Genomic DNA, 259,895 nt, shown 5'->3' with positions numbered 1-259,895 from the left:
CGCTCAATTTAATGGGAAGCAGCTGCTGTACAGACAGAAAACAAGCTTCACAAAGGATACAGTCCCCCAAAGACACGTGGTCCTTGAATATCGTGTACCTGCAACGAAAAGAGGGAATCTTAACTAGATTTTACAGATGTGTTTTGCAGGGCTGGACTGGGGTCGAAGGTTGTGTTCTGGATGACCTCTTTAACCCAAAACAGACATTTAAACATTTTTTGTTGATGGAAATCTTTGATACAACCTCCTGTAGTGGTTCTAGATTATATCACATCTAGACTAATTAAGCCACTTAAGTGGATCGAATGAGTCACTGAGTGCTTGGTTGGCGTGAACACCCAGAAAATGCTGAAACTCTCCGGGACCAAGACTGGAGACCCTCCCCCATCAGACTCACCATTTCTTTAAGACGATCTTGTCCCACCTGGTTCCAGTCTGAGCCGCTATCAACTTCTTCAAGTCACCAATTGTGTCGTCAGAGCTGAGCACTCCGGTTAAGAAACAAGCTGCACTTTCAAATGGATAAAGACAGAGGCAACACACCCAAAGCAAAAGCAACAGAGTGGCAATGTGATCCTAGTTCAAATAATACAAATAGGTCAAGAAACAGACAAATCGGGATTTATTATGGAAGCCAGAGAGGAATGTTTTTTATCCAATACATGTTCATAAGGCATAGATTGAACATGAGGAAATACAAAATATCCATAATCACTGAACTCAGCCGACGTTGACACTACTAAAGACCAACTGAAGTGTGTGCTCTCACACTTTGTCAAGGCAGGTTATATTCTAGGGTTTGCCCAACCAGTATAGCTGTAGAATGGCATTTAAATTGATTCATTTTTCATAGTTTTCCTAAAAATACAGTACAGTTGTGACCAAGGATACTTGCACTTCACCCTGACTTTCTTGCCCAGACGGTCGTTGCACACTACTTCAATCATGGCGAGATAGGGCACCTGAAAGAGAAGACAGATGGACAGTGAGAAAAAGGACTCAATGATCCCCTCTTGAGCAGGACAGACAGTCAGTCAAGTTGCCAACACAAGCAATGGCCCCACCCATGTCTTATACAAGACAACGATTGAATCAGCTTTGGTATTTGATATCTGTGCTTTAGTCCAGTGGTCCTCAACCCTGGTCCTGGAGGTCCCCCCACCCTGCTGCGATTTCTTCCAGCCGAGCTCTTAGTTACTTAATTGACCCCTTAATTTAACTAATAATTTCATAAATAAGATTGTTTTCATATTTATTTATTTTAAACAGCAGGGGTTTCAAGTTAAGTATCATACTGTATAAAGAAATTATCTTATTAAGGAACCAAGTTCCTTATCAGTTACACATTTAAAAAAGGTCCAATGTTAGCAAATTACTTACTTATTATTCAATTAAGCGTTCAATTAAGCAATTGAGAGCTGGGTTGGAACAAAAACCAGCAGGGTAGGGGGGCTCATCCAGGGCTGGGAACCCCTGCTTTGGTCAACTTACCTAGACATCACTGCGAGATTTATAAACATGGAGTCAGACTATTTCACAAGAGCGACACACGTATAACAAGCCTTTCATCGCACTAGTGTGTGTGTGTGTGTGTGTGTGTGTGTGTGTGTGAGAGTGTATATGTGAGTGAGTGTGTGTTTCTGTGTGTCTGTGTGAGTGTATCTGTGAGGTTGTGTCTGTGTGTATCTGTGTGTGTGTGAGAGAGAGAGAGGTTGTGTGTGTGTGTGAGAGAGAGAGTCTGTGTGAGAGTGTATATGTGAGTGAGTGTGTCTGTGTGAGTGTATCTGTGTGTGTGTGTGTGTGAGAGAGAGAGAGATAGGTTGTGTGTGAGTGTGTGTGTGTGTTTCTGTGTGTGTAGTTAATACAAGATTGCGCTACCAGGCCTCGGAGATCAGAAGCGATTGCGCTCGTTTACTGAGCAGGACGTGTTTACATCCGCTTCACCACACATGCTCTCCGCACCAAACCGCAACGAAAAAGACTGTAAAACGTCATTTATCTGCAATATTCCTCATTACAAGACATCTTTCAATCACATTTGAAATCGCGGGGTATTTCATTACCTTCAGCTTCGGCAAAAGCCCCTCAGAGACTTAAATTCCTTCCAAAATATCCAAACACAACTTGACTGTACTGACACTAACAGGAAGTAGACGCAGCTAATACGGAAATACAAACTAAAGCCACCAATAAGACTCGATCATACATGAGTGAAGGGACTTTGAACCAATCAGCAGCTTCTGCCATTATAAAAGGCGGGACTTCGGGATCGATTTCCTTCAACATTTTTTCCCTTTGCTGCGGTAAAGTGTCGTAAATACACCGAGCTATCGCGTCCAAACATGCGGCCTTTTGGCTCAAATAAACAGTGACTAACGAAGAAACCAAATGACAGTCTTGAGCCAAAATGGCGGAATCAACTACACACACCTATAGCGTTTCTTCAAAAACTGCGATGTTTTGCATAAATACATTCAATCCGATTTTGCATTGCGCCTTTATTTATTTTTGAATCATACAGTCTTTTACTAGATCAATTCGTGGACTATTGATTGCACCCATCCTTATATCAGTCGTGCAAAACAATAACACCAGCAGCTGCGCAGACTGAGTCAGGAAGCGCAGAAAACGGCGCATGTGGAAAGAAACGAAGTGCGCATCGCAGCTTCACGACAGACCGGCTGGTGTCTGCGCTCGGTGCGGACGCGGGAGTTTTTGTTTTCGGACTCGGGCCTCCTGGTCGAATCGCAGCCGCTCTTACTGGCGCGCCGGCGGAGGAGCCCCGTCGCGCCGCCCTCGGCCACTTATAAGCGCGCTTGTTGGGAGGGGGCCGGGCTGCTGCGGTGAACGCAGGCAAAATGGCAGATGACGAGAAGCTACCATCGGGCTGGGAGAAGCGCATGAGCCGCAGCTCGGGTAAATACGCGCTCCGTGCACCGACATTCACAGCACATGAAGCCGTGGCTGCCTCTCTTACCCCGAGGTGTGCAAGGCGTGATGATTATTAGCAGCGCCGGCGCCACGCTTGTGTGAATCCGGCTGCAGACCCGGTGCAGCACGGATCGGACCAGTGCATTAGACTGCATTACCGCACGGCACGCATTTAGGTTTCATGCATGACGAAGCCGATTCGTATTTTAATTGCGTGGCCGGTGCAGACGCGGTGTCTTGAGGTGCACACAGAAAAGTGTGTTTTTATGGCGCAATTGTCAATGCATATTATTAGGCTGTGCATGGCTGTATTGATAGTCAAGGCCGAGATCTGTTTTATAAGCAAGGGTTTACAGATGAGCAGTTTTAGCCGCTAATGACACCTTGTGAGGATGCGAGCCCAGTCCCACACGCCTGCCCCATCCCTGCAGGCCCAGCAGTGGCTTATTATGGATTTGCCTTGATTCCTCTATATCACTACCACCCGCAGTGGGGGGCTGGGCTGGGCTGGGGGGGGGGATGAAATAACGATTGGCATCGGAAGAGGAGTCCCCTTAGTCTTGACCTGATCTGGTCTAATTATGATCCAGTTGTCCTATTGTCGTTTATAATCCTAACACGACCGTGAAATACATTGTGGTTGGCATGTTACACTGGCAGCAGGCCACCAGTTCAATTAAACAGAAGAGCCATCCCTTGTGCCAAAACTCTTATTTCAGAATAAAAGATGCAGGTGTTTGTGTAGGAGAATCTGTACAATATGGTCTTACTTTTATTGTATCAATGTATTTGACCATTATTCATATTTATTTCTTGGCAGACACCATTGTCCAGGGTGACCATGTTTTATTAAGACCTTTTGATTCCCTGTGCCATTACTAAAAAGATAAACAAATATGGCAGCTTGTGGAGAAGCATGAAATGTGAAATAAACAAATCAATCAGTTGCATTACAGGAATCCTGGGTTGCAACAAAAGCAAGAAGAACACTGCGGCCCGGCAGGACTCGCGTTTGACGCTCCTGCTGGGCCGTGGCTTTTAAAACTTGACCCCCTAACCCCCGCCTCTGTCCCTGCAGGCCGGGTTTACTACTTCAATCACATCACCAACGCCAGCCAGTGGGAGCGGCCCAGCGGGGCGGGCGATGGGAAGGGCGAGCCGGACAAAGTGCGCTGCTCCCACCTGCTGGTCAAACACAACCAGTCGCGCCGGCCCTCCTCATGGCGACAGGAGAACATCACGCGCTCCAAGGAGGAGGCCCTGGACCTGATCCAGCGTGAGCATCCTCGCTTCCTACACCCGAGCGGGGGACGTTTACGCACGCTCCCCGCCCTCCCGTCCTGGTCCCGCAGAGCCCTTTATTCACTCCCCGAATCGCCCGTTTCTAAACACTGGGAACACATGTGGGTTATTGATCGGTTAAGTAAATAACTTGCCTCTACCTAAAGGAACTCTGGTCCTTGAGGGGCCAAATGGGGTTTCTAGGTGTTTATTTAACATTATCTCTGAATTTACCAAAACAGAAAGTGCTTATGTGAGTGCAGGGACGTGATTCCCCGTCGATGATGGAGGGTGGCCTGTAGGATTAGCTGGATTGCAACTCTCTAGGACCAGGGCTGGAGACCTTGGCTCTAGCTTGCTGCCGCATCTACCACAGCCAAGTAGTCCTCTTGTACAGCGATTAGATTCACGCCTTTTGTTGCAAGCTGGAGGCTGTAAATTATTTTGATGAGGCAGGAAAGCACCCTGGTAAAATTGCGAAGCGTAATGCATACCTGCTGTGGTGGTGTGAGATGAAAAATAGCTCGACCTTTTTCCTTGCATGCATCCTCATCCTTTTCTCTTGGTGTGGAACTCATTATAAACAAAAATCCCCTCCTAATTAAATTTACACCTCCATCCACTGCCAAAAAGGAACGGGAAAACAACAAATCGCGACCATGTGAAGCATCGCACACTTCTTTCAGCATCTTGCATTTCCAAACAGCAGGAGCTTGTGTTTCGTTTTTTGTAAGAAGTGTAGTCGAGCGAAGCCAGGTGTGGTAAATAACACGTTGTGAATATGATGAATGCCTCCACTAGTGAACCTTCTTGTCAAACGCAATCAATCTATTTGGGCTGTGTTTATTCCTGAAGCTCATAGACTCTCTCTCTTTCTCTTTCTCAACAGAGTACATCGAGAAGATCAAATCTGGAGATGAGGAATTTGAGAGCTTGGCATCTCAGTTCAGTGACTGCAGCTCAGCGCGCAATGGAGGGGACCTGGGGACCTTTGGCCGAGGTAATGTCCAGGTCCAAACCCTGCTGTAGAGCCGGGCGAAAGACCACTAGTAAATAGGTCAGGGTTGCCCACCACTGCATGAAAGAGTGGGGACGTTTTAGCCATTATAAAGGTGTATTGCAGCTCTTCTGCTACATAAAATATCGGAATTTTCTATTACCCTCTATTTACATAAGAACATGAGTGTCCAGTCGAGAGGAGCCCATTCACCCCATCATGCTCGTTTGGTGTCCATTAATACCTAAGTGATCAAGGATCCTATCCAGTCTGTTTTTGAATGTTCCCAAATTGTCTCTTCAGCCACATCGCTGGGGAGTTTGTTCAGATTGTGACGCCTCTCTGTGTGAAGAAGTGTCTCCTGTTTTCTGTCTTGAATGCCTTGAAGCCCAATTTCCATTTATGTCCCCGGGTGCGTGTGTCCCTGCTGATCTGGAAAAGCTCCTCTGGTTTGATGTGGTCGATGCCTTTCATGATTTTGAAGACTTGGATCAAGTCCCCACGTAGTCTCCTCTGTTCCAGGGTGAAAAGGTTCAGTTCCTCAGTCTCTCAGTAGGACATTCCCTTCAGACCTGGAATAAGTCTGGTTGCTCTCCTCTGAACTGCCTCTAGAGCAGCGATATCTTTCTTGAAGTGTGGAGCCCAGAACTGTCCACAGTATCCAGATGAGCTCTAACTAGTGCATTTACATTACAATCTTTTCTCCTCTCCATCCTACATCTCTAAAATGCATTATTTTGTCTTCTTTACTGGTATTGGTCAATATGAAAAACTGCATTGTATGAACTGTGTTGCAGGTCAGATGCAGAAGCCCTTTGAGGATGCCTCGTTCGCACTGAAAGTGGGAGACATGAGCGGGCCGGTGTTCACGGACTCTGGAGTCCACATCATCCTGCGCACGGGATGAGACCGACCCGAAGAGCCCCTCTCACCTCCCCCCGAACCCACGAACCCACCTCCCCTCTCCCATTCGCCCCGCGACGTCCCGCACACAGATCTGAAGTCCGTAACGGATCGCCGCCTCCATCTCCGAACCCCCCACCCCCACCCTCTCGCCAGTAATGCATGGGTAAACGAGCCGCCTAATGAGCGAGAAGCTAAAACGAGCACGCCCCGGGAAGAGAAAAAAACAAACCCACAAACCTGAAATAAATCTCCCCTCCTCCCCCCAGAACGGTGACTGTGTAGAAAAATATATATTAAAAGAATAATCAATAAATAAGGAATAATAACAATAAAGACAAATTAAAATCTGTGGTCCTGTTCAGTGAAGAACACGTTTGACACGAGCGCGGCCGTTGGTTCTCTCGGGGCTGAGCAGCCGCCTCGTTCTCAGCGCTTCCTTGTCCGTTTGCCTTTGTGTTTTTCTTGAAAGGAAACTTGCTTATCGATGTCTGTGTTTTTATTTTGTTTTCTCGTCTGTTACTTCGTAGCGGGGTGTTTTTAAGATGCTTTTGCGTGGCCCTTTCTGAGCTCACGCTTTCGCTTCACGTGACTAATTGAGTCAATTAAATTAGCAATTGAAGCCTTGGCATTACTGTCCCTGTGCAGTGAGAGTGTCTCATTGGAGTAGAAAACGGTTTCAGGACCAATCGGGAGTCTGGTCTCCCACCGGGACTGTAATATTAAGTGCTGTGTGTTCCTGATGCGGACGAGCATGCGTATATCGATGCGTTGTCGTGTGTCATTGATTAATGCTTCAGCAAAATGTCCTGGATGCCGGGAGGAGGGAGGGATATCTGCAAACCGTGATGCGAGGGACACCAGACCTGACCGAGTGGATCTCTCTTCATGCGATACTGTTCTCAATTTAGTTTAAGCTGGCAAGATCCTCATAGAAGTAGATAGGACTCCGAACGGGGGGTTGTTTTTAATGTATGAAAATTGGTGATGGAAGGGAAAGAAAGGAATATTGTGTGAAGCTGTTTTTTGTTTAGGTTCTGTATTTTTTATTATTTGTAAAGGTGCTGAGGATCAGTTTTTCCTCTCGCCGAATCCTTCCAATGCCAGGAAAAGGCTCACGTGTCCAAGGACTGTTACCCAGCATGCATGTGCAGCTCACAGGGTTCTTCGGCATGACTATTAAAAGGTTTTAAATCACAGTTTCCGGGTTTTGTTTCTTTATTTGTTTGTATGTTAGTCTGCATGTGAGGACATGGTGTTATTCTGTTGTGATGAACAATGACCTACTGTTCTTGCGCAACACACACCATACTCCCTACAGTGCTTTACCACAGTACCCATTTCGTTGTTATAATTATTGATTTATAATCGATCGAAAACACCCAAATTACCATTGATAACTGGTGGAATTCTGTTGAATTAATGGTCAAACGCACCCCATATTTTACAAAATTTTTACCATGATGCTACCATGATTTTACCACATGCATCATGATTCTAATCTAAATTATACTACTATTTCAATCACAATCTGTCACGGATATGAACCTGTAGATTACCAGAAAAAAAATACATATCCAGTAATATATCACTCAAAGAGTACTGCCCCATGCATGCATATCTGTTCAGATACTTAAAATTCTAGTTTTATTGAATCTTATGTTTTAATTATCCCTGCTCGCTGCCCGTTCCTTCTTAATGCAATAAAAATGTAGAACTGTATTAAATTGCAAGTATCCAGTCAATGCTAATCCAGTTTGGTATCAGAACGAACATGTTTCTCTGGTCTTATCTGGGCCGGTGTGATGATTTATATTGGAATGTGTGTATTTGTTCTTATTTCATCACTGGTATCTCAATAGCAGGGTCTGTTGTGGTCTTCTCTGTGGGTCATCCGAGACAAGGAAAGTTTCAGGACTAAAACATTCACCAGGCAGAGAGAAAGCATTGATAAGCTGCTGATTTTGTGTGTGAGCTCTGGACCACAGCATGAGGAGGAAGTTGAAGTTCTGTGGGCGTGTCATCGTTGCTGTCAGTCTCTGATGTTCAGATGCGCAGCAGGGTGGAGGAGCAATCAGGACTCCAGCAAAAAACAAAACAGTCCTGTATAAATGGGTAATTGTATGTAACAATGATACATAGTGTAACACTTGTACATCGCCCTGGATAAGGGTTTCTGCTAAAACTAGAAAATAATAATTATAAAACATGGGAAAGAAGGGCGATATTAGTTCGGTGCTCGGTGTCTAACACCATGGACTGACTATAGTTCTGAGCCAGATGCAAACCAGATTTTACAGGTGTGTGTCCTTGAAGACTACACAGGATATACACCAATAAGCCATAACATTATGACCACCTGCCTAATATCGTGTAGGTCCCAGTTTTTCTGCCAAAACAGCCCTGACCGGTCGAGGCATGGACTCCACTAGACCTCTGAAGGTGTGCTGTGGTATCTGGCACCAAGATGTTAGCAGCAGATCCTTAAAGTCCTGTAAGGTGAGAGGTGGGGCCTCCATGGATCGGACTTGTTTGTCCAGCACATCCCACAGATGCTCGATTGGATTGAGATCTGGGGAATTTGGAGGCCAAGTCAACACCTTGAACCCATGATTCATCAGACCAGGCCACCTTCTTCCATTGCTCCGTGGTCCAGTTCTGATGCTCACGTGCCCATTGTAGGTGCTTTCGGCAGTGGACTGGGGTCAGCATGGGCACCCTGACTGGTCTGCGACTACGCAGCCCCATACGCAACAAACTGCGACGCACTGTGTGTTCTGACACCTTTCTATCAGAACCAGCATTCACTTTTTCAGCAATTTGAGCTACAGTAGCTCGTCTGTTGGATCGGACCACACGGGCCAGCCTTCGCTCCCCACGTGCATCAATGAGCCTTGGCCGCCCATGACCCTGTCGACGGTTCCCTGCTTTTCCTTCCTTGGACCACTTTTGATAGGTACTGACCACTGCAGACCGGGAACACCCCACAAGAGCTGCAGTTTTGGAGATGCTCTGACCCAGTCGTCTAGCCATCACAATGTGGCCCTTGTCAAAGTCGCTCAGATCCTTACGCTGCCCATTTTTCCTGCTTCTAACACATCAGCTTTGAGGACAAAATGTTCACTTGCTGCCTAATATATCCCACCCACTGACAGGTGCCATGATAACGAGATTATCAGTGTTATTCACTTCACCTGTCAGTGCTCATGATGTTATGACTGATCGGTGTATTTGGTCTGAGATGAATTGGCTTTATTCCTGAATTTAGTTTAGACACCAAAAGGAGGCTACCGCAAGAGTGACCTGCTATAGTCACATATTTTCTTGTGTAACTATTTTCTTTTCCTGTATTTTTGGTGTTTGGCTTGAAATTGAATACAAATATCAAGTGTATTTAATCTATAGATACAACAGTTTAATAGCCAGGGCTGTGTTTGTGAAGAAAAAAACCTAAAATCTTTAACCTTTCCAATATGCAGCAGGGGGCGCTGTTATCCTAAGTACAGTTTGATACCCAGTAAGACCTGTAGCTCCAAGAAAAGACGCTAATAAACCCGATCACAGTTTTTCTCGATTGCTTGAGCACATTTCTCCAAACAGAATTCACTTTTTCAAATCCATTAACGCGCTCTCCAAACTGAAACACAAATAAAATGACACAAATCCTTTACAACTCGGCAAATACACGTCACTATCAAACCAGCCCATCAACACAATATCGTTTGTGATGTGAAGAACAAAATATGTCCTGTTCTGCTCATCTAGATTATGGTCATGTGGAGCACAGTTTCATTCACACTGACTAAGCAAACGAAAAAAACTGAATTGGGAAATATTCAGCATTTTTTCGTGAAACAGCTTGTGCTACATATATATATGTTGGAGGAGTATGGAAATGTTGAAAGACAGTGTTACGCATTCAAACATATCCACAAAGCAAATAGTGAAAGTAAAACTCCTTGTCCAACGTTGATGAGGTAACCGGGTAAGTATTGTTACTTGTCCTAATGATGAACAGTGAGTGAAAAATAAGCCCCGAAGCTGTTTTTACACACTATGGACAGCGTCTGTAAATCTAATCAGGAGTAGAAAGGGCTTTGTGATCAATTACTACACCGGGATTTGACATTTGCACACAACAACGTAATTTAACCTGCGTGGACAGGTCAGAGTTTGGACTCGGCCTATGCCTACATTAAATACGTGTACACTTCATTAACATAGCATGTGTTTAGTTTAGTTGTTAAATGTGTATTACACAAAATGTCAATACAAATAAACAATATAAACAAGTAAGAAACATTTACACAATTTGGTTCAGGTGTTTACACAATGCAGGAAGCAATGCGGAGTGCTACACTGACGATCCAGCCAGGTTTATAACACGTCATCATTACTGGACATTTTAAAGGGTGTACACATGTTAAGCTGCAACTGTAAACACACACACACACTAATATGCAATGTATGTATACAATGCAGACATACTTTAGACATGCGATAACCCGACACTGGTTTGACGGCTGATCCACCGGTCCGTGACGGGTCCACGATCACAGCCGCCCCGGCCGCGGAGGCTCTCACCCGGCTCAGCAGTGTCACTGAGCCTCGCAGCTGCTGACGTGCTCCCAGACACCCTGTGTGGTTTAAAAAGTGCTTCTGCAAGAAAGGGCAAAGAGTAGATACACCACTTCATTAATACACAGAAAGAGGAGGCCAGCACGGCTGCCCTGTCCATCGCGGGAGCAGCTGTGATGAGACCGGATCATGGCCGGGTGGCGATACCAAAGCCACTTGTACAACCAGGTGATTATAATGGATCTGGGTCATAAATCATTTATCTGCATGCTAGCAAGCAATAGTAAAGTGAAACCCACCCCGTGTGGAATTCACTACAAGAGCAAGCAGCCCTGCAGGAAACCAGTGAATGAATGGGATCCTTGAAAACAAGAGACACTTCTTCACACAGAGAGGCATCACAATCTGAACAAACTCCCCAGCGATGTGGCTGAAGAGACAATTTGGGAACATTCAAAAACAGACTGGATAGGATCCTTGATCACTTAGACATTAATGGACACCAAAGGAGCAGGACGGGGCAAATGGCCTCTCGATTGGACACTGTCTCATGTTATTATAAGGAAATATAAGTTGCCACAGTTGCCTTCTTGCTTGTCACAAATCCATGGAGATTTTTTTGACAGATGCAGGCTATTCGAAGTAATTATGATTAGATAATCTGACATGTTTTGTGTTATCTCCAGGTGGAGGTCGAGGCGTGGCACAGCGTAATTGTGTCTGTATATCTAGCACAGTGGACCAAACCTTGATCCACAGTGGTATGTTCTTCCAGGAACAACAACCACCACCGCACGGCACACTGAGGTTATGAGCCTGTGGAGAATGTGTTCCTATTAAGGCCATTATCTTGAAATGTCCATTACCTGGTTTGGCTAATTATTTTTAGTGCCATGGGGAATTTGATCTGATCTCTGGTGGGGGTTACATTATAACCACACCCCACCTCCTAACATCAAACATCTCGGTGGAATATGTGCACTGTCCTCTTCAGCTCCCACAATGCAATTTTGTAGGAGCACACTATTGAAAGATTTTAAATAGTGTTGGCCAGTTCCCCGGCAGGGTGTACAGAAGTGTTCAATCACGTATTGTAGTGCTCTTCGACCGCAATCCTGGATATATTGCTAAATGTGTCAGGTTTAATCTCTGTCTCCAGTCGGTGGCTGAATATCATGTTGCTCTTGGCTAATTGAAGCGCTAATTGGTTCAGTTATGAAAGTGAAAACTGGAAACCCCTGCATCTCTCCAAGAACTGGGGCTCACAACCTCCTCTGCTGCTTAGTTTCTGAACGAGCTTTACTGAATCATTTTTATTTGTCAGACTCCGTTCATCGTATCTTCCTCTTTCCCTTCCTGCTTTCGAAAGCGAGCAGTGGAGGTGCACCTCTTTTTACACCCCGAGATCTGAGCGTCTCAGAGGGGGACGGGCTGCGTGAGTTTGAATCTCGCTGCCTGATTAGCAATGCAGAAACCTGCCTCCTGCGATCCGCCAGCCTGCTAATAAACAACAGCTTCTGCACATTAGACGGCTAGGATCGAGATTAGGAAAGCAGAGTAATTGCGCTGATGAAGGGTGATGATGAAGGTTGATTGGCCAGGGAGTCTGGAGCGAGGTTGGGAAAACATCACGAGCACCGAGGACAGGATGAAAAGCTTTGCACGGTTCTTGTAATGAGGAACGAAACCAAAAACAAAAAACAAAAAAGAAGTGAAAGATATGTAGGCTATATCTTCGATCTTTTCTCTTGTGGGATGTGAGTTGCCAGGTGTTGTCATTTAAAAGCCTAGTCATTTGCTCGTAGGGGATGGACTAGAACTAGACTGTATTACTGCGTCAGGATCAGATCTGCTGCCTGCAACTGTGACGCACGAGCTCCACTCCAGCTCCCCGCCCGCGTCTCTGGTCCTGTTGGTTTCTGTTCCACCCTGACTAAAGTGAACCAAGCTGTCTTGAAAGGGAATAAACTGGTGTTTGTTTCTAGTTTTTATGTAGGGGGTGATTGCAATGATGCTTCAAAATCTGTAGTCTCCTCTGAGCAGTTTTGTCCTGTATGTTGTGCAAAACCTGGTTGAGGAAGATCTGGGCAACATTAAAATAGTGAGAAGAGTCGCACCGTTTAGAAAACTGTACTGGAGAAGTACTTCCAGACTGAAGAACTGCACTTACAACATTTTCAGGCAAAAAGGTTTCAGTGTCTGTCTTCTCCAGATGCAGTTTAGCGCCGTTAGCCGAGGCAATCCCTCAATGTGTATTCCATGGAGCATCTCTGGGATTTTCTGGACAGGCCAACCTAACCTTCTCAAGTTCTGTCTGTCTACCACTCTACTGTGAGAAGAAAAATGTAAAATTAAGAACACTGTATTGAAAATATAGGATTCTCCATCATCTGTGTATCAATCATCCTTTTTAAAGGTTTCAGTTTGATATGGACTGTGTATGATTTTCCACGGTTTGATATTGAAGAGCTTAGAACCTATTTTGTTGCACACAGGAGTCCCATTATAACAATACGGGCATTTTCATCATGGCTAAGAGCACACAGACACTGATGCAATCAAACTGATCTGATTTTACTTGACTGTTTGTTGAGGAGCATAGCATTTTAAATTGTGCATGCATGTGCGATTTTTCCATTTCAATTCTGTTATCTGTTGCATTTTTATTTTTAATTTTGCTTGATGTGATAGTATTATTTATTCAGTTGGTTGATGACTTTATCCTGTCACTGGTAACGATTTTATGAACAGCAGTGTGTGCTTTAAAACCAGCATTGTAAAAACCATACATGACACTGTGGACTACGGCAAATTCGGTGCAGGTTTGCTGTATAACAAGCTTGAATAGAGAGTGTGCGGCAGAACAGAGAATCCAAGAAAACGTACATTGCTCTCTGTACAGACTGAAATACTGGTCAATAAGATCAAGCATTGCTGGGGATAACAATGCGTGGCTTCCAAGGCAGGGAGATGGATGCAGGAGCAGAAGGATCAATCGTGACACTCATATCACGCTACGCAGCAGAAAACGCTGTTAACAGCAGTTGCTTGAACATGCGTAAGGGAATGGCTCTCAAAACATTTGAAGAGGGACACGCATGCGCCAGGAAGTGCACTGGGGCATTCGGTTAGCCAATCGATAGAGTGCAATTGACTTTATTTTACATAGTGCTTCTTCAGTGATGATAAGGTACTTGCAAATTGGTTACTGATGATAAGATAAAAAACACTTCAGCTGAAAATCAATGACATGGATCAATACAAGCCAAGAACAGTTTAGTGTAACCAAGCCAGAGTAACATCTATTAGCCCTGTCCACAAAGCCGGTCTGGGGCTCCGGATGTGTGTGTGCATATTCAGAGCCATATCTCACCGGTCTGTGGTTTAATTGAGAGGAAACGCAGCCTGCTTTGATAAATATTAAGCGTAGAAAACATTGCAAGGTGTATATATGTTTTTACAACCATGTGATCAAACCAGACAGGCGATCGACAGATGTCTTTTCGGTGGTAATCCCCAGCCAGTGTAGATATCGACGAGCCACAAATGGAAACCTGAAAAAGAAGACGTATATATATTGCTGAGATCTTCAACACAGAGTCTGCAGGCTTATTTGTCAGTCTTAATCTTTCAGAGCCATCTAGCCACCTTGCGGGTGAACGCTTTAGACTGGGACTGAAGCAAGAGCCTGGGTCTGTGCTGAGGACTGCAGAAGGGGGTAATGTCTTCATGTCTTCCTGCTATGTGTCGTACATTGTCGTCTTTATTAACAGGGCCAGCTGTTTTTTTTGTGAGCATTACACTTTTATTGCTGGTGCTGTTTTACTTCTCTGCTGGAAGATTTTTTTTCTTTATATGCAAATAGGTTTCTCTCTTTCTACACAGAGAGCCCAAATGACAGTAAGCAAAAACTGCGTAGTGCTTCACTATTTAAATAGGATCTCAATTATAAAATATTGGAAGGGTTTCAAAGTCTCTCGCTTTACTGTCGTGCCCCTGTTATACTGCAGAGTGCTTTGTCGCATCCTCCGCCTTGGTCCCCACGCACTGCAGAACACGTTATGGCTGTGTTTGAGTCTGCTCCATTTTGTGCCAGCATTTTGTTGTCGCAGAGATGATCTTAATGTCAATGGCTGGCCGTTTTCATATGTATGTGTTTAATCGTGTCTCTCGGTGTGGCCAGCGTCCATTACCCACGCTTTGAAAGGCGTCCGCGGCAGATGATTTCGCAATCAGGGTCGTTAGAAGGCGGTTATTGTCTGTCACTGGAGACCAGATACATTAAACTGGGCAGTCTTTCAATTTTTAATTTTTTGAAAATTACAAACACAATCAAATTAAATTCTTGTGTAAATAATTGATTGCTTCCACATGGCTCAGACAGGGGCTATCTAATATCAGTCTTAATGAAGCACTTCAAATGTGTTTTAGTTTTTTTGTTTAATCCACAGATTGATAAATGAAAAGTCGCTAACAAGCGCGTGGTGGTGACCTTTGTGAAATTAGTTCCTCAATATCTTGGCTCTGACATTTCCTGGTGGAAGTGTCCAATTAATCTTTAAATAGTTCAACAAAACTGTGCAAAAGTAATGTTATGTTTTTCTTTTTTCAATCATATGCCTTTATTTCATCATAATCATTTATTTATTCATTAATTTTCACCGCAGATGGGTTTTCGCACCTGATGTTATTTGGAATAGAGTGTCCCCTCACTTTTCTTCTCCTCAGGCGATATGTGATGGCATAGCCTTATCAAATAACTCCTCATTACGACTTACGACAGACACTTTCAACACGATTCTCCAGAGGCTGTGAATGAAATTTAAATAGCAGAGGTTTGGCATTTCCAACTAATTGTTACACTAAAAGCGAGCTCATAACCGGCCTTTCATTTACATTGGTAATTTCTTCACTCTTCATCCCCAAACAAGTGGTTGCGATTCTGATGTATGGCACTAATTTCCTTTATGCTCTGCCCAACAAAAGAAGCATTTATGCCACTGAAAAACAACTGTACAGCATTGAAAAGGTTTAAAACCAGATTTGAGATGAATCACGGAAGAGTGGGGGGGTGGTATATTTGTTTAACCCTTTTGAAGAGCGAAGGATAGATTGTCGCGATTTTGTCCATGCTAATACCATAGAAAATGTGCAGTAGTGGAAGGTGGTGGCTCCCCAGTACTTGTTGTTTCAGGGCCTCTTGCTAAGACATAACTATATATATATGCTTGTTGTAAACCTTGAAGGTATGAAGTTTGCATATGTTCTTCTTAAGTAATGGGTTAGTGTCAGAACTATTACAAAAGCATGTTCATAATGGGTAGATTTTTGTGCATCTGCCAATAAATAAATAAATAAATAAATGATAAAGCTAAGTGTAATGTTAATTTAGTCACCATCTGTTGAATTCCCCCACACAGGCAACACGAAGGCTCTTGGCACTAGCTGTTATCTTGGCATTGTTATTCTGTGATTTGCTGTTTCGATACACTGCGGATGTGTGTGAGGGGACTGGGGTCGGGGGGCCTTACTGTCACATACCTAGGTGATGATCCCCAATTCAGACACCTAGTGCTGAACGCCACAAATTTTGCCAGCTTCCTTCCTTCTCGGTCAGTTTCCCCCTGCTGGAGCCCGAGTCCAAGATCTTTTAAAGATTTTACGGATGATTGTTTTTAAAAAGATTTTAAAAACGAATCTTAATTGTTTTTAAAGATTTAGTTGCTTTTAAATCACATTGTTTAGGGTTTTTGGTATAGTTTTGTTATATTCTGTTGTCAAATACATTGACCGTTTTGGGTTTAATTTAAAATGCATTGGACCTTTTTTTGTTTGTTTTTTATTTTTTCCTTTTTAATTGTTTCTTTATTTTGTTCAATGCATTTTCAGTTATTTTCAATGTATTTGACCTTTTTGTTGGTGAGCAGCTTTTGCTTTTATCACGTTTGTTTTGTTGTTTTGGGCACGTTTATTTTAAAGTTAATTGTTTTAGTTCTTGTTAAAATCACAGATTTTAAAAATTTTTAAGTGATTTTAAGGATTGATTTTAAAGATTTTAATCATAAGTATTAAAAAAATTGAATTGTTTTTATTTATGTAAAATGTAAAATACTTAACCTAATAAACAGTATTCCTTCCTTCTCGTTGGTTTTCCTTGATTAACATAAAAACACTGAAGAGTGCCATCATCTCGCTGAATGAGGCATTCTCCTCGGGATGGCACGACTCGGAAGTGAATGGGGGGGAGAGAGAGGCTCCACCAGCCCACTCTTACACTTTTTGTGACCAGCAGAGGGATGAATTGGCTTCCCTAAATAGCTGCTAATTAATTGGAGGCGTTTGTCTATAGCCTCTCTGCCTCACTCGATTGTGTTCTTTTCGTACCCTGGTGTAATTCAGGCAGAAAGTAGGAGAAGCCGGGGGGACCTGCCAGGGGTTGTGCCGATGTTTAGAGATACCTGGCGGGTTTGCAGCCTTGTTCCCTGGATGAGTTGTCACTAAAGGGCTAGTGGGGGGGGGGGGTATTTGATCTACTGAATTAATCGTAACAAATATAAAATAATTCAGAGGTTTAGGTGTCCTGATGCACACGTTTGTGCTAAAGAGCCTGGCCTAGTTTCTCCCTCTTCCCCTCCCATTTACCCAGCCTGCTTGTGTATGCAGAGGGCCCCCCGGTAATTGATGACTTGGCACTGGGGCCAGAAATTGAGCTCCACGCTGCGCGGGGTGTCCTGGGCCTCTGATTGATTGCCTCAGGCCTGGGAAGAGTGGGCTGGGCAAACGGCCTGGATTGTTTTGGGTCTGTGTTTCCTGCAGCTCAAATGACTGTACTGTGTACTGAATGTTGCTTCCCAGGAAACAGTGTAGTTATAGATGTATAATAACCAAGCTATTAACTCGTAAGTTATTAACATGCAGTCGCTTATGGGATTTTCAGGCTCTGTCAGTAATTCTGTTATTAAGACTTTTCAAAATGCCATTCGTGTAACCTACGGGGGGGAGATGAACATCAGCAAGCACTGGTGTACCTGCACTGAACTGGGTTGAGTGGTGGCAGGTGCAGTGTTACCCTGAGCCGCTGAAATCCATCATGCTCTGATTAGTGATGGCTTAAATCTTTTCGAAGCGTCACAGTGTCTAATGCAGCCGCAAAGTCTCTCTCTGTTTCGGGGGGTGGGGGGTTGCCTGAGGTGTCCTGGGATGCCTAATTGGCTCGGAGCTCCAGAGGGCACAGATAGCGGGCCCGTATCCCACGGGTCTTGGCAAACCACAGTTCCTGCAGTTACTGCTCCCTGAAGTTTTCTTCTATTTAGTTTTATTTTTATTGCTTCCCCAATTAAGGGCAGCACGACCTACAAGATTCCTATGAATATTCATGGACACAGTAGATGTTATGTTTTGGTTACTAGCCTAATTATTTCTTTTTTGTAATGACTACGGTAGTTGGTGACCTAAGACTGAAGTGGTGTTAGTGTCCCGCCTGATGCTCAGCGGGAGGGAACGTGGTCTTTAATGGAGGTGAAGGGGCATTTTGTTGCTGCCCGTTGGGCTCTCAGGGCCGATTCTTCATTAGCAAGAGGAGTGATTGACGCGGTGTGTTGTTTCTATGCAGTGTGCAGCTCAGCATGGCCTGGTGACGTTGTGCTTTTGATCCTGCATTTTTATTTTGGTTGAAAGCACACTCTTTCACAGCACTGCTAGCCCCTGGACACTCATACCTCTGGTCCGTCTTGCTCCACCAGCACATTTCCTTTCTGCGTGCAAACTGAGCGATGAAGACTTGTTCTTGCAAAAAAATCGATTCGTCCATTGATGAAAATATGTCTATAAGAATCACTGATGCCAAGACTACCAGAGGGCTTTCTGCAATAAAAAAACAACATAAAAGTGTAGATTAAAGAATGGATTCATCTTTTGTTGCTCAGACTCTTCACATAGCGCAGATTTGTGCATCGAGATTCATAGGCTTATTACGGTGAAATCAATATTTTTTTCGAAGTTGTTGTGAAGACTAAATTATGTTGACGGAAAGCCTGTTAAATATCTCCCTGTCTTGCATTACTTTTTATGATTAATTAAGCTGTGTGAAATGATAAAAAAGAATAACCCGGCGTTAGATGCTCATCGGAAAGCTCTCCAGTTATGTAAATACTAGGAGTGATGCCAAACATTAATGTATAAGACAACAAAATCGAGTGCTCAAATAACAACAACATTTTTTTGTTCTAATGAGGAATCGATGGAAATGTATGAAATGGCATGGGCACATTTTATTGCCATGCGATTGGCTAGTTCTAAACTACAAGGAGCGTGGAATTAATTTGGGAAAATCTTCAGGAGTAAATGTACAGTGCACCCCCCATGTTTTAATTACAAATATGAACTTCCAAGTTAGGTTTTTCGTAAAGGAATTCTAAACTTTTTTTAATCTGATCCCTTGTAGGCATGATTTTATAACATAAAGTTTAATTCAGTTCCATCTGTATATTAGAGTGGAGCTACGGGCTAGACTGTAATAGTTTCTGACATTTATTGCATCGGTGAGATTTCTTATTCCGGGGATGATGCATTAGGCACCGGATTGAGATAAAACAGAGTAAATGTTCTGAGCCAGTAGGATATATCTTATTATGTTTTATAGCCTTTCAAAAACTTGAAAGACTTGTGGCTCGGCTTGGAAACTATTACACTCTCCGCCGTGTCGGACTGGACTGAAAGGTTAACAATTCCACGCTGCAACAGATCGGTATTAATTTTCTCAGCCCAGCGTTGCACCTGTCTTCCACCAACGCTTAGCAATCTCTGAAGTTTGGTATCTCTGTCTTCACTAAGTGTAATAGGCAATTCAATATCTAATCTTCATTAGAGAGGTCCCTGGGCATAAGTTTCTCTCTTATTTATTTTTTAAATCACCAGCTTCCTAAAACCCTGGGAGAGAGGTCCTGTTGTGCCAGTTTTTTAAGTAAACATTCTGGTTAAGCAATTACGAGCTTAGCTGGAGCATCGGAACAGAAAACCCTGCAGCTTTTGCTGACTTGATCCGTGTTCACGCGTGTCAAATTCCTTGACAAAGGGTGGACGCTTCTGTGCTACAGTTCTCGCTCTCGCCTCCTACGACAGCCACCTGTGGGTTTTTAATCTCCACGTCTGTCAGCTTTTAAATAAAGACAAACTAGTCATTACAAATGGTTCTTGCCCGTTTATAAGTAGTGTGCTGAGGAACCCTGACTCTAGAGTCCTGACTCGGCAGCCACAAAGCCTTTATCTTGTTTTCTAGAGGGAGGTGATGATACGTGTTCTCTTTCACATGACATGTATCTGCCATTTTCCATTTTCCTTTTTTTCCCACTTCTACCCGGGAGAGATCTGTTCCACACAGCTGAGTAAATGAGAACAACCTCTAAGTGTCCCACGATTGTCCTTGAACGCCCTTAATCAATGCACCCCTTCCCCAGAGCAACCTGTTGTCAGACACGCTTGAAATGTGGCATCCTTTATTCCAGATGCTTACAGCTCCTTCCCTCTCCCCCGGCCTCTCTCTCTGTGTCTGCGCACCTCTCTTTTCCCCGCTAGGGTCCCCGAGCTGATTGTCATTCACAGCTCCTCCTGAATGTATCAGCAGCAGGAGAGAAGGTGTTGCTTGGGGTTTTTGATAATGCTATTCATTACCCCTGCCACTGAATGTTTCTAATGTAATAGGCCACAAAAGTAATTTATAAGCATGGATTAAATGTCAGTGCCGAGGAAGACGCTACCCTTCTGAAATCCTGGACGACTTCCAGCACTAATCCCTCTCTGGCTCGGAGCACCAGGTGCCCCGCGTCGCATGCAGAGTGGATCGTGATTGTCACGGCCGCCGCCCCCCCTTTGTGAGGGCCTTGCCCACGCCGTGCTGCTCCCGAGCCCCGTGGACATGAGGTCTGTACACGTTCTGACTCTTAAGCCACCCAGCGTTCAGCTGCTCCTCTGGGCCGCCACTTCTTGTGTTAAATGAACTCCCCCCCTTGTTTCAAAGCTCTTGCAATTCACAAAGTTGGCATGAAGTGGATGTACATTTTCTTTGGCGAAGCTCCCCGCAGACATCTCGTGAACCTGCAGCTACGACAGAAACCCAATTAAAATAAACTAATCAAATAAACAAATGAGTAATTGGCTCTGAAACAATGCGATCAATGGGAGCGCATGGCGGGGGGAGGTGAGGAACGCGGGGAGCGCGCCGGGGAGTCGGGAGCGAAGGGGAACTGGCACTGATCGCATTCCGGTCATGTTCGGTCGGAACGCGGCAGCTGATTAGTTCAAGAAGCTCGTTAATGACACGTTGCGATTGCTCAGGATGTACAGCTGCTGGACAGACTGGAGACACCTGCTGCCTGAATACAACCCCCCCCCCCCCTCAACCGCACACAGATTCCCTTCCATAGTAGAAAATAAAAAATCCCATCGCTCTCTCCTCCATTCAGAGCTCACAAGAGGCCGTGCAGTTTACAGCGGCTTCCCACTGCAATCTGCCACTGTGGAGGGACTGCCAGCGCTGTCAGAGCTCCTGCATCGCCTTTACAAATTGATCCTAAGGGCTGGGAAGCAGGGTTTGCATGCCAGTGCTCCAAGAACAACAATACTGTTTCAAAAGAAAAAGCGGAAAAGGCAGTGCCACCGGTGCATAATGAAGATCAGGCATCTGTTTACAGCGTTGCCTAATTGAGGTCTCGGTGTCTGTGTCCGTGTTGTGAGTGGGCTACACGCACACTCCTCTGCCCTTCCCGCTCCCAGTAGAGACGCGCTCCTCATTATCTGTACCGAACGCCGTGTCTGGAGGGATCGATGGGCCGTGTCTTGTGCTCCACCAAGTGCTGGACCTCACTGCTCGTTAAACGGTGTCCCCTTAATCTTTGTTTAGGCGTTGTAAGAGCTTTATGCAATGACAAGGATTAAGATCCCCCCGTTTAAGGACGTACGTGACAGGGATGGGAATGACACCCCCCTATGGCCTGGCCGTCTGATCCACTTCACGATTTACAAGCTCGGGGAGAATTCCAGCAAGCTAAGCAGATTGTTCCATCAATTGCTGGAGCCCTGCCTCGTCTCCGGGCAGGTGGATGTCCCATTTTCTACCCTGCACCTCTTCGGAGACAAGATGGATCACCCTTTCCGTGCCGAGAGATCGGTTCTCCTGCCTTTTCTTGCTGTGTCTGCTCTGCGTGCAGACAGCTCGCCCGTTCTCTGGGCCTCCCATCAGCACTCCACTCCAGTGCGTGCCGTTTGGCTCCTCGGTGGAGAAGTGCACATGGCTGCAAACCCCCTTACTACTTTCTCCAATTATATTCTGAAGAAGTTTTCCTCCGGCTGGTTATTTCCACAGCTCGATGGCCCTGGCCAACTGGCATATGGCTCCACGTGTTCTTTTTAAGCCAGGACCAGATGTTTTTTTATTTTCACCCCCCTCCCTCCCTGTGACATATGCTTTTAACTTTTGAAAAGGAAATACAAATCCACAGCAGTGCGTGCCGAGGCCGGTGCATCAATCAGAATAACAGATAAACCCCTCGTAATTAAAAGCTAGAGTAAACGGGTACGTGGATAATGTCGCAGAGATTTGAGGAGATTGAAAGAATCAAACCCCCCAACGAATTGCCTATCCTTCCTTTGATCCATTCCTCTGTGGTTTTGGAGCCGGTCCTTATGTCTCAATATGCAGAGATGCATGTGATTAGCTATGAGACTCGCAGTGGAAACCCAAGTTAGTTACATCAGGGAACCTACCACACAGAAACACAGTGACCGTGTTGCCCGATTATAAAGAGTTTGTTATGATCTCATTTCAAGACCCAGCTACTGGTTTGTATAGTGTTACAGTACATGCTGATACACCCCCCCCACCACCGCCCATGAGACAACCATCTCGGAAGACTGTTCGTTAAACGATTAGTTTGTTCACTTTACTGCGTGCATAGGTGGAGGAGTCGACACCGAGATGGAAAGCTAAATTTGTTTGGTTGTGCGTGTCTGTTTGTCAACTCCAGGAAAGTCATTTGTTTGGGAACACTTCCGCCTCCACAAAACATAAAGGGGGGGCGCAAGGAAACGTAAGCCGGGGTGGTGGTGAACTGTTGTGCACTAGTGCTGCGCTGCTCATGAAACCAGCGTTGTTTACATGCTTCATTGCAATCTGTTTAGATCCTGCAAACCGACATCTGTGCCGTAACGATTTATTTTTAAATACTGACAGGGAAAAATGTTGCCAGAAAGATTGTTTTTTCAGCGTGTGTGTATTGTATTTTATTCTGGGATGGTGCTGGCTGACGTTCTACAGGGGGATGATATACTCACCGTACTTTACCGTGCTGGGCTCCTTTTTTTGGGCAACATTTTGCGTCTTTGGCATCGCAACACTTCCTCACGTAGGGTTGAAAACAAGCCAACAAACAAAAATAACATATAGGGCTTTGGGGGTTCTGGGTCTCGCAGACATCAATCACTTCCAGAAAGCCCTGGCCTCAACAGAATCCTCCCAGAAAACAGGCACACCGACAGATGGAGGCCCGTCTCTCCCGTCGCTCGCCTTCCGTTCCAGCCTGCTATCCTACCATATGCTGCAGCCCACAACATGGCCGCCCACTCTCCCGCGCCGCCTGCCCTTCCCCCCAGCCAGGGAACGCCACAGAAAAAATGCAAACCTCTCCGTAGCGCACCCACCAGCAGCACGGCGGCCTCTGGGCTCCCATCGCTGTGCAAGTCCTGGTCCTGTTGGGTTTTCTTCTCTTATGAAATGCTGAATGAGAGGCACCAGTCTTCAAGGAGGTCTGAATGTGCTTGGAGATGTGCCATGTTTGCTCTCCTTGACCTTACTTGCACAATGCCTTTCTGTTTTCTGCCGTGTCTTTGCCATTACTGAATATGCCTCGTTTTGTTCTCTCTTTAGAACATAAGAATATAAGAAAGTTTACAAACGAGAGGAGGCCATTCGCCCCATCGTGCTCGTTTGGTATCTATTAATATCTAAGTGAACCAAGGATCCTATCCAGTCTGTTTTTAAATGTTCCCAAACTTTCAGCTTCTACCACATTGCTGGGGAGTTTGTTCCAGATTGTGACGACTCTTTGGTATCGGTATCGTTTCAAGCCAACCTATCCAAAAGCCTAAGACGCACCTGTTTAACGTACGTTTGCACGCCACACGCCAGCCCCTCATGCCTGCCCACCCCATTATAAGCCTTAAAACAGAACTGACATCCAGGGAGAAACCTCAGCTCGTCCCAATGCACAGATCTGTGTCATTCTGCTAGGAATTTATTGACAAGACTGAAATTGAACAAATGCTAAGTGTTAATCGGGGCAGCCGACCTACTGATGCCACACAATCCACAGAAAAACAACATGGGAAAATGTGAATTAGGAAGATTTTAATAAGGCATGCATTTTGTTTTTTGAGAGAAGTGGTTCCCTGGTCCCGGAGGAGCCCCTACCCTGCTCTCAATTACTTAGTTACGTACTGACGCAGCGCAGTGGGTTATAGTGACACGCCTTTGATTTCTGATCTGCAGTCGAGCAGTGTCAGCAGCATCCCAGGTCACAATACTGATCCTGAATGTTATGTATTGGTTTTATTGCCATATCTCTATTCGCACGAAGGGGGTGTGGGGGGTATTGAAAACTAGACAAAAGCTTTAATTAGCCCGCAGATCATGTGCAAAGGATTTAAGCTACACTGAGGTTGTTTTCACAGCAGGCAGCCTGCCAGTACAGCACAATACAATACAATTCTTAGACATAAGCATAAGTATGGTGTTAAGAAGAATAGTCATCATTACAGTCTTTGAAAATGACCTGAATGAATGATTGCATTTGTGTGTTTTCATTCAGTGGCTTCAGTCAGGGTTGAGCATCCATTCATTGTAGAGAGAGAGAGCGGGATTCTTCCAATTTTCATTTTTTTCATTTTTTCCCACGCCAACAGCAGCTGCACGGCATATTTGTTATTCATCTTCACTCCTGAGTTCAGCAGTTTTTATGAAGACAGTCATTAACGCAACTGTGTGAAAGAGAGGGGGGGAGAACAAGAATGAAAAGAAACGGGCAGGAATTTCTAACGTTGTCGTCGAAGCGATCTCAATGCTGTAATTACCGGGGGGGGGTGGGGGGGTGAATTCTGTAACGCTCCGGCATTCATAACTGCGGCCCATAGCGGCACGCTAATGAGCGCAGCGCCGGTGGCTGGGCTTCTGCCCGCGCTGGAGCGGATGCGTGCCTGAATGAGTTGGCTGCTAATAGCCGTGGATAGGGGCCCAAACCCCCGTGACAAAAGCACACCGGCTCTGTGCTCGGCCTGCTTCCAGGTTGCCAGGGTTCCCGGCCCCTCGCAGGTGCCGTGTGCGCAGAGGAGGCCGGGCGCTTCATTAGCGGTGAAAGACGGAGGTGACCAGGCGTGCCAAAACTCGCCTTCCCGGCCTCTTTCTTTTTTTCTCTCGTTGCAATAAACACCTTCCCTGGCAGCCCGCCGCTGGGCGCTCGTGTCCAACTGCGCTTCATAATTACTGGAGACCCAGTCTCACCGTTTCAGTGAAATCCTTTTCTCTGTTTTTCTCCTCCTGTTTATTTATTTATTTATATTTCCATTGTCCCTCCATTCACTTATCTCTTTTTTCCCTTCCTTCTTTCTGTCTCGTGCAACTTGCCTTTATTTCCCTCGCTGTGCTTTTCATGAACCGTTTTTTTTGTTCTAAAGGGAAGTTTTGCTTGCATCAATGGACCCCTTTAACACTGTAATGCCCAAATTATGATTAAGCTTGGTTTGATCGCTGGTTAGAAACAGATCGGCGCAAACACACACCTTACAACACAATGAAGCCCTGTTTAGGTTGTCGTGCAGTGACGGCAGAGTGTTTGACTTCTGAAAACACTGAAGAACATTGTGTTGTGTTGTCCAGTGTGCGTGGTGTTGTCCTGACCTGACCGAGAAGACTTGGCAAACTTGGTTTTGAGGTGCATCATTATGGGAGAAGTCACACAAACAGCAACAATATAAAAAGAGCTGGAGTCATTTTCACCGCTGAAGAAGCCATTAGTTGTGTTGCTCCTTCGTATTAAGCTTCAGACAACTGAGAATCGCTCTGGCAATTTGAAGAGTGAAGGAGGATTGAGGTGAAAAATGGGTTGTCAGTGGCCTGCCAAGTCGGGCTCCCGTCATCCCATCCCATTAACGGCTCCCTGTCCGGATTGAATTCCAGCTGCAGGACTTCATATTACAGAATGGATCGGGGCGAGTTACCGAAAGAGCAGGAAGCACCAAGAAAATCTATAGCGGAGGGAAGGAAGGTTGCTCCAGAGTTGCTGTTACTCTATTGTACTGGCATGAGTCCGTTTATGTCCTGTGCCTAATCATTGGGAGCTGGGCGAGTTGTGTGTTTGCACCACACATGTATAGTTGCACACACACGGCCAGGCAGTAATGCGCATCTTTGAGGAGCATCCGGAGACGTGCACCACAGATGGCACGTTTCCTCTCCTCTGTGGGGTTCAGTGAGACATCCGAGAGAGCCGAGGTGGCATTTCGGCATTCCCCCCCAGAATACAGTCGGATCTGCCAAAGAGTGTGTCTGGCCTTTCCGGGACCGACTGCTGTTCTCCAGAGAGGCCTGGGTTCACAGGACACTGTTTCAGTGTAGGGTACTGAATAAAGGATATGAAGAGAGAGAGGAAGAAGATATTTGGTGTTGTGTCAGTCCTCACAGCAGCCAGTCGGCAATCTGTGGCCTCACTGACTATTTTGTACATTTCTTTAGTGGTCAACTGTAGACCCAGCAAGGGGAAGAAAGAGTCATTTCAAAACATTTAATTATATATTTAAAAAAAATACTATAGTTCAGTTTCAAGCAAACAATAAACCAGCACTGACCTCTGTTCCCTGTATACAGATAGACACATTTTCAGCCTTAAATTCAATGGGGAATTAGTGCAATAAACTAACCAGTCAATCGGTTTGATATTACTTTGACTGCAAGTCACTTGGTTCAAACTCAGCTGGCCCACTTGGCTTGGACACTCGGCCCCTTATGGCACTACTAGGACCTGCTGGTATCAACAACCCCAGGTGAAACAGACGCACAGTTTTGGGCTCCAGAACTGCGGTTAACTCCGGTCGGTTGTGGGTTTTTCCTGCGGTACATTTCAGTAGAGACCTGGCCCCTCTGACCTCTCGTAATGGCCAAAGAATTGAGCTTTTATGAGCCTCCGCCTCAACCACCTGCACATCAATCTTATAAACAGGCAAATCAGTCTATTGAAGACAAGAAAAAGAGAGAAAAAAAGCCTAGAAAGTACGTGGGTCATGCACTGTGCCAGAAAAACGAAATAACCTCCAAAATGTGTAGTGTGTAGTGCAGTGTCTCTACCCTGTTTTATTTATTTATTTATTTATCTTTCTATCCTTCCGCCTGAGGCTGCTCAGCCTCCCCAGTGACAGCGGCCCCAGCAGCTCTCTCTGAAAATAATAATAGAACCCCCCCCCCAAGAAACGAAACCACACCAGACCTGACCTGACCAGTCAGTATTTTAATATCCGCAGGCTAGCCAAATTCCCCGGGCTGTCAGGCTTTCAAGGCAGCTGCTGAACTGTCACTTTAAAGCACCTCTTTCAACTTGACTGGATTTTTGAAGGACAAGATGGAGTGTTTATTTATTTATATATATACGTGTGTGTGTATATATATATATATATATATATATATATATATATATAAAATTAAATTCTATTCACTCTAACTCTGTCTCTGTCTGATTCGATGTCCTGTTGTCCTGTCTGTCTGGTCTCCACGCTTCACCTGTACTGGTTTACGACCTCTGCTACCGAGTCCTGTTCCAGGAGGTGGAACAGTTGGGGAACCCTGTGTCGGCCGGGCATCCTGCTGTATCGCTCTCCGGATGGTGAATGTGCGATGGACTCCGCTGTGGCTATCTGTGGATGGCAGGTTTTTTTAATCTTGAAGCCTCTGGTGGTGTACGGCCCGCCATTTCTGTTGTCTCTTCTAGCGTTGTCTAATCGAAGCCCATCTAAACGAGTCCGTCCAGGTCAACGTGGTCTGCAGAGCGCTGACTGGATCAGTGTCGTGTAAAAGTGATGGCGAAGTGAGGAAACCGACGGTGAGGTCTAGTCAATGCAAGCAAGTCCGCTGGGGCAGAAAGACGAGGGTGAAGGAGGGGATGGGAGGTGAAGGAGGGAGCAGGTGATGATGGGAGAGAGGCAACAGTGTGTGTGGGACAGGGTGACAGGCCGTTTCCAGTGCGTCAGGAGGACCAGCTCGGGATTTACCTCTTTTTATTGCGTTTATTTGTCTTGTCAAGCTCAGAAACCGCAGCGCAGGGCATGTCGGGGGGATACCTGCCTGTCAGCGAGAGGCCTGCATTTATGGGAGCTCTTGCCAGGCAGGTGAACTTCCTGCAACACTGTGGCTGGTGAACCGACGTGTTCTCACTTCGGTTTGTGAAGCCTCTGATTTTAGACATTTCTTTTGCTTCTGCTCACTCTTCTCCCGTTTGGGAGAATTCCCAGTAGCTTAAGAGATGATAAAGGCTGACGATTTCCCAGGAACCAGACGGATTAAACCATATGAGAACCATAAATAAATAAAAAGGAATTAATGTTTCTTCACCACGTCTTTTAATGCAAGTGTTTCTGCAAGAGTGGTAACTGTGTGTGTGTGTGTGTGTGTGAGTGTGTGCGCGCGTGTGCATGTGTGTGTGTGTGTGTGTGTGTGACTGTGTGTGTGTGTGTGTGTATGTGCGTGCGTGTGTGTATATGTGTCTGTGTGTGTGTGCATGTGTGTGTGTGTGTGTGTGTGTGTGCGCGCGCATGTATGTGTGTGTCTGTGAGTGTGTGTGTGTGTGTGTATGTGTGTATATGTGTGTATGTGTGTGCACGCGTGTGCATGTGTGTGTGTGTGTGACTGTGTCTGTGTGTGTGAGTGTGTTTGTGTGCGTGTGTGTGTGTGTGTGTGTGCGCGCGTATGTGTGTGTATGTGAGTGGGTGTGTGTGTGTATGTGTGTGTATGTGTGTGCGCGCGTGTGCGTGTGTGTGTGTGTGTGTGTGACTGTGTGTGTGTGTGTGTGTATGTGCGTGCGTGTGTGTATATGTGTCTGTGTGTGTGTGCATGTGTGTGTGTGTGTGTGTCTGTGTGTGTGTGCGTGCGTGTGCGTTCGTGTGTGTGTGTGTGTGTGCGTGGGTGTGCGTGCGTACTTGTGCATGCGTGCGTGTGCGTGCGTGTGTGTGTGTGTGTGCGTTTGTGTGTGTGTGTGTGTGTGTGTGTGCGTGCGTGTGCGTTCGTGTGTGTGTGTGTGTGTGTGCGTGCGTGCGTGCGTGCGTGCGTGCGTGCGTGTGTGTGTGTGTGCGTGTGATAAAAGTACCTTCTTTTCCATTAACTTCCGTCTTTGTGGAAATTCCCGGATGGCTGTTCATCTTGAAGTTGCTCTTCTGTCTGGGGAAATTCTCTGATCCCTTGAATTCATATTTCAGTGGGGCTCCTGCTGTGTAAATGTTAATGCTACAGCAGAGGCAAACAATAAAAGAGCGCCACTCACAGAAAGCACAGAGGAAAAGAGATGGGGAGGGGAAGGTGGAGGGCTCAGGTACCCTCTGAACACCAGGAATCAGAAGCTTGGCAATTTGCCGAGGTGATGATGTTCCTCTTTTCAATTGCGAGGCTCTTCAGCCAGGTATTGGCGGCTGAGTTCCTTCCTACTTTTTAGAGGGAGTGACTGTGTGTGATCTGGTGTGATCATATTTCCAGTGTATCCCTCCATCTTCCTGAAACCTGGTTTTCCATGCAGTGGTGTGGTTACCCAACATGCAAACCAGACAATTGCACATTTAGGGGCACTGCCTAGTAGTAGTATTACATTACAGCCTGAATTGCAAGTTGCAACAAAATCCTTATTTTCTCAGATAAAGCCATCATTTTTGGAATCAAAACAAAGCATAGTTCTTCCTCTTCCACATATAATGTCATTTTAAACCACGGGTGAAATCAGACCAGTCTGAAGGCTTTAAACCAAGGCTACGTCCGTAAACAGGCTTGTTTCTATCATGTGACCGCAGAAGCTTCAACGATTGGCTAGATCTAACATGCGCATGTGCTTGAGCAGCATCTTGACCAAGGACCACTCAGACAGACAGGAACTAATCGTCAGGAAAGATGAGACTGTTAATGTCAGAACACCTTCAGTCATTCACACTATTTGTATACGTGCAGCACAGTTAACTAAAGTACAGACACATTGCAGCGCATTAACAAGATGCTTATGCTATACTATACAGTTGTTACTGGCAAGACGTGAATAAAACATACTGCAAGTATCCTGGTTTCCTCTTGTTAGCCTGTCTCCCTTTGTTTTTGTTTATTTCAGTTTATTTAGTGCCCACTCAGATGCGACAATAATCATGCTTTCAGTATCTCCTAAACTCTGGAACTTTCTGTGCCTAATGTGCTGTCAATTGGATGAGTGTCTAAACAACTGTACATCTATCTAAACAAACCCTGCATTTTAGACGGTGTGTGGCAACACTGCAGAAATGCAGATATCTTCAAATCCAACTTGAAAGCACAATACGCGTTATTTTCCCCACCTTCCATTTAGGATTTAGGTAAAGGAGAGGGGGAGAGAGAGAGAAAGCTGGGAGGCGTGGGGTTGGGAGGAAAAAAGAGAACTATGAAAATATAATGCATTCTGTCCTGGAGCAAAAATCTTAGACGCACTAAGTTGTCTATGCAAAGCTGCCGAGGCCCCGTGGCCCTGGTGAGAACAGCAGCAGCATCCTGACATGGAAAGCCTTCAGCACGGGGGTGTTTTCGGGGAGGACCTCTTGAAGTCTCCTCAATCACTGGCACTTGAGAGCTTCCTAGTCTGTCCTGCAGTGACGCCACCATCTTCAACACAAGGAAAGACTGGCACTACGGCTTCAGCTGAAGCAGGCGGCGGTCTGTGGGTCTGTTGTTGGTGGCAGTTTATTTTATTTAAAAATGTAATTACAAAACAGACACAGAAAAGCCCTGTCAATACTAGAGGTGTGGCCCTGCCATCTGTGTGTTCTGCAGCCCACAGGGTGCTGGTTCAGGTATCGTGTTTGTGTGAGATGTCGATTTTATGCGGTACATTATCAAACTATCAGAAAGTACCAGAAGACTGACACTGTCTCGAGAGAGAGATTGCTCAGTAAATCTAATCTAACACATGACATCATCCGCTGCCTGACAATTATTAGAGTGAGATTTGTGTGATTTCTGTTGTTGCTGTTGTTGTTGTTGTCATTCTTACATTGGTTGCACTCCTTTGGTTTTCATTAAAAAGGCAGACTAACCAAATGCAGGCGTGATTAGCATAAGCAACGAGTAGCGGGACGTCTCCATGAAGAGGGAGAGACACAGATAAGATTTGAAGGACACTTGAGGACTGTTGAGGTAATGAAGAGATTTCCTGTTACTCTATTACCTTTCCTTTCAACGCTCATTTCTCGAGGCCTTCGGTGTCGGAGCTTCGAAGGTGCGATCACGATCGCAGAATTAATACGCCTGTTGATCAAAGAATCCCGGACAAATTTCGCTTTAATTGATGGCATGAAGCTATCTGTGTTCAAAGACGCGCTGCAATCTCATTCTAGTCTCTTCTTCTTGTACCAGACTGGAAATGTGAGTGAGCAGGATTAATTTCTTTCATGCTCGGGTTAAAACGACGGCAGAGAACATTAAACGGGGGTTGGTTCGTGGATCTACAGAGAATGTGAAATACAATGTATTTTTTAAAGCTGCAGATGTGTAGGAGACAGTTCTGGTGTTGCATACATATTCACTAGCTTTGTTTTTCTCACTTTTTTTGTAATGATCCATAGTTAACCACAAACTAGACCTTACGCACACTCTTATTAATCTCTGGACGAGATTATTGTTGTTGTTATTGTTATTCTTCACTAGAGTGGAACAGCAGCAAAGGCAATCCATGACACACACAAGTATTGCAAAGAATCGGTTGAAATAGTTTTGATCTATTTTTGGGGGATTGGAGGAACAGAACATATCGAATGCTTTGGTACAACAATCGGTACAACCCTTTTTTGGTTGTTAACTTACCCTATCCCCCTGCCAAATACTTCCCTCCACAAGAAAAGAAAGTGCAGCCCAGGTCAAGTAATATGGAAATGACTGCAATTCTCAGTCGCCGCCCTTTATGGTCCCCCAACCACACCGCCCCGCAGGCATGGACAGTCTGTCCGTCCCCAGGCCCCAATTGGTCTATACAGCAGAGAGCGCCATATGAGTGATATCCTGAAAGTCCAGATCCACTGGGTCTGTGGAGGGGGCCTGTGGAGCACCGGCGCTGTCTTAGCCATGGTCAGGCAGGGACCTCTGAACCCATCTCTGGCTGCAATGACAGACCAAGAGTACTCTAGCTGAACTGGGCTTCAAAACGGGTCTAAATTGCAGTGTGGGGACAGGTGTGCGGGACGCTGTCGTAATGTTGGTCCCCATCCTATGGCCTTGGTTGTTGGGGACGTCTCCTCACAGGTAAGTATTCCTACCCAAGAGCCCAGAACTCCGGCTGCTTGTGATCTGACCTACAAACTGAGATGACTTGTGTATAGTGCATGAAATAATAATAATAATAATACAAAATGTATATAATAAAACACCTTTTATGGTATATAATTCCGATAATGAACGACTCAGCCCTGTTCTGTGAAAATGTCATTACATCAAAGCCTAACCTCTTCTGCACACTCGCAGGGGGCGGTCAGTGTCGAGGGCGTTATAAAACAATGACGGGGCGTCCTACGAGGCCACTGTGCTGCGTTTGTGAGCCCGTGAATCAAAGGGGCGTAGCGGCACTTTGCTCAAGTGATTATTTTATGGGCTAAAATACAAAGGCCCTTGTAAATAAAGTGTTGGAGGGAAGCCATTTTAATCAGGTTCTCACCGGGGGGGAGAAGCTAATGGCCCCGCTCTGAAAGTCAGACGACTCTCGTGCTGCCCGGCTTGATGTCCGGACATGCCAGGGTCCGGGGAGTACACTGAAACGGGCCTCTATGTTTATAAAAACAATAATTACTTGATACTTAACGATCCTACGGCTGAATGAACACTTTGACAGAAAAATGCCAAATAAATCAATAGGGCTTGTAGTTTCCCTGTCGATTTGTTACAAAGTCTCTTCTGTAACTCAACCAGCTGATCCGCTTTGCGAGAATTAGCAGCTTAACAGAACAAGGTTCTACTTTTTAATGTGTTTTTTGTGTTTTTGCTCACTCCGTGTGTCACACGCTCGCAAATCCTCGATACAGAAACTGAACGGATCAGGAAGAAACAGATTTGTATTCGATTTTTTAAAGTATGTAGGTGGGGTGAAGGTGGAGGAAGTAAAAGAAAGAAAGGAAAGCAGGGAAGTGGACCCGGTCGATGAGATGCCGAGGTGAGAGACTAACATGTAACGACCCGTGAAGTCAGATTTACGGATTAGTTTATCACCGCGCAACAGATATCGCCTGTTAAACCACTTTTATCCCGTGGCCTTTTAAGGATTAACGGAGCCCCTCAGCGGACGCATTGGGCAGCTGGTTTTGTTCCCGCGCCACAGATACATGCTGGATTACATGACAGCTGAAGCCGCGGGTTCTCGCCAGGGCCTGGGCACGGGTCGCATACGCGGTGCGATGGGCTGTCGGTTTCAAAGGGCACCGGGTTGATAATGGGTCCACGAGTTGTTGTTCTTGAAGTTGTCTTTGTCTGTTTGTTGGTGGGTTGTTTTTGGCACCAATGCTGCGGTTGTTTACCGTATTTCACAAACGTAGCAACAGCTGCTTCTCGATTGCAAGGCAACGCAATGTGTTGTGTGAGATTTAACAAGGTCCTGGGGGTGGGGGGTGGTTGATACTGGTTCCTGGATCACCTGCATTAAGTTTGAGTCATGCGTGCTCCTCGGTTTGTGTGTTTTTTCCTGTTTGTTTGTCGTTTTATGAGAGAGAGAGAGCACCGTGACAAAACCCTCTCACCTTCCAAAGTTCATTGTTTTGTTTGAAGCCGACTCTGACATCTGTTAATTGCATTATTGATCTGGTCTGAAGGCAGGGGCAGCTTATATGTTTAATGTGATTACTCTCCAGTAATATGCTGTTATTTATTCTCCCATCCAAATTAAACAATGTCAATCCTAAATGTATCCTTGCCGTTGCCTCGCTTTCTCTGGTCAAATCGGGACAGAGTTATTTGATCTGTTACCCGAGTGCAAACGGGCTGATTTATTTAACCCGACTCTTGTAAGAAATAAAGATTCACATCAATATTTTCACTCATCTGCAGGGAGTCTTAACCCATCAAGGCCAAGGGTTGTGGCTTTTGGGAGGTGGGAAACAAACTGGATATTGTACAGTGCACAGATGCAGCCGATAGTTACACCACGAAAGAGCGTGAGAGCGCACTGTGAGCGGTTTCTCTGCCCGCCAGCGCTGGGCGAGTGCCAAGTTATTACAAGATCTTATTGAAGCCACTTCTTCCCCAAATATCATTTGGTTTTGTTAATCTTGACCCGTTCTCCCTGTGATCTCTGATATCTCTTCTGTTCCTTTTTTAATTTTTAATTCTAGTTCTCATCTACTTCCCCTGATCCTCAGCTGAATAGTTAGTGGGTAAAAACAACACAAAAACAAAACGATCTGCGCTTTTCACACCCGGTGTAGAATTTGATATCTCTCCATCAAATCTCTCCTAAGCTCCTGTTTCCTCGGCTCGGTAAGCCGCCGGCTCAGATTTGTCTTCACAGATCAGTGTAGCCGCAGCGAGGGGAGCAGCTACTGTGCTAAGCCACTCTATTTCCTTTTTTCTTTCTCTTTTTCAAAGGCATGTGTTGTATTGAATTGTATAGCAAGTGTTGACCTGTAGCCTTGAATGCAGATGGTGTTGGGGAGACTCCAGTAAGCTTCTCAATTGGGTCTACAGCATCACCTGCAGTCAGTCATTTCCTGGCTTACAGCACAAAATGAAATGAGATAAAGGCTCCTGATGCAAAATACAAGGCTGTGCAAATACAGAATGGGCAGAGGAGGTCTATGAGCCGAGCTGGTTCCTGCCGGAGATTTTCTCTCTTGATTAAACGCCGGCTACCAGCTGAAAAGCGGGAATCGAGTAATCCCTCAATGGCCTGGTCTGTGAGGCGGCCGCTGGGCCCTGCTGTGAGGGAGAGAAAGATGCACAGCACAAAATGGGGTTGGAAGTCAGCGAATTGCTCTCAATTACAATCGCACGAGGCCCGGGATTCTTTGATGGAGGGTTCATGTTTCTGTCTGTTTTCAAAGTGATCTCCGGGGTCACTGTAAAACGCCATCACACATGGCCTTTTGATTTTGTGAAGCCACCCGGAGGGCTGCTGTACTTTTACTTTGCTTATTAGTCAATTTTTTTTGCAAACCTCCCAGTGACTGGACTGATTACTGTTGTTGCATCAAAGCCTCCGCTCCGCTGGAACAGCCCAAATTAGATACATTTCTGCACAGCCCGATCAAAGCAGCTCAATTTGGCAGCATCAATTAGCAAGCCCTGCAGTGGTACAGCGAACAGGAAGCCCATGCTTAGGTGCACTTACAGTCTAACTCACAAGTGCAGTACTTGGTGTCTTCAGATTAACTGTAATCTTTGTAAGGATAAGGTGACTCTGGACTGTAGCTTCCTGCTCTGGACTGTATTCTCATGTTGTCCTTCTTTTTCTTTCATATATGAATGTGCTTCTTTGTCTAGAGATCCATGAAGATCCCTGAAGAATACATATATAGGGTTCATAGTGCCAGTATTTAGAAAATATCTTGATAGCCCGGAATGGACTAAGATGGTGTGTAAGAGAAGGTTGTTCTTTTCACATGGTTTAGTGTCTTTGACTTTTAAGGCGACACTGACCTAAACTGAGTAAATTATTATTTGGGATTATGACATCTGAGCAGTTCAGCAGACCGGGCCTTCGAGACCCTCTCTCCACAGCTGGAGAGCGATCAGAAACGTCTCGGCCGTTGGATTAGGCTACGATTTAAAGTGAGCAAACGCGGACTAAATGAAAACAGAAGCGCGTCTCGGCAGTGTCACCTGCGAGCCGGCACCACTTAACCACCTCCGGGATGACTTGAGTCCCATCACTGCTCAATCTGTCTCCTGCTCGGGGTGGGGGTGCTGGGTGGCTGTAATCCCCACAGCTGTGAAGTGTGCGTGATGAAATATAAAAGATCTTACATGGAGGGAAAAAGAAACACATCAAAAAGCAAGAAGAGGAGAATGGATGTCTTTCCTTCTGTGGAAATGAAGAGGCGCGTCAGCCAAGTCTCCTCGCAGGATGATTAAAGTTTGATGAGAGGATGAGTGCTCTCTCCTTTGGCAGCGCTGGCTCCTGAAACGATACAGAGTCCGACTCTCCACGGCCAGCCCGCAACGCCATGCCTTATTCATGACCGGACTCCAATTTCATTAATGCCCCCGCAGCAGGAGCAAGGCGTGAGCAGGGAGAGTTTAACCTCCTCCTGCCCAGCGAAGATGAGGATGGGGTTTCTTCTTCTTTTCTTGCCTCTTTTCTTCTTTTTGTGTTTGTTTCAGCAGCTTTCCCATTTGAAAGGTGGGACTGATGAGATTTCTACCTTACAGTGACTATATCCACAGTTTTTTTAGGGTGTTTCCCCCTTCTTGTGCTTTACATTATGTTGGCCTCGCCGCTGCTCTCTAGAGAAGTACGGGATCCGCTGGCGCCCTGCCCTGGCAGCCTGCGCTTCATCCTGACCATCTGCCGTGTTGCAGGGGTGTCCCGGTCTGTTGCCAGCGAGCTCAGGGCTACCTCGGTGCGTCGTGGTCTCGCTCAGGCCGATGTCATTCCACACACGTGACTGCGGTTGGTTTCTCAGCCCTGCAGGCCTTAGCCGTATCTCTGTCCAGATGCCACCAGGCAGGCGATACTGTCCCACGCCATTAGAGGAGGTGCCCCCCAGCGCTCATCTCTCTTAGCATGGTGACGGTCTGCGGCGACACGTGCTGTGTGTGAACACGGGCACCCGCTGTTTGTGCCAGTGCGTGGACCAGTGCAGTTCACCTTCTCCAGCGCCAACACGGGCCCGGAGTGCCGCTCATAATTACCAGTCATCATCATTGTGTTCATTGACAACTTCATTGTATTTGTACATGCACTGTAAACGGTTAATTACATGCATGCACACGTGTCTGTGTGTGTGTGTGTGTGTGTGTGTGTGTGTAGAAGCACGTAATTAAATAGGTTTCAACGGGACGTATCGTTTCAACCTGTCTCTCCGCTTCCATCCATCCTTCAAGCCGCCAGCTGTCAGGCGGAGGTGGGCTCAACAGCAGCCGTCTGAGCGCGTCTGACTCCCGCATTCATAATGCAGCTTGTTTTCCTTGTTTGAAGGCATCTGTCAAAAGTGTGAAGTTCTCCCATTAGCTGTCCGGTGATTTCTTGACAGGAAAGAGGAGAGGAACCATCTTTTTCTTGGCGTCCACCCCCCATCCTGTTTGGCATCCGCAGGGGGTAGAATTTGTACGTTTCCATTTTTCGTTGTATGCAGGCAGACCCCATTTATGTTTGGATTTTGTCCTTTTTTTAATGCCCCTCTTTAACCTTCATTTCTCCAGTCTTGCACATAATTTGCTTCCCTATCTGACTCCGTATAAAACACACAAAGGAAGCAATTATGAACTCAGCATGCTGTCTGTCTCCATATGCCACAGGAATCTTCATTTCTTCCCTGCTTTATTTGTTAAATGAGTGCTTTGCTGATGAAGGACCAGTGAAAGCTGACACGACGGACACGATTTCGACCCAGACTGGGTGTGATCGTAGTGCAGTGATTCAGTGACTGTTTCATTTGGTTTTGTCATGTTTTATGATGTAGCGGTATGTTAAGGCTGCGTATACGTTGATTTATTACAGCATCACCATGTGTCGACATTATTAAGTTAATCTGTTCAGCTTTGATGATGATGATGACTACATCTGATGGCAGTTAAGCCTTGCAAACAGCACTTATTGATTACACGAGCAAATCAAATGTCTCTCTAATGCACATCGAGAGTCATGTCACCCAGGAAGACTTCTGAGTGTCGTTGGCTTTGGAAGGAGTCGAGTCATTTCATTCTAATTCAGTTCTCTTCTGTGAAACACTGGTTTTGGAGTAAACCGAACTTCTGGCAGGACAAGTCTAGTTCAGACCGCCGATCCATGCAGTGAGCGGTCAGGTGTTTGCTGCACAGTGATCCACACATCACCGGTCTCCCCAGGTTGTTTGTGAGAAAACTTTCCTTTATTTGCAGTCGGCCAGCAGAGGGCGCTGTTGGAGCCCCTATGCGCGGCTCCGTCGGTTCGTTAAGTGTGATTAAGAAGCTGCAGATACAGCCGGGGTGGTTGCCTGCCTCCTCCATTCATTAATTTATTCATTAATTTATTCTTATACTGTTTTAGAATTGAGGGGTCAGGTTTGTGGGTCAGGGTGTAACTGGGTATTCATAGAAGAAGCATCTAACTGTAACATCCTTTGGCCTGTGCTGCACCAGTTACAGTGGGGGGGTTTAGTCCTGTATATGCACAGATAGCAGACCGATCATTTACCAGCACGTGTGACCCTCCACAGTGGCCGGCCATGTCAGTAAAGGTCTCTCGTTAATTGCAGTGGGCATTAATCATTTCCCAGTCACTGCCCAGGGCCCTCCCCCAAGCTGATGGCTCTTCCTGATTGTTATAATCAGATGGTAAACATCCCAACATCCCATCATCCATTGCGTGGGTGTGCCAAGAGAAGCTGGCGGTGTGAGAGAGAGGCCGTGCCCAAGAGGAGGCCGCAGCCCGTCCTCAGACCGGCTCGGGGGGCTTGCTTTTGGCACAACCTCGCCACCCCGGGGTCAGTGAATGGCGCCACACAGGCCGGGACCTGAGAGCCAGCCGGTGTAGCTCACAGCCGGGTCAAGATTTATCTCCCAGACTTTATCGGGTCTGAAGGGGTTCACTGCAGGCAGAACAGCTCTGGTACACCTGCTGACGCACCGGGGGGCTGCAGGATAGAGGCGGTTAGCGGTTCGTATCAATAGAGGCTGTTTTGCTCAGCTCTCACGTCACACGAGTGCGGGGTTTCATCTGTCCGGCCTGCGCGTCAATCACAGGAGGATGTCTATGTGCAGCAGGTGGTGACTCAACCGGGGGATTAATCATAAAAATAGAAAAAAAAGTATGTGTGCTGTGGCCCCTAACTGTCCATTAACAAACCGTCATCTACTGAGTGTGTGCCTGCTGTCAGTCTGGATACATAGATGCCTGTGTGTGTCTGTGTTAAGCATAAAATTCCACTTTTCTTTAACCGTTTAAGGTTAGATTGTGATCATAACTTAATCACAACGGATCACAGAACAGATCAGAACAGCCCTCTGATCTGTGGATTAAGAAATGTCTGAGTTTCTGTGTGCACACGAAGCCATGACAACAATCCTCCCGAGGAACCTAGCATACACGTCAAGGCCTCACTTTGAAGCTTCCTGAAGAATAAGTATGCTTCTCTCTCTGTGGATTCGCTGAACACGGGTGCTTCTTTCACTGTGGAAATGTGTGAGTCTGTGTATTATTTCAAAGAATAATCACATCGCGGTCACATCTCGATGCCAGCTCAGGTGAAAGGGACACATCTGGCCTTCTCTAGAAGACATCGGGGACAAAGAACCACAAGGAAAAGGTCCGGAAACAAATGCAAGAAACGCACAGATTCCATGTCGTTGTAACAAAGAAAGAAAAAGAAAAGCATTAAAGTGTAGATGCTGGCAGGATGCTTTCGAATAAAGTGGAAGTTTTTGTTTCATTCGCCCAACCTTAGGTTTGGGAAGTGATTGTTGAGCATGATGTGTCTGCTCTATCTCATCCTCCCCGCCTAGACGGTCTCCTCGGGTCTGATCATTACTGGGCCGCCGGATGACAGAAATCAGCAAGGGACCATGGGAGCTTTCGACTGACTGATTAGGATGCCACCCTGTGAATAATGCACTATAAATATTAATCCCCTTTGTACAAGCCTGCGCTTTCATCTTTCACTGGAGTTCAAAAAAACTAAAAACTTTTTATAATTATATAGGAAAACAAGGCTTGTTTTTTAAAGTTTCAGCAGGAACACAATTTGAAGGAAAGTCATGCTTGTTTTACAGAGTGCAGGGATATCCTTGCTAGGTGTCTCTATAGCTTTACACCACCCTGTGGGAGATGTTTCGTTCTGTTGTTCCTGTTCTGCACCACACAGCCTCTTGCAATATTTGCTCAGTGGTTTTACAAAACTTTGATGTCGGTCTCCGTCTGCCTCGATAGGTCTCCGTTGGTCTCCGTCGGTCTCCATCGGCCTTGATAGGTCTCTGTCAGTCTCCGACGGTCTCTGTCAGCCTCGATAGGTCTCAGTCGGCCTCCATCAGTCCCAGTCTGTCTCATCTTGTGGTGCTAACTGAGGGCAAGTCCTTCACAGACACTTTGTAGGTAGACTGCTGTTTTGTTTGCGCACAGCATTGCCGCTCATGGGCGACACAGTTTGGTGGTCTCCTCTGGGCCGTGGCTGCCAGGCCACTTTGTACAGCTGCTAATCTGGCCTGAGCCACTGCCAGGCCTGAAACTGAACCACCCGTGTTGTTTGTCTTAATGCCCAGTGATGGACAGCGAGACAGCGAGAGTTTGAAGAGCTGCCCAGATCTGGGATTTTACTCTCCACCTGGCTTCAGGGAATTTAAGCACAAGCCGTGTAATGTTAGGTCTTTGATCCGTGACACCTGACCACGATGTGGCCTGCATTGATGCCTGACCGAGAGCTTCGCCCTCTCAGACGAGACCAAACGCTGAGCAATACGATGTTAGAAACAAGCAAACAAAGATACACCTGAGCAAAGTTTTCCAACACACAATCTGAACAAACTCCCCAGCGATGTGTCTGAAGAGACAATGTGGGAACATTCAAAAACAGACTGGATAGGATCCTTGATCACTCAGTTATTAATGGACACCAAACGAGCACGATGGGGCGGATGGCCTCCTCTCGACTGGACACTTTCTCATGTTCTCATGTTCTTATGTTGCTCGTATTCATGAAGCTGGGGCAATGGCGCTACTGAACGGTTGGTAAATGTATCTCTCAGGTTGTGTTAAAGTACCAGTGTTCAGCTTCCATGCCTCATTGGCAGTGCTCTCACCGAGCCGGATTCATTTGTCACATTTCTCTGCGACGAACAGAGCCGGGCTCTGGTGTGATGTCTTGCCACGTACCTTTTAAAATCGTGTAACGCAAGTGGAAGATCGATGCTGTTTGTCTTGTGATTCGGTGCTCTTTGCCGGTTCTGACCGTGCGCAGATGTGCCAGATCCATAGGAATGACTGATAATGAATCCCACCTTTGAGTAATATAGCCCGCTTTGCTTCGAGATCAGATTGCCGTGCAGAGATTTCCAAGAAACCACGATGAAGCATGACGTCTCCCGCTCTCAAAAAAGGAAAAAATACAACCATCCTCTGTGCCAGGATTTCTCCCAACACAGACCACAAACGCCAAATGCATTGATAGATCCTCAGTCTCCGGACTTCGAGAGCAGCTGAAATAAAACCACTGGGGTTTGCTTGCCTGAAACAATAATGTTGAAACGAGTCGATGCTCTGGTCAGTCACTAGGCTTGTGGTGGACTTAACGGGGGTGACTCAGCCCTGATAAGGATTAGAAGACTGTATTTGTGAAGGCAGATATTTTACCACACAACTCACTCAGTGTGGCTCAGTGTGGGTGTTTGTTTGGCCTAGAAATTGTCCTGAAGAAGACCTGCTCATTTTTGTGTGTGTGTGTGCGTGTGCATGTGTGTGTGTGTTTGAGAGTGTGTCAGATAGAACACACACATGGGTCTGAGTGCCCGTCACCTTGTCTTGCCGTGTCTGAATTGGCAGTGTGCGCACGTCGGCCTCTGTGTGGAAAGCAGCATCTGTAGTGGGGTAGAGATTAATAATAATACCGCTGTTACATAAATCTTACATTAAGCTGTATTCTCACCTTTGTATCTCTCCGCTTGTTCTTCGCAAGCTGCCAAACAGAGCCTGTGAGAGTCTGCTTGCTCCCCCGTCCCAAACAATTTATGCCGCCCTTTTTTTTATTTTAATGTCCCATAGTCTGGTCAATAATAAAGCGATCTACAGCCGCGCATACTCAAGCAGAGAGGGAGAAGCTCGTCACGAAGACAAGCTGGTTTTTAATATTGTAGCAAAAGAGGGAGAGTACAGGGAAACAAATGAAAACGGACCCCTTGGGAAATTATTTTTCTGCATCAGTAGGGATTTCAAACTTTACTGTTAAAACTGGAGGCCTGTGGGTAATTCCGCAGCCCGGCTGATCCATGTGGGAGCGGAGGGAGGGGACAGGAAGTGAAGGCTGAGACACTGCTGGCTCTGGCCTCCTGTAGTTTGCTGTGATTGACTAACTTCTCTCTGGGCCACAGGAGCCGAGCATTCGGAGGATATTTGAAGGTTACAGGGGGGGAGGGAGGTGGCGGGGAACAAAACAAGTAATCGTGCCAAGCTATTGAGCTGACACAGACACCTCTCCCCCGTCCAGAAAACTGATCTCCGCGGTGCGACAGTGCGCCCTGGACCCGTGGGCAGCATCGACCAGACGTTAGTTACGAATCGAAACCTCGATCGTCGCGCTGTGTTCAGTCGTCTTCAGTCGTCTTCCTTCTTCCTCTGCCGAGCACGACCGTGTGAGATTCAGAAATGACGATCGAATGGCGGTGTTGGTGCTGTTTCGGTCACTCAGCCTTGCTGCATAAGTGAAACGGGAAAACGGGCGAATCCTAAAAGGAAAGGATCATCACTATATTGCAAAGCAGTTGCCAAAGTAATATATTTTCTTATTGTGGTGTTTTGGTGATAAAACCCTTGTAAGATTATGGTCATGTTGGCAGGTCTTAGAAACAACAGTTTTAACAATAGGCTGCCATTGAGTTTCGTACCTGTATTGTACCCAAAAAAGAAGAAACTACAATGCAATAATAATAATAATAATAATAATAATAATAATAATAATAATAATAATAATAATAATAGGCCTGTGTCTTCCAGCTCTGTAGAGTCCACTCACAGCTCCACTGTGTTGCATTTGTAGTCGATGGTGCTTGATCTGTTGTACAGATAGATATATATATAAATAAAAAGCCTGTGGTGCTCTCCACTCATTGTGTATTCAATTTTGTGTTATGGCAAGGAAAATTAAAATGGGCCTGTCAGCTAGCTTTACCAGCTCCGTCCATCACGTATTGAGCTGCTGTAGAGGGGGAGACGGGAGAGAGGAGGACCGGGGGGGGGGGTATTGCATTGCAGCCATACTGCAGTCTCTCAGGACGATGAAGTTTTAGTGCTTTGTATTGCTCCCATGTTGGATCTGTCTCAGGTTTGCAATTTCATTTCGTGTTGCTTGTACTGATTCGCTGAAGCCGTAGCCTGAGGACCTGGAATTAAAAAGTGTGTGTGTGTGTGTGTGTGTGTGGGTAATATATATAGTGCCTATAGGAAGTCTACACCCCCTTTCAAAATGTTCACCTCTTGTTGCCTTGGATTTCAGTAAAATGGTTTTGTTGTATTCCACTTACCTACACATCCCCCACCACTTCCAAGTGTAACAAATATCCTAAGAATTTGTAGAAATAGCTTGGTTGGATAATCAGTCAATCAAAACCTTTATTCCTGCTGGGAAGCCCAACTGAGACTGAAACCTCAGTTGCTACAACTGAGGAAAGAAATAAAACGTAGGCTAGTAAAGAAAAACACAACACATAATACACACGTACATAAAACATATAGTCAAGCATTACAAGAACATCTTTTGGTGAGCCGGACACCTAAAATAGGCCTAAAATCACTCAAGGGAACCAGATAACATTAAAACAGTAGGCTTTCTTGCTAAAAACAGTAAAAGAAAATGGTATTTCTAAAATCCAGTGCACGATGCTGTGCTGAGTGTGTCCGGGAAAGTGTCCACCCCTCTTGTGATCGCTATTCTACATGAGCTCATTTGTAACCCATTGCCTTCAAAATCACACACCAAATAAGGTGGTCTGTGTTGAATTATAATGATTCACATGTTTTCAGGATAAATTCAGCAGTCCCTGTAGGTTCCCACTGCTGGGTCGTGCATTTCAAAGCAAAGACAAAGCTGTTGCAAGGCACAGATCAGGGGATGGTATGAATAAATATGAACGAATTTGAACATCCGGGTCAAGATGATTATTACGAAGTGGAAGGTGTGTGGCACCACCAAGACCCTGCGTAGATCAAGCTGTCCCACAAACTGGATAACTGAGACTGATCAGAGAGGCGACCAAGAGGCCAATGGCAGCTTTGCAAGAGACATTTATGGCCAAGACTGGTCAAAGTGTGCATATGACAACAGTGTCCCAATCGATCGACAAATCTGGCCTGTATGGTACTCAAGAAAGCCCACCTTAAATCCCATTTGATGTATGCCAAAGAGACCGATCCCAACAGACTCTCAGCTGTAATTACTGCCAAAGGTGCATCCACCAAGTATTAACTCAGGCGGGGTGGAGACTTTTTAATTTATATTTTTTTTCCACAATAAAAACTTGTCCCTTTAACAGTGTGGAGTGTAGTGTGTAGATAAGTGGAAAAATCCTCATTTAAATGCATGAAACTCCGAGGCACTGACACAACAGAACGTGAAGAGAGTTCACAGTTCACAGAGGCGCTGTAGATGAGGTGTATTCTCTCAGTCACACATGGGGTTACACGTTCTCTCTCTCTGTAGCCCAGGTGGTATAAACCTCACACAAGCCTCAGATCTAATTAATAATAAATCGAGCATCTGCCAGAAATACGTGGATCACTTTCTCTGAGTGTAAAATGAAGTGAAGATAATCTTACTCTGTATTTTAGAAACAGCTTGAGGGACAGTACAACCCCACTATCTATACGGTCCGCGTGCTTGGACTGAGCGCCCTGCATCGCAGAAACCTGTCCGTATGAACTGACTGTTGTTAATGGACAGTCATAATGTAGAGTCTCCAAGATCGCAAATGTGATTTTGTTTGTATAATTATTATTATTACCTTTATTATTAGTTTCTTAGCTCAGAGCGACTTACAGTTGACACAGGAAACATTTTATAGCATCACAAGAGTGCCCGTAATACAATCAGTACAAAATACAATAAGCATTCATCTGAGTACAATGAGGTGACAAGTGCACAAATAAGGCTGTTAAGTCCCAGTATGTGCTAAAGGGCGGGGGAGGAACGGGAGAAGTCGCAGTGACAAGAGACATGTTGATAAGTTCCCAAGAGCACAAGGAATCATAATTTCATAAAGTGCATCTTAAAAGGTCTGCAGAGCGACGGGGCTGAAGGGTTTCTCCTCACACAAGTCTCCTGGGACAACGCAGGTCGGGGGACGTGCGTGAGAAGGCCGTGTTTCACCCCAGCCTCCGCGCAGAAACCATCACAAGGAAAATTAAAATGCGCCAATAATAAAACACACAATATGAGTTTTAAACTCCAGCTCTGGGGAAACGGCATTGCACCTCATTTGCAGATAATGGGAAAAACAAACAAACAACGTGAAAGAAATCGTCATTATGGCAAATGGAGTTTTCTGACTGCCATCAAGTAGCGAGGCGTGTGGGTACTGCACGCCCAACGAGTCCCTCAGCGCCAGCCTGTCATTTCATGTGTGCCACGCGTGACTTGACCACGGCTGTCCGATCACACTGCTCCCCGGGTCCTCTCTATGGCCCAGTACTTAGTCCCTCATATTTTTGTAGTTCTGTACGAGCTACTCACTAGAGCCCCTCTGCCTTCTGTGGAAAACTTTAAAGAGAATTATTAAAACACCCAACCGCTGGCTGCCTTGGAATAGTTTAGAACTTATAAAAAATTGACTGGATCTCTTTTCTTTTTAGGTTATTAATTAATTGAATACATTTATTTCCCCCCATCCCCGTCTTCCTCTCCTCCAGTTCCACCTGGCTGGTTGAAATCTCTCGGCACCGTCTGCATACAAATAGGCACGGCGGTTTAATAGTTTTGTTTGGCAATAAAAACGTTGCCGCAGCGAAACAGCGAGTCGGCCGGCTTGTAATTAGAATCCATGCATCATATCCCTTGAAAATGAGACAAAATACAACAACATGAGCTACCGACTCTCACGCAAGCAGATTTCTAAGAGGCGCGCAGGAATGGGGGCCTAACTTTCCGAGAGTCTGTATCCCACAATGAATTATGTGCTTATTTGACCTGTATGTGATGTTATTTTCCATAAAAATTAAATTAAAACCTCACACAAACAGAGGTCCAACAATAGGGAATTAATGAACTGATTGCATTAAAAGCGTGATTTTTTAGGGTCCCCACAATGCAATGTGTATGCATACAAATATCAAAACAAACAGAAAAACCCAATGAATTACTGACGGCATAAGCTATTGATTATAACACCGCAGGGATTTATGAGTGCAGTTCACAAAGAGATTTATAACTTCCCTTGCATGTTTCAACGATATAATTTTACTGTATCAGTGATCCAGGGGCCCCTTTAAGATGCATGTGATGTTTTGTTGTAAATGGTAAATCTGATCACTGAAGAATAAACAAATGTGCCTCCCCCCCACTCGGGCACCAGGGCCGCATTTCATTATCATGCATTGCGACGCCATGCCGGTGAGGCAGTCAAACACAATTAATTGTAGGGGTTTTTTTCCTCTCAAATTAGGTGACCAACAAATGCAATTAAAGACAAGAAAAGATAAACGCACGCACAGACGAGGCACGTTCGCCTGGTGAGAGGAGGCACTCCATCATGTTTATGAAACCCCCGCGCTGGAGTTCCCTCCGTCCGACAGGCTGCTTTCCCCCCATTAGGCACTTTAAAACTACGGCGGCTTTATCGCAGGCCCATTACGGTGCGGGGATAGATTGCCGGGGCGGCCGGGACGTGAGCAGATGCCGGGAAGAACACCGACCAGCACCAATCAACTCAAACACAATGACAACAGTAACATACTCGGGCCTGTGTTCATTATTATGCATGTAGTAAATCTATTTTATACAGTTGTATTTTAACGAGATGTAATCACTTCTGATAAAAGACTGCAACCCATTGTCTATCTGAAAACATAAATAGGCTTCTCCAACTCACATCCTCAGATCTTTTCTCCGCTTCCTGTTCTTATGTTTTTGTAATAAACTTGTTACTTCATCAGTGCATCCTGACAATTTCTAAAACCACTACAGTGTACAATGAGTGTATCAAATGTATAGACCCGTCCGTCCATCCCTCCACCCCTGTACACGTCAGCAATACCTCTATCCTGAGAAACAGTCAGGACCAACAAGTTTATATTCAGTTTTGTGCAGCTCTCATACAAATTAGGTTCATGCCTTTAATATAGTATCCCGAGCTGATGTGGGTGCATTCTGGGATGCAGGTCTGCGAACAAGGTGACCTTTGTCGTTGACCACAGGAATGCCTTAATGAGAGCACATCACCGCCCAGCCTGTGACTGTGGAGCAGCTCTCGATAATAATACGAATGATACGTTACTGAGCTTCCTCTGTGTCAGACTGGGGCTCCCAGCTGTGGCCTCTGGCATCCTGCCGCTTCGAAGGGTTACAGCTTGGCTGGTCCAGGTGCTTAATATTCAGTCTTTGTCACGGTATTCCCGAATAACATATATAGCCACATTATTATTATTATTGTATTTTTTTTTATTTTTATGAGCAGATGCCCTTAGTCACAGCTTTCACAAGAAACATTTTCAAAACCTTACAAAGTGCAGTAAATACAGTCAGTGCACAGCACTACCAGCGCACGTCCTAGTACACACGAGCTGACGAGTGCAGACGTGACGGGGGGCTGTCCCAGGCATGTGCCGAGGGGTGGGGTGGGCATAGGAACAGGAGGAGTTACGGTAAAGTGATAAACGTGCTAAATATACACCAGTAGTCGTGAGGCAGCAGAGTATAGAACATTGCGCGAGTAATACGGAATCAAACACATCCCAAAATAAACTTCTCTGCTTCTTCTGGGAAGTGTGTTCAGTACCCTACAACTTCCTTCTACGCCGTTGTCCATCACAGCAGCTCGGTCGGAAGGCCAGGGCTGGAGTTCCTGATCAGAATGTCCCTCGTCTCTTCCCTTACTGCCAAGCGCCCCCCCCCCCGGGAGCGGGAGGTTGTGGGGGCGGGTGGAGGTGCGTGTCACCTTCGCTGGCGGGTTTGTGGTGTGCAGTCTGCCCTCAACCTTCGGCGTGTTTACATGATGGCTGGAAGCTCGCCTGTGTCCCTCCCTTGGTCTCAGAGCAGTAGAGGTCCTTGTATTGACCCCCATTTCTAATTCATGTGCCCCTCTGGTCGCCTCAGGGATGCAGACAGGAGCCCAGTCGCTCAGGCCGGTCAAGACACATGAACAAAAAACGTGCAGTGTGGCGGCGTCGATCTCGAGACTTCAGAGCTCTGCCCTCGTGCGTTTCATAGTCGTAATCTGGATGGACGTCTAAGACTCTTTAAAGGTATTAAAAAAATACAAATAAAAGCAACTCTGTTGATGGGAGGTGTCAGGTGAAGAAATATATACCTGTAAACAATCGCTGCATTGTTTGAATTCATTTCTGTGCTCGAAAAACGCTGACTGCATCCCGAGAAACTCCTCTCCCTGTGACTTTCCTGTAGTGCTGGTGTCCCATCAGTCATTGCTCAGTTTTTATTGCGTTTTAATGAAACATGCATTATACATCACGGGCCCTATTGAAATATGACCGCGCCGTACATAAAGGATTATGTATATTAAACATCTATTTTTACCTCAAAGTCCTAAAAAAATAATATTTCTCCTCCTCGAATCAGGCAGGAACCGGGGCGTACTGTTAGGCGGGAACAATCGAGTACAGCAGATAGCAGTTAATAGCTTTTTAATGTATTTTAAAAGGCAATTTAACAATTTTATTTGCATGGTTATGTTTTTGTGCTGCCTATGTCAGTGTCTTGGCAGGCTTTTCTGCTTGTTTATGTTGGTATGGATGTATTTACTTATTCGCAGCTGAATTTGGAAGACCTTTGTTAGAAATGGTCACACAGAGCTGAACTTGCTGACCTGTTGAGGTACATTTTCTCAGTGGCGGCCTTAATCCAAGAGTGAAATATATACTTAACATTCAGTGTCTACCTGTATTTAACCCATGACTGTGGAGGCTCGTTACACATCTCAATGTGTCGCCTGTGACCTTTAACATCGCTTCCTGCTCTCGTTATTTTCTCCTAGTATTATTTCCTTGACCACCCCTGGGAGTGCAGGGGGGGCACATAAAACAATACTTTCACAGTTGTGTGAAATGGAGAGACTGCGGAGAGTGTTTGTGTGTGTCCAACAGTTCTGTGTGGCGGGGGTGGGGCAGATCGCTTGGGGATCTGAGTGTTTGAGCGGGGAATTGTGGTGGCTTCTGGGGTCAAAAGTTAGCCCTCGTGTGGGGAGAGGGGGACACGGGGACATAGAGGGGTGCCCCAGGCCCCAGGCCCTGTGTTAGACTTTGAGTCAAGATACACCTGCGCCATTAACTCCCCTGCAGAGACACCCTGGCACCCTGACCTGGATTCTTTGTGAATCCAGGTTGCAGAAGCCAGAGACGGTGCCATACTCTCACAGCACACTGTCTGCGCCTAAAGCTGCCGCAGAGACCCTTCCACAAAACCCCTCCGCCGCTGGAGTCTCACACTGCTGGTGTGAAATGAGGAAGAGGGCTTTGATTTATTGTCAGTCCTTTAGACTATTGCTATTCCCTGCTCCTGTCTTCAAAATATCCACAACTGTGGTGTTTTGTGTTATTTATATGTGAGCGTGTTTGTAATTGGGTACAGGCAGGGTGTTAGTTCCAGCTGCCAGTAAAGTTCAGTGTGAGAAAGCAGTGCTGCAGATTCGATCCCTCTCTTTGGAGATGTTGTGTCGCCGGTAACGAGTCGGAGTCCCCCCGGGGGATTGAAACGCAATTGCTTTTTTTTTTTTTTCCTCTTCTTCCTTCTGCCTTCTCTCTTATTTTTCCATTTTCCTTGAACTGCAGATTGAAACATATTAGATTTATAAGACTCTTGCAAACAGTCCCAGCGCTGTGTCAACGGAGACGCGCTCTGCATTCCCGAGCACCGGCATCATCGCGCGGCCTTTACAGAGCTTACGATCGCCGGTGTGGGCACCTGCTGGGTGCAGGGGGCACAGATGGGAGATGATGTGTATGAATCCACAGGACCACAGTGAACCAATAAGATGTTTGTTGTCTAATGGTAATAAAATAATCTAGAGAAACAGGTGACAGAGATACAGAGGATCCCCAGACTCTGAGCCCTGAGAGAAATAGGCATGGTTATTTATAGGCTGACACCTCGAAAGTGAACAAAGAAAAGTCTACATATGGGAATAATTAGGAAGAATCCATGAATATGCATTAAATACTGATTCATATGCAAAGCTAACAGATTATATTGGCTACTGAATAATAAACACTATAGCTAATGAGTAGATATGTCAAACCCTCTGGTACATTTCCACTGCACCACTCCTTGGAAACCACAGGAAGGTCCGTTATCAATGTAGACATGTTCTCCTCGTCCCCCAAAAGTGTACAGGCAGGGAGATCAGATGTTTTAAGAACGGAGTCTCTCTGTCTGCTACAGACTTCAAGACACAGACTGACAGAGACAGAAAACATCAACAGAAAGAGTTGAGTTGGCCGTTCTTGAAGTGAATCCATAACGTACAGTTGTGTCCACTGCCCCCTCAAACAGCCCCAGTCCTGCATGGAAGATGGGACGGTGCCATAGCGTGTCATGACAGAGGGGGTGATTCGCCACGCATGCGTCTTTCGGTTATGAACTCGTGTAACCCCGTTCCCGCTCTCTGAAGTTGAACTCGGCCGCGATTACAGAATTCTAATCCTTAAAGCAGAGAGAACTCTATCCAGTGCCACGGTTTAATCACCTTTCCATGATGGCTTTTTGAATGGATGTAATTATTCCAAATTAAAATGTTGAATTTCTAATGTAATCCAGCCATTTAATAATTCATATCGTGCTGCGCGGACCATTTATAATTAAAACAGAACGCGCCGATATTTTATGCATCTTACAATATTGTGTTCTTTTGTGTTTCCCACAGAAATTCACCTCATCTAGAGAACAGAAGATATACGTCTCTTAAGAGTGCATTTTTAATGCTTTTTGTCGGTTGATTTATTTCTATATTTGTTCTAAATGCTTTATAACCGCAAATCAGTTTGAATAACAGCTTTGCTTGGCAGAAATGTGAGTAAGAGCTTTGGTTTGAAGGGAGAACAGTATGAATCTTTTACAAATGCAGATAATGACCTGCCAGGATGAGAGACTCATTAAGTTTCCGGTAACTAAGATTTTCTTTCAAATATCTTTTTTTTTCTTCTGCTAACGCTTTGTGAAAACCTAAGATGAAGTTTGAACGATACCTAAAGCTCCAACTCAATTCCAAGATTTGAGATAGTCACAATAAGTTGACCGCACTGGGAGAGGGTTCGGGTTCGATTCCCAATAAACTTTAGACTCCAGATATTTTTATTAAAACACTAATTACTTTGACTTTAAACAGAATTAATGTTTTGTTTGGAATCGTGTGCATTATTCCTCGTCATGCTCATCTCATATTTTTAATGTAAGTTTGTTGTTAAAATTCTCATTTATAAAGCAAAGACGCAATTAAAGATCCTAATGTATTTTTTATAGATGGAAACATAATTTGAAAATGCAAAGAGCTAGCAGCTCTTTAATGATACGACGCATAATAATAAAGCATATCTCGGCCACTTCTCTCGTAAAAGAAATATAAAAGTAATGGCAGTATATTTCTTGTAATCCTATTAAATACACAGACTGAAAATGCAAATGATTTTCATAAACAAATGAGCAACATCAAAGGTAATTAAGCCCCATGCTGTGCGTTTCAAAAGCAAAGTTTGCATATTTGTCTCCATATATATATACACACACACACACACACACAAGTTGCTATATATGGAAATGTTTCTGTAACAATGGGAGCAGGTCCGATGTGTTCATGCTCCATATTCTCTCTGACTTCTGATTCTCCCAGAACTCAGATTATTTGTAAATACGTAATTCAGGTATTCGTAATGCAGAGAAACAGGTCTTGGTCAAATCCCTCGTGCTCACCAGTGATGACCACACAGCCCTTGGGCACACTCCTGGCTGGGCACTGTGCCTCCCTCGCTTTCTCCACTCCACTCCACTCCTGTCTAAAATGAAGTAATCGAGACTGATACCAGCAAGACAGGATGTTCGTATGCATTTGAATCCCACTCTGCCTATATGAACTGCCCAGAAATCCAGTCTGTATTGGCGGCTCTTTAGGGAAAGGATACGTTATCGAGTGCCACGCGATTGAGAATTATGTCACCGCGCTTTTAGCTTTGTTTACATTGATCAAACTGAGCCGGTCCGGGCGTCCTGGTTTCGAGAGATCCATCCCCTCCTGGAGGAAGTGCAGCAGTCCATGATGTCTTGAAGGCCAGCACGGTTATACACGGATCACCGGCAGTTTATCTTGGCCTTGTAGAAATACCACACTGACAGCAGCATTACGGATGTCCTTTCGTGCCAGTTTATTATTTTAAATTTGAATTCACAATCAAATAGTTGAGACCAATTTTCAAAACCAAACTTCTGATCGAAAAACAGAGGGGGATAGGGATGAATTTGACCACCTGACACCTCCTGGTGTCCAGCCACCGAGCCCCAGAGAGATGTTCTTTACCCCTCGTTAGCCAAGTGGAGCGAGGGCCTCGGCTCAGGACGATGATTCATGGAGTGAACTCTGCAGAATGACCTGTTTATGGCTCTTCAAAAACAGATCATGAGCGACCAAAAAGTAACAAAAAAAAAGCCAGTCAGAGAGAAGGATGACTTAGATAAAAATATAACTGTAAGCCAGCGTACAGGCACTGCGTTTCAGTCCTCCGCACACGAGATACGTCTTTGGGATTCTGTTAAGTCCGGAGCTCAAGGAAACGGGACATTTCACAGCGCTGGTGTTCATTAAATCCCCGGCTGCCAGACTTTTTCCAGAGGCTGTTGCAGGAAATAAAGTTTGGCAGACCACGGCGATAGGAACTCCACAGCCCAGACACAGTGTATTGCATGTTAAAACACTCACACGGGCACTCAGACAAAGGGTGGGGAAAAAATGTAATTACCAACCAAGAGTGCCGTACCAGCACAGAGCAATGGACGCATTTAGAAGGTTCTTCTTAATATCTTCATGGATGTGTTAACGTGGACTTTAGATGAATGTGACCACAGCGTTTTTATGTCATTACTAAGCATTGGCACTGACACTCCTATACAATCAGCCCTTTCCTTCACTCATCCACTGCTGCCCGTGCTTGTCTAGAATGAGGATGTGTGATGAATATGTCGTGTGACAAAATGCTCTCTCTGGCTTGTTTTGTTTGCCTTGTTTGTCTCTGGTTTCTCCATCAATTAAGAGTGAGTGACACTAGGCATTAGGCGTGTTGTGTCCTTCTGTGGTGACTGGGATCGTGTGTATGTGTCAAGGATACTGCACACAATATATGTTATCATTGTTATTAATTATAATATAGCTTGAGCCACAGCAGACCAGTGCATTGATGTTTTCTGGCATCCCGTTGTTTACTTATGATAGTATATCTAAGTAGAGCTGAAGTACACCGATCAGCCACAAAATTATGAGCACTGACAGGTGAAGTGAATAACACTGATAATCTCGTTATCATGGCACCTGTCAGTGGGTGGGATATATTGGGCAGCAAGTGAACATTTTGTCATCAAAGTTGATGTGTTAGAAGCAGGAAAAATGTGCAGCGTAAGGATCTGAGCGACTTTGACAAGGGCCATATTGTGATTGCTAGACGACTGGGTCAGAGCATCTCCAAAACTGCAGCTCTTGTGGGGTGTTCCCGGTCTGCAGTGGTCAGTACCTATCAAAAGTGTACAAGGAAGGAAAAGCGGCGACATGGTCATGGGTGGCCAAGGCTCATTGATGCACGTGGGGAGCGAAGGCTGGCCTGTGTGGTCCGACCCAACAGACGAGCTACTGTAGCTCAAATTGCTGAAAAAGTGAATGCTGGTTCTGATAGAAAGGTGTCAGAACACACAGTGCATCGCAGTTTGTTGCGTATGGGGCTGCATAGTCGCAGACCAGTCAGGGTGCCCATGCTGACCCCTGTCCACTGCCGAAAGTGCCTACAATGGGCACGTGAGCATCAGAACTGGACCACGGAGCAATGGAAGAAGGTGGCCTGGTCTGATGAATCACGAGTTCAAGGTGTTGACTTGGCCTCCAAATTCCCCAGATCTCAAACCAATCGAGCATCTGTGGGATGTGCTGGACAAACAAGTCCGATCCATGGAGGCCCCACCTCGCAACTTACAGGACTTAAAGGATCTGCTGCTAATGTCTTGGTGCCAGATACCACAGCACACCTTCAGAGGTCTAGTGGAGTCCATGCCTCGACGGGTCAGGGCTGTTTTGGTGGCAAAAGAGGGACCTACACGATATTAGGCAGGTGGTCATAATGTTATGGCTGATCAATGTATATCTCAAGCGGATGCTAACTACCCGATGCTGTCGGTGATTGAGGATGGATTTATTTACATTTTACTGTGTCCTCATTACCTCCCCAGTCAGGGGCAGCCTGGGACCAAAAAACTGCCCTGGACTATTACCCACTCTGAGGAGTGCTGGCGAAATACGGTCTGGGGCGGGGGGTGCCGGCGAAGTGCGGTCAGGAGGGGGAGGGTGAGAATCGACCGGCCCACTGAACTGAAATATGGTCCAGCCCTTCTGGCATTTGCCTATGCCCCCAGTCCCACCTGATTGGACTTGGGATTCCAGTCTTTCAGGACACTTTGACATTCAGAGTCAAAACCTCTCCTTCCCCACCCCTACCACCCCCCATCTCCTGACACTCGGATAACAAGGAGAGGAAACCCAAGACGTCTGGCCTGCCTCCCACAGTAGAGCCGGGGAGATCGATGGTGATGGGACAGTCTTGGGTGACCCAGCAGGCTCTTAATGTCTGGGCTTCCCCGTTTCCTTTTTTATTTTTAAATAAATGGCGCTGTGGCTTGTGTACTGTGCAGTTCCAGGCCGGGTCCGGTTTCTCTGAGCTCATCACAGTCTCTCCATGGGGCCACCGGGATATTCCCTCAGTCCAAGATCTCCTTGTTATGAGCGGCCAGGGAGCCCGGGCCACTATCTGTTCATCAATCTCTCTATCTCTCTCTCTCTGGAGACCCCCTCCATGCTGTCGTTTCCTAGTGGGGATTACAAATGCCCGATCTCCTCTTTCATTCGTTTCACACCAGCTATCAAGTGTCCCCCCCTTCCTCAGGCACACAGGAAATTGAGAATAAGATGGATGGAGACTGTGGCTCGGATTTCCCAAGATTCCTGTGCGGAATTCTTGATGTCCTTTATCGGAGCGCCGTCACGTATCCAGTTATCATGATGAATTGTTTCCAAGGCCTTCAAAAGCTTATAAATAATACATGTGGTTTGTGTGCACTTGAATTTAAGAAATATATATGTGTGTGTGTATATATATATATATATATATATATATATATATATATATGTATGTATGTATATAATGTGTGGCTTATTGAGATTTAAGTAATATCACAATAAATATTCCCCAGTGCAGTTAGCTTGCACCAGAAAATCCTCAATACATTTGGGGACGTGGAGTGTCATAAATATCTATCGATCTCAGTAAAAATACCATCTGTAATTAGACTGAATCCTTGCGAGGCGCTTGTGATCTATGAGAAAGAGGCCCTGGAATGCGATAAACATCCGCTGCAATGTTATTTCAATCGACGGCACACTGCACGCCCAGCGTTAAGTGGATTTATTAATATTCCTGCTGGTGGTGGGGATGTTGTTGTTGTTGTTTTTAATTAAGACATGTGTCTTTAATGATGATATTGACTGTGGCTGTTTTTGGATATAAACACATTTGAATGCTGAGGAATAGCACGGGGAAATTAGTGATTTTTGGGCCAGTATATCGCAATTGGAATTTGGCTAATTAATGCTCCATGATGTAGGTCTGTGAGAAATCATCATAGCTGGAGAGTCTTCCACAGCAAACCCGGGAGGATGAGTTTCTAACGAACAGCAGCCACACACAGGGGCAGGCCGTATCGGAGTAAACATCTACAAGCCGGGGAAGTGAAGGTTATTTAAGTGAGGCTCACGTGGCTTTTTATAGAGCCGTTCGTTTCGGGGCCAGATGATTTACAGTAGCCACCAGAAAAGGGATCTTCATTATGAGTATCGCTTCCTCTCGATCTGTAGATGTGGAAGATGTAAGAGCTCAGTAATAGGATTTTGTAATAAAGCAAAGGCCATTCTTTGAAAGGAAGGGATGCGACGCCACTCTGTGCCCCGTGGCTGATAAAAGAGCATCTTTCCTCTCATTAACACCTGCGCCATGCAGCTCTGATCGTCAGCAAAGGAGGCGCTGATTGCACGGAGAAGAGAAATGGCATCCTCCACTCAGAAGGAAATTAGTTATTAAAAAGATGCACTAACTCATTTAGTTTTAATTTTATTTTCCACAGTGGGGGTGGGGGATGGAGCCTAAACTACCCTAAAGGGATTATTTTAATTTACTTAAAATGTTATTGCATCCTTGTCCAGCGTTTTAAAAAAGAAAACAGAAGCCAGTTGGTTCAGTGGTTAAGGAACAGGCCTCGAGACTAGGAGGCTGCTGTGTGTTTCCCTGCTTCACGTAGCTGTGCCGTTGCTGTCGCAGCTGCTCCTTCCAATGAGACTGAAGACCCAACTCCTGTCCTGTAAGTCGCTTTCAATCACATGAGTGACTTATTCTGTTGACTGTTCCCTGAGCTACTGCACTGGACAGGCCCGCAAATGCCCCCAAAAGTACGAATATCAAACCCACGGCGCCAAACTGCCCGGGCCCCTCAACTGCAGGGGGCCGGCATTCAATCAGGAGTGCCGGGGGCAGGGCCGCAGGTGTCACACAAGGAGCTGCCGTGTGTCAAAGGCAAGCTGCATCCCTCACTTATGGAGATGAGATTTCTTCCTGACGCGTGACACACGGGAGGATCTACATCTTTATCGCCACGTCGGAGGTAGGCCCCGTGGGAGTCGTTTCACATTCCTCTGCAATAGATTTTCAGTCAATTAACTCCCTTCCATCAGTGTGAGGCGGCGTAACTCATCTTTGCTTCGTCGTAAGTGTCTCCTGTAAATAAACACCTTCGCTCGGCTTCCCGGTGGGAACTGCGGATGTAATAGCTGAAGGAATCGCAGGTGTGCCGTTCCACTCAAATCCACCCACTGGCTGATCTCTCGGCCGAACGGCCCGCGGCGGCGGCCCTGTGGCGATGTCTTTATCAGCTCCCGCTCCGAGCGTTAATTGTCAGGTTGGAGGGCAACTCTGCTGACCTGGGTGTCTCCGGGGGGGAAGACACTGGACACAATTAAACGAGTGAAAATTGCTGATCTAGTATTAGTATCAAATAGTATTATTCACTCCCCCTTGCTTAGATGTGTGGCTTCACCGGTATGGATGGTTTGCCATTAAGAATCGCAAGCGAAGTTAAACTTTAAAAGTCTCCCTCTGTCGCCTCACGCTTGAAATTGTGTGTGTGCGTATATAGTCTGTTTTTTATTATTATTGTTATTGCTATCCTGTATCAAAATTGCACACGGTTAAATAAAGCATCCATTAAACAGCTAAATAATTTTCGAACGGGAAAGAAACACACCGCAGGCCGTAAAGAGATGGATTGGGTGCAGTGAACCGCGCCGCACCCCACTCATTTCTGATAGATACAGTCAATGCATGTGCAGATGCTGCAGATCCATCAATGCCTGTGCGGTTATATATGCCGGTGCTTTAGCTGCAGTGCTCAGGAATACACAATAAAAAGAGAGAGAGAGAGGAGAGGAGAGGGAGAGAGAGAGAGAGAGAGAGAGAGAGAGAGAGAGAGAGAGAGAGGGAACGTGGAAGTAATGACAGCTCTGTCAGAGAAGACACATACTCGTGAGATTAAAGGATGAGCACTAATTGTGACCCCTGTCTGCGGTTCTTGACTGCTTCCTGTCTTGTTCGAAAACCTGCTGCCTCTCTCTCTCTCGGTGTGAGTGTGTGTATAATATAAATGTAGAAATGTGGGCTTACGTGGTCCTTAACTGTCTAACAACGCTCACTTATTTCCAAGATGGGGTCTCTAGGAAGATCATTAGAGCCGAGGAATAATTAAGTCTTTGTCAGCTTTAATGAAGTACATGTCATCTGTACCATGTTCTCGGCCTGCGCTTCAGGGGGAGACATCAGAGCTCAGAGGTTGTGTGGGTGTCTATTGAGCACCCGACATAAATCTGCCACGACACACTCAAAACTCAGAGAAATCAGGGGTTGCCATTTCGGCTGGGGGTGCCCGAACTCTCCTCCGTTCTCTACCCAGCTTGGGCTACGACTAACGCGACTAATACTCTCACTGCAGATTCACCCGCACAACAGTGGTCAAAGGGGTGTGGCTTTTTGGTATGTGGTGGGCTTATCTTGTGAACATCCCTTTCAAAGGAACATATTTTTCAGAGATTTTAATGTAATATCGTCATCCTGTTGAATATATTCAGTCATTACTGAAGTACCCACAAGATTCCTCTCAGTGGAATTAGAGGAAGTGTGAAAGTTGATGAACAAATTTTTGTTTTGTTTAGTGGGACTCACAGCTGTAATATTAATCATTAATCATTTATATTAACCACCCAAATAAAAGTAATCATACAGACTCTTATCAAAGCTCCTCCTTTTGATTATGAATAAAAAAGAGCTAGTATATGTAAAATCTCCCATCCCTGGGAGAACGGTGGGAAAATCAGTTTTAAGTCCGAAACTCTGAAAAGACTGTGCGCATGTGTAATACCAGTGTCTGTGTGTGTGTGTCTGTCTGTGTGTGCATGTGTCTATGCATGTGTCTAGGTGTGCATGTGTGTGTGTGTGTGTGTGTCTATGAGTGTGCACACATGGGGGGAGTGTTTGTTTTAATTGATAGAACGGTTTCTTTCCTAGTGTAATTAACTTTATTAAAATCACGGAGGTGTGATTGATTTTGAAGCGTTGCTTGGTGTGAGACGGTCAGAGCGCTGGGGGGGGAGGGGGGGGCTGACCAAGCGAGTCATTTCTCAAACGGCAATTAAAAACCTCCACTTCTCTGCTGCTCATAATAAGGCCGAGCCACCATACCCTTCAGACACGCAATCTCTCCTCTTTAATTTAGCAATTAACCAGCGTGTGCGACTCTCTTAATTATTTCTTGCATCCCCCTCAAAGCTGCCAGCTTCCCTGCCGCGGCTCGGGTGCTTCCCAGACTGGGCTTTCTGCGTCCAGACTGGAGGCACTCTGTAATTGTGATTAATAAAGAAGACGCTCGTTCACTGGAGGGGGGGGCTCGTTAGTGGTGCAGGTACATTAAATGGCCTGCCGGGACAGGAGGACGCGCCCGTCTCATTACTCTTGGTAATTACGGTGAGCTTCCCAGTCGGTGCCAGCTAGTAATACCCAGAAGGACGCCCTGTGCTGGAGGGATGCCTCCTCCCGGCGGCGTGTCCTGCCCATGCGCTGACCCCCATAACCCCATGATTGGTTATCGACACGGTGGCGGCACCCCTGTGACCAGGCCCCAGCCTCGGAGGAGCACCAGCATGGGCAGATCTTGTGTGACTTGGATCATAGTGAGTCTCCAACCCTGTACGTTGCCTGAGCTGAAAGCATCCCCCCAATACCATCACTGTTTTAACATCCAAATCTGATTAAATGAATGTAATAATCATAACAATAATAATAAAATCCTTGAGAGAAAAGCAACTGGTTCTGTCTGCAGGGAGCTTTTCTTTGAGCTGTCTGTATCCCACACACTTTCCTCTCCCTGGGAAACTCCTCTGACTCCTACAGTTCCCTTTGAAGCTGCACCCCCTGCTTTTGTTTTGAGTTTAAAATAGTTTGCCTGCACTCCTGCCTTCAGTACCAACTACCAGATCTAATGAAGAAGAGGAGAGAAAATAAAAATAAAAAGAGAAAGCTGAGTTAATGGGAGCCGGCAGGAAACGGGCTGATTGAATTAACTCCCGGCTCCCGTGTCGGCAGTCTGGCACTGCTCTCGAGCACTTAATTCATTACCGACCCGCTAACTCGCTTAATAAATAATATCGCTTCACCAGAGCAAAATGAGAAGAAAGCCCCCGAATGGGCCTGCGATTATATACGGCACCTGTCCCCCCGTCCTGATGGATGCTCGGACCGGCCTCGCGTTGTTGAGCAAACTTGTCCGTTCCATTTTTCTTTATTTCTCTATCCTCCCCACAATCGATGAGCATGCAATCGCCGACTGGACACTGCTGCTGGTATTGGAGTTTGGTTTTTAGGCTGGTGATTACCTTCGTCCAGGCAGCGATCTGGGAATTGTATGGATGGGTCTCCCCCCCACCTGTAACACATCTTTCACAGACCTGCACATGAACCCCGGTCTCGGAGGACGTGGTGAAATCTCGGACGTTTGTTTTTCAATGGCTTTTTAATGGGATTTATATTTTTATCCCTGTGGACAAATCACAACATGATTCCAGGAGCGCTGCACTAATATTACGGCCCTTTCTTACATAGACATGAAATGAGGTGTTGGGGGGGTGTGTGTGTGTGAAAAGTAATAATTGAGATCAGAGAGAGAATACACATTGCGTTTTGCCTGCTGTAATGTCTGCCTGTGTACAGATTCGCCAGAGATTAAATGATAGTTAAATGATAGTTGTAGTTAAGTCATCTGAAACCCCCGAATCTCGTTGCCATCAGGAAAACAAAAGCTCTCCGTAATGCCGGTAAAGGAGGGGGGAGGAAAAACGAAACGCCAAACCGAACGCTTTTCATTGCTTCTCATTCCTCCTCCACTAACAGGCTCCCGATTCCTCCCTGATGATAAAGCCACACAATAAAAACAACAAATAAAAACACGAAACGCATTCGTTGTGAATAAACATTAGTTTGTATCTGGTGAAATGAATACCATGTTCCCTGGAAGAGAAACATCCCTAGGCCAAAGAACCTATTAGGCTGCGAACAAATGGGATTTTCTTCTGCAGCTGAAAACGTGTGTTCGAGCTCAGCTCGTGGTGTCCAGGGCCGGGGGTGCGGGCTGGCTACTAAACCGGCTCAATATTGCATAAGCTTGGCGGAAATGTTAAGTAATTTTGACTTTTTAATTTGAATTTAATGGTGTTTACTGCAACAGGGAAGATTAAGACCCCTCAGGGGTGTCTCTGCCCACTGTTTTCTAACCACGGCTGCAACACTGGGGAAACATCGTGATAGATGAATCGCTGAAGTCTTTAAAAAAATAAAAAATAACTGCTCCTTCTTCTCTGATCCCGCTGACAGGCTTTTTGTCGGCTGAACCTGTTCATTAAGCGCTGGAGCTGCTCTCGCGGCGGGAGACCCTGCCACCGCGCCACGTGTCTGTTCCTCTTCGACGTGATTAAGGATCACACAGAGAGTGTATCTCTGATCTGATGGAACCTCGACTCCACACAACGGCGCAAGTTATCATATATTGTGACCTAAATGAAAGGAGTACCATTCGGATAAACATTTGTAAACACTAGCAGGAAATGTCGGGGGGAAGTATTTCAGTCTTGGTCATCATGGCTCCATCTCTCAGGTTTATTTTCCTTTCTTCCCAATCGCTTCTCTCTTTGCCTCCCAGCCTCCCGGCCATGTGAGCCAAATCCATTTGTCAAAGCTGGGCAGCGACTCGCAACCCGAGCTGAGCCAGTTTCTGAGAATTACACAGAATGCAAAGAAAGGAAACCGTACCCAAAGACAGCACGCGATAAAAGCTTTCAGTTCTCCGTGCATCGATTTATTCCACATCTCTTAAATGGATGCTTTTACCTGGGTCTGTAATGGACTCCCCGCGCAGTGCGTCACGGCTCTTTTACACCCAGACAAAAGCAGAACAACTTTAATTTTGCCTTAATGCGAGAGCACTGGTTGTGCAAAGCCAGGCACCTATAATTACACTGCATGAATATGCAAATGTCCGCAGTAGCTGATTAACGGCACTTGTTTTACCTCCAAGGAAATCAGCCGGGGCCGAATAGCGGCGCACAGTCAAGGCTGCCATCTTAATTACGGAGCCAAACAATAACGGTAATGAAGGCGCCGGGCTCTGCGTGCTAACAGGCTCTCGCTCCGTCTGTCAGGTGCGCCACTCCGCCATGCCGCCCTCCCCGGCGCGGTGTCAGGCCTCAGCCGGGAGACGGGGGCTGGAGGGGCGCGGAGGTCCTCGGCGTATACGTCTCGCTCCTTAATTAGTTTAATTAACAACAGGGTTTTGTCTTCCTTGATCGAAAGTAAAATGTCAATGTATTCCGGCTCCCCCCCACAACCATGTCTTCCTTGGAGACTTTTAAAGAGGATTAAAAATGAATTAGCTGATCTTCACACCGATGGCGCTGGGGGATGATATCGTATCAGTCGTCCCCCCCCCACATCGCAGGAGGCCTGCCGTCCCTGATGCCTTCTCCCGGTCGACCACAAACCGTGTGTCGTGGAAAGTGTCGAAAGACGGCGATAGCCTGCTTACACACGGTGGCGATTACACTGAAATAAGGCACCGTGTTGCCTTCGTAGGAGCCGCGCACAATAGACGATAAAATAAAAAAAACGGCATGAAATATAAAGGTAACACTTGCCTTACATTATTTAACACCTGTTTAAAGTGTTATGAATGATTCATGAGGAACACCGTGTTTGAAAGTGTTGCAATAACACGCCACAGAGAATTTTAGAGAATTTGAGAAGGAGAGAGGGAAGTACCTGGGCTTTTAGTGAGTCTGACCGTCCAGAAAGGCCCAATCCATCACGGTCGCCGGACTGGGCGGTCCTCGCCGGGTCTCATTTTCTGCGCAGGAGCTGCCAGGGCTCCCCTGAAGGAGGCAGAGCAGCTCCGATGACAAAGTGCCTTCATCTCCCTCCACCCCTCCAGCTCCTGGGACCGCAGCCGTCGCTCACTGGCTGTTTGGAAAGGGGATGAATTAGCAGTAGTGTGCTGCAGTGATTCATTCCTGCCATCAAACTCTCCTCACCCCCCCATGTCTTCTCTTAAAGCCAAGGTGACGTAAAACTGAGCTTCAAGATCTTCAGTCATTCGATTAAGCGATTATTTGAATGTATTAAACTGCAGGCTGATGGCACTGAACCACAGACCTGCTCTGAGATTTGGTTGAACGTTGGTATGTCAGCTGTTGCATTCTTAAAATATCCCCGAGGCGATTATGAACCACCTGCCTGTCTACCAGAGTCTACCCTGGGCAAAATCTGTGTATGATCTTCTCTGAGGGGTTGGAGCACAGTTTGGAGGGGGCAGCTCCAGTTGCTGGGATAATTGTCCCTCGTCCAAAGCCCTGCGCGGCGCAGGAGAGCTTCAGACTCATCAAGAAGATGCCAGGGAAGCCTTTCTCAGATCCACTCTGGAGGTCTGGGAAAATGCCACCACTGCCACCTTTCGGTGCTCTACAACACGGCTTGGACAGCAGTGCATCCCGGCCCCCTGCAGCCTGATCTGCACAGGCTGCTTGTGTATTATTTCTTCCTCCCCCCCAGGCAGTTAGGTGTTATAACCTCGTTTACCCATTCGGTAAAGTCTAGGACGCAGATAAATCCTTATTTAAAATATATGAAATATAACCGCCTCCCCACCATGTTAGCATTATTGTCACTGTTTTATCTTTTAGTCTCAAACCCGTTTGCAGTCCTCCCCTCCCGGCCACTGAGATGGTCCAGACAAAATACAGAGCTGTAAAGGGAGACCGCGGAGGGCCCGCGCAGCCCCTCACAGCCCCTCACAGCCCCTCACAGCGCCTCACAGCGCTTCCCAGCCCCTCACAGCCCCTCACAGCGCCTCACAACGCTTCCCAGCCCCTCACAGTGCCTCACAGCCCCTCACAGCCCCTCACAGCCCCTCACAGCCCCTAACAGCGCCTCACAGTGCCCAGAGCATCCAGCGCGTCCAGCTGCAGCTGCTCTCTGCTCTCCAGGGTTGTTTTGAGATGACGGGTGAAGGGAAGGGGGTACCTGAGAAGAACCGGTAGGATTTGGGCAAGAGTCATGAGGAGGTCCAATGCTGCAGCTCAGCTCATGTCACAGAACCGGCCTCTGTTTTTCTGTATAATCATTCAGTTATTATCAACAGATTTATGAGATTTTCCAGCAGTGATTTATATTGCTCATATTGGCTTCAGAGCCACAGAGAAATGTGTGATTTTGCAAGCTTTCAATATGTGCTCACAGACAGGGCAATGCAGATACATAAATATATACAGTATATAAGCAGCCAGTGATCAGATTGTGTGAAATGTTTCTCATTGCATTGCCTTCACCAGGTCAGACACCTGAGTTGAGTGCTATTTATGTATTAATATTTCATTTGAACAAGAAATTAACTTTTGTCTCTGATTCTAAACAAAATCTGCGATTCTCCACAGAGTACCGTGACAGAAACGGGAGCTCGTATGTGGCAGATCATTGACGTGCTTAATAACATCGTGATACTTCTGAGAGAGGTTTTGAAATTGTTCTTGAAAGAGGAGACCATCAAGCGCCCGGCGCTTTAGAACGTCTCTCGCTTGTGCGCCGGCGCGTGACATAGTTCCTTAGGTTTACCCCTTTGCCCGCGCATTAGCAGTGCTGCGTGGTTATTTATTCAATCTCTCTACAGCAGCTAAATGCACTTAACCACTTTATATAAAAATAAACAAATCAATACTGTAGCCGCGTCTCTGGGAGCGTTGCACGAAAGTAAACAGTTTGCAAAATAATTGAATGAACGCCTCTCAGACTGTGACAAATGACTGTTATCTGTGACTAATCTGAAGACGTCCAATTACACACTGGTTTGGTTATGTGCATCACCGCCGAGACGCAGATGAAAATAATTCTCTCCTTGGATGACTGCCTCCCATAGGTTTCTGTTTCTTAGTGCATTGCAGAAAATCCCACCTGGGCCTTCTGGATTATGCGTGAGTGGATCTTGCCAATAGTCTTTTGAATACACATTTTTACCAGTGCTTGCTTGGTATCTTCAGTACTACAACAGCAAGAGTTCAATAAAGGAGGAAGTGAAACAGATAAAGGGCAAAAATGGAAGTATCTTGCAAAACGAACAAGATCTGGCAAATGTTCTAAATGAGTATTTCACAGAGGTTTTTACAGAAGAAAAAACAGATGACATTCCACAAGTTGACAATCAGTCCAGTCAAACCCTAAGAGAGATCAGGATAAATGAGGAGGAGGTACTAAAGGGACTAGCAGAATTAAAAACCAACAAATCACCTGGGCCAGATGGGATATTTCCAACAGTACTTAAAGAAATTTGGGAAATTATTTATAGGCCGCTAACTCAATTATTCCAAATGACACAGGGGATGTGCCAACTGACTGGAAGACAGCAAATGTCAAACCAATCCACAAGAAAGGGGACAAAACTGAGCCAGGAAGTTACAGACCAATCAGTCTCACCTGCATCACCTGTAAAATGTTGGAAAAAATTATTAGACAGAAAATAGAGCAGCATCTTAATGAAAAACATATTCTTGGAGATAGTCAACATGGGTTTAGACGAGGCAGATCATGTCTTAGTAATTTAATATGCAACTGCAGCTGTAGATCATGTGAAAGCATATGATACACTTAGATTTCCAAAAAGCTTTTGATAAGGTTCCACATCCTCAAATTGGAAGCTGCAGGCATTCAGGGCAATGTAAGTAGATGGATTATGAACTGGTTGATGTCTAGGAAACAGAGGGTGTTGATTAGAGGAGTCGCTTCTAACTGGAGTGAGGTTGTTAGTGGAGTTCCACAGGGATCAGTACTAGGGCCTGTGCTTTTTCTAATCTATATTAATGATCTGGACTCTGGGATAGTTAGCAAACTTGTCAAATTTGCAGATGATACTAAAATTGGTGGCTCAGCAGATACAATCTCGGCAGCACAGGTTATTCAAAGGGACTCAGATAATATTCAGTTGACACCTGGCAGATGAAATTCAATGTGGACAAGTGCAAGGTATTACATGCAGGTAACAGAAATGTCCCTATAATTACACTATGGGAGGAATAGAACTAGATTAAGTAACGCATGAGAAAGACCTAGGAGTCTACGTGGACTCCTCACTTTCTCCATCCAAACAATGTGGGAAGCAATAAAAAAGGCAAACAGAGTGTTAGAGTATATTGTCAAAAGTGTAGAATTGAGAACAAGGGCAGTGATGTTCAGACTGTACAATGCACTAGTTAGAGCTCATCTGGATACTGTGGACAGTTCTGGGCTCCACACTTCAAGAAAGATATTGCTGCTCTAGAGGCAGTTCAGAGGAGCAACCAGACTTATTCCAGGTCTGAAGGGAAAGTCCTACTGAGAGACTGAGGACCTGAACCTTTTCACCCTGGAACAGAGGAGACTACGTGGGGACTTGATCCAAGTCTTCAACATCATGAAAGGCATCGACCACATCAAACCAGAGGAGCTTTTCCAGATCAGCAGGGACACACGCACCCGGGGACACAAATGGAAATTGGGCTTCAAGGCATTCGAGACAGAAAACAGGAGACACTTCTTCACACAGAGAGGCGTCACAATCTGAACAAACTCCCCAGCGATGTGGCTGAAGAGACAATTTGGGAACATTCAAAAACAGACTGGATAGGATCCTTGATCACTTAGTTATTAATGGACACCAAACGAGCATGATGGGGTGAATGGGCTCCTCTCGATTGGACACTCTCTCATGTTCTTATGTTCTTATGATTGTAAGGACTCTTAAAACGTGAAGTCTCTCACTCTGATATAGCTCTGAACCCACAGCTGCTGTGCGTGCGTGTAAGACAGCAGTCACACGACAGCCAGGTGTTTGTCTGCACCATGCAAACAGCGCAGCTCAGACAGGACTGACAGACATACAGCTGTTTGGCCACCCTGCTGGAGTGACCGTTGTAGGGCGAGCACATAGATCCTTGACTAACTTTAAGCCGTATCAATTGTCTATTTACTTCTTTTTGTTTTGATTTTAGATTGAATTTGGATGTGTATCTGACATACATGAACTCCAAAATGTCCTGACTGCAAGCTTTCAAGCAACACAACATGGACACGGTGAGAGGGTCCGAGTACTCGTGTGAGGCCCCCCGTACATGACCGCGGTATTGTTTGAGCACCTCGCCTGATTCGCCCTTTCGTTTCCGGGCTCCGCACCATTCTCCAATCACTCGCTCTCATTTTGATTTCTTTCAACCCCACTGCAAAATGAGCAGTGATTAATTGCCAGCAGTGTGCGGCCACGTAACATAATGAATGAACCCTGACTCTCATTATCAATTCTGCGCATTATTGCCTTCCGAGCAAATGCAGAATCGGCACCGTTTTAATAGAAATTTATAGAAATGAGTGGGGAAAAGAAACATTTCTCTTTCTCGCCCCCCCTTTTATAAATCATGCTTTTATACAATGCTGTATTACAATTCTGCAACAATACCTATTTAAGTTCAACATAATGAAAGATTACTGTCCCCACTGCGCGGCTGCATACAGGTAATTATCAAACTGGGCCGCCATTAGTCATTGGGACGGTGGTGTCTTGCAAGTTCAGCTGGGTAATAATTGCCTTTAGTTCTGAGTTATAAATCTCCTTTTTCAAACTAAGGAAACGGCAATAATTTATACCGCGTTAGATGAGAATGCCTTGCAGGATTCTTAGCGTATGAGCGGGATTTAGGACTTTTATTAGAAGTCTGTGGCAGCGCCATTAAAACGCCTGTCACCGTGGGTTTATTCCTTGTGTGCCAAGACCTCGCCTTGCATTTTAATCCGAGGCGCTCGCTCCCCGTCCCGTTTCCTCTCGTCTCTGGCAGTATTATTATACTGTAGTTGCTCAGAACTGCGTGTCTGATCATTATAAGCAATTGCTTAGAAAATCTCTGACCGTACCCCCCCCTCCCCAAACACACAGACACACATTAAACACAGCCTGTGGTTTTAATTTAAATCTCAATGGTATGACATCTTTAGAATGACTGTCTCAGTTTAATTGGATAGAACAAAAGTGCAGTGAAAGAATGTAATTGGAGGGCTTTACTTGATTCAAGTTGGTATTGCCTCGTAGCTCAGTCTTTAAGTTATATATGTGTGTGTGTGTGTGTGTGTGTGTGTGTGTGTGTTTTTGATACTGATGGATCTCCATATTAGGAAACAGGCCAGCTGTGAGGTTAATTTAATATATCCCGCCTGTCTGATATTCCACCCTTTCCTCTTTAAATCTGGAGTTCACGAAGTTCTGGCACACCTGCTTTCCCCCTCCCTCCGTCACTCTTTACCCTCCAATCCCGAGTTTCCACTCTCATTGTCCTATTTTCCCTGTGTGTGTGGTTATTGCCTCCTAATGAGTTGTCTGTGCTTAAACAGCAGAAACTCGGTTAATTCCAGCCGCCCACGCGCCAGGCCCCTCCGGTGCTCCTGGTTACAATCGTGGATCTTCTCTTCGGTTGGCATTAAAGGAGCAGGCTGTGTCGACTGCATTTTTCATGCCGTTTTGTTTCTGTCCCGTCGCTTGGCTGATATTTCCCGACGGCTGTCACGTGATGATCTGTCCCCGTGAGATGGTCTGACGAGGGCAGCGCAGAGGTGGTACAGGGTAGGTCACTTCCTCGCCAGCGCCCAAACAGCATCACATGTGTGAGCCCAATTCGGCACATACCAACACTTGCCTTCTGTGTCCTCCAGGTCTACCAACCCTGTTTAACAATAGAGGTCTCTCTACCCTTGATTCCTCCCTGCCAGTAGGGATTAATCATTCATCATGTGACGCTACGATCTACAGTAATGCTACTGTTGAGGGAAATTCCATACTGCTAGATATATACTGGTAGACCAAAAGACAACAGGGACACGTTCAAAAACAGGACTGCAGATTAAATGGATGGTTTCCAGTGAGGGACAGGCCCGGCTCTTCTCCCCTGCATTTGGGTCTGTTAAAACCTGTGTCCCCAAAATACAAGTATAAGAACATAAGAATCGAGAGGAGGCCATTCACCCCATCGTGCTCGTTTGGTCTCCATTAATAACTAAGTGATCAAGGATCCTATCCAGTCTGTTTTTAATGTTCCCAAATTGTCTCTTCAGCCACATCGCTGGGGAGTTTGTTCAGATTGTGACGCCTCTCTGTGTGAAGAAGTGTCTCCTGTTTTCTGTCTCGAATGCCTTGAAGCCCAATTTCCATTTGTGTCCCCGGGTGCGTGTGTCCCTGCTGATCTGGAAAAGCTCCTCTGGTTTGAAAGTATAAATCTGAAGCCTCACATTCAGAAACTCCATGCCTGTAATAGTGAAATACTTCAAACCCTTCTGTCTTTTCATAACGATTGAGTGTCAATGTCAATCTTATTGATAGAAAATATCTGGCATCTAGCATGGCAGTCTGAATCTCGCCCATACGTCTCTCTCGATAGCTGTTCACACCCCTCCCTTCCTGGGATCGGAAGCTGTTGGCCAGTCTTCTTTGCTTTGCGGTTAATATTCAGCCCTCGTCTCCTCAGAGCTGCAAAAATGGCTTTGTCTTCCAGCTCTGGGAAGCTAAAGCACTCTGACCTTTTCCATGCAGACAAAAGCGTGCGGCGCTGAAGTAAATCAGAAGACGGATAGACGCCTCTCTGTCCGTGCGCCCGGCGAGCATCCGTCTTCCCCTGCCGTCATCACACGCACTTTCCTCTGAGTGCCACCATTAATTCTACACGCAAATACGGCAGGCGTCTTGCTCGGCACATTATTTCTCGTGGGGCCACCAAATGATCAGGGTGTCATTAGCAATAAACGCCTCCCCATCATAACTTTTGCCCCTGCCCTTTCTGTTGAGGCTGTCAGCTTCAATACGTTGTTGCTGGATTTAGCTTCTTGTTTTTTGTGGCAGCCTCTGCGAGGTGGGAATTTGGGAGCCTAAGATGGAGCCAAGAAGCAAGCTGGAGTTTTTCACAGACCTCCCGTATGGGACGTCGGGGATTTGCAAAATGTTGCAGCAAAGCTTGGACACCAGCATAAACACAAGCTGTTCCCAAACGTGGGCATTTCCAGCCTCATTCCAGGCTGTGCTTGTGGACGATCCAAACCCCTCCACATGGTGGCCATTTTCTAAACGGTTCAGAGCAGTTGGAAACATTTCTGGTTATAGATTACAAGCTTGTCAGACAGTTGTTCTGACCACGCAAATGTGAACGCACCAGTATGTGTGCGTGTGTTTGTTGGTGTAGTCGTATTTGGACTCCACATACCTGCCTGTGCACATTCATTCAGAATAAGTATCAAGCATCAGAGAAGAAAGTAGCACCTGGTGTTCAGCTTACATAAGGGAGACGGTGACCAGTAAAAGCCGGACTGGATCAGATGTCCACAAAAGGGGGAGTTGTTTTAGGTTTACGTGCAACCTGACAAACATGTACATCAGCTTTAATGGCGGATTATCCTCATCAAAGGGGGGAAACAACACAGCGCTCATATTCAATAATTAAAAGATACACATTATTTTCAACTTCATTCACTCCACCGGGCTCTGTGAGCTTCACCCAGGAATATTAGCATCCTAGGAATCATTTTGAAAATCGACACCGCATCATGGACCCTTTGTTTTTAGTAATATAAAGTCTTTAAACTGTCTGAGCGGAGAAGCAGGATTGGTGAAGGATTTTTAGAGCTTTTATGGGATATTGCACCACACGCCAGCTCCCATAATGTACCACACATGACCACTTCCTGTGCTATCCAGCCCTCTGTCCCTTCACTGTTTCCAACTTTGGGAATAAACCCGATTGTACTGACATTAGCAGTATGCTAATGGTGGATTTACATATGTTAATGCCTCATGTATTTGTAAAAAGTGTGCACCTCTGAACTCCCAGAATGTGTGGACTTTTAATTGTCACTTTCTTTTTTCCACTGGATAAATGAACTGGGTGTATAGCTGTGGCTAGTCTTGTACAGAGCAGGTTTGTGGGCAGCCTTAATTTCTGCAGCGTAGCGGTTATCGTGGAGGGTCCGCTATAGTTTGCAACACGATGGAGCCGTTGCTTCTGCCCACCGGAGTCGAGTTGTTTTTTTCAGTGTGGAAATCGAGTGTCCATAGTTGCCCATTCAGCAAAGCACAAAACAAAAATGAAAAAAAATCAATCTGTGAAATATGAAGGCAGGAACTGGCCTAGAAATCAATGCGCCATTTAGGGCGGTTGGTGACGAAAATGACTTTTGACTGCAGGTGGCATTTCTCCCGCTGGAAACAAATAAATAAATAAAAATGGAGCATCTTTTATTTATGAATATGCCTCTCACAAAGTATCCTCAACACCCACCGCACTGTTATGGCATAAATCGGGTCAGTGTCAGGAGCCATTAAAGTTGTCATTGACAAGTGACGAGCTGCCTTGGCCGTCCCAGTCCAAACTGTAAATTAGCAACGCATCAAAATGCAAAAACAAGAATTAAAATGCATGCAAAGCAGAAAGCTGTCATTGCCCATTCTCAGGCATGGCGTGACACGGCCTGATAGAAAGTACAGGGTCGGCAGACCCATACCGAGACACACTGGCACATCCTGATGTATTTTAGAAGCCCATCCTTGCCCTTAATTAGAGCCAAACTTTTGACGGACAGCTGGGGGACCACTTTGCTGTACTTTCTATAGAAGAGTCATCCTCTCAGAGCTGTTCTGATTCCTCCTATGCCAGTAAATCTGTCCCTGAGCTCCCCAGACCCACTCACCCTCACCAGACACACGGTCCTCCGAAGTCCTCATCTCTATCACGCTGTATATAAGTGGCTCCGGAATAAACACGAAGTCCAAATCTCTACCCCGAGTGTCTTCGTGTAGCTGAAAACCGAGCTGCCCGCTTTCCGCAGACGGCTGAAATGCGGCCGTCGCTGGAGAACTCTGAACACCGACACGTCCTCGCTTCCCACGGCCGGCATCAAACCGCTGTCGTGTGAAGTTTCATTCCCCTGCACCCCTGCACCCCTGGCCCCCGTACTGCGGAGTTTGAAGGTTTTCATTTTCTCTCTCTGTCTGCAACTGTCAGCCTGTTAATCTGGCGTGCGGCCTCTCTGCCTTGACCTTTCCCGGCGCCCCCAGTGGGGTTACAGCGTCGCTGCAAAACTGAAACGCGGAGAGAGCAGTAGGAGATAAATATGTTAACGAAAAATGGGAGGGGGAGAAAGGAACTTGCACAATCGCTTTTTTTTTTCACCTTTACTTGCCTTTTACTCAGCCAGTGTTGTAATTGGTCTAATGAAGCCGGAGAGAGTCTACAAAGTGTCGGATGATGTCTGATCCGTGCTGAGTGGGCTCTGTAGACTCTCTCAGAAAGTGTCGTTTTCAGCGAGTTTTAGGAGGCAAGGACTACAGAGAGGGTGAGGTGTTACATCACCCTTGCCTGCTTTTCTTCAAGCTCAGTCCTCAAGAAACACTGTCTCTTCGTTTTCCACTGGTAATCGCTTCATTTACGGGTCTGAATTGAACTATTAATGGGTTTAATTATAGTTTGTTAGCCCTGTAAATGCTAGAGATCTGAAGATTCGCGGCACTGACATATTGAGGCACTGCCTCTGGTGTTTTTTTTTTCCTTTCCTTTAATGAGGGATTCATGAATAGTGTAAAAAAACAGGGGAATTATGTGTGAAAACCAGGTATCAGGGTTAATTGAAAATATAATAAAGCTGTGACACCAGTCCGCTCCATCTTGTTCTGTCATTTTCCAATGCCACAGAGGGAGATATTATTACAGAAAGATTGCTGGCAAGCCCCGACGCCAACTTTTGCTCTCCGAGGATGGGCTGTAATTATATTCTGTGGTCCGCAGTGGCGATGAGGAACGGTTGGCACAGAGAAAAGATGAGATCGCAGCACTGTGGTCTGCAGAGAAGGTCAAGTCATTGTCTCTGTGTCTCTCTCTCTCTCTCTCTCTCTCTCTCTCTCTCTCTCCCTCTCCTGAAAAGAGTTTGAGCTGTCCGTCACTTCGAAAACCTCTGCTATCAAAGTCACTGGGAAGAAAATGGGAATGGAATGGATACATGGAAGCTTGGGGCTGGGAAAACCAAACAGACAAAATCAGGAATTTGTTTAAACACCCAGGTTTTTCATAATATCGTACAGGACAACCCTGAACTGTAGCAGGTGATATTAATAGTATAATCCTGGACAATGAATCATTATTTCTTACACAAAGGCGACGATATTAAAAAACGAGTCTCGGTGTCTGCTCGGTGTTGAATTGCTTTTCATTTCTTCTCTGTGCGCCGGCTGCAGAAGCCAGTGAATGACAATGAGTGATAACTCGGTCAGAGATCTGGCGCGCAATTTTCTGCCACCGACCGAAATCCACTCCCTTTAGAGATTTTACCCATTTATGGACAGCGGACAAGTCCCTGCGCAAGAGACGGCATTTATCACCCATTAGTCGGTGTGTTTTCTAAGAGATGGGGAACTTAAGCGAACTTAACGGCTTTTCTCAAGGATAAAATACATCTTTAATGAGAAAAACACCAGTTCTCATTTCCCAGTCTTTCCGCTGAACTAATTGATACCACTTATAGACGCTTTATTTGTGGTGCTGGAATCCTATTCATGAATTGAGAATTGTTGTGCTCCTTTTTTACAGTTGGGCTTCATTTTACAGGAAGCCCCAGACATTTTATCCTGCATTGTCATTGTGCCAAGAGGCAGTTACAGATGCATATTTCTCACTTTAATAGTTTGATCGGAGGGGGAGGAAATATATTCATGACCGCCCTGTCTCTCAGCCGTTCATTCGTGAGCGATGTTATTATTTTCAGGGGTACCGGCAGCGGAATGAATGATATCGACTCTGACAAGCAGACTTTACATTTCTTACCATTCTGCGAACTTTTTCTCCCTTTTCCGAATGCAATTACAATTCAAGGGTGTCTGGTGATCTGAATCTCAAAAGCATATTCAGTGTGTGCTGTGGGAGACAGGCGGGGGCGGGGTTGGGGGGGCAGAGAGCGAGTGAGACATAACTGAAAATGGGAATCATCCATTTTCCATAGGAGGTGTTCACCGTTGGAAAATCCATTGGCACCGCAGCGATGAACTCGCCCGTTTGTCTCTGTCACACACAGACCGGTCGGCGCGGGGACGTCTAATGAACGTGGCCTGTTTTTATGCCGCCGACTTTCCTTGGGAGACTCTGTTCAATATCCCATTATATGTGCGATTCCCTGGTATTGATTCTGCTTAGATTGTTATTAGCCATGTTAACTGACTGTTTTGGGCAGCGATTTCTCCCCAGTAGACCTGCGTAAGTGCAGAGCAGGGGGAGTGAGAGATACAACGGCTGGTTTATGAGCTGCTGAGAGTGATGGGGCGCTATTGGCCATTGCGCTCCGGTAATTGGCATGCCGCAACCATGCACTTTATTTTGAGTTGTTGTTGCTGTGCTAAATTTTGCAATACTGTGTTTAATAATAAATAACACATGCGAACACTTACAATAAGTTGTGCATGATCAACCTCTTTCTCTCTCTCGCCTGAAAGACACAGAATGTACACCGATCGGTCTTTAAAATGTCGGCAAGTCGCTTCAGGGCAAACGGCCACTTCCTCCAATCACGGTTCCTGGTGCGCAACTGACCCTCTGGCATGGAGTGAAGTGGGGAGGCGAGCGATGGCTCAAGCTGGTGTGCCGCTGCAGCAGGTAACGGTGAGCGAAGTCGGCCTCACGTAGCTTCCTCGCTCTGTCTCGTTTGCCGTTATGTCCATCTCACCGCTTTGGTCTCTGTATCCGTCTGTATGGTCATTTCAACACGGCCTCTCTAGGGACCTTTGAGTGCCATCCCACTTCCTCCTGTGCTAATTGGATGCCTCGTTCAGCAACGAGGGCCTTTCTGCACAGTTATTAATTCTTTCCCCCTGGCGTGAGACTCTGTGATTTTGAAATGCTTGCACAGACCTGGCGCGTCCACTCCCCCGCCCCCCATCTTTAAAACACGGGACAACTAAGTGGGTTAAGGAGAGGAAAGAACAAGGAGGAATCTTCAAAATAACTGTTTCTTCTGAGCCGCTGCACATTAGTGTGACCACATGCCTGTATTAAAGATTTAAGTAGAAGCTGTTAGAATACCAAGGAAAAGTAAGAGGCGTGACTAAGTAGTTACTGTATATAGGGCAGCATCTTAAATCTTTAATTTAATACTCAGCTGGGGACGCGGAGCCTGTTTCTGAATCAATGATTCAATTTAGTGATTATTTTTTTGATACTCTCTTAAAAAATCCTGTTTACAGAATAATTGATGTTGTGTGTTTTGTTTTGGCTCTGATCAGCATTGCCAAGTTTGGTCTAATGCCTTTCCCAAAAACATGCAAATAAGAATGATAATAAATGATAATAATGATAATAATAAACTTAATTTCCTATCTTACATTCTTGAAAATGAACGGTGCCAATTCTATTAGTTTTTTCACCCTCAACTTTTTTATTGCAGCCTTATCGAGAAACTACAGTGCAGGGATAAATTAGCGACAGGGAAATTGCTTTTCTGAACTGTCTGGCGGAAAACATGCCATTCAAAAGGGACGTTCAGTGTGGTTTGAGCTGTGCCAATGTTACTGAAACAGGTGTCTGTCTACCACATACATAAGAAAGTGTCCAATCGAGAGGAGCCCATTCGCCCCATCCTGCTCATTTGGTGTCCATTAATAACTCAGTGTTCAAGGATCCTATCCAGTCTGTTTCTGAATGTTCCCAAATTGTCTCTTCAGCCACATCGCTGGGGAGTTTGTTCAGATTGTGACGCCTCTCTGTGTGAAGAAGTGTCTCCTGTTTTCTGTCTTGAATGCCTTGAAGCCCAATTTCCATTTGTGTCCCGGGTGCGTGTGTCCCTGCTGATCTGGAAAAGCTCCTCTGGTTTGATGTGATCGATGCCTTTCATGATTTTGAAGACTTGGATCAAGTCCCCATGTAGTCTCCTCTGTTCCAGGGTGAAAATATAGTGTCCCCCCTATTATGATGAAGCCCTCAAAACGGAGGCTCCCGGTTCGGAAGCCGTGAAGCTAGCTGCGCCTCTTCATAAACAAAGATGTTCTTGCAGCAGCCACGCTTTTCAGGGATTTTTGCTCCAGAAAAAGACAGAAACAGAGGGATACTTAAGGCCCGTGGGTGCGCTGGCCAGCTGAGTCAACGCAGGAGAGCCGATCAAGCTGAGGACCCACCCCCCTCACCCCGAGGACCTCCACTCGCCGCTCGCTGTCACTCGCACAGCCCGGTCGACCGCACAGGCCTGTGTCTCATTGCTTTTCATTAGCATTGGTTTCTTTTTATAGCCAGTGGATACCCCCCCCCTCTCCTCCATTCATCACTCAACATCTGTTTACTCGGGGTGATGGATTGAAGACTTTACCAGGCTGGGTTTGCAAATTGCTCCGATTCATCACCGCGCGCTCCCCCCATCCTTCACTCCGCTTCCCTGCAGGAGAACGAGGGTCCGCTGCCGTGTTATCCGTTCCCTCTCCCTCGGCCGCTCGGCTGGAGAAGCAGGGAGACTCGGCTGCCTTGTGTCTATGTAGTGTATTTATATATATGAATTACTTTTAATCGGGTTGGCCGTGATGCTCTCTGACCTTAAAACAGGTTCTGTGTGTGTCAGGCTTCCACTTCTGTTCTAAAACCCCTGCTCTCTTTTGCAGAATAATTTCTGCAGGCTTACAAGAAAAATAAATAAGTTTCGTATGGCTTGGCCGGCCTACTGGGACGTGACCTTGGCTGTGCATCCCGCAGACATTTGTTTTTTTATTTGTAATGCCTTCATGGTCACCTGGTGTCTGATTAGCTGCCAGACGAGGCATCCAGAAAGGCATCCTCTCCGCTCGCCCGGGCCGGCTGTGACTTATACAGCGGCCCGGCTCCTTCCACAGCACTTGCCCGGTTACAGAACCCAATTACAAGGCAGTGCCGGGGAAGATCTGATGTCCTTTAGGGAGATCGAAGTGGCCATCGTTGTCTATCAGCGCAGTGAACACTCTCCCCCATGTGCCTCCTGTCGAACAGAAGCCTTTTCACATCCCCACGGTACATGATTTTAAATTGAAAAGAGACAGAGGGAGATAGCCGTACCAGAGCGAGATACATTTTAATTCACTGCTCCTGTTTTTTTTTTATGATTCTCGTATTGTATTGTATTGTATTTTAAACCAAGTGAAACACCTCCTGTGATACTCATCTCGTTTGCATGTGAGGAAGGCAGGCTGTTTAGCGACAGACCCAGCAAATCATTGTCGGGTTTAAGCAAGAGATGTATTCAAATCAGATCCAGTCTGTATGTAAATAGTTGAGCACACTGGAACCGAGATGTGCATTCTTGTCGTCTTCATGCATTAGGGAGACGACACGAATATTCATTATTTTATTGTAAACAGGAGGATGACCAAGGAAACTAAAGGACTCTGTATGCAACTCTGTATGTATTGTTCATGTTTGAAAGCATTCATACTTTGCATTTGTGACCATATTACATGGTGATTCATTTACATTGTTTAATTCATATTGTTCTTTAAACTGTACTTCCAGTTTTCAATTCTATATGAGTTCCACACCGACTCCCAGAGACGGCGGTAAAGATGCCGACTGGTTGGGTTAGGACCAGTTGGGATGCCTCCAAGTGGTGCTGGTTCCTGTGCATTAAGCAGACCTTGATCAGACTTCAGTCAGAGTTAAAGCTGCGTCGTGTGTCGGCAACCATTGTTTTTTCCCTGGGCCATTTTAAAGGGATACTCCTCTGAACTTTTTAAGCCACAAAGCTGATTGACAAGGCCTGCAGTCCCACGACAGACTACAGCAGCTCTTGCTTTCGTTCTTTACTTTTTCTTCTATCCTTTCTTCCTTTGCGGCGCTGGTCTGACACAGCAGATATCACAGAGAGGACAACAGGAGCCAGATTAATTAGCCAGACGCCATCTGTAGCTTGACAGTGCCGGCATCACGCGGCCTAATAAACAGTGTTTTTAATTTAAACGAATGAGTTAATGTGGGCGAAGGGGATTCGCGTCGCCACGGAGCAGGCGGACGAGAGGGAGAGCAGGAGGGGGGGTCCATTAATTCCCTAATAAAGGAGCGTCCAGCTGTCTTAGAAATCAATCACGCCGCTTTAAAGAGTTATTTAATCAATTCCAGCCCCACAGGTGCCTATTAACAGTGTAATTACACATCATTCATATTAACAACGATGCAGAGTGTTGCTGTTTCCTCTCATGAGTGTTGATCTCGGGGTGTGAACCAGGAGCAGTCTGGGTGGCTGAGGCCCTCATTTCTCTGTTTCTGGGTGCAGCTCAGAAGAGGTTTCTGGAGACCTGGGACATACTGCCCAGTGTCTGTCATTGATCATGGCTGAAGAGTCAGTGGCAATGGGAAAACATTAAAACAACATATATATGTACATACAGACAGGTGACAAATTAAAGGAAAAACACATACAGTGTCTCAGTGAGGTGTTGGGCACCACGAGCCCCAGAAGCCTCAATGCTCTTGGCACAGATTCTACGAGTCTCTGGACTCTACTGGAGGGATGGACACCATTCTTCCAAAAGATATTCCCTCATTTGGGGTTTTGATGATGGTGGAGGAGAGCGCTGTCTAACACGTCGGTCCACAATCTCCCATAGGTGTTCAATTGGGTTGAGATCTGGTGACTGAAGGCCAGAGCATATGAGTCACATCATTTTCACACTCATCACACCATTCAGTGACCCTTGTGCCCTGTGGATGGGCATTGTCATCCTGGAGGAGATGCCCCAATAATGACCCCTCTTTCAAAGTCACTTAGATCCTTTCCTCTCACCATCTTGATCCAAACTTGAGGTCAGCTGGGCCTGCTCAGTATACATGCCACAGAGCATGACAGGATGTTAATTGCTTAATTGTATCATGCAATACACCTGTTTGGAGGCATCTGCATTCGTTATGTTCCTCCACTCATTTAATTTGTCACCTGTCTGTATATATGTATATACAGTACACATGTATATGTATATGGTTTTATGTTATTACTTTGTTTGTTTATGTATGTATAACTGGAGTCGTGTGTGCGTGTGTGTGTGCGTGTGTGTGTGTGCGCGCGCGGCTTCAATTCAATCAATGTACCCAGTAATACTCCAAAACTGAAAATATTTCGATGTATTTGCGGTGGGAAAGGGGGTGATTGTGTTTGTTGTCTTGTTTGAAGGAGAAGCGGGAGGCGATGGTGATGGGGGGGCGGTGGTGGAGGTGGGGGCGATTAATAATAAGCACAGGCAAAGAGCAGAGGGGATTTGCTAAACAGACACAGATGTCTTGAAGATGTACACGCGCAAATGGGAGGCACGTGCTTCTCTCTTGACATCTCTTTCTCTCTCTCTCTCTCTTCAGGCATCTCTTCTCATGAACTTCAAACCAGCCTCCTCTTGGATCGCTCACATCAAGCCGTCAGAGCCGTCAGCTCTGGCGAGTCGGGACAGCCGCCTGAGACACAGCCCCCGTGGCTGTCAGGAACCCGGCCCCGGCGTGGCACGCACAGCCCAGAGCGAGGCACCGTCTCCGCCAGTCGGGGCTTCAAGGATTCATCGGGGCTTGTCTTGCCACTACTCAGAGAGCAGATATGAGCGGCTGTTTCGCTGCCCTCACATCAGGGGAGATCTTGACAGGAGTGTGGAGGGGGGGTGGAGGTGTGAAGGCCCCCACGCTGACATCAATTCCTCTGAATGCAGCGTCTTATTAGAGCGCCTGACAGCATCAGTAACTCAGGACTGCCGGCTTATGTTTTCAAAAGCAGGTTGCTAGTGATATTGTTTGTGTTGGCGAAGCGCCTTCCCCCTCCTCCTGAGCTAATCTCTGTACACTGTGAGTGTTGATTCTCTCATTGACGAAAACTGTACCTGCCCAGCCTGCCACTCACAGTCATCTGAGCTTAGGCAGAGATTTGTACTGTCTGGGGGAGTGGGATTACTGCACTGATGGGGAGAATTAGATGCTTTTGAGTCATCGCATGCCTGCGTAGCAGAGAGAGCTGTCAGCCAGGTCTGGAGGAAAAAAACTGTGTGTGTGTGTGTGTGTGTGTGTGTGTGTGTTACAGACCTTGCGTTACAGCTCTGTCTGTGTCAGTAGGTGAGAGAGAACAACCCACTCAGAATCATCAGTGTAACAGTGGACCGTTGCCTCATCAGACCTGTGTTAAATATCAGTATGAGTCTTTGTTCATGAAGGATATTTTAGGCAGCAGATAAGCGATGCAAATTAAGCGTTGTGTGTTGAACAGGTGCAGCCATAGCTGGGGGGTGAGAGGTATTTTCAGTCTCACAGAAAGCTTTCCTTTCTCGCTGCTTTGCTGAAGTTTTGCAGATGTGTTTGGTAAGGCTGTCCTCCCAGCTCTCGGCAGCCCCCGGTTCATTTTGAAGCAGTTCTGCAAATGAACATCTGTTGGATTGATTGCCGGGGCTGTTGTAGATTTCGCAGCCGTTTCGCTCCACCGCGGTGATTACTTCGTTTTTTCCGTATTGTTTTTGAAGGAGGTGGAAAAAAGAAAAAGCGTTCTGCGGTTTAGAGATGCGGCCAAATGTACCGCCGTCGGTGGCAGCAGCACAAGACCGTTAGCCTCGCTCTGAACTCCTGTCCGCGCCAGGTGGTCCTTTCTCTTTTTTCTGTGGTTTAGGTTAATTTTCAGCGCAGATTTATAAGTTTAAGAAGCATCGGTTTCAGATTCAGCAGCGGTCCATCAGAAAATGACCTGACTGTCACAGTAACCTTGGTTGTAGAGATACATGGTAATTAAAAGGCTCGTGCATCAGCATCTTTCCTTTGAGAGTTCCAGCAGCGTTTGTCGGCCAAAAGCATAATCAATTGATCATCAATTGATGGGGGGGAGGGCAGATCAATTCACAGAACCAGTCTGAAGGACCCGGAATACCTCAGTTCTCTCTCATATCGTGGACATATTTAGAATGCTGTACCAAATTCAAAAGTAATCAACCTGCCCACATCTTTCTCATGTGCATGGAAGATACTTTGGCAGGCGTTGGAGGGCAGACCTGAGGTAACAACACACCCAAAAGAGTCTAAATTCGAGGATAAAGAGGAATGCTTTGCCTTGATAATTAGCGTTTTAGCAGAAAGCTTTACCTAAGTCAACTGACAGAGGAGAGGGGGGGACTATACATCAAGCACTCCTGCAGACCCAGTTGTCACGAGGCCTTGGTTTTATGTCTCCAGTGAAGGTCGGAGCCCAGCCTGATTTAATAACTCGCTCAGGGTGACATTGGAGAAGTCAGCGGTGGAGTGTCAATCTCCCGGCGCCTCCCCGTCCCCCTGACCTGTGATTGAAACAGCTCCCGCCGTTGCGCACTCGATGTGTTCATTGCACCTGGAATGAGGGCTGATAGTGTGTCCCCCCCACCACGCCACTGCCGACACCATAATCCTCCGTCTCTGTACTGTGCGATCCTTCAGTCGCCGCTGCGCTCCCGGGGGACCATCACTTAGCTGGGCCCTGGCGGCGACTGTGAGGCCCGGTGGTGTGATAGGGAGGTCGTCCTCGCGGCCTGCATGTGTGTGTGTCCGTGCATGCCTGCGTGCGTGTGGTGACAGGAACACACCTGTGGGAAAAAGAGACGGATCTCATTTATCGGCTGTTGTGTTTTTCTCATACACTACCGGTCAAATGTTTTAGAACACCTCAATTTATCCCGTTTTTATTGAAATGCATTTTAATGTCTAAATGTACTCTGCAATTAAAGCATAGAACAAATAAACAATAGGAGATAAAAAAGAAATCATGGAATCGTTTTGTTTAACAAGATGTACAAACCCGTCGGGACCCATAAAAGGGCACCAAATCTGTGTGCTTCTCTCTAATCCCATGTGGACTCTTCACTGTTGTGTTGTGATGTGAAAAATCTGTTTTTATACCCCCCCGCATTTACACCCTCCCCCCCCCCCTTGGGATTCTGAAATGGGGGGGTGGGGGCGGATACTTGGTCTGAGTAGGAATACAAAAAGTATTGACAATTATGACATATTCTGGAACCAGACAGTCTACTGATCAAAACAAGAGCATCCACGTTTTGGTAGAAGCAACACACACCCATAGAGAGCTCAACATGTCAAGATGGAAAAATAATTGCATCTGAATTTCTGTGTTTGATAGAACATCAAATAATATATACTGGATTAATCGTTAGGTTGTTCTGAACAAAACAATCCTATTTGCACAGAAATCCGATCGAAACTGAGTGATCTGTGACCGTCTGAATGAGACTCCCCTGGAGCAGACTGCGCGTTTACCCCCCGGGCTCTGAATGACGGGGCGACACAGACACTGTGAATCGGATGTGTTTGATAATGAAACGCGCTGGTAACCAAGAGAATAAGCTTTCAAACGATGTGCACATTGTAGGAATACAGTGTGACTTCTATGCATAGGAGCGGCACGTAACACTGCCAAATAATGCTTAAGAGGGTGTAGTAACACTCTGAAATGTACATTATTTTTCAGTTTTTGGTAGCATAAACTTTTTTTTATCCTCTGTCAGTTTACTGCTTACCATTGTACCATTTCTGGTTATTCACTGGACATGAACTGCTTGCATTTCAATAAAAACTGGAAAAATGGGGGTGTTCTAAAACTTTTGACCGGTAGTGTATATATTGTGTGACATGATTTGCAAAATCGGAGGACTAGCTACAAGACAGCTCAGACACAAACAGCCCTAGTTTGATGTTTGTGTGCCAGCATGGTGTCAAGGTCTCTTATTCCTGATCTTGTGCAGCCTGTAAGAATGTGGCATGGAGCTTGGTACCGACAATATGGTACCGACCAATCATCCCTGTCCAATCACCAATAGCCCTCCGGAGCAGCATTGAAAGTGCTGCCCATCATTGCTCCTCTTTTACACTAAGTTTAAGAGTAAGTCAGCGTAACGACATTCTAACTCGAGTCACAGCTCGCCTCCTCTCCCCCGAGGTCACGGGCAGAAGCAAGAACACATCAGAGACAGGCGCCCTCGTTTAAACTAAAAGACCGACTTCATCACCGACTTCATTTGGAAATGCACTTGCAAATCTGTCAAAGGAAACCAAAAAATCAATATACTTTCCCACACTTTGAACTACACGGTCACTCTTGACAGTTTGCTTGGGGTATTTCCCTATGCCATTCCCCGGGGAAATGGGTGAAAATGGGGTGGCCCGTTCTTGGTCGGTGCTCCGTGAACTTTGTCCATATTCAATTGCCTTGCATCATTCACAGTGTACACCTAATTTATCAGTTCAGTTTTCTTCAAATCATTTTCTTTTTAAGGTATTTTTTAATACCTTTTTGATTTCCTCTCTGCGTTGCAACCCCCCCACTCTTGGCACATCATTAATTCATGCTCCTTTCCTGCCTGCCGAATAACTGAAAACTGAAGCAAACCGGAGTGCGCATTCATCAAAAACTCATTTCGCCTAACAGGGGCGGCACAGAGGAATCCCAGACGAAGGAAAATAGCGGGGGGTGTATATTAGCCACCGCTGACACCCAGGGAAACTCCCGCGGAGGGCCATTCATTTACAGAACCATTTTCACCGTGCTGAGTGGCAGAGAAGTGAAACGTGTCCCTCGGGTCCTCGGCTGGGCAATGGAGATTTCTTTTTCTTTAATTTTGTGGTCAGTGTTTGTCAGTGGAGTTGGTCTGCATGCCGTCTGTGCGGTCGAAGATGATTCCCGAACGCCTGTCCTCTGCTGAAGTCCATCCAGTCTTGTAGAGTGTCTCGTTAATTGGTTAATTGAGCATCCTGTGTGTGTACTATTCAGAAAATGCCTTGTGGGCCACCAAAGAGCTATTCCTCCTTCCCTTTGTTGAAGGAAGGAGTGAAAGAATTGATGAATGAACGAATATGACCCACAGCAAACTGTGACAGGTGCTTAATAAAATGGCTCCTGTTTTTTTTTCTCTAGTAGAAATAAATAGGGGTCGACTGAGACTGTGAAGAGCGAAGCTTTGTGATTGATCTCCAGGGAGGACCTGCTTGAATGCGTTAAGCACCGTTTGGGAATTGCCACATTGACCAGTGTCGCCCAAATCCCTCCCCCTCACCCCCCCGCACCATTTCTCAATTACAAAATACTGTAACAGCAATACATTATATCGGTGAGTGGGGGGGTCTAGGTCTATATAGAGTACATCAATTTTTTTTAATGGAAAAAATTGATCAATGAAAATGAAACAGTTTGCCTGGGTGCCATTTAACTGGCCGAGAAAAGCAGCCCTTAGTGGGGGGGAATGTCAATTTCAAAAGCAATTCCTCTGCATCCGCAACATAAAAAAAGCCAAACGAAAGAAAATAAAAGAGTGATCAATGGAGCTCTTTAGGCGTGAGGTTAATGTCTGTTTTTTTTTTAATTGGCCTGTCTTCCACGGGAGCCTCGCTTGTTTATCGCCACGCGGTGAGTTTTGACATTTGAAGCAGCGAAGCCAAAGGTCACAGCCAGGCAGTATCGATCAGCGGCCCGACAGAGCCCGGGGGGATTCTCCAGTTAAGCAGAATGTGATGGATTAGCATAAAACCGGGGGGGGGGGGGCGGTGATTTACTTGGCTCTTCTTATTCAACGGCACTCAAACAATCCAATAGGCATTTCAGAGTGGCCGACAACAGCGTTTGTTCAGCAGGTGTGTCAACAAACATGTATCCCCCCGGGCTGAAGCGGCTCTGGAAGAACAGGGTCTCAGGGGGGACTGGAGGTGTCGAAAGGATCGCTGCAGAAAAGGCATTGGCAAAGACACACAGTGCAAGCGGCGTGGAAACAGACAGCCCCAGTCGTGCTCTTGTAAACAACCAAGCAACCTTAACGTGCTACAGTCTCGAGTCGAGCCGAGCCAGAGCTGTTATTTGGTTTATTGGTATTGATTTGCAAAGTATGAACATGCACCCACCCAAGCCAAGAGTGTGTGTTTTGTTTTTTAAGACATATGTTGTCATTTTATTAATTCGATTTTCATTGTTGTAGAATACAATACATAAGCATACATCATGATAATAATAACAGTACACAGTCATGTACATTAAGTCATAGTGAGGGGGTGGTTGTATTGTTTTGTAATTCACAGAGTCTGAAAGGTTTATGACTGTGCGACTGCCTCCCGGCTCAGGAGAGGAGACCTAATGATTCGCAGAAGAAGAAAAGTGCACCAGTGTGAGCTCTCGACGTCACACAGATGACAGAGTTTGGGCCGAGGCAGATTGGAGAGAAGGCCTCGGTTCAGGGCCGGATATGATCCCCTTCCCTGTGGCGACAGCGTTCCCTCCTGACATTTCCAGCGAGGATTCATATAAAATTGATAAGAGCTCATTAATATGCTGGACTTGGAAAATCCTATTGACTTCCTGGGCAGTACCTCACAGCTCTTTCAGGGTAATTAATTTAATAATGGGATCAGTAAAGCCTGGTGATCAAGGGCTGTCCCTACTTTCCATATTAATGAAGCCCTATGAATCCTGCATGAGACATTTATGGTTGGCTGATGAGCACTAAATTACTTATCTTTTTTTTTTTCCCTCAGCAGAAATGGAAAGGTTTCTGAAAGTTTCCAGCGAGACGAGATGCTGAAAACTTCTAGAAAAAACAGACTTGTTGTTTCTCTCTTTAATGGCGGCGCTCTTACCGCACCAGAACTGACTACCAGAGCGCGCTGCTGCGATTCTGAAGTCACACGAGTACATGAAACGCATATACAGTAACATCTCCTTACTGTGCTCAGAGATCAGTTTGTGCCGGGCTGTTTGACGTGTGATTGGCTGCTTTTTTCGCTCTCATTCTGAGCCGCACTTTCCATTGAGGATTTGGGGGTGACCTGGCAGATTTTGACATTTGACATCGCTGGCGGCTGTCACTTGGGGTGCGGCGGCACACACTGTCGCTCCAGAAACAGATCGGCTGTCTTCAGTGCTGAAATACATTTTCTAATCGTCTTCCATGGGAACACACGTCTCCGCACATGGAGATTTTGCAGGGGCTGTTGACAGGAACGTCAGCGGAGTGCAGGGTGTATGGAGAAGATCCCGTCACAGGCCACGCCCCATCGAGATCAGGACATCTTTAAAGAAATACGGTTCATTTTTCCTATCATGTTGTGGGCAGCCTTGCTCAGTCAGTTCCATTGGTAGAAACATCTTTGTTGATGGGACACTTTGTTTTATTGCCCAACTGTGGCCGATTCTGTCTGGTCACCTGCTGAGCTACAAGGAACAGCACTCACGCCCTGATGCTCAGATCAGAGATGAAGGGTTTACTATCGAGTGAGGGGTTGTAGTTACTCTAACATACTGAAACCCCATAAATGGTCCTAAATTTGGAAAACCACACACATGGTCCTACATGGCCTTCCATCCCTGTGCCACCTGTGGCCAACGCAACTTCCCGCCCAAGGTAGTTTAGAGCGAGACCGAGAACAGTGTTGCTCCTGAAAATCTGCCAGAGAAACCAGTCTGTGTTTGGAACCACGACTCTCTGATTATTTGAATTTTTTTTCAGTGCAGAATCCATTAGAAAAAGCCTGAAACGCTACAATATCTATATTATTATACCGGATGCAGTTTTCTAGTTAATAAAGTGCTAATGAATTCGGCAACTTCTTTTCCGCCTCACCCACGTATCGCAATGGAAAGGTCAGTGACAGATATAGTACAAAAGTTTCCCGCAGAGACTGACAGCTGTTTACTTGCGTCATGTAAATCAGACAAAACAACACATATTTAAAGTGCGCCTTTTTGGGGAGGTTTTGTATGGATGTTATTTTCCCATTTGCTCATCACAGGGATGACAGGTTTTCCTGCACATGATTAGAGCTGAGATGAGGCTTTTATGATAAAGAAGCTTTTTATTTCGATCTCTCTTTCTTCAAGATTGCAGATTAGGGAGCGCTGTTCTTTAGACGTGCAGTATGTTAACTGGTCGTGACAAACTCCCCGCTGCAGGAAACCGCAGCGCTGATCTGACTAGCTAAAGCTGTTTGGGAAGCGATTGGGGTTTCATTGTTCTCCAGACCTACATGATTACAATGTGTGTTTTTATGCCTTTTCACGTTGGCTTTGTTCTCCGTGCTGGCCTTCTCTAATTTTAAGTTTATAACATCAGCTGCAACGCCCCTAAAACGTTCCCTGAGTTCGGCCCTGGTCACCGAAGCACAGCTGAGTGCTGATGGTCGGCCTCTGCAGTGGGGTCCTCAGAGAGAGCTCAGGGTGTCCGGAGAGGTGCCTGGAATGTTGTTATAGTGCCAGGGGAAAGTTGCTGCCTCTTTTTTCCTTCTTTCTTCTTTCACGTCGCTTTGCTCAGCATTGAAATCCTCCAGACAATTCCTTTAGTCTCTCAAGCATCAACCACCGGCATGTTGGACTAAATGAAGCAGCAGATGGTTGGGGACTGTGAAGTCTGGAATTTGCACAGAGCGCTTAAGCACTTAGACCCTCCGCGCTTTCAATAAACGCAGGCAACCGTGCACCGCATACCTCCTGTTGCTCCGGCTGCATGCTGCTGCCCTGTTTGTTTAGCTTATTGATTCACACGGTGCCGAGGGACACATACACCCACCCGCCCCCACCCACCCCGGTACACACCCGTATGCTCACTTTATTGGTGACGGCAGACAAAGTACCACTGTTCAGAATCTTACTTTTCGTGTTCGAACTCTCCGTAGTTGGCATAAAGAGCATGGCTGTTTTCAGGGCAACGTGAGAACTGGGTCTCGGTGCGGTCTCTTCGTGATTCAGGGTCCCAGGACTTCCCATCGTGGCTCTTAGGTGGTTATGGCCAGGACCCAGACTGTGACCCAAACTGTACGTGGTGCCCCTGCAAACATGAACCTCATTCATTACTCATGAGCTCAGGTGTGTCGTACTGCTGGCGCACGGAGGCTTGGCATATTACCGCTGGTGGTATTACACACCGAGCAGCATGCTCCATGAGATTTTCATATCCGTGCGATGCCAGCTTTGCGCCGGCAGGCCCCACCGTACAGTCGATCCATCGATGCCAAGAAGTGTGGATGTAATGTAAGCAGGAAAGCCCATGCATTCCCCGTACGGTTCGATGCGGCGCTGTAGGTCAGTGTCACAGTGTTTGATCTCTCCTTCATCGGTTAAGTATCTCAGAGGAAGAGCCATCGTTTCCCTCGCTGCTGGCAGGAATATATAAATGCCAATTTGATTGTAAGGGTCCAACTTGTTCTTGTTGATTTATTTTCAGTATTTATAGGTTTTGTATATTTTAAGTAGCTGTGTTTTTCCTCTATCTCTCTTAAAAGCGTGATTATATTCTCCTTCCCCTTTGCTGTCAACATCAATCCCAGCAGACAGAAAAACAGGCTCCTGGCAAAGTGATTTTGATATTTTCCTTTTCCCTCCCTCTTTATCTCTGCTTTTCGCTCCTCTTTGATATCTTTAAATATCTGTTGTGGTTTCGTGCGGCTGTTGAAAAGCCGTGTCTGAATGGGGCTTTTCACTCTTTCCATTTGTCAGAAAATTATGCAGCTCTCCCATCTGAAGGTTATTAAAAATCGATACCTGGAATCTGTTTAGTGAGTGTTCATTTGAGGGCTGCGTTTTGCTGTCGGTATGTCGAACAAAAACCCTGTGCAAGGCAGGGCAAGATCTGTGGTGCTTGACTGACAGAATATCTGGTAATGGTGCTTTTGGATGCATCTGTTTTTGTATAGAGAGTAGATCAACAGTGCTTTTTTGTGTTTTCAAATTCTACACAGCACACTATACTTGAATTGGCCCTCGTTAGTGTTGTGTCTGTGTCTATGGTCTATAACTTGCTTAATATCATAAGAAGTACAGAGGGAACTGAGATGGTGTTGATTGATTGATTGATTGATTGGGGGAAGTATTTCAGTGCGACACAGAATCCCGCATTCAAAGGAAGTGACAGTGCAGTGACCCTGATCGCAAGGATTCCTGGCATCTTGATAGAACATCTCACCAGCGCCGCTGCAGGAAGAAGAGAGCGACTCGCCTCCTACCTGGCAAATGGCTCTGGGATTGATAAATACAAATCTGGGATCCATGGACCTCTGCTGATAAGCAGGGATCCCATACCTGGTCCCGGAGGACTCACGGTGTCTGTGGGTTTTCAATCTAGAACCCCGGTGTCGACTACGTACCTGAAATGACCCCCCCTGTTTGAAAGCGGAAGGCGACTGACAGGCCTGAAATAAGACAATCGATTAAATTAAGGGTTTCGACGAAGACCTGCGCCAGAGCGAAAACCAGCAGGCAGGCGTCCCTCGGGACCAATGAGCTCGTAATTACTGTAACTGATCTAGGCTTTCATCTGGGTTTAAATAGTGTTGGATTCCTGTCGAAAATAGAAGAGTTTGGGGGGACCTGTTGCAGGTCTGAATATTAGTCCAGGCCTATGTGTGACATTAAAATCTACACTTATGAACGCTGTCAAAACAAACAAACTAACACTTACATTTTGTGTTTGAAAGAAATCATTTCAGTCAAGACGCTGGGACAGGAGACCCAGACATGGCGGAAGGGATGTGTCAGGCTGTTTTTTTAATTCAAATTTCAGAAAATCTATAATATGCGTTTTTTCCCAGCGTCCCTGGGACACCTTCACCGGCGCGCACGTAACAGCAAAGGGCTGCTCTCAATTATTCTCTGTGAGAAACCGCGCTGATACTGTACATCACATACCGTCTCCTAAAGCCTCCGTGTGTAGCTGGACTTTTAAAATTAATGTCAATCCCCAGCCAGTCGGAGCGGAGCACTGGGGACACAACGGGCCGAGGAGCCTCCAATGTTATGTGACGCGCAAACGACAGCTTCCCTGAGTCAGGAGGTGACATCATGACACCGACATACAAGGAGGCAGAGAGAGACGCTCCGGAAAGGGCATACTGCTTTTTTTCTCCCTCTCCCTCCACCTCTCTGTTCACCAAACTACGGATGTCCTCAAGAGTCCCATCACCAGGCAACGCTGAAGGAGCACCGACGACAACACATACATCACGGTAGCGCGGAGATGGCGCAAATAATGAACACGGAAAATATAATCTTTCCAAAGAACGAAAGAGTGATGCACAGAAGCTGCTCCTTTCACAGACACAGAGCACGGGGTGGAGAGGTGCCACTGTTGAGCAGAAGATCCACTGTAATTAAATGATTATCTGCTGCCTTTTCTCGGGTTGACTCTGGCACCCGTCCAGAAAGCTATGGTTCTGCCTGTTACCTTGAAGGAGATGTTGGCAGGTTTCTCCCTCCTGCCCCCCCATGCATGACTGTCATACGGTCACATGCAGTTGGATCTTTTACTCAGGTGCGATCAGAGACTGGCATTTTGTCTGTTTATCATTTATTCATGTGTTGTGACATGCCTCGTGTTGGAAGGCACTATATTAAGCTATCCTGCCATGTCTAGGAATTGAGAAGCCCTGAGGTATAGCACCCTATCTCCCTAAAGAAAAACAACCCACCCCCCCAGCTGTGAAGTGCAGAGAAGCGGTTGTTTTTAATGAAGCAGCCTCTGCCAGATTTTGCTCCATTTAAATGTTAATCCGGCTGTAGCGAATGCATCCTATTCACTCCGTGCAAAACATCTGGCATCCCGGTACATGCCACTGCACTTGCAAAAAAAAGAAGAAAATAAAAAAGCAAGGAAACAGCAATAAGAGAAAGCGACAAATGAATAAAACAATAGCGAGCTGGTTTTGACAACAAGTAACACAATGCCTCGTGAAATATTGATAGTGTTAATTTACCCTTGAAGAGAGATGAGAAAACAAGGGAGCAGGCTTTGAATGTAGCGTCTCCAAAACTGCGCTCTTGCTTTTCAGGATTGGACGACGACATTAAAGGCTTCCACTGTCTGGGGAAATACTAATACTAAAAACATTAAAAGCCACTTTCTCACCCAGGGATCAGCTCCCAAGCCCTTCTAGTAAGCTTGTAAATCAGATGCTGAGGAGAACTGAGTTTGTGTCACAAGGCCAGGGCTGCAGAGAGATTTTCTCCTTATCCTCGGGACTCCCTTTAAGGTCCACCCTGGGACCTCTGCTGACAAAACCGCGTGCCGCACAGGAACACGTCGTGAGAGAGAGCCCAGCCTGTCCGTCTCCACTCACAGCGGTCGTGCCGAAACCGATGATTGGTGGATGGCTTCCGAAGAGAATTCAGGAGCTCACTTCCGGACAAGATTGGAGGGAGGCTATGAGTAGTATTTATGTATGTCTGTGTGTATTTATTTATTTATCTTCTAAGTTTAGTCGTGAAACTTCTGCACATGCAAGTGTCTCCAGGGGCTCACAACTTCAGGAGACCCCATACACAGAACGCAGCCCGCGTGCTCTGCAGCATTTTCCGCCTTCAGATGGATCACGCCGACTTGGGGAAAATGGGTCATCGTTCACAATTTGTTACTCACTTCTGGCAAAATCCCTGAAACAGAGGAGATCAAAGACACACACACAGCTTGTGAGGATCGGGTTATTGTCTGCGGTAATGAAAGAGGAGAACAACCAACTTTGCTTTCTGACTCGAGCATCTCATTAAGAGTTAACAGTTGCCTCATTAACAGTTGCCTCTTTTATCTTCTGAATTCGCCTGGATCTCCTGTTCTGACACCATGCGCGCACACCCACACTCACACACACACACACACACCCACACACACACACACACACACAGACTCTCTCACACACACATACACACTGCACACCGCACCAGGGGCGTAACTAACTTTGAATTGGCCTGGGCTTAGGTAAACAAAGAGCAAAACTTTCTAAGCATATCCTACCATTTCATTGCCTTTTGTTTTCAGTGCAGATACCTGGCACAAGGCCTGTACCCTTCTCCACATCTCTTAGCACAACTACAGTCATGCCCCTGCGCCTCACTATCTCACCATCTCGAAGATCTTGATTCAACACACGGTCGATCACTGCTGTCATGTCCCACGTGCCCTCCGTCTACCGGGGAGAACCTCCGATTGATCCAGCGTTCGTAAGGACAGTGCAACTGGATGAGCCCCAACTTCCCAGCCCCTGGCAATGAAAACCGAGCAGGCCGTGATGAATATATTTGCAGTAATAACAGCAGTGGACCTTCTGGCACCACACCTCGGGTTTCTCAAGGGCCTCCTGCGACCCGCATCACCACAGCTCCCCCTGCGGCCTCTTTGGCAGCGTGCGAGTTGGCAGTGGACCCCTCTCCTTGTCCTTGAGGTGAACCGAGCGCGGGTTCACTTCCTTACAGAGTGAAACACACTCTGGAGTCAACACTGCTGGTCTTCAAGCCGAGCCAATTTGGAGTCACTCCACCGCGCAGTGATACTCGCCCAGCGTACCTTGGCTCGAGTGGCAGGCTGAAGCCAGGGATATTTTCTCTCAGAAATGGCTCTCCCTCCTTTCCTTGGCAGCCTCACAAAACTTCAAAGACTGCCAGAGGGCACGGCGCAGTCTGGGGCTGGGACGAATTTCACACACAACTGCTCTATCTCTTATCTAGTGCACACATATTTACTCGTTTGTTTATGCGCTCATTTATTTCTTTATTTATCCGCGTATTTTATCAACAGCAACTCGTCGCCACAGCCCCGCGAATGGCAAGGCTGTTATCTCCTGTGTTTATTTTCTCTCGCTCTCTCCCCATCTCCCTGACTCCACGGTTCATTAAACCCATACCTAGGGCTACATTTTCCTTAACTTGTTTCTTTTTTTGGCACGATTTACAAGGGACTCGGAGAGAAATATAATGTGCGAGGACTAGCCCAGCTACCAAGAAAGCGTCCACTAGTATCGCCCTCATTTGAGGTCTTGTTCAGATAAAATTATTTATTTATTATTATTTCTTGCCAGCATCGCTCTTCTTGTGTCAGTCTTTGATACGGCTCACCCCTTCACCCCGCAGCCCAGCAGAGATGCTCGTTGAGGTTTTATTGTCAGATGGGGCCAGATTTCAGAGTGATGCAGTCTGTGGGGACTACAAGAAAATGCCACTCTGAAGATAATAATATACATACATGAAAGAAACTACTGCAGGGAATCCAGACTAAGGCCTAGACCAAATCAAAGCTTTTCTCTTCTACAACTTTGTAAGTTTGTAATTTGTGATTCGCACGCAGTTCAAAGTTTGGTCTAAGGAATAGGTTTGACTGCTGGATTTTAGCATCTAAACAAAACACAAAAACTGATTAAATAAAAAAGCTTTACGTGCAGGATAGGGTTTGGAGATCACAGATATACAATGTCTGTAGTTGACTTGGACGTTTTTGTTTTATTCTTTTGAGGGTCATGAATCGCCCAATCGCATTTCTCTTCCAGTAGAGAAGTTTATTTATTAGAAAAATCTTTCTGCGTATGACATCTCCTTCCGTCCTGGAATTACTCCGGTTGCGCTTGGCTTGAGTCTTGCTACGCGCTGTGATCTTTACTATTGATTGAAAGTCAAATTTGTTTAAAAGAGTAGATAGCCTAATTAAGCTGTGACTGTGCTTGACAGAAGAATTATGTCTCCGGCGCAGAACCGTGCTTGTTCGCCTTTGCTTCCCGGACACAACTATTCCCCTCAGGCCTGGCTCCCCGTTTCACCACACTCACACCATCGAGTTCTCCACTTTGAGCATGACAACGTTCGTTTGAGACACACCCCCTCTGTTGCCATTGCGAGCCGCATATCACGGTGTTTTTACTGTCTTGGTGAAGTGTGCTATGTCAGAACATTGAGAATATAAAACAAATAGGCCATGGCAGTAAAATAGTGAATCTAAAGGTTTATTGTCCTTCACAAATCACCATCTAACGAGCTTTGGACTGCGAGAGCTCAGAGTGGGCGGGAAAAAATATACTGTTAAATGTCTAAAGCAACCAAACAATAGTGAAGTAATGTAAAGCCCCCACAGTAGACCCCCACCCACTCCGTGTCCACCTCCTGTTTACTGGTGCGGTGAAACCCGTTCTGTCTGTGCATCTGGGAACACATGGCTCTGCTGCCTGTTTGAGCTAATGAACACAAATACAGTGCCCCATGTCTTCACCAGTGAAGCCCACACTCTTCTTCAAGGAGGTCTTTAAACATATTTATTTACATATAAATGTATATTTAACAAGTGACATAGAAAGGTGAAGCAAGTGGAAACATCTTGGGGAGGCCTTCATCCACAGTGGATCGATATGGGCTGATGGGAATGAAGTTATCATATATCTCTAAGATCGAGTGCTGATGGTTGCGGAGGTAAATCTTTAAAACTGATTTAGTATATATATATATATATGTATTAATTTATATTCTTCTGTGCATTCCTCAGTCCAGGCATCTCCTGTCTCTGTGGTCACCTCTAGTGGGCAAGGATGAGTGGCCTCACAGCGATACCTCTGTCTCACATAGACTGAAAGAGTTACAGTGCTGCCCACTCCACATTTACCGCCCACTTCATTTCCTTTCCAACTATGTTTATTTCTTATTTTTCTCTTCTTCCAGATGGTATTTGAACAGCTTAAGTACATATTTAAAGCGCTTTCACTCCACCGTGTCTTTAAATTTACCCGTTGTGCAGCGTTGGAGTAAAACCCCCTGGCATTTGTTTAGAAAGCTGAGGAATCCATACGAAACATAAAAATAAACCGGCGCACGCCGCTGAGCTTTATTTAAACCGGTGCTAACGACTCGCTCTTTAATAGACGGTTGTATCTGCCGTTTCTCCCTTTGTTTCCCCCTGCCACTCTTATTTAGTCATTTATTTATTTACTTTTTCATTCACTTCATTTTATTATGAGTGTTGTTATGAGAAGCATCCACAGAGCCTGACTTGTTTACCTGCTTTAACAATCCCCGGATCATGAATTAATAAACGATCACCTTGGAATGCAGTGCAGTAATTGACGTTTTAATTTGAAGAGTATAGAACAGCTGTCAGCCTTCCACTCTTCTAATTAGAGAGGATGTGTCGGGGGGCGCAGGCCGGGCACGGGGGGCCATGCGGCGTTTGCGTTATTTCATTTTATTTTTCTTCTTCGTGACTGATTAATGTTTAATAGTGCTGATCTCCGGTGTGCGCTCATGCAAAAGCCCCTGCCAATTGTTCTTTTCTTTTTTCATTTTTTTTTTCTGTAATGTTATGATACTTTTATGTTCCCATTATTTAAATATTTATGGCGCAGCTGTTCAGACCAGAGTTTGCCACCCGAGCTGCTATTTCCCACTGTGCACGTTGACTCTTCCTGCGCCACAGCGTTCAGAAGTGCGACGCTTTGAAATGGAAATAATCCCGTCCACTGTACAGGACGCGCTGACACCCGGGGCCGGGCCGGTCTCTAACGGTGAACGGATCTCCCGTTACTGGCACTCATGCCCGTACTCTTTCACAGCTGGTGAAGATTTGTGTGGTGTGTGCCGGTGACGGCGGTTTGAATCCAGGCGGGGAGTGACCGCGCATGAGCGAGGGGCGAGTTTCGTAGTGAGCGTCTGTAGAACTGTGTGGGAAATAAGTGGAGAAGTCGCGGAGAAAAAGCAAATAGAACTTTAATCGTCAGGAATAATTCCTTCAGTGAGACTTAATGTTTACAAACATGAGTGCAGCTTTATAGGAAAATGACGTAACATCTTATGGCCGTTCATCCAATCGGAAGATACAGGTCCGGGTCCGTTTACGATCTGTCCTCCCGCGAAGAGGTGATGGATACAAAAAGCAGATGTCCATCTTTGATGTGCACTAGGAAGATGCGATCCCACGGTCGTCATTTACCTAGTGTCAATCGCTCGTTAACAGAAACAATTCCTGCCTATCTGGAGAAACGATTAAGTCATAAACAAATTCTCAGCAGACATCTGTAGGCTATTTCAGCACTGTGTGATCTTTCATTACTGACAGGAGTTTCTAACAAATCGACCTTGTTGACCCTTTACTTGTCCTGTTAAATCTAATCTGCTCAGTCTGTATACAAACTACTTCTAATGCTAGTATTAATATAAAACATTATATAATTATCACAAAACACTTTCTTCAACTTCCTATACAGAGTCTTCAGCATCGTACACAATACTCGCTGTCCTGCAGAGCAAAACACCTTGGCCTGGCCAGCTGGCAGTCCTCCATTTGGGTCTATGATTGGTGAGGCCATAGATTTGGACTATGTCTCTCTCTCTCTCTCTCTCTGTCTCTCTCTATCTCTCAATTCAATTCAGTTTCCTTTATTGGCATGACAACAGTGTACTGGTATTGTCAAAGCATTACAGAAATGATAACAAACAATATTTCAATAATTAACAATATCTGTAATACAGAAAAAAAAATATATATATATACAGTGAGGTCCATACATATGTGGACAGTGACACAATTGTCATCATTTTGTCTCTGTACGCCACCACAATGGATTTGAAAGGAAACAATCAAGATGTACTTTAAGTGTAGACTTTCATCTTTAATGTTACATCCAAATTGGATGAACAGTGTAGGAATTATTTTTTATGTTGTCCCCCCAATTTTAGGGGTTCAAAAGTAATTGGACAATTGGCTGCTCGGCTTTCTCAGCTGTTCCATGGCCAGGTGTGTGTTATTCCCTCATTAGGTAAATTACAGGTAAGCAGATAAAAGGTCTAGAGTTGATTTCAAGTGTGGCATTTGCATTTGGAATCTGTTGCTGTTAACCCTCAATATGAAGTCCATAGAGCTGCGAGTGAAGCAAGCCATCATTAGCCTGAGAAATCAAAACAAACCAATCAGAGAGATAGCAAACACATTTGGTGAGCCCAAATCTACTATCTGGTACATCCTTAAAAAGAAAGAACGCACTGTGAGCTCAGGAACACCAAAAGGCCAGAAGACCATGGACAACAACTGTGGTGGATGACAGAAGAATTCTTTCTCTGGTGAAGAAAAACCCCTTCACAACAGTTGGCCAGATCAAGAACATCCTCCAGGAGGTAGACGTATCTGTGTCAGAGTCAACAGTCAAGAGAAGACTTCACCAGAGTAAATACAGAGGGTTTACCACAAGATGGAAACCGGAAACAGGAAGACCAGATTAGAGTTTGTCAAAAACATCTAAAGAGCCCTGTTCAGTTCTGGAACAACATCCTCTGGACAGATGAGACGAAGATCAGCTTGTATCAGAATGATGGGAAGAGAAGAGTACGGAGAAGGGAAGGAACTGCTCATGATCCAAAGCAGACCACCTCCTCTGTGGAGCATGTTAAAGGATGGGCAGGAACTGGTTCCCTTTTATTTATTGATGTGACTGCTGACAAGAGCAGCCAAATGCTTCAAAACTCACTGGACGGCACTTCACAGTGCAGATGGACAATGACCCGAAGCATACTGTGAAAGCAACCCAAGACTGTTTTAAGGTGAAGAAGTGCAATGTTCTGCAATGGCCAAGTCAACCACCTGACCTGAATCCAATTGAGCAGCATTTCACTTGCTGAAGGCAAAACTGAAGGCAAAACGCCCCAAGAACAAGCAGGAACTAAAGACACTGCAGTGCAGGCCTGGCAGAGCATCACCAGGGAAGAAACCCAACATCTGCTGATGTCTATGGGTTCAGACTTCAGGCAGTCATTGACTGCAAAGGATTTAAACTCACAAATTAATTCATGATTATGTTAGTTTGTCCAATTACTTTTTGCCCCTAAAATTGGGGGACCACATATAAAAATGTAATTCTACACCGTTCACCCAATTTGGCTGTAACTACCCTCACATTCAAGATGAATGTCTACACTTAAAGCACATATTGATTGATTTTCCTTTCAAATCCATAACTCTATTTCCCCGCACCCTCACACAGCCCAAATATAAACAGAACAGGTCCCCTTCCATCCCCCCTCCCCTTCCTCCCTCTCCTCTTGCCCTTTCTCTATCAAGCATGGTGTCTATATATATACCATGTCTTTGTCTCTCGCTCTCTTTCTTTCTCTTTCTCTCCTACCTATCTTGAGTCAGCCTGTCCTCTGAGACAATACCAGGGAGTCTTGTGTCAGCTGGGGGAATGCAGATGAGAATTGATTGGGGAGAATGTCACATCTTCTCTCTCAGACGGGACCGTGCCAAAGATCGAGATCAGCCAGTCAGTCACCGACAGGACTCAGATGTCCCTGTTGCCGGCTGGCAGAGGGGTTTGGAGACAAACAGATGGGGTGGGATGGGGTGGAGGGTTAGAAAGAATGAAAGAAGGAGGCCTTCATTTTAATTGCAGTGTGATGCATTCTGGGTTTCACAGGCAACCCCCTCCACAGGTGTGTACCTGGAGGGAGGGGGGGAAAGCAAGCGAAGAAAAAACGAGAGGACAGGGCAAGCGAGAACCAGAAAAGTCACTTTAGATGTATTCAAAGCAGGGAGAAATGAGTGGCTCAGAAGTCGGATGCCTTCAGCTCTGCCTCCTTGTATTTCTTCCTAATCACAGTTTGGGGGCTGTGCAGGTCGGGCCCAGATGGGATTAAATTGATATCTGTGGAAATCCGTGGGGACACATAGGAACTGAGACCAAGGCAGCCTTCCTCTGACTGTGGCATGTTCACCGCTAACGAGCAACGTGCAGCGCCGCTGTGCTCAGCGGGTCATCCTCAGACATCGTACAGTGTCAGATGCTCCTATAATTCAAAGCCAGGTCATACATGGAGTTTTAAATTGAACTTCGGTGGGGGGACAATCCCAATCTTTCTATGTATATCTTAAACTCGCAAATCTTCAACACAAAACTTTTGGTCACCATAACGTATCAAGACTCTGCTTCTAAATTACCAAACTAGTTTAGCCCATGCACGGTTAACTCCTAAAAGCTGCTTCGAATGAAGAGCCCTCATGTATTCCTCATGTATCCCATCTGGAAAAGCCAGTAAGGGTCCAGTTCTTTCGTTGCCCTGATTACATCTGGCACAAATTCCTCCATCTGATCCCCCAAGCATTGCCGGAAGACCAGGCTATGCCGGTGCAGCTCCTCTGGGTGCAGAAGTCAGCTTCACGTGTTTCTTGGATCTCTGGGTTTGAGCCTTGAGTCCTTTCCAAGCTTTGAGAACAACAGCAGGAGCTAGAGCTCAGGATGACACAGGGATGTGCTGACCTCAAAGCACAGTCTTAAGGGTTTATTCAAACTATAAACTCAGACATATATTTACATATATAATATAATTATATATTTTTTTAATTATATATTTTACAGTTAATTAATATAAATGTTCAATTAAAGAGATTATAGACAGCACAGCAGGCTAGGAGCTTGCAGTGGAACAGGGATTTATCAATTCAGGATGATTGGCGATTGGGATGGATGAATTTTATTTCATTCTTGGGGAACGAAATGAGCTAAGCCTCTAATGGTGCAGCCTGTGAGAGACGTAAAACCTGCTTAACACACATGGTAATGCTAAGACTGTACAATACACTAGTTAGAGCTCATCTGGATACTGTGGACAGTTCTGGGCTCCACACTTCAAGAAAGATATCGCTGCTCTAGAGGCAGTTCAGAGGAGAGCAACCAGACTTATTCCAGGTCTGAAGGGAATGTCCTACTGAGAGACTGAGGAACTGAACCTTTTCACCCTGGAACAGAGGAGACTACGTGGGGACTTGATCCAAGTCTTCAACATCATGAAAGGCATTGACCACATCAAACCAGAGGAGGTTTTCCAGATCAGCAGGGACACACGCACCCGGGGACACAAATGGAAATTGGGCTTCAAGGCATTCAAGACAGAAAACAGGAGACACTTCTTCACACAGAGAGGCGTCACAATCTGAACAAACTCCCCAGCGATGTGGCTGAAGAGACAATTTGGGAACATTCAAAAACAGACTGGATAGGATCCTTGATCACTTAGTTATTAATGGACACCAAACGAGCACGATGGGGCGAATGGGCTCCTCTCGATTGGACACTGTCTTATGTTCTTATGTAACGGTGCGCTGATCCTAATGGTGATACGACACAAAAACGATTACCTGCTCTGTGTACAATGTTAAGATATTCAATGCCTCTTGATGTTTGAAGTCTCATGTTGGGGGCGATCAGTTCTGGCCAGGTGTAATTTTCACAGCTGTGTCCAACGTGCTCGCAAATTAAGTCTCTACACCCTGCCAGCTCAGTTTGTGTATCTATTAATTGACTTTATCTGTACAAGTCTATGATGATGACAAGGCATCTTAAATGTGTGACTGAGAACTGGGCTTGAGTGATACACGAAGGCGAGGTGCCTCTTGTTTTTTAATGATGCTCCTAAACTGGACTCGTTTGTCACTCTACCCTGGGAGGACTGGGATATGCTAATTAGTTACTTTCACTTTTTGATCGATGCATTCATGGTGCAAGAGAACCCAGGATCCCTAGTTTTTTTTAGTCTTTCCGCCACTGGGTTTAATTGTATCTGCCTGGCTAGCTCGGTACAACACCGTTACGGGACGATCAGGCTTTGGAGGCGATCACTTGATACGTTAGATTTTTATATTGTTTCCCGAGCAGTGATACATCTGGCATCTTATCATACAAAATTCAATTAGTTCTGCAGAAGCTAATGCCAGGATTTAAAAGGCATTTATATTCAGCCCGAATTTTCCTGTCAACGCTTTATTCACACGCGCTTATCTGGCTGCTGCCTATAGCTCCCGTGTTTAATTAAAGCCATTTGATTAAAGCTCCAACTGATAATGAATTCAGCATTTCCAATAGTTTTCTAATTATCCCTTGCTTGTAATTTTCTGGTTGGTGCACAGAAAGGTGTCGCATCCTTTTGCAATTGGTCACATTTTAGTGCTTTGGCAGCGGCCGGTTCCGTAGATAAAATCGATGCACCTCTCAAGAGTACTTCCTGTTTGAGAAGATGGTGGCTGTGATGATGATGATGATGATGAGATTAATCAATATAATGAATGATCATCATCAACAGGTTTTAAAAACGAATAAGGCTGTGATTGAATGTTTCATTATTCGATAGAAACAGGATGTTTTGAAACAGGTGTCCGGCAAAACTTTACGTCTCCACTGCGTTTGGCCTTAATTAACAATTGTTAAAAGTTATGTGGCGCAGTTGCAGAAGTTCTCCACGCTGTCAGGGCAGCCCACGTCTCGCCATGTCTAGGCCGGCTGTTGCCTTTGAGTGAAAATCCCGCAGCTCTGAGCAGAGCTGAAGACACGCTCTCCGGAGCTCGCTCCCATCTCCAGTGCTGCTCCTGATTGACAGCTTCCTCCAATTAGGTATTCCAGCTGAACCCCATAGGCTACTTCATAATTGCTTCCCTCCGTGTCTGCAGCCACAGTGAATGCTTATTAAATGGCGGAGCAGGCAGGCTGCGCGAATAAAAAATGCTCTGGCAAGCAAACACTCATCCACCACTTTGGACCCCAATGTGCAGCATTTTGAAGAAAGAGCTCATTTGCTGTATTTATATCAGGGGGTTTTGTTTATTTTTCCCCTAGTGTTGTGGTGAAATTTGTTATTTTTTCCCCCATTCTGAGTAAGTTAGGAACTAATGTCATGTCTGTGTTTTCTCAGCAGTAACAAGAGATTGGTTGTCTACTTAGCTATTTATTTATTCGTCCGTCCATCCTTTTCTTTCGTTCATCATATTCTGCTTCTTGGGCAGGTGCAATGGGGGTGGCATCCAACTGGTGGTTTACAAACCTAAGATAAAGCTAGACCAAGAATGAGAACCTGGGAATAAAAAGGCAAGAGCAGCATTTGTTGAGGAGTGGGCACTGAAAAACTGCAATAAGGAAACCTGGCGCACGTGTGGGGTGAGCGGATGAGAGTGCGAAGGGAACACGGCTTCACCTGATTTCATCGTGAATAAACTGGGCCTGGTGGCTAGGTTAGGGAGCCATCTCCTCCGTTTATTTGAATGCAAACGAGTATGAAATGAATATAATGTGTTGAAATGGAACAGGGGTGTGTGCTGGAACTGAGCTATGCTCACTTATTCCGTACAGACATTGTCAAGACATTGCCTGGATCTCCGGTCCTGTTGGCTTTCCTGCTCAAGTGGTTTATTTGTTAGTTCGTTTATTTATTCTTTCTTGCTCTCATCCAGACATACGCCTGGGTTGGTGAACTTTTTTGGTTCACCTTTTTGTTGACATTGAATCCCCTCTGTTTCTTCCTCTTCCCTTTTCCTCGAAGAAAATACAATGTGAATTGAGATTTAATGTTGTTTTGACGGTGGGGGGGGGGTTGTGTTAGTTTTTTTTGGTCAAGCATATAAAGCAACTCATTGAAGTGGAAGGAAAATGATGGAAAAGTGGGAAAATAAAATGCACACATAAATAAACCAAAAACGGACAGGAAAAGTGATAATTAAAACAAAAATGTCTCTAGTTTAGGTGCAATTTTGTGCACAAACACATTACACGCCGAAATCCCTGCGTGTTCTGCATTGGGAAAACAATTTGTACAGAGAACAACAGTGGAAGAAAGAAACCGAAAAAAGAAACTAACACATTTAAGATCAGGGAAAAAAAAGCTGAGAGAGAGAGAGATAGAAGAAAAAATATAAATTGCTACAGGTTGGGTCTTTTGTGAAACACAACAAAGTAGATATATAATGTTTGAAGCCTGGTAATGAAAAGAAAACAGACAGAGAGAGAGAGGGAGGGAGGGGGGATGTCCGAGCCACTCCCATGGTCCACAGGGTACCCTGGAGACGGGAGGAGGGGAGGCCGTCTGAGACGAGGCTGCTTCACTACAGCGGATGAGAAATGTCACGCGGTGGCATTTGGACACAGGGAGGGAAATGATTCGATCCGAGGTGACAGGGTCTCAGCGCGGGCCTGATATCAGACACCCAGAGCGCCGGCGCCAGCCCCCCCAACTAATGTCAGAGGTCAGAGAGCAACCCAGCGCAGCACAGTAATGCACAGTACAGTGAAATACAGCACAGCAATGCACAGTACAGTATACCACAGCACAGTACAGTCAAATACAGCACAGTACAGTAAAATGCAGCACAGTAATGCACAGTACAGTAAAATACAGCATAGGACTTTACAGATGAGAACAATATAGCATAGTCTGTCATATTATAGCACGGCGCTAAACAATGTTCACCCCCCCTTCCTTGGCTTCTCTGAGACTTTTAAACTGGATCAACGCAAAACTCACCTTATGCAGAATGCTTGTTTGTTTTACTTCAATAAGATTTCAAAATTTCAATCAATTTCATAAGATAAGATTTCAATCTTGTAATCTCCATTATTTCCCTACTGTGTGTAGTTATTTTATTTCAGAGGGAGGATGGGCTTCTTTAAGCTCATGTATATTAAACACATAACTAACTAACACATTGAATATGTAAATGGAGAAAACATTTCTGGAGCCGTGTAGGCTAGATCTTAATCTTTCTCTAATTTAAAGGTCATCCCAAAAGACCTCAGGCTAAAATCATGAACACTATCACTTTGACTTCTAATACTGGGCATAATGTTTTAATTATTATTCCTAATTATTATAAAACACGAGTTCTAACATTTGGACACATGCATGCAATATTTATGAAGGGAGATGCTTGACTGGAATGCCACATTCAAGAAGTATATCTTTCCATGCAGGGGTTTTGGTGCCGGACGAGTGAACACTGTAAGTGGGTAGCTGTGAATGTGAATCACGCTCGGATATCCGCAGTGGGGCAGTGAGAGTTTGGGGGGTCACGGTGACCCCCGGAGGGAGCTGTGTTCATGTGGAGCACAGCTGAATGAGGTACTGATTAGGTGATCACCTGAACCAAATCTTATTTAACGATGAAAAGTATAAAAACCACTGCTGTGGTCATCACTATCCTCTTGCAATAGGACCAGCCGGGTGGCAAAAACAGTGCTAGTAGTACCTCAAAAGTAATTGGAATCAAAAAATAACTATTGACCATGCCAAAAGAGTTGAAAAGGAAAGTTCTGAGTGAGGAAAAGGGTTCAATTCTGGCTTTACTGGCAGAGAGATACAGTGAGCGTCAGGTTACTTACATCCTTAAAATTTCAAAGACGGCGGTTCATAAGCAGCAGAAAATAGGAGACAACAGAGCTACACACCGGCAGAGGGCGAAAACAACTCTCCACTGACCAGGATGAGCGCCAACTCATTCGAATGTCACTCAACAACCACAGGATGACATCAAGTGACCCACAAAAAGAAGCCGGGGTGAAGTGTGAAGCGAGGACGGTTCGAAACAGGCTCTTAGGGGCAGGGCTGAAGAAAGCTAGAAAAAACCCCTTCATCAATGAGAAGCAAAGAAGAGCCAGGCTGAGGTTTGCAAAATACCATAAGGATTGGACCGTAGAGGAATGGAGTAAGGTCATCTTCTCTGATGAGTCCAGTTTTCAGCATTGCCCGACACCTGGTCATTTAATGGTTAGTCGGAGACTTGGAGAGGCCTACAAGCCACAGTGCCTCGCACCCACTGTCAAATTTGGTGGAGGATCGGTGATGATCTGGGGGTGCTTCAGCAAGGCTGGAATCGGGCAGATATGTCTTTGTGAAGGATGCATGAATCAAGCCACATACAAGGCTGTCCTGGAAGAAAACTTGCTTCCTTCTGCTCTGACAATGTTCCCCGACTCTGAGGATTGTTTTTTCCAGCAGGACAATGCTCCACGCCACACAGCCAGGTCAAGGTGTGGATGGAGGACCACCAGATCAAGACCCTGTCATGGCCAGCCAATCTCCAGACCTGAACACCATTGAAAACCTCTGGAATGTGATCAAGATGAAGATGGATGGTCACAAGCCATCAAACAAAGCAGAGCTGCTTGAATTTGTGCGCCAGGAGTGGCATAAAGTCACCCAACATCAGTGTGAAAGACTGCCAGACACATGAAAGCTGTGATTGAAAATCAGGGTTATTCCACCAAATATTGATTTCTGAACTCTTTCCTAAGTTAAAACATTAGTATTGTGTTGCTTACAAATGAATATGAACTTATTTTCTTTGCATTATTCCAGGTCTGACAACACTGCATCTTTTGTGTTATTTAGACCAGTTGTCATGTTCTGCAAATAAATGCTCTAAATGACTATATTTTGGGGGGGAATTTGGGAGAAATGTTGTCAGTAGTTTATGAAATAAAACAAAAATGTTCATTTTACACAAACACATACCTATAAATAGTAAAACCAGAGAAACTGATCATTTTGCAGTGGTCTCTTAGTTTTTCCAGAGCTGTATTTTCATCCCCTTCAGATGCATTGTTAGCATCTTTGTCTGATAGAAATGGTGCGCGCATGGTGACCAAAGTTAGAGTCACTAGCTGTTCACTGTTTTCAACCCTCGTACCAGCAAGAGGGACCGTTACACATATCCTCTGAACTATCCACATGACCCTGCAGGTGCCCAAGAACCCCCAGGGGTGCCTGTTGCACCGAAAGTAGAGGAATCTGCCCCAAAGATCCAGTTGTTCCCCTGACGGGTAAAAGGCCAGCTGATGCTTTAAATGTGAACCTTCCTCGTACATTCACAGAAGACATTAAACATAAACAGGGTTGACATAAGGACCTTAGAAATGGAGCGGCCCATGAAATATTCATGCTATAATGTAGGCTCTAAAGGGTTTCCAGCTCTGCGGTGTGGTTAGCCCATCCAGGGGAAAGAAATGCTTATTTTTTTAAACAGGAAAGGCAGTGTAATCATTGACGGGAGAACGGATACGCACACACACTTACGGGTCCGTCAGGGCCGAGGGGATCTGTCCCGGACAATTTACATCAAATGGACAATTTGGAAACTCAATTGGAGATCTGATCTTTCCTCCTGTCTCGTCTGCTCTCTGGAGAGAACAAAGCGCAAACCACACGTATTCTGTCCGTCGAAGGAAGACTGGGGACGCTTGTATTATTTAAACCCGAACATACACAAGGACGATCTCCGGGGACGGCAAATCACAGTTAATTGTTCAGCTTTCATGTTGAGTTTCTGCTCTTGATTTCCTTGACATTCGCATACAACCCTCTTCCATCATAACCCTGTGTCCTGTGAGCTGCTCGCTCATATTGAGCAGTTTTCTTTGTTGTTGTTTTGTTTTAATCAGGCCCCCAGTTCACTGGAATATTAGGGTGCTTTCAGCTAACAATGAAAACTAAAGTATTTGCTGTGTCGGTCCACTTAAGATTTGATCCTTCCTGGAAATAATAACAAAAATAAAATAACTATTTTGTGTCTGGCAGGATGCGTCTGTCTGTGTGTTGGTGTGAGTGCATGCGTGTGTCCGGTTATGATGGGGTGTGTGAGTGTGTGTGATCTGAGTGAAATTTGTGAGGCTTCTTAATTGTGGCTGCTTTGAAGAGATGTAGCAATATAGGGGGTACCAATGTCCAAGAAAAACTTTATTTACCAACAGCTAGGACAGAATCACACATATGTGCATTAATCCAGTTATTTGTGGTTATTTAATTTAATTTCTGTCCCTTGAATTCGACCTGGGAGGGAAAGCTGTCTTTCATCTGAGAGATTCTATCCTTCTGTCACTTCTCACTCAACCCCCCCTCCTCCTCAGAGGGGGGCCCTAACAGAAGGCATTGATCGTGTACGCCAGGCATGTTGCGTGCTGCTGCGTATTGATTGGCTTAAAAATGATTTATTTAGGCTGCAATGTGGCGGTCCGTGCGTGCCGATGCAAGGGACTGAGCCCGTTCGCAATCAGCTGCCGACCGCCGCCGAAATGTCACAGGGCTCCGCAGTAGAGACGATTCCCAGCCATTTCTCATCACATCTCGATCGATACCCTTGTGTGGCGGCAAAAATGCAGGCTCTCAATAACTATTAATAATCATTTCACGCCAGTTAAAGCTCGGGCACCCTGGGAAGGCGGGAGTTATCTGGCCGGGACCGTGACACACTTGGAAACCAAATTGACGACTACAACCAAAATAGGGCTCAGTGTCAGGGCGTCGTGGTGGCCTCCAGAGCCAGACTCGATTCAAGTCTTCAAAATCATGAAAGGCATTGACCACATCAAACCAGAGGAGCTTTTCCAGATCAGCAGGGACACACGCAGCCGGGGACACAAATGGAAATTGGGCTTCAAGGCATTCGAGACAGAAAACAGGAGACACTTCTTCACACAGAGAGGCGTCACAATCTGAACAAACTCCCCAGCGATGTGGCTGAAGAGACAATTTGGGAACATTCAAAAACAGACTGGATAGGATCCTTGATCACTTAGTTATTAATGGACACCAAACGAGCACGATGGGGCGAATGGCCTCCTCTCGATTGGACACTTTCTTATGTTCTTAAGTTCTAGGTTCTTCCGCTTCTCATCAGCACCTGCGGTTCTACTTATTTAATCGATCTGCTGTTGTTCATGGCCCTGAATCTCGCTGAACCCCTTCGTCCCCCAACTACAGCGGGTCAGGATAGAAAGACATGTCGTGTTACAGTCTACAGTATTCAACTTTGTCCTCATGTAGGCTAGCCATGGGGCCAAGGAAGGAGGAGTCCAGCTAGGTATCTAAAATCTTTACAAGCTTCAGGATCCTGTTGTGAAGACAGCAGCCGCCTGTTGCCGGTGGGACTCTCCTCCCCTCTTGAGCGTGGCTTGACTGTCCTCCAGTTGCCTCTGTTCAATCATTGAGCATCTCATAATTGCCATGACTTCCTTTGAAGCCTGATCTTCTCGCCCGACGCAATCTCCGCTGCCGGCTGTGCTTCGGCTCACAAACCGTATGAGCTGAGAGCATTGAACGCCAGTGTCCGTTTGTTTAAACGGAAGGTGGGGGGTGCTTTTGAGTTGCGCCCACACTGTGTAACTGTAACACTATAGCTACCTTTGTCATTCCCGTTAAACTGAATCAAACTATTTTAACAGTCTCTCAACGTTTTCTTTCTCAACTGTTTTTCCTGTTTTTTTTAATGTAATTTGAATAATGTTGTGGAGCATCTGTTGTGTGTTGATGTGCTCTGTATCACCGCACTCCCATTCAACTCTTCCTTCCGTTTGTTTTGTTCCTCTCAATTGCATATTCCACATTGTGCCAGTTCTTGTGATGGCACTGACTCACACACGCTCTCCTGTGACAATGACACAAGGCCTTCCCTGCCCCCACAATGCATTGCGTTTCAATAACTTTACCTCCTCTCTTATAGAAGCCTATAACTTTAGCACACATTGTGACTTTTGACTTGTTCTGTCCCATTTGACTCTGTGAGGTTTAAAGTTATTCAGAGGATGGATCTGAAGACGCTGTCTGCTTGGAATGAGGTGTCGAAATCAAACAAAAGAGAAACAGAAGTCAAAAGGACTTGTCAGAAGGTTTGTAATCCATGAATGTTGGCTGGTGGAATAAAGGCGTCATGACTAAATACGTCATTCATAATAACGAAAGGGGTTGGACCAGTAATTATTGTTATCAGGGCACCTGGAGGTGAGGGGTATAGAATAGCTTGCGTGCCTGTCAGACCCCCTGCTTTACAAATAGGCCCTTAACAGCAGAGCGGACCGCGAGGTAAAAAACAGGAAGAGCACTCTGTGGAAATAGATGAATGGAAAATTGTCATGCATTCACTTTTCTTTTCCCTCCCGTTGCTTCCATTAGAGAATATTCAGATTGGTGACCCTTGCAAGTGGGATCAGCGGGGCGCAGAATGCATTTAATTCAGCCCTGCTATCAGAGCACCTGTGGCTTTGTTGCCGTGCTGAACGCCTCACACGTGTGCCTGTTCTCACAGAGCAATTTCCCCATTTTCCCCGAGAGCGAGGCTGTCGCTGGAACCGTATGTGGAGTTCTCCTTCGCCGAGATTTTCCTGCTGCAAATTTCAGATGTTTGACTTTGAATCAAATGTATAGCAAGGACCAGATGAAGGCCATGCTTCTAATTACATTTTTTTAAATGGCTGTTTAAAAGTGTAAGGACCGCAAAACCAGCATGTGCGCGTGTGGCATTTGAAGACCCCTGAAAAAACTGAAAAAGGGTTTTATCTCGAGTTTCTACACAGCCAAGTAGTCGAGATACAACCCCACAAGACATGTCCGCATGTGGCAGGAGTCTAGAGTGATTCGATTTGTAGTTTTAATTAGTTTTAATTTGTCCTGCAGAGTCTCGCATGGAAATTGAGCGAGGACACCGTCAGAGATGAGAGTTGACAGAGAGGTTTCTTTAAAGAGACATGTTGCTCTTTGGAACTAATAACTTAAAGTGATAGACTGTGATGCACGGGGGATTCACGGTCCTGTTTGATCAGGTCCTCGGATCAATGAGCTAATAGCAACCTGCAGATCTTGACAGGCAGCGTAACACAGCGCTCGTCAGGAGCCGTTCATAAATCTGGTAAATGAAGACAGATGGCTGTGGTCAGCTGCTCCTATCAGGGCTCAGAGCTGTGTCATTGTGTTCATGACATCACCGAGGTCTGATTGGCTGCTGTAACTCAGGGACAAGTTGCCCTAAAACGAGGACAGGCAGGGGGATGAATACACCTCGATGGCAAGATCATTTCCCATCTCCGCCGGCGAGTGACAGGTTTATGGGTAAAGATTTTGTGATGTGTAGAGAGAGAGAGAGAGAGAGAGAGAGAGAGAGAGAGGGGGGATAGAATCTAGTATTCACACACAAGGAGGCTTTGCCAGTTATATGCAATTTTCGGCACTTTCTTCCTTTTGTTTTTTAATTAAGCTGAGCAGTGCGACATCTTTTATGGAACCCCCCGCAGGAGGAACATTAAAGTGCGCTTTTATGTGCTTGGTGCTGCCCCTGGAGGAAGGACCCAGTGGCCATAAAACGAATGAACTACGCCGTTTATATACCGCGCAGCAGAAGGCGTGCTGCACGGATGGGTGCACATCGCACTGCGGAGGCCATGGAGAAACTGATGGAGATACAGAGATCCTTTCTGTTGTCATTATTATGAAGACAGGCTTGTTTCATTCCGCACAACTCACAATAGTAATAACAACAGCTATGTGATAGCTATGATTATCACTAATATGTTTAATAATAATGAATTAACGATGATAATGATGACAACAACAATAATAATTAAGATGATAATTATTACAATTATAATTACTATAATATTACATAATAATACCTTTAACTGTTTGACTAATGCAGTTTTTAAAGTGCAGTGTAAATGTAAAATGCGGCAGTTAGCCCTGGCTGTAAAGCTGCCCCTGCGCTGGCCTTCCCTCTCTGGGGCGACCGCGGCTCACAGCCCGGGGGTGTGATCAATATTAAACGTGTCTGTGTGGGGTTTGCAGATTGGGCCAGTAAAGTGCTGCAAAAGGGAATCGACGGCTGGAGGAAACCAACCTCCCCAGAGCCGACTTTGTTGTGGTAAAATCTTCAGGGTGATTTCCCTCGCAATTCACTTGTCGGCTCGATAGACAATCTTCATTTGTTTGAACTCTAAACAAAAACAGCTCTCTCCGCTCAATCACCTTCTTTGTAGAGCTCGAGTGATTGCCTGCTCTCGTGTCTCCTTATCGTCCGCGCCACAGCCAACGCACGCCTGCGCTCAAAGTCACTCTGCGCCATCGCTCTTCCTCGGCCTGGCGCGGCTGACAGACGGGCGTCGCAGCGGCTCCTAACCAGACAGAGGAGATCATCTCTTGTGCCGTTCGCCACGCACGGATTTCATTAGGATCCGAATGAACCAATTTTGGTCAGCTAATGGGTTGGGAGAAATGCGTGTCCTGGCCCGGGCTAGATTAACTAATGGCGTTTGATTTGCCCACTGTGCGTCCGCAATGCTTAACTGGCAGGGAGAGGAGAGGATGTGGAATAAATGAGCACTGGCTGTCTGCTGAGCCTGCAACATAGAAATGCATTGTAGGTTTTTTATCTATCTATCTATTTACCTGTGTAGCTTGTGACCGCTCGCACCCCCACACGGTGCAACCTTTGTGGACAAGGACTGTTCGACAGCCCTTGCTCAGATGGTTAAGGATGTCCCTTATTAAAACAGTGCACAGGAGGGTAACACAACGCTGTGAGAAAAGCCTTCTCCTCTGCGAGACCCCCAACCTCTCTTGGGACCCGGGAGATCGAATCGGGTCTGCGGCTGTCACTGTCCTCTTTTCACTGCGGCAGCTTTGGGCTGGAACATGAGACTCAAGCTTGCAGTGCTTTGGTGTGCTCCATGTGTAAGATCCCACACTACCATTAAATAGCAAAGGTTTTAATATTAGGATCTATGCAAATGCTCGGATCCTGTGCCCTCCCAGCGAGTGCTTATTTTTTCTATTCCTGTGCATTTTCTTTGTTGGACCTCGGCAGCTTTAGCCAAGCGATAGTTGTCACAATAAATGCATCATATCCTAAGACCTCCTAACAGATAACTATCATTAGCAAGCTCTCTGGCTCAGCTCTACTGAGCACGACTGCGGCGTGAATTGTAAATGTGTCATCACGACGATTGTCCTGCCACCACCCCACTCCCCGGCGCCGCAGAGAAAGGAGGATTTCAGGTTGCCCTGCGGGATTTGGTTTCAGCGCTTGATCGGAGCTTGATCTCCCTGCAAATCCACCCGGGATTAAATATTTTGTAATTACCAAACGGCTTTTGTCAGAAAGACTTTTCAAATGCGTTTTAAAACTTTGCTGTCGGTTGATACGCACGTCTGTGTCAAGTCGGGAAAGTTAATTAGCAAGGCATGAGCAGATTCATATTCCAGCCCAGCCCACCCTCTTGTCAGGGTACATGCTGTCCCGCAATTTGTGTGTCCCTAAATGTGCTGCACGGTTAACGCAAAACGAGTCGGGATTGGACTGCGCCCGACCTCCTGCTTTCTGCGCTGAGAAAAGTGCCATCGGCTGGAATAGGTGACTAACAAAGACAACAATGCACACATTGGAAAACAATACAAAGGGGGCAGGCAGGGCAAAAAAAGAAATGGAAGGAGGGGAATAAACTTCATAAACTGACGGAGTTGGAGTCGCATTTCCATGAGCACTTTGTCGCCAGTTCGGGGTCTGAGATGTCACACACAGCTCTCTGCATTCTTGCGTCACCAGAATGGCGTGGCAGCTGTACCTCTCCCCATGCGTGACATTATCTCTACTTTTATTAATATCAGCGATATGCCTGCCAAACGAGGTTGACCTGCTAATAAAACCATGGCGGGTTCTCTCTCTGTGGTGCAGATGTACGTTCCGGCAGAATCTCTCAGCTCGCGTGATTTTATGGGAGCAGATGTTATGTGGCGCTACGTGACAGCTGGTACGGAGCTTCAGAAGTCAGCACACATCTACTGGGGTCCAATCACGGCGCCGCGGTGTCATCAAGTGTCACAGAGCCTTTGATAGGTTTGATTTGGGCATGCTACTTTTTTTGTATGTGTATTTCTTAAGGAAACTATACTTTCCAATGTGAAAAAAGCAAGTCTTCACAGGAGGAAGCGCAGGACAGATTTTACTCAGAAACACCTATAAATATGAAAATCCACCGATTAAATTAAAGTATATTTAACTGCACCAAGTTCTTTCGCTCTTGTGTTTCCCAAGGATTATTTTCTGCTGCTTAAAAAGCCCATGGACAGCCCCTCGTCCTTCCACACAGCGAGAGGTGGCCAGGACCGCACAATCTGCACCATCGCACACACAGCTCATCTTCAGGGGTGAACACTTATCCCTGCTCAGCCAATCGGTGCCCCCCCTGAATGTCACCATTCTATGACATCTTTCACTGCCATCGTTCTCCCAGCCAATCACAACCACCGATTCATGCACCTGCCGCCCATCGGTCTGCACATGGCTGTACACGTGTTACTGGAAAGAGGAAACTGAAAACGTAGAAAAAAGGTTTCGAATATAGAAACAAACTGAGCATGAAAGGCCTGGGAGAGGCTTAAAAGTGTTATTTGTACTTTGGCAGTGTTAACATGAATATGCACTCTGATCGCAACAATGTGTGCTTTAAAATCTAGGCCTGGACCATTAGTTCCTCTGAGGTAAATGTTAATTTAAGGCTGTCTAGTAAATAATTTGTTATTGAATTATCACAAGAAAAAAAAAATACATCGCTGTGGAAGTGAAAATAGCTCCTCCAGCCATATTAATCCTGAATTCAATCAGTGTGGTGTGCAGTGATGGATACGAGGGGAAATCTCGGCAATAAAACTTGAGCGATGACAGGGCGCCGGTTTCTAAGACAGCCACCGTTTGTCCGCCCGGCCCAGAGCTTTAAACGCTGCTTAGAAAAGCATCTTCTCATATTAAATCAAGCCTCCGGCAATGTTACCAGTGGACTAGTTTTCCCATAATGCACCCACTCCACGGCATAAACCTCAGCCTTCCCCACGAGCAAGTACATCAGGCCCTGCGTGATCATTATTATTATAAAAAAAACATGTGTTTGTGTGATCTCCTTTCTTCACACAGAGTTGTGTTGCAAACATTCGCATCCCTGTGCGGCAGCTCTCTTGGCAACAGATTGAGAATGAGGAAACTTGTGAACCAGGCTTCGCTTAAAAGCTGTTGGGGGGGTTATTTACTTTTTTGCACGCAAGCCTTCTTGACGCTGTCCTGACTACTCAACTTCTTTTTAAGACAAATTGTATACATAAAGAGCTCTGAAACTCGGCACTGTGGGACAGTGTGGTGTGCGATCGTGTCGGGGCGACCGGCGCCGGTGCTGTCTGTTCGAATCAACGGCGCAGTGCACTGGATTTGCTGCTGCCCGGGGAGGTGTGGGGACGTGATGTTGGGGAATAAACTGCGCCTCTCCCGACAGGAAGCAGCTGGACGTCCAGGCGGGGGATTCCTCGTCTCTCGCTGTGGCGGCACTAAACGCGTTCGGACAGCGTGGGCCCGTGGGTCTCCACATGGATCCTCAGAGGCTTTTTGCAGAACGTGAGATTCCTGATCGCTCAGCAGTGAAATTTCAAACAGTGCCTGCTGGCTTCATATCTTCATTTAGTGCGTGTTTATTTATTTTTTTATATACTGTATATAATTCTTTTTTATTTAACCCTTTTGGACAAAAAACTTTGCATTGAAAACAGAATGATGTGCAGCAAGCTGATGACTACAAAAACACAAACTAATGTCCTTTAGATCACAGAGCTATCGATCTGTGTCGGGGCCAGAAGGGCACTGCTGCTGGCATCTCGGTTGTCTTATGCGATTAAGAAAGTGTGAATTGATCCATGCACCACCCAAATGCGGGAGCCAAACCGGGGAAGATAAACATCACAGCCACTGCCTTACATTCAATACACGCTGCCGCCGCCTATTGTCCCTGAAATCTATATATTCTGTTGTGAATTAGAAGAAAATCATCTTTCTGACAATACACAACGTAGAGCTGTCGCCGGCTACACAGTGACGGACAGATTATACCTGACGGGCGAAGCAGTGAAAAAGAGAAAATAAATAACAGGCTGTTAAATGACAAAGGTAGATATTTATTTTCTTGTCACAAAAAAGAACCATGCGCACTGACCACAAAAAGAAAAGAAAAAAAAACAGAAAAGAAAGAAGAAAGTTCTTTGTCTTTTTCTTTATTTCTGGACGCTGTTCTTGTAGTAGTTTTTAGTTTTTAATATTATTTTTTTTCCCCTTCAGTTTATAAATAATAGCACTCTATTTAGATTTGAAATGTAAAAAAAAAATGTCCGGGTGCCTCCGTCCTCCGCTGCGGGGTGGGGTGGGGTGGCGGGGGATGTGTAGGGGGGGCAGATAGGGGCTGGGGGGTTTGTTTATGGGGGGGAGGTCCTACAGTGTGTCTTACGCGTCTCCCGAAGTCTTTATGACGTGGAAAAGCGTGACGTTGTAGAGCACTTGGTGGCCATTGTTCCAAGTATACAGCACCCTCTCGCGCGGGTTGTAGTCCAACATGGATATGTGCGAGTACTGATTGTGGAAGGGGATGTCCGTGTACTCGTAGCTGGAGGAGTTTGTGTAGTAGGCAAAGTAGATCTTGGCCCCGGCCAGGTGTGAGTTGGTCACGTAGAGCGTCCCGCAGATCATGAACGACTCACCGGCGCTGCGCTTGGGGTAGCCCGTGTCCCACGTCTGCAGGATCTCCAGGCTCTGTGGCTCCAGGCGGCTGATCACGATGTTGCCGGCGTTCTGGATGGTGGTGTAGACGGCCCAAAGCCCGTTCTCGTCCGCCATGAGATCGATGTCGGACGAGCCGCCCCAGGAGTAGGGGAAGGTGTTGTTGTAGCCGGCGCCGTTCAGGCTGCGCTGCACCAGGACGCTGCGCGAGCGGAAGTGGTACTTGATGACGATGTTGCTCTGGTACTTGTTGTAGTACAGCGAGCCGTTGTAGACCACGTGGCCCGTGCCGGCCCAGGGGTGCGGGAGCAGGTGCTGCACGAAGTTCTGACCCTTCATGAAGTCGTTCAGGGTGCGGTACTCCAGGACGCGCCGGCCCTTGTAGTAGCCGTCCATGGACCACACCTGAGAGAGTGGGAGACAGAGGGAGAGAAGGAGAGAAAGAGAGGACACTGGCTTTACAAGAAGTTTAGGACCATTGCCATGTTGCTTCCCCATCGGTCACGCGGTCGCAGTGCGTGGGCCGTGGAATTGCCTCTGCTCTCCTTCTGCAGGTCTCTCATGCCCCGGCCCTCGAGGATCATGCCCAAGGTTAATCTTTCATGTGGCAGGCTGCTCTGCTGTACATTATGTATAATGTCTTGCGTGTCCTCGTTCACTTCCACCAGGACAAGGCGGCTTTTCAGGCATGATGTAAAGGCACACAGAACGATGTAAATAAGTGATGAAGCGCCGGTTTGACTCTTGGAACTGAAAGCAGTGCCATTTTCATGATCGCGTGATACATTTTGGAAAGTACAGCACAGCGAGTTATTTTGTTTGCCGAGTCGTGTGCTCAGCGGAGTCAAACCCTGTAGAATTCTGCAGAGCAATGGAAGGGGTGTGGAGGTACTTTCCTCGAAATAAGTTTGCCACGTGTGCAGAGGTGTTCACGTCATGGGAAAAGAAAATGTACAAACTTAGGTACCGGTTTATCTTTAGGGAAAGTCCCAGGCTCTGCCTTTGTGGAGCTGATAAGTGCCGTGTTCACAGCAGCTCAGCCATACTGCATTGCTTCCTGCTCTTAAAGAAGAAAAAAAAAAAAAGACTGAAAAAACATGTCTTTACCGAGCCATTTATTCCCAGCGATAGGGAGGATAATGGATGGCTTACTGTGGGAGGTGTGGGGAGCGGTAATCGCTCACAGAGTGCTAATGACTGCGGCAGGGGGCCAGTAGCCAACAGTGGGGGGTCTGGGTGAGAGTCGCGCTGTTGGAGGTTTTTCTCCGCCTTGAGAGACTAGACTCTCCAGGACTCGTTCTCCCTTAGACTGACAGGTGCAGAGCGAGCCTTTGGCACAGCCCTCTCCCTGGCGATTTCCATGCAGGGGAGTGCAGAAATGAGGTGCGTTGCATCTGAACGCAGAGCGGGCACTGAGCAGGGTGGTACTGATGGGCTCTGACTTGTCATTTCTCTGCCTCTCTCTCTCTGTATAGCGGAGGATCGACTCCTGGCTTTCGTGACACGATCTAATTAAAAACCACAGTCGGATTATCACCGATCAGTTATGCTCAGTGCGGCATGGTGATGAAACCCCCCTCCTGTCTCACTCTCAACAAATCTGAATATCTTATTATAGTCTTATTAATAATATGAGGTCATGCCCGCACCTCAGTGCCGAGTCCGGCCGCGATAACTGATGCAGATGGGTTTCCAGCCGCAGCTGGCCAAGGCAGTGGTGATCAATAATAATTGAAGGCCCGAGCCAGGGACCGGGAGTGTGGAGGCCCAAGCACTGGCAGCCTTTTGTCTGATCCCACCGCCCGCCATCTTAATAAGCTGAGACAGACAGCCTGGTCATCCTTTATTTAAAAAAAAATGGTTTAATTTAATTTAATTTTAGAGAAATTAAATTAAGAGCTTTTGAGAATCTGACAGTCAAATTGTGAGGGAGACGAAAATAAAATAAAATAAAGGAATTAATAAAGGAGAGGTGGAAGGCGGCTTATTAGATGTCTTGGAGGGAGTCACTGGGTCACATGGCCGACTGCGCGATCTGAAGCTTTGATGATTTCATTAATGTAGTGTTTACCGCAGCCCTGATGACAAGCGATCTGTGGGAAAGTGGCTCAGCTGATTATATTACCTCTGACTCTATTACAGGCCAGCCGACATTTATGAAGTAATTTAGAGAATGCAAAACATGAGATAAAATGTGGAGATTAAATAGTGGGGAAGTGATGTCAGTGATGTCATCCAGGCAGTGATGTCACTGGGGCAATGATGTCAGTGGGGCAGTGATGTTGGTGGGAAAGTGATGTCATTGGGGCAGTGATGTCAGTGATGTCAGTGGGGCAGTGATGTCAGTTCAGTGATGTCAGTGATGTCAGTGGGGCAGTGATGTCAGTGATGTCAGTGGGGCAGTGATGTCAGTTCAGTGATGTCAGTGATGTCAGTGGGGCAGTGATGTCAGTGATGTCGGTGATGTCAGCTGGGTAGTGATGTCAGTGATGTCAGTGATGTCAGTGGGGCAGTGATGTCAGTTCAGTGATGTCAGTGATGTCAGTGGGGCAGTGATGTCAGTGGGGCAGTGATGTCAGTGATGTCGGTGATGTCAGCTGGGTAGTGATGTCAGTGATGTCAGTGATATCATTGGGACAGTGATGTCAGTAGGGCAGTGCTGCTCTCTCCTGGTGCTGGTGGGTGGGTCACAAGGTCCTCTGCATCCATATTCTGCCTGACTTTGACTGGGTTGTCATTAGTCTACAAAGTGGTAACACTCATCCCACTCATTTGGTTATTGAGGAGTTTCAAAATGGAGACAATGATGCAATATCGTCATCTTCAGCATGCTTAAGTGCCCCTTATTGTGAGCTTTGTGCAAAGGCAGCATTTTTGGAAGTTAGAATGCAGTCTTTAAACCACAGGTAGAAACTTTCAGCAAAAATCTAAAATGTGTCAGTAAAATCGGTCAGGTTCTTGCCAGAGTTGTGTAACTGTTTTAATGCTGTTCTTTAGTTCATTTTTTTATCTTGTGTGAAATTAGAAAATTGTATCACGGTACGCTATAATTAGTCTAATTAATTGCCATAACTGTATGAACTGAATATTTGGATGTTTCAGCATTTCATGAACATTTAAAAAATACAAAAGTAGGAAATCTTCCAGAGAGAATTTTTAATTAGGGGTACAGATGAAGGTAGGTCTAATGGTTATATATACCGGTGGTTTAGTGAGCATTTTGAATGGTTTAGCTACAGTGATTCCCATGCGTGACATCTCAACATTTCGGGGGCACACCTGATCACACTGATGTCACGCCAGTGGTTGGGGAGAGGTGCCTCCCTGCAGAACTGTACTGTGCTGGACCTAATCACCGGTGCCACCTCTGCGGGGGTCACCTGCAGTGACTGAGGCAGGGGGGGAATAAAGGCTGCTATAGGCTGCCAGTGTGGCTGAGCTCAGACCCTGGCACTCACTACGGGAGCAGCTGTCTCTCTTCATCTGATGTCTAAAAATGTCTCTTGGTCGTGCTTCAAAATCGTACAGTCCTGTTTTTGTTTGTGTTTCTGTCTGTGTCTTCTAAGCCGATTCAGACACAACAGATTTTAAAATCCATAGCAGCGCGGCACTGTCTGTTCACTTCTGGCTTCAGTCTTTGATGACTGTGTCCAAGGCACTTTTTACGAATAAAGTGGGAAGGCACCGTGAATTAACCCGGTTCATTTCTTTACTCGCATCACAGTTTTCTTGTTTCTTGTGAGACCCCGAGTCACTTGTGCTCTTTGTTCAAGTTTCTGCAGCTCAATTTCATTTTTTTAATGTAGACAAACATGGAGGGCACCTGAGGTATTGATCAGCTGACCTCATCTGTGTAGCCAGAGATCAGTACTCAAGCGCAACTATTGGTCTAACGCTAACATCGCAAATCGCAATGGCAGGAATTATTTTGTCTTGGGGCTTAATGTTTATATGTCTGAGTAAAGCATCTGCCAGATCAATGTATAATAATACTACTACTAATAATAATAATAACAACTGTATATATAATGTATATTCTGTTTATAAATAATGTACCAATATTTTGCTTCGTTTTTCACGGTGCCTATCCTGCTTTTCTGTTTTCTTCCCCTGATTTCATTTCCCTTGTTTGACACTCTCCTGCTGGGATTTTACACAGAGAAGAGGGGCACCAGTGAGGAGTCGGGGGCACCTGAGGGCAGAGTGGCACAGCTGGAAGAAAACAGCTGTGTCCTTGAGCAATCAGTGAAGGGGGGGATCTAATCTACTCTCCTACTTCAGCCCCCCCTCATCTGCCCAGCATCCTCTCTCTCTCTCTCTCTCTCTCTCTCTCGCACTGACTCCATAGGATAGAGCTTCTGAAAATGTATTATTATTTAAAATAATAATTAATGAAAACCTTTTCTCCAGACTGCTTTGACTAACAGCCAAAACACAAGACAGCACTGCCTGCTTTGTTGGACAAAAGCGCAGATACTTATTTTGCAAGGATTTCAGTCTTTCTTTCTTAGTGGTTTCAGCTCAAGAACAGAGTTGGGGGGGTCAGGGAAGGAATTAGACTAGGAGGAGAGGGGTAAGTACCACGCAGCGGCACAATCACGGGAAGTACAGCAGCCGTTTCCAGCCGGGCATTGACAGGGAGCCGGCGGCCTGGTGCTGAAATTGATCAGCCTCTTTTTCCTCCTGGTGAAATTTTAATTAATTCCCGTGCGACTCCAGGAGCTGTGCTCAGAGGCACGCGCAGCGGGGAGCGGGTTATCTACCTCTTCTTCCTAAAAATATCTCTCAGCTCCTCTCTCAGTAGCAGGCCTCGCCGCTGGAAACATTATCTGGTCTGGGGAGTGATGGCATTCCTTTACAAAGTGTGTGCGTGTGTGTGCATGTGGGTGTGTGGGCGTGTTTTTATATCCCAGAATCGTATATATCCTTGTGGGGTTCAATGATTCACACAGGCAAAATACCCTTTCTATAATAGAAAGATTACTTTATTTAAATTGGAGAAAATAAGTGCCTCGCTGTGTCCTGGGGTGAGCTGTTATTACTGCACACACACTATTGTCAGAGGGTTTCTCACCGGCTTTGCCAAGAACGGAGATTCATCATGTCTAATACATGCAAATGAGCAGGATTGCACGAGGAAATTTTAAACAATGTTAGAGTTCTGACGTTATTACGATGATACTCAGAGGCATTCGACCTGCGCAGAATGGCTGATCAGTCCTGATACACAAGCCCCACCAGAACTGGCTCAAACAGTGCCACAGCCAAGCGCCCCTCACCCTCTCTGACCCAAACTGTGCCCTGCAGTCACATGATCCCCCCCTCTACCCTCTTTCCCTTCGACAGTCTAAACAACCTGGTCACCAGCTGAACTGCGTTTCGGCACGGGGACGCATAGCAGCGTAGCTTGGAAGTAAGCAGGGTGTGCGAGGCGCTGGTGGCCATGGTGATGGTGGGGGGGACTTGTTTATGACTACACTGTCCCTGTGTGGTGACAGCGTGGGTAATTAGTGCAATGATTGGTGCAGACGTTGTAAAAACAAGTCATTAATCCAGGGGCTGACGTTAGGCCATTAATCAGTCTGAGCACCTTGACAGGGCCTCTCAGCACCTTAACGAAACGTAAGACGGGTTATTAGAGAAGTCTGGCTGCTGTCATATCAGTGGCTGGCGGGGGGGCGGGAGTTGAGCTCTGTGCCGACTATTCTACAATACTATTGGCTGCAAACTCAGAGATGCGCTGCCGGTGGCCAATAGCCACATTTGCCCAGTTCCCGCAATGCATTAAATTCCACCGCAGCAACGAGAGAGCAAAGCGGTTAAGTGACAGAGATATTGCAGAGCTAATTTATTGCATTCCTGTAGGGAGTTAAGTGAGAGAGAGAGAGACCACATTTGATCCGCATTTTTTAACAACGTGTGGCTCATTTCCCCACCTTTGCGTTAATATCTGCCCCTGAGTGGGATATTTCTCACAATGACAGATTTTCAGAGCAGTCACTTCTGCTTCTAGTCTTCCACTTTCGTATCTCCCTCTCGGCCTGAAGCATCGTGTTCGTTTCTGCCCATTTCTCATTGAAAGTGCAATGTTGTGTTTGTGGAAATGGCCGGTGTTGACCTTCACCGGGAAACTTCACCGAAACACACCTGCCTTTCAAGCGGTCGCTCAGCCCCTCCTCTCCGTAAAGTGGCTTGTGAAGTTATCCAGTGTGAAGCAGACATGACTTTTTATTCCATTCCCCCATATTCCAGAACCATTACTAGTATTAATGATCTAAACACTAATTTGCATTTCACCGTGAGGAAGGAAGGGGTTACAGATGCGTGCACAGGCGGATGTGTTCAGGGGCAGCAGGCATCCATTAGGCCTAGTTGATGCTCCAGGCTCCATAAGGAACCCAGATTTAACTTGATTACGGGTTTAGCATATCGATACACTGCAAAGCTTTTTATGCCGAGATGCAAATACAAGCCACTCCGTTGATGTGTGGGCAGGTAACACAGCTGTCCCAGAAGCGGACGAGCCCATCACGAGGGAGACGCGTTGGTCTGTTCGTGACGATCCGCCACACGCAACCGGGTCCGGCCTTCGACTTGCGCGCAGGACGCTCAGAGGGCTAGGAGGGGCTCTGATAATGGCTCCCGTTTAAGACACAATGCCGTTATTAGACCTGCATTCCTTTGAAAAAGGTCTCCACAGACACCTGAGAGAGAAAATGCTTGTGGCTTGAGCTGCATATTCAATAAACAGCAGAGCGAGATGTATGCATGAGCTGAATTTTAACTACAGGGCTGCAACGACGAGGAAACAGAGTTATAGATCTCTGTAATAAGCAACAGATTGGCTCTCCCCCCTTGGCAATAGCGGCAGTTCCCCCACAGCATCATAAAACTCTGTACTCAGGTCCTGGCATGGATTGAGGCGTGTGATTTAAGGTGAGTGAGAGGCCAGCCTGCCTGTCTAGTCCTCCTGCGTCCTGATAGATATTAACCCTTTGTCTTCCTGCAGGACCGGGTTACTCAGTGTTCTGTTCGGTGTCTGTTTCTTCCCTGCTGCTCAATGTGTGAAATAAGGATTTGATCAGCTGAATAGAGGGCTGAGAACACCAGGAATGTTTAAGGGTATTGGAAAAATAACTAAATGCATGAATAGAAGAGTAATGATTGAAACATCACTCTGATGATTATAGCGCTCTTGTTTTAGTCTTGGGCATTACTGCTACAGTGCCAGCGATGAATAAAATCCATATCGGCGGCCAGCTGGTGCCACCAGGAGGGTCTTATCTTCCACTACCTCTGCCAGGGAGACCCACGGGGTTCGATGAGTCTCTCTTACCCGATTGTCCGAGCTGGGGATCATGGTGTCCGTCATCCAGGAGCCAAACCGGGACCCCGAGGCGCGGATGGTGATTGGGTTACTAACCCCCGTCAGCTTCCCGCAGCCTGGAGAGACGGACACAGACAGGGTTAACGGAGATACTAACAGCGTGATTATAATTATGTATTTATTAGCAGACCCCCAGACCGCGGGGGCGACTTACAGACTGGCGTTACAGATTACAGTAAGTGCACTTAACTGTACTGTACTGCATTAGTCGTAATAAACTAAAATAACTACTTAGAAGTGTAATAAAGTGCAACATACAGAATAAGTGCTGCTTAAAGGGAACTACAATCAGGACAAAATTAAATATATATACATAGTGAAGAGGATTGATTGTGGCCTGGTTCTGCCCAGGCTGGTTCTGATGGATACACTGCAGAAACCAGTCCTGGTTCTAATAGATATTTGGAGTCCTGGTGGAAACCCTGGTTTTGGTGCTGGGTACTCAACAGGACCCACCAACTTAACCAACTAAAGTAAGGAAAGCACTAACTCGGGTGGGTCAACCCCAGGGATTTCCTGATTGTCCATGGGAGCCCACTAGGGACATCCATGCAGATGCACCTGACCAGAAGGCGCTCTCTGAAACTGTAGGAAGATATATATTCTTTAGTAACTACCCATTATCAGGGCTCCCTTCCCGTGTCAGAACATGCTCTCGGGACTGCTCGGTCAGCGGCACCAAGAGCACATCCGGTCGCGTCCCGTCAACCCCGCTCGGCAGCTGCGATTCGACCAGGCAGATTAGCTTCTCTTCCCCTCGCAGACAGGAGCTGCTCACACAAAGATAACCGAGGCCCGGAGCCGCCTCCCAGAGCCGCGGACATCTGCCGTGCGCTGCTGATATGCGAGGGAGCTCTTGACTCGAGGCATGGATGAGAGCGGGGCCGGCCAAACTGCGCCGATCACAACACATTAGTGAGACGCCGTCGCCCGTTTCCACAGATCTGCGATGAAAAGTTTCTCTAGCGCCCGTGGGGGCTGTGCAGCCGAGAGACGGGCCTGCTCTGCCGTGTTTAAGGGCTCATACAGGCTCCTGTAACACGACTGCCTAACTATACGAGTCCCTGCTAGCTCTTAATACATAGAGATGTTTAAACAGGTGTTCCAGAGATCCGATTTCAAGAAACCGGACACTAAACTAATCCACAAACAAACGCCCTTCCCTCCTATCCTGCTAGCTACAAACTACACAACCTCAACACGAACAGCAAGTCAGAGCTCCAGAATTGCTTTCATATGCACAACTTCTGAGCAGGTACTAGGGTGTAATATTACCCCCAGAAGCCCACGTCAAGCTCTGTAGGGTCACCTGGCCTCTACAGCCACCGTGCTCAATCTCGGCTGCACCCCCCTGTTCAGGAGTGGGAGTGCCGGTCGTGCCGGGGGTCCGCCGCGTCCTCACCGAGCTTCTGCATGCAGGCGTGGAGCCGGGACTCCAGCAGCAGGACCCTCTGTTGCAGCTCCTCGTAGTCGTAGGCCCCCATCTCCTCCTGGATGGCCAGTAGCACCATGGAGAGGTTGCGCACCTCCTCCTTCAGCCGGACGATCATGCGCGCGTCTGTCTTGTACTGCTCCAGCACCGGAAGCATGGGCAGCACCTCGGTCACCTTGTCCTTCAGCTCCTGGAACCACAGACAAGAGCAGACAGCGTTACAGAGGGGTCTCCAGTCCAATTCAACTGCCTCACTGTCACGGGCCAGCTGACGGACCATCTGCCAGCTGTGTGTGTGCGTGTGTGTGTGTGTGTGTGTTCCTCTGTGTGTGTATTCTGTCATTTTGGAGTATTGCAGTAATTAATGGAGTGTCAGTTTGGCTGAGGGGACAATACATTTGCCCAGCACCCCGGCAGTTCCCCCCCCCCATCTTCCCTGTGTAAAACAGCACAGGCTTTTCTGTATTCTGGTGGGTTTATCAAAGTCCATATCACTCCCGACACGTCAGCTTTGCCTGTTTTCTCGTTTTTGTTTTTTGCAATGCACAGCATTGAAGATGCAAAGTACTCCAAACCACCCTCATCATCAGATAATTATATCAGTGTATACAGCCTTCAAAGCAACATTATGAAGAAAACTACAAATAACTAGTAATCAGAGTTGGGAAAATGAGCCGCGGCGAAATATCTGCCTGTCATTAGCCGTCCGTATTCGGTTCTGAAAGTGTCGCGGAACGAGCGCCGCATGCATGATGGGAGCTCTCCTGCTCTCCTTTGTAACCTGCCTGTGGATGCAGTTATTGATTGAGTTCATTTTGCAACCTTTAAATATTCATTATAGATAATAAGCATATCCTTCTTACACTGGCAGCCAAGAGTCTGAAATGAAAAGTGTTGGAAGCAAAATTAAATGAGTTTTCTGTACGGCGGCGTTGCGCTAATTTGTCCCCAAAAAGAGAAATAGCCCAGAAGACAGACAATAGAAAACGAGCAGCGATCTATACTGGAGCGAAATGAGTAAATGACCCGACACTTCCATCAGAGAGACGCACACATGGGGAGTGTGTCTGCATGAACTCACAAGAACTAGTTTCCAAGAAATACGCGCCTATATATAGACGTGCTTTTAATTTATAAATTTTTTGTGTGGCCACGCTTCATTGTGCGGCACAATAGACGGCTAATGCATATTTAATTGCCTCATAAGCCGATATTCTGCAACTTCCACATCAAAAGTCAGTCAATATGTCTCCCAACACCCCAAGGCCATGTGATCCAAATTGATAAGGATGGGAAGGGACGCCTGGCATTGTTGTTAATGTTATTGTTTTTGTTATTATTAATATTATTATTATTATTTGCATTTTACGGGACAAAATGGGACAAAATGATGCCTCCCCGTTGCGTGCAGACTGGATTTGCATCTCTCAGAATGTCACTTTTTAAATCAAGCCGATGTCTGCTTAGCTATTTATGATTCTCAAAATGCAGCCGTCGCCGGTGCTTCTAACCGAGGCGTTGACAGCCAGTATCGGGGCGTGCGTTTAACCGAGCGTATTCATCATTCCATTTCGCTCAACTTGTTTTTCGTTGTTTTTAGTTTTTTCCATGATTTGCTCACAGATTTCTCCGTACTGGAGATCAAACCATTGGGGACCGCGAGGCATCAGGAAGGAATGTGTTTAAGTTTTAGTTTTTCTAACTGCCCTGTTTCATTGTGGAGAATTGATTCGACACGGGTCTCTGAAGTTCTGTGTCTTCCTGTACCTTCATGAGATCCCCGAATCGCAGTAAGTAAGGGATTGGGGTTTGGCGATCTGTCTATGTCTCTGCCTATAGGCCCAGCGCAATTTACAATAGTGTTCTAGAATGCTGATTTTGCACTTTTATGGTATGTTTTCTGTGCTTTTTACCCCCCATGGACCACGCTATCACCACATCCTTCTGTGCCACCTATCCGCAGCACTGTTTTAACACAGTCAAGTGTCAGGGCAGTAGCTTCTGTAACCCCCCCTTCCAAAAGTAGGCAGTTACTTATTGACACCGCCCCCCTGAATTGCAGCCCCACAAGTCGGCTTTATTGCTGCCGAGGAGGCTTTGCAGATGTTCGGTTTGAAATCCCATCACTATCGGACGGGATGTAGCAATATCTGGGCGATTCGCCGGTTTAAACTAATCCCAGGGCCTGTCTCGGGGGTGGGCAGCCAGCCAAGGCAGGCACACAAAGCTTAATAAAAAACACAGGAGCCGTGCCGTGTCTGGTGCCGTGGTCTTGAGGGCATACAGAACTCAAAATCTGGTTACACCGCATAATTGAGTGAGACGGTGTGTCGGCGTCCCTCTCTCTGGCGCGCTCTTCTCCGCGGAGCTGAAACCCCTTCAATATCGCCGTAATGACGAGAATCATACTTGACTCTCTTGGCTTCCCAGCTGTGCAGGAGCCGCAGGAACGGATGTCCTGTAATTGGCATCGATTAACTTACTGTAGTTATCTCAATCTTTTTTTTTGGTTGGGGGGGGCTTCTTACAAAGCACAGTCTAATGACAGCACTGGGAGAGAGAGTGCGCTCATCTGCTAGCATGGCAGTGTGTAAAAACCGGGATGGGGAGCTGGGTTGGCGTCCGCCCTGGGGCAGCGGGTTCCTGGAAAGCATACTGGAGTGCCGTGGCTCTGCAGCTGCGCCTGGCCGTCCTCTGCGCAGCTGCGCAGCTGCGGATCAGTCTCCCCGGTTCTGCAGTGTGCTGTGTTTTTGACATTTTCTCACTCGCCATCATACATCTGTGCCAAGTCACTATCCATCTCGTCTCAGTGAGGCGAGCGAAAAAGTCAAGGGCTGGGGTCAAGGGTGTCCTCTCGCGTGTCGGTACTGAAGAACAGACAACCGAGCAAAGCTGGAGGTGGCCAAGTGAGGATGTAGTGGTACCTAGTCTGGTATTAAAAAACTGGGGTATCGCACACCAATCAGTCCCCGGCCCACGGTGCTCACTGACCCACACCTGATCTTGTTGCAATGCCTGAAAATCTCAGCTGCTGCATGGCGCTGATGCAGGCTGGGACATTTTCCCCCAGGGAGGCAAATAAAGACAGATTAGTTTGATGCACTTCAGTAGAAGCCAGACGGATGGTAGCAGACGTGGGCCAGAGAGAGAAGGCGACTCGTCTTTCTCTCTCTCCATCCCTCTTTCTTTGTGTATCCTCACTCTGAATCTTGTCCGGTCGCGTATCGATTTTCCCACTCAGTCTTGGCTCAGCAGAAACCGGCCCGGCGTGGCGCATTGTCGTTCGCTGTCAGGGCTGTCAGGACTGTCAGGACTGTTTAACTTTGATAAACAGATTAGGAGCTGCCCACCTCCACGTCGGCGCTCACAGCCTCCCGCACACCGGTGGCACGAGGGCACCACCTCTGATTACACGCCTCAAGACAGAAACTCCCTGCACGGATACTGAACTGATGACTCCACTTGTATGCAGGCTGTCCAGACTGGAGTGGTTTAATCACAGGTCCTTGAGTATTATTGTTTTTGTTTTGCTTTTTACTGCAGAAGTAGACATTTTGGATTCAAACTCCTCAATGTGGCGCTGCATGGCATTTGAATGTCCCTGCATCCCAAAACACTACCCTGGCGGCCTACAAAACTTCATCACAACTACACTATTGCACACATTGGTCTGGAGTGTCAGGGGGACACAGGAGGCCGGTCCAGTTCCCATGAACAGGTTGCCGAGACGCTCGAGATAGCGGTCGCCTGTCACGCACCGTCTTATAACATTTGCTTCAGCCCTGAACACCGATCTCACTGTTCTGTTCAATCGTCCAGAGTTAATCTGTGGGAAACTTTGTTAAGGCCCGCGCCGCCCGCGTAACTTTCTGAGCCGTGCTTTTGAAAGCAATAAAGGCTGCCAAGCAACTGCTCACACTAATACCTATCCACCAAGGTTTATCGTAAATCTCATGATGCAGCGCCGCTCAGCCCAGGAGCCGGGGACCATTCGTCTTGCGTGCCGTTCCCCAGCTGTGCGGCGGAGGCTCGTAAATCTTGTTAGTTGACGTCGCGGGGTTGGGAAGTCGCGTTTCATAACTCACGGGGGAGGCCGAGAGAAATGAACCCCCAACTTTTTAACACCAAAGCGCTCCTCTGTGTTTACAGAATTTACGGAGCGCTAAAGAATGCCTTCCTCTGAATTAACCGAAGAGGCTTTAATTCAAACACTCGACACCACCGGCATCACGCCCGGCGGAGGTTTATGTATCAGCCCGCTTATTTTATTTATTTTCGTTGTGCTTCTTTTGTTTGGTTTTTATACTTGTTTGGGCACACTCCCAGACTCTGACATTTAAAAAGAATTGGGTTTAAAATATATATGTATTTCTCTCGTAGAAACTGCAGAGCTCAGTTATTATTCTGTCATCTGGGATGGAGTTGCTTCTGAGACGGATCCTGAAATTGCGGTCACCTCGGGTTGGCAGTGCCGGTTTCAGACACGGGCCCGATCTCGTTTGAAGTGTAGTTCCCTCTCAGAAGAACTTGGGACTGGTGTGGGGGAGGGGAAAGAGGACAGATCTTCAAACCTGCAGCCTGTGATTTATGCAAGCAACTGTAGTCTTGAAGTCTTATTTGTGTTTTTATCTTGTTGTAAAAGCTGGGGTGTATGTTTTTATGTCAAACTTGGTTCATTTCACCGGCTCACCTTGATGAATCGAGGCTCGGGTTTATTTTTAGAGCCAGTAAAGATATTCTGGACAGACCGTCAGCTCTGAGAATTGATTTAGTCCAACCTGACACGTCGCAGGTATAACTTCTCAGGCTACGGTGGCACAGAATCCTCTGGAAGCTGACGGCTTCATGCTGACTAGTCTGTTGCTTTCACAACGACAACATGAGATCCAGACGTGCTTCTGCTGCTTTGAGACACACAAGACGTTTTTTATGATATCGTTTTCTGGTTAAAAGTTTATCCCGCACAATCAGGTGATTCCTGAGACAACTGAGGTAGTGCTGGGTGGGCTGGTGCCTCAGGGTGGGCCGGTGATGAAGACTTGTGAAGGCCACTGTCACAGCCAGTCAGAGCAGACCTGTGTGACTCTCTCTAATTGTCTTTAAATGTAACAGTGTGGCAGTTTGTGAATTAGATTAATTTGTACTGGCTGTTTCCAGCAAGTTACACATATATAGACATACCTATTGGGATTGGTGTAATTAGTTTAAAAATAAACAGATAGCTGCTCTAGCGGCCTGCTCTTTCGGCCCTGTCTGTTAGCGGGGCGGGTGAGCGGCGAGGCGGGTGGTATCAGATTCCTGTCAACCCTGTCATTATGAACTGCCTCTGCTCCCGTCAAAAGAGTTTGTTTGCCGGATCGCTCCAATTCTCAGTCCGCCTGGTCAGGACTGGTCCAGGGGCCACCCCCCCGACCTCAAGAGACATCGGCATCTGAGCCCTTCTCCTGGTTTTCCACAGCACTCTCTCGGCCCTTCTGTTTACCGCGAGTGGGAGTTAAACCGGTGCTGCGTTCGCAAAGGCTGCTCCCCCCTCCCTCCCTCTGCCTCCCCCTCTCTCTCCTTCAATCTTATTTTTGTTTTTATTTCTGGAAGCAGCGTGGGGAGGAAAGATAAATAATTAGTTTGGGCTGTTATCTCCTCTTGACAGCGCTGCTGTTGGTGTTTGTGTCTGGCTTTTCGCGGAAGATTGACTGAGCTATGGGAGAAAGAAAGGGCGTGAGGCTTAGTGATTCTCAGAAATGGCGAGTAGCGGCACAGGGCTCTCAGTCCAGAGGTATTCACAGGTCAGAAAACACTGTGTGAAAAACAACACACGCGGTCGCAATGATGTATGTAAGAGTGCTGAGCATCAGGCCTGTCGAGCGCAGCGGCACTAACAAGGGGAGCTCTAATAAAAAACCTTTCTGTGTTTACATTTAGGAGGAAATCTGGAGTCAATTTCTGTCTGGAACAAAATTTGTTGCGTTAAATATATTTTGCATAAAACCTTTATGTAGAGATGGTTTATTTTTACTAATCTGGAGTAAAGAGGTGTATCAGTAAGTGTAAAGTATACAGATTAGTGTTAACAGCGGAGATTAAGGATCTGTAGAGATTCTAGCCGCGCAGTGGGGCAGACTGATCTGAGTGGCTTGCGTTGCGCTGTTCTCCAACAAAAACTGCAGATTTGAATAACTAGATGAAGAATTTAGAGGTAGGGTTGAAATACTGTTACATTGGAGGCGGGGTTGGGGGGGGTGCTTAGCACAATTCTTGTACAGACCAAACGCTAACCTCGTTCATTAAATTGTCTATTTTCTTGACACTAGGTGTGTGTTTCGGCCCAGGTAAATGAAACCATGCAAGAAGCTGAAGTGATTTTTGTGGTACATGCGCTTTTTAATAATTGACCCCATTTTTCAACGTAGTTTAATCATATGAGAAGGGAGCACAGGCTCTGAGTGATGTGGGTCTAAGGTTGCGCCACAGCAATCGCTAAACCGTCCTTACAGGTTTCGTGGGCTTCGGTGGGAGGGTGTCATGTTTCCAAGCATATCTTAACAGCCCATGAAGTACTCAAACATCCTGTGAATTGCAGCCCCGCTGGCTTGGGCCCCAGCCCCACGCTGCAAAGCAAAAACAATCTGCCTGAATAATTAAACCCGGTGTTTGAAGTGGAGAGCTCCTCCAGGAAGCCCCGATGAGCAACTGCATTCTTCTGAAGGGAAGTCATGCTTATGTGACCTGTGGCGATGTAGCAAGTGGCCTGTTTGTGCTCCTGAAACATGTGATCCCCCTCTTTACACAGCTCCACAGAGCCCCCCCACGCCAAAGAGTGATATTTCCAGGTTACAATCGGATTCCTCTCTCTGGTGGGAGTTTTCCAACCTCGCTACACTGATGCGCTCCAGAAACAACGTGCCCGAAACAAACAGAAACAGGAAACGGATTAGAAACGTTTGCTCAGGGCCTGTTATGAATAAAAGTTTGTATTATCCCTCTAGCTTAAAAATATGGTCAAAGCAATCTTGACAAAATAAGGGTATCATGCCTTGTTTAAGATTTTGCAGGGATAAAGAAAAACACAGTATGAACTGAAGCGAGTAAATGTTGAAAACAACCTGAATGTGAGCAGTTGAATGTGCCCACCTTCACGCACCTTCAGTAGACATGGAAACTGACAGCCAAGGGCGAGTGTGAGAGGAGAGGTCTCCTCTTGGAGGGAGCGCCTTGTCTTGGTCTCCTTCTCTCAGATATGACCTTTTTACTGCAGCGGGAGGAGCTGTCAGGATTCACCACCGCGTCGCGTTCGATTGCTTCGCCGACCCCGCGGTACATTATCCCTGACAGAGAACGCGCGTGCGCCAGCAATTGCATTGGGACCCCAAAACGTGGTGCCAGAGGGGCACCGGGCAGACAGTCGGAGGTGTCAGCGGGCGTGTAATCAATGAGGGGAAAATGGCAGAGTCAGAAGGAAAAGGCCAAAAAAAAAAAATTGCAGTGAACGGCGGAGTGCTTTATTAAAGACTGTCACCGAACAGATGAAAAGCCATTACAAGGAACAAAGCTGCCGGATTGAACGGCAAAGAGACACCATTCATTTCTCTCCATCCGCCGTGTCAGGTGCTCTCATTAAGTTGATTTAAAGCCAGGCCTTTGCTTGAGTTTCCAGAGGAAGATAAATTACTTCTTATGTGAGAATGCACAGATATAAAGAATCGCCCCCCCAATTTTTGTAAGGAGTTTCTTTAAAAAACAAACGATCGGTGTCGTCTGATGAGAATCTGTACGTCCGTTTGCCCGATCGGTGCTCTCAGCGGTACAGGAATGGTCATCACCGCCGATATCCTGCTCGTTCACTTGCTGTTACACTGGTCTCACTAAACCAATGCGTGCTTGAGTCGGGTGGATGACGCCGCAGCTGGAGACCTTGTACACATGTGCCCTGGTACCCGGGAGCAACACACAGGGGTCTCCGCTGCAGGCTGTTCATTAAGTAATTAAGCTAATTGGTCAATTAATTTATCTGGCCTCCACACTGTACTGTGCTGCAGGTCATCTGAAGGGATAGTGCACATCTCTGACCTTCTTTCACTCGTAGCCGAGGCGAGGCACGGAGATACGGCCCTGGAGGAATTGATGGGGTCTGCTGGGCATGACAGTTTGGGGGGGTGCGCGTCAGCGAGGTATTTGTTAAACCAGCGGGCAGGCAGGGACGTCTCTGGCCAGACCCTGTTCATGAATGTGCCGCGGCTTGATTTATGACCTTGTTTTCGTTATCCAGAGGAACTCGATTGTAATGGAGGTGGTGTGCATTTAAAGACACATAACAACACACAGCGATGGGCCACTCAACAGGCCGTTTGATCACTTTCATTATGAGACGTTTTATTGTTTTTCATGCTAGAGCTTCTCTGTGAACCGGACATTTCTGTGTAAATGAGATGCATCGATATCCAGACTCTGAACGAACATCTCTGATCCACATAATACAATATTGGCAGTTGGTTCGCATTTCGCCTGCGGACATGTGTTTCGAAGTTTTTGGGGTTGGTTTGTTTTGGTGGTGAAATAGTTCCTTAATGTATTACATTAAAAAATAATATAATCAGAAACACAAATATAGTGTCGTGGGAAACTCTTTTATTATTTTCTTTATATTGTTAATATTAAGAATGGTTTTCATGTTGTTAATTCTGTTTTGTCTATAAAGCAATCATACTCCTTTCTGGGGGATACTTTATTAGTTACTTGGATTGTATACAACTATTGTCTTTACGATAATCAATCAGCTAAAACAGTTAATTAAGCAGGAACGCGGTCATGGGGGGGCAATGGGAAAAGCTCGGCAGCATGACATTTGCCAGCCTAAGCTCCACACAACAGGAGCCGCCACGGACCCTGCTGTCTCCTCACACAGACACGGCCTGGGTCGGGACCAATGTTTGCCCAGTGTCACTGCAGATAATTTGCCCAGCCTGGAGAGCCAGCTGTGGCCGTGTAAATAAGCCCCTGCTGGAGTAATTGAATGTGTTCCCGTCGCGGCTCTGGGGGGATTTGGGTTTCTCTTTTCCGTGACTGGAATCTCAGCTCCCGGTTGACATTGTGACTCCTGTCTGTCAGAAACCCCTGGCAAGCAGGAGCAGATGCACCGATCAATGCCGAAAAGCCACACAGACTTACAGAGCGAAACCGGGGGAGAGAGAGAGGCTTCGTTAGGCTTCCCGGGATATTGACACAATGTGCCGGAATATGAATGACAACACTCCGAATCGGAACGCTGATGAGATGAGGGTTTGAGATGAGGGTTTGACATCTCTTTGTTTGTTTATTTATCTGCTTATTTTCAGTTTGCCCCTCGGATAGGATTAAGGGCGGTACCAAGGCGGTAGGATTGAATGTCAATTGTGTCGGCTGTGCTGTGCGGCACGATCTTCACACGGATGTTGAACCAGCGGGAAGCCTGAACCAGCGCTCGAGTGGCTGACCCTGTTTGCTAACTTACAGGTGTTTTTAGCTGCATGCAAAAAAACTACAACAACAACACACACATCATGAAATCATTAAAACAGTTTGTCCTGAAAAGCCTTTAAGGAGTCAGGAACAGAAAAACATTTTCCTTCCAGACTGTCAAGAATGAACTAATAAAACGACTTCATTGGCAACAAAACTGTGACCGCGTTTCAATGTGTCATTGTGAGGTTTGTGGTGAGGTGGTGGATGTGATGGGGTACCTGAAAGCTCTTGGGGTTCAGGGTCTTGGGGCTGTCCGAGGCCACTTTCAACCGGCTGTCCAGGACCTTCATCTGGGACTCGGTGTTCCTGATGTACTGCAGGTCCCGGTACGTCCGCAGGTCCAGCACTTCCATGGACTGGGTGATGTTCTGTACCTGCCGAGGAGAGAGACAACCTGTCAGGGGGTGTGGAGGGCCTATCGTCTCTCTCTCTCCCTTCCTCCGACTGCCGCTCTCTCTGTCCCCCATCCCCCCAGCTTCTTTCATTCCCTCCCTGTCTCTCTCTGTCTCTCTCTCTCCCCCTCTCTCTCTTATTTCTTGGCAGGAAGAGGTGAACAGAGCCCTTTAGACCTCTCCCAACTCCTGCGCTGAAACGAAGATCCCTAAAAAAGGGCCTCTGCTTTAATTTGGTCTCTGCTCTTCCACACCGGTTGGCACAGATTCTTGGCTCTTGTGCCTAGGACAACGTTCAACCTTGTGGAATTTGGCAGAAAATAATCGCTGGCCAAAAAAAAATCCAAAGACTAAAATGCTGTGCCCCCTGACCTCCTCGGCAAATGATGAAAAAAGAACCCACAGTCAATCGCAGTAAAATCCTGTAACAGTAAATGACTCCAATTCAAATTGACAGAGCACAGTTACACAAGGATAAACCCGGGGATTACCTCAACTGTTTGCTCACTGCATTTAATTTATTCCATCCTGCTCTCCTTGAGTTTTATTTAATGTGGGGGTATTATATGCCAGTAATTGCCGTACTTAATTCCTTGTGGATGCCACTCTGAGCTGCGAAAGAGTGTTTTTCGAGTTTCTTTCTTTCGGTGCTCGGAGACCTTCAGATCTGCCACAAGGTTGCTGTGTTTTAAACTCCCGTTTTGCTAAACCTTGTTTCGACGCAGCGCACAATTATTTCATCTGCTTCCTCGCGTTCTTCACCGGCATCCCCCCGGGGGGTCCTGCCGTTGGGAAGATCTGGGGAGACCGCAGATTAAGTGTCATTTTGCAGGGAGAGGAACTCGATTTCACAACCTTCCCCCGAGCTCTTCTCTATCTCTCTGTGGTAAGGCGGAGACTGTCTTCGGCCCGGGAAAACGACTACACTCCCTCCGATGAAAATGAATCTCCCGCTACAGACAGTGGGGGAGGGAAGGAGGCCCGAGATTGTCGCCAGCACACTGGATATAAACTCGCTCTCTTTCATAATGAGACTCGGACCTACGTGGTCCCGATCAACATGACCTAGGTTTTACACTGCGCGCCCATTGAAGACCCCTGCCTGTGCTTCTCAAGCGTATAGGAAACTTTGTACCGACCATAAATTTGAAACGGAGAGGAATAATTCTTCAGAGTGAGCCAGGAGATCGGGTGGCCGTGGACCCAGATCGGACAGGGTGGCCCGGCTCCCCGTGTCTCGGATCAGAGTAGTGCTGGGTAATGTCTGTGCCCCACGGCCATTCAATTCATCTGGGTATCTGCGACTGACGGAACAAAGCCCATTATCCAGTCTCTTCTGGCGAGTGTTCAGCCTCGCCAGTCTCCTCATCAAGGCTCTGCTTCAGTTGGCTAATTAAAGTGTTTCTGACGGATAGATAGAAATATGTATTTATTATTCTGGTTGATTTCCCCCCCACCACCCCCTCCCTCTGTTAAAAGCTCCCCAGATTGTGCTTTGTGATGAATGCACTGTGATCAATAGCAGCCCTGGCTGTAAGTGTAGCAGGTTTGTTTACCGCAGTCGGGTCCTAAAATCCCCACCGCAGAAACATCGGCACTGCTGCCTAACTGCACAGATGGGATCTCACTGCCTCTACAGCTCCACAACGTCCTCCCACACAGTCACGACGCCAGATCAAAGGAGCAAGAGGCAGAAACCGGTCCTGGGAAAGCGGCAGCGTGTTCCTAGGAGGGGGGTGTCAGAGAGAGGCAGGATGCACTTCCCAGAATGCAGTGCTGGTCACTGCGGCCGCCGAGCGAAGGTGTCTGCTCTTTAATTTCATATAAAAGCTGGCAGAGTCACACAGGGGCTTGAAAAAGGAAGACCCCCCCCTCCCCCTTCACCAAAGAAAGAAGATAATAAAACAAAATCTGAAAAGCCCTCAGAGGGAAAATATTCTTCCATGCAAACCGCGCAGCCCTCCCACTCACCAGTGCAGATCGGGCCTCCTCCCACCCTCGGGGATTTTGAACAGTGAGGAAAGCGGGACGGCTCAGCACAGTCTTCCTCTGATCAGCGGCCCTTTGATGAGGAAGATGCCGTCTGCAGTGTGTGACGGCTCAGCCCACAGTGATGGAGCTCTGCCCGTGCTCCTGTGTGTCGATGTCGGGTGTCGTGCTTATTTACATTCAGAGCTACGTGACTGCAACCTATAAAGACACACGTCTCACCTCTGCAGAGCCTCCCATCCGATTCGATATGTAGGTTATATATCAAGGTATCAATTAAGCGGCAGCAGCGGGCGAGGTCGGGCTGGCACGGGTCCGACTCACTGGCAGTTTGCTGAGCTCACGTTTCTTAAAATAGGGCTGTGAACTGGACTGAGCACGGATCAATGTGAGAGTTCAGCAGGAGGACGTGACCCCTTCGATTTGCCTGGTTTCCCTTTCTTTCTTCTTTCTTTCTTTCTTTCTTTCTTTCTTTCTTTCTTTCTTTCTTTCTTTCTTTCTTTTTCTTACTTTCATGAACTGGCTGTTTTGTGTCTCCAGGGAATACATGTTGTGTAAATCATTTGGGGAATAAACCGAAAACTTCAGAGTAATTATTAAACAATGAGTACAAAGGATGCACATTCACAAACAGCTGCTCCTGTTAAACAGTGAGGAGAGGAGCGCTACAGACTCTGCAGTGAAGCAGACAGGCGCAATGCACTGAGACCCTTGGCTTGGCACCACAAGACTTCACCACACCTGTGCCCTGCAATACTGCCCTCCATCCTTCTCTCTCTCTCTCTCTCTCTCTCTCTCTCTCTCTCTCTCTCTCTCCCCTGGCATTTATTTTTATCGGGAAGAAACAAACAAAGCAGACTTGTTTTCAAGGTGTGAGTGGTTCAATTCCAACACGAGGGGCTATGAAACCCAGCGTGCTCCACTATCAGTCTTGTGTGTGCGTCTGTCTGTCCGTCCACACAGCCGTCTGTGTGAGAAGTCCTGCTGCGTCTGGATAAGACGCGTTCGAGAGCAACAGTACCAGCTAAGTTACTACCAGGAACCCCTACGGAGAAGCCGGCTAATGCACCTTTATTATTTCATGTTTTGTGCGGTTATCGGGAGCCGTCAGAAGAAATAATTAAAGAGAAAGCCTTGCAATTAAGTGTGGGAAGATCTGCTTGTGGTCTAACTACAAGGCTTGCAGCTGCATATAAAATCGCACCCCAGCTTCTTCCACGCGATGCTAATTGTCTCCCCACGGCCTCGGTGATAATTCTCCTAAATACTTTGCCGCTATGCTGAGATAATAACTCGGCAATCGTAAAAACTCCTGGTGTTATTTGGCATTAAGATCTTCCCCCCAGATTTATTTATTTATTTATTTATTTGTTTGTTAATTTATTTATTTAACAATTTGTCTTACTTTCTACAGCTTTCAGAGTCTTAATTATTAATGCTGAAGTAGCTGGATGGGGGGATATAAAAAAGTCAGATCTGGGAATATCCTGGATATTTTTCCTATTTTTTCATAGATTTAATGGGCATTGATTATTTAAACTCCTTTGCATGTGAGCAAGCTCTGTGTTACCCTGTTCCTCGTGCAGAAATGTTTCTGGAGAAAAGTTGGCCGCTGTTCAAAACTAAACTGGAGTGTCTTTCTAAAGATAGAAAGCTACTTAAAGCAAACATGAAACCTGTGATTATTTATTTTATAATAATGGTGTAGCGGGATGCTGTAGCTCTCTTATTGCGAGAGGTTGTGCCAGACCGCCGAAACTCTGCAGCTTTCGATGCACAGTGTAGGTGTGTGTCGGCCAAGACCCTTATGCTTTATCAATAGTAAAAATAAAAAACAAACAAACATGAAAAGCTACAAGGTTTGGTTATAAATAGAGAATTGTTATACTAATATATTTTATTAGTTGTTGTTCTGAAGGCAAGGGACACCTATACAAGCCCTTGTACTCTTGCATCGGAACCACTTGACTGGCTGATTTGGACATTTTTAATGTATACAGGTGTTCAAAACCCTGAAAGTCAGGAGGTCACATGTGGATATTATGAATCTAAGTGTGTTCAGGGCAGAAACAGAGGTGTGTACCCAGCCATGCGGTGGAGACAGATGCCCTGGCTTCTTCCGAAGAAGTAAAACACAATACAAATCTGCAATTCAAATATAAATTGATTGATTGATTGATTGATTGATTGATTGATTGATTGATTGAATACAAGGAATCCTGGGATTGATTAGCTACTAAAAAAAACTAAGGTGGGGCTCTCGATTGGGCTGTTCCATAGTTCTTGAGTTATTCTCCTTCTTGAGTTCAGACCCATTCCTCACGCCATTATTGCAGCACAATTCAGCATGCTTCCAGATCAGCTCTCTGACAGGAAGAGAATGGGAATTAACCTCTGATGAGATAATTGCTCTGCTGGTAAATGAGGGTCTATGGATTGCAATTACTGTAGGGTAGACAGAGCATGGATTTTAGCTTTAAAATATTACTCCTGGTTCTCCACAGGAGGTAAATTGCTTGAAATTGCAGCTCATTAGTAATCAATACAGTTTCATTAACATAAATAGAGAGAAGGTTTCATACTTTGGTTTCTGGTGTCGCATCCAACTTCAGGATTTACTGCCAGTATATTTCGTTTTTTTGCTTTTAAGCTACAGACCGCAACCAGAGATAAATGAATCTATGCAAAGTGGGGGAGTATTCATTTTTGTGACTGCGAATGAGTCAGGCAAAGGGAGTCCCAGATCCGGGCTTCACTCAGCTGTATTGAAACGTAGCCCGGGAGGCCGAGATGGCTTAACGCTGCTTCTCAATCACTGCCATCCACGTCGTGTGTATTTCTCTCTCTTTGCATTTGTGACAAATCAAATAGCAGTCAGAACTGCTTTCAAGATGTTCAAGGAAGATCGCAAATATGTTAAAGTGGGAGAATAGTCTTTCAGTCGGTTTGGGGAAAAAGTGCATCAACTGGAGTACAACAAAGTGAAGTCTTGCGGGAGAGACGTTGCTCAGGAATGAGAGAGGACGAGCCTTATTCATCTTTCCTCTTACAAGCAGTACAGATCTGTGGACTGTTTCCATATGTCTCGAAATCACCTGGTTCTAACCGCACTTTCACGGGGGCAGTGGTACCAGTTAGTAATCAGACACTGAAGTGGCTCTCACAGAGCTGGTTGAATGGCACAAGAAGGGAAATGGCTGGCACTGCCACACAGCCTCTTCACATCCTTGATGTAAAATATGCTTCCCAATTTCCCCCGGAGGTTCCCCAAATGCCATGTTTAAAATTATAACATATTTCCTTTTTTCCTCATGTGCGTAGCTAGACTGTCACCAGAATTGCACAGTTTAAAGGTCTAGAAATGCTGGAGAGGCTGGGAAGTTGTCTCCCACACAGCGTATAGAATCGCTTCCCAATTCAAGCAGATCAAAGCAAACAAAGAGCATCTCCGCGGGTTGTGATGGTTCAGGGCTGCGGCCTCTTCTTTCTGCTCGCTCGCTGAGGGGAGCTGTCCGGTTTCTTTAGGTGCTGAAAGGCTAGACAGAGCCGGGAAGGATCCTTGGAGCTCAATCTGGATGCGACACACCGGTGCAGTGTACTGTGTGTTGAGTGGCTCGCTCCTTCACTTCAGTTTACGAAAATCCCCTCTGTCTATTGCGGTGACATCTGAGGGCTGTAATCCTGATGGACAGCACCTTCCTTCTCCCGTCACTCGGGGTAAACCGCTCCCGGCGCGTCCCGGAGCAGAGTCTGGTCGTCTCACTCCCGACAGCCGAGGCCCAAGTCTTTGTCTCAGTGCGGGGGCACCAACTTCATGGACGAAATTAAACAACATCAACCATACAAAGAAAGGAATGAAATCTTAAATCTAAAAACTTGGAGGATCGATACAGAAGTTCCTCACTTCATATTGCCGTGGCAACGCTGACGTAGTTTAGCCAGCTTGGCTGTTTTGCACTGAAAAATGAAAAAAATGATGAAGGGTCTCTTCAAAGGAAGCTATATAACAGCACTGTGCCCGGGGGGGGTTATTAAGGCCACAGACCCCCTCACTGCCACAATCAATACCACCTGCCAGACCATTGCAACCCTCGGTGCAGTCCTTTGTTGCCGTCGTCTTTCAGTTTGCTTTTTCAAACTCCCTGTTCAGTTTGCCAGATTGGAGTTAAGCTACACAAACTCTGAAATGGCGGAGTTACCGTTCAAGACCACAAAATCTGACGGTGACTTAACCTTTGTTTTCTGCAACAAAAAGTCAATCGTTTATAAAGCAAATTCCACAGGAGAACAAGTAGAGAGCGAGGAGGCGACGTGGCAGAGGTGGCCCTATCGAGAGCTGAACTCCTCTGCCACATGACTCCCCCGACTGACTCCAGCACACTTTCACCCGACCCCGCTCCGATTAATAAAGTAATTAAGCTCTCTCCCTAATGAACGCGAGTCGCTCTTTCCACAGTCCCTTGCTTGCTTGTTATCCCATCTCAGAGTGAAGTCCCAGCCTTGTTAGTGCGATCTGTGGTATTCCTGTCTTGTGTGTGTGTTTTTTTTTTTCCTGTGTGTGTCAGCCTAATGAAGTAATTATCCATGAATGATTGCTTTTGTCAAACTTGGTTTAACCAATTTGACTGAGATTTCATATACATTTTTTGTTTTCTTCTCCGCCGGCGCGGGAGACATAAAAATGAGCACACAGGCGCCGGCGCCGCTTCATTAAGCACATGAGAAGCGCCCTACCTGTGGGAATATACACACACCATAGATCTTAATCCTTTTGTCCTCTAAAGCAACAGATTAACGCGGAGAGCTGCGGTATGTACGATGACACGACTCTCCATAAGGGCCTCCTGGTTTTGGAGAGAAGAGAGTTGCAATGTCGTGACGATATAGTCCACCAAACTATTCTCCCATTAGCTTACAGAAGAGTGGGATTTGAAGGGTGGTGGGACTCTATAGCCGAGACACAGTACTTTAGGCACAAAGAGACAGATTGGGACATATCAATTAATAAAGAAGGTGACTTTGACTTTTGAGCAGCTGCTCCTGTTGGTCCCCAGTGTTCCGGGTTGTTGCTAAAATCCAATGATTTTGTTTAACTTATTTTTTTAAGCAACAGTCAACCATAAGGATATTCGCCCTACTGTATGAGCAGCATCACAAACCAGGAAACCCTATCGCTTCCAGGTCATAGAGACGATGTCCCTGCTCTCGGTACGGCCAGTATCTGTGATGCTTGGGGTTGTCACCCGCCAGGAGGGGTCTTGAAGGAGGTCACCCATTTTGGGGTCATGAATGGGAACACAGATCGATACTTTCTGTCCGCTCTCTGTTAACTGTTTGCGCGCTGTAATTTGGAAGACGCCCTGTAGTCGGTCTCATCTGTAAACTTTCTTATGTTCTTTCTTTCCAGATCTTGGCATGAGAAGGACGTGTTCATTCATATGAAGTGATGTGTTCCCTACTGTGTGTGGCAGCGGCATCCTTCCTCTTTCTCTGTATATGAATGAGTGATCAAAACACAGCCCCTTCAGTGATCACACAGCGCTGCACTCGATCATGTCGGCTTCCCCCTCAGGTGCCATTAAGTTGACTTAATTACAGAAAACAGACTACACTTTTCCAGTTCAGAGTGCAGAGCCGAACGGCACAGCGATGTCATCCCGGCTCTTCTTCTGTCTTCGCTGCCAATTCGTGCACAATTATCACATGCGTGTGTGCATGCATGTCTGTGCACAGATGGGTGTGCGTGTGCGTGTGCGTGTGTCAGTCAGGTCAGGACGTTATTCTTCCTGCTCGACATAACCTAGCTGGCATGGTATCTGTCTGACGCTCCCATCACTCACGCGGGAGGCTCTCACACATGCTGTCCCTTCCCGGCCCTGCGCTACTGCTGTAACTGCACAATGTCGCATTGACATTCCTCAGCAGAGACAGCTTTCACCGGTATATCGAACAGCACCCCCCCCCCCCCCGTCCTCCCTTGGCACACACAGAGAGAGACGGCCCTTTATCAATCATACTAATTGACTGGTTAATTAAATGTCAGACCTTTTCTTAATGCCTGCCCTTGAGTGGCAATTGTAACCTTTTTGTGAGCTGAGGGCTGGAGAAGTTGTGGTGGTGGGGGGGTTGTTTGGATAAATCTTCCTCTTGATCTCTTCATATCTCAACCCCCCACCCCCTTCCCCCCAACTCTACACCTGTCTTGCTGAGCTTGTTGATTAAAAATGTCCTGCTATCGCATTGCAATGAGATATAACAAGGGGAGAGAGGGAGAGAGGGAGAGAGGGGTAGCTTATTCCCTTCTAACCAGAAACTGTGTCTGATTGTCACTGCGCTGATACCACAGCCTCCTCTGCAAACAGAGCTGAAGAACAGAACTGGCCCAAATATTTACCACCGGCATCACTTTTTCACAAACTTATTACGAACAGCTGGGCTGTATCAGTAAGCAACCTCCTAACGGGAGCCTGCTTTAATCTAATCTAGGGGCGATGCCAATAGACGTGTGTGACTGTGACCCCTGACTGCGCAGTAACGCTGCAGCAGTGTTGCTGGGTGGGCGAAATTAAACGCATCGTCGCGTCCCTTGGACCGATAGTGCGGCTCCGCGCACCAAGCAAATTAAAATGAAGTGTGTAAATAGTTTTCCATTTCAATGTTTTTTAAGTTTTTTGTTCCCCCAAGATTGCAACACCAGCGATACACATTCTAACCACGACACGCAGTGCCATTAAGGACCTTCAGAATTTTCGGCTGCTGACATGAATGAACCACTTCTTGTTTATTTAATTGTATTTTTTTTTTCGCCCCACCATCTCCTCAATCAGGAATCTAAAAATGACGCCGAAGGTTGGCTGATTCTCACAAGTGCATCTCACAAAAGGTTCGAGGCTACCCTGCACAATCACTACTGCGTGAGTGCGCCTCGTTCGGTACTCATCAGTGTAACTGTAACTGCACGCAGCATTGTGTGTCGTCTGTCTGCAAAGAAAAAAATGTAAAATGAAACAAAGTGCAGGTCAACTGAGAGCGGGGCAAAGCCGCCAGGAGGACGTAGGAAAACGGACACTCACGTTAACCTCAATATAGTACTGTCCCGCACCATTGAAAAATCCTCCATGCGGCTCGGCTAAATTGTTAATCGCTCTTTCATTCAGGGCACACATCCTGCTTTCGCCTGCTGCTTGTCAACCCGGAGCTTCTTTGAAAATGTTTTTATTTAATTTGTTACGTGACAGAAGTCAAATGCGGAGGTTACGTACATAGAAATTGGATTTCCTGATATAGTGGTGTAGAGAAATTTCCCTTTCAAAACCACGGCCCGGCACTGCTTGGCAACTGGCGATAAAGGGATGTGGTGAAGGAACGAGCTCTGCTGTGTCTAGAAGTGACGGGGAGAGGAGACTGAGCACATGAATTAAAATGGCTCGAGAAATCCGATCAAAGAGGGAGACGATGGGACAATGTAGAGGCGAGCGCAGGGTTAATGGAAAAGGCCACACAGCCCCTGTACAAGGAGAGAGAAATACATCTGCTTCCCTCAGTAATGGTTTATCGCCCATTAAGACCTAGGTTTCACTTGCAAGGGAGACTATTAGCCATAAAGTACAATTTTGCGTTTGATGTATCTTTTGATGTTCAGCGAGACTCGGCTGCTGTGGCTGGGCCTTACTGGGCTTTCAGCAGCTCTCTGAGGTACTTTGATTTGACTGCCCTGCATCAGGCAGTAATTGCTGCTACACGGCTTCCAAGACTGGGTCAGGGGTGTCTTTGGGCTTAATGGAGGCCCAGCAAAGTAGACGCGGAATATAGAGGCCATGTGGAGCCTGTGATGCTAGCTGGACTGCAGACGGCCGCCCATGCAGCAGCCGACCACTGTACGAGTGCTCAACGCTCAACGTGTGCAGCCATGGAGTGGCACGCCGGCAGCGCCCATCGCGTCTCAATTAGCGCTCATCGATGATGACAGTGCGGGCCAATTATGTGTCATTACGGGTGGTAACGGAGGTGGCCCCAAACAGCTGCTTTCAATTAAGCCGCATGGCAGTCGAGCGACACTGGGTCCTCAGATCGTCTCATCCCAAACGAAGGGGAGACCGTTACCGATGCAAAGGAGAAAAGGATTGAGCCATATCTCTGCAGTTAAGTGCCTGTCTGACAGCTCTGCAGTGGGAGTCATATTGCCTTGGCTGTATCACTCAATGGGGTTTTGTGTATTTTATTATCCTCTGAGTCTGTGTACGGTACAGCCAAGGGGACACCACTCTCTCTGTCTACCCCCCTGGCTCCTGATTCTTCCATTAAAACACTGTGGTGTCAGTTAAGTGGGGCGTTATTTATTTATAGGCAATTTCACACCCTGCTGGAGCCCTGATTAGGGATGCAGGTCTATTTGGGAGGCGCAGCACAGTCTACTGGTTTCATCTGACAGTCATCCTCAAATTAATTTAGCAAGGAGGGCTGGGCCAGGCCGCAGGAGCAGGGTGACACGAACCCAATTAATACACTCTGCAAGGGCGGGCAGGTAGCTGGGCAGTGCTCGCTCGCTCGGGGGAGTAATTGCTTAAACAATATCTTAAAACACAAGCGAAATGGTGTCAGGGGGCCTACAAATCAGAACCAAGAGGGCCCTGTCTTGTTAGGAGTCATCTGGAGTGAGATAGCTGTGTGCTTCATTTTCCACCGACGTCACTGACTTTCTGTCGCATGTTTGTTTGTTTTGTTTAATTCTAGTGGTTTGAAAATCGGTAGCAATCCCCCAGTTCCCGCCGGGTGTTGTACCTGACGAACAGTCAGTCAGTTGGGAGGGACTGACGGACAGATGGTCAGTAGCACGGGGGAGTGCAACTGAAAAATGCGCATCGAACCCTCCGAGGACAATGTGGCTAATTAGCTATTACATCTCCTGCAGGGGTTTTCACTGTCAAAGCAAATTACTCTGATTCAAGCATAAAATGTTTTGCTTCAGTGTTGTGCTCAACTATAATGCCACCTCCTTCCTAATGGAGCACACATGGGCACTGTGAATGCAGCCTTGACACAGAGAGATTATGATTGGCGAGACACAACACCCAGCTCGACACTGAGCAGATCAAACACGGCAACGTCTGGTCCACCATGTTCCAGCAGGAAGATGCCATGGGCGTGTGATTGTATGCGACCGGGGAACGATCGATCATGGGGGGCTTTGGGGCCCTTACCTTCTCCATGAGCTGTCGGAGCTGCCTGCTGCGGGGGTCTCGGGTACACATGCTCTGCGCAGGAGCCACAACGGTGCAGATACACTTCCCGTCTGGGTCTTGGGCTGAGCTGTAGATCTGCCACCCTTCCTCCGGGCTAGGGAACAGGGTCTGTGGAGGGAGGGAGAGAGAGAGAGAAGGGGGGTCACAAAAAAAGAAAAGAGGTCACAATAGAGTCACCGATACACTGACTGAAGAAGCAAGGGAGGTTGTTATAGATACACAGCCACTGAAATAGTGTCTGGACACTCCAGGACAATAACACAGCATTCAACGTCAGAGACTGTGCTGTTTGAGAGAGAGACGGAGAGAGGGGTCAGTGCTGGCACACTGATGGACTGTGCATGAGAAATGCATTTACACTGTCCAGCTCCAACGGCAGGGTGACAGAAACACCCGGCCTGAATACACACTTCAATATGGAGAGTGGAGAGGGTCTAGGGGGTGATAGTGACGGATTGCGGCTGAGGGTAGGTGGCAAATTCACTGACACTGGATTGAATCAGACTGACAGAAAAAAAAGTGTATAAACACCACTGAAACCTGAGCTGTCAATTGAGTGCATCTGTCACAAAGTGAGGCACTTTGCTCTGAGTATGTATGTATGTGGCTCCCAAAAAATTTTGTAACCATAAACATTAAACTTTCCACTTAAGTTTAATGTTTAATGAATAATAAAGCTATCCGGAAAACGAAACAGACCAAGCACAACAAAGCATGACAGGACTCGGTAAATCGCCCTCAAAGGTTGGGCACCATCGTTCAGATACTGCTGGGATACCTCTACACCCAATCCAAAAAGAAAGCTGATGTCCAGACAGGTGTTCAGAGGCCAGGTGTATGTTATCGTCATCTCTCCTGCAGTGTGTGACAAACAAATGCTGAATGTTAATCTTAAGGAGTCTAAATTGGCGACGGCAACGTAGAAGGAATTGTGTGGCTGAGCTGGCGTTCCCCGGTGAAGCATCTCTCCACTCCGGCACTGGATGCTAGTGGACCGAATCCTCGTGGCCTCGCAGCAAAGGGTTACAGCCTGAGAATAGCCGCCCCCGCCGGTTCCCGCAGTAATGAATTCCACTGCGATCTAATTAGAGGCCCCGCTCGGTACCTGTGCACATAACTCTCGCCCGCAGCCTCCCCGGCTCGGGTGCTTAAATATTTATGGGCTTTTATTCAATGGCCCCCACGCTGAAATCATCCGTCTTCGTCTGTGCAGCTCGCGCTCGGCAGCAGCGGCGGCCGCATGTCCCTCGTGGCCACGGGCGGCTCAGAGGCAGGGAGCGCAGACTCCGCCGTAATGATCTGCCACGGCCTCCTGCCCCAACCAGCGGGTGTTGGTGGCCGGCGCCCCTTGTGTAAAGCCGTTCGAGCAGAGCCCCGCGTGGGCGCAGGGTGAGTCACACTCCAGCAAGAGATCCTGCTCTCTGTGTGGCAGTGCTGTTGACTTTACTGTTTTATTTTTACTGCAGTCTGCTTTAGTGGACTGTGCGGCTAGTCCTGCCATTCTAGAGTTCATTTAGCTTGTTGTTTTAATGATTATTATGTATTTGTTTGTTTGTTTGTTTGTTTATTTCTTGGTAGACGCCCTTATGCAGAAACATTTTCAGGCATTACAAAAGTGGTAGTAATACAATCAACACAAAGTACAATTTAGAACATGACAAAAGTGCACTAGTACAGTCAGTACAAATTACAATAAGCACACATCCTAAGGTAAGGAGTTTCTTTAAGCATATTTCCAGTGAAGTCCGTGAAAGTGCTTCGTTGTTGGTGTTTTATTTCTGTTGTTGCTCTTGTTTGTTGCAAGGACTTGAGTGACACATTCCTCACTGGGACCCCACCGTCAGCATCGATGGCACAGTGATACACCACAGTCCACACTCGGATTGATGGTGCTCAGCAGCTGTATATATCATCCTTTGGGGGGGGGGGCGTCTCTCTACAGACATATCTGCCGTATTGGCATTTTTTTTCCTCCTGTAATATCCAGGCAGCTCATTAGGAGGAATGTACTGCCTTGTGGTCAAATGCTAATGCGTGGGGAACCTGAGCTGGTTCTTTCCCATAAAATATTTCTGGAGCTCATTTGCATGTAGCCATGTTCCCAGCCTCATTGTTTAGCATGCATTACCTTCATGATATCGCATGTGGAACAGCCGTGGATAAAGGCATCTGCTAAGTAATATGAATAATATTTACCCTCCCCTGTGTGACACATGTTCTTCTCGACGGTGTAGTTCTCGCCACATCCTCCACTACCACTATCCCATATCGATACCCACTCCTTCCCAAGCCATCTTTCTTGATGTGGCTTTCCTCGGAGATCACTTTGCCAGCATCGGATATTTATGAGTTCGGCCGCCCATTGCTCAGCGCCATTGCGCCGCGGCAGCAGCAGAGATATTGCACGGCCCGAGCGCGGTGCTGCTCCTCACTGCTGAGCTGCCAGCCCCCTCGATATTCATACCTGTGTGTGCATCTCCGTGCAAAAGACCAGGGACGAGCACAAGCTTCCTTCACACCACGGGCCGAGAGGATCTTCACTAATTTTAGGGATACACATTGCGCTATTGAGTCAATGATCAATCCCTTTAGTTTTGAACTCGGTGATGTGAGACCCTAACACACAGCTGTGCTTGTAAGCTAACCGTCGTGGTGGCTGCCGGCGCAGAACTGGCCACTAGTCCAATTTCTGAGGTGGGCTACTTACGGTCACTGTCTGACCACCAGCCCCACTTGGGGATCACCGCCGACGGTGAAACCTGCACGCTGTGTAGATGTACACCGCAGCTTCTCATGTCAGCTAAATGGTGACGGGCATTAGTCTCTGGCACAATGAAACACGGCTCTGACAGGGGGCCACGGTGCAGAACTCAGCACTCTGACTTGGCAGCTGTGAGGGGAGGTAGGCAACTGTTGAGGTTGAGCCAGTAGGCCAGAGAGAGTCCCCTGAGAGGAATCTGTCTCCAGGCACCCTCCTGGCCTTGCAAAAGCATCAAAACCAGGCTCCGATTTCAATATGTTAAATGTATACACATATATACATACGTTAAAGAAAACGCACAGCGAGCATGCAGTCTGCGTTGTTCAGGGCTACTGATGTTGTGTACTTGCAGAACTTTTTTTAATTGGGCCAAAATCCCAAGAAGACCTGTTTGTCGATGCAAAGCTTTGCAAACAAACACAGCTTTGTGGGAGAGGTGATGTGAGGGTTATAAAGCAGAACGATCTGGCTGCGCTGTCTGAAGCAGGAGTTTTTATTCTAACAAACCCACGTTTAGAGAACAGCAGAAGCGGGAGGGAGTCTGACAAGCTGTACAGACAAAAGAAAAGGCAGTAACTCCTGGGAACTAATTTGGAGGCATGCATCTCCGTGGCAGTCCTGAAATAATCCGTGTGCTTTCCTTTTTTCTTCTCATCCTTCTGTTTTTCTCATGAGTGAATCCTGAGCCAAGTGTCGTGTGCTCAAGCACCTGATTTATTAAAACCTACGCTGCCGAACACGCTATCTTATATAATCAGGGCTGGTGTGCTTCTTCAGACTGCTTCTACACACAGCTGTCGCTTTGCTTTCTCTGCCCCCTCCCTCCTCGCCTCACCAGCACACACCCCCCCACGCCCGCTCCTACCACACTGGGACGTCCCGGTCAGGGGTTAAAGGTGTTTATCTCAGGATGCCTCAGTGAACGCCAGCCTTTCCATGTGGCCTCTCATGTGATGAACGCTGTGCTTTGGTATCACCTGTTGTGTTGCCTGTATATATTGTCCCGTTATCGACAATTGTCCTGCACTCATCGGAGGGCGGGTTGAGCTCCAACCAGAAAGGTTCAACAAGAGCTTCGGCCATGGATGATGTTTACAGTGCTGATCCTGTCACCTCCCCGAGGTCCCAATATCGTGCGGCCATGTTGGGTGGTGTGTCACCTGTCATCTCATCCTTTGACATATCCATTCCATCTCTCTATCTCTCTCTCTCTCTCGCTCCCTTCCTCTCAATCAATCAATTCCTGCATCTCTCCCGCCCCACTCTCTCTCCCTATTTCTCCCACATACTCTCTCTCTCCCTCATTCCCTCCCTCCATCTTCCCAGGCGGACCACAACACCACATGCGGGAGGGTGGGTTTCTGACAGAACAGTGAAGACCAGCAGTGTGATACTTCCAACTCTCTACACAACGCACTTTTACTTCTTATTGGTGGTTTGTTTGTGTTTCTTGGTCTAGAAAGATGTAAGTAAGTAAACCGAAAAGCAGCTGACGAAATAAACCCCCCTAAACAAACAAAACAGAAAAATAGAGGAGGTCAAGTATTCAAAATTCAGGCTGGGATTTTGTTTACGATTTTCTTCACAACCACATACGCCACCTACCATTTACTTCATTAAATCGAATCGAGCCATCTGCGTCATTCAGGGTTTACTGCCCGAGCCAACCGTGATGATTTATAGCTGTATCTTTTTATATATATTGTATTGTGACAACTCTGAAATATGTGTCAGAGACGTCCTTGGCCTTTTATAAAACATTGTTTGAATAGACCTCAGAGATTCCTCATTGAATTGAATCGAATTCCCCTCGGAAAATAAGAGAGAGATGCTATTTTTAACATGGCTGATGGTATTATTGTGTGAGTGAGTGTGTATGTGCGTGTGCGTGTGTGTGTGTTTGACTGTGTGTGTGTAAATGTTAGTGTGTGTGTGAGTCTTTTTTCTCTTCCACTTGATTGAATACAACTGATACCGCGCAGTGTGTTTACACTGCAGCGGCCGGATGGTGTGAGCGCGCTGCTCTGGGGGTTTATTTTAGATTATGTTCATGTTTATTTTAAATGGGTCTCTGTGTTTATTGATTTCAGTGCAAAGCATAAGAGCACGCATTAATATTGGCAGATCCAAGCACAAAGTCAATCTCCTTCACTGCCTGAGTCACAATTGTGTTTCATTGACATATATATATTAACCTAAATCTCTTTCTTTCCTTTGATTCAAAGGTTTGGGGGGAAAGGTGCTTCTGTTCACCACTGCTTTATAGCCACATAAACTCCTTACTCTCCTTCAGTGTGTTCAAGATCTGTTTAATCACAGCTCTGTTCTCTGCACTCATGAACACCAGAAGCAAAAAATCCCTGATCTGCCTCTTTCCCTTTTTCGACCCTTACACTCATATCACCAGCACTGCCCTCTTCACACACAGACACAGGATCGGCCCGCCAGCTGACCCGGACGCAGAACGCACAACAGTCGGCTTCCCCGGGGGTTGGGGGGGGCGTCGGTGTATGCAGCAGGAAACGCGCTCTGCCATCCAGGCCACAGTCGTCCGCCAACGTGCAGATGTAATGGAGCAGCACCTGGGGAGCGCGGGCCTGTCGATGGTGAGACGTCACCCTGACAGGACTAGCTGTTCGTCAGTCGGTTACATCACCCCGTTACTGAAGCGCCCATCGATCACAGGCAGAGGACAGACAGCGCTGAAGGCTTCTTGCCTCGTTGTCATCCGCTTTGTTTATTTGACTGCGGCTGCAAAATCACTACGCCGTCTTTTTGTTGATGTCGCACTTTTATTGGCTTTTACAGTGATATACTACAGCCCCCCAAGAAGACAGCTTGCTTTGGTTTCTCGTCTTTTTCCTTTCGGTCCATGTTCCTCGGAGAGTTACGTGTATTTACGGTATCACGCAGCGGACACGCCACTGTCATAGCAATCAGGAGAAAGACCCTGTCATCAAACTGTCTGGTTAGGATTCACAGAGTAGAAACGGCAAACTGGTCCCTCTGGCTGCAGTGGACTTTCGCTTGCGACTGCAGTGCTGTGCTTTAACAAATGTGCTTTAATTCTCATGACTGAGCTTCAGAGCAGGGCTGGCGTTTTCATCCTCCCCACCTGTCTATTAAGAGTTGTCAAAAGAAAGAACAGAGAAGCCCATTGCAAGGTTCATTTCACTCGGGTGGACTCGCACATATTGCCTTCGTCTTGCCTCGCAGCTGTCCGTGAAAGCCACGTCTACGGAGCAAATTGGTGTGAGGTCTGAAGATGGAGGGAGGGGGGTGCTTTCCCTGCTGCCAAACACGGCACCCAGCTCAGACTAATAACTGGAATAATCGAGCGCTGATCTGTCATAATCACAGGTGCACCGTGCCATTCCTGCACGCTGTTGTGCTGCTCAGAGGTGACCGGTGTCTAATTTGCAAAGGTCTGGCAATTTTCTGCCTCCTGCCTCGTGAGATTTGACATTGTAGTCGGAGCCTGTGATCGAAGGAGGGGGAGGCAATGGAAAAGGGGAAAAAAACGAATAAGTGGCGCTCTGGAAGGCTAATAAACTTCTCTAGGAGGCAAGTCAGAGCTACTCTATCATTTTCTGTCATGACAAGAAATCCTGCCTCCCGTTCGATCTGATGAGCTCTCTTACACAGCAGAGCCCAGAAGTACCGGTGAACGCGCAAATTATCGCCACCTACTGTTGACACCTGCAGTAATGGAAGCAGAGAACTAGTGGAAACCATGTTCAGGACCAATCTAAACCAAGCTCTGTAACGTGTGGGGGGAATATTAATCAGTTATTTTTCTTCTCTTTTGCACTTTGGATAAAACAGTGTTTTTTTGTTCAAAAAAGATCTGAATGTGACCCTGTTTCTGCCAAAGCAGCCGCACTTACTTCTCTTGAGACCAAACACTCCCAGCCTCTACAACCGTAAGTGAGTCTGTCAAGAAATGGATCAATTCTCAGAGTTAGGTTTAATGTATTCCTCGCAGAAAATGCCCCTGTATTCTGTCTCCACGCGCTTAATTGAAGACCTCTTCCGGTCAGCAGAAATCCCACAGAGGATCGATATCCCCAAACTGACATGCTCCCAATCACTCCTCTCGCCGACAATACACAACAACATAAAAAAAGAGATAACATAAATAAATCTCCAATGAAAATCCCTCCCTCTGGCCATGTCGTAACCAGAGCAACGGAAAGCTTAGCCCGTTCTCGTTTCCAACAGGGAGGTCACAGACGTGTTAGATTAGACGTGTTTGCTGGATTAGAAGCCAGTACATCTGGTTACTCCTCATTTAAAAATCAGACTGTCATGCAGCTTTGTTTTTTTCTTATAGGCATTTCGGAAAATGTGCCCTCCCTCTCTCTCTTTTTTTGGTTATCAGTAGATGTCTGTTTTATAGCCAAGCTGTCATCCTCAGCAGTTTGTTTTGTGATGCCAAGGGGCTGAGAGAGAGAGAGAGAAGAGAAACTGACAGACTGGGCTCTCACAGGGACCCCACAGTCTCAGGTCTGTGTGCTTACCCGTGTCAATGTGCTGCAGCTCTGCCAAAGCCATTTTCCACGACTAAAACTGATACAAAGCAAACGTAGAACACGTCGAGAGATGGCGTGTTTTGGGGCCGTAGTCCCAGACAGGGTGAGTTCAATACTTTTCGCTCCTATTTACCCATCAGTCTCTGGCCAACGCCAATCCACTCTTGGGGGCTCGTGATTGCCAAGCTGGCCAGAAGCCCTGTTGAGTGTTTGGGAAATCACACCCCTGGGCAACTGGGCAACCCCTCCACTCATCATATGAATATAAAAGTAAAAATATGAGCTTTCTTGTATTTTTCTAATAACTAATTACACATACATGAGTTTCCTTTACTGTTATTTCTGGATTTCAATCCTCTTTTCTTCTAACGAAGCCAAGAAAGATACCTTGTTGGGCTTCATTTGTGACCGGCTTGTAAATCGATGACATCAATGCGTTTCTCTCCACGGGGCTGGGGAGGGCGTAACCCCACGACCATTCACTCTCGGGCTAAACTCTGGATGAGCATGGGGAGTGTGTTTGTCTCGATCTGTGCCCCCTCCTGGCAAGTGTGAACGCTAATTGAAATGAAGAATATCGGCCAGTGTAGGTGTCTGCCGACCACAACCCTCTCGTACGGCATTAGCAGTAGCACCTCGCCGGCAGCACTTAGCCGCACTGACACGGGAGAGCACTTAACGGGCATTGTTCCCACCAACAGTACAGAGTCACCTCTCAGAGTTTTACAACCGCTCGGAAAGAGAGGGGCATAAAAACACGGAGGAACTAGGATGTCGTTTCTCTCTATTAAGATCCCACTCAGGCAGTGTGGGGGGGTGTCAGTACATTATAAATGAACTCCCTCTCTCCATCCCCCCTCTCCTCCTCCCTTCACGTTTCTCCGGGGTCGTGGAAACTTCCGCGGACACGTGCCGCTCTGATGTACGGTGCTACCTGCGGCTTTCTGATCGTCGACAGGACCCCCCCCTTCTGCCATACAACGCACCCTCCCTACACCCCCCACCGGTCTGCGTTCAGGCTGATCTGAGATGCACACCGATCTTCATTTGCATCCGGTGGTGTCTGTTGCATTCTGGCTCCAAAGAAACAAAGTCAGGCTGTATCTATCTCACAACTCCCTGTCAGACTCCTTTTGTGTCAAGCAAGCGGCGGGGGGCTTTGTCTGCGCGCCAGAGCAACAGATGCCGGATGCCTACTAATTGTTAATGCATTTCGAGTCACTTTCTGATGAGCAGAGCCGGCAAAGTTACAATGCAAAGTTTCAGGGGCTTTTTTATGGGCGGAGGGGACTCTGCAGCAAACTGGACTGGAGTCCCAGCCCCACAGCTGATCCGAGAAGTGTTTTATTGTGGGTGTAGGTGGTCTCTGTACGCCAAATCTTAAAATCACACATTCATAAAAGGGATACATTTTTCTGCCATGGATACTCCCCCCACTACAGCACACTTAAACGGGAGTATTCATTTACTCCCCCTATTCCCCCAACTCAGAAACAGCAGCTCCTGAAGTATATCTGAAGGCTGTGCTTATTGCCTCCTGTCCCTGGGTAAGGCGGTTCATGAATTTTGCCTTTTGTTTTCATGTATTTATTGGTTTATTTTAATGCGCATTTGCCTCAGAGAGCCAAGCAAAGATGATTTACTGTCTCCCCCCCAATAGCACAGTGAGCGTGACAAAGAATTAATTCAAATTTAAAAATAAAATGTGCACAATCGCCACTTTCATTACGCTGGGGGACGCTGGGAGTTCGCTGCCTTTTTCAGATGCTCTACCATCGGAAATCTGAAACGGTGCCCAAGAAAAAGTGTGCGCTATGGCCTGCCTGCAAAAGACAAAGACATCCAGGGGCTGTCCAGACACTCACAGAGAAGGTGCAGAATTGGGCGGTTTCACTTGTGTCCGAGGAATCTCTCAAATGTCCGGTCTCTGTGAAATGTTTGCTCACTGAGAAAAAGCCTCTGGATATTTTTGAAGGAAATGGTATTATTTATTTAGGTTAGCTCTAGGCCAACCTTGGAAATAAATAGTTTAATAAAGGCAGAAGACTAGAAAAACATTTGAAGTAGGTATATGTATGTGTGTGTGTGTGTGTGTTTGTATTCATTTATTCCAATTCCTCTCCAGGAACAAAGAACAATACCAGATTAAAACGTGTCTGATTTTAGACACAGGCAAGCTCACAACAGACTACGGTGGTAACACAACCGAAGAGGCAGACCAATCTGAGTACATTTTTTTAGTGTCGAGCGATTTAGAAACAAACAGATATGCCCAGACTGAATAATGCATGTCCTGTTTCCTCACATCCAGGGGTACGGCCGTGATATATAGAATGTTTGTATCGTAAATCATTTAGGCTCTGATTGTCTGATCTGTGTTTTGCTTTCCCTCGTCCATTTGATAATCTCTCCCTGTTTGAATATGCACACTAAAGCAACCTTTACAAGCCTACATCACACCTACAACCCTCACACCGAGAGACCTGAGCTCGTCCTGATGCACCGGCTCGTGTAAATCGACTAGGATTGCTCTGGAGACCCTCCCGTGCCAAGAAGCCGTCTCGAGATCTTTCACCAAGCGTGTGACCTTCATCATTAGACTGAGGAGGCAATGGACGCCGGCAGAACCTCCCTGTTAGCTACACATTCCATCTCAATCGCATTAAACATTGAAATATTCGCCCCCTCATTGTTTCCCGGCCCTCTGAAAGAGTGCTCATGGTACAGGGCCCCTAATTGACTCGTTAGTCCAAACACGTGTTGGGAGGTGGGCCGAGCTTCCAGGTTCACCACGAACATCATCCGTTTTCCTTCGTGAGGTGAAGCAGAAACCACCCATTGTTTGTTGTTCTGGCTGGCACACTGCGCGGCTCCTCTAATTAGCTTCTGTCCACCCCCCCGGTATGTTTCCACCATCTGTTTCTACCCAATTAGGTCTGTATTCCAGCTCTGCTTTGCTAGGAAGTCTGCAGTGAAGGGCTTCTCGTTAACTTGTGCAGAGGCGGCTGCAGTTGCACCTCAGGAGCGAGGAGTGGGAGAGGGATCTGTGACTGTGGTGATTGATGTTTGCATTAGCTGGATGCGACTCCCAACCCCTGTCCACCTGGAGGCCCCACAGTCTTTGGACAGTGGCTAAATATCAGCCTAATCTTGACCCTTTAAGCCTGTGATTGGTGCAATTAAGCATCTAGAGAGCATGGCTGGAATTGGGAACCACAAGTCCTCCGCACTAGTTAGAGCTCATCTGGATACTGTGGACAGTTCTGGGCTCCACACTTCAAGAAAGATATCGCTGCTCTAGAGGCAGTTCAGAGGAGAGCAACCAGACTTATTCCAGGTCTGAAGGGAAAGTCCTACTGAGAGACTGAGGAACTGAACCTTTTCACCCTGGAACAGAGGAGACTACGTGGGGACTTGATCCAAGTCTTCAACATCATGAAAGGCATCGACCACATCAAACCAGAGGAGCTTTTCCAGATCAGCAGGGACACACACACCCGGGACACAGATGGAAATTGGGCTTCAAGGCATTCAAGACAGAAAACAGGAAACACTTCTTCACACAGAGAGGCGTCACAATCTGAACAAACTCCCCAGCGATGTGGCTGAAGAGACAATTTGGGAACATTCAAAAACAGACTGGATAGGATCCTTGATCACTTAGTTATTAATTGACACCAAACGAGCATGATGGGGCGAATGGGCTCCTCTCAACTGGACACTGTCTTATGTTCTTATGTTCTTATAGCTCTCTGGGGACCAGGTCTGGAGTCCACTCCTCCAGTTGTCAGTTAATCAGTTGTGGACGTCAGTTTCTCGTATTTCATTATTGTCAAGCTTTTCTTTTCTCTTTAAAGTGGCATGGTTTTAGCACCACCAGCACCTTTGTATGTGTGAAGGAAGAGTCAATGAACCGAGCATCTCCTGACTTTTGTTTCAGCCGAGCTCCCAGTCAAAGAGTCAGTCTGGTTGGCTGATGAATAGACCGTGTGAATGAAATAGTTCTTCACAGGTGGCAAGCTGTCATGGGACCTCCAACGAATCTCATCAGCCAGGAACCGGGAAAGGTCTATGTATTACAAATCCAAGAAATAGACAACCTGAGTGATTGAGAGCTCCAGGCGAAATGAAAAACAGAGGACACCGTGGCCCCCCCCGGACACTGACTGGAGGAGATGTGTCCATTCCTATTAGAAGGCATGAACCTATTTCAGCTCTCCTGTCCTGCCATGTCTGTGAGATGAGGGATCCTGTGTGAGGAGCATTTAAAGTCTGATAAGATAAGTGTCTTCGTATGAGGGAAGCTGGGACAGTGACGCTATTCAAACGAAGATGTATTTTATTATTTTGTATAAATAACTCGGACTAGCTTTGGGCCATGAATCTCTGAAATGGATATTTGAAAGCCGTCTTTGATGTAAGGCTATCGCAGAGTTTAATTCACTCGGAGCGGGCTGATGTGGCTCTGAACGTCGTCTGTGCACCAGGGATGTACCACGGCCCCTCAAGGAAGATCTCGAGCTGTATTACAACTTACATAAACTATACATTAAGACTGCTGCCCCCCTCCCCATTAAAAATAGCAGTATAGATCATCGTCCTTCTTTGTTGTAGCTGTTGTCTAATCTTGAGAAAACGCTCAGTGACAGAACATGCCCGGTCTCAGGGATTTCGACCGATCTCGTAGCCTGCGTTGCGAAGCTTAATTCCCAATGGAATCGCGGCCAATTTTATGACAGAACACCTCCGGATGCCGTAACAATTATTCTTCGGGGCTGTTCGAGGGGCTGGGATCTTGTGTTCATATTTAAGGCTTGATAAGTGAGCAGGGCTCTATTTTTTTCTTTCCCTCCATTCACGGAATGCCAGGCTGAACCGGGGAAATAATGCGGTGGAAATTAAATTCATGGCTGCCTATGGGAGAGGGGATTGGGCGCAGGGGTGTACTCTGCTTCCTGTGAAAGCCATGTGTTCATACAAGGAGCGATATGGATCAAACTGATTCTTTACACCGAGTCTCATTACACCAAAACAAAACTAAAACAAATTCTCTAGGCGGTGTTACAGTTAAATTACCAGTCCTACAGAAATGCAGCAAAACATTACCGATATATACATTTAAGTCCCTGCAGTTACCGCACTGGCTTAAAAAACAGTCGAACGCCTCACAGAGACGGAACAATCCCTGTCTGGTTTGAAACGTAGCTTTTGTGTTTTGGTTCTGAAAACAAGGTTGAAAAATTATCTTATTAAAGAGACACTTCAGCGCGTGACCTGTTACAGCACATGTGTTGTGTTGCACAAGGGGGATCTTGATTGATTGTGATATGTATTTAACTTAATTAAGGTGCTTTTATACGCTATTAGCCCATTAAACACTCTGTCGAGCAGTACAATGGCATGGCGTGAGCGAATTAGGGAGACGCCGCACTTCAATTGTAATCCTTGTGACGGGGGATACTGGCTTTACGAACGGGCAATTTTACCCGGATTATGAACAGGCCACGGGTGCCGGCGGCTCTGTTGCGGGTCGCCCCGGATCTCACCTGAAGAGAACGCACCGTGTCATTTCTCTGGGTGATCCGCTCTTTGTACGTTTGTCAATTCAGCATCAGAAGAGCCTCGTTCCCACGTGACCTCGCACTCGGAGCTCAGTCCTCTGCAGTGGGACACGTGGCGCTGTGTTGTCTCTTCACACGTGGCTTCATCCTCCCCCCACCCCGTTCAGGTACGAGTCCCCCACCCTTTTCTGCCTGTCTGAGAAAAGGATCTTCCAAGCAGAACTAAGATGTGGAAAGCAAAATAAAATCCATGTCTAAATCAGCTACCATTCCCCCACCCCCCATCTCTTTCTGGGGAAGTGTTGTAGCGGAACAGATGGCGCCAGTGAAGCGGACAAGCGAATGTGTGGAGGTTATTCTCCTAATATTACAGTGACTCCTACTGCTCAGTCTGTGTTTGATGACTCGGGCGCCGGCCACAGTGTGTCCGCCACGGCCCGCCACTTAGAAAACCTAGACGCAGCACTAATGAGGAAGTCCCTGGTTGCAATCCAGCAGAGGCTAATAAAATACCAGTACAGCAACAGTACAGTAAAGCGGTTTGGAAAGCGAACACACCAGCCACTTCTCAGAGCTGAATCAGGGCCCTGCAAAATGTGTGAGTGGAGAACCTGTGCACAAACCCTGTCTCTCGTCCTCTGAGAGATGGTTTTGGGACTCTGTCTCCGTGGGCTGGGATGCTGTTACATATGAAGAGAAAAGTGAGAGAGAAGATCGGTGCCCCAGGCATTTCCAGTCTCTAGTGTCTCAACATGCCTGTGTTAATGGCTGTCAGCTAGCTTGTGTGTGTGTGAGGGAGAACTGGCTCTGTGTGTGTGTGTGTGTGTTTGTGTGTGTTTGTGTGTGTGTGTGTGTGTGTGTGTGTCTGTATGATGGGGCGCTGAGTCCGAGTGGCACCAGTGTGTTTAGGTGCCTCCGCTCTCTCCCACTCTTGCTCTATTCCCAGGCCACCCAGCCCCCGGCCTCGGCCCCGTCACACCGACCCCTCCAGCTCCCGGCCTCGGCCCCGTCACACCGACCCCTCCAGCCCCCGGCCTCGGCCCCGTCACACCGACCCCTCCAGCCCCCGGCCTCGGCCCCGTCACACCGACCCCTCCAGCCCCCGGCCTCGGCCCCGTCACACCGACCCCTCCAGCCCCCGGCCTCGGCCCCGTCACACCGACCCCTCCAATCCCCGGCCTCGGCCCCGTCACACCGACCCCTCCAGCCCCCGGCCTCGGCCCCGTCACACCGACCCCTCCAGCTCCCGGCCTCGGCCCCGTCACACCGACCCCTCCAATCCCCGGCCTCGGCCCCGTCACACCGACCCCTCCAGCCCCCGGCCTCGGCCCCGTCACACCGACCCCTCCAGCCCCCGGCCTCGGCCCCGTCACACCGACCCCTCCAGCTCCCGGCCTCGGCCCCGTCACACCGACCCCTCCAATCCCCGGCCTCGGCCCCGTCACACCGACCCCTCCAGCCCCCGGCCTCGGCCCCGTCACACCGACCCCTCCAGCCCCCGGCCTCGGCCCCGTCACACCGACCCCTCCAGCCCCCGGCCTCGGCCCCGTCACACCGACCCCTCCAATCCCCGGCCTCGGCCCCGTCACACCGACCCCTCCAACCCCTGGCTAGATGCGTCCTGACTATGGAATGAACGCTCAGGATCACCGGCTAATTGACCTATTTCTCCGAGATTGGCTGCTGAGGATGAGGGGCCTTTTGATTGGTCCCGGGAGTCGCCAGCAGAACGCACTGCTGCTCTCCGCTGTCGTCCAGGCTGAGTCAGTCCCTGCCACCGGGGGGACGAGGCACACGGTACAGGGAGGGGGGAGGGGAGATCTTGGGCGAGACAAGAAGAAGGAAGAAAGAGGGAGAAGAAGGAGGCCAGTTTCGTTTAAAGCCTCAACCCTCACTGCCCTCCCGTGCTGGGTTAGGGAGCTCCTTGAATTTCACCCTCTCTGCGGATCGGAGACTTGTCAGGGCTTCTTGAACCATCCGTCCCCCGGTGTCTGGATGCCCTGTGTGGCGTCTCCAGAGCTCATTTAAAAACGAAAGAAGTAAAAACCCTCAATTCCAGAAGGTCCTGCCCCTCATTCGGCATGTGTTGCCCCAGTCACGTTACACGTTGTTTCCTGCCCCCTGCTCCAGATGGGATGTCAAACAGAGGCTTTTATAGTAAGTGACTGTGCTGCAGCAGAGCCATTGTTCACGGGTAAAAGAATCTGCTCACGAACTAATTATCCTGATTATTATTAGCGAATTAAGAATCCGGCCTCAGAACTGTCTTTGGGAATTCTCTTCCTCGGCCCACTTGCTCTCGCGCTCACACCCTGCCACGACTGCTCCTCTTTGATGCGTTTATTGTACTGCGTTTTGTGTAGGAGCTGAAGGCAGCCGTCCTCACAAACCAAGGTCAGGTCGTAGTGCAGTGTGATGTTTTTTTCATGTTTAAAAAATTGACATTTTTGCTTTTTGCTCCCTATAACTCACTTAAAAAGACTGAGACTCAGATGAAGACTTACTATTGAGTTAAAACCTACAGTGTCTCTTCAGTTTGGGGAGGAAACCCATCTCCTTGTAGTATCATGTATCACGGTAAGCCCAGTGGATGAAGCTTTCTGATGTGTTGACGTGTGTTATGGTTCAGGGAAGCGCCATAGAAGATTAGACAAAACACAACATCTTTGCTTTTCAGTTTCTGAGGCACTATTAAAAATGTTGAGGTTCTGAGACTTGTAAAAATGCAACCGCAGATGAAGTACAGAACTGGGGTGGGGGAGGGGTGTCCTTATTTCAAATGTAGAAACCGATCAGGCCTATTTTTGAGCCTCATGCAGAGCCGAGATCTCACCCGTGGTTTTTACGAACAAAGCCTCATTTCATGCCGTTTATTTTATCCCAACTCTGACAGTTGCAACTTCAAGGACTTAATTGTGCCACATTCCCCACCGCAGGAAGGGAGAAGAGTTGAGAGACAGACTCATCTGATGAGATCATTGTTCTCAGGAAATACCCACAGCTGCCCCTATCCCCATAACTGGAAACCACAGCACTAACAAACTGCACTGTGGGCGGAGAACACAAAGAGACTGATCGGGACGACAATTTGTTTAGAAACTTTCAGAAAGTCTCCACTGGGTATCAGCTGTTCACAGATAAATGTGTCCTTCTCTCCAGACACATCCATATTCTCGACTTTCTGTTTGTGTATATTTAGAAGGGTATCCTGTGTAGGTCGTCAATTTCCTTTAGCTATCTGGGTGTTATTTTGACAGGATTGAGGTTTGAGAGTCTTATCTAGAGTTTCCCAATATCAGTATCAATATAAATGTTTTGTTTTAAACTAGCAGTCTTGTTGAACAACAATGTGGTTTCAGTCAAGACACAGAGAGGTGTACTAAGGGTAATAATGTCTTCCTTAAGTCCATAGAGCGGTGTGGAGATATCAGTATTATTCTGCAGATGGATGTAGTCAATTTGAAGGGACGCTTTACCTGGGTTTTTATTGCATCCCGATCATTGTTGCTGTTGTGACTGGATGGCAACTACCAAGGAATTAGTAAACCAGCAAAAGCACAATAGAAAAAGCCCTTCCAATTTATCTTGTTTTATATCAGAAGCAATTAAAACATGTAATGACAGCATCTCCAGGGAAGCAATTAGAGTTTCCCTGGGCATGAACTTCAAGCAGTGTCGCACCACCAGGCTTTTTCACAGCACCCTGACCCTCCCCAGCCGTGGCACCAGCGCTGTTAGAGGCTTATAAAAGAGATACTTAAACAGACAACTTTATAGCTCTCGTAGGCACGGCGGTCCTTAAAAACCATTAAAGCGATGACAGCAGCAGTAAAACGTGCCGAGCACTATGTGAAAAGGGCCTGATTAGAAATCAATAGACTTTAGTCTCTGAAATGAAAACTGCTTTGCACCCTGAGCCCAGCCTTCCCTCAATTCCTTCCAAAATAACAGTAATTTGCTTTCCTCACAGGACATGCACCTCTGTCTCCCTCACTTCCGATCTCAGACCTTCAGGGATGGGAATAAAGTCTCCCTTGAGCTGCAGGCTCCCGAACCCCATTCTGCCACAGATGAACACGAAGCAAAAACATGTTTAGTGTCTTAACACCACATCTATCTGTCTCTGTAGATCTACTTCAAACTCTGAGAAATGACCAGCACCTGGTTTTGTGTTCAGGAGCCTCCTGCTCATAAAACCTGAGATGGACCGTGACTCTATGCAGTGATGAACACTCAGATACTCTTCTTCACTGAAGGGCTGTGCTCGACAATATGTGAGTATCTGCTGTGATGTATGTTTACTCCTCTGCGTTGCACACGGTCAGATCTGAGCGCATGGTGCCAAAGCGGTTGTCCATTCATGCCAAACGCAGAGGACAGAGTAGGGCAGTAACCCAAACTGACACTGCGTCGTGCCACACTTCTACGAGGGTCAAAATCCAGGTCTGGAAACCTGCAGCCCACGCGGGGTGGCTAACGCGGAGACCGGGTTTCCCCCGACAAGTGAAAACCTGCAATTCCCCAGTCAACTCTTACAGCACCCCCTCACCTTCGCCTGGAAATGAGTCTAGGAGTCTAAAAGTGTATAAAAATGATAAAGTAGGAAGAGCTTCACACATTTCCTTCATACATTTTAGATGAGCGAAAGACGGCGCTTAACATTTTAGGTCGAGTCCGCCGGGCCCGGGAGGCAATTCTAATGTTCCAGGTTAATTTTAGTCGTACCAGCCGATCTGGGGTGGATCTACTGGGAGCCCCGTGCGAAGCCCCCCGACTCCTTCTCGGCGCCGCGGCTCGGGACAGACGGCTCGCTCTTATCCTCTCTGTTCAGTTCATGGTTTTGCTCTGTTTTATTTTCAAGCTATTAAAGCTATAATGTATGATGTTTAGATTTATGATATGTGGGCGGCGAGCACAGCGCTCCTGCCCTTCTCATGGGAAGGACAAAGGGGTCTGTATGTGTGAGACACAGAGCCAGTGTCTAATCTGCGAGGGAGCTCTCTCTGTGTGCATCTGAGACCCCACTCCGCGCTGCTTGGAGGAGGCGAGGATGAGGACGGGGGCGTCTCTGCACCGTACACCCACCCGTGACATTGTCAGTACACTCTCATTTCCCATCTCTCTCTCTCCCTCCCTCTCTCTCTCTCAAATTCAAATTCAAAACCAGCTTTATTGGCATGACATATTGATGCAGGTGTTGCCAAAGCATGTACCATACATGTGATAAATTGAAAATATATATAATAAAGAAATAATAATCATTAATATATAAATAATATATCTCTCTCTCCCTCCCCCTCCCCCCTCCCTCTCTCATCCACAACATTTTTTTAATTTACTTTCTTCATAAACCAGCTGATTTGCTCTCCCGCTACAGGGCGGACACAGGGCTCTCTCTAATGTAAAGGGCTCAGTGAATGATCGTTGAGAGACCCCATTTCTAGCGTGGATGCTTAGTAATTCCCTTCCTGCCTCCAGCAACTGGGCAGCGGGCCGGGCCGGGCGTTTGACAGCACCACAGTGTCTGTGGATCCCAGTGCCTCCAGTGCACGGTACTAGACCAACACAGTCCATGGACCAATACATCGATAACCAGTTTGATTACAGCACTGTGTGGCAGAGACCTGTAACTGGGATCTATTGAAGAGCAGTTGAATACGACAATAGTGTCTGGAGGCCCCCCGTGTGTCTGATTTGAAAAAGTATGCGAGCGATTGATCATCTTACTTGCTAATCAGAGAGAGGCATTAACACTCTTCTGTGTTGGGGTTCGTGTTTCTCCTGCTTGAGGAACACGTTCACCTCCGGTTCATCTCAGCGTTAATGTTTTTCACAGGTTTTATGATTCAGCCCTTGAGGTTAAGGATCGTAAAATCTGAATAAATTGGATAATAAATCTCGCTACTTGTTTTATGAACATTAAAGAAATCTATTACAAGTTTCATAAAAAGCAACAGCAAGAGACTGACGGATCAATCAGGCGAACCGTGTCTCGCTCTCTTTCGGTTCCTGATCACATCCGGGTCAGTGGCCGTAGGGTTCTGGTATGAGAACCGTGCTGATGAAAGTACACTCAAGACACATTCAAAACCAGCTCCCCTCTGTGTGGCTTCCCTGGAGGAAGTGCAGCTGTCAACACCAGATCTCAATGTGACTGTTAACAGCTGGATAGATGTCACAAATATTATATTCTCACCATAGTTGCAGCAAGATTGTGTGACCCATGTTTGAATTTCAGCTTTGTGTCGATCCAGAGAGGCCAGCTACAGTAGTCAGTTAACATTGACATTACTGCCTTAATATCAAATTAAATAACTTGAAACAAACTACCGTCTGTGTCACTGTAATGCAGTCTAATGTGTTTGCCTGTATAGAGGTTTTGCATGATTTATTGGTATATAACATCTGACATATGTGTGACAATAGTTAGCATTACATACATCACCAACCTGTTGGATTCCCGTTTCTCGTTATGATCACAAGTTCTTATTCAAAGGCGGATTAACCTTGTCGTGTTGTGGTCGCAAAAATGCACCCCTATTGTGCGTCACCTGCCAGCAATCATTTTCCTGCTCCATTCACACAGACCCATTGCCGAAAAATTGCCAGCAATTAGACTAAGACCCTTGTCGGAAAATTGCCGGCAATTAAATGCTGGCTATAACCCATTCACACAAATCTTGCCGGAAACAAAATGCCACCAAATTGTCGACAATTGTTTCAGTGTGAATGGGGTTAGAAATAGCATGTTCTTTAGAAAAACTTTAGATGAGTCTTCCCGAGTCTTTAAGAGCTGACTGAACTATTTTGGTATTATTCTAAATAAATCGGCTGCTGAGCTTTCCTCGTCCTTCTGTCTATCGAGGGAGACAATTTCTCTCTCTCTCTCCCAAATTGCCATTTGGGTCAGTTGATCAACACTTCTCATAAAATGCCATCCTGCGCCCGTTATCTGTACGACTATAAATATAACTGCAACGATCATCTCGCCGCATTGGAAAAAACATGCTGTGATTGCAACGGCACGGCACCAATAAACAATCTGCGGCTGCTGTGGTTTAGAATTACTGTTATAATTCTTATGACTTCTTACATTTATTTCAGTTGTCATCGTTACGCTGGGCATCGAATCCCGCAGCACAATTTAATTATCAACACGCAGAGGAACCATCGCAAGTTACAGCCGAGCAGGAGTGACTGGCGATTGGACCCTTCGTAGTGGGAAGTGCGAAGGAGCATGGTGCCGGTGATGGCAGGTTATGGTGCAGCTATAGTTAATTCTACATTCATATTATTAATAATAATAATAATAATAATAATAATAATAATAATAATAATAATAACAATAATGGAAAAGCCTGTTTTAATCTTCCTTCAGCCTGTTTGTAGTCAACTGTTCGGTATCGTCACTGTGCCGCAGAATCCCTGTCAGATTTGGTGAGCAGACCAAGCGTGGGAATCTGGCAGGGGCTGGGGCATCACTAACACATGCTCCAGGAGATGCTCCTTTGTATTTATTTATTTGTGTGTGTTTTGTGTAGCTTTTGCCTTTCACACTGAAAGCGGTGACTCAGTCTTTCTCTGCTTATTCATGCCATTTGACACATCTCCCTTCACTGCCACTCTGCTGTGTCGTGGGCGGCCGGGCTGTTTCTCCCACCCGCTGGGGGTCCGAGCTCTGTTTCCCCGTCTGTCTGCAAGGTGGTAGAAAGGGGAGGGAGGGGGGTTCAGTCTGGAGACAGTGTAGTGGGAGTGCTTTGGGATAATGGGTGTTGCAGGTGCTGAAAAATAAATGAAAAGAAAGAGAAGGCGAGGAGGCTTTTAGTGACAGTCGACGATGTCAGCAGCAAGACTCGTCAACATCCTGCTGCTTTCCCCCCCATTACCACAGCGCTGCCTCCCAGCTATGGGACGGATCATGGAGAGTGAGGCGAGGGAGGTGGGTTACAAATGGCTCTGTCCCCAAACGGAAGAGAAAATCTATTTTATGAGCCGAGACGGACGCCCAGGGGGCCCTGCAGCGCTGTGACCAGGTCCAAACACAAATCTCTCTCCCAGATCATCTTTATTCTTCTTCTATCAATTTTTTTTTAATTTTAATTACATTTTTAGAGTCTTTTTCTGCTAGAAGTCCAGTAGTGTGATTACTCGCCCTTTCCTATCGTTTATTCTCCAGGATATCCCGGAAGACGGCTTCTCTTAGCTCTTCCATTGCTCTGCCGAACTGCGCAGCAAGCAGACGATCGGACAGCAGGGGATTTCGAGACGGGAGGGGTACAGTTTGATATTGTGTGCATGTAGTCAGAGCAGGTTTTGGTTTCTAAATCTGCAACGTGACCCCTGACTGGTACATGTGGACGCATGTGGACTTCCTTGTCAAAGAACTGTTTTATATGACGCACAGCACTGTGTGGATTGACACATCAAGGGCTCTGAACACGCATCGCCCCGTACTTTTCACGGATGCGTCTCGGAACTTTCTGTTCTGTTTCATGGATGAAGAAGCGCAAGGCATTGTCTGCCTCCTCGGCCTACCTGTCAGGACCATCTGTGTGACATGATTAAAGCCGGGCACTATCCCAGCAGCCTGCGGGGGACCTGCTGTGGCACGTTGTGACACAGGCCACGGTGGGAGGAGAGGGCAGCCGCATCTGACCGCCGGCGAGGCAGTTAACGAGATGATCAGAAGGGAAGGTCTCAAAAAAAACGTGTAAGCTGCACTCTGAGGACGCCTTTGTTCTGACATTGAAGGAGACCAGGGCGAAAACGCGGCGGAAGGAAAGTAAATAAAACGGGTGGTGTTTGATAAGCCGCAGAAAACGAGCCAAACAAAACCTAATTGATTTTCCTCATAGGACGGCCCTTTCCCTGAATTGTGCTGAGGGGTTTAAAATTGACCACAGGAGGCGGATCTGAAAAGGCTTTTGATGTTGGCGCTTCAAAAAGGGGGGGCAGTGTTTTCCCGAGCCTTTTAAATCAGCAACGTCCACGGAAACGCCGCAGATTTTTTCTTGGAGGGAAAATAAATAAATCAAATCTAATCCTGTTTTCAGCAGGACTGTAAATAAACGTAGCAATCAGGAAATCAGCCTAATAAATTGTACACAGATATCTAAATAGAATATATAACTAACGAACACATAATGCTTGCTAGGGAGCCAGTTGTGGTGCTGTTAAGCAATTAGGTGGATGCTCAGAGTATATTAAACTGCAAAAAGTGGAAAGATATAAAAGGCCTATTGTGATTTGAATGACAACACGAGCAGCGCGTCAGCAGCTTTGAAATTTGACAAGCTGTGTCAGGCGCCTGGTCTCCCCCACCTGCACAGAAGGGTTCCCCCCCATTGTGTGTGCTGTGTCACATGCAGCCCCGGGGCGTATAATTTGGGAGGTTAGGCAGCACGGCACCGTCAGGGGAAGTCGGATGTGTCACATCGTTTCTCTCACACCCTGAGCACCATCCGGAAACTGAATTTTAAGCCTGTGAATCCATCACGGCAGATAAATTGAAATTACCTGCTACAGTCGCGAGGGTTGGGAGTGTGGGGGGGAAAGACAAAAGCAAAAGGAGAAAAGAAGGGTGGATCATCTATCACTCCCCACGTTTGATGTCTCCCGCCTCCGGTCCATGAACCCTTCCGTCGGCGTCCCCCCTTTTAAATATTAAAAAGACAAAATGGCGGTTCCCTGAGACGCAGCCAAGAAATAAATGGGATCTGCAATCGCTTTGGAAAGTTGCTGCTCCTTTGAAATCTCTCTCTTATCTTCGCTGCTACCCCCACTCCCCCACACCCCCTCTGTTCTGTGGAACACCTTTAATCGAAATCTCGACTGTGTCACAGCCAGGATCGGCATGAAGTCCTGCACTCCTTAACATCTCGAGGGGTAATGCATTAGTGCAGCATTTTGAGCTCCTCCAAGGACTGCCTCAGCACCTGTCATCTCTCACTGACAGACAGGGCAGGATCTCTCGAGGATACGGGTCCACAGCCGTAGAACAAACAGAAACAACACAGCAGAACTTTAATTTGAACAACTGGTCTCCATTCAATTCATATAAATTTAATTCGTAATATATATCTAAGGGAGTAATTTTTCTTCACAAACCAACTCAGATTCACAGCTGTCGGCCTCAAATGTAGTATGTACCGGGAGTATCCACTTATTAACCACGCTAAAGAGTGTCAATTTCATTTCCAGCTGCGTCTGTCCAAACCTTTTTATCCGTACAAGATGTCACGTATCATGTGACGCACTGGACATTAATATGACAGCGAGCTGTGTAGCAGTACAATTCTGTGTGCTGCTGTATAATTAATCGGAGCAAGTTCTCCACAAGTGTAGACGTGAATCCGCGAATCAGAATCAAAAGACCGGTCTGTTTCGGAGGCAGAAGTCATGCTTGGATCATCTAGTTAGGCGGACTCGGGCCAGAACATGGACGGCCTCCACATTTAAACTCTTTGACACGTTCATACGTTGATGCAAAATAAATTAGCAGGATGCGTTCCCAAGCTTTTGACTTTGTTGTCAATTTTCTCCTCTTTCATCACAAATAAAACACAGCCAGAACACTAAAAGGTACATGTAAGGGAACAAAGGCACACATTAGTGTTCTCCCAAACCTCAGCACTTTGAAACATTCACTTTGTTACTTTGTTTGTTAAATTTTCATTGGGAGCCGAGAAAAACCCTTTGTAAATCCTCCTGTTAACGTTCGCCCACTGAAGCTAAGCCAACTCCACAAATTGTGAGATCTCTCTCTCTACCTGTCTGTTAAGGGAACCCAATTAATATCACATACAGTCCATGAGGGTGGGAAGAAAATGGATGTCAATCCAGCCAAGACGGGAAAACTAACTTTTTGCACAGTAAGGACTTTCTGTGCGGAAGAATGTGTCTCTCAAGCTTGTTAATGCAAAGCAGGGCTGAATCAAGGCCACATTTACTAGCGTTTATAAGCTGATGTGGCAGTCTGGGGAGAGCGGGCTGTGATTGTGTGGAGCTCGAGTGTGCCACTTAAAGCTGGCATTCATGTCACTCGACATGGACACGTATGGTGGGTTTGTTTCACCGGTGTATTTGACACCAAACAGGGTCGTTACTGTAACACCCTCCGACAGACAGATCGGGGGCTGCGTTCTCCTCTCTTCCTGCTGATTCCCGGACAGGGCAGCCTCCAGCTCCTGTTCCTGAAGAAAGCCCAATTAACATCTCCAGTCTATCAGGGTGGGGTAATATTTGAACAATGTCAGGAGACAAGTAGGTCTCCATGGACTGCAGATTGCAAATAAGGGCATTAAGACAAAGCAAACTGGCAGTGTAAGAAGCAGCCATACCACGTAAGGCTTTGTATGACAGCAATATTTAAATTAACTAATTTATTGATTGATTGGTTGATTGATTAATTATTTGATGAACAGTATAGAGTTACTGTTACATAAAAAATGTAAAGCTTAAGAAAAAGAAGCCGGATATACACAACCCGGCCTGGTTTCTCCTCAGGGTTTGCTTTCCATAGCAGGACTGTTTCTGCCCTTCCAGTCCAAACTCGTGATTGAGTGAATCAAAGGCGAGGAGCCCGTGGGTTCGCTTGCCTGCTCCCCCCGGAGAGTTCATGCCCAGGGGCCTGGCAGCTGCCACCGAGCATCGCAGCTCCATAAACGGTCTCTAAAAGCCCAGTGGCCTCCTGCCCGCACATTTAATCCTCAGTGTATCTGGGAGGAAACAGGCGATGCCTTCCTGAGACTGCTCTTCCAAAATAAATAGATGAAATTCATAAAACGGGCGTGTCGGCTGTAAAGACTGTAATCTGTTCCTTGTGATTATTCCATCACCTCAGACGGCGATGCTTTCAACTGTCTTTAACTTCTATTTTATCTCCCCTGAAAGATATCAAAAAGGCAAACTGCTTTCATCACAAAGCGAGACAGCCAGAGAGGGGTTTTTTTAAGGGGCGGTGGGGGGGCGGGAGACGTTTATAAACTGTCAAATATTTTGACGGGAGAGACAGACCTGCGTGATGCTTGTAAATAGTAACTCGGATCCTCCGCTTTCTGACTGTCCACTTCATAATGGAATCAGAAACTCGAGTTCAATAGCAGCCGCTTTTTTCCCCGTTCACAACACTCGGCCCGGAGACCCGCAGTCGACAGAGAGGAGGATTGTCTGGAGGGCTCAATTACTCTCAAAGAAAACAAACACAAACCCATCTATAGTTATATATATTTATTATATATTTTTTCAACGCTACCTCAGAATATTTTAGGCGGCTCGGGTTTCGACGTCCTGACGATGAGATCAGTATCAGATTGTTGACTGACGGTTAATCCTCCCTGCTGAACACCGTGTGACGAACAACAAAGGCTGATAAAGAGGGGCTGGCAGCGAGTCTGTGAAGTGGGAGTCAGATGGGTCCTGTGTGGCACATCTTTAGCCTCCGGAGCTGGAGCTGGAGCCGGAGCTGGCAGCTGGCACGGTGCCCAGGGTTTAGTGAGTGTATTACTTTGCCTGCTGCCCTCCCGGCTGCTCAGGAGCAATTTGTGCGCGGTCAGGCCAGCCAACCAGACCGTGGGACTCGGCCTCCTTGCCCACGTGTGTCCTCCCAGGGCAGCAACCAGCTCTTGGACCCGCTAATTGGGGACAGTGCGTTCAAAGGCTGGGTCAGAGCACCGCCCTGCTCCCGATACAGTGGGGGATCTGGGAGACGTCTCCAACTCACTGCCAGGCACGCCTCGGGCACCTCAAAGGTCATTTCTGCGATCTACGCTTAACGCAATTTGGCACCGCCGACTAATGAGGCAAAAAAATCTCAATCTGCTGATCCTTTTTAACTCTGGGGGGCGAAGTGAGTTTAAATGACCTCCAGGTTATAAAAAAGAAAGAAAGTAACTCATTTAGTGCATCTTGGCCTTAATGTCAGCATTAATCTTTGCAGACCTGACTTTAAGGAGCACGTAGGGGGTGGGTTTACATTTGAGAGTGATGTAGAAGCAGTGGGAAGTATTTAGTCTCCTCCTGGTTGTATTCTCAAGATGGAGACGATGTGCTTGTGGCCGAGTGATTTAATTCACATCCGTACCTTTAGGGATCTGCTTGCCGTGGCGTTCAGAACAGCACAGACGCCGCGGGACGCGCAATGGTTGCTCTCGAGTTCCGGTTGACGGTGCTGCCCGCTGTTGTTGCGTAGTGTGGTGTCTGTACCAGGAAGAGGTAGTCTGCCCTGCACATCTGCCCAAACACAAGTGCGACCAATGCATATCTGCGAAGTCTGAATACCAGCCTCCCGCCTCAGGCCCGAGCCACCTTAAGACTGTTTTTTTGCGTCTGCTTATTCCGAGCTCGACGTTGTGTCTCTTGCATGTAAATCTATGTGTCAAGACTGCTTTCTGTACCTGTTTTCCTGCAGGGGTTCACAGCATAACTGAGCTGAAGAGGAGAAGAAGAAAAACCAGCCCGGGAATGGAACAAGACGGGTGGGGCAGCATATGAGACGAGGCAGGACTGAAATTACTCTCGGGTGCAACTGACATCAGATCGGCTACATTCGAATGCGCATCTTGTTAACACAGTTATCATTAGTAATGCGTTGGCTTTTCTCAAGAGCTGCCCGGATCCGTGTCAGCCCAGGCTGCCTAATCCAATTGAATGAAGTACATTAAAAGTGATCTGTGCTCTATTTCCACTCCAGCATGATAAATATATGTGTGTGTGTGTGTGTGTGTGTCGCGCGGCGCCTGAGTGCAATTTCCGCTCAAGTTTGCCCGAGCTTTTAAAGACCTGGCACGGTCTTGGAGAGGCATTCGTGATCGTGCGACGGGCTTGGCAGGGCAGAGAATGAAAAGTGAAGTTGCCACCAAAGTTGCAGCTGTGGGGTGGCGCTGCGCCCACTTCCACGCTGCCGTGTCTCTGCTGCGACTGCTGCTGCTCGAGCATCTGGATCATTTCAGACAGCTGTGAATCTGGTAACTTTATTATCTCTCTCTCGCCCAACAGTGTGTTTAAGTTGCACACATCTTGACTCACAGAGGCAACATTGCGTCTGCTCTTTGTTGGCACTTTTTGTGTCGGCTGTACTCTCTGTAGACAATCCCAGCAGTGCTGCAGAATACGGTTACAGTCTTATTTTAGCAGCGTGCTCCTGGGTGGGTCCCAGTGGAATCCAGGACTGGCTGTGCCGAGCCAGTGAGCAGCCTTGAGGGGTTGATCGCCTTGTTTCAGGGACTGTTAAACCCCCCACACATATGTATGTTCATTGACTTAATTGATCAAAGTTGGCTCCAGTTCAATTCTAGTCCAGTCTATTCTATTCTATTCTATTCTATTCTATTCTATTCCAGTCCAGTCCAGTATAGTCCAGGGCCTTTCAAAGCAAGAGATAAGGCTTTGAAAATTACACGCCACTTCCTGACGAGATCTAACATGATGTTGCTGTGTCCCATCGGCTCTTGGAAGTAAAGGCAACTCTTGCCGGGGAGCCACGGTGGAGCTCTCTGCTCCGACTTCACCGTGACAGCGGCTCCTTCACCGCCGATCACACGCCCGATTTGTCATGTGCGCTGCCGTCCCTGTCTAGTTTGTTCTCTGAAGCGATGGCCGTGTGGGACAGCCGTAGCCTTTTTCAGAGCTAAAGAGAGTGACAAGTACAGATTGAGACTGCAGAGAGCAATGTGCATCTCGCCAGCGCACATCGCTGGGAGGGAAGCGGACAGCTCCGGCTGCATCCAGTGACTGACAGTTAATCCAATCAATACGCTGCTTTCACCGCAGTGCATATCCTGCCCCGGGATCTCTCGGCGAGCGGCGATATTTAAAACATGCAGGCTTTGAGTCAGATCTGCACTCGGGACCTGAGAGACACCAGCCTGCCTTTCAATTCACAGTCACTGGAGTGTGCCGTCACAGACGCAGAACGGGACCGTTATGGCTATCAATTCCTGCCTCTGAGAATGCTTAATTCTTCAAGAACACCGCATGCCCTTTTCTTGCATTTCCCCCTGGTTTGCAATTATGTATCTTTCATCCGTAGGTCTATTTAGAATGATCCGCACATAACTGTTTTAATTTTCAATTTCTAGAACTACTCTCAACCATGCATAGACTTGTTTCCTATAGGAAGTTTTCTCTCTCTCGCTCACTCAGCTCCTGCCTTTTGTCTTCACCATCCGCAAAATCTTGTTGAGATGGCTTTATTAGAAGAACAGGCACGGGTTTGCCTCGGGTCGCTGTCAGTTTCGGGGCCAGGATTGCTCTGCTATGTGATTACTGTGACCCATCCCCAGCTTGTGCATTGAGGATGAAGCTTAACTACAACAGACATCATCTCTCATTCCCCGGCTCAGAAGGGCCTCCCAGGGGACCGGATCAATGTCATGTGTTGATGCGTTTGCCACACGGCAGCTTAATTGGTTTGCAGGTGAAGGCCACTTTATTTTCCTATTATTTTTCTCTACCCACACGCATGGCCTCCCTATTGCACTATCATGGCGGTGCTGTAATGCTCGGCTGGGGTACCTGGCTGTGGTGTCTGTGGAGGTACCAGGCAGGGTGGGTCGTAGGTCGTTCGGCTCAGCACTAGAGGTAGCTCGAAAGTTTGGATCTTATATGAGATTAGGGTGCTCAATCTTCTATAGATAATCATAACCCAATACAACAACGTGCTAGGTATGCAATCCGAATCGGAGCGATGTAGCTATGAGAACCAGCAAGCCCAGCTGTGCCAAGTGTGCCCACTCAGGACCTCATGGGCTCTGTAGTGTAACAGTGCTTTCAGAGTCACTCCGCTGAAGTGCACTCGGTGAGAGTGAGGAAAGAGCCTCTCTGAATGTATCCATCTGTCACCGGGGCCCTTAACTTTATTTATTAGGCCTTGGCTTGAGTACGATTACATTAAGGAGGAAATTTCCAAAAAGCCGCTGCGGTCGAGAGCGTGCGCCCATTAATACTCTTCCAAAGAGACAAGAATAAATGTCTCTGGGAGCTGTGGAACACTTAATAAAAATAAAAAAACGCGAGGGGGATTTATCTGAACAGGCTCTAGGGTGCCTTTGAGAGGCAGCTTTGATCCGAATTACATTTTTGAAGAAGATTCACAAATTTATGTCTCACTTCCTGCAATGCTCTTTGAGCCAGAAAGTAGATCTGAGGTGAACGAGGGAAGAGGAACAAGCGGCTTGGAACGACCTGCTCAGTGACAGACCCTTGTATTCGGACCAGGCAGGAGGTGTAGGAGGTCCACGCCAGATAATAAATTAGCCCCACATGTTTTCCTTTTTCTTTAGGAACCTGGTATGGCTATATGGTGAAACATGTACAGTGACTCTGCCGTACTTTTCAAGCCCATCCAGTAGGAGGTGCCGTCCCCAATGGGAATGACCGAGCAGATCTTTCCTGCAGCAGATCAACGTGTAAACTGGCTTGTGAACCCTGTGGTGACTTTAGATCACTGTGTGATTGCTGCTGTGGCTCAGCATACAATCTGCACCGATGATCGATCGATCGATTAGATACGGGTGTCCCGAGATCCTACTAACACCCTGCCCACCCTATCCCAAAGTGTGCTGTCAGGATGTCTCATCAGCTGTGGAAAAGCAGTGCCCTCCTGTGGCATCACCTGGTACCTATTAGACTTCAGTCCACTCTGCACCTCCCCAATTTCTCAGCTCAATTAGCAAAACCTTCGGCACCGTCCTCAAGCAACCTCACTGTTAGCATGCATGGGCCGCATCTGAACTGCAGCAGATAAGGAAGGAATGGCAGTTGTCTAGAGTTCGGTATTGCCTATCCAACACAGAATGAAATGGCCAATATCCTTTATTTGTTTTGTACTTGCTTGTAAAACACAAGAGCACCTTGAAATAGCACAGCTGGAGTTCTGCTGTAGAGGGACTGAGTGCTAGCCACGCACAATCCAGGAATAATATACGAATACTGTTTCTGAAAGCTATTACTCTTATTCCAAACACCTTAACCGTGTCTCTGCACAAACGGCAGCAGTCTCACTAAAATCCAGCACTGGCTTATGAAGACCACGTCCTCACTGGGACCCCCCTGCCAGGCGTGCAGATCATCTGAGCACACGCACACAGCTTTCATTCCAGAGCTGAAGAAAGTGATCTGTCACTCCATCGTGCCACGCGACTTCCCTGTGCTTTTTGTGACTCACTGGGAGCTACAGAGATCCCGCAGCGCAGATCCCAAGTTCAATCAGCGCTTTTCGACACACACAAACCAGCCCACACAGCGCCTTGCCCGCGCGGCACCAAGCTTCCTCCTAACGATCTGGCAGATGTCAACACACGCTCGCAAGTTGACTTGAAGTGTTGCAATGTGACAGGAGACGCTGCCGTACCTCTGCGATATCGTTAAAGGACTTCCTGGAGGGAGAATCATCCCTCCGATCTCCCCTGAAATAAACCATCCAAATCTCTCTCTCTCCGTCTCTGTCTCTCTCCCTCCGCACCAGCTATTTAATAAGGCACACAACCATGCAGGAGCAATACAGGGAATCAGCAAAATAAAATAAACAGTGCCAGTAAGATTCAAAAAGAAAAACAAACTGCTCCTACATCACTGAAGGCTAAAGCCAAAGATTATACACATCGACAGAGCACAAACTTCTCTCTCCTTTATCCTGCGTGGATTTTTACCACCAAAGCACAACAGCAAACCCACATGGGAGACCCCAGAAAGCAGGGAGGTGGGGGGCTGAGGTGTGTGTGTAGGGGTCTTGAGGTGGTAGAGATATTTCTACAGGACAGCATCGCGAAAAAGTGCAGACCCTCCTTCTGAGACCACAAGCAAAACAGCCACCGCCCCCCAGCTCCCAAACCCAACCACCACAGCCCGCCCCCTCCCTGCGTGAAAAGGAACGAGTTTGTTACCCACACTCACGATTTTCTCGGACGTCCCCCCGCGCGAAATGGTGGTCCCGTTGAGTCCCACGAGCGACGGCAGCGTCTGGGACATCCAGTTAGTCACCATGGCCATCGTACTGAGCACGGCGCCTATCTTCAGCAGTGGCACCGTCATTTTGGCCCCGACGTGGTGCTGCCCAGGGCCCCGCTCGGCCCCCGCCCCCCTCTAGAAAATGCCAGCCTGGGGGCACGAGCCTCTCCACCCCCCCCCGCCCCCCTCCCACACACACCCTATCCCAAAATAAAATCCGCGCCTCCCCTTGTCCTCAGTCACAGAGCGGGAAGACACAGCGGCGGCGGGGGGGTTTGCCCGGAGTCAGAGGAGTACGGAGAGCGAGCGGCCGAGTGCGAGAAGGTTCCCCCCCCTCCTGTGCCACACATGCAAAAGATGGAAACAAATCACGGAGCGGAGAGGAGAGAGAAAAAATGAAAAAGAGCTTTTTAATCCAGAGGCATTCTGCTTCCTCCTCCTGCTGTCAGAGCGCTGAAAGACTGCGCGAGCGTCTCTCTCTTATAAGCTTAGGGATAGCCAGAGAGAGGCACACTCCTCCTCACACTCTCTCTCTCTCACACTCACACTCTCACACACACACACATCAGCTCCCTCCTCCCTCCCGATGCCTCTCGTTCTCTCTCTCTCAGATGACGTCTTTGCTTTTGCCTGGACACTGGCCAGGGCTCGTCTTGACGGGAGGGCGTTTTAACTGTAACTAATAGCTCCCAAGGTCTTCAGGGACGCCAGCGGAGCACGAGGGCCCTGGTGAACGGGGGGCGGGGGGCGGCTCATCCTCAGGGGGTCCGGGGACGACAACAAAGCCGGGCTGCCTTAACCTTTCGCGCCTGACCTCCCAAGACGGCGAGAGGCGGGATCCCTGAACTGGGACGCGGCGAGGTCAGTGGGGGCCGGGGGTCGGGGACGCGTCGCTCCCCCAGCTGTGACTCCGGGCACTGAAGTGCGGAGACCGATGGCCTGTGATGTTCGAAAGTGATCGCCAGGCCAGTGAACCAATGCACTGATAAACAAGAACCAAACAAACAATGTGACATTTCACATTGTGGGCAATTAATAAATAATGTGACTTCCAAACGCACCGATTTAATAGAGATCGTCTTTCTGAGAAGGAGCCCCGTCCCCCGGAGCGCTGATACACTGGCACTGGTTTCTATTCACTGTGCATCGTACAAGGGGGAGAAAAAAGAGAAACGGTGCCTCTTTGACTTTATTAACTATCAGGTACCTTGTAAAATCAATTAGGGGTATCGACCGCCCACTAATTAGATGAAATGGTTAAAAATAGCCAGTGGCGGCTTGGCAATCACCGTTGAGCACAAATGGCCGCCTCGGAGCACGTGGGACGGGTCGGGGAGAGTAACGAGAGAGCATTGCGTCTCTCTTTGATCTCCCCGACTGATTAATTCTCCCGATTATCAGAAGATGGTAGATTAATGCCCCCCACCCCCTTCCTCTCCACCCAGTCCTATTAAGTCAAATCAATTTACAATCTAGTTAAAGAACAGGCACAAAAATTACAGCAGGTTGTTTTCGAGGCGGTGCCGTCATCAGTTTGAGGTCGGTCCCATCTCTGTCAGTCTGGTACTTGATTGCATTTTATTATATTGAGACGAATGCGAAGGTGCTGTAGGGTCGAGTACTGTGTTGTGTCGTGTTGTGCTGTGCTGTGCTGTTCGAGGAGCTTTCCTGAGACCGAAATTATGTTTCTTCCGAAGTATTCCCCCAAGTCAAAGGTTTCTACTGTGCGTCACTCATCAGATCTGTTGTGACAGCGTGTCTCTGAGCATCGGTGCAGGGAAAGTATCTTTTTCTTCTTTCTTTTGGGGTGGGGGGGCATCAGTTCAGAGAAAAACACTGTATCTGCTCCAGCGGGGTCAGAGAAGGGGTCAGCGGGAGGTCAGCGCTATACTGCTTCGGGGCGCTGTCGTGCTGTTCTGTACAGGGGGGTCTGGCATAGCATTGCTTATTGAAGCCAGAGGGGATGTGAGTAAAACGACAACAACTAAATAATACAGATATAGAAATGGTGTAAAATGTGTAAAATACATTGTATGTATTTAAATGTGTATATGGTGACACTTAAGTGCAATTTATGCAGCATATGGTTGCAATAATAGATTTCCATGTAGAGACGGACCAGTGTCTACACAAATAAGAGAGAGACGTGTGTGTGTGCACATGCGTGTGCGTGTGTCTTAGTCTGTCTTCGATCTTCTCTCAAAAGCTATAACATCCAGGCCACTTTCTAGGTCTTATTAGCCTTCAAACTGGGATTTATAAAATGATTTATACATATACATCTATATTGGGATTTTGAAAGAAGACGGTTTAATGCAATGTACACTTCTGGAGTGGCCGTGAATGTGTTTCTGTGCTTGTGTGGGTGTCTGAGAGCCCAGGAGCACTGTGGCGCCCCCTCTGGGTGCATCTCGGCCATTTCCCTGCCAGCGCCGGCCTGCCCTGACACCCCCGGGACAGCCCTGTGTGCGAGGGGACCCTCCGGGAGAGGCGTTTGAGCTCCTGTCAGCTGACCTGCGTCTCCCTCTCCGTGCTCCTCGGTTCAGCGAGGGAGCAGCGCTGTCTAGAGTTCAGCTTTTAGTCAGGAGGGGAGGAATAAAATGCATCCAGATATGCAGCACACACACACTGAACTGGCCTGACAATCCTCAGTCAATATTATTATTATTATTATTATTATTATTATTATTATTATTATTATTATTATGTGTTGTCAATGTTGTTCTGTGTAAGGGTGTTTATGTGAGTGTGTGTGTGCGTGTGCGTGCGCGGCAGGCTGGCTGGGTGACTCTGCAGGAGAAGAGGCGATTGAGATTCAGTGAGACTCCTTCGCTCCAGAGCATCATTGCTGAAGCCCCTCACACTGGACATGTGGGGCGGCGGGGGGGATGAGTCGGGCTGTTCAGGAGCTGTGAGGAGACGGGGCTTTAGCGGAGATGACCTTCAACCCATTTCACACCACAAGACAGCTCTTCTGATGGCGCCACAGCCACGTCAAGTCCTGCAGCTCCCAGTGTGTCTGTCTCAGCCTGCCCCCCCCAGACCCTTCAGATCCGGAGGCTGAAACTCACGTCGAGCCGCAGACGTGTCCAGCGCGCTCGGTTCTGTCCGAAGGTCGGTCTCCTCGGCCAAGACAACAAACAACAAACCAGCATGACCAGACCAGCATGCACCTGCCTTCGACAGCGAGAGAGAGAGCCGCAGCAGGTGTCTGCACTGGGGGCTCGTTACGGGCAGCTCGTCCGCCTGTGTGTTTTTTCAGCGGGATTGTCCTGGCTGTACGAACTGATCTGTCTGCAAACGTCTGTTTCGCTGCCTCTAAATTGCTTCTCCTGAGGGTTCCTTCCTGGCAGAAGATGGGAAGCACAAACAAGATCTGGGCCGGATGGTCTGGAGCCGGATTCCTGTTTGTATAGAAGTGTGTGTGTGTGTGTTTGTGTCCGTGCGATCCTGTGTACAGGAATACAGATAAGACCCCCGACTGCACAACCCATCAATAGTGCTGTACGTCACTGGGATTTAACGCTACACTTATAGGAAACAAAAAGCTGTCAGTCAAGTGGGCGTGGAGATGACTTTCAAGAGTCCACCTTGAAAAATGCGTCTCTCCCGATCAGCAGTGTCCTCCAGAGCTACCAGCTGTGGCCTGAACATCACTCCGACACTAACCCCGTGTCCACAGCACGAGGAAGCGGCGCTGAGAGACTGTGAGAGAGTAAGCAGGACACGGACGGGGGCGACCCTTCTCCCGATGCTAGGTGTGCCCGTGTTAGCAGTGGCACGGTCCCACCGCATCAAGCAGCGTTATTTTCATATTACTTTCCATGTGGGCTGTGTGTGGAAAGGGAACTTATCACCAAAACTGAATGCTAGCTTTTGGATTCAAATCAATATGTAAATAAAACCGGTCAGACCAGTTTCGTTTTGTTTTTGCCGTATCCGATCTGCAGCGGAAGTTAGTGCACACAAGAGCGGTCACACAAGTCCGAGGAACAGGAGAGGACTGGTCAGTGCAGGGGCCCCGGACCGGACAAGGGCCACAGGGGACGGTGAACATGCTGTGCTGGCTTTGCAGTTTAGATGAGTGCTGATGAGCGCTGCTCGATCTCGCGTTCAGTTACAGTGCAGAGAGAGAAACAACCGGCTGTGTAGGGGGTCCGGTGGGGAGCCATGGCACTCGGCAAACAAAAACAAAGACAGATGTGCCTCTCGGCCCCGCGCCGCTGCACCGATCCCGACGTCTCAACACAAACACCAGCCTGGCAAGCCTTGGGCGAGACTGCCCCCGTGTGGTGGACCTGCACCGCCTGCCTCTGCATTTGTATTCGCCCAGAGAGCCGGTGCTGTGCCTCACTGCTGACAGGTTCATTTGACATCATGTGCAGACGAGCGACCAGAAGTGACCGACTGCAGCCGGGGAGGAAGTACAGTGGGTCGCGTTCACGAGGCGAGGACAGTGGGGGAGATGTTATACTCCATGAAGCGTATGCGAGTTCTGCTCTTATGTTTTGGCCCCAGTGAACTTTATGACGATGCCGAGTCTCACCGTGGCAGTTTTAGCTGCCCTCATTTGACTGCCGAATTCATACCAGGAGAAGAAATTAATAAAACATTACAGATCCGTCTGCAGCAGCACTGCCTCTCGCCGAGACGTCCAGCTCGGAGTCTGAGACGTCAGGACGTCCCAGCCCTGCCCTCGTGTCGACAGTGCTGTACAACAAACCCCACGGCCATGCGTCCTGTCGCCCTGCTCCACACACACGTGAACACACACATATACACACAGTCACACACACGTGAACACGCACATATACACACAGTCACACACGTGAACACACACGAGTGAACGTGCACACACAGTCTCACACATATGAACACGCGCACACAATCACACACACACACGTTAGTATTATTAACCCCCCGTGTTGTGTCCCTTTCCCCTGTGCTCCAGGAGGGCGGTGACAGAGAGCCTGGCCCGTTAATGACGGGTTCTTACCGAGCTAGGGGTATAAAGTGAGCCACTGCCAATTACCCAGAATGCCCCTCAAAGTCAACATCCTTGTCTCTACAACAGAAGGTTGCAGGGTCTTTGATGAAAATTTTAATATCTTTTTTTTTGTTTTATTTGTACTGCTCTGTCAGTCCATGACAGCTGAAGGCTCTGTATAGTGCTCCTGAGAAGTGTCTCAATTTCACTGCGCTTCAGTAAATACCGTGCAGCAGGTCGTCTCCGTCTGCCTAGAAGTTGCCTGGCTTTGGCCATATTTAGCAACAATCTATTACATGGCATTAGTGAGTAAGTGCCTCCACACAGATCCTGTTCTTACCTCAGTTTGTCAAACACAATTTAAACCTGCATTCAGGTCATTTACTGCTGGATTGCAAAAAATATATATTTGTAGTAGATAAAAAAACATGATCTGTATGAAATTGTCCTGAAGGCATGCAGATAATGTTTTATATAAGAACAGCGTGTTTTACACTCCGAGTGCAAGGTATTACATGCAGGTAACAGAAATGTCCCTATAATTACACTATGGGAGGAACAGAACTAGTTGAAGTAACGCATGAGAAAGACCTAGGAGTCTACGTGGACTCCTCACTTTCTCCATCCAGACAATGTGGGAAGCAATAAAAAAGGCAAACAGAGTGTTAGGGTATATTGTCAAAAGTGTAGAATTGAGAACAAGGGCAGTGATGTTCAGACTGTACAATGCACTAGTTAGAGCTCATCTGGATACTGTGGACAGTTCTGGGCTCCACACTTCAAGAAAGATATCGCTGCTCTAGAGGCAGTTCAGAGGAGAGCAACCAGACTTATTCCAGGTCTGAAGGGAAAGTCCTACTGAGAGACTGAGGACCTGAACCTTTTCACCCTGGAACAGAGGAGACTACGTGGGGATTTGATCCAAGTCTTCAACATCATGAAAGGCATCGACCACATCAAACCAGAGGAGCTTTTCCAGATCAGCAGGGACACACGCACCCGGGGACACAAATGGAAATTGGGCTACAAGGCATTCAAGACAGAAAACAGGAGACACTTATTCACACAGAGAGGCGTCACAATCTGAACAAAGTCCCCAGCGATGTGGCTGAAGAGACAATTTGTGAACATTCAAAAACAGACTGGATAGGATCCTTGATCACTTAGTTATTAATGGACACCAAACGAGCACGATGGGGCGAATGGGCTCCTCTCGATTGGACACGGTCTTGTGTTCTTATGTATCAGAAACAGTAAAAGGGAGATTAGAGCACAGGTTGAGAAACTACAGTTCCTGTAATACCTCAGCCGATCAGTGGTATTTATGTATTGTATCTCAATGAGGTTCACGGCCGCTTCTCTGCGTTTTCTCGTTGTGTTTTTAAGACAGCAGCTCCATCACGGTGGAGTGGCGCGCGCAGCTCAGAGGCCCTTTCTATAAAAAGGACAGCGAGTGCCAGAGAAACGCCCCGGGGGCACGTTTTCATCTTAAGATAATGAATTATATTCCGTGACATTTTTTCCTCCCTTGTTTTTAATAACAAAATGCAATTACGGCCAGGGAAGACGCTCGATTTCCCTCGCGGTGCCAACGCGGTGCGACACCCCCATCTCGCCTCCCCAGCGGAGACGTGCGCCAGGACAGTAAGTGACATAATTAGGCTTTTTGTTTGGTTTGTTAGTTTTGTTTTGGAAACTAGAAACAAGAGAAGCGTTTCTCCTGAATTTCTGCTTGATTTCTGTGTGGCGTCATCAGTTTTGTCCATCCCTTGTCCCCCCAAATCTACAGCTGTAATTCACACATGATGCCCGCCTGATACGAATAAATAAACCCACACGAGCGGATATTCTGGCACACAGAGACGCCTACAGACACGGGTACCGATTAACAGATCAACTGGATCTCAGTCTGATCACGACCGGAAAAACTGAGAGAAACAGAGGAGAGGTCAGAGGAAAACACAGACGGACGGAAAGGAGCTGCCCAGGACGGCCGCCCGGTCGCCCACGTCAGTGTGAAACATCAGGAAGCATGGGGCCGACGTGACTGATGGCCATCTAGGGACCGCGCCAGGCAGGGAGCCAGCGGAAAAGCCCGGCTCCTGGGGTGGCATGGACAGATGGCACCACCGTCCCAATTAGTGAGAACCGGCAGAGCGGTGCTGAGGCTGAGCGGCTCCTGGCTGTGCTGGGCCTGCGTCAGTAACCCCCCGCCTCCTCTCCTCAGCAACCTTCTCTCCCTCTCTCTTACACACACACACACACACATACCCCTTTCTCTCCCTCTATCTCTCCCTCTCTCCCTCTCTCTCTCTCTCTCACTGTTCTGCCAGCTTCAGTACCCACAACATCTCCCACCTGCACCGTGTCTACACGTGGTCAGACCAGTGACGGGGGTCCTCCGTCTGCCGGTCAGGTGCAGTTGGCGTCTCACACTAACGGGATGGGGATGCCCGCCGGCCCTCGACAGCTTAGGCGCGGATTGAATGAACAAATAAATAAATAAATAAACAAATGAGCGAGTATAACATTCACAGTTGGGACTGAGTTTGTGCAAAATCCTATTTTAATGACTCCGCCGGCGGCCATCTCTGCCTCCGTCTCTGCCGATTACGCTGAAGGAGACGAGGGATGCTCAGAGCCCTGCAGGGGATCACCCTCCCACCCCGTGCACAGACCCCAGGCCACTGAAAACCAATGTCTGTGTAAACGTAGACACAAAATACTACTACTGATAGTAATACCCGTCACCATCATCTCAAAGACCTCCACCCCGGTGCTGATGATGTCATCGCAGGGCTCGTTAGGGGCGGCTGTGCTATTAGAATACGATCAGACTCTCCCATCGTGCACCTGTCTTCATCGCCAGATCATTCGTGTTTATAAGCCACAGGACTGAGCTGGGCTTTAGTAACAGCGGAGTAGAGAGCCGGGCCGGACACGCCGTCTACACACACAGCAGGAGAAACACTGCGCTTGGGGCTGAACCGTGGGGGGGGCAGTAATAGTAGTAGTAGCAGTAGAAGCAGTAATAGTAGTAGTAGTAATAGTAGTAGAAGCAGTAATAGCAGCAATAGCAGTAGTAGTAATAGTAGTAGAAGCAGTAAAAGTGGTAGAAGTAGTAGTAGTAGCAGTAATAGTACTAGTAGCAATAGCAGTAGTAGTAGTAGAAGCAGTAATAGTGGTGGTAGTAGTAGTAGTAGTAATAGTAGTAGTAGCAATAGTAGTAGTAGTAGCAATCATAGTAGCAGTAATAGTAGTAGAAGCAGAAATAGTAGTAGTAGTAGTAGTAGCAGTAGAAGCAGTAATAGTACTAGTAGCAATAGCAGTAGTAGTAATAGTATCAATAGCAGTAATAGTAGTAGAAGCAGAAATAGTAGTAGTAGTAGTAGTAGTAGTAGTAGTAGCAGTAGAAGCAGTAATAGTAGTAGTAGTAGTAGTAATCTCACGAAGCTCACAAGCCCCCGCTTCTTCACAACCCTGAGCCAGCGGTGCAGCTGTGGAGCCGCCCGGTGGGCAACGTGGGAACTGCAGGTGTGAGAGTCGCCGGGCTCGACTGGAGGGGCAACACGGGGGACTCAGACTGTTTTATTTCCCGCGGGGTGGGGGCTCCCTGTGTGAACATCTCCCCACGCTGTTTACAAACACATCCACTCAGTACTGCACTGGATGATACCTGAACCTCTTTCATACTAAAAATAGAACAACACAACATCACTCTCCTCCTCCGGTGATGTGATGCAATTTGCCCGTAAATGCGCAGGGTCTCCGCTCTGGCCCCTGCGGCTGCCACACTACGAGCACTCTGCAATCACAGCCCCGTCCCCCTCCCGGCTAGAGCTTTCAAATCATTCACCGCCGCCATCAGCGCCACCGCAGCACTTCAGCCCCGGGGGGCCACAGAGCCCCTCACCGGCCTCAGCTCCAAATGTGTGTTGGTCTTATCAGGTCAGCAATCTCCCAAAACAAGACAGAAAAGCATGCGAGAAACAGCTGCCCCCCCCCAGGTCTGTCCATTAGAGAAGCTGGCTCGTCTCTCCACGGTTTGTCAAAAGGACGCCTTTGAGTTCAGTGATTTAAACGAACACTTTCAGCTCCATCTGACGGCTGATTCCTGTTCAGCTTTTTATTTCCCAGAGTCCTCTTTGTGCCCAGTGGAAACCTGCAAGTTCAATTTTAATGTATTCAGTGTATGGCTCCTCATGTTATTTAACATCACACATATAGGAAAAAATACATCATGATGTTATTATTAGAGATGCCTAAAAATCCAGCCATTCCAAGTTTGTGTTTATAATTAAACTCACAATTGATCACAGTTAGTATCTTCTCCAGGTCTGATCATATGATGAACCTTTAAACCAGTGGTTCTGGGGACACCCTGTCCTGATGCGGTTCAGCTCTCAATTTCTTCATCACTAGGAGGGTACTTAATTGAACCCTAATTTAATTAATAATTTGCCTAATTTGAGACTTTAAACGATGTTAAACAGTTGTAGAGTTCATGTTCAGTGTGAAACTGTACATGGAGTTTGAAATCTCCAACTTTTTATAAGCGACATGATTTAAAAAGCCACATTAGCAAATTAGTTCAACTGAGGGTGAAATGAAGTGGCTGAGAGCTCGGCGGGAACACAAAACAGTGACTGAGACCCAGTGCTTTAAATCCACCTGACTCTGCATCGCCCGTGTGTACCAGCGGAGGGCAGCAGAGCGCCGTGAAGCTCAGAGAAATGAAATGAGCACGGCAGCCGCTATAATTCACAGGATAAACTTGTCATCGTCAACCTGCGCTACTGAAAGCCTCACGATACAGGGTGTCTCTGTCACACAGGGTTGCGCTGATGCAATTTCCCCGTGTGAGGAACTGTGAGACACGGCTACGCATGATTAAAAACACCAGAGTGGCCCCTGAGTGGCACGGGGCCGTACATCACCCTGCGCTGCTGCACTGCCCGAGTCTCTGGGAACGGATGGTGATTGACCCTGGGGTAATCAGCACTGTGACAGAGCCAATATACATCAAAATTATGTGTGGGGGAGAGAGAGAGACATGATGATCACTCTTCTGAAGATCGAGTCTTCTGTGTGACTGTGAGTCTCTTAATAATCCTTAATTGTCACAAAGAGAGCAGTTAGTCTGTGAAGAGAGAGAGAGAGAGAGACGTGGAGAGCGAGAGGAGCATTAGTGACAGTGATGGGTCCCCTCGGAGTCGGGTTTCTGCTTCCTAATTGACCGTGGCTCTCCAGCTGCCCCCGGTCTGCTGGCTGGCATCGCCCGGCTCGTACAGACCCTCATTAGTAGTGTCGTACTGTCTATGCGAGGAGTGTGACTTCACCCCTCTAACCCTGCACATCAGTCTAAACTCTCTCTCCCCGTGACCAGAGCGCCTCGTCCCCCCGAGGTGTTGGGACCCTCAGCTGTGTTTCTGCAGGGGCTGCGGTTCGCCGCCGTGGCTAGGTCGAAAGTCATCGAATCACAGGCCAATTTCTGCGGCTGCAAGAAGGGAAGGACAACAGAACCACACAGAACCCACAGACTTCTCGGCAGCCGGGCAAGAAGAGTCAAACACAGCCCGCCAGTCCTGCGATCAGACCCATCAAGGAGCTGAGCACCGGGCTGAAACAATCCAGAAGACACCACCCACCACCACCCCCTGGTTTAGAGGAATGCTTGTCGAGAACAAGCACTGAAGGATCGGCTTGGGTGTCGATGGGATTTAAACAGGAATGGAGATGAAGCTAGAAGTGGCTTTCGGCTATTTCTGAGTAATATCTGGGAGGTTTAAGCAGTTATGTAAATGTCCAGTTGTGTGTTTCTCCTGGTTTACAACCAGGCTTGGATCCCTGCTGTAACTTCTTTTCTTTCCCCTGCTGGAATTTATCGTCAGAGGGCAAAGGGAAGCAGAGTTGGCATCGCTGTGAGAGGTCCACGCTCAGCCAGGAATGGGCGGGAGGAACCCCGACTGCCGTAATGCGTTTGGACACGTGCATTACTGTACAGCCGGCGCGACCAATACCCTCTGCACGGCCAGAGGACTGGAGCGGGAGCGCAAACGCACGCAGGGCTGTGGGCCTTTCCCAGCCGCCCCCTGTGCCCCTGGGAGCGAGATCACACACCCGCTCTGATGATGTCACAGGCAGCAGTTCTCTCGCAGCTATCTCCCCCCGAACTCAAGCGCGCTCCGCTGTTTTCACTCCGAACACCATTGCCCCCCCACAACAGACTGGCAGCATGGCGACTGATGCCAAGTAAGAGCCGCTGACCTTCAGTGGCGGCGGCCGGATTACCACGCAGAGAAAGCAGAACGTGGAGATTTGAACCGAAGCACACGGGTATAGGAGAGTGGTAAGACACATTGAAAATACAGCCACAAGCAGCATTGTGGGGCGCTACATTGCTAGTATAAACATAACAATAAAAACGAATCTGTGAATTAAAATGAGTCTAAATATATACCAGTGACTGTAGGTGTAATTTGATTTGCTCAGGGTGGCCATCTTGTTTTATGAACCACCTCGATAGAGGACCCAGCTAAGGTCATGTGTGCAAAATGTAGCTTCACTCTGCCTACAGTTTCAGAGAAGAAGATAATTCAATATTTTTGATCAACTGCCAAACCATCTGACTGATCGGCTTGTCTTGAACAAATCTGAATATAGGTCATGACATGCTTCAGCTTCATGCACCAAGTGTCACATCTGTCCCATTAGCGGTTTCCGTGAAGAAGATGTTTGAATATTGTCTAATAATGGTCACTCAATCCAATATTGGCACCTCACCATATGGCATATGACCTCCATTTTTCTTGAGGGACAACCTGCTATAGGTATCTACCACCTTATCCAGTAGATTTCATTTTATGGTCATTTGAAATATATGGTGGAATAATAATAATAATCTGACCAATTATAAGAGGTGGTCCAGGATTCCTATAGGCACAGAGTTGGCCAAGCCACTTTAAAGATGGTGTGCCGTGAAGTTTGAGTGCAGGGTCTGTCCCGATCATGCATGAATGCCTATATATCTTTAAACATACACATACAGACGGATGACAAATTAAAAGAAAGCCCTGAATAAATGAGTGGAGGAACATAACGAATGCAGACGCCTCCAAACAGGTGCACTGCATGATACAATTAAGCAATTAACATCCTATCATGCTCTGTGCATGTATACAAATGCTGAGCAGACCCAGTTGACCTCCATTTTGGATCAAGATGGCAAGAGGAGAGTTCAGTGGCGCACTGGTCTACAGAGATGTTGAAAAGTGATCTGGTCAGATGAGTCATCCTTCACCATATTCTCAAAGTGGGCGAGTGCGTGTGTGGGACACCAAGAGAACGGGACAGGCCTGACTGCTGGACCCCTACAGTGAGGGGGTCCGGAGGCTCTGTTACGCTGTGGGAGGCATTTTCCTGGCATGGTTTGGGTCCACTTGCCCCCTTAGAGGGAAGGGTCACTGCAATCATGACACAGTTATTCTGAGTGATCTCCTTTATCCTATGGTGACACATTTCTGTCCTGATGGGAGTGTCTCTTCCAGGATGACAATGCCCATCCACAGGGCACGAGGGTCACTGAATGGTGTGATGAGTGTGAAAATGATGTGACTCATATGCTCTGGCCTTCACAGTCACCAGATCTCAGCCCAGATGAACACCTATGGGAGATTCTGGACCGACAGTAACTCTCCACCACCATCATCAAAACCCCAAATGAGGGAATATCTTTAGGAAGAATGGTGTCCATCCCTCCAGTAGAGTCCAGAGACTCGTAGAATCTGTGCCAAGAGCAGTGAAGCTGTTCTGGGGCTCGTGCTGCCCAACACCTCACTGAGACACTGTATGTGGGTTTTCCTTTAATTTGTCACCCGTCTGTATATATAAATGTATATATCATTATATACTCTGGACCGGCTCTCTATATCCTCTCAAAGCTCTGCTCTCTTTAAGGCAGAAAACCAAGGCTGGAAATGTCAACACCTCCCGCCACTGTGCTGGTCAATGAGTCCCAGTCTGCCCCCCTCCCTCTCCCTCTCCCTCTCCCTCTCTCTCTCTCTCTCTCTCTCTCTCTCTCTCTGCGCTAGGCAACCGAGGATCCTGGCTGAGCGGGGAGAGTTCCTTGGTTCCTATGGCAACAGCTCGGGGGCCGTGTGATAATGAGTGTGAGCTGGAGCCGGAGCCGGAGCTGTGATTTACTGTCTGTTTCTCAAGGGCTTCCCGACAGATTTAGTCAGGACCCACAGTGTGGCGACGGGAGGAGAAACCGCGCTCCTCACACTCTCCCCCCCGACCCCCCAGCCCAGGCTCCCTGTCAGAGGGGGCTGTGAAACTGGAAGAGAGATGGAGGAGGTATGGGGGGGGGGCAGGAGGCAAACGCTTCACTTTATCTAGCAGATAGGAGAGGCAGGAAATGACTTTTCGTGAAGGTCACCGCGTGGTGCTTGCTTATCTGTCCGGCAATTATCCGACAGAAAAAAAGAAGAGAAAAAACAGCCGGAGATGTGTTTGAGCGCGGCGGAGAAGCAGCGGAAAAAAAATAAAGGAAAACGGGCAGAGCCAGAACGAGGGTTCCTGAGGATTGTTTAGGGAGGGGAGGAGTTCCTGTTGGTCTGTTGTTTTCCATGGGAGGAATATCGCAAAACTGACCGCTGAGTTTGTACGAACTCTTTTGTGTCTGTTCGATTGTCTTTTAAGTCAATGTTGAATTTCCCACCACAGCCTGTAATCGTACACGTGTGCCCCAACACAGAGGTGCCTAAACTCCAGGCCTACAGGGGCCACATACGGCAGATTTTTACTTATGCGATAAACAAATGCGATCTTAATAATTGCGATCAAAACAGATGAGTTTGTTTTTTCTCTTCTGTCGACCATAACGTAACAATGTGTCCGAACTCCTTCACTCCTCACTGCGGCCGGGATGAATCCTCGTGCGTCAGTGAATCACGGTACTCTCAGTACACTACAATACATCCCTGTATCATGCACCGCAATACTTTAAAATTCAACACAACTTTTTTTAAATCATGAGAAATATTATTATTTTAATATATTTTGAAAAGTGGAAACACCACTCCCTTCTGATGTGGGCTTCCTTCCTTGTAAATAATGTAACGGTTATTGATTAGATATCACAAGTTCATGCTGAGTAAATATATAGTTCGGCATCACGTGCTCATTGAAACGGAGGACAGTCTGTTTTTTCTTTTCTAGAAATGTTGTGAGCAAAATTGTTATCAAAGCTAAAACTGATACCCAGAGAATTAGTCGCTTTGGGTTTAAATTCAAAGTCGTGGTACACAACTTTGTGATGAATAAATATGACTGATGTCGAATTAAATCTGTGTCTATAAATTAAATGTATTTTAATCCATATTTAAAGCAGAGGAGAGTTTTTCATCAATATCGTGATGCATATTGTATTGTGATTTTTGTGTATCACCTCACCCCTTCTCCTTACATATTCAAGGTGCAATTCTGCTGTAAAATCCTATATATTCCTGCAGTCTAGTATTGCACGTGTGTGAATTGCTGTCACGCGTGTTAGAGACCCAAAAGCAAATGATTTAAAAGTGAACTGTAAACTTGGTGACCCTATACCCCTGCAGTCAGTCTGTTCAGAGTGTTTTCTCGATCCATCCTTGTTAAAAAATTCACCTGAGGCTAACTTCCTCAGCTGCTGCAAAGTAATAATCATGTACTTGTGAGAGCCTGCTCTTGATCTGAGAGAAACCCGCCGTGAACCCGGTCCTGGGAGTGAAGCCCAGGCCGCAGTGCCGCTCCGACGCTGTTGGTGGCAGCAGCGCTCTACTCTGCCTCCGGGCCGGGAGAGCAGCGCCGCGCTGGAGTCGGGTTGTGAGAGATAACGGGGGCCTGTGAGAGCCAAAATAAAGCTGCCGGCCGGCCGCTCTGTGTGTCCGTGCTGCTCTGTTCCTGTCTCGGGTCAGATGAGCCTTTAACCCGAACTCTCTGTGCTGCTTATGCTGTGATACTACTCGATGTACTCCCTGTCAGCGCACTAACCCTTATTTTGTCTTCTGTTTTGCATACCGGAGTAACTTTCTGGCATACATCTCTGATCAAACTACTCCACACTAAGAGCATAACGCAACAGGACTTTTTTGAAGGGTAGAAATATGGATATTTCCCAAATAAATTAATAATAATAGTAAAATAAACATGTAAAACTAAAAAAAGGTAACCTGTTCATAACCTGTTTTTTTGTATCTATCAATTTATCTACACATAGTCTTAATAACACAGTAACTTGTGTTGATTTCAATGTGTAAACTCTGTGAAGGGCGCCATACCAAATTGAACGGATTGTTGCCATTGCAATAATTTCTGAGAACCCCCGACCCCAAAAACAGAACAAAAAATCCATGACTTTTCCTTGATCGTTAAAATCTAGTGTCACATGTCAGCAACATGGGCTTCGGTCAGCCCTCAGTCCCTTTTCGTTTGAGTGCCGTGTCAGTTACCCCTCACAAGGGATAATCAGGACCAGGAGTTCCACGGCCAGAGTTTACAGACCCCCAGCGTAATAGGAGCCAGCGAGCGGTATTTTGGCCGGTAGCCCTGTGGAGATGGCAGCTCTCAGTGACAGCGCAGCGCTCTGTGGGCCGGGCGCCTGGCTTTAGAGGCCAGTTACAGGACGATTACACCGCCCTGCGCCGGCGTCTAGCAAGCAGTTCCCCGGCGATCCTGCCACTGCCTGCGTCTGTTCTGTCGTTGTTTTTTTACAGAGCTGGCATGGACACACGCTGCCACGGCCGGGGCAATTAGAACCTCACACACGACACTGGCACGACTAATTGGCTGGCACCTCCTCAAGGACGGCATGCTGGGAAACACAGTCATCGACAAGGGAAAAATCAATTTTCCATCAGTTTGCTGCAAAAACGTTTTTTTTAATTATGGGTTGCTTTTAACTCCTGTAATATCTCAAGTTCAGGAGGTCTCTCTCTCTCTCTCTCTCTCTCTCTCTCTCTCTCTCTCTCTCTCTGTCCCCCCCCCTCGCTCAGATAGCAGCTGGGTTGTGATAACGGCAGCCCAATTAAGACGCATCAGATAAGAATCGTGGCCTGTGAAAGACTGTCCTTGCACCATTTGTACGAGTCAATAAATGAGGGAGAGAGAGAGAGAGAGAGAGAGAGAGAGATTGGCGTGTCCGGCAGAATAGCAGAGCGCAAGTGACTAGTTTGTCACACGGGTCCCCAGAACTCACCAAAAACTGAAAAAGGCCGAAAGTCACATTGTGATCCACGGTAGATTGAGCAGACAGCACTGTAATGAAATGGCAATAGTATACAGTCTCTTCAAAGTAACAGTGGCTTCAAACAACTGTATGCTATGATCCCTCCATCCCTCCATTTTTAATGTCTGTTTCATCCACAGTATGCCAGATCCCAGCCCGGCAAGCGGCATGGCACACCCTGGGTGGGACACCAGTCTATCAGCTACGATGTGTAACAGAAATACAGTGATCTCATATTATCATTATCATCAACTCATTTAGTTTTTAGATGGAGGCAACATCCATCTCTCAATCTCTCTCTCCTTCCCTCTCTCTCTTAGTCTGACGCCCTATCATTCTTAACGTACACGTGTGTGCATGTGCCGGAGCGCACGTACCCCGTGTGCCTCCACTCGATCAATACAGCCCACAGAACCGGCTCCCGCTTCCTGCAGCTGTGCATTTCGCCTCCTCTCTCTATTAAAATCATACTCCGAGCTGGGAGGGAAATAATGCGCCCGTTTCAACGAGGCACACTGTCTCCTAAGCAACCGACGCGCCTCGCGGTGCCGAGAGGACGCTTAATGAAAAGAACCTTTTAGTCACCGCGCCGGTCTCCACGAGGGGTCTTTATCGGTGCTCCGGATGTCTGGCCGCGCTCGGGATGCTAATGGTTTGGCGATGACGCGGCCGCGGCTGGAAAAGGTGCGGACTCACGCTGGACACCGCTGGGCCGAGACACCCTCCCCTCGTTGAGCTCTTCTCAGGGGTCTCTTGGTCTCTCTGCTTAACTTGCTTTTACAAACTGACTTGCCGTAATGAATCAGGGACTAAGAGGAAATTGCTGTTATAAGACCCCATGCCGTTTAGTATAGTTTATCAGGGATGCAGAGACTGTTTCTCTGCTTAAATCACCTCCGGAGAGTTCATTTTATGAACCAGGTGACTGTTTTGAGTAGTTTATGAGAGACTCTCAGCTGGTTTCTGTGGTGTAAGATTAAATTGTGGTGAAAAGGATGTGTTGTTTTTGGCGCTTCTTGCTGTGTTCGGAAAACAGCAGCAGAGTAGGGAACATCAGATGGGCTGCTTACACCAGTGTGATCCCCCTGAAGTTTGATCTGGTCTGATCTCAAATTCTAAGCAAGCCTGGTCAGCACCTGAACAGGTGAGTTGAAAGGAAGGTCAGGTCTGTACAGTGCATACAGTGGCATTGGTGGAGCTGTAGGGGGTAAAGTTTCCTCTGCAGTATAAACTTCCAGAAGCAGTGCCCGGTACAAAGACAGGAGATACTGCTGTCGGAGGGGCAGTCCTCTGGCTGAAGCATTAAACAGAGGTCCAGTGGTCGATAAACCTCCCCGAGGCAATTTAGTTTTTCCCGATAGGGCAAACCAGTCACAAGCAAGCCTAAACTCTGGGCTGCCTGAAGCCCCCGTTGCTCAGTCTCCTCTCTCTCTCGCTCGGAAAAGAGACATTGATCCTGCTTCAGTAAAGATGCAATTAACCGCATCAATAAAAAAATAAAAAACTGGTCAAGTCACTGCAATCAGCCCTCCCTGCCCCCCGCCCCCCTGACCCCCGGTCCCTATTAGTGTGAGCCCTCTCTCCTTGCGTGTGACCGCCCAATGCTTTAATAATACAGCACTCTTCATAATTACCCAGTTCTCCCCTCCTCCAGGCCATCCCCAGTGATTATAAATCTATAAACAGCCTCTTCTCTCCCTGCACAAATAAATCTCTCTATATACACTCACCTAAAGGATTATTAGGAACACCATACTAATACTGTGTTTGACCCCCTTTCGCCTTCAGAACTGCCTTAATTCTACGTGGCATTGATTCAACAAGGTGCTGAAAGCATTCTTTAGAAATGTTGTCCCATATTGATAGGATAGCATCTTACAGTTGATGGAGATTTGTGGGATGCACATCCAGGGCACGAAGCTCCCGTTCCACCACATCCCAAAGATGCTCTATTGGGTTGAGATCTGGTGACTGTGGGGGCCAGTTTAGTACAGGGAACTCATTGTCATGTTCAAGGAACCAATTTGAAATGATTGGACCTTTGTGACATGGTGCATTATCCTGCTGGAAGTAGCCATCAGAGGATGGGTACATGGTGGTCATAAAGGGATGGACATGGTCAGAAACAATGCTCAGGTAGGCCGTGGCATTTAAACGATGCCCAATTGGCACTAAGGGGCTTAAAGTGTGCCAAGAAAACATCCCCCACACCATTACACCACCACCACCAGCCTGCACAGTGGTAACAAGGCATGATGGATCCATGTTCTCATTCTGTTTACGCCAAATTCTGACTCTACCATCTGAATGTCTCAACAGAAATCGAGACTCATCAGACCAGGCAACATTTTTCCAGTCTTCAACTGTCCAATTTTGGTGAGCTTGTGCAAATTGTAGCCTCTTTTTCCTATTTGTAGTGGAGATGAGTGGTACCCGGTGGGGTCTTCTGCTGTTGTAGCCCATCCGCCTCAAGGTTGTACGTGTTGTGGCTTCACAAATGCTTTGCTGCATACCTCGGTTGTAACGAGTGGTTATTTCAGTCAAAGTTGCTCTTCTATCAGCTTGAATCAGTCGGCCCATTCTCCTCTGACCTCTAGCATCAACAAGGCATTTTCGCCCACAGGACTGCCGCATACTGGATGTTTTTCCCTTTTCACACCATTCTTTGTAAACCCTAGAAATGGTTGTGCGTGAAAATCCCAGTAACTGAGCAGATTGTGAAATACTCAGACCGGCCCGTCTGGCACCAACAACCATGCCACGCTCAAAATTGCTTAAATCACCTTTCTTTCCCTTTCACACATTCAGTTTGGAGTTCAGGAGATTGTCTTGACCAGGACCACACCCCTAAATGCATTGAAGCAACTGCCATGTGATTGGTTGGTTAGATAATTGCATTAATGAGAAATTGAACAGGTGTTCCTAATAATCCTTTAGGTGAGTGTATATATATATATATATATATATATATATATATATATATATATATATATATATATATACATCTCTTTTGGATGAAGGGATAACACTGACATTAATAGAGAGCACTGATATGGTGAAGCCAAGGGTGGTGCTGTGGGTGGGGGGATAAACAGAAAACCACAGTTCCTATACTCTGCTTTCCTGTGTTGCCTCTACACTGTAGAATCTACAGTGTGAAGAGATCTCACGAAGATCTATTATTATTATTTTTATTTGTGTCATTTAGCTGACACTCTTATCCAGGGTGACTTACATTTGTACCCATTTATACAGCTGGGCATTTTACTGGAGCAATCTAAGTGAAGTACCTTGCTCAGGGGTACAACAGCACTGCCCACCCAGGATTTGAATCCACAACCTTCCAGTCATGAGCCCTAACCACTACTCCACAGCGCTGCTTTCTGAACTATAAAGCTTGAGTTCTGTAATGCACAGGGGGGAACTGCACTCAAGCTTGGGTCTAGCACTTTCACCCATCCATCCATCCATCTCCAGCCATGGCCAACGGGAAGACTGTCTTCCCATCACTGAGGGACTGGGCCGTGATCCCCCGTGCCGGCCAGACAGGTCGGTGAGGGTCTGGAAGCAGGCAGGGAATGCGAACACTGGTGTTGTCAGCGCTGTGCTCCAACCAGCGGCGCCTGCCTGCTCCACCGAGGCTAGGACCTAGATCAGGACAGGTCAACGTTTCCTGCCAGATGATTCCAAGCGTTCTTATTGGTAGAAAGGCAGGGGAGGGCCAAGACTAATGAGCTGCAGTTCTGATCAGTGTGGGTTTCACAGGGGACACACAATCCCCAGGAGATAAATGCTGGAAACCGAACAATGCCGACCCATGAAGGTCCATCCTTCGGCCAATCCTGTCGCTGCCAAGCACTAGGAGGGACAGATATACACTCACCTAAAGGATTATTAGGAACAGCTGTTCAATTTCTCATTAATGCAATTATCTAACCAACCAATCACATGGCAGTTGCTTCAATGCATTTAGGGGTGTGGTCCTGGTCAAGACAATCTCCTGAACTCCAAACTGAATGTGTGAAAGGGAAAGAAAGGTGATTTAAGCAATTTTGAGCGTGGCATGGTTGTTGGTGCCAGACGGGCCGGTCTGAGTATTTCACAATCTGCTCAGTTACTGGGATTTTCACGCACAACCATTTCTAGGGTTTACAAAGAATGGTGTGAAAAGGGAAAAACATCCAGTATGCGGCAGTCCTGTGGGCGAAAATGCCTTGTTGATGCTAGAGGTCAGAGGAGAATGGGCCGACTGATTCAAGCTGATAGAAGAGCAACTTTGACTGAAATAACCACTCGTTACAACCGAGGTATGCAGCAAAGCATTTGTGAAGCCACAACACGTACAACCTTGAGGCGGATGGGCTACAACAGCAGAAGACCCCACCGGGTACCACTCATCTCCACTACAAATAGGAAAAAGAGGCTACAATTTGCACAAGCTCACCAAAATTGGACAGTTGAAGACTGGAAAAATGTTGCCTGGTCTGATGAGTCTCGATTTCTGTTGAGACATTCAGATGGTAGAGTCAGAATTTGGCGTAAACAGAATGAGAACATGGATCCATCATGCCTTGTTACCACTGTGCAGGCTGGTGGTGGTGGTGTAATGGTGTGGGGGATGTTTTCTTGGCACACTTTAAGCCCCTTAGTGCCAATTGGGCATCGTTTAAATGCCACGGCCTACCTGAGCATTGTTTCTGACCATGTCCATCCCTTTATGACCACCATGTACCCATCCTCTGATGGCTACTTCCAGCAGGATAATGCACCATGTCACAAAGGTCCAATCATTTCAAATTGGTTCCTTGAACATGACAATGAGTTCCCTGTACTAAACTGGCCCCCACAGTCACCAGATCTCAACCCAATAGAGCATCTTTGGGATGTGGTGGAACGGGAGCTTCGTGCCCTGGATGTGCATCCCACAAATCTCCATCAACTGCAAGATGCTATCCTATCAATATGGGCCAACATTTCTAAAGAATGCTTTCAGCACCTTGTTGAATCAATGCCACGTAGAATTAAGGCAGTTCTGAAGGCGAAAGGGGGTCAAACACAGTATTAGTATGGTGTTCCTAATAATCCTTTAGGTGAGTGTATATATATATATATATATATATATATATATGAGAAAGAGAGAGAGAGAGCGAGAGAGAGTGAAAAGGTGCCAGGGTATTTTTCTATTTGATAAACTTGACAATCTTGAAACTCTGCTTCAAACGCAGCTGGGAAATGGGGACTAGAGGGCATACCAGCACAGCGAATGGAGACAGATTGAGAATATAAGATAGGAGGCACTTTATTACAGAGGGAGAGCGGGAGAGGGGGGGAGGTTGAGCTGAATTCATTGTGTTGGTCTATTGCGCTCGCTGCTACAATTGAAATCCTTTGAGACTGGGCTGCACGGATTGCTTGGATCAAACAGAGTGTGGAAACCGGTGCCAGTTTTAGTAGTTTTCCCCAAAATCATTGAGTAGATAAAAACAACAAACAAACAAAACAAAACATGAACCAAGTCCAAGTGTCTGAGCCACCCAACACGCAAGAGGGACTGAAGACTGGACTGAGAGAATGGAGAATGTTTGGAGGACCTGATGGCATTTCTGCAGGGTCCCCAGAGGTCTCTGCTCGGAGGGTACAAGCAGCTCTTCTCATGTTGTTGTTTAATAAAATCTCCCACATCCGTCCAGACCTGGCTAGCTGCTCGAGGTCTGTGATTGCCTTCCTTTGATCTGACGCTCTCATTAACGAGCAACTTGGACTCTTTTATGTAAGAGCTCATATGTAGAGTTCAATTCACAAAAACAAATTCTCTCGACTGATGATTTTTTTAAAGGGCATCGCAGCTCATTGTCAGAAGCTATTAAAACCCGGGCTTTCTTGTTGGTGCACCTGCCCACGTCTTCTTCTTATTATTACCGACTAGTAGCGCTGCAACAGACAGGGGTACGGATGTTTAGAACTGGCGAACTAAAGACTTTTAACGGATCACTGTCACCGTTAACTTACACTTAGAGAGAGAGAGAGAGAGAGAGAGAGAGGGAGAGAGAGAACTAGATCTGCACGAGCGATTGGGAGAAAGAAAGAAAAAGAAAACAGAATTAAATAAAACCTTTCCTCCGAAACAAATGCAGTGGAGTCTGACAATCGAGGGCAGCGGTTTGTTTTACACATTTCTGCCACTTGTAAGACACCATCTTGATTTTGAATCTCCCGTTTAATCGGAGAGAAAGCAAACAATTAAAATCCCTGATAACGAGACTACAGAGAGGGAGAGGAAGAGGGCTAGAGAGAGTGGGGGAATAGTTACTCCTGACCCGGTGCAGTGGTGGGCCGTGTGTTCATGTAGCGAGCATTTGACCACCCAGGAAAGGTGTCTGTAAGACTGTGAGTTAGTGTGTGTTTGCCAGCGCCCTACAGGCCAAGATTACGATAAGCCCCTCATCCTGTTTCCCAACCCTGCGATAGCCTTCTTCCAGGTGTGTGAGGATGAGAGGGATTATACGGGAGACGCCGGTGAGGAAACTGGCTCCGGCTCTTGTTCAGCGTGGCTGTTCTCACCCCAGCAGTGTGAATAAAACATCCCGGGTCCGTGTCGGGCAGCTGGATGTGGCTTTAATGAGTTACTGAAGTGCGGCGTGTGAGCCAGCTTCCTCACCACCCCCTTCCTCTCCCTCGCCTGTTTTCTCTCCTATGTAAATCAGTCAGCAAATGCACCACATAAAAGAATCCAAAACGTCAGCAATATTATATATATATATTGGGGGGGGGGATCACAGCATTGCGGAGTTGCAGTCATTGCTTTGTCTCTCTTTCTCTCCGAGAGATGATATAAGAAGCAGCCCCCTGCTGGCGTCCCACCGCCCCGGGGCAAACTAGCCCTCGTTAGTGCGCATTGTGCCGAGTCTGTACTGATCTCCCGGTCGAGCGCGGCAGGGTTGTGCAGCCGTCCCCGGACGCTTCTCCCCGGTCGGTGTGGTCGGGAATATTAATATGGCACAACAAAAGCTGCTGCCCTCTCTAGATTGCATTGGCGTTGACTTTTGGGACAGAAAAAATGGGGGAGGGAGGCATGCCATTGTGTTTTATCCAGGGAGCGTTTGCTGTGCACAGACCTTGACAGTCACCGAAGATCAGTGAGGTTTATCCCTGTAGCGAGGAGTTTATTCACACAGACGAGTGGAATAGGATTACGGTGAAATGAAATTGCTCGGCCGCACCTTTTATTTTAAAGGGCTTGTTCGATTAGAAGGCATCTCAATTAAAAGTAGTGCTCACGGCCAGCATGTCCTGGGGAAGAGAACTGTCCATTGACCTTTGGTTTCCTGTTGCTAATTGACCTCCTCTCATCAGTGCTGCCAACTCCACAAGAGCAGAAAGTCGCCGGTCAAACCGCCAAAAGTCGCAAAAAGGCGCTATTTAGACATTCGAAAGTCGCCACAAATGTCGCTGCTAATATATTTACTGTATTTTGTTCCCATAAAAGATCAGACCACCTTTAACCAGATACTCGGTCCCGCTGCACGCTCAGTGCTCCGGCGAATTGAATTATAATCCTGCTTTCTCATTGTGCTCGGCCATACTGTAATTTCACGTCGCTGTACACAATACCTCGTCTTTTTTTTTTTTTTTGTTGTTAAGCACGCTGCTGTAATAAATCTTGAATTAAATTGCCCGATCACTTATTTAAAATCAAATCCTGATTCCAGCTTTCTCTCGCAATCAATTCCACCGCCAGCCAAGCCGGCGTGCTGTAACCGGCCGTGAAAATGGGGATTAATCTGAAGGAGAAAAAAAAGGAGATTGGAAAATGGAATTGGAATTGAAAAATAGGAATTGTCCCCAACTCCATCTTATCGGGCTCTTACGAGATTAGCCCCTTGCCAGTCCTCTCTGCGCTAGCAGTTTTCTCACGACAGCTCTCCAGAAACGGTACTGCGTGGTAAGTGCGCGGCAAAGGTACAGGTGTGTCCGGAGCGGATTTATTTTGCATTTCCCGGCATCAGGGCTGCTGAGAGGCCCGGAAAGCAGATGTTAAAAAGGACACTTACAGGTAATGTTTTTTAAATGGAGCATCAATAATACATTTATATAAAAAAAAAAATGTCACCCCGAACAGTGTTTCAATAAGTAATGATGCCCACTTACTGCTTGCCAGGGAGAGGTCAACGATAGGACACTTCATTTTCTGTTAAGTTCAAGGAGCCGTGCAACACCTGAAGTCATGAAAGCAGTACAGAGGGCGAAACCAGCGAAAAGTGAAACTGAATCTAATATATATGGGATTGAAGCTTTTTTAAAACCTTCATTAGTGCAGCATGACGGAAGAGTGGACCGTTTAACACACCCGAATCACATGGCAAGTACAGGTAAGAACAAAACAAGGCTGAATTAATTCGCAACGCACCCTAACAACAGCTTAAGCATTAGTGTTCATAAACGTATTATAAAAATAATGAACACCTGCAACTGAGACCAGTGATCGAGCCGCTATAAGTCCCAACCTACGTGATTATTTTAGTTCTTGCCACATGATTTGTACTAAACTACACGTTACTTGTAATCTTACTGCTCCTCTGCATGGAGGGGGAATTACATCAGGGCTGCACAAGCTTTGGAGCTCAGTGTGCGCTGCCGAATTCCCACCCCTCCTTCCTTCACTCGTCATCAGCACCGCAGAGACCGAGAGAGTCACAGCGGTCGGCGTAGAAGAAAGACGGTTCGATACAAAGACACACTGACCTCTAGTTGTCCTCCTCACTGTGGCCGCTGTGTCTGGGTGGGATTCACACTTATAAACAGCGAGAGGGACAGTCTTCCCTGCATGCACTTCAACAGGTGAATATATGATTCGATTGGGCAGGGGGGGGGAGTGAAGAACGCGCTCAATTTCAGGTGATCTCTGTGTCAGTGAAGACTTGATTGCTGCAATGCGTATATACTCTCTGTTTTGTATTTCTTCTCCTTTCCAATTTCCAGCAAAGTATTCATGTACAGGGGGGGTACTGGAGGAGCCCCTACTCTGCTGTTTTGTGTTCTAAATGATCTCTCAATTACTTAATTAAACCTTAACTGCAGTAACAATTTGCTTTACTTTTGACTTTTTAAATTATGTAACTGATACAAAGTTGGGTCCTTAATAAGATACGTTTCTCATACAATTCTATACTTAACTTAAAACCCCCTACTGTTCAAAATAATGAAAAGGCTCTGATTTAGGAAGTTGTAACTTCAATTAAGGTTCAATTAAGTAACTGAGAGCTCAGTTGGAACAAAAACCAGCAGGGTAGGGGTTCTAGCTGTCTGGCAAAATAAATGCAAATGAGGTAGGGGACACAGGACTGTGGGACACTAAACTGTGTGTGAGAACCTGGTTGACTTCAGAATGAGAATAAAAAATCATATTTGTTTTAAAATTATTGGAACTATTGATAGCGACTCGTTTAGATTCAGACTAATAAGGGTAAGTGTCTTTTTTTAGTCCCGGTGAAGTGGAAGGAGGCTTCCTCTGGTGAAAGTGAACAGGTGAATGACCGGCGCAGACCGGGCAGGGCAGGAAAGGAACTGGAAATAAAAACTCAAAGTAAAGAAAGAAATAAAGCAGAAAAAAGTAAGTCATCTGAGAGTGTAATCCACTTTAGGCCATGCAATAACACAGACACGATCAATGGTCTCCAATAATCAAGAGGACTCATCTCCTACACCGATTGCAGGGTTTACCACCGAGCTAACACAACCCCCAGGCCAACCAGCCCCTCACCACACACACACACACACACACACACACACACACACACACACACACACACACACACACACACACACACACACACACACACACACACACACACACACAGCCCCCCAGTCTGTTTGCCCTCTGTAATTATCTCCTCCATGTTCAGATCATGCCCAGATGGATGAACAGAGGCTGGTGGGGCAGAAACAGGCTGCGCTCGCTGTCTCGAAATGCCAGTTCACGATCCCCGGCGCGCCAGAGCCCGTTGTGCGACCGTGCCGTCCCACATTCTCCCCAGCGTCCGCGTGCCCGGGCACTACTGGCACAGAGCTTTGATATTCGCCCATGATGACGGATGACCTACTTTTACCACCCCTCCCTTTCCTCAGTAAACTTTGAGTAACACCACACTAGGATCCTTACGTAACGGCTTTTCCGCAGGCGACGCAGGCCCGGTTCTCTGGAGCGTTTTGCGATTCTCATGGTCTCGGGCCCGTCCGCAGTCTAAATAACACATGCCTCGGGGGGGTATAACAACTGACATGACGAGTGTCTTATCTGCGTCGAAGCATGTAGTCGGATTAAAGAGATACCTCTAGTAATGAGTCATTTAGTAGAAGCATTTAATCCAGAGGAATTTACAGAAAATATACTGATGTAGCCCTTTTGTGCTTGAACCTGTTTGATGTAGTATTTGTTAATGATTTATTCGTATTTGCATATTTATTTATTAGTATTTTCACCCACACAAGAACATTAAAAATGTAATGGTAAATTGCTACAAGAGACTCAGATGATGGTACAGAAGGAATGGGCTGACAGTTACATGTATGTTGTTTTCAGAGTCATTCAGATGGATTTGGCATTAAAAGGAAGTTAAGTGATCCAATTAGGGTTATTGTTTGGACAGGTTAGGGTGAGAGTCTCTTGTAGTCTTTTGTTAGGGTTAGGGTTGTTTTCCTGCCGAGTTAACTGAATCGGGTGTAGAGGTAGACCTAGCGGGACTCTGTGGAGTTGGCCAGGGCTGGGCTTGTGAAGCAATTAAGCAATTATTATTTTTGCACACAGTAACAGAGCCTTGCTTTCCCCTTACACACTAATTACTAACGCTTTACGTCTTTGGTCTGTTGTTCAGGCTTAAAACGCAGCGGGTAACCAATCGCTGCAATGCGGTGTCCTACAGCGATGAGATGGTCCCATTCGAGAATAACAATTCTGGATATTACCCGTGTGTCAGAGTCATTCATTGACAAAGATTGGGCTGTTTTGTTACGACAGACAAATGCGACAATCATAACATGTGACGCAGGTGCCACGGCTGACCCTGTCACCGCGCTGTGGTGGAGTCCGGGGCTCGAGGGCTGGCCGAGGTGAGGCAGAGGGAAACGGCGTCATGCTCGGAGTGCACTATATTTAGTGGTAGGTAGATGGACTATCGTTACCGCCGCCTCAGTGGCATAAAAGGAATCGACACAGAACTACGGCGCCTCGTCTTCTGTGTGAAAGTCATTGAGCGGGAGGACACTAGCAGAGAGGACTGGCCTCGTGGATCCTGCTGGGGTGCGGTGATCGCCCGTGCCCGAATCTCAGCCCCACCCGTGTGCGTTGCCGCTTATGGGGACGTGGAAACGGATAAGTGAGGCGCTCGATTTGAAACTGGAACGACTTCCCGACACCTCAGCGGCCCCCGAATCCCCGGCGGAGTGATGTCTGAAGAGGCACCGGGGTCAGGGAGGATAATCGCAGCCCTCCGATGGAGACTGCGCTCACGTTTGAAGCTCTGGCATGTTCTCTCTCTCTCTCTCTATCGCTCGCTCTCTCTTTTAACCAACAGTTCTGTCAGCACTCTGTTGCCGCGCGGTGAGAAGTGGGGGGGTGGGAATCAAGCTGCCTTTTACATCATCTTGATTGAAACAAACAGGCCATTCGGGCTGATAGGGAGCTGTCTGATAGCCTGCTTTGTCTTTGCCCTCTTCCCCGCACTGGAACTAAACAACTTGTCTTGAAATATGATCATAACAGATATTTCAGCTCCAGCGACAGGCCACACTACTTATCATGCTTCAAGGTAGAGCGGAGTCGAGTAGGACTCGTGTACAATGGCACCAATTTCTTTTCTCTTTTTTCCTGATTCGTTTTTTCTTTGCCTTTCTAGTTGCTCTCTTTCTTTCTACGCTGTGAAAGCTTTTTTCTCTCTCTCTTTTATAAAATCTGTGGCTGCAAATAAGAGCTGACACCAGGGGGATGAATTTATTCAGAATCTGGGCAATTAAATGAAAACGTGGACGCCGGGCGGAAAAACTCGCAAGGGTTGTGATTATTAGCCGCATTAGGGAAAATTAAATTTGCAGGGAAAATGTGCTGGTTAGGAGTGAACTCGCGCAATTTACTGCTTTGTCTTCATTAACACTAATATGGTTTTTATGATAATTTTGGTTACAACTAATTCTATACTTCTAAGCAGTCTATTAGTGCCTGTGCTTCTGCTTGCCTCAGTCCTTTGTGACCTTTCTACACACACACGCACATGCACACACACACACACACACTCACACACACACATACACATTCACATTCACGCACACACACACACACACACACGCACACAAACACAGACACACACTCACACGCACGCACACACACACACACACACACACACAGACACACACCTGCACACGCACACCCCCGCACACCCCCGCACACACACACACACACACACACACTCATATGCACTCACAAACAAAGCGACAGAATCTAGGTCACGCTCACACTGTGGAGGTCAGGGTAGTCATTTGCTTGCATCACTCCCGCTGGAAGTGTGATTTTTTGACGCACAATGAGAGCAGCGCTGAACCGGCCGTCTGGGCCATCTGCAGGTGGAGCAGAGACAGAAGCAGACAAGGCCAAAAACAGAAATGCCACTTCTAAACAGAGGAGGGAGCCCCATTTTCTGGAGCCTAGGGCTTTGAGTCCAGGCGTCGCTGCGGCTAGGACGGGGTTTGCTGTAACTGCCCCAGATCACCTTCATTTCACTGCTCCAGAGAAATCCCTTTACCTAGCCAGACTGAGCATTGTGTGTTTCATGATTCTGATTATCATTTGAACTCGGACAGTTTCTGGGGTTGCAATGTTCCCCCCCATTTCCCCAACCTTCCCCACAGCGGAAAGGCAGATTACTTGGAGTGGCTGTTCCGAAATTCCTGGCAAAAGAAAAGGGGGGACAATTAATTCGCTTTCAACGCAAAGGAGGCAGAGAAAGGTCTTTTAAAGCCTCCTCGGTCTGTTGCGTGCTGAGTGCTCAGCACACTTCTTCCTTCCAGACCGCGGACAGCAGGAGGGACCTGGAGGAGATTCAGACCTCGCTTGTGTCTCCACAAAGCTGCATCTGTTCATCCTGGACGTGTGAGACTGAAGCGACGGGGTGGACAGGTAATGGGCAGTAACACAGGAGGTTACACTGCCAGTACACAGCCCACAAAACTGTGGATCTTCACAGCCACAGAGAGGGAGAGCAAGAGAGAGGGGAGAGAGAGAAGGAGAGAGAGATGGAGAGAGAGAGAAAGAGCGAGAGAAAGAGTGAGGGAGCGTGAGAGAGAGAGGAAGTGAAAGAGAGAAGGAGAGCAAGAGAGAGAGAGAGGGGAGTGGGAGAGCAAAAGAGGGAAAGAGGGAGCAAGAGAGAGAGAGGGGGAGAGAGAGCTAGACCACTCCTCTTGTCAAACTGGTCAAACTGGGGTACCTCCAAACCCACACCCCCAAATGGATCCTTTATTCTCACCCTGACCCTAATCCTGATTGTTGATCTAATAGCCTGCTTTATTAGCGGACCTCTTACCCTTAGTGTGCACAGACTGCTGGGTATTCTGGGTGATGTTCACGTTGACACGTGCTGCTCTCAGCGGACACGGTGTAAATGATTGGTGGAGATGAAAGGCAACCATTCGGAGATGACCTTCAAAACCGTTTGAATGAAAATCCAGTTTTGGAAAACCGCAAAGTAAACTAAATAAAACAGTGCCGTGCTTCAGGATCAAATGGCTCAGCGTCCATAAGATCTCCATTCACAGCCCTTAAGATGCAGACTTGCTTTCCTTTTTAACAGCAGCATGAAATAAATCAAAGCAAAACAAATAACATAACACAGAACAAAAGCGTAATCAGTTCTCGGGGTCATTTCTCACGCCAGCCCTTCTTGTCAATCTGTGGCTGCGGGGCTCTGCGGACAAGGTTATCCCTGGCCGGCCTGTGTCAGTGTGTGTGTGTGTGTGTGTGTTTGTGGGAAGGAGCTGTCCGTTTGGCCGATGCCCCCTCAACTCTTGGCACACTCCTGGGACAGACCTGTGTGCTGATTGTATTTGGCACTGACTGTATTTACTGCACTTTGTAAAAACTGTGAGTCACTCGGGGTCAGGGCGTTTGCCAAGAAGTAATCAATAATAATAATATCAACAAGAATAATAACGAAACCTGGGGAATGCACGACACCTAATGCTGTGGTACTCATCCCCTTCGAGGTGTGGTGAGCAGACGGGCATCGCTGAAAACAGAAGGGAAGGGTGTGGGAACAAAGTTGAAACCAACAGAAGTAATACAATTTTAAAAAGTGTTTTCTAACCAACCGGAATAGAAACTCCTCGGTGGATCTGAACTGAAATGCAGAGCAATCCAGCGATCTGTGTGCCTCGCGTGTACTCGCTCTGTCTCACGTGAATACTTTGTCTATCAGTAGAAATCCTGAGTTTTCGAGCTGCAGCCCCTTCACTTCCCCCCAAAACGACCCAAATCTCCCAGCATTCACTCAGACAACCTCCCAGTGTCCAGCCTGCTGCACTACACAGTCGTCTCCCTCTTTTGCTTTGATTTGATTGATCTGATTGATGGATTCGTCTGTTTGTTTTTCTTCCTGGCACTGGTTTCTGTATTCATTTCCAGTATCGGGGTAGATCGAGTAGGACATTGATCAGATGCAGCGACTGCCACGAGCCTGGATTATCGTCTCTCAAGGGGGAGCTGCAATGTCTACCCCCCGCTCTCTCTCTCTCTCTCTCCCTCTCTCTCATGCTCACTCTCTATCTGTCTTCTGGCGACTCTCTCTAATTTATACAGCAGTGATTCCCTGCATAAGGGCCCCATATTGATGTAACGATATTGCCCTAATTAAACACAATCTGTTAGGGCGTTTAATCAGCCAGATATCTCAATGCATTCAGGAGAATACAATCAAAGGCAAGCAGGAGGGAGAGAGAGACAGTGAGAGAGAGAGATGGAGGGAAAAAAACAGAAAAGCAAAAAAAAAAACCTTCTAATTATTCTGCCGTTTTTCATTGAAACTGGATCTCATAATGCTGTGGGGGGCACGCAAGCTATTATTTGCCCATCTTGTTTCGTCTGGGACGAGACAAGCAGACGAGGCGGCTCCGAAGAACAAAAGACGAGAGGCAGAGAGACGTGCCAGCTGATAATTAAAAAACAAAAAAAAGAGAATCAAAAAATAAATCCAAACAAAGGAAAAAGCCCCGTATGAAATGTACGATCCGAGAGGAGGCTCGGCGTGCCGCTTTCTTCTCTTCTACACATGTGTCTCCTCCGAAAGGCTGCTGTCAGGGCGAGAGGCTCTCCGCTCTGTCGATTATCTCACACCTCAACCCTCAATAACATCTGACTGACGACCAGGCAACGTCGACTTTCCTGAAGAGAGGACGTGACCGACCCTCCCCATCGCCAGACAATAGAGAAAATTAGCTCTGACCCCTGACCCCTCATGAGCGTTCCTCCAGAAAGTCAGGTTCCTGTTTTCTGTCGTCACGAAGGCAGGGTCTCTTAGGTGCACCCCCGCCAGGAAAGCCCGAGACTTTGATCTGGATTGAGTCGACAGGCAGGTAGCAGCCATTTAAATTGTCAAAAGAAGGTCTCACAATCAGAGATACATATATATCTATTTTATGTAGACGGAAAAAGGTCTAGAATCTTTCTCCTTGTCATGTTTTCCTGACCTTGCAAGATCGCCACAGCTCTTATTGATTTTTCTTTCCTCTTGTCTTTTTAACAACAACAACAACAACAACAACAACAACAACAACAACAAAAAGAGACCATTTCCATCGATCGCGTACAGTAGCTACTGACGTGATGTGTCATTTCCTCGCTGCCGTTTGACTGAGACGCATCTCGGCACATCCATCCGCGCTCACACAATGAATTTGCCTCGTAATCGGCGGGACGTTGGGGCTGCATCGAGCAACAGGTAATGGTACAGATCTATACATTGGGGAACCAAGGCAGAATACAGATGAGAAGGACGTGAGAAAGTACTGTGCTTGTATGATGATGTTGAGGACTATTATTCTTATACATATATATTTTACATTATATTGTAAACCCTTGCTCAATTGGGTTAACACGGGAACTCGAATGGAAACCTCCCACTGAGTCCCTATTGATTTCCTGCGGATAAAGTATGCATTCATAAGGAGAGCCCTCAATCCCACTGTGACTGATCACTCCAGTTACAGATCATCAAGGTGGCTGAGAGACGGCGAAAAAATAAAACGGGGTTTGATCTGCGCTGCCTGTCAGAGCCAAGGGAGTACGCCCTGTGTGGGGGAGAATCGAGTTTGAATTACAAACACGTGCTCAAAAAAGGGAAAGAAAAAAAAGACTACTGACTAAAAATGGTCAACATTTCTCATACAAACCCGCGGTTTTGTGGGAGCCAGATACTGTCTGCTTGTTTGTCGGTTCAATATAGATTTGGAAACCACTATGCAGCTGATGATAAGCCGGCCGGGGTTCAATTCCTCAAACTCCCCCGCCTCGTTTTCCTCCAAAATCAATTCCCTCTCCCCGCTCAACAATTCCATCCCCGATTTCAAGCTGTTTTATCCGTGACCGATGCCTCGGCCTGGGGGGACTAAAGAGTTAATGATACAACTGCGGTATGCGTGAGAAACTCAAGAGGGCGATGGCACACCAGCTAAGAACTGCAACTTCAGGAGAGAGAGAGCCTCGAAGAAAAGGGGGAGACCGCCTTACGGTATACAGAGACACGTGCCACGGACCACCGCAACAATGCGAGGGATCGGATTCAATGAACACACTCTGGAACAGACCAAGTGTGGCAGGACACAGGGTCCACAAAAAGTGTTCTCGGTCTGTTTTTCTGCTGCTGGAGTGTCAGTGACTTGTGTGCCCCAGCGATAAACCTCCTAAACGGAGCCAAAACATTCATAAAAACTTTCCCTGGGTGTGGGAGGGGCAGGCGTGAGACATTCAGGGTGCTTGAATTTCACTTCTGAATGAGAGACAGGAAGGAACTCCAGTGGCACTGAATACCTTGCAGAAGTCCTCCAGGGTCCCTTGATTCCTGAACATCTAGGCAAGCAGAACTGAACAAACTGATCGGTTGCTGCTTATAACCAGAGTTGTGACAGAAAACGGATGTGGGAGAGAACACGTGTGAAGAATTCAGCTGAGTGAGTCAGAGAAAACGGTTTACAAACATACGTGGGGAGGGAAGACCTCCACTGAAGAGAAGACGCACATGAATAAAATATCATCTTCTGGTCTCTCATGTGTCATGAGAAAGAGATAGTTGGGGAGAAGATTTTAGATATTTGTTCTACCTTTGTTGTTAAATCAGTACAGGGACTGAAAACATCAACAAACAACAAGAAAGACCCACATGCACACAGACACACAAAGCAAAGCCGAGCTGAGATCTTGCAGTGAAGTCTTTGTATGGAAAATGTTTACTGTTCAAATTTCAAACTGGGCGGTTAGGAAGAGTAGAGCCAGATCACATGCCAGAGCATCTACAGATCTGTGCATCTGTCCCGACACAGGTCCTCTGATTTCAGAGGGCTGGACATGAATGGCAACATAGATACTGCCTTGGCACCAGCTTATCCCCAGGTAGGGGGCGGATGAGTGCTATCGTTGCAGGCTGGCCAGCTCACACTGTCCCAATGCACCTTCATCCTTCACACGATCAAGGAAATGTATCCGAGACGTTCAGTGTTGTCGGCAGGGATTTAAAAGCGTTACGCCTCAGCAGTGCTCAAGCTGCAGACGTTTGAGGCCACGATGCCTGGTGCCAGTAGGCTTCCGCACAAGACTTCATTCTCTGCTGTTAGCGCTCAGGACCTGCAGTGTGTAGCCAAGCGCACGGGCTGTTGATGTGCGTCGCTATATCATCTTCTGCTCGTACGATTGGGAAATGGGGGGTGGGGAAGAGAGAATAAATGCACAAAAACAATCGGCCAATCAGTGTGTACTGAATGTGAAGTAGCTACAGGACTCATGAGGAGCTCCAGGCAAAGGCTTTTACCAGATGAGTCTCTCGGGCCGCATGTCATTTGTGTGTGTCATCCGCAGTCATCTTTGGGTGAACTGCGAGATCTGCACAGCTTTCCACGGACCTCCACGTGGCGGCCGAGCCACTGATTTGATAAACAGAGCCTGCCAACCACAACCCGTCTTTTTGCTGAACGGATAAACTACAGCCTCCCCTGCGACACTGCTGAAAACTGACATCTCTCACAGCCGCCGCCCGTATCCCAAACTTCCCCCATTTGTTTATAAAAAAAAAAAAAAAAAACGTCACTGCAGCGGATCGCCTCTCGTTTCTGCCAACACACAGTTTTCTGTCGTGTGCCATTTCTGCTCGCCGAGTCCGGGGGAGGGGAGGCCTTTTAATCATCTCCAGGGCAGATTCCTTTCGACTCCTCCGCGCCGCCGCACTTACGGGAGAAGCTGTAACAGCGCGGGGCTGCTTATGATCGGAGGAACAGTGACAGGTTAAAAACAAACGATGGGTTTTGACAGAACAGCAATAAGGGGAACTGAGCGCAGCGCTTGGCAATTTCCCCGCTCTCGCCTCCTCCAAAATGTCTCTGCTGTTCTGCAGTAACCAGTTTTTTCAGGCAGCTGCGTCTGTCCCCATTCAGAAAAAGATTTATCTTTCACAATACAAGAATTAACTTTGTGCGGCGAAACGTGAATTGAAGATGTTGCCTCGGAAAACATATAAGCATTTGGGGGGAATCCCTGTTCCGATTGATTCATGTAAACTTGGCAGCTGTGCAAAATGTAGGTGTCTGATCCGTTTGAATAGGAATTCAGTATATAATCCCACTGTCCTATAGCAGTGAACTTTAGCGCAGCGCAGTAATCAACCAGCAAAGCACAGCCTGAAGCGCAGAAAATGTGGTGAACTTAGTGATTCAGTGTGCTTTGGCATGATTGAAGTGCTGTTGTTTCGGGTTGTTACATTCCAGTGTCTTTCGTTGGCGGTTACTGCCCCCTACTGGTCCACCAACAACAAATCAAGCACTACAGCATCTGGATCTTCCTCGCTGGGTACCACTCCCAGTGCCGCGCTGACCTCTTTGCGAAACCTCTTTGCCGCGTGTCCCAGACCAGCCCCCGAAGGCAAGCACAGTCAGCAGAACGATGCAAGGAAGCATTTTTTTTTGCGCAGGCCGGCTGCCCCCACAAAAACAAAACCAGACAGAGCTCAACGGCAGCCTATTCCCGAATTCATATTCTGATCTCCTGCAAGGAAATCTACCACACCGAGCTCATAAAAGATTCATGGGGCAAACGAAGGCAAGGCCACGACGAACAAAGGAAACGAGCTGCAACCTGAATTCCGCGAAGATAGGAGAGCAACTAAAACAACAACAACAATAACAACCGAAACAACCTTGTGGCAACTTACGATAAATAAGACGAAACAAAAGAAGAGCGGCCCTAATTAGAGGCTTGTAATTAATTCCGTCAGCGAAGGCAGCAACACTGTTGATTGTATGTTTGAGGAACGGCACGCAGGCAGAGTGCAGGATGTGTGTGATATCGAGAGGTGTCTTGTATTATGGATTTATAATAGTCTTTATGGAGGCCGGAGTCGGGGGGGGGGGGGGTTGCTGCGTTAAGTTAACAGCTGCAGCAACAACAACAACAACAACAACAACAACACGTTTTGCACCAGAAGCGTCTCTCTAGGCGTTAGGAGAAATGTGCAGCGGGTGCGGGTTATTGTACGAGTTACTGTGCAGCCCTCAGACTGGCTTCTTTCGGGCTGTAATAGCGTAGAATTTGCAGATGCTATATTGTGATTGTGAGGCGCATAAACTGTGAAAACTGTGAACATGGTGTGTGTGTTGGTGTGCGTGTGTGTGAGTGTTTAGTGTGTATTTATCCCTCAGTTCCTGGTATGAGGTTACACTCTCATACATACACACAGATATACAAAAACACATTCACACAGTCTGCGATCAGAGCTGGGTTTTGCCTAGCATCACAACGAGTACCTTCACACACACGGACACGAACGCCATGTGCACCCCAGTGTATCTGGGAGCAGACCAACTGGGATTCCTTTCCCCAGTTCACAATGAACTCTGGGACATCAGAAACGCCACTGAATCCGTGTGCTTTATTTATAGTTGGCATCTGGCCAGACGGCGGTCTGTTCCACGCCGCGCTCCTCGCACCCGGACTGAGAGGTAGAGGTACATTTATAAAGCAGGCCTTTTGAAGGAGCAACACTGTGAAAAGCTCACCCCTCGACCTCAATTAATTCCTGTGTTTCCCCGTCCCCGTGCCAGAGACTGATTTAGACATTAAACCAGTTTTAATTGAGTCTTTGTTGTTAAGATATCAGGGCAGAAAGCAATTATTTCAGATTCTTGGGCGGGATGCTGGGGATAAGATACTGTACATAATGTCATCATCAGCATCGCGTACATTTATATCAGTCTGTCGGTCTGATATATATATACTCGCAATTGAAGAACAGATGTGGAGTAAGATAGATAGATAAATACATAGACAGAGATAGATAGATATATAGACAGACAGAGGTAGATAGATAGCTAATAATTATACAAATAATACGTATTTAACTGTATATAGTGCCATACTAAAAGCAGCTCAATGAGCTTTGCAAGAAAATATAATGACTGGAATATTAAAATTAAGATAGAGAATAAAACACATAAACAGAGAAAAATAGATAGACACAGACAAGCAGAGAAAAAGGTAGATGGCTAAATGAATGGATGGATAGACAGATAAGTGATAAGTGGGAGGGCAGTGCAGTGCTCTCAGCTGGACCTCCTGTTTCGCTCCTTCCAGTTCTATTCCTCCCATAGTGTCATTATAGTGGACATTTTTGTTACCTGCATGTATTACCTTGTACTTCTCCACATCGAATTTCATCTGCCAGGTGTCGTCCACAACTGAATATTATCTGAGTCCCTTTGAATAGCCTGTGCTGCCGAGATTATATCTGCTGAGCCGCCTATTTTAGTATCACCTGCAAATGTGACAAGTTTGCTAACTATCCCAGAGTCCAGATCATTAATATAGATTAGAAAAAGCACAGGCCCTAGTACTGATCCCTGTGGAACTCCACTAACAACCTCACTCCAGTTAGAAGCGACTCCTCTAATCAACACCCTCTGTACATAGATAGATAGACAGATGACAGAGGGACAAATTAAGATATGGAATGGATCCCAAGAGAAGAAAAAATACCTAGAATACAAGCACATAATAGATGGGAGGATGAAATCATACACTTTGCACGAGTGACAAGAAGTGAAGCTGCAGATCGAGGCGAGTGGAAACCCTCCCCTGGCTTCCACAGAAGCCCCTTATAAAAAGCAAAAAGCTCCCACTGAGTTGCATTCACACCTTCTTCCGGGAGTTTTAATAGTCTCGCAGATGCCTCCTGTAAGCGCATTAAAGGCTCTGAAGTGGGCACCATCACGCCCTCACCTCGTCAAACTGGCACACAGCGCCCGCCGTCTCAATAGAGACTCAGCGAGCCAAGGTTAAGCTTGTTAGCCCGTCCTAATCCAGAGTGCTCTCTGCGGTGTCGCTGCTCCGAGTGCAGGCGCGGTAAAGTGCAAGGGCTGTTAATCTCCCGAGGGGGTAACAAATACTGCGCTGCCCTACAGTGCAGAGCTGGAGTAATCAGACTCAGCGCTATTGAAGAGTTTAACACTCCGCCATGGCTGTTAGGGGACATTATATTAGATATGAGACGAGCACTGCTTTATCCAAAAATAAGGCAGGGTGGAAAACAGCTTAAAGCAGACCCACTTCCCCAAGAAACATGTACTGTAGTAGATTATTATGATATTTCTCAGCAGACACCCAGGATGACTTACACTATATCGCATTATTTATACATCCAATGACAGATGTATACTGCTGGGTTTGTACTGGAGCATTCTGGGTACAGTGCCTTGCTCAAGGGTACAACAGCAGTGTCCCCCACCTGGGATTGGACCTACGACCCTCCGCTCAGGAGCTCAGAGCCCTGACCACTACAACACCCTGCCCAGTATACCAGGGTGAAAATCAGTAAAGTGGAGAGCAGGGCATCTGCTAAGGAACAAACCCTACAGATTGTAAACCTGGGGTTGAACCGATTCAGGCATGAGAGATACATTAATGGGAGGCAAGTGAATAGGTTTACCAGTGCAACAGTAAGCCGGGGGGTTTACGGAAAACAAGGATCAACTGAAAGACGTAGCCTTCTGTCCGTGACATTTCCCAAACACCCTTCTGCCTTCGCCAGCGTGGGACGGCTAATTGGGGGCACAACGGCAGCGCATGCCGCGGAGGCCAATTTTCTTTTTGTTCCAGGTAGATGTAAACGTCTTTGTTGTTTGAAAAGGAACGGGGGTAGATTAATTAAGTCTGGGGAGAAAAAAAAAAGGCACTACTAGTCAACTACAAAAGCAGATGAAACCCATCCTGCCGCTGGATCTATTGACAGCACTTGAAAGCCCGCTGGCTGGAGGCGATATGACGGACGCGGTGCGGAGTGGACTCCCTCGAGTGAATCCGCCTTTGTGCGCCTTTCTTTGTTTGATCACTGATACAGCTGATAAAAGGGAGAGCGAGAGAGAGAGAGAGAGAGAGAGAGAGGGAAGGATGTGATAGCAGTGGAGGTGGGGGGTTGAGCCCCATCGCTTGCAGGCCCTGCGTGTGGAGGTGAGATGGCTTGAGCAGCGAGTCTGGCTGGGGGCCCGAGACGGTCCCTGAGGGGCTGCAGTCATGAAGGGTGATGAGGTTTCTTTTCAACTTGACTCGATGAAGACCGTAGCAGGGGGAGAAAGTCAATGGCACACTTAACCCAGTTCGTTTAAAGCAATTAAAGTCCACCGGTCAATCCACAAGGTCCCCCTCTCTTTACTCCGAATCCGCTCAGCTCTCTGTCTCATGTGCATTTTCCTATTAAACTCTGCTTGCTGACGCTCCTGCTTGCTTATGAATTGTTGGTAATTTCTATTGATTTCCTGTGCCCGCCCTCCCTGTAGCACATGGACTTGTCATGTCATGGCTTGTGAGCTCGGTGTGTTGGGATGTGTGCTCATTGTGTTTTGTAGTGATTGTAGTAACGCACTTTGTAGGGCTTTGAAACGTTTCTTGTGTCAACGGTACGCTGCTCTGGGTCAGGGCGTCTGCTCAGAAAGACAGAAATAATAATGAGATACAAATCAGGCACTCTAGAAGAAGACCAGGGGAGCAGAGAAGGTGCAGGAGATGAAGGCGTTCGTAATAGCAGGCGGTTTAGCAGACGCTTTGGATCAAAGAGCCTCGGAGACGCTCACAACAGCAGCCCAGATCTGTCGATGGAAGTGAAAACCACGAGGGTCGGTACATGGCTGGGGAGTAACAAACAGTGGGCGTTTGTAAAGTGTATTATGCCTGAACTGCACTGTATTACTGCACTTTGTATTGCTCTTATATTTTGTAAGTCACCCTGGACAAGGGTGTCTGCTAAGAAATAAATAATAATAATAATAATAATAATAATAATAATAATAATAATAATAATAATGGAAAAACTGCAGTATGTCTCAATCACAGCACAGTAAAGTGTAGTAGACCCCGGTGACAGCAGCTTTGTCATGCCCTGGTGCACTGTGGGTTTTGTTTTATCCTAAGCATGAACAACTCAGCTGAGTCTATGATTGAGCTTAATTATAATACAGTGGAGGAGCCCTGGTTGGCAGCTGCCCCATGGCCATACAGGGACCGATCCCGGGCCTTCCACACTCTTAATGCTCCTCCGAATCTCTGCTCTTTACCTCTTCTCTGAACTGCCCTCAGCTCTCGGAGCTACAGACTCTATTACCCCATTCACACTGAAACAATTGCTGGCTTTTTGGTGGCATTTTTTGGCCGGCAATTTTCCAGCAAGGGTCCTAGACTAATTGCCGACAATTTTCCGGCAACAGGTCTTTGTGAATGGAGCAGGAAAATGACTGCCGGCAAATGACACGTCACGTCCTTGCGTTGTCGACGCAGTGTGTTAGCTAACTGATGTAACCAATCAGAATAGGGGTGTATTTTTACGACCACAACACAAGGTTAAGCCTATGGAGTGAGTTCACTGTCAAAATTAGCGAGCACAGAAATACAACGTGTACGTCCTAAACTACACTTGCGGTTTTGCAATTTAGTTTAACCTCGTTTAACCTCGTTTACACATGCGCAGTTCTCGCTGCGCGCTCACGCTTCTTGCTGCGCATGTGCAGTACTCTCTACACACTTGCAGCTCTTTTGGACAGTTTTCACACAGACTCAAACACAAGATCAGGCATCCTAGACGATCATCGCACTATCGATCTCCATTATCATCACACGGCAGCAGAGGGACAGTCTAAAAAAGCTTGACGTGGCTTAATGCGCTTTAAACATAACCATTACTTTGCAAAGTTTGTACGTTTACACTTAGGCACGTCCTACTATGAATAAAGGATGGATATGTTTTTACTAACATGACTACGACCTAAACTCTGTGTATAATAATTAACTTAAGGTGAATATCACTCAATGTAGAAAACGCTGCTTTATATATAGATATAGATACAGGAGTGTTTACATCACACCATCTAGAACAAATCAGCATACTGTGACTAGTTTTAAAACCTTTGTCACAGTTTTGCACAAGCGGTGTGTGGGGGGTGGGGGTTATTGTGCAGGATTGTGGGCAGCCCTCCTCTCAGGGCCATCGGGCTGTAATAGCGCAGAATCTGCAAATGCCGTATTGTGATTGTGAGGTGCATTAGCTGAGTAAACTGTGGGCAACTGTGTGTAGACATTGTGTGTGAGTGAAGTGTGTATTCACCCCTTCATGCTATGCAATTGCCAGCATTATGGGATTATAGGAGTTTATAAACTCAACCGTACATGCATGCACTTATGAAGAGAGGGAGAATCCTACAGAACAAAGCAATGCATTCTGGGTAAGCAGCACATTGTCAAGTCTCAGTCCAGGCATGACGACACAACCTGACTTTCAATACATTCCAGAAGATGATAGTCTCAGCCTGTGGTCTGAGGGCAGGAGGTCACAAGGGGTTGTTCTGTTTTATTTTAAGTTTTTTGGTCTCCGTCCAGCGCCAGGCCTGATTATCTTCCAAGAGCTGACAACATCAGACTGAGGGAGGGAGGGAGGGAGGGAGGGAGGGAGAGGGGGCTGAGTGGGGTGGGTGTCATTTGTCTGAACAGGTTCCAGTTTGTCCAGGTTCCAGGTTTGTAGCTCACTCTGCAATAGACTTATGCCTGGTCTCTTTATTTTTGTATTCAATTATTTATGTGTGTTTATTTATTTGACGTGTTTTAAGTTTACATCTCTTGTACTGTGGGCCTTCCCTCCAGCGCCCTCCCCCTCCTCCTGGAGCGAAGAGGCAGGTTAATGCAAAGTCCTCACAGCTGCTGCGCCACTTCTGTCAATGGAGCTGACTACTAAAATCGCTTCTGTCCCGTTAGCTCTTCTTTAACGAGCAATTAAGTATGCTAAGCCTGCGTCTTTCCATGCATCTGTGGCTTTATTGTGTGGGGAGCAGGACGGGATGCTCAGCATCAAATCCTCGACCCGTGCGCGGTTGTCTCAGATCAATCAACAGGTCAAGGTGTCTTTCACACGCACACGTGAAGAGACAGAGAAACACATCGACAAACACTCCTGTACAGAGCAGTGTCTAGCTGCAGGATACACAATGAAAGACAGAAGCAGCCACAACCGGGACAGCCACCGTCTCTGGTGCTTCTTTGGCATGGGGCTTTCATCTTTAGTTAAGACCCCGCGGTTTGCACACTACATACACAGACGGGCCCATCCAAGGTGGGCCTATACCCTTCAGTGCACACTGTCTATAAGCACTGAGCATATTGTTCAGGGAGCGGCACGCTGGTGTTTATAGAGGACACAATCTGCCAGACTGAATCTCCGCGGCCTCTCACGCCACTGCCCCCCCACCCCCAAGGCAGCCTCGCAGAAACCGTGTCAGCAGGGCTGGTTGCCTCTTTCTTTTTGCTCCCCCGCTTTCTTATCTAAAAGCGTGTTATTCTTAGAAACCTCTCGCTGTTAACTAGGGACTCTGACGCCTAACCCTAACCCAGACAAAACATCACCCTTAAACGCAAAATGTACCTGAATGACTCCACATGATGTTCTATACAGAAGCTACATGTTGATAGTCTTGGACTGTGATTAGAAAGAACAGAAGATCATAAGACAGTGTCCAGTCGAGAGGAGGCCATTCGCCCCATCATGCTCGTTTGGTGTCCATTAATAATAAGTGATCAAGGATCCTATCCAGTCTGTTTCTGAATGTTCCCAAATTGTCTCTTCAGCCACATCGCTGGGGAGTTTGTTCAGATTGTGACGCCTCTCTGTGTGAAGAAGTGTCTCCTGTTTTCTGTCTTGAATGCCTTGAAGCCCAATTTCCATTTGTGTCCCCGGGTGCGTGTGTCCCTGCTGATCTGGAAAAGCTCCTCTGGTTTGATGTGGTCGATGCGTTTCATGATTTTGAAGACTTGGATCAAGTCCCCATAGTCAGACCATTCCCACCCTCAGCTGCACCCCTAAGTTAACAGTTTGGGTCAAGGTTAGTGCTGCTCTTCTGTCGTGAGTGTTTGGCATTGACTAGGGTTGGGGTTCAGGCCGTGGTTTAGCCTGATCTCATACGGGGTGCCTGGTTGACAGAAACCGCTCTGGAGAACCCGGTAGCGTACGACCAGCAAGCGCCTTATTCTTCTTCCATTTTTGCTGCTGCTACTGCTGTTTGCTTGATACTCTATAGTATTTTGTTGCATTTTGTGTACGGCTGGCAGCGTAGCAGACCTGTACGGAACGGCACAGGGGGGTGGGGGGTGCTACTTAAAGTCAACGGATTCGGATGCTAACGATCCTTTCCAAGGCCTGGAAACAAAGCCAGCTGATTAACTGGAGGCCTTTCAGCGGCAGACGCATGAGGGTCTGGGATCAATACGCCGCTAACAAGCAAACGAATGAGCAGGTGTCCCCCTCTCCTCCATAACCTTTCTGATGTTCCCGTGATCGGCTCTTGAGGTATGCAGGGGTGTAGGATTTCATCTCCATGCACAGGTGCTTCAGACATCTCCCTACAGGACCTGCTTCTGTTGTTCTGTGGGACTCAGATGTGTTTTCCCATGCCCACACAGAAAACCGAGCCGAACCGTCCCGTGCGGCCGTCTCGCCCGGCGTCTCTATCTCCACCGATGCCTGTGAGGATTCAATCAGCACGTCTCTGTGGTTTTGTGGAGGCACGGGCAGCCCTTGCCACAGAGGAGGTCATTAAAATACATTCCTGTCTGTTTATTGTTCCCCCCCCCGCCCCCTTCAACTCGCAATAAATTATCATTAATTTGCATTTACTTACATGCTGAGTAGTATATATTAAAACTGTGCAAGAAGAACATTTAAAAAAATCACTTTAGGTGACATACAAGGTAGATAGAGGGAGGGGTGGCAGTGGCGCGGGGGGGGGTGCAGGCTAATGTGTGACAAAGTAGGGGCGTGTAATTAGGGCAGGCTGAGACACTATTTATTCACTGGACAAACAGCAGCTTAGTCATGCAGTTCCCTAATGCCATACGTCTTCTCCAAATATATGACAGGGCTCCTGCAAAACTCATTACAGCTCCGCAAACATTTGCTTTGCCGGAAATCATTTTTCCCCCCTATCTCGCCGTCTTCCGCGTTTTTTATCTCCGTGCATATTAAAAACCGGAGGACGCGTGATTTAATTTTATTCGATTTTATTTGATTCCCATCCTCTCTGAAGGTCACCGGCAGGCAGGATGCTAATTGGGCCGAAGGGCAGAGAGGTAGGCCATCGGACAAGCGGACAGACAGGCCAACTGAGAGACAGACAGACAGACAGACAGACAGACAGGCACGCAGACTCAACCCACTCGATACTCCTGCTCCCACCGATTGATTGCTCTTCTGACGAATGAGCTTTTAATTGACACGTAATGTGGAACAATTAACTCTCCAGTCGGGAGCCTCTCAATCTTGCGTGACTGTTATGTAGCCGGAGCCACAGGATGCCGCTGAGCTGACACTCTGAAGACACGGGGAGCTCTCCGCACCGACAGTCACAGGCAGCGATTTAGACAGAGCGCACTGGCCCAGGTTTCTCCCAGATATTCCCACATCCATAGTGCAAATATCATCCTGTTGCAGGTCTGAAGACTGGAGGCACCAGGCCGAGCTATCCCACACAGGTGTGTTGGTGCCTGCTCCCCTTTGTGACTGCTGTTTAACCACAGTTCTATTATCTCCGTTAAGGCTCCCGTGAGCCTGCGGGGACACACACACTAATAACTCCTTTAGGACTGGAGCCAGTGAATATATCGGCACACAAAGGTGTAGGAGAGGAAGTGACGCCGCTCCGGGCTATGAGGGAGAACCCAACAGTGGTGAACACTGCCAAGCCCCACTGTGTTGGTTTGTACAATGTGTACGCACCTCAAAACAAGTTCACTACGGGCAATGGACCAATTGAATCTGTGCGGAGCAGGCACTGGGAATCCCGATCAATCCCAGTGTTAGCGGCCCAGATCAAAGGCGCAGGACGTCAGACACAGTCAATGGATCGAAGACCACGATGAGGGAGAAAGGCGTTTCTCTGAATGACTCGGCAACAGACGGATGGGTAGAAAGACAGAAATCAAGGCCGATCCACAGGAAAACAGAGACAGCAGGCCAGCCCGCTCCACACAGAGCGCCGCATTCGCACATGGGCCGACCGAGACGCAGAGACAGACATGCGGCCGCCGAGGAGACGGCGCACAGATGGAAACCTGAAAAATGAAAGAGGCGAACGGGACAGAGCTGTGCAGCGCCATCTTGGGAGCCGGCACTGCGCGAGCGAGACGGGGGGGCAGTCACTGCAGGGCACTAGAAGATGCGGGGGTGATACTGGTACCCGCAGCCAATCCCCACACATACCACACGGCCCCACGCAGCAACAGGGCTGATAACAGAGGATCTGACAGGACACACGCCTCTCTGCTCGGCTCCGGCGCGCAGGCAAGCTGTGTGCAGGACCACGTATGTCACTGTGCATTCAGCTATAGGACAGAAGCAATCCCTAGCGAGTCTCACTTCATTTGGGCACTTTGCATTATTTATTTCCTTAAAAGGGATTTACCCGGGGACTGGGAATCTGCAAAGCGACGTGGTTGTCAGGGAAATCCCCCACAATGCATCAGTTACTCCAGCTGCAGGATCGGAGACAATCTCTATATTTAGGAGTGCCACACTTGTGCTGTTCAGACATGGCATAAGACACGCTGTGCATTATGGGTAATTGTAGCCTGTGGGCAGCAATTGATGTTGGGAATCACAGAAAAACACCTGCATTTCCCTCATGGAGTGAACAATGCTGAACAGGCTGCTAACAGCACTACAGACATAGACTACACAGACACACACACACACATTGTATGCAGGACCACCCAGTCCTTTTGAAAACCCTGCATCTTCACACACAGAGGAGTCCTCATCACTCTCTCTCTCTATCGCTCTCTCCCCTCTCCCTCTCTCTCTCTCTCTCTCTCTCTCTCTCTCTCTCTCTCTCTCCCTCTCTCTCTCTCTCTTTCTCTCTCCAGAGTAACGTGTGTTGAATACCTGTGCTAGTGCCCTCTGACATAGCTACACAAACACCTGGGGGAATACAATAGGAAAATAAAAAGGCAGTGTCAGATCAGAAGACCTATTTGTTTGTAAAGCGAGGGTAATGTGACATAGTAGTTACAGTTGGCTTAATTTGGCTCTCAGCATCCCTGGCCAACCCCCCCATCCTCCACCCTCCTGGCTTTCCCAGAGCCGCTGCTGGGAGAGACACACTGGGCTGTGTTTGTTTGTGATAGGTCAGGCCAGGCCTGGTTGTTATTCCAAGGCCATGCAGCAGTAGAAAATGAACTCGGTTTTTGTTTCTGTTTGTTTGGAGGAGAGGATGGAGAGACAAGAACGGAGCGCAGTGGGGAAACAGGAAGTGAGGTGGCGGAGGCCGATCAATGGCCAGGCACTTATTTATTTTGGCACTAGACAGGACAGGCGTTCCCGTTTACACGCTGCATTTGTACCTTTATTAACAGCATCATGTCACTGACATGAGGAAGACAAGACAGATTATGAAGGATGCTGAGAAAGCGAAGGGAGGGGGCAGAGGTGCAAGTCCCTGAATATCTGTGTCGGGTACAGTTTGGTGATTTTTAAATATTTCAATTCTGTCCATTCAAAACGACTGTGCTGGTTTGAGTGAGTCACATTTATAGGCAGATATGTATTTTGCCTAAAAGAAAGAAGCATTCAGCAGCCAGTGTTACACCCGGGGAACTCAAAACCAAAAACAGAACTGGCTACCGTCCCTCCCCAGCTCTGCACCTAGTGTGAGAACGAATTCAGACCCCACAGTCCACCATCTGTTCTCCAGCCTGTAAACACATTAGCAGTACAGCACCGCGCCGCCCATTACCGAAGATCAGATCACATTCAGGCGACCTTTGGATTCTGCCGCACACGCCCGGTTCAGCTGTATCGTACTGCAACCCTTCACCTCTCACTCTCTCGCTGTTTGTCTTCTACCTTTCTGCGGTATCGTTACTGCCCTGTTCTCTCCTCCGTACTGCTTTGTTAAAGACCTCTCCAGCGCCTCTGCGCAGCTTTGTTACGATTCTCTGTACGTGTCTGATGCCACTGAGATTCTGGATGCAAATTGAAGGCTTCAGGCCAAGTAAATAAGCACAAAAAAACAGTAATAACATTACCGTGGGACTGAGGATTCGGGACCACGTCTGAAAAACCACTAAACACTGTGTCTAGATCTTCTCCACAGTTTTGGCAGTGTGGAAGATTTTAAGAGTGTTATTGCTCTGTTTTTTTTCCTTCTATTTTTATTAAAACTTCATGAATACAAATTGGACCAGCACCCTGGCGGCCGAGCTTCGTACATACTGAAGCTTCTGAAGAGTATTCTTAGACACGCCAGTCAGTGCGGCTTTGTGATAATCAAGTCTGGAGGACACATGCATGTACAAGCTTCTCTGCAGCAGACAGCGACAACACGGGGCATAATCTCCTTAAGATGGAAAAAGGACAACTTGGCACTATTCCGAACATGCTGCTCAAAGGTTCATTTATTTATTTATATCTGAGCCCATTCATACAAGTAAGTCTGCATCTCCTTTTGCGGGTTGCTGAAGTTTGTCGGTTTTGTTTACCGTGTTTCAAAAGTACTTTTAAACACACGCCTTGTTGCTGACTTTCCTTCTTCCCAAACCGTGTGGAGGTGTACTGAGACGTCTCCCAAAATATCCCTGCTGTGTACGTTGTTGTTTTTTGACTATTATTATTTCATTTGAAATCTCCTAGGTGTACAAGAACAGAGAGAGCAGAGCCGCACAGACACAAGAGCGATTCAAATCCCATCGCTGACACCAACTGCACCCCCACCCCCTCCGCTACGCGTCGAACACTTGCTTTAGAAAGGGAAACAGATCAGGGTAACCAGGCAGGTAATTAACTCTTTCCATCCCAATACAGGCTAAAGTTTCTGAAGTTTCTTTTCATTTGTATTTTACCGGGTCAAGACAGAGGAGCACCGAAACATCCAAGAGCTACAGCAGAGAACTTCCAAGATTCAATCAAGAACATAAAGGCAGCCAGTCACAACAATGTTTATATTTATATACTGTATATATTATACACACACCCACACACTTACACACAGAATGTATTTTTAGTTTGTCTTGCCTTTATTTATTTATGTATGCATTCATTCATTCAGAGCAGAATCAGCAATATGGGGGATAAGAGCAAACCCACCAGCTTGTCTTTCCTTCTCACTTCTCACCAGAGAGCAGACGCACACTTTCACTTCTCCTAAGCAATGTCATTGTGTGCCTTCGGATTCAGGGACGTATAATTACAGCTGGCTCAGGCTAGCTGCGGGGCCCAGGTATTCACATAATTACCATATCAATTTCAATTTGATGCTCCAGCTTTTTGATAATGAATTCAGGTGCGTCAATACCGCAGAAAGCCAGGGAAGCCTGGGAGGGAGAGAGAGAGGGTTGTGTGTGTGTGTGTGTGTGCGTGTGCGTGTGTGTGCGTGTGTGAGCGTGTGTGTGTGTGCGTGTGCAAAGAATGACTATTCACCTGCTGAAATCTCTGCAGAAATGACTCCCCTAATCCTCTCAAGTTTAAATTACTGGGTATCAATTTGTAGCAGCAGCAGCTTCACAAGCAATTATTCAATGATAGGCAAGTTCAGCCATTCTCTACACAACCCATTGAGAATATGCACCATCACAATGCCAGGCTGGGTTCTGGTCCCATTCCAACTCTACAGCCTGTACACGGGCTTGACCTGCTTTTGCAATATCCTCATGCACAGACCACGGTCACTAGGCCTATTATACCTCCGCCCCTCCAGTATATAAATGAATGAATGTGTCCATTGTCCCACAACACTTCCACACAACATGTGGGATCAATATCAACCTTCTATGTGAGTATCTGCCTCTGCCGTGTTGGTGTCTCATCCGTTTCGTGCTTGGCGTTGTGCCCCCCTTCCTCCCGGCCCGCTCATCTGAATACTGCTCCGCTCCCGGCTTATCTCCCCGTGTGCAACCACAGTGGCTTTCGCTTATTTGTCTGCTTATCGTGTACACGTCCCGAACCGCAATACCGGCCGAGATTGGCAGGCGAGTTCACTTCTTGTTCGCGTCTCACCTGCGATAAGATCTGCGAGGAATCATCCGGCACGGCGAGTCTGGGATATTAATCCTGTCTGCCGCACGCAAAGTGCACGCTGATTGCATGCCGTACTCTTATCTGATCCCCATTTTGCTTTTAGATGCTGTCTGGTATTGGGGGGGGGCTGGACTGGAGCTGCACGAGGGGAGTCCCTCTGTGGAAAGCAGAGGCATTATGTTAAACACAAAACATATTCCAGGGCTCTGAAAGTGCCCAGGGCCGCTCTGGTTATTTCAGTTCAGGTTTTCAAGCTCACCTTTCAACCGTGGCTAATTTCATCTGAATTGACATTGTATGAATATATATTTATTTATATAACAAGAAGTGTGGGGGGGGGGGGGCAGAAGTGTAAACTTGCTGGGAGCAACCCTGATTCATTTCCTTGGCTTGCTCATCCATCAATGAGCCGCACACACCTCAGCGTTCAGCACGCTTCGTTTGATTGGAAAACGCTGTGAAGTTGATGATCATGCGCGCCGTAGAAATATGCAGAAGGGGTTGGGGGGGTCAGCTGAGGAAACATGGAACAGCTCAGTTTGCATATTTTCAGCAGAAAGCCTCTCTTTCACAGGAGGACTCGAATTTGACCGCGTTTTTGTACACAGTAACGGAGCCTTGCTTCCCCCTTACATGCTCATTACTATCACTCTACTTCTGAGTCACAACATGCCAAAAGGAACCTGGACCGTCTGCGGTGCCCCCAATCAACATTTCTGTCCCATTTAGTGTCCCTGCATGTGAGTTATTCCCAGTTAATCAGCTGGACAAAGTCAGCTCTCCACGCGGGCAACTTCGAGCCAACGATTTGGCGATGGAAACTGGAGGCACGTTCTTCCTTTACACAGAGTCGTGGGGGGTCTGCAACTAACATCTCTGACGTGCAGTTGAAGCGGATTATGTGGTTTCCACCAAGACGCAGCTGGATAAACTCCTAGGCTGGAGTAGCTGTGGAAAACCAAGCCAGCCGAACGTCCTGCTATGGTTTGTGACCCTTCTGTAGGGACTTATAAAGCTTGTTATTGTTTATGAAGTCGACGGTACCAGATAGACATCGGGATTAAAGCACATCTAGTCCTGGTGCTGCAATGCGAGAGTCTTTGAAGAGCAGGGCTTAGTTTAGTCAGGGTTCAAAGGCTTTTCACTCGCCCCCTTCCTGGGGATCAGAGTGCCACCCTTTTTTGAAGCATAAAAGGGTCAGATGAGAGAAGACGACAAACAAGAAAGAAAATCCGTCTGCCTTCCCCCCCTGAAACCCCGGCGGTGTTCAGGTTCAGGGAACGCCTGGCTCTCTCACACTCTCTCTTTCATTTGCGCAGCCGGTGCCCGTGATACATGATTTATGGGGAGACGAGGGCGGGAGAGAGAGATCGAGTCCTAGCAGGGAACTATATTTTCCACAGCCCCAATTACAATTACTTTTTCGACCTTAAAAAAAAAGACAAAAAACAGATCAAAAGCATAAACAGTCCTTGCAGCTCTGCAGAGACAGCTGGGACATAACTACAAAACTGAGACAGTGCTAAAATAACAAAACTGCGGTGTGCGTTCGAGGGGAACTCTTCTGAAGTTAGACTAACATGCTTTGCAAGTCGCCTAATTAAAGAAACTGAAATGGAAGTGACTTTCTGTTCCTCTCTAATCACTCAATTAATCCCCCCTCTCTTTTTCTTAGACTACCACTTTTACACAATCCCTGCTTTTCGGTCACGGTATGTTTCCATCAACATTGGCAGCAGACGGCTGTCCAAATTACCACAACGCATACTGAGCATCATGGGAGCCCTATGAGGATCATAAACCTCTACCTAGCACGTGGTATAATCCATGGCCTGCCAGGGGATCATGAGTAAGTCGCTGTGTGTTCAGTGGCTACTCCAGCGCGGCGCCAGGCCAGCGTAAATATCCGCACAACTCTCGAGGATCTCTGCCATCGGTCAGACCAGGGCCGGCTGAGGACACAGCTGTCAGTGTAAGGAGCTCATTTGCCTCGGCTCTGACCCGTGGGCGGCCGGAGAGGAGAGGATTCGCTGTCTCTTTATGAAGACGTTCATTTTCGATTGGGTGTTGTGTTTGTTTCATTCACTGTGTTTTCTGGCATCGTATCTGGGGACACCCCACCCAAGGACAACAGCTCCAGTGCTAAAATAAAAAACAGATTGCTATGTATCGAGAGGCGTTGTGAGTCAAAGGGAAGGCCTCAACCCAGGACACACACCTGTTGTAGCCTGCAAAGAAGTGATAAAAACATATACTGTAGCAATATCTATCTCTCTATCGGTATATCTTTCTATCTGTCTGTTTCTATTGGTCTCAGAGGCCCACTGTTTATCAGTTTGCCTGTTTGTCTGCTTGAAAGCACATAGTTGATTCTCCTGCAGGGACACAGGTCTAACACAAGGTTTGGACTACTCTAGCCTTTGGTACTGGGCTTCACGTGAGGAATAATACAACAGAAGTGAGTTGGCCTTGAGAGGCTTTGGGTCCAGGAGGGGTGACAGTTCATTTTCTTTTCATTCCAAGCCATCTTTTATTTTTGTTTCACTCTTTCTCCATCTCTGGCATCCTAGCAAACCCCACACTCAGATACTCAAGCCACAATAATAATAAAACCACATATGTATTCATCGTAATAAAAAGAATACAAGCCAAGTGCCAAATGTTTACAGTGTCGTGTTCAGCTCACCAGGTACAGCGCCCCCCCACGCCCTGTGACTGATCACACATGGGGACCCTGGCTTTTCTAGTCCAGCAGAGACATAAAGGAAACGGGCGGACAACAAAAAAAGGGACAACAAGCTGTGCTTCCTTGCTGCACGTTTCTGCTCGCATCTCCATTAAACGCCCCCCACAGTGGATCAGTATATGAAAGGAAAGTCTGTCTTCCGTGTGTGAGATTTCAGCGCTTATGAAGAGCGAAAGTGACACCGGTGCGCAGTGTGGGGATGGATGCGATCGCTCTGCATTTCCAGCTTGCACAGAGTGCTCAGGAAAAAAACACACACAAAAAACACAGCTTCGATCGGCAGGAGACATTTCATCCTGTCTTTATCTGAGCTTTGGGAGGATCTGGAGGTTATGTGCGCTGGAGGAGCGGAGACAAAGCCCGGGCTCCTGCAGTGGCAGACGGGCTGTAGGTGAATATGCCAACTGTATGAGACTGACCGGCCTGGCCTTGTCACAATGGGCCGCACTCCCTCTCTGTGGGCCACCGACAGAGCAGGGCCTCTAGTGGCATGTCCCTGACCATTTAAAACATCTGAATAGGCCCTGTTGGGCTGTATAGATACATTATGATTATTATTTACAAAAAACATGACACATTTGGCATTGGGCATTGTGTTGTCATGTAGATTAGCGACTAGGAACCTTTACTGACAAAAAACGAGTGACTGGAGCCATTTGAAGTATTACTAGTAGTGGAAACCACTCCAGTTCTGTGCAGGGAATTGGAGGGGGTTTTTTCAATTTTGACCTAAAGGTGTAATGCAGTGAAGTGGGAAGCACGTCCTGTTTGAGAAACGTAACGTGGACACCTGTGCGTCACCTCTGATTGGCTCGGTGCTGCGTACAGGGCCGAATGGCTGTTGATGAGAAACCTCACCTTGAAAAACACAATTTCGGTAGGTAAAACTGTTCTATTGTTTCAACCTCATGCACATTTCACTTTGGTGTTTGTCATGGGCGCACTATTTGTAGAGTGTATCTACTACTTGTAGATTTGCTCGGGTATTGGGTGCCGAGCGCTGGGGTGAAATGCGTCTGTATACAAAACACCGTGCTGACCATGTGCACAGTTGTAAGTAGGCCTGTGCTGTCTGTGGTTATGTAGATTTTTTGTTTTTTGGGGGGGTAGTGAATTTTTGGTTAAGAGCCGGCTCAAACATGTCCCGCACCTGTCTGTGTGACAGTCACTACATCATGCATGAGGGTGTGCAGTTTCAGTCCAGCGTGGCCATTGAACGCAGGCAGTTTGTAGACTGAAGAGGGTCGTCCAGGTACGCGTCTCTGCTCGGTGAGGAGCCCCACCTGAGGGAGGAATCACTGGACTGGATACACACATACAGGTGGGGGGGCTCATTATATTGTTGCATAATTAATGGTATCAGCACCCGTGAGATGCAGGTGAGATGTGCGGGGCTGCACAGTGAGGAGCACCATCGCCCATCTACAGTGTTACACTCGGGGAGGGGGGTGGGGGGCGTTCTCTATCAATAATGAAATAAACAACACTTCCAACAATTTGTCCCTTACAGCCAATTACAAGTGACGACATTTAAAGAGGGAGGGGCTGAAAAAAAGAAATGGTTAGGGCAACTTCAAAGCATTGCACGGGGGTATATTTGCTCTAATTAACCGCAGCATCCTAAACAGCATGCCAGGACAGCCCACTGTACCCACCGCACTGGAGGAGTTCAGGAGAGCCCCCCAGAAAATGCTATAGAAACCGTCCAGATGCCCCCAGTGTCTCTACAGTGTGTGCAGTGGAAAGAGCGCCAGTCTCCCGTGGGATGGATATTAATGATAATCATGATGCTTATTATGATCAAGTCTTAGTGGGTCAATCCAATGCGTGACCCTTGTGTAACCCCGTTTACTAACGGCTCTGTGTTCTGCTCGCACGCCTACGTGGGCAGCCGCAAAACGCGTGCGATGCCAGGAAAGATGCCCGGACTCGGATCATAACATCACCAAGTGACGATTCATCCCAGCATCCCCGGCACGCACAAGAAACACGCACACAACGCCTGCCAGCCCCAAACCGGGCTCAGATTGCACTGTGAGACGAGCTGCCCCTTCCCCACAGGGCACACGGCACGCCAGCCGGGGAGCAAAGCACAGACACACGCACTGAGCACACGGTATGCGCACTACGCGATGCCAGCGGAGCGCCTTTCTTTATTCTGCTGAAGATGCGAATAGCTGTTACAAACACAAGCAGCTGTCGCGAATGTCCAATAACAATGAGACGATACACACGATTATAAATCAAACCAAACGCATACACACATCGCCAGTGCTGCACAGACAAGCCCGTATGTCGGATCTGTCCACACAGACAATGCCAGCAGTAATCGCATGCAGTGCACCCGGCGCGCAGTCTTACCTCGCTCGGTGCGATCGCTAACATCAGCAGCAGGAAGATGGCACTAAATAGATGCATCCTCTCAGTATGAACAGGGTTACAGATAGCACGGGTGCTGCGGGCTCTTCTTCGCTCTCTCTCTCTCTCTCTCTCTCTTTCCTTGAGCCGGTGTTTCTGTCGAAAGCCTTGTCTTAAACACAGTCCGGTCCCCCCGCGGGTGTCCGTGGGCTGTGCGCTGTCATCGCCGCGGCTCCGTCTCCTCTGCCACCGAGGCTCGCAACACTGATCTGCTGCTGTGGTTTCTTCCTTCCTCCCCTCTTTAATTTCCACGTCGCCTCCACCACCAGCACCAGCACCAAATATATTAACTGGTCATGTCTGAAGAAGGAGGAAAAAAAATGGGGGGTGGGTGAAGGGGGGGGGGGTCGTCTTTCTCTCTGCTCGGTACTTTTTCTTCTGTTTTTTTGCCCCCTCCACCAAGCCCTAGATATGTTAAAATAGATGCACAATTGTGGGAAATCAGAGGTTGGATTGAATTGAAGGGAGGGAGGGAGGGAGGGACAGAGAGAGAGAGAGAGGGAGAGAGAGGGAGAGGGAGAGAGAGAGAGAGAGAGAGAGAGAGAGAGAGAGAGAGAGAGAGAGGGAAGAAATCCACGCAGGGGTTGCAAGGTGCTCAGAGCCGGGCTGGGAGTCGCGGCGTTGCGCGCTGCCACCGCCAGGGGGCGCAAAACCCCACTCTCTCTCCGGGCGAGGTAGTCAGGCTAGGCTTTGAACCAACACATCTGTTTCATATACTGCCGCGCCTACTACTTTAATTGATTAATTGGTTATCGTGATGATTATTTAAAGTGTCATTCTCCCCTGAAACAAGTTTCTTAAAGCAGTTACCCTGATGCGCTACTTTGTAACCCCACCCCAGGCGGTGCAGCTACGGCTCTCAGTGCCGATGAAAGCGGTTTAAATTCTGCTTCTGTCGAGGTCAGGCTTTGCGCAGACTGTCAGTAGATTAAGCAGAGTGCAAAACTGCCCATTGATTTGATCTTTTTAGATCCGTCTCCAACTACCAGTGTTTTTTGAAAGGAGAACGCTTACAATTAGCCATTTCCCTTTTCTGTCTCGTTTGCACAATTGTGTGGGTGTAGTCCAGCTGCTTGTGATGAAAATATTCCTGTCCCCATTTCTGTCTCCTAAAGTGAATGGTCCCGATGCCTTTAGTTCCTAAATGATTAGATAACAGTCATATACAGCACATCTGCATATCAATGACGGCTTCCCAGCAAACTGTGCTCCACTGCAGCTCCAGCGCTGACCTTAGCAGCGGACGACACGGCGCCGGTGACTGGAGAGCGGCAGTAATAGAGACCCAGGCCTGCCCTCTCCCGCTCCGCGCTGTGTGCTGGCGAGGTGGCGGTCTGGCAGTGTCTATTCAAAGCAGAGACTGACGCACGTTGTCTGACACACAACACAAAGAAGCTGACACACACACACACACACACCAGCACGTACTACATGGACCACATCGAAGGCCTGTGACACTGTTTTTCCCCCAGTGACAATCTGCGTCAGTAAGACCTTTATTGGTCCCAGGATAATATAGTAATAATAATAATAATAATAACACAATTTGCTGCACTGCATCTAATAAATGAGATTCAAATGAGCACTTCTGAAACATTAGAGGAATTGCCAGGGCCTCCCGCAGTGAATGACCATCCTTTCCAGTGCATTTAGTTTGTGCCCACTCCGTTTCATGCTTGGTGTTTTGTCAGCGTGTGCTGGGGCACGTACTACATCAGTGCAGCTGTCAAGACCAGCGCTCTTGTGTTTGACGGTCAGAGTCGAGAAGCAGAAGTTGTTTACCACGTGAAAACCATGGGATGAAGCGAGTGTCTGTATTGGCGGTGCGGCGTTGTGCTCTCTGCGTGTTGCCGTTGTGTGTCGACAGGATTACGGACACGCCTGCGTGAAAGGGGATATGACCGGCAGGGTGGCAGAGTAATCCACTATGACACCATAATCTCCAGCTCACGGAGGGGAAGCGCTGGGGGCGAGGCTGGAGTTCACACGCACTATTGTTGGGGATTGGGAGCGCGGTGCATGTTTGTGTCCGTGCTGTTTCCTGTGTGTGACTGCAGCTATCGCCTGGACTTCCTTGTGTGGAGGATTAAGGACAGAAACAATGGAGGGAATTATTTAATTGGATTTCCTGACTTCTTGCTTGTTTTATAATACTAATAATGACAATAATAATAATTCCTTTCCTAATGAAGGCCTTCTCTTTAGTCTCACTTTTCTGAGTGTGTGTATTATAGTTCTGTAACAGCGCTGTCTCTCGTTTGTGCTCTGTGCTCACCATGTGACGGACTGATCAGATAACAACGATAATATAGTGCCTAGTCCACTCCAAACTGGGGTCACGTCCTTAAGTCAACGGACCGGGTCATTTCCTCTGAGAAGTCCCTGTGGGAAGACCTGAGTGTAGCAGCAGAACAGAAAGTGCTAAGATATTGAACTAACGCCTCCATGGATTCTCAATTATAACAACCTCCTTGAAACACAACAAACTAACGAAAGCATCTCTCAATACATGAGCTGCCTGTAAAACACGCAAGCACCGCTGCGCTTCCGAACCACGGCTGCAGCCCGTCGGACTCCCTCTTTTCCCTCGGGTGGCCCAGTTCTGACCCAGTCCCCTTCGGCGTGGCGTCCCACTCGGTGGGCCGACTCTATTGTGTGAAGCGAGAGTGTGCGGATGACCCGTGGCCGGCCCGTGATCGTCCTGAGTTTTGACAGTTTGGGATTTTCCCCCTCTGGCTGTCATAAATATTGCATGTGCGGTGCAGTGCAGTATATGTCTTCTTTTATTTCCCTCCCCCCCCTTCATGTTTTAAAATAAACCTGGCAAATGTTTTGCAAGCTCACCAGTGTCTGTGGCAGAGGGTGAGGGAGGGAGTCTGTTTGTCTGCCGCTGCCAGAACAACAGCAACTACTTTTGGATAGTAAGTGATTTAGACCTGGAACTAACAGGTGATTTGACGTCAATTAAGCAATCAAGACCAGAGCTGGAATTGGGAGCAGAAACCCAGTTTGCCCTCAGAGACCCGGACCTGAACCATGAAGCCCCAGCCTGTCACATTAATGTTTCTCTTGGGGAGTTGAAAACAGCTCAGAGATTTAGGTAAAGGGGTTCTATCAATCCTTCACAAAAATACAGGTTGTATTACTATATATGTTAATCTTGCTTTATATTACCACATCAAGACCCTAAACTGAAATGTGTTGTTGTTGTTTTTAAGCTTTATTTTTCCCACCAAGGTACAATGAATTCCTCCTTTTCCTTTTTGCAGTTTGTATTGTTAAACAAAATAAAAACATCACGGTTTTGCTGCGTAAACAGAATCAGAAATGAGATTTACTTGGCCTGAACACAGAGCTAACACAGAGGTTTATACCTTTATGTGACAGGACTGGGTGTTTTTGTTTCCTGTGTGTGTGTGAGAGCGAGAGAGAGAGAGAGTGTGTGTGCGAAGAAGTTAAAGAGGTTTTGACTAGAGCATCACATCCTGTCATTGAACCCTTCAGACTGTCTTTAAGTCCCACGTGTCCAATCTGAAGGCGGACGTGAGATTGTAGTGTGAGGATCTTGTAAGTCATGGATGTCGATTCAGAAACAGGTCCCGGCCACAATCTTGCATTTGTCAGGCCAGAGAAGAACCTGGGAGATTATTACAGGTACACAGACAGACCCTACTGGATTGCAACGAGCAGCGTTTTACTCTTACATTAGCAAACTGGAACAAAACACCAAGCACAGATAGGAGCAGACACCAACACCCTGGCAGAATCTGGGAACTCGGGTCTGTGTGTCGCGGACGGAGATGAGGCCGAGAATCGGTCAGGGGGCTGGGATCTGGAGTGTCAGTGTTGCCTTGTATAGTGGGAGAGAGAGTGGGGAAGAGAGACAGAGAGAATCGCAGGGGGACGGTTCTGGCTGGTGCAGAGGTTGTAGAAGTGCCCCGTCTAGATGCTAGCAACTTTGCCGCCCAGTTTCTGAAGATTTGGCAGCTTCCCAGTGGAGCTATTTTTACAGATCGCTTCAGCGTGTGATAGTGTGGGAACACTGGCCAGAGCTTAAAGTTTATTATTAAAATAAATACATAGAGTAATGAGGTTGAAAGGGACAATCAGAGTTCAGAGCAAAACGAGAAGAAATCAGAAAGGCCATTGCAAGACTCGTAGCAGTCATTCGTGATGGAACAAAGATGATGCCAAGAGCTCTTGAGGTTTCGTGTTTATGACGAGGTGCCGATTGCATTTCCAGGCTCCCTCGTCTCAGCCCGGTCGGTCCGCAGCTCATTTCTAGACCGATCCTTCCGGTTGATTAGTGTGAAAGGCAAACGGACCAAAAGCGGCAGTCCCTCTGCCTGTGAACCCCCTGCGTGTCGGCCCGGGATCTTGGTGACATCTCTATCCGGACACGCTGCGCAAGACGCGTAATTGTTCATGTCGATCGACTGGATGGTGGGTGAGCGCGTCTTAATGAGATGTAATGGAGCGAATACCGTTGTTAACAATTAATGAGGAAATCTCATCCATCAGGGAGGAATCATTAAGATTCTTTCTGCATGTATGTGTAAAATATTTATGTTTCATGCTATACACCGCTGGCAGCTTGCCGAATATAGATAGCTAAAAGAGATCTTTATGAATATCCTCCTTGGCCATAAATATGAGAGCGCTTGGGCTGCACAGACAAAAAGGGGTTTATTTACACTGTGATTAATGTATTGCGGTGTGCTGTTCTTGACATCGCTGAGCTTGACATGCTGTCTGTGTTCAGGACTCCATCTGTACACGGCAAGGGAAGAGCAGACAGACCGCAGCGGTGTGTGCGTTTCAAAACCCGAAACCCAGCGGTTTGATCTTCATCATCCTCGTCATCCTGGTTGTCCTAGCTTACACGTCTCCATCTCCAGCCCACACTGTAGGTCCACAACAGACAACTTGAACACTTTACAGTTTCTTGTATGTTGATTTGTGTTGTTGAAACTCAGAGCCCTTGGCTTTACCCCAGCCTGGAATAGCCAATCATTGTTCAGCTCTCCTCGCTGCCGCACTCGAACCCCAGAGGAGGGCAGTGCATGCCAACACCGAGCCGCCCACAGCTCTTCAAACACGAGTGGGCTTCAGTGCCAAGTGGAGGACCGGCCCGGCGCCCACTCCCTGCCTTCCTCAGATGTGGGTAGAGCTTGGGTCACATTCAAGTGGACAATATAGCTGCTGCTGTAAGATTGGAGAACAGAGTTTCAGAGGACGTCCCGGATGACTGGTAACTACAGAAAAATGTTAAATATATATCATTCAACCATAATTCTCCAAGCAACCAGAATAAAAACATATGACAGGTGTCTGTTTTTGTGTGTGGGCCAGAATGGAGACCATCACGTAGGGGTGAGTCCTGCATTGCTCCACACCAGCCACAAGGAGGAGCTAAGGAGTGCCACGCTAGAGGTACCCTGAATCTATATATCTCCGCCCTGTACTGACCCCATGCTGCCCAGTAGCAGTGGAGCTCAAAGAGGTGGTCCCGGACCCCCGGCCTGCTTTCTCGCGGCTTCTGAGGCTCATTGGGTGCCGCCAGTAGAGACTTCAGCCGAGTGAGTCAATCGGATGCCCCCCGATAGCCTTGTATTGAAATGGTAATAAATGAAAGATAAATAAATTAAAATTCACAGCTGCATGAAGTTATCGGTAACTTTAGCTGTAATTTGCTTTTGTGTGCCGTCTGCATCCCTCTCTTTTTTCTCCGTGGTGAGTGCTTCCCAATCATTGTTAATAAGCGCCGTAATTAGGCACACGTGTGCTCATTGAAACCGGGAGCAGAGGAAAGGAGCCGCTAATTGGCTCTTTAACACCTAATATTCTGTTGCTTCATTTCTAAGGAGCAGCAAATTAGAACAGCGAAAAGCAAAGAAAACTGTTTCCACCCCCCTTCAAGGCAAGAAGCTAATCTTAGCGTTTTCATCTGCGCCGCAAAAGGACACTTTAGCTCTTCTCTCTTAATTGCTGTTCCGCTACTGAAAGACCTTGAGGAAGTCAGACTCCGACGATGGGGGAAGACCGGTCGTAGCTCAGCGTCGCCACCTGCACCAATGGCCAGCGTCCTGCCAGCACCGGGCAGGGGACAGGCCGTGTCCCACACATCGGGACTGCGGGGGGCACTTTACTCTGGACCTTGTGTGTGAGTGAGAAACGAAACAGTCAGGTTTACGATTCAGCGCTCTTTGCAATCCACAGTTTTAATATTCTCTGTATTTCTTTGGCCTGGTACAGACACCCAACACACACACACATACACAAACAGCTGATACACAGAGACACCCAGTCACGTTGGTTTGGACACAGACAGCTGGGAGTACAGGATATATTCCCCTCGGACACGGAGAGCTGTGTGTTTGCTGTGTCCCCGCAGGGCGTGGCGCTGGCCTGTCTTTGCCCGGGCTGACAGCCCGTCTGGGGCCTGGCCTGAGGCTAGAGCCACCCTCTCGTCTCTGTGTCCGGCAGCTGTCCGCTACACACAGAGCAGTGGAGCTCAGCGCGGCAGTGTCTGTCACAGTGTGCTGAAGAAACGCACCCAATCTCCACTGTTGCGTTTGCGTGGTAATGATTATTGATTTTGCTGGGAGCGGAAACTAGAATTATTAGATCCCATTTATACGCACTCTCTCATAATAGATTGTAATTTGATGCTGCAGCTGCTGCTGACGATGACGATTATTACTAATAGCAGCTAATTATAGATCGACAAGAGGGACTTTGAATCATAAACCTCAACCCAAAGTCATGATATTGTTGCTGTTATTGTTAATGGGTAATTTCTGTTTGTTTGCTTAAAAGCTGGGAAATGGTGTGTGTGTGTGTGTGTGTGTGTGTGTGTGTGTGTGTGTGTGTGTGTGTGTGTGTGTGTGTGTGTGTGTGTTTGTTTTTTTGTCTTTAAAACCACCTTGCCTGCAGTGGCGATGGTTTGGCAGATCCCATAAGCCCCGCAACACATCTGACTGCAAAAACATCAGGCTTTGAAATCCCTTCGTTTTCAAAAGCCAGTTTGAAGAATAAACTTGAAATGACCCGTTTCCGGAGAAGGTGCGGCGCTCCTCACGCGTCCTGTAGCTGGGAGAGAGAGAGGGAGGGTGAAACTGGAGAGAGAGAAGAAAAGAAGGAAAGAAATATGTACTGTACCTCCTCTTACGCAGCCCTCAATTCAGTCTTTCTTTCTCTTTCTTTCGCTCTCCTCCCCCATCTCCTCGCGTCGCCCAGCGCACCGCACTCTGCTGAGAACTCGCATCCCCGAATATCTCCTCTCTCAGAACTCATTCGTGTTTTGTGCCTGAAAATGTAAATACAGTACATGAGATGTAAAATGACAGCATTCACTTTCCCTGCGTCTCCCCGGATGATCATTTTCACACGGATATGAGTTTCTGTTTGTTCTCGAGTCCGAATCGCTGATGGGTTTGTCCTGGTCGCTCTCCCTCTAAGCCCAGATGTTCCTCAGATGTCGCTCGACTACCTCGGGAGAGATGAAGACTATATACATGATCATCAAACACAGACACTACGACAACTGCCTGGGTGTCATGCACTCGCCCACCTCCTCGAACCAGGAACTGGGTGATAGTGACCCTTGATGCTGTAGGGAAAGAGAACTTCTCTCGATTAAAAGGGCGAAGTGGGGAGCGAGTTTACTCTTTTTACATTTAGCTTACGATGAGAAATCCAACAAAAGCACCGTTAACTGCGCAGGGAGAATTGGCAGGCTTGTTCCCCGACCTCAGTCAGATAACCCCGATCACCTGAACAGCTGGGACTGGTCAGGGGGAGGTGGGGGTGTTTTTGAGAAGCTGGTCTTCAAGCGCACAGAGAACGGACAGGCGTGTGGTAGTGGAGCGGCCTGTCACACGGGATAATGCGACATGGCAGCAGCTCGGTGCGGCGACCAGGTGCTGCAGAAAGCGCTCAGGCGCCGTCCCACGGCCTGTCAGCCAGCCCTGCACATTTTCTCATTACGTGTGCTGACAGCCGCTCTGCCGCTGGGCCCCGGAGTTCCCCCCGGCTTCACCCTCCGAGGGGCCCGGCTCCTCCTGCAGGTATGACAAAGAAGTGGGGGTGCTCCTTATCTGTTTTTTTTTTTTTGCAAGTCGTCCAGGACACCCCCAAAGTGTGTTGCTATGAAGGAGGAACGTCTCGCGCTACGGCGGAGCCCCAACCCTCCTCACCAGGAGAGCCGCGGCATCCGCGTCGGCAGTGTCTTGTCAGCCCCCCCCCGACAGTCGGTGACACACAAAAGCTTCCTGACAGGACTGGGTGACTAAGCCGGGCTGAATAACGTGCACTGGAGCTCTGCCCGCTGCGCCGGGATCTCATCGCCATCCCCGGCCTATTGTTCGCTCTCTGTGCTTTGCTATTGAAGCGCACTACAACCCCCCCACGTCTCCTTTGCCAGGACATGCCGTGTGATGTCATCGGTTCCCACGGCGTGCCCACGTCGGGCTGCCGCCTGTTTCATTGTCGAGTTGAATGGCTCCAGCGCTATCCGTCTGTGTGTCGCTCTGTCGGTGTCGCCTCAGATCAAGGCCACGGAACAAAACGCCACGCCAATGCTGCGGCTGTTATTAAAACACGCTCGGCAAGGAGAGCCGGGCCAGATCTCGGTGTTGGGTGGGCTTTAGTAAAGAAAGTACTGATCAGTTAGGGCAGCTCATGTGTTTATCAGAGTCACCGTATCCCACTAACTGTTTATCTTCTCACTCAAAAGGGTTTGGAAAAGCCCCCCGTATAGGATCTGATAAACCGGATTGCAAAGGACTGTCTTCAATTCAAATTCAGGAGCACAATCCCTCACGGTCTTTTGGCAGAGCAGGCTGGGATTAACATTCAAACCTTCGCTGTCCAGGTCTCTTTTTAGGGGGGAAATTGGCTCCAGCGCCTGGCAGGAGGCGGCGGTGCTCTGTGCCGTGTGCTCTGGCGAACAGGATTGCAGGTCTGAGACACGGGGGGGGAAGGCAGTGAGACTTTAAAACATGCCAAGCAGGACCACTTTGTTTCCGATTGGAGGCCTGTGTCGGTGCCCTGAAATATTGAATCCCCCCCCACATGCCGAAAGACACCGCCGCAGCAGCAGCAGCCACTACAATAGAGCGCAGTGATTAATTTATACGCACCCCGAGGCGGTGGCGTATTATTTTAAATAACAGGCTGGTTGCAAAGTTAGTAGGTCAGCGCTTCGACACGCGGGGACGTGTGAAGATGTGGCGAGGGAACCGTGAGGTTTGAGTGGATGAGAGGAGACGCCAGGAAGCTCTGTGGCTGTGTTAGTGAAGCGTGTTCTCGGTGAGACGTCTCTGTGCCCGTGTTAGTGAAGCGTGTTCTCGGTGAGACGTCTCTGTGCCCGTGTTAGTGAAGCGTGTTCTCGGTGAGACGTCTCTGTGCCCGTGTTAGTGAAGCGTGTTCTCGGTGAGACGTCTCTGTGCCCGTGTTAGTGAAGCGTGTTCAGGGTGAGCTGTCTGGCGCGTCGTGCAAAGAAAACGCCAACATCAGGGCTGGGAACCTCATCTCGTAACCCCCCCACACCCCTCAGGTTTGGAAGTTTGCTTGGATGGTTCTTCCTGTGAGTTGTGGGCAACTATTGTGTGAATCAGATTGTGTGATGTGACCAAATGCATGACAGAGAGTGAGAGAGAGAGAGAGAGAGAGAGAGGAGGAGAGAATCATATTGTAAGTAGGGAATAAAATAAAGCATTTTTCTTATATATAAAATAAAATAAAATAACATGTGGTCGAGAAACACAAGCCTTGAGCAACAGCTAGGACCCAGCCCTGTGATGAGGAGAGGCTGAGAAAAGCAGGGACATATACATACATGTGGGGGTGTATGTTGGAATAGACACGCTTGCTTGGTGTGTTCAGAATGAGGCCCCTTTCGAGTAAAAGCATTTATACAAATAAGTTCACATTATTATGATTGTTTGCTTTGCTGACGATTAAATTACCCTCAATAAATAACGAACCCTTTTAGAGGGACCCTTGGACGCAGTCTGGGCTCTCCGGCAGCGCCGCCCAGGGCCGTGCGAAAGCGATTGCCTTTTTTATTTCCTCCATAATGGCTCTCCATGTAAAGAGAGCTCAGGCAAGAGCTTGTGTATTAAACACATGTGAGTAAGCAATCCTCTCAGTAGACAGAGCAGTAAAAGGCTGCCCGGTGACTTTCCTCTCTTTTTTTCTTTCTTTTTTTTCCCTGGCTCACCCTGAGAGAGGGAGAGAGAGAGAGAGATGCTTGCAAACTGAGGAAAACAACAAATACATCTCTTGGATTGACAAACGCGCACACACACAAATACACATATACACACACACTCAAACATTCGCCACATTCACACACACTTTCGCACAAACATTTGCGCATTTACTCACACACGCTCACACTTCCATACACACACTCACGCACACACACGCACACGCCACATTGTTGTGGTTCTTCCTTCAGGCATGTTTGCAATTTCTCAGACTGTGCGGTGCTACACTCCTCCTCCTCCTCGTGACGGGGGGAGCCGTGCGTCACTGTGGCCGTGTTGTGCGCTTGCTGTGGCTAGCGAAAAGGCAAGCTGTCGATTTTCATTTGGGAGTCCGTAGGGTGACCCATTTGGAGTGTGCACGTGGGCTGTAGCGCGTGTGTGTACGGCCGTGTGTGTGTGCGTATGTGTCGTGTGTCTGTGTGTGCTCAGACGGGCGGTGAGTGGCCATATGTGTGTATGTGTGTGTGTGTGTGTGTGAGCAGCGAGTCTCCGGGGCTGCTGGGAGCTCTTCCCGGGCGGGCGCTGCCTGCGCTGGCCTCACATTGCTTTATTGATTTTCAGTTTGCAGGATCTCATTGAGTTTACTAACTTTCGAAGGCAAGGAGAATAAATACATAAAATAGGGCAGCAAAGAGGCGCTCTCTGAGATTTAAGTAGGGCTGAGATTTGTGCGGAGTCAGGCGCTTTGTATTCTCTGATACTTTTAGTGGATTTCATCTGAGAGATGTTGACAGGGCTGGTTATTGGAGTCGCAGTGAAATCCCTACGCAGCGTTCAGCAGCTCTAAGTACCCGACTGGGCTCGGGACCGGGAGCCGGCGGTACTGCGGGCCTGACTGTCACAGACGTCGATTAACATCCCTGCAGAACCCATATACAGAGCGCGATCAATGTAAACTGCACTCACTTATACCTCCTGATTCCATTATTATTATTTATTTCTTAGCAGATTTCATAGGCTCTCGTATGCCTGTGTGTGCCAAGTCTATTCCTGCGCATCCCCTCTCTAGATCCATACATATAGCAGTCTTGTAGCATTAACATACATGTGTATTAACATGCATGTACATGCGTACGGTGCATCATGCAGTTGGCACCGTTCCCCCTCTCTCATCCGTAAAGTTCAAGGTGGCGGTTCAAGGTTCACATTTCCTCTCTCACTGTGAACAGCAGGCTAGGGCAGCACAGGGTCCATTTTCCGCAACCCCTCCTGGGCCAATCACAGCCAGGGGTTAGGGGTCAGGGGTCAGGGTTGGTGCTGTCAGTTCCTGCCTGCTCTTGGGAGTCCCGTCTCAGCCTCCTACTGTGCCAGGATGGCATGCCCTCCTCTGTAGTAAACTCAGAGCAGTTCGAGAATAATGGACATTACCACAACAGCACGAAGTCCGGCATCACGTGGCACGGCTTCCTCTCCGAGTTCAAGGATTGACATGCCTCGACATTGGCTCCATATGACTGAAATCCCACCCTCTCTCTATCGCTTGAGCTCTTGTGCAAAGTGTTTTGTTCCACCAGGTCGCTGTTCGGGATCGTGTTGTGTTTTTAAAGACAATTTACCTATTTATCTTTAATCTACCACGTTTACCACACTGTACCACATTTACACTCACTGGATGCTCCCGTTTAATCACATGAACGGTGCTGTTTCACTATTTTAGCGATGTCTGCTCTTTTCGAAGCTCTTGCTTGTATTTTAAGCAGTAGCATGCATTTCTGGGAACATGTCGGCCCAGTTTTAGGGGAAGCTCAGATCATTTTGATTCCTTTTTCTTTTCCTCATCACGGCTACAGAAAGGACATGCAAAATAACCTGTAAACCTGTAACCTTACACAAAATCATTTTTAACGCAGGCCTTTATACATCCAGTCCTGTGGGTTTTTTTTTTCCTTTCATTTTTTGCATTTACAAAAAAAGAGGAAAGAGACAAATGAAATCAGGAAACAAAGGCGATCAGAACGGATATAAGAAGTGGGGGGAGGGGTGGCATTTTAATGGAAAGAAATAGAAGAAATAGCTAATCATCAGCAGGACGGCTACTGCGGGAGAAGTGCTGAATCTCTGCTCGTTTCAAATGTGATTGCCCCGCTAACGTGCTGACGGACCCTGATGCGCAGGGACAGCCCCCCTGAGGCCTTTGGCACGTTTCATGAAAAATCTCTCCTGCCCACTCGTTAGTGTCCGGACCAGACACCTGCACGCATGTTGTGTTTCACGCATGACAGCTTCCATTCGATGCTCAAACCAGAGGGGAACAAAATCTGTTTTTTTGACCGAATTTTTTGAAAAAAGGAAGCTCATAGGAACAGAGTAGAGAAGTTTATACAGTGGGGGGTGGGGGGTTAAACTTTTACGCTTTACGACAGATGTAACGAGTGATGCTTTATTTCCAGGTTTTGTCGTTCTTGTTGTGTGTGTGCAAGCTTTTGTGTGCATGCATGCATTTTCCAACAACCAGTACGTTTCTCCCTCTTTCATAGGTTAATTAAATTCAGGAATACACTGATATGTTTTTTATCATATAACACGAGTGTCAGAAAGTCACTGGAACCAAAGAGCTTTCAATAAATGTTTATTTTACCTTTATGATTGTCAGATCAGATCTAAAATGTGACTTCATATTAAAAGGTTATTATTATGATTATGATCAAGATTTATTCATGCCTGGTGTCTTTATCCTAAAAGACATTTGGCCTCACAGTTAAAATCATTTTAAACCGATAAATCTTTGTAGAACACAATGTTTAATATATTTAAATGATCCCAAACATAGGATAGTGTCAGAAACTATACACATGAATAGGGCGGTGAAAAAAAAAAAAAAAGTATTATTGAAAAATATATCAGGGTTTTGATTTCTAGTAGCAACAACCACGTCAGACAGGGAAATGTGCACCAAGATGATACACTGGAACTCAAGTGACTGTGGGCAATATCTGCAGTGGAGTGCATTCTCTCAGAAAAACAAACAGCATCCTCGCGTTCCCAATATTGGGGTTATCTGGTGTTGGCAGACACGACTGGCTCCCTCAGTTGAGATGGTGAGCTGCGTCCGCCGGTGGGAAGATAGCAGATACACGCAAATTGAATTCGGGGCTGTTTCAACAGAGAGGAGAGCTGTAAACCACACTGCGTCTCTCTGTAGTACTTTTGTTCGGGTCCTGTCTGTTCCTCCTGTGCAGAGACAGAGACAGAGACACAGGTCTGTGTAATATATAGCACCACTGTGTTGCACAGGTATGGAAGGATGGCACACTGAGATCTGAGAAGCAGGCGTTTATCATGTCTGATATTGAAGGTGGTCTTTGGAGAAAGGCAAGAACATATTGAGTTAAAAAACTTCCCTTCAGTCTGGCCTTATTATACCCTTATTACAATGTTATAACATCAGTTTTGAAGGTGGTCTTCGGAGAACGGCAGAACAGATTGAGTCAGTGATAAACTTCACTTCGGTCTTGTCTTATTATACTCTTATTGCACTGTTATAACGTCAGATGTTGAAGGTGATCTTGGGAGAATGGCAGAACAGATTCAGTCAGTGTCAAATAGCACCTCACTTCAGTCATTAATTGCTTATTAATATATTATAATGTCACGAGGTAAAATAACAAAAACAATAAGTATGAAACAAAATATTCTCAGATAGTGACATTTATTAAAATGGGTGATGCAAGCTTGTTTTTAATGAATTCATGAATGAATGAATATCTATTTATTTATTTTAGATTGATACTAAACTATTTCGATTTATTTCCATTCCTCCACCTAATTCCCTTTCTCTATATCTGCTGTGACTCCCCCTCCCTGCCCTTTCAGTTTAAATACTGAAGTATGAAATACGATGTACCAAAAAATAAAACCTCTGGTATTTAATTCTGCTGGGCAACTGCCCCTGCCGGCCCAGCGTTCACTCTTTCCTTCTGTCTTTCTTTTAAAGTGGGAGTTATGTGATAAAAAAGGGAATAAATCAGAGGCTTTGCATAATTAAACAGATACAAAAGATTACAAAAGCTTAGCTGTAGCAGAGTGAACTGCAGCGCATTATCCTTCATTATGAAGTTAAACACCCCAATCCCACTGTAATGGCTTAATTACAGCTTTGTGCCGGAACAATCAGTTTAAATCCATTGCCTAGATCCAAGAATATGCTCCAAAACCCAGAGCCTAATTAAAGCCAAGTAGCATTTTTTTATTTTTTTATTATAATACGCTGGTGATTAAGAACGCATTTCTGAGTGACACCTTGGGCCACAGTCTCTGCTCCTCTCCCTGCCAATGAATGCAAAACGCGTGGGGACGGAAAAGGCAGGGGGGTATAATCTATACGCCGCGGCCTCACCGTCCTAATAGACGGTTTTATTTGTGCCTCAGCTATGGGACGGTGTGCAACGTTTGATTAATAATAATCTTTGCAGAATTGTTTTGATTTCATGCACTGCTTTTATGAATATGGAAATTTGGGTGCTATCAGCTCTTTCATAATGAGGTTTATACGGTTAGGATACATCTGTTAACGTCGTCCTGGATATAGGCGTCTGCTAAACAACCATAAACATCATACCAGCGTGCAGCACCCTTTCAAAATCAATGCTGTGGTTTTGAAAAGACCTTGGCCGGGATCCACTGATCTGCATTGGCAGGCGCTTAAGAGAAACCGTTGACCTTAGCGAGGCGCACAGCAAGTGCACAGACAGACGGATCCGCCGTGCGGTTTGAGAAAGCCAGGCGAGTGCTGGTGAGAGCGAACACCGAGGCTGTCTTCTCATTCTGCAGCTGTATTTGCCCTTTTTGAATTCTGTTCATAGAAAATTCTCTTGGGTCTTTTCTGTCACATTTTATTATTAAGTCTGTGTAGGTGCCTGTGGAAATCGACCAAGGAAGACTGCTTCAGATGAAGTCAGGCTTATTTACTGGCTTATATATATATATATATATATATATATATATATATATATATATATATATATATATATATATATATATTGTGTGTGTGTGTGTGTGTATATATATATATATAAAGACACCTACTGTAACATTATATAAAAGATAAATACATCAAGATTTCAATGACATTCTTCAAATCCATGTAAACCCAAATTATGCAAAAGAAAAGCGCACTTGCATGCATATATCTCATCTTAACGCATACATAAATAACTAAACGAAATAAATAAATAAAAATCAAAGCCCGGCTGTTCAGAGACAACTGCATACTTGATATGATAATGGGGGGGGGATCTCATGTAAAATTCCTTTTGGTTGTTTTGTATTTATTCTGTTAAAAGGGAAGTAATTCAGACTGTGTTGTTGGGAGTAAATGGAAGTCATTGTGCATTTACAAAGATGTTTGTCCCGCCGACCGCAGGCCTCCTGTTCCCGGTGCTGTTCGTGCTAACATTTTGACACCTGCCAAATACAAGGGCATTAAACAGCTTCCTCTGACAGGCTGCTTATCTCTCCTACTGACTTCCAAATAGCTGGCGATACAGCCCCCTATTGTGCGTCCCTTGTCTGGGCTCTGTGCTCGGATTATCAACGAGATGCCGCACAATGGGATGGAAATGCACCTGATTGTACAGTGCAGTGCACTCCGGCTCCGTGAAGACTGAGCAAACCAGGCAAACCAATTATACACCCGTCTCTCCATCTCGCTGTCTAGATTTCACCTATTTTCTTGCCTGTCCGTGTGTCTCTCGATCTGTCAGTCTGTCACCCACCTGTCTTTCTGTGTGGTGTGGTCCATACTGATTTTTGTAACAGAGTATTTATCTATTCATTCTGTGTGGCCTATCTGTACAACCCAGGCCAACCCAGGCCGACCGACTTGGCATCTGTGGTGCAGCAATAGGGTACCTCGCCCATCAGCTGCCTCCCTTCCAGGTGAGTGGGTTTCCTCGCAGTCTTTCAGGAGAGCAGCTCACATGAAGTGATTATTCCTTATTGGGATGGGGGGGTGTTGGGAATAAACACAACCCATAAGTAGAGTGAAAACACTGGAATCCACACCGGGGCTGAATATGAATAAATACAAAAATAAACACAACCGATGGCACCGCAGGCTTGTCAGAGCGATGTGTTAAGCGGCCCTTGCTTTAAATCACTTTAATGACCTTGAATGAGTCTGGATTGGTACCCTGAACAATAAGCCGACGTGTGGAGAGGTCTAATCACATCAGCGGAGATAATATCAATGACTTTCCAATTGCCTCACAAAAGGATTTCAGTTCAGCCCGCAAATAGCTCTGTCAAAGTCAATTATTTTTAATGCTCTAAAGTGTATGTCTTTCTTGTTCAACAGTCCAGGAAGATTAAATTCTGTTTATGATCGACCTGCTATCGATCTTTTTACGCACACACATATGTATTTATATAGTGTTAGCTGGAGCGGTGGGCATTTCTCGGGCACAGGCAGGTGTGAGAATTTAACAACGAGCCGCGGAGACGCCGCCACCAGCGTGACATTTTCCGGAGATTACCGTGACATTTACGGAGGGAAGACGGGGCCGTTTTGTGCAGGTGTCGGTTTTTGTAGTCAGACGGAGCTTTTGATGTATCCACCGTCTGCAGATGCTGAGTAATGTATCATGCCTTCAGATGTCTTGACAGGCAACGATTCCAAGCTGAATTATCTCTCGGTGCCGTATTCCCCGTCTTCTAGCTGCAGTTAGGCACCTATCTGTCCCGAGCTGTCAGAATCAATACAGTGTGATGGGAATGAAATGAAAAACCAGGCATTTCCACTGTCTGATGTCTCATATTGATCCATTTCTTTTGTGCATCTGACATTTTTTGTTTATATGTATATAAATAAATAAACAATTAATAACATTTGTATATGTATTTGTTGTGCGATGCAGACGCATGGTTTTAAAAATTACACACAGAATACATTTATAACTGTGAGTAACAATTGGCCCCAGATTCTAGCACACAAATATTTGATCAAAATCCCTCCTAGAGTATGGGGTGTTCTTCTTAATCCATTAATTACACATTTCATTTGCATATTAATGAACATTAGTGTAATTAGATGATTGAGCATACACAATGTATTTGCGCCATGCAGGGCTTTGTTGCTGTTTGGTATCATTGTGCATTTTCTGATGTCTCTATTAGATCCCGCGTCAAAATTATCGGGCGCCCACTAATTGCGCCTAATTAAAGTCGTAACTCAACGTGACGTAGACGCTGCCGGGAGCCGGTCGTTTAGATCCCTGCTTTAAAGAGCCCTATTGTTGGGGCGGCACGGCAATTGTGCTTGCAAAGCGCGGATCTGGCCCCGGCGTGCACAGCTTGATTGAGGCGTGATTGCGGATAATAGACGTCTGTGCTGCACTCCTTGACCCATTTGTGCTCAGGCACAATTTGGGTCGCTGAATGGATGCATAATGGCATTTAAAGTAGCCATTACCATCAGAGCACCTGTGGCACATTCCTGAGAGGACTGGATTGTTAAAGTCACCCTCTCTGGACCTGCAGCTGTCGTCCCTAACGGAGCACTAATGATGTGTGCTTATGAGGCCATCGTGGGGGCCAAGTCATGCCAAGAACAGGAAACGCCTGTTTAAGTGTTCATGGAAAAATAGAGATTAGATGACCCTGTATGTATATAGTGCCTTTCGCTCTAAAGCATTCCAGAGAACTGTTCATGTAGCAGTGTGGGGAGGGTTAGGTGGGCCAGACCATCCCTGCCAGAGCTGGACTACAGACTGAACACTGGGGTTGGTGTTGGGAACAGTGTCCTGGGTTCCCTAACACCTGGGAGAGCCTCCTGTCCTGTCTACTGTACAGGAAGTGTAATAATTACGCAGCTGGGATTCACCGAGTGCACTGAGTGATGCACTGGCCTTAGGAGGATTTCAGTGGGATGAGCCATGTTTCAGAGGGATATACACTGATCAGCCATACCATTATGAGCACTGACAGGTGAAGTGAATAACACTGATAATCTCGTTATCATGGCACCTGTCAGTGGGTGGGATGTATTAGGCAGCAAGTGAACATTTTGTCCTCAAAGTTGATGTGTTAGAAGCAGGAAAAATGGGCAGCGTAAGGATCTGAGTGACTTTGACAAGGGCCACATTGTGATGGCTAGACGACTGGGTCAGAGCATCTCCAAAACTGCAGCTCTTGTGGGGTGTTCCCGGTCTGCAGTGGTCAGTACCTATCAAAAGTGGTCCAAGGAAGGACAAGCGGTGAATCAGCGACAGGGTCATGGGCGGCCAAGGCTCATTGATGCACGTGGGGAGCGAAGGCTGGCCCGTGTGGTCCGATCCAACAGACGACCTACTGTAGCTCAAATTGCTGAAAAAGTGAATGCTGGTTCTGATAGAAAGGTGTCAGAACACACAGTGCGTCGCAGTTTGTTGCGTATGGGGCTGCGTAGCCGCAGACCAGTCAGGGTGCCCATGCTGACCCCTGTCCACTGCCGAAAGCGCCTACAATGGGCACGTGAGCATCAGAACTGGACCACGGAGCAATGGAAGAAGGTGGCCTGGTCTGATGAATCACGAGTTCAAGGTATTGACTTGGCCTCCAAATTCCCCAGATCTCAATCCATTCGAGCATCTGTGGGATGTGCTGGACAAACAAGTCCGATCCATGGAGGCCCCACCTCTCACCTTACAGGACTTAAAGGATCTGCTGCTAACGTCTTGGTACCAGATACCACAGCACACCTTCAGAGGTCTAGTGGAGTCCATGCCTCGATGGGTCAGGGCTGTTTTGGCAGCAAAAGGAGGACCTACATGATATTAGGCAGGTGGTCATAATGTTATGGCTGATAGGTGTATAGACAGTGTTATATGTATTCAACTGAATCTATGCTGAACCCGGTCCGCAGGCCAGCACCCTTGTCGCCCGCCCCCAGGAAGTGTCTGCTCGGTGATCCTGCGTGCTGACGCGTCTGAGCTCCAGCCGGCGCATCTTAACATGTGTGTAGTGGCTCCTCTACAGTGACAGCAGCTGTAATTAAGATTAAATAAAGATCTTGCTAATGAGGCAGTCGCATTCGCTGTCATATGTGTCTTCTGCTTCGGAGATAAAAGGATCTGAATTCCGCTTAGGAGAACGCTTTCACAGGGAGAGCCAGATGTATAATTTAGTCATTTACAGTACTTTGTTTTTATTATTCATTATTTTCTGTTTTGTGTTTTCTCTCTCTCTCAGTCTCTGTCTCTCTGTTTGTGTTTGTCAGCATCTGATCAGGATGCTCATAAATGTAAATGAGTAAACAGTTAAATTTCACCCATCAGGGCTGTTATGCCACTAATTGAATTATATATTATTGTAATTCCATTAGCAGCTCGTCAAATTACACACACTAATTACACATGAGTTCCGTTACCGCGAAGCTGTTGAGATAACCTGTTTATGGGCAGAGCTTCCCTTTCGCAGCCCGATAATCGACCGCGGCTCAATTAATGCGAAATGTGTTTATGAGTGTAGCCTGAGATGATTTGATTATAGTTCCCAATAGTTGTTTGCGTCTTGCCTTATTTATTTATTTTTAATAGATTATCCTTTTCCGCGGAAATTAATTTACCCGTTTAATGCGGCATCCGTGTTCCAGCCGTTGTAATTTGTACAAAGTAAGGGTTGTAAAACCTATTTTCTGAGTAATTACAGGCTTTTCCCTGGGTTGTCATTTCATTGCTGCTGACTTTTTTTCACACCCAAAGAAATAATGATCTAAAAGTGTCTGAATGTGCCATACTGCCTGGAGGATAATTGGAGTGTCCTCAGCATCTCAGACTCTGCCTCAGCTGCTCAGGTGGCCTTATCTGCTTTTAATCTGTGCCTTTCAGATGCTCATCTCTTTGGGCTATAGAGGTGTCCCTTTAGTGGAGAAGATCACACTCATTTTGACCACTTGAGTCCAGTCCCACTGTCACCTGAACGAGCTCCACCTGCCCTAAGAGCTCAAAACAGCTGCCCCTCCTGAGTTCAATTAGCTCAGCTGGAACAGAAAACAGAAACCAGTGGAGCTCAGAGAAACCGGGGTTGCTTGGGATCCACTGCTCTTAACCACAAGCTCGGTCCAAAATACAGCCACTCCTGACCCGGTCTGTGGCAGAACCCGGGACTTTTCTAAAGCTGAAACGCCTCTATTTCACCCCCCCAGGCACGAATCCATGAAATGAAACAGGAACGCCTCCGACATTGGAAGAGACATGCCGGCTTTTGTTCTTCCCCCTCTTTGTCTCTCGGCGCCCTGGGCTTTAATTATAAAAGCGAATACCTGTTTTCCAGACCCGCGCAACAATTATTCCGTGTAGCGGAGCATGCCGCTTTCTGACAGGGTAAATTGCTTTGCAGTTTGTAAAAGGCTTCTCCGTGTTGAGGAGAGCGAGGATTGAAAAATGACAACAGATGCAGCATGTGCTCTACAGCGGACACCATCATCAGTATTTGGCCTGAAACCAGGCTTGTGTCGCTGCCCAAAAACCCTTTTGTACTGTGAATCGGCGCATGCGTGGCATCCACATTAGTGTCCAGCGTTTGTGTGTAGGTGTCACAGTGGACTAGTACCGTCTCTGGAAGTAATTGAGCCCCTATGTGGGTTGACCTATCCACTTTTCTCTCTCTCTTTTTTAAATGAACAAAACCCTGTAAGCCCAGCTTGGCAGAGAGAGCTTTATGGTCATGGCTTTGGGATTCTCCCTCCAAGGACTGTTCTAGTCTCTGTCTTTCTCCTCCGCGAATCCCTCGCTCGGGGACGGTGACAGCGCTGACTCCGGTGGCAATTCCTCTGATTGCATCCATCCTGAGATTTGAATTAATTTAATTATTGTTTGTGTGTGTGTGTGTAGTGTGTTTAGGGAGATGTAATACAATAACACAATCCTGGAACCCACGTCGGTGTTACCCTGTACAGTCTGTCAGCCCAACACGATACCTTTGAAGCACAACAAAGGGAACCTGCCTCCCCTGGTGCCCCAAACCCCTCCACACCTCCTTTAGATACACTCTGAGGAAATAACAGACACCCCATTGTAATGTTGTGCTTTTCTTCTCTTCAGATTGACATCAGTCCCCGGGTCCCTGCCTGAGCCTTTCTCAGTCACGTGGGTCAATTCACAGCAGTCGCTTGTGGCTGCTTTGAAAAGACAGGAGTGGGGATGGGGGGTAGAAATAAAATGCTAAACTATCTACACGTATCTGCCATCACCCCGTTCTGTGAACATTTACACACGCTGAAGAGGCGTTTTTGCAGAAGGAACGGCTTCCCCTTATTAGAGAAGCACACGGGACTGCTGTTCGTGTGCTGCGTGTTGGCTGTGGTTCAAGGACAGGCCCTGAAACGCTCAACACTAGCAGTGTCTGGGGAGCCAACATGTCTCCGGTACTAGGCCGTGAGACACCGCTACAGGGCTGTACTGGGCCGCGAGACAGCATTACATGCATGTACTGTCCCCAGCCGCACACGCTCTGTTCTTGGGTTTTGGTGCCTCTTCCCTGGCCTTCCCATCGCAGATTTAAGGCTTGATCCTAGAGAATTTGATACTCCCAATGGGCCGATAGTAGAATATGGCAAACTATGGCAAAGTCCCCATGTAGTGTTCTTCACACACACACTCTGAGAGCTTGGTTTAGAGTATTTTTCTTTAGAGGAAAACCTCTCAGTATCTTCTCATCTGGTCATCACCTTTTGAAGAGTAAACTGTGGTGCCATTGTGTGGACTGGCTTACTGACAAACTTAAGAACAGAGAGTCCTGTTTACCAACCGTCTTGGCAGCACTACAAAAGCCACAAGTAAAAAGCTGCGGAGAACAGTTCAATTAAGGCTTCAATAAGCGCAGGTTATTAAGGGCTCGGCTGGAGCACAAATCCGAGATCGCCGCGGTGGTCCCGAGGGTCAGGAATGTGGAATAGCGCTCTGGACAAAGGCGTGCGAGAACAGGGATGCCAAAGCTAATTGTGCGTGGGAGAGAGGGGCGAGAGCAGGGTGAATTGGTAGGTGATCCTCCTGAGGAAAATGATCCTACTATAGAAGGACAATGCCACCCCCCCAGAGCAGCTTTCTCCGGGCACCGCTCTCTGCATTTTAATGAGACGATTACAGCCCGGCCGAATCAAACCTGGTGGAAATCGTACAAAAGGTGGGAAAACTCATTAGCCATTCTTGGCAGACCGTTTGCTGCAGCCCCTAATGAAAAAGACACTGTGGGGGAAGAGAGAGAGGGAGGGAAAGAAAGGAATGAATACATTAAATAATAAAAACGGGCAACGGCGACACTGAGACAGGCTATTAGCTTCTTTGTGAACCCTGACCGTCATCCCAGTGGCGTCCTTTTGAAGTCCCTCTCTGTGAAGATGTCTCTGGAGAGCGCACACGTGTCCGTGTCCATGTGTGTGATGCTATGGAGATGAACCCACTTCAGAATGAACGCAGCGCACACACACTTAAATGAGCTAAACAAATATTATAACCTAAATAAATACATACATAAATAACCTATATTCCTAAAGGTTGCATTTCATTTTCCTTGTAAAATGTCCTTGTCAGCGTGTCATATTTGGGGTCTCTGTCTTCATATTTACACCAGACTGGAAAATGGCAGCTGCGCGCTGGCGATGTTTACCATCCTCCCGTCCGGGTTACATAATCCATTTCCCGAGCCTCTCAGCGATTCAGAAGCTCTGGCCGTGCAGCTCTTGTGCCGTCTTTGCATGACAGGGACACACAGCAGCCGCACTGCGTCCTGCTGAGAACGGCGGTGCCCGGTGACTGACCGGGTCAGCACCGCAGTGTGTCCCCCGACCGACAGTAGCGATGCCATCCAGTGTTGCGTTGTTGTCTGTGTCGATGCCACCGCATTCCCCCTTTCTGAGGATGTGCTTTGAGTCAGACACTGGTAGCAGTAAGTTTTGTCTACAGTGCAGTGATGAAGCGAGAGAGAGAGAGAGAGGGGGGGGAGGAGAGGGAAGGGAGAAGGGGAAAGAGAGGGGGAGTAAGCAGTGGAAAGATAGAAGGGGAGAGAGAGAGAGAGATAGAGAGAGAGAGGGTGAGGGTGAGGGAGAAGGGGAAAGAGGGAGAGGGATGGGGGGACAGAGAGAGGGAGAGAGAGGATGAGGTTGATGGAGAGAGAGAAGAGAAGGGGAGAGACAGCTCCCTGTTCTTGGCTGTAAGAATGTAACAGATTGCTGATCTCATATGGAATTGAACCCTTTTCCCCTCAATCTACGGCAGAGAGACTGGATCTGTGATGCTCACTGCCCCCCCGCCCCCCCTCAATACAGAGAGCCGGGAATTCATTTAGAAAGTTAAGACTTTCTCTGGAGTTGTGTTTTGGACGGGTTGCCCCCTGGGTCTGGGGGGGCGGGGGGTGGAGGAGAGTGTGTATTCTCAGGCCGCCGCTCTCGTCTGAAGAGCCTGTCTTGTGTGTCTTTTGTAGCGGCGTCCCCCCGGAGCGCCGGCTGATTATTATTTTAAACCGATTGTATTCAACTTTTGAAATTTGACCTTCAAACAGTGACTTGAAGCGCGAGCTGTCAGCGCTGCGGATCACTGCCACGGAAAGAGTTTTTTTTTTTTTCTTCTTTTTGATTCCTCCTACTTATTATTAGTGGTAGTGTATTATTAGTATACCAGAATATGACAGACTTTGTCCAACTTGCATTTAACGAGGAGAGCGCAGAGGTCAGGCGTCTGTAACAACAGTATGGAGTGCGATTGGAAATGGAGAGAGCGGGGGGTAGGTGGGAGGTCAGTGAGAGAAACGACTGGTTTGCAAATAAGGTTCGGCGCTGTAGTGCACTTGAATTAAATATGAACCGAGGGGGCAGCGGGGGGGGCAGTGGCGTGTTTTCACTGGGTCTCCGTGAGGCGCTGCATTCGAGGCCTGGTTTTCTTGTTCCATTCCAGGTCTTAATTAGATGCTATCTGAAAGGCAGCTGTAAAACCTCCAGGACTGGACCCCCCCACCCGTCATTCCAGACCCTCGTGATTGTGGGTAAAGTCATCCTCTTCCTTACTCCTGACCGTGTGAAACAAACCCGCCCTGCGTCGATTCGTTTATGGGTGCGTGAGGTTTTGGCCACTGAGTGTCCGAGGAGTTTCCTGTTCCAGAGGGTGTTCTTAGTCTCCATCCGGTCCAGTCCAGTTTGGAAGCCGGTGAAACCAACAGGGATGGGTGGCGGCCCCCCAGGACCACTGGGCTGCCCGCCATTGCTTGAGCAAGAGAGTGACTGCTGGCCGCCAGTGGACTTAATCAATGGATCAACACGTTGTCGGGAGGGGAAAATAAAATAAAATAACTACAGTGGAGAACTAACACTTTCTCCATCTCGAGCGCACGTGCACACACACACTCACACACACGCATACACGCACTCACACACTCACACATAGGTATTGAACACACACGCGCACACGCACACAGGTACTGAACACACACACGCACACACACACCTGCACACACGCACACAGGTACTGAACACACACACGCACACACACACGCGCACGCATACACACGCACACACACACGCGCACACGCACACAGGTACTGAACACACACACGCACACACACACCTGCACACACGCACACAGGTACTGAACACACACACGCACACACACACGCGCACGCATACACACGCACACACACACGCGCACACGCATACACACGCACACACACGCGCACAGGTACTGAACACACACACGCACGCACACACACACACGCACACAGGTACTGAACACACACACGCACACACGCACACACACACGCGCACGCATACACACGCACACACACACGCGCACACGCATACACACGCACACACACGCGCACACACGCACACAGGTACTGAACACACACACGCACGCACACACACACACTCACACAGGTACTGAACATACACACGCACACACACACGCACACCCGCGCACACGCACACAGGTACTGAACACACACACGCACGCACACACATGCACACACGCACACAGGTACTGAACATACACACGCACACACACACGCACACCCGCGCACACGCACACAGGTACTGAACACACACACGCACGCACACACATGCACACACGCACACAGGTACTGAACACACACATGCACGCACACGCGCGCACACGCACACAGGTACTGAACACACACACGCATGCGCACACGCGCACACGCACACAGGTACTGAACACACACACACACACACACACGCACACACACGCGCACACACGCACACAGGTACTGAACACACACACGCACGCACACACACACACACGCACACAGGTACTGAACACACACACGCATGCGCACACGCGCACACGCACACAGGTACTGAACACACACACACCCACACACGCACACAGGTACTAAACACACACACGCACACACACGCACACAGGTACTGAACACACACACATGCACGCACACACGTGCACACACGAGCACACACACGCATACAGGTACTGAACACACACACATGCACGCACACACGTGCACACACGAGCACACACGCACACACACGCATACACAGGTACTGAACACACACACACACTCACACACAGGTACTGAGCACAAACATACACCCTAATTACACCCTAAGTAGCCAAACAGGAACTAAGAGTCTCACACCTAAGAGGGTCTCAAAAGTCGGATGTGCGTCGACTGTGTAGCCACAAATACCGAACTAAAATAATGAAAATGGAAAATAAACTGTGAAGGGTCTTGTTAGTTTTTTTTGCTCGGAGCTGCTTTGTCAGACTGAGTGTGAATATTCAGAAATAACTGGGAAAAATGAGTCCGGAATCCAATTCTGCACAAGCAATATCCTGAAATGGCAGGGGGGGTAGGAAACATAATAAGCCTTTACTGACAAACAACTCCATCACGCCCTGTTTACTCCTCTCCAGTCAGTTTTTAAATAAGAAGGTAGGAATGTATTTTTAAGTAAATACAAAAATGAAAACACTTACACGATCAGTGATTGTTGGGTAATAGGATTGTATTTTGTTATTTCCCTTGAATCTAGTGCCTACAGGGATGCACTTCCATCTTCCACTGTAAGACGACATGTTCTCCTTGAGAAACAAAAGCCGTATGTAAGACGTGACAGTTTCTCAGATGCTGTTTGTACTTTAAAAAGCTGTAGACTGCCAGTTTAATAGGATTGGTGTCCAGGACCGGAGCTGCAGACCACTGCTTTAAACCCCTGTGGTGGTCCGCATACGCCAGGCCCCCCTGCCCGGCCGCGGTCCGTCCCCTGCTGCCCTTGTACTCGGCTTCCTGTGCTAATCCCAAAGCCTCTCATAGAGATCAGATCCGGTGATACTACAGAGAGTCTACCCAGCAGTCTCCTGGGCAAACCTGCTTACCTGCTTGTTTCAGATCGCTGGGCCGCTGGGAACCCCCTCTTAAAAGAGAGACAGGCCCCTTCCTCTCTTACAAAGCATAGCCTGCAGCCATACACTGGTACATTCGCTGTCACCCTCGGGAGCAGCAGGGGGTTTACACTAATGGGGAAGCGGGCGTTGAGCTGTTTCCCTTCTTTTGAATTTCCATTTTTTATCTGCCGAGAGCAGGTTTTTTCCACCTCTAAACGTCCAGGACGGCATCCAAGCGTCAGCGGCGGCTCTGTAGCTGCGGCTGCCTTCGAACCCCAGAGACCGCGGGTCAGGGAGACATCACGTCTCGCTGAGCTCCAAACAGCACAGTCCTGCTCGGCGTTTCCCAGCATGCTCTGCCGGCTCCCGATAGAAAAGCGTGGCCGTCGTTCCAAGCCGTGATGCAAACCGGGTTGTGCGCTTCTGTACACGAACTGCCGGTTACCCGTTTGTGTGTTTTTGTTTAAAAATTTTCTTTGCAACAGGTTGTAAAATGAAATGAAATCGAACCCAGGCCCACAAATCGAAGTGCACTGGATACAGCTGCTTGGAGTCAACATGCAAAGGAGGAACGAATTCTGTATTTATACTTGTAATTCGGCACAAATATTGATCACCAATAACTCAACAAGTCTGAGAGGAGTGCAAGGAAAAGACGATCATTTTCAGCACTACTTTGTGGTGTCTAGTTTAACTTCCAGTCTGGGTGTTTATTGTACCTGGCAGTTTGCATTATAAGCTGTAACCCGGGTGTGTATAATACATTTATAGTGCATGTATTTAATTTGACTCATCCCACTTTACTGACATGTAGATATCGCAGTCGCTGTAGCAGAACAAGAACTGAAACCTGTCATTTCACTAACCCTGCCCTCCCCCATGGCCGGTCATGAAGGCATTAACACAGAGTCACCGTATGACTAACAGATTGCTTTGCTGATAATTGCGTTTCATTACAATTCCCCCCCCCGTAATCCCTGCTTGGGAGCGTGCGAGTAAAATGTTTAGTAAAATAAATTTCCCTTTTATTAATTACCAGAACAAGCTGTTTGGTTCTTCTGAGCCTAATTGCTTGAATTGGATTAACGGCTGGCCGAGGCTTTTAAAACAACAGCAGAGGTTCTCCGCACAATACGCCCGCCTGCTATCTGAGGGAAAATCTTCAAAGGAAATCTGAATAATTGGCTGGTTTAGGCACCTATTATTGATCGAGTGGAGCTGGCCTTTAGCCGCTCACCTTCAAAGCCTACGCTCTTGCACAACGAGGCTGAGCACAGAGTCCCGCTCCGTCCGCGGCGCCAAGACCTGACAGCATCGCGGCGTCCTGTTTCTGACACCCTGAGCTGCTGGGATTTACAATAAGGCTTAAGCAAATGCATTTGTTGTTATTCTTTGTCTTCTGTTTTTGTCACATCGGAAATCTGTGAGCCAGAGATAACACCTGCTCTCCCATCGGCGGGATTTGTAAAGTTTATTTCCTCAGATTAAGCCTGGCTCTTACGTTATACGAAGGCCCGCATCTGTTAACGGAGTAGAAGTGCCAACGTTGGCTCTAGTCCTCTCCGAGAGCTGAATTGAGATTGATAACTGTTAAGGAATTAACTTGGTTTGGGGAGAAAAAGGCTGAATGAGAAGGAATCCAAGATATGAGAGAGAAGTCATTTATTTACATTGTGAGAAATACATTCTGTAGATCTTTGATATTGAAGCGGATTGGGTTTGTCTTTGGGGTGTGACAATGGCCTCACTTTTAGTTTGTACGTAATTCAAATGCTGGCTTGTGTCTTGTGTGCATATATTACAGAGTTTCTGACTAACAGCCCCCCGTAGCAGGTTGAAGGATGTGTGTAGCCGGTCTGTGCGCTCCGGCTGCCTGTTTGGGTTTCCGATCACACTCCCAGCTCTTGTCCTAACCCCACCGCCCTCCTCGGCTCCGGCCTTGATTGCCTCTCTGATACGCTGACCCCCTGTGCTCCTCTGTGGCCGAGATCCGATCGGCCGGTTCTGGCCGGTTCATAGTGGCAGCCAGAGACAATTACATTTGCTCCTTCCCTTTGCGACTCTCCAGAAGTCACCCAGAGACCCCTGCCTTCTTGTGCAAATTCTCTCTGAAGAAGCATTCTCTCACTCGCTCTCCTTCTCTATGTTCCTTTCTCTGTCTCTCAGTCTCTCTCTCCCTCCCTCTGTCTCTGTCTCACAGTCTCTCTCCTTCCTCCCCAGGCTTTCTGAAAAACAGTGTTTCTCCCCCTCACTTGTCGGCCATTTTCCAAATGAACATTGTAGTGTTAAAACAAACGCCTCATCTTTCACCACACACCTGGTTTTGCATCTCCGGCACCGTGTTGTGTTTTTAATTGTTTTAGACAGCCCCAGTTTGTCTGGGATAGTTTGTTTGTTTTCTGATCTTCCTTTTCCCAGAATCCCCAGTTCTTGGACGTGTTTTGCTGACAGCTTTGATTCTGCCAAAAATAGGTATGAAATTTCCAATCCGTACTTGTGGAGTGTAGCACAGCTCTGCACCACAAGGGCCTCGGTACAGTAATTACACTTAATTTTGCTCAGAAGCAGAAAAGTCTTTGTGAGGCTCCTCTGAGGTTTGGTACCCCCCCCACACACACTCCCTCCCTCTCTATATCATCTCAGTGCGTTACAATTGAGTTATATCACCCTGTGTACTCTATACTCAGTACAATTTCTCCAATTATATCTCGCCTCTCACTTCCTTTCATGTCTTCATAATTCACCTGCCAGATATATATTCCCATGACTGCCTCTCACTCTATTTGTTTCTTCTAAATCATATCAATATATTATTTTGATGTTTAATGTTATTGGAATCAATTTTTTCCAGAAAAAAAAAAAAAGACTCGCGTGTCATAAAATATCAGCCTAATCTGGCAAAGGTGATATTGGCACTTCAGACGGTGAGTCCACATCTCTATAAAAACACAATCACTTGTAACTCAATTCTGATTTCATGAGCTCCTTCAGCTCCTCTCGGGCAGCACTCCAGCGTTTATTAGAGAGAGAGGAAGGTGCTTCGCAATGGTTCTGGGAAATGTCATTTCATTACCATCGTAAGAAGGCAACGTTTCACCCGAGATATTCTCTGATCCCAATCAATGAGGATGGATGGATACACACACACACACACACACACACACAAACACGCACACACACGTGCACGCACATGCACACACACGCATTCTTCAATATCAGAGACACGGACATATTCCTGCCAATCCTGCCTTGTGGATTTTCCATTTCACCTACACAAGAGGTGTCTGACTCCAGTCCTGGCGGGCTGCAGTGTCTGCTGGTTTTTATTCCAACAGGATCTCCCAATTACTTCATTGATGTCATTATTGACACAGGTGGGCTCATCTCAAACTGTCATATGTGATGTTTACAGCCGTAACCTGACAATGTGTCGATGAGTCCAAAACACTGAACCCACAGAACATTTCAGAGTCTGGAGAGAAGGGTTCAATTAA

At 47.2% G+C, this 259,895-nt stretch overlaps 2 protein-coding genes across 3 annotated transcripts; one reads left to right on the top strand and one right to left on the bottom strand.

Annotated features, from left to right (window-relative positions):
- The first annotated feature begins 2,361 nt into the window (after positions 1-2,361).
- pin1 (peptidylprolyl cis/trans isomerase, NIMA-interacting 1) lies at positions 2,362-7,311 on the top strand. The gene is made up of 4 exons (XM_066707829.1): positions 2,362-2,916; positions 4,010-4,207; positions 5,102-5,212; positions 6,007-7,311. Exons 1-4 carry the CDS (start codon positions 2,859-2,861, stop codon positions 6,114-6,116), a joined length of 477 nt encoding a protein of 158 aa, XP_066563926.1. The 5' UTR covers positions 2,362-2,858; the 3' UTR covers positions 6,117-7,311.
- A 106,901-nt stretch (positions 7,312-114,212) lies between these two features.
- On the bottom strand, positions 114,213-230,234 carry olfm2a (olfactomedin 2a). 2 transcript variants are annotated; one of them, XM_066707827.1, is made up of 6 exons: positions 175,504-175,678; positions 144,716-144,865; positions 133,353-133,508; positions 123,610-123,829; positions 122,157-122,263; positions 114,213-115,225 (listed from the first exon to the last, which is right to left on the bottom strand). In XM_066707827.1, the coding sequence occupies exons 1-6, from the start codon at positions 175,639-175,641 to the stop codon at positions 114,548-114,550; spliced, it is 1,449 nt and encodes a 482-aa protein (XP_066563924.1). In that variant the 5' UTR covers positions 175,642-175,678; the 3' UTR covers positions 114,213-114,547. The 2 variants fall into 2 exon arrangements, with proteins under 2 accessions (XP_066563924.1, XP_066563925.1); XM_066707828.1 differs by lacking the exon at positions 175,504-175,678 and adding an exon at positions 229,746-230,234 and having other exon boundaries at positions 114,214-115,225.
- Positions 230,235-259,895: the final 29,661 nt, after the last annotated feature.

This window comes from Amia ocellicauda, chromosome 7 (assembly GCF_036373705.1).
Source record: "Amia ocellicauda isolate fAmiCal2 chromosome 7, fAmiCal2.hap1, whole genome shotgun sequence".
Lineage (NCBI taxonomy): Eukaryota > Metazoa > Chordata > Actinopteri > Amiiformes > Amiidae > Amia > Amia ocellicauda.
This window is presented reverse-complemented; position numbering and strand designations above follow the sequence as displayed.

What these genes read in the sequence shown, in the direction of transcription:
- pin1 (XM_066707829.1), top strand. Translation starts at nt 2,859, where the DNA reads ATGGCAGATGACGAGAAGCTACCATCGGGCTGGGAGAAGCGCATGAGC. An exon ending in GCGCATGAGCCGCAGCTCGG is followed by an intron (nt 2,917 to 4,009) that starts GTAAATACGCGC and finishes CTGTCCCTGCAG; the next exon opens with GCCGGGTTTACTACTTCAAT. An exon ending in CCTGGGGACCTTTGGCCGAG is followed by an intron (nt 5,213 to 6,006) that starts GTAATGTCCAGG and finishes ACTGTGTTGCAG; the next exon opens with GTCAGATGCAGAAGCCCTTT.
- olfm2a (XM_066707827.1), bottom strand. Translation starts at nt 175,641, where the DNA reads ATGACGGTGCCACTGCTGAAGATAGGCGCCGTGCTCAGTACGATGGCC. An exon ending in GGGGGACGTCCGAGAAAATC is followed by an intron (nt 144,866 to 175,503) that starts GTGAGTGTGGGT and finishes CTCCCTCCACAG; the next exon opens with ACCCTGTTCCCTAGCCCGGA. An exon ending in TCCGACAGCTCATGGAGAAG is followed by an intron (nt 133,509 to 144,715) that starts GTAAGGGCCCCA and finishes TCTCCTCGGCAG; the next exon opens with GTACAGAACATCACCCAGTC.